The following is a 243793-nucleotide window of genomic DNA, read 5'->3' on the forward strand; positions in this document are numbered from 1 at the left end:
GCGGTGATTATGACAATCCTGCATTTGAAATTTGTAGTTGGAAGCAAGGAGTAAAAGTCTCTTTTGATGATTTTTTTTACATGAAAAGTGTTTGAATACTGTAAAACCAACATTAAAACCTTACGAAGAAAATTGCATTTGATAATTGCACATTTATCTGGGAAGCTGCAGAGTACAGTGCGCTGCTTTTGAGAGCCTTTCTAAATAATCCAAGTTCTCTAGTCAATAAATGTGCAGTAATTCATTGCAGGAGAGTGAGATGAAATTGAGAGAAAATTTCAGGGATCTCAATAAGTCTTTAAGGCCTTTTTTGAATGTTACACTAAGTTGTGGTTTAGCTTTATATGAACAAGCCTGCTCAAGCTTCAGGTGTGCTCCAAGGGAGAACACTGAGAATGTACTGGAGTAAGAGAACAAAAAATCCTGCTTTCGATTTTAAATTAATGACAGTTCTCTGTCAGAATCCATGGAATAGGGATTACCTTAAATCAGGAGTGGCTAAATTGACCCGCCAGATGTTGCTTTCCTTAACTACATCTCCTGTCATCCCTGACTATTGGCAATGTTGGCTGGGGCTGATGGAAGTTTGAATCCAACAACATTTGGAAAGCCACAGATTCTCCATCCCTGGTTCAAACTACAGATAGCTCAAACAAAGCAGGAGCAAACCATGGTTTGTGATCCTGGTTTGTTCACTAACCAGAGTGCACACAATCCAGAGTTTGGACATAATAGGGAACTTTGGTTAGTTTAAAATGCTTCTGATCTACTGAGCATGCAGGAGGAGAGATTGTGAGGTAAGGGGCATACATGTTTTGAGGCTCAGGCAGGCTTGTTTATTTAATACTAAAACATAGCTGGGCGTTATTCCTGAAGCAGCCCACTGTTTTTTAAATGCTCGCTAATGTTATCTCTCATTGGGTGGGATTGTAAAGAGTGGAACAGCTCATTAGCAGAAATGCTGAAAATGGCTGGCCTTTATCAAATTCTTATCTTCTGTAATATAGAAGGCTGTGTACACATGGCACCTTTAAAGCACATTTGAAGTACATTAATTCCCTCAAAGAATTCTGGGCTTTGTAGCTTGTTATGTTAAGGGCTGCTGGGAATTGTAACTATATGAGGGGTGAATTACAGCGTCCAGAGTTCTTTGTGGTGGTGGGGATGTCCTTTAAATGTGCTTTAAATGTTTATTGTGAATGCAGCCTTACTCCCCTTTCTTCTATCACTTTTGCATTTCACTTCAAATTGTTGGAGGAAGGACAATGAACAACACAATGTCAGAACATGGGGTTTCAGCTGCAGCCACACAGTTTTTTGCAAAGTGTGATTCTATCCTATGCAAGGTCCTCTCTCCTAATTAGAAAGAAGGTGAATGGATGTTGATGTGCTAAGATGGAGCTTTGGTCTCAATGTTTTCTCTTTAAAAGTGGCTAGCAAGAGACTCCCGAGAAGCTCAGAAGCAGGGGATAGCCATATCCTGTTGTTTGCCTCTAAGAGCCAGGAACTGTACCTGTACTTAGGGATGGAAGAGGAATTCAATTCAGTTCACATTTGAAGCTGAATCTATCAAATTCACACTTTCCAAAACAACATGAGAACCAAAATACAGCCATCATTTGAAATTCACACTTACCTGAATTTTGCAATGCACTTCTCCAACCAATGTTTTAAAAAGTGAGTATGTTAAGGGAAATTGTGCATATAAATGAATGTGTTAGTGAAAATAACTTACCAGAGTACATTATATTAGGAAAAATTGCTCACCAAAAGGGTGTAAATTTGTCACAACTACATGGAAAAAGGTGTTATTAGGAGAGATTTACACTAAAATGCTGAATATTTTTCTTGAAGACTTTTTTTTAAAAATCACATATTGCTACAAGAATGTGGAGAACTAAATATAAGATTGCAAAAACGAGAAGCTGAGGAAACAAAAATAGACAGAGCCTTCCTTCCCTAGCTATGTTGCCTTTGAGTGTGGAGGTTTCCTTTAGCTGTCATGACTAGATGTTTCAAGGAGTTATGTCAGGTAGCCCAGGTTTACAAAAATCCAAAGCACAGACAAGAATCTATCCAGAATGCTGTGTGCTTGGCAGAAGCAAACATTAGAAAACAGGAGCTAGCGAAAGCAGATGTGGTGCTGTAAAAAAGCTCTGGAGGCAAGAGGTTATAGGGAATGTCATGTACTTGCGGACCCTAACCCAGGGCTTGGAATAAGGCTTCAAAGCTCATTTAATTTAGCGCTATTAGTAGCATCAAAGGCTGCCTAACTTCTCTTTGCTAGATTTCCCCCCAAAAGGGTTTCTAAGGGTATTCTAGTTAAAGAAGTATGCTTGTGAAAACAGGAAACATGATGGAAACAACTTCCTCTTCAGAAAGAAAACGCCTTTTAGCACTTCTGCTTCTATTATATCATTGTTTTGGTTTTCCCATTAGCTGCTTTATACACAGGAGCACAGAGCATGTCGCTTTAAATGCGCAAACAGTTCACTACATAATGTCATGTGCATGCACTCAGCCTCAATAAATACTGTAACTTGCAGTTTTGCATAACCATGCATGTACAGGAAAAGAAAACATATAAATGAAATGCATATCTTGTTTTTAATCTTTCAAAGACAGTGTAGATGCACCAGTATAGTGCATGAAAAGATGAAGAGGCTTTGCTTCCTGCATGTTCTTAAAAGGCTACAGTGCTACACCTGTGCTGTTACTGCATTGTGGAGGAGTGGGACACTTCCAGACAACCTTGTTACTGAACATTCATTCTGCCTTTTTCTTTTAACAAAATGTATATACCACTTACTAGAGCAAAAGACCTCTAAGCAATTTACATGATGGTGTAGCAGGGGTCAGCAAACCTTTTCAGCAGGAGGCCGGACCACTGTCCTTCAGACCTTGTGGGGGGCCGGACTATATTGGGGGGAATGAACGAATTCCTATGCCCCACAAATAACAAAAGCACACCTTCTACTCATGTAAAAACACCAGGCATGCCTCACAAATAACCCAGAGATGTATTTTAAATACATTCTACTCATGTAAAAGTTTTAGATTTAGAAGGCGATTGGGCTGGATCTGGTCCCCAGGCCTTAGTTTGCCTACCCATGGTGTAGAATGTTTATTTACCGTAAAATACAACAAATCCATTAAAAACTAGTTACATAATTGTTCAAAAAAAAATCATTAACATACAAAACCCAGGAAGCATCCAATGATGTAAAGAAAAGGGAGAAATGTACTGCAAAGGTGCTGGATAGGATTATTATTTTATCATTTAATTAGCTCTTTGCATTTTGGCTCAGGTACCTTTTGAAAGTGTTCCTAGTTTCTTTACAAACTGCTTAAAATTCTCCATTTCAAAGATCTTGCAGGACAAAAGTGTCTCAGGATGACTTTTGAGCAGTTTGTAAAACATAAAGGCTGGCAGCATCAGCCCCGCCATGTGGGAATCCCTCGCAGATGACCACAGTGCCTGGAGACAGACCACAGTAGTAACCAGAGGAGAAATGACCACTGGGAGGAGTGCAGAGAGAAGAAATGCCATGGTGCATCTGCAGCAGCACAACCGGACACCTTCATCTGTCCCAGCTGCAACAAAATATGTCTCTCCTTAATCAGTTTCAGTAGACACTATAACTCTCCAACAGTTTGACTTCACCCTCAAAGGCGCACTCCTCCATTGTCTCCCAAGACAACCAGATGCCAACTTGAAAGGAAACAAAGAAGCCTTTGAGCCAAAACATGCTGGACTAATTGAATAATAAAATAGTCATCCTCTCCAGCATCTTTGAGATACATTTCTCCTTTTTTGCTGTAATAGAAGACAAGAATATGATTGAGTAATTTTGGGCAATTCTTAAAAATGCAGTTTTGTGTTTAAAAAATGAAATGAAATGCAGTACAGTACAGTGGTACCTCTGGTTAAGAACTTAATTCGTTCTAGAGGTCCGTTCTTAACCTGAAACTGTTCTTTACCTGAGACACCACTTTAGCTAATGGGGCCTCCCACTGCCGCCGCGCCGCCGCCACCACGTGATTTCTGTTCTCATCCTGATGCAAAGTTCTTAACCTGAGGTACTATTTCTGGGTTAGCGGAGTCTGTAACCTGAGGTACCACTGTATATAGTAAAATGAGGAATCAATCAATCAATCAATCAATCAATTAATCAAGGAAACTATGCAGCTAAAAGGGAGGTGTTGCAGATAGAACTTAGTAAATCCAAGCTGGAGTTGACCAGAACACATTGATGGCATTTGTACACTATTATATATTTAAGTTCTCTCATTTCCAACTCTCTTGCAGTTGCACCATAAATACTGCAAAAGAAGACAACGCCTTTCTGAAGAAAGCTTGCTCACTCTTAAATTCACCAGCATGGAGAAGTGCAAGAACACCACGGCCGGCACCTCTCAGTGCAGCTCCAGTGCAACGCCCATGGAATGCTACATGGTACTTGACAATTCAGCTCAGACTGTCATTGCCGTGCTCTGTTACAGTGTTGGGAGCTTTTGTATCTTGGAGAACTGTTTGGTGCTATACCTCATATTTTCTTCCCCCAAGATCCGGAACAAGCCTTCCTACCTCTTCATTAGTAGCCTGGCCTTGGCAGACACGCTAGCCAGCATGATATTTGTCTGTAGCTTTGTCAACTTCCATGTTTTCAATAAGATTGATTCATCAAAGGACATCTTCTTGCTAAAACTTGGAGGGGTCAACACGTCTTTCACAGCCTCCCTCGGCAGCCTGCTACTGATGGCCTTTGACCGGTACATCTGTATCCTCAGGCCAACAGAGTACAAAGTCCTTGTCACGAGCAGAAGAGCTGTGGTGGCCCTGGTGATGCTGTGGGTCATCATCATGCTAATTGCTTTCCTGCCATTGCTGGGATGGAACTGCTGCCACCTCAGCTCCCCCTGCTCTGAGCTGTTTCCTTTCGTCGACAACAAATATCTCTCAAGCTGGATTGTCTTGGTGGCCATCCTTCTGGCATTTATTGTCTATGCCTACATGAATGTTCTTTGGAAGGCCCGCAAGCATGTGGTGTACATGGAAAAGTACCACATTCAAACAGGCCAGCAGAACACAAAGGTGAGACTAGATGTCACACTTGCCAAGACCTTAGTGATTGTCCTGGTGGTTCTTGTGATGTGCTGGTCACCAGCCTTGGCTCTCATGATTTACAGCATCTTTGCCGAACTAGACGACTCCGTGAAGCAAGCGTTTGCCTTCTGCAGCACTCTCTGTCTGGTGAACTCTATGGTGAACCCCGCTATCTATGCCCTAAGGAGTAGGGAGTTGTGCTCCTCCCTGAAGAGAGTCTGCTCCTGTTTTGGAAGACTGCTGGGTGTATCTGAGAGCAACCCAGAAGTGGAGAGCACTCAGAAGTCCTGCCCAATCGAAACCATTTGCGATTAATTTGTCGCCGGAAGAGGGGCAGAACTCCAAGGTCTGCACTCCAAATGGCGTCAAAACTTATACATAGAAACTGATGTTTTATACTTTGTTTGAAGGGACTCTAGAGCTTATTTTCTACATGAGTTCGACTTGCCCTTTGAGTATGGTAGCAGTTTTTCGGTTGCAATGATTTCCCAGTTTATAGATCACTGGAACAACTCCATACAAACCATCAAATCACCAGCAATGGATGTCAAGGACAGTATGAAACCAGGGCCATTAAAGTGGTCCACCTCTGGAACAGACTATCAGGTCTGACCATTTGCAACAACAGGGTGGCATTTGGAGAGTTTATTTGTTATTTAATAAAAAGTAAAGTGGGAGCACTTCTCTACACTGTGCAAACACAAACTCCAATTATTGTGGGCCAGGATTGGACACAATCAGAGCTACTCAGATGTCATATTTATGTGGCAGAGCAGAAAAAAGGCAGAATGTAACACTTTGGGAGCTGACCTTAGCTGAAGAGAGTTTGGGAGGCTAATACACAAATAAAGAAATACCGTGTGCAAAAATTGGCTTCCTAAGAATCTCTGCTTTCATTTTGTGTAGATTTATTTAATTAATAAAAGGTATCTAGTCCTTATGATTGAAAAAAATTATGCTTGGCAGTATGTGATAAATTTGTGTAGGCATGTCTGAATCCAGAGAGAGGTCTACATGCAATTTCCAGTGGTTGTGGGCAGAGCCTCACCTTGAATAGTTTCCTGTCCCTCTTCATCCACAACAAGCAGCAGCTGGAACGAACTACAATGTGCAAAATAAAAGAAAATTATGTTGTGCTGGCTGTAGACTTTTCTGTTATTTTTAGTACAGAATCTAAACCATCTTACTTCTTGATTCCTATACTTAAAAGAACACATATTAACTCCTGCTTCCAGATTTCCAGATGAAGGATAGAAAGAGATAACCCTTCTCATCAACAAATGACCAAGGTGGGCAGGGAGTGTGTGTGCAGAGTTGAGGCTTAATGGGTGTCAGGGGAAGACCTAATGGGCACCTTTGCTCCCTGGGGCATCATGTTGGTGCCGCATGGCTTAAGGTGAGACTTAAGGTGACGGAGAAAAGAAAGCTGCTGCTTTGGACATACAGCTTTAAAAAAACTGCTTTAGTTTTTAAAAGTTTTTTTAAAAACCTTTTTAAAGAACCTTTCTGAAAACAAGTCCAAAAGCAAAATAAATGAACAGTCAGGTTTGTCCTCCCTGTTCAATTGGCAATCATGTGTACATGGGCTGGTTGTGAATATTTGATATCCAGAAAGACACAAAAATGTGACCAACCTGCAGTAGTGCAGCCCATTTTGACCCCTACAATCTCTATCCTCTCATTCAGCTCCATGTGTCTCCATGTGTCTTATACAAGATGCCAGGCAAGTTAAAACTGATTACCTGTGAAGGTTGCACCCTTCAGTGGTTATCGAGGGATGAACTGGGACCTGGGAGACCAGAGTTCAAATCCTCACTCAGCTATGAAGGCTAACCTACCTCACAGGGTTCTTGTGAAGATAAAATGGGGGAGGGGAGAACCATATACAACAGCTCCTTGGAGAAAAGGTTGGTTATAAATGTAGTTATATTAAAATAAACACGAGTAGCATTTACACACTGCCCCATGACACTTGCCAGAACCAAGAATTCATAGTAATGTCACACTTGTCATGGCTGAAGGAGGAAGCAGTCATACTCTGGCTTCTCCTCAGATCGTATAAATCTTTCGCCTTTTACTAAAGATTTCCGTGGGGAGGAGCGTTTATGAGTTCGTAAAGAAGGAATTCAGGTCGGAGCAAAACAATATAAACTTAAAGCTTTTGCAGATGACCTAGTTTTGACCCTGCAGGAGCCAGAATCTAGTACGAAAAGAGTATTACAATTGATTCAAGACTTTGGTCGGGTGGCGGGTTTTAAATTAAACAAACAGAAAACTAAGGTGTTGGAAAAAATTTTGACAGATACAGAGTCAGAACGGTTTCAGAGAGAGACAGAATTAAAAGTAGTTAAAAAAGTAAAGTACCTAGGGGTAAACATAACAGCAAAAAATCTGAGTCTATTTAAGGATAACTATGAAAAATGTTGGTCAGAAATTAAGAGAGACTTAGATAGTTGGACAAAATTGAAACTTTCCTTGTTAGGCCGAATTGCTGCTATCAAGATGAATGTATTGCCAAAAATGTTGTTTTTGTTCCAAACACTGCAGATTGTGGACAAGACGGAGTGCTTCCGGAAGTGGCAGAGAGACATCTCTAAGTTTGTCTGGCAGGGCAAAAAGCCCAGAATTAAGTTTAAGATATTAACGGATGTGAAAGAAAGAGGGGGCTTTGCCCTGCCAGACCTAAAGTTGTATTATGAAGCCGCAGCTTTCTGCTGGCTAAAAGATTGGCTACTTCTCGAAGACACTGACGTATTGGACTTGGAAGGTTTCAATAACACTTTTGGTTGGCATGCATACTTATGGTATGACAAGGTTAAGATCAATAAGGCCTTTAAGAACCATATTGTCAGAAAAGCAGTGTTTAATGTCTGGACAAAATATAAAGACTTATTGGAAAACAAAACTCCAAGGTGGCTTTCACCTCTGGAAGCTAAGGCCCGAAAAAGACCCAATATGGAGGCCAAATGGCCAAAATATTGGGAAATACTAGAAAAAGATGGAGACAATTGGAAATTGCAGAGTTTGGAGAAATTAAAGGATAAAGTGCGAGACTGGTTACACTACGCTCAGATTAAAGAAGTTTTTAAAAATGACAAAAAGTTAGGGTTCCAGGTGGAGAAATCGAAATTGGAAACAGAACTGTTAGAACCTAAGACTAAGGTACTTTCAAGAATGTATAACTTGCTGTTAAAATGGAACACACAAGACGAAACGGTTAAATCGGCTATGATAAAGTGGGCACAGGATATTGGGTATAATATCATGTTTGATGACTGGGAAAGGTTGTGGACCACTGGGTTGAACTTCACTGCTTGTAACGCTTTGAAGGAAAATGTAATGAAAATGATATATAGATGGTACATGACCCCAGTTAAACTTGCCAAAATATACCACCTGTCTGATAATAAATGTTGGAAATGTAAAGAAAATGAAGGAACATTCTTTCACCTCTGGTGGACGTGCCCTAAAGTGAAGGCTTTCTGGGAAATGATATATAATGAGTTGAAAAAGGTATTTAAATATACCTTCCTTAAGAAACCAGAGGCCTTTCTTCTGGGTATTGTCGGCCAGAGGGTGATAAAGAAGGACAGAACTTTTTTCTTGTATGCAACAACGGCAGCAAGGATACTCATCGCTAAATATTGGAAAACCCAAGATCTACCCACACTGGAAGAATGGCAGATGCAACTGATAGACTATATGGAACTGGCTGAGATGACCGGCAGAATCCGAGACCTGGGAGAGGAGAGGGTTGAAGAAGATTGGAAGAAATTCAAGATTTACCTACAAAAATATTGTAATTTGGTTGAATGTTAATAAGGATGCTAGATCACAAACAATTGAGCACCACTAAAATAGTTGGAATTAGGATGATAAGTGAGATTGAGGAAAATATAAATTTTTTGGAGAATTATTAATTATATTTAAACGAGCGGGACATAAGAATGCAAACAAGTTGATAAATTGCTGGCAAAAATTTATAATGATGTAAGTGGGAGTGGGAGACGTGAGGGAGTCCAAAGAAGTTATGAAACTATGTTATGAAATATGTTACATTGTTTACTAATTTTGCATTGGTATTTAAAAATTTCAATAAAATATTATTAAAAAAAAAAAGGAGGAGGAAGCAGTCATGGCTGAACCAGTCATGTGGAGCGTCAGCCCAGGGGTAAGCAAAGTTAAGCAGTAAATCAGTTCCCCCCCCCCCAAAAAAAAACAACAACCAGGCTTCATGCTAACTGTGTGAGAAGGAAGAAGAACCTGCTGTCAAACCATTTGGATCCAGGTTGCCTCCAGCTCTACCAGTCTGACTTTTCTTTAAGATAAGCTGCAGAAGAGACCAACCAATACAACCAGTTCGGCTGGCAGATAGGACCTGCCTTCTTAGTGATCATCATACTATAGTGGTACCTCGAGTTACTAACGCTTCAGGTTACGGACTCCGCTAACCCAGAAATAGCACCTCGGGTTAAGAACTTTGCTTCAGGAGAAATCGTGTGGCGGCAGCACAGCAGCAGCGGGAGGCCCCATTAGCTAAAGTGGTGCTTCAGGTTAAGAACAGCTTCAGGTTAAGAACGGACCTCCGGAACGAATTAAGTACATAACCAGAGGTACCACTGTACAACTATGAAATTCCCTGATCTGAACAACAAAAAAGAGACACTGCACATTCTTTTGTAATTCATGAAAATCTTTATTAAAAAACTATTTCAAAAACAAAACAAAACAAAACCCCGACTATGAAATTCCCTCCTGGGATATACACACACACACACACACACACACACACACACACACACATAGACACTGAGCAAAAAAAAATTCCTTCCAGTAGCACCTTAAAGACCAACTAAGTTAGTTCTTGGTATGAGCTTTCGTGTGCATGCACACTTCTTCAGATACACGTGTATCTGAAGAAGTGTGCATGCACACGAAAGCTCATACCAAGAACTAACTTAGTTGGTCTTTAAGGTGCTACTGGAAGGAATTTTTTTTGTTTTGACTATGGCAGACCAACACGGCTACCTATCTGTAAATAGACACTGAGGACATTGTTTCAGATGGCATTGGCACAGAAGTTGTGTGTTATAATAGTTTTAAGGTTTATGTGCTCTGAAATGGTATTAGTAAGCCAGCTGGATTTTTTTTTTTTTTTTTTTTGCTACTTTTATTATTATACTTATGTATGAGGAAGCTGGGGACGCAGGTGGCACTGTGGGTTAAAGCCTCAGCGCCTAGGGCTTGCCGATCGAAAGGTCGGCGGTTCGAATCCCTGCGGCGGGGTGCGCTCCCGCTGCTCGGTCCCAGCGCCTGCCAACCTAGCAGTTCGAAAGCACCTCCGGGTGCAAGTAGATAAATAGGGACCGCTTACCAGCGGGAAGGTAAACGGCGTTTCCGTGTGCGGCTCTGGCTCTGGCTCTGGCCAGAGCAGCGATGTCACGCTGGCCACGTGACCCGGAAGTGTCTCCGGACAGCGCTGGCCCCCGGCCTCTTAAGTGAGATGGGCGCACAACCCCAGAGTCTGTCAAGACTGGCCCGTACGGGCAGGGGTACCTTTACCTTTACCTATGAGGAAACAGAGGCAGGATACATGATTCTCCCTATTTTTTAATCCTCGCAACAACCCTACAAGCTAGGTCAGGCTATGAGTTGGTGATCGGCCCAAAGTCATCTAGTGCATCTAGTGCTGAGGATTTGAACTCGGATCTGGTACTGCAGTCAGTGCATCCGGCTTGCCTTTGGAGCTACCATTCAGAGTTTATGCGACAGCTTCCCCCCCCCCTCCCCCTTTGACTGTTGGTACGCCTTTCTATTTTAACCTCGTATGGAAACCGCCTTGGAAAAGACTTCCGTCTAGCGAGTCTTCTAAAAAAAAAAGAAATACTGTACAAGCCACACCCACCACACTTCCTTTCTCGAGACCCAAGTCCTTGGGAGACTGCTGGAGTTCCGCTTCTGCCGCTCCCACTCCCTCGGGCTATCAGCTGCTCGCTCTCATCCCCCGGGCAGGTCGCGCCCTTATTATGCATGATTACATATGGGAGCGAGGCTGCGATTGGCCGAGGGAAGCTCTTACAGGCGCCAATTGGCGAGCACCGTTCTGAGCGGCGATTGCGGAGGGGAAAGACATGGAGACGGGCCGGGGGCTTTTCCTGCGGGCGGCGGCGGCGTGGCTCTGCTTCGTCGGGGCAGCCTCTGCCTCGGCGCCCCCTCAGCGCTACACCCCCGACTGGCCCAGCTTGGACGCCCGGCCGCTGCCGGGCTGGTTCGACGCCGCCAAGGTCGGCGTGTTCGTCCACTGGGGGGTCTTCTCGGTGCCGGCCTGGGGCTCCGAGTGGTTCTGGTGGCACTGGCGGGGCGAGAAGCAGCCCGACTTCGACCGCTTCGTCCAGGCGCGCTTCCCGCCTGGCACCAGCTACGCGGACTTCGCCCCCCGCTTCACCGCCCACGACTTCCAGCCCCGGCAGTGGGCGCGGCTCTTCCAGCAGGCCGGCGCCAGGTCAGCAGCAGACGGGCGGAGCGGGCAGCAGAGGCCGCTTCTGCATAGCGGCCGGCCTGGGGCTTAGCACGATTGAGCAGTAATAATAATAATAATAATGGTGTATAATAATCCATGTGACAAATAGCACCGCGCGGACTGTGTTAATCGCAATTGTTGTTATGAATTTCCCGCCCTTCACCCAAAGGTCCCAGGGTGGGCTACAACATAAAAAAGAACATCAAAAGCAGTTTAAAACAACAGTCACAGAAACAATATCAGGAATATATATATATATATATATATATATAGCTGTTAACATATGAAAACGCATTGAATGATATCGGATCTTATTAGGACTTCATAGCATTTTTGCAACTAAAGATGAACGAATAATTAGCATTGTTACAAGTGGAGGTGTACTTTATAAAGAATTGTGTGCCTTACCTTATCCTTTATATGCTTAGCTGTAATACAGTAATGCTGTTTGTAATAATTTGGTATGGAATGCTACTGGTCTTACATATTGCCTTGTAACTGCATAGTAGTGTTCTCTTTTTATTATGCAGTTATGCTGTGTATAATCTGTTATTGACATAATGATGTAGCGCATAGCAAATTATTCCTACACAGCATCTTTGGAAAGGATAATGCTGCACATAATTCATTTCATTTATGTTACAATATTTTTTATTGCGTGGGATTTTCATTGCGATGGATAAAATACTCTTGCATAGAAAATCATTGTTACTACACACCATTGCTCTTTCATAATATAAATCATTGCAAAACTATTAAAGCATTCATAATTATTAGGATATAGCTATATTTTCTAGGCTTGAGTCTAGCTTGAGTACAGTCTCAACCTGCAGAAGAATGAAGGTGTTGCACCGAACTGTGTCACTTCCTCTCCCAGCTTTACCTGGAGATTCTAGGGAATGAACTTGGGATCTTCTGTCTGCAAAGCTATGGCCCTTTCCTAAATTCTGTCACAGCATCACCCAATAAAATCGACATGCAGTGGATTTTGGACTTACAAAAATGTAAAATACATACTAAGACACATAATTAAGTTTTGAAATTTCCTGCTGAAAGATGTGGTAATGAGAAAACTATTGCCTTCAGACAGGTGCTGCTTGGGGACTTCCCAGAGGCATCTGGTTGGTCATTGTGGGAAACAGGATGCTGAACTAGATAGGCAATTAGTCTTATCCAGTTGGGGTGCAAAAGGTTTTGCTGTAGTCCTCCCTCAGTCATTCAGTTCTTGACCAGCTAGCACACCCTATCTCTTGGTGAGGCTTCTTACGAAGCTGGGCTAGCCATTTTCCAGACATTGCTGTTGGGATGGTCTAATTTAAAATTATAGGCCTATTGAGGAAACACCTCAAAAGGTATGTGCCATACAATTGTATCCAACTAAGTCCTACTTCAAGTAGACCCATTGAAGTTAATGGACTTAAGTTATGTTCATTATCTTCATTGGGTCTGCTCTGTTGGAGTAGCAATGTATATGTACAACCCTTGATTTAAAAGGACTTATCCATAGAATACAATACAGTAAAGGGAGGGGGAGGGATACAAAAGGAAGTGGAATGGGGAAGTCATTGCAGAAGTTACAAGAGGTCGAAGATTTTGGGGAAGAAGTTCAATCACTCGCAGAGAGGAAGAGATAGATAAGAAGGGGCCAGAGTATGAAAATAAAAAAAGAAAAGTAGTAACTGGACAAAATGCAGGGCAATGAGGAAACAGAAGCCAGGAAAACAAGAAATGGAAAAAACCCAGCTGTACAGGCACCAGAAATAAGAATGGAGGAGAAAGGGTGAATCTGAGCGTACGAAGAGAATTTCAGTCATCAAACTGGGAAAATAAAAGAAGAGACCTGTGTTTTTGCAGAAGATAACAGAATACACGAGCAATAGTTGTTTCTACAGTGTCTTGAAGAGTACTGTACACAGGGAGAAGGCAAAATAGAAGCATTACTTAAGTGTCTTTCAGGCCAACTTGTTTATTAAGCATTTGTCCTAATTTGGTTGCAGGGAGATTAGATGCCATTGGCTATTTAATGAGCATTCATTCTGATTTGTTCGTGGGGTGGTTAAATGCCATTGCATCAAAGCAAATGTTATCCCAACTTTCCAGTTCATTTTCCTGTCGCTTAGCTCAAAATGTCAGACCTTTGGAGGAAGCGGATTTGCTGCAAGACCTCCGAATCAGCTATAATTTTACAACCTGAATTAGCTGGTATATGATTGAATCTCACATGAAAATAGTGACAGTCTGGAAGTGCAGCCAGAGTGAGAGAAAATGAAGTGATTTAACAAAGTTGGGAAGGCCCATCTTGGTCTAGTATCTCCAGCTCTCACCTACCCTCCCTGTTAGATTTGGGAATATTGTTGATTAATTTTCTTCCCTTCTAATCCTGTGTCTTTGGTTCCTACAGATATGTGGTGTTGACGACAAAGCATCATGAAGGCTTCACCAACTGGGGGTCCAACGTGTCATGGAACTGGAATTCGGTAGATACGGGGCCCCATCGAGACTTGGTGGGTGAACTGGGGGATGCTCTCAGAGAAAGGTATCTATGTGGGTTAACAAGTGGGGAGTGGAAGCTTATTGCTGTGCAGGGTCCTGGGCTTCACAGCCTTCTACTGACATCCAGACCTATCTAATTCTATTACTGTGTTTTCCCCTTTGTTTAATCTTTAGGAACATACACTATGGACTGTACCACTCCCTCTTTGAATGGTTTAACCCGCTCTATTTATTGGACAAAAAAAATGGCTTCAAGAGTCAGTTTTTTGTCTATGGCAAGATCCTGCCTGAGCTTTATGAGCTTGTCTTGAGGTAAGATTGAACAACCTCCACTTACATGCTTGCTCCCTACCAAGCCCCATTGAACAAAGTGAGACTTTCAAGCAAATTGGGTTGTTCAGAGGTTTCCCCTTGCTACTTGTTGCCGTGGTAGATTGTTATTCATGCAACACTTAACAGAGTGTAATTGGCTGTATAAAGTTACATAGGCCGCCTCTGCCATAGTCCCAACATTCTACCACCATGTTTCCTACAGCAAAACCATGACTTAGCTATGAAATCTCAAATGGTTCACTCTGTGTCCCCTTGGTGGGTTGTTATGAGGATGAAATGGGTAAGTTCATAAGCAGTGTCCTGATCTCCTTGAGGAAGGGCAGGATATATATGCCAGGGCTATATATGCATATGCATGTATTGTTTTATAGTCTTAGAGGGGAAAATAGCTGGGTAAGCCACTGAAGCTGTGCCTCTCAGGCCCTGTCATGGTTACTTATTTAGAAATGGTTGCCAAGCTTTGCCCCATCCCCTTCAGCTCTGTTGTAGGCATGTTTACTCAGATGGAAATCGTACTGTGTTCAGTGGGGTTTGCTCACAGGTAAGGGTGCATAGGATTGCAGTCTTAGTGAGTGCAAAGGTCAACCCCTTTTGTTTTGCCCACAGTGGCTTCCAGACTTTCAGCAAACAACGCTGACAGACTTTCAAGCATATCTTTACAGACGAGAGAGCTAGGAACATTTTTTAAAAAAAACCCAAAAAACCACTCAAGTTCTGTACCTGGTGTCTAATTTTATGCTTTATGGAACTGCAGTACATTTGCAACCCTATAACTTTGTCATTTCTAAAACATGTTTGTAGTGCACAAAGAACTCCGGTTTTGTAATGAGAATGTAGGTTTCTTGCATGCAGACCGCTGGCACAATAGGCTTCTGTCCACCCGGTCATTTGTAGACAAGTGCAATTAGCACACTTGATGTAGAAAGGTGGGGTATAAATTGTTGTAATACATTTACAAAATAATTGAATACCATGAGCAGCTATTAGTGGCTCATCTCTGCAGAAAGACCAACTCGGATTTATGACGCAATGGTACTTGCATCTTAGATACAAGCCAGATCTCATTTGGTCTGATGGAGACTGGGAAGCACCAGATACTTACTGGAACTCAACCTCTTTCCTCGCCTGGCTTTACAATGACAGTCCAGTCAAGGTATCTCAATTTCCTTCATGTTTACTTAAAAAGGTTAAGAACTGGGTAGTCTCCTTGTTTGCATTTGAGATGAATCTCTTAGAATGGTTTCTGGTATATGGGGTTGTCACATTTTTTTGTGCTCTTTTGTAAATTCTGCCCCTTTCCCTTTCCTCCGGGGTGAGATGTATGAATTGCTTCTGATGCAGGATCAGCTTATGGTTATGATTATATATGTGTTGCTTTATTATACCCAAAGGTCTCATGGCAGTTTATAAACAAATATTTAAACCTACAACTACAATAACTAAAAAAGATCACACTAAGTGTTCCTCCAAGAGTGGCCATAAAATTAATCACACACAATCACCGTAAAACCATAAGCAGCTAAAAACCTTCCATTGAGCTAGCGAGAGAATGATGTCAGTATTCAAATATTGGGGTGTACAAGTATTTTTTTAATAAAAAAAAAACCAACCCGACAGTGAAAAGATGTTAGATTTGCAGCCAGGTGCACCTTTCTGGGGAAGGTAATCCAAAGGCAGAGAGCCTCTAAGAGAAAAGGCACTTTCTCACGCGGCGACCCTCTGCACTGCTGTTGGAGATGGTATTCAGAAAAGGGCTCCAGAGATGACCAGGGGGTTCTGAGCAGGTTCATAAGGGAAGAGACACTGCATAAGCCTTAAGGCAATAGAGTGTTCATCCATATGACACTTTATAGGTTAAAATTAGCACTTTGAATTTGGCCTGGAAATCAGCTGAAAGCCCGTACAGATGGCTGGCGCTGTTATTAGATTATTCATCATCCCAGTTCCACTTATAAATATGGCAGCCAGATTTTGCACCAGCTGAAGTTCATGAAGCCTCTTCAAAGGTAGCCCCACATATAACACGTATCTAGACTTAATGCGATGTTACCAGAGCATAGACAGCCTATCCCCATCCAGTCTGTCACTGCAACCAGGCAGCTGAATGTGTGTACAAACTCAGCTGAAAGGCATTTGATTAAGGTGAGATGATACAGAAGTTCCATCAGCATTGGCTCCTTCCCACATGCAGATTGCCACCCAATGCTGCAGTCATCTGGGAATGGGCAGACAACAAGGCAGGATTCTGTGACATTGAAACTAAATTGTAGCAAAGTCTTTTCCTCACTGCACTGTCAGGGAGCTGGGTGCAAGCCCAAGCCTTTGTTAAGGCTCGTTCCAGCTCAGGCACAAGTCATGGTTTTGTGTGAATGAGGCCACTTTCTTCAGAGTGCTAATAGGGATTCTACAGCCATCTATAGGGCCACGTGTTGCTGTCCCCTATCTTTGATCCAAAGCAAAGTGGACGAGCAGAACACACTGGATACTTTCATTTTTATCCTGAAATATTAAGCTCTGTTTTATCTGGAGGATTTCACGCGCACCTGTAATTATTGAAGATTGTAGCATAAGGCAAAACAGCTGCAGCTATTTCATATGAATCTCTCCCTCTAGGATACTGTAGTGGTGAATGATCGATGGGGCTTCAATTGCTCTTGCCACCATGGAGGTTTCTATAACTGTCAAGATAAATATGAGCCTGGCACTCTGCCAGACCACAAGTGGGAGATGTGCAGCTCTATTGACAGAAGATCTTGGGGGTATCGAAGCAACATGCAAATCAATGAACTCATGGATGAATCCAGCATCATTCAGGTGAGCACTTTGAAGTGTAAACAAAGGCCAAGGATTGGCCATCCAGCAATGATGTTGCAAAAGCTTGCAGAGAGTTGCCTGGAGGTTGCGAGGTTGCAACAGCCGGAGCAGAGATTTGAATTGAGCCTCATCTCTAGTTAAAGTAGGCCACATTCTTTAGGAAAATGCTAGATTCTTTTGTACTTCAGCTTAAGCGCATGTAAATGGTGCTGGACAAGCTCAGTATCTTAAAAAAAAAAGGCTTTTTCAATTTTCCCCAAACCAACTGCCTCCTACAACCACAGATGAATACCTGAAAAGAGAACAAACCATGCAAAATCATAAGCATTCATCCTGTTTGTTGACTTTTGAAGGGACTGTATAAGATAAAAGGTGAAGGAGAGGATAAGAACTGGCATGAAATGCCACCACCACACCTGCTCAGACAGGCCCTTTTCCTTCTTCCCAACTTATACGTAAATCCCCCACAAAAGTTCGAGGCATCAAACATGAGCATGCAAGATATTTATGTTTGGTGAAAATTTTGCTTTGTATGTTTATCAGAGTCAGTTTGTTGAAATTACTGCAAGAGCAGCAGGATACATTCTGCAATGTGAATATTTTACTATAATGTTGGATACTTGTGAGGTTATGGAATTTCCTAAGTCAGGAAAAAGGAGGCAGGTGTCTGTGGGTTGTTCTACAGCAGGGGTGGCTGATGTGTTGTCCCCCCAGATGTTGGACTGCTGCTGCTGCTACTACTACTATTATTATTAACATTTGTTAGTTGCTTTATCTTGCCCAATGAAACCCCAAACGATTTACGAACAGACAGTAAACCCAACATACATACATTAAAACCAAGAGGAAAGAGAAGGACATTAAAACATCCCATTCACTTCTAAAAGGTCACAGATAGTTAAAGGTTAAAGACCTGTTTTTGCCTGGCACTTAAAGATATGTAGTGAAGGTGGCAGGAGAGCCTCCATGGGGAGAGCATTCCACAAATGGGGAGCCCCGCAGAAAAGGCCCCTTGTCATGTTGCCACTGTCCGAACCTCTAACAGAGAAGACACATGAAGAAGGGCCTCAGAGGATGAGGGCAGGGTCCAGGTTGGTTCATATGGGCAGAAGCAGTCTTTGAGGTATTGTGGACCTTGTTATCTCCCCTGTTCTAGAGTATCCTTTCTCAATGTAAAGGACTGGACTAGTTGACTCAAACAGGCACTTGCAAATTTATTGCTGCTTTGGGGGGTGGCTTTCTTTCTCTCTTGACTTAAAAATGTTTATATGTTCTGTTTCTGTCTTTACCACAGGAACTTGTGCAAACTGTGAGCTATGGTGGAAACTATCTTCTCAATGTGGGACCCACAAAAGAAGGGGTGATTGCTCCAGTCTTCCAAGAGAGGCTCCTAGCCCTTGGGAAGTGGCTAGGCATTAATGGGGAGGCCATTTATGAATCAAAGCCATGGAGAATACAAAAGGAGAATTGCACTTGCAGCACATGGTATGGCAAAAACTAATACAAAAGCGGGCTTCTTCTTGAAGATTCAGGAAGGTATCCTCTAATGCTTCAGCTACCTATAGTTAACCATTATTTGCATAGCAACAAGAGGAGATGTCACAGTTTCTTCATGGATATTTGGTTGCAGTGTTGGCCTTAACGTGATGAGTAAACTGTGTTAGAACCTCTTTAGGAACGAGCACACTTACACAAAATTCCTTTTGTAGTACCTTACACGAATTCAGGTGTGAAAGAAGATCTAGTCTCTATAAGCCTTTATTACCTAGACACTATTTTACTGAGGTAGTAAGAAGGGCAAACCTTTTGCATGTGCTGCAGTAGTTCAAAGGAAACTGAAATGCAAGAGGCCTCACCTTAGAAAAAGACATAAAGTATTGTCAATCACAGGTGACTCAGGCTGTCAAAAGTACTTTATTGGACTGCGCTTCTCTACTCTTTTAGCACCCAAAGCCCATGAAGGTTTGCTATTCAGATTAATGCTTTCTTTTCTTACTGTGCTTTGCTTTCTTTTACTTAATGAGAAGGTTTGTGTTAGATTTAACATCTGAAACCACAAATGGCTTTGTTTTGTTTAAATGCTGGTTACACTTTTAAATCTTCTTGGTTGACTTTTTGGTATTTGCTACATTGGGGGTAGTTATTTTATTTATCTAAAAGATATACATTTCACCAGTTATCTCCAAGGCAGCTTTTCGTAGATCGCAGAATTGAAGAGTTGGAAGGGATCTCGAGAGTCATCCCTCATTCAATGCAGGAAAAATTTTTGCTATTAAGAGCTCCCCTGCGTACATCAGCTATGACATGATGGTGCGCTAAATCCTAAGTAGAGGGAGAGATGAGAGAATGCCAATTCTGAAAGTCTTTCAGGAGCAGAGAACATTTAAAAGAGAATGGCCCAGCATAGAACTCTAAGGGAAAGTTTCCACAGGCCCCTGCCAGACCCACCTCCATGTTGGTGACGGCAGCAGTTGAAAAGCAAGGACAGACTGTCATGCAATGTTTGCTTTTAGGGGGTGTGAGTGTAAAGGTGGACTTTGAGGCTTTCATCATTCTTGGCCACGCAGCCACAACATGAGAAGGTGGAACAAGCACTAGATCCCTGCAAACATCAGCAAGGGAAGGTATTTCCGAAACAGATGTTCTGCTCCTGCAAAAGATGGGTGCTTTCTCTTTGCTTTGGAATTTTTGTGTTTCTTTCCACAACTTTGCTTTGCTATGTATTTTCTTAGGTACACTTCAAAGGGAGCAACAGTCTATGCCATCTTCTTGACCTGGCCAGAAAGCAGTGTGTTGATTCTTCCATCACCTGTCTCATCTGCAACTACCAAAGTAAGGAAAGAAGGGAAAGTAGGCCTGAAAATTGTGTCTACTGGCATCTCAGTAATTTTTAACATTTCTTAAGCCTTTGGTATGGCAAAGAATAGTTTTAATGGCTCTAGTAGGAACGTGAATACCCCGTATTCAATATGAATACGAAATTACCTTAGTCTGGCTATTGGTCTGTCTATTCCAGGCATGACCAAATAAACCCCCTCTCAGTTACCCTTGCCAACATACAGTAGAAGTTGTGCTGGATTTCGCTTGAAAGGAAATGCACCACGGAAACTCCATATCAGATTCATATGCATATTTGCTCTGGAAAGGCAAAGTACCTATTCCAAGTATCACTTCATATCATCCATGTTCATGTGCTCCATTCATGGGTACCCATTTCTGCTAAATGATGGCAACTTAAATCCTGACTGACCAAGAGGAGACTGGATTGTTCCTGATCCTGAACGTGGCTGCTGATGGTCTTGGGCAAAGCTCTCTCCTAGCTCTGCTTCTTGAGATCTTTTTAACTGGAAATACCAGGAGTTGAACCTGCATCTTCATGCTATTAGGGCACTTCCCCAGTTATCTGATTAGCTGGGTTTAACCTCTGAGGGGCAGGGGAAACTGCCCAGCATGAAGGCAAGTAGCTCCTTCCATCTCCCCCACCCCATGCACTGCTCTTGTTGTTCTTGCCCACTTTAGGGCTGCAGATTTGCTGGTCTTCCAGCTGGCTCCAGGTCACTATGATGCCCACACCAGAAAATGATAGGCGTGCATTGTTTGCATTTCCCTGTCAGTCACATGCCTTCCTAAATTCTCTTCCTTTTGCAAGGAGGCCACAAATTAACACAGAGGCTGCAGCCTCTGCTCCCTATAAGTAATGCAGTTGGGTGAGGTGGGCAGCAGGAGAAGTAGTAACTACAGTGTAGGAAGGCAGCCTGTCAGTGGTCAATCTAGTTGCTGGGTATTTCCAAGAGATTAATTTATTTGGGATATTTATAATTAGCCTGTCTCAGAAAGAGCTCAGGGTGATATACATCAAAACATATCAACAAAAATACAGCAAATATAACTAAAGCATATTCAAATGAGGGTGGAAATTGTAACAGCTAATTAAAACACATACAATGGTACTTCAGGTTACATACGCTTCAGGTTACATATGCTTCAGGTTACAGACTCCGCTAACCCAGAAATACTACCTTGGGTTAAGAACTTTGCTTCAGGATGAGAACAGAAATTGTGCAGTGGCAGCAGGAGGCCCCATTAGCTAAAGTGGTGCTTCAGGTTAAGAACAGACCTCCAGAACGAATTAAGTACTTAAACCGAGGTTCCACTTTATATTGCTGCTAAGGGTAAATCTTCTATTATCAGACTGCATAAATAAATTGAACTGAAATTCACTTGTAGAGGAGATCATTCCAGAGATGTGGTCTTACCACAGATAAGTTCCTTCTATACATCCCCTCACCCTGAATCCTGGCGGGGGCTGTGAACAGAGCTGCTCCTTCCACCTCCCCACTGGCTGATCTTAAGATCAAGCTGTCTGGCATTGGAGGAGATGCTCTGGCAGATATTTGGGCCCAAGCTGGTTAGTGCTTTTAAACCATCTCTAATGCCTTGAATCAAACCTGGTAGCACACAGGCAGGCAGTGTAGAGCTTTCAGGGTTGGCACATGTTCCCATCTTGCTTCGCCATCTGGCAGCCGCAGGTTTTCACTCCTAAAATTGCCCTGTGACTCTTCAGAAAATTAGATTGCTGCAAATAATCAGAGAAGCTCCTCCCTTCAATAGTCAATTGTAGCTAAATACTTGCCAGAATGTTCTGCAATAGACTTAAACAGCAAAATGCCATCTGAAAACAGAATTCACATCTTTAAATGCCATTTTATAAGAATGTTATTTGCTTCCTCTTGCATCCTGTGTATGTGGTCTACCCCGTGCTCTGCAATCACTTTTTACTTATTCATTTCTGACAAGAGATCAATCTATGCAGATGGATAATGTGTCCTCTTGTTGGGAAGGAAGCAGCGGTAGTTTTGAGCGGTAGTTCAGGCTACCCACAATCCCTAGACTCTTCAGGCCTTAAGCCAGTAAGCAAGTGCTTGGCAGATGTCTGTACCTTAAAGTTATTTTTTCTCATTCTTGGTATTTTCTTAACTGCAGCAAGCTTGATAAAAGCAGTCCCCTCCTTACAATCTTGGTATTGTTTTTTTTTTTACAGTGGTACAGTTTTCTCTTAAAGAGCACAGTGAAAACCTTATCCCTAATTGAAACTTGCCATTTCCATATTCTTCCTTTCTTGGAAACTCTTACGAAGCAGAGGATATTTCTGAAATCATTGTGCTTTATTCTGAACATTCCTTCCACCCTAATTCTGAATGGTTTGAAGACAGTGAGTTGTTTAGTGCAATGGGGATCCTTCTTGCAGTAGCTGTTTATTTATATTTCTCATGTTTATATCCCATCATTCCCCCAAGAAGCTTAAAGTAGTGTACATTGTGCTCCCCCACTCCATTTTCTCCTCACAGCAACTCTGTGAGGTAGGTTACACTGAGAGACTGTTACTGGTCCAGGATCGCCTAGTGAACTTCATGGATAAGTAGGGATTTGGACCCTGGTCTCCCAATCTAACACTAACCACTACTCCTCACTGTTTCTCCCCATGTGATTGACACACAGTACCTGCATTGGGCTCATGGCCCAGCTAGGATGCTGCGGCGGGGTGGCCATGTCACTGAGAAAAGATGTGCAGTCATAATATACATTACTAGTCAGGTTATGAGCCGTTTGGTGGTTCCACATGTTCCGCAAGACCAATATGGAGATTGCTAGCTATGTGAACCAGCCTAATTATCTTACAATGCTTTTGTATAAAGTAACAAATTAACAACTTTTGTATCCTTGTTGTAGGTGACTATGTTGGGATTCTCTGAACCTTTGAAATGGCAGGTAGCCCCAGACAAAGGACTGAAGATCATGCTGCCCTCCGCTGTTCCTTCACTTCTCCCTCTGCAGCATGGCTGGACTCTTAAGCTAGTTGGAGTGGCATGATGGTGAAGTTGGAAGGAAATTGAGGAATGTCTGTTTCTCTCTCAATGACGAACCATTCAAGCTGGTGTGATTAGTGGCATGAATGGGTTTGAAATCGTGGGTGGTTGGGGCTTAAAAGATGAGTCTGCAATGCAATGCAGTGTTTATGTGTTAGCAATCCTCAGGTGTTGCATTTCAGTAGGGAGAAACCGAAGAACGGGCACTCTCCCGGCAGGATTTAATTTGCCTGACACAAATGTCCAAAAGCACTCTGCTGTAATGCATTGAGCATCATTTGCACAGAATGAGAACTGTCTCCAGTAAATTCTCGGGGAAATCAACTTGGGCTGTGGTGAGTTCCACTTCACTTACATGTTATGGGAAACTATACCTAGTGGCTAACTGAACACCAAAGTTATTGTGATCTTGGCCACTTAGCTTGAAATAAACTGTGATCCTTGACTTAGCATTACACCTGAAGCAGAAATTGTGGTTTGTTTCAGTCTCAGCATACCCTGATCTGTAGCCAAGGTTTGTCCTTGGCTTACTGATGATGCTTTGTTAGAGCAAAAGAAACCATGATTCCTGGCTTAGCGTTACCTCCAAATCTAGGGTCATGGTTTGTTTTGCTCTAATGCTACGCCAGGGATAATGGTTTGGGTCCACTTGCAGGAAAGGGACAAAAGCAGCTCTGAAAAGCACATTCCAGCAAACCATTGTCTGGTATACTGTGACGTGCAAACTTAGGCCATTGATTAGAGGCAAAATGAGCAGAGCTCAGCAATTGATCTCAGTTGAATTAGAGCAGGTCTCCCATTTATGTATCGCTTTACACAGGAGTCACAAAGCAGTTTCCAGAGACAACAGCATACAATCGACAATAAAAAAAATATCAAAATGAAACAGATATATGAAGTATAAAACAAAATAACTATATTAAGTGTTCATTCACAAAAATCACTCAAAAACATGAATAACTGCCCCATCCAGTAAGTATGAACACCAAAAATATATGTCCAAAACATAGACCATTAGTATTATGAGGTACTAATTAGAACTTTGAAAGCTTCTGAAAAGTGTTTTGCTTGGAAGTGGAAAGGAGAGGCCTTGTATCTAAGTTCACAAACCAGCAAAGTCCAATGGGAGGGAACACAGAATTAACTAGAATCACTGGTAACAAGCCATCAATACATCACAGCTGTGGGGCAATAGATAATTAAATGCCAGATTTTGGTGCAGTGATCTGAGGGGAACAAAACAACGTTGTTCTTGGAAGGCAGTGATGATATGACCTTCATGTTTTCAGAATTGTGTAAGTTCATCTCTTGCAAAAAGTGGAACGTGAGCCCATGTAGAACAGGGAAAGGACTCTCTTAGAATGGGTTTCAAGGTCTAGACTTACAAATCAATTAAGAATTCACTTGTAAATAAGAAAAATAGCTGGTCCCTCACTTGCCTTTCTCATGCATTCTATTGATGAAGAGTTAATGCTATCCTGAAACATCCAGTTAATTCATATTGCTGCATATGGCATTAAGTGCCTTTTCCACAGGCATGGCTGGCAAAATTTAGAAACTTTCACCATTGGCTGCTCATCTCACCCCGTTTTTCCTTAGCTAGTCCCTTCCCTTATGTCAAGGGTAGCAAATCTGGTGCCCTCCAGATGTTGGACTTGAACATCCTTGACAACTGGTCATGCTAGCTGTGACTGATGGAAGTTGTAGTCCAACATCAGGAGGATACCATGTTGGCTAACCCTTCCATAGCATATAAACTTACCTTCTAAATGAATAAACATACAAGATGGGGAATATGATTGCAGGACCTTTTACCCCGTTGCTTGAGGGATGTTCTTGTGCTCCGGAAGTACAAGCTAATCATGCAGTTGAGGGCATGTGCTCTGAGTGAAGGGTATGAGTAATTGGGGTTGAAATGTTGACCCACATCCCTGATGGATGTGGATCTGTGGCACTACAGATGTTAGTCCTGCTCCCATCTGCACCAGCCAGTTGAGGATGATGGAACTTGTAGCTGGGCAACATCTGCAGGACTACAGGTTCTCCATCTCTGCTGCAAGGGGTATGTAGCAGTCAACTGCATTCTGCCACCCCCACTATGGCCTCTAGACTATGATCAAGCAATGCAGTAGATCCCAGCAGGTTTAAGGAGTGTGTTGCAGTTGCTTAGCAACTATAACTGGTGATTTCCTCACCTCCATCATATGGCCTATCATGACAAAATACGACAGACAGTATATTTCAAAGGGAAACTCGTACGGTCAACTCTGTAAACGAATGACTTTAAATCAGATGTTTAAATCTTTTATATATATATATATATAAAACCAAACAGCTAGATTGAACCACGTGGTATGAGTGGTCCTCCTGATGTGTTATTCTGCAATGTATCGATCACAGTGCCTTTTCTGTTTTTCATATCTGATTTCAAATGTTGGTTTTGCAAAAAGAATAAAACATTGGAATTGAAGTAAAAGCATTGCATGATCTGAATATATGGCATTGCAACAGGTGAGGTTTGGAAGCAAAATGGGTAAGAACTTGGGAAGAGGTAGGCAGCCATTAGAACTGGCTTGTGAGAATGCCCTTTGTGGTGTCCAGTTTTTCTGCACATAAAATGCAGCTTTTCAGTTATCCTGTGGAATAATAATAATAATACCACATTTAATCACCATCTTAGTATTATTATCTCCATAATAGATAAGTATAGGATGAGAGAATAGGGGATTTATCTAGGACTTAGCAGCTCACAGCATGGACACAGGTTCTTGAGAAAGCCAAGGAGACACCAGAGAGGTGCCATTGTTTTACTCCAATACTTTTCAGAGGTATCCATTACCTCTGAGGCAAAGGAAATCCTCTCCCAACCCTTTAGTTACCTTCAATCATTTCTAAAATGATTTTTAACACGTTCAAGGGGAAAGACCCATGCGTGTTCCAAAGAAAGGTGGTTTCCAATGAACATCCTGGTTCAATCATTAATTGCAGTGCTGTGAAGTAACAGTCGACCTCAAAAGCTCAAGCTCAGTGCCAGTTAGGGGGATCCAAAAAATGCAATTGATGTCATCTGTCTCCTGGCTTGGGGACATTGGCAAATAGCCTTTGGCATTGATCATCCCTTGCAACATTACTGAGGAAAATGCCATGATGCTAAAATGCTGAGTATATACTGGGCATACAAACTCTCTTGGCACTGGGTTGCAACCATTGTGAACTTTGGTGGGAGGGAGGAGAATAGTAACACACCTTTTTGCTTCATTCCATAGATCCTTGGGTGAAGGGAATATCTCAAGTAAACAAAATTGGCAGTTTTAGAGCCAAAACAAATAGCTCTTATCTCAGAGCCACAGGCTTCTGTTGCTTTAGTGGTATAAATGCGCATAGGGCAGTGCTGCAAGTCACCTGTGCAGGCCAAGCTAAGTCAAACCCCTGTGTGAGCAGGAGACACCAGAGTGCAAAATGGGACCTTTACGAAGAGGAAGCCTGATGGGACAGGTATACTTTTCAAAAATGGGTGCAAATAGTATGTGTAATGAGTTGTTTCAGCTGTTAGAAAAAATCATGGTTATCTCTTGTATCTCCCATGCACACTTGACAATTTGGGTTACCCTGAATAAGGATGCATAGTACCATGCTGTATAGGTTGGGGTGTTTTTTTTTGAAGGCCACTATAAATATGTTAGGCTGATAAGTGTAGCAAGCAAAATGAGTTGTAATTGATTATTTGTCATTACATTGCTTTCTTCAGCCTCTTAGTAAGTTGTGAAGAACACAAAGCAGGGCAGAAAGGTGGCATCAAGTATTTGGAAAGGATTTTCAGGTACGAGCAGCAGCAGTTGAGAGTCGTCAAAAGCCATGTAGGGCTGCCATCCCTATTGTGCATAAGCTCAGATTGTTAGCAGGAAACTTCATAGTAGCCATGTGACTAATGCTAAGAGGTGGAAAAGTTATGGGGCAGAGATAACAGGAAATCAGGCTTGATCAGGAAGAGCTTTGAAGGTGAGGTTCAAGCATACCTCAAATATGCAAAAAGGTGAAACTGATGAGGAATTCTTTTATGGCGCAGTATCTTGTCCATGTTGCTTGTGTGTCGTGCTTACCTTTGTCAAAAACAATCCTTGTTACGCTTGTATGAGTCTGGTGACATTTTATACATACAGAGAGCTGGATTTAGGTTTGATGAGGCCCTAAGCTACTGAAGGTAATGGGGCCCTTTATATGTCCAGCTGTCCTTTGTCAACAACAAATTGTCCCTTTTTTGTGTTGAATATATGAGCTATATGGTAATTTATGGACCTAATAGGTATCTAAAGCCATTGCACATAATAGGAGCCTATACAAAACAAAACACTGTTGCTATAGGTTCTATTTTATTTGTTTTTTAACTTATACTTCGGAAATGTACATCGGTTTTTTTCCTTTTAGTTTTTTGGGGGCCCCCAAGAGAGTGGGGCCCTAAGCTATAGCTTGTTTAGCTTATAGGCAAATCCGGCACAGAGCTCTAACAGTTGTAGCCGGTCAGAAAATACAGGAAGCGCCTATTCCCTTCTTGAAAGCCTCCCAGGGCCAACACCTGCTTGGAGGCAGCAGCTACTAATGCCAAGAGCAGGCATAGGCAAACTCCGGCCCTCCAGATGTTCACGACTACAATTCCCATCATCCCTGAGCACTGGTCCTGTTAGCTAGGGATCATGGGAATTGTAGTCCCAAACATCTGAAGGGCCAGCGTTTGCCTATGCCTGGCCAAGAGGATGTCTGCCACGATGGGCATTTCGCCTAATTCATCAAAGCACTTCTTACGCTGCCCTCTCAAGCTCTGGTTCTGGATGCCGCACTCTCAGCTGCGCGGCGGCGCCAGCCACTGCTACTCCGCCAAGGGCGAGGGAGGCACTCTGCACATGCTCAGGCTCAAGCGCAAAGGGCATAAAACAAACCGCCCCCCTCCCGTGGCGGGGTCTCCCATCCTCGGCCACTTTGCCCCAAGCGGACAGGCAGAGATTCACCAGGTGAAGCCCTGCCCGCATTCCTGGGAAGGCGAACGCGACAGCGCCGCTCACTCCGCCGCACGCGCATCGAGGGAAGCGGGTCACGTGGAGGAACAAAGCCCTCCCGCCGTCACGTGACCTGCTTCTAGTCGCGGAGTCTCGCTGGAGAAGTGGCGACATGGTGGCGGCCAAGCGGGCGCTCCCGCGGCTGGTGGCTTCGCTGCGGCCGGTGAGCGGGAGAGCAGAGCTGGGGCGGGTCCAGGCTGGGAAGTGGGACGTTGCTGCTTCGGGCGCTGCGGTTGTGGCGGCTCTCCGTGGGGAGCCGTGTCCCTAAGCTGCCCTGGCCGCTGCTATGGGGTGGCCTGAGAACGGCAGGGACTACCTCCAGATGTTTTCTACATCGTCCCCAGACAGGCTGCTTGTAGGGCCTGTGGGGAGGGCACGCTTCAGGTTAGTTGTTGCGCTGCAACCTCCCGAGCTCCACCAGCTGCAGCCTGGTGTGCAAGATAAACACTTGCAAAGGCTCGCAGATTGAGACTGGCGAGAGCAAGAATTGCACTTTTGCCGGAGAATGGTAGAGATCCGTTTCGTTTGCAAGTTCTCCAGAAAACCAAAGACCAGTCCCAAAGGTTTTTACTAACTTGTGAATCACTGAATAAGAACATGTCTTATGGATGGATGTATGTATGTACAGGAATATAGGTTTTTTTTTTTAAATGATGCACTTACCCAGGGTTCTCTGGGGAAATACATGAATAAAGTGCTGTGAGGCATGAGGAATCATTTGGAGGTGGGCTTATAGTCCTTTCACACACAAATCCATTCCACTTTAAGCTTTCTTCATTTCAGGATATTAGGATTCCCACTCCTCTCCGGGATGTAAGGGATGACATTTTGTTGTTGCTGTTTTGAAACAATTGGGAGTCCTTGCTGATCTACTATAAATCTGTCAGAGATCTACCAGTACTGTAGATCATTGTCTACATTCTGCCCACCCTTCCAAAAATGCTAGAAGGGCAGATGTCAAGCTTAGTTGAATCTACTCTATATTTTGGTTTTTGCCCTCCGTGAATTGGTTTTAACCTCTATGAATTTGTCCTGAACCCCATTTAAAGCCATCCAAATCAGGGACCATCGCTACATCCTTTAGTTTAGCTATGTACTGTACCAAGATGGACTTCATATCTCTTTTCATTAATTATTCATTAGGCATGTTGACCGATAAGAACATTGTGAAAATGTATTGTTCATCCCAGTTGTAAATAAATAAATTTATCATTTTTTCCCCTCTACAGCTCAGCTCAACAACAGCTGGTACGCTTCCCAAATATGTGAAAATAGTTGAGGTCGGTCCAAGAGATGGCTTGCAAAATGAAAAGGTAAATGACTCCTGATAAGCTATTTGTCTTGTTCCTGAAATCTACAATAATTTGTTCTCATGAACCTGCTCTTTCAACATCTGCGCTATTTTGATTTTGCTGCCAACTAGAACATGGGTCACAGCTCAAAAATTCCATCCTCACCCTTTCATCCTACTTTGTCTGTTTCTGGCAATTCCTGTATATTGATCACTAGAAATGCATCAGTCCAGGCTGGTGGGTCACATTAGACTCACCTCAGAGACTTAGGCCTGGGCAAACTGCAGTCTCTGCTGCTCAATTTCTCATTTGTTCATTTCAATACAGCAGCTTATATAAATTAAATCAGTCTGTGAAATGGGTACATACTACTGCACAGATGATGCAAAGATGCCATGGACCATAATAAGGAGCACCTGGAGAGATAACATTTCATAACATGCTCTAATCTAACATTTTGTGATCTTTGTTGCATTTCATCAGATTCATATGAGCATGCACAGTAGTATGTATAATGTTTGCACGCTCTGGGTTGAAAAGCACTCCGCATTACACAGACCTTGATAGTTTCAGTTTTTAAGGATTTAAGGCGGCATTGTGATCAGGAGATTGGCACCCTAATGAGTGATGCTGACAATAACATTTAGTATTTATGTCCCTCTTTCTTTGCTCAAAATGCTTTTGCATACCTTATCTTTGTTCAAACAGCAAACATGTAAGGTAGGTCAGTGGTGTTGTACCCATATTGCAAATGGGAGATTGAGGCTCAGAGAATAGTTTGCCGAAGGCTACTTTCATAGCAGAGGCAAGATTTGAACTGGGCACTTCCTGGGTCATAGCAAGCTTAGCTCCTTAGCCACTACATTTTACCAGCTCTTGCCTTGAAATGGCAAGGATTTCTGTACTAGGAGGAGAAGCTGCAAGAGCCCGGCCTGGAGTCAGAATTGTCCTGTCTGCCTCTGGCTTCAGTGGGAGCCTTTGCAGCTTGTAGGATGTGTATGGTTTTGTTTATGCCTGTGAACCATATCTTAGAAGTTCCATTGGGGGATTTTAGCAGTCTTACCTGCACCCCATAGAGATACTGACTTCATAAAGGCATAATGAAAAATCCTGTTGGAATACCAAGAATACGTCCCCATCAGGCCAGTGGTCTGTCTAGCCCCACACCCAGATTCCCAAGTGGCCAACACAGTGCCCCTGAGAAGCCCACGGGAGAGTAATGGGCCTCTCCTGCTGCTTTTGCTTCACAGAAACTGGTATTCAGAGGCATAATGCTTCTAAACTGGAAGGTTGCCTATTGGCATCTTGACTAGCAGCCATTGATAGACCACTTCTCCTCTCTGAATTTCTCCAATCCTCTTCTAAAGCTATTTAATCATTGCAGGTAGCCAACTAGGTAAAACAGTACAAGTTCTGACCTACGGTAACTGTGGAGAGAGAGGGGAAAATATCTCCCAATACACAAAGTCAGAGCCAGGGAGTTTGTTTAAGGCTTGACGTGAATGTTTACCCATTGCAAAGTCTGTCCAGCGTTACCACGTTGCAAAACAGGAAATCTTTGACCCTCTGGCAGGCTGTGTGGTGCGCAATATTCACAGTGATGCAAAATTGACTAACAATGTCAGCTCCACTGAGTTCAGTGTAGCCAGTTCTTACGTATTTATTGTTTATTATAATAGGAGATTTTTAGTCTTCTCCATTCTCAAAAGCTCAAGGTCAGATGCAGTTTAAAAATTAAAGAAATGCAAAAAGGCTGTGGTAATTCATCTGTCTGTAAAAAATAATAAGAAGATAATTGTATAAGGATCCCAGCCATTTCCACTCCCTTGTCTCCAATAAGAGGCATCCTTCTTGCCTTCCAGTTTGTGATCCTCCACCTCAGTGGCCTTCCCCAACCCTTCAAAGCCACTTTTGTTCTACTTCAGGGAAGGGTTTGATTAGACTTTCTGAAAGGGATTGTGGCATTGCTATAAGTGGGAAATGTGTTTCTCTCTTTTTGTAGAACATTGTCCCCACCCATGTGAAAATTGACTTAATCAACATGCTGTCGGAAACGGGTCTTTCGGTCATAGAAGCTACCAGTTTTGTGTCTCCCAAATGGATTCCTCAGGTCAGTATGGGTGAGCCTCAAATTCACGTTGCTGACGTGTCTCATAGTAGGTTGCAGTAAAGAGAGTGGCTCCCTGCTTCTCCCGTAACCTTGCTGGGTGGCTTAGATAAATTACTGTGTCTCAACTTGGTTTCTTTCATTGCCTGCTTTTGCATATAGGTAATTCCAAACTATAGTTTAGTGCAGGTCTGGGAAGCTGGGAGCTACACTCTGATTCTCAGGACTCCCCCCCCCCCCCAGGGCTGCTAAGCGTAATGTGGCTATGCAGCAATTTAACACAGCAGCATGTAGAGGGGGTTGTTTCTATTATAAAAAGTTTCTGATCTTCATAGATTACTGAGCATTGTTCTCAAAGCCACCTGTTATTGTAAAACGTTGTTCAGAAAGCTAGAGTCCCTCTTTAAAAACCAGCTAATAATGGAAGCAGAGCTTGTAAGAGGAACCTGCTTTTCATTGAAAGTCTGTCAACAGTTTAAAAATAATTTTCATTTGCCGCCTAACAATCCTATTCCTTTTTATTCATTTTGAACTGCGAGGGTTTGGAAGCTTTAAGGTGCTCCCCACTTTTGCAGTGGAAAATTAAAATCCTGTCTTTTACGTTCTTCATTTTGCAACTTAGATGGCTGATCATACTGAAGTCATGCAAGGGATTCGGAAGGTTCCTGGGATCAGCTACCCGGTTTTGACTCCCAACCTCAAAGGCTTCCAAGCAGCGGTAAGGAAGATGGCAGTGCAGAAGCTCTAAGGTCATGGCTTTAGTAGTGAGAAATACACAACTATGACTGTAATTTCATATCCTGTTCCAGGTATGGTGCACCTGGAAAGGCAGCTCATTTATTTAAATAGAGGAGGCACATCTCCCCCCCCTCCCCCCCGCCGAATTGAACTCAGTGAAGGTGCTTGTATATGTAAAAACCTGTAGGCCATGCTGGGAAAAGCCTCGCCAGCATCACAGGAATCTCAATTAGCTGAATGTAGCCTTGCATCGAGTCAACTAGACCCATTTTGGTACAATTTTTGTACATTATTTATTTGTTGATTGTATTGATTAGTCAGTTTTTTCCAGAAAGGTGAACTCAGGGTGACTTACAAATAAACGAGTGAAAAGAAGAATAAACACAGCCTAAAATGCTTGTGCCTATAATAGGTATAATAGATCCGATCCACCCCACTAAAACAGAGGTCCCCTACCCTGCACCTTGCAAAGGCTTTCACTGTTGCTCCAGGCAGGTGTCCCAGACCCTAAGCTTTTTAAAAACAACAATCCAGTCTCTATTCCTCATAGGAAGAAAGTTTGGGGACAAAATGTTCAGGTACCTTCTAATCAGTTTCTGTGAAATGAGAGCGAGTGTGATGTTGCCACCTGGTGCTGCGAAATGCCCTCTGTTATTAAAGAGCAACATCATTTATACGTGTAGAATCAATATTATGTGATCTCCACAACCAGGAGCAGCCGGACATAGCTGACTTCCCATGGTTAGCATAAAGTTGTTGGGGAGGTACCATACTTTTCCGTCTGTAAGATGCCCCCGTGTATAAAACTACCCCTCAAATTTTAGAAAAATGGAGTAGATTGCTCAGAGTTGTTGAGCTTTTTTTGCCAAAATTCGGTCACCTACACGCGATGCGAAGTCAGCCCCCCGTCTGTCCCATCGCCAGCAGAAGCTGCCAATCACCCACCCAACTGCCGGGGTGTCAGCCAATCAACACCGCCCATTGACGCAGCAACCAATAACATGCACAATAGTGACTGACAGCTGCAGCAGCAACCAGTCAAACATCCACCCTTATGCACTACCCATGTATAAGACAACCCCCACTTTTTAGTATGATTTTTAAAGAAATAAACACAGTCGTATACACGGAAAAGTACAGTAAATAATTTTGTGTTATGCCATGCCGCCCCTAGCCATTTTGTGACTGGCCCCCCACAGTGCTTCTCAACATTCAAAAAGTGCCCCCAATCCAAAAAGGTTGGCGACCCCTGCGTTAAAAGATAAGCAGAAAATCAAGATTGCTTGCAGTCACCACCTGAGTTTTAAAATTAAATTGTTGTCACTCACCAGCACCTGCGTTCACTTATCAGAGGGAGTGATATATAGGGCATATTCCCTGTATTGGCAGGTGGCAGCAGGAGCTAAGGAGGTGTCAATCTTCGGGGCAGCATCAGAACTTTTCACAAAGAAGAACATCAACTGTTCCATTGAGGAGAGTCTGGACAGATTCAGTGACGTCCTGAGTGCAGCTAAAGAAACCAGTATCCCGGTCCGAGGGTAAGCTTTAGGGCCATGTGCTAACTGAGGTGTTGAGCGTTCCTCTCTACCTGCTAATCTACCGTGATTTATTTATTATTGTTACATTTACAAATGGGCTGGTGAAGCTTGGGAGAGGGGAGGGGAGGGGATTCAGAACCAAAATACTGGATCGTCTCTGAGATGGCCTTTCCATAATGCGGTCCTGATAAGCCATAATTGGGGGTGTGGCCATCGGTTGCTGTCTTCTATGTACGTGAGGAAACAGCTGCCGCTCCCCAGTAGGTGAGCAAGGGAGCTCTTCACATTTTATGTGATGGAGTGAAGATTCTGGTGTACATAACAGGCTGTGGTGAGGTTTTCATTCCACAGGCTTGGCCGTAAATCCCTAGGAGCTATTCTTATTCTGCAAATGATTTATAGGTCACGTGTGAGGCCGGTGGTCTGAGGCTGCTGTTCTGGTTGTGTAAAAGGCATTTGAAACTCCTGCATGTATTGGGTATAATAATGCCTGTTCTTTCCCCTCTGCATGCAGGTATGTCTCCTGTGTCCTTGGCTGCCCATATGAAGGCAAGATTTCTCCTGCTAAAGTAGCAGAAGTGAGTATATGTTGCAGTTGGATGTTGTGGCATCCATTGTGCACCCAGCATCAATACTGAAAGGCATTTGTGGGTGGTGGTGGCCTTCTATCTTTGATATTCTTGATAACCTCAATCACACATCAGCACTGCGTGTTGCAGCTGCCGTCGTTTTAGTTCTCAGTGCAAGGTGAAAAAAGCAAAAGGCTCCTTTTTTGAGAAGGAATTGCACTTTGCAAAGAGCATAGGGCTGCCATCCCAAATGGCAGCCCTGTATTAAGTTGGTGTGTATATATATGTGATATAGGCACACACACACACACCCCATTCACCTTGCACTGTGTTCTGACAGCAGTGCAGGGATGGGAAGAGCCCAGTACTGGGCCAGGTGAAAGAATGGGTTGACTTAGTAAAAGGCAGCTGCATGTATTTTATCCTCACCACCAGCAGCCAACAATGTGAAGAGCAGGAAAACGCACACTGTAATAGGACATGGGGTGAATGGAAGTATATGTTACGCAGTGGGAAGATGGAACTCAGCCAGGGGCTCTCGCTTTTTGCATTGTCCCTGTGCTCTATACATTGTGTAGCTCAAACTTTAAATGGTAGGTCTGCATGGGAAGCGCAGTAGTAGAGCACATGCTTTGCTGCGCAGAAAGTCACAGATTCAGTCCCTACCCTCTCCAAGTAGGTCTGGGGACCACCCTGTCTGAGATCCCGTAGAGCCACTGCCACTCACTCTAAACCAGGGTTTCCCAAACGTGGGTCTCCAGCAGTTTTTGGACTACAACTCCCATCATCCCTACCTAGTAGGACCCGTGGTCAGGGATGATGGGGGTTGTAGTCCAAAAACAGCTGGAGACCTAAAGTTTGGGAAACTGCTCTAAACAACACTGAGCTAGACGGGCCGGTGGTCTGAGTTGGTGTCAGGCAGCTTCGTGTGTTGGAAATTCTGTAAATGTTCTGTTCTCTGCTGCAGGTTTCAAAGAAAATGTATGCCATGGGGTGCTACGAGATTTCCCTTGGTGATACCATTGGCGTTGGGACCCCCGGCAACATGAAGGACATGCTCTCTGCTGTCATGAAGGAGGTTCCTCTTGGAGCCCTGGCTGTTCACTGCCATGACACTTACGGGCAGGCACTCGCCAACACGCTGGTAGCGCTTCAGGTGACTTCCTCGCTGGTTTCATAGCTCAAGACATAATTCACTAAAATGGGTGGCACCCAATCCACATGCTAGCCACGAACAAGCCCTGGTCATTGGCCAATCTTGCCTGGGATAGAGATTTTATTTTTATTTTGACAGTTTATGTATCGCTTAATTGGAATTGCCTGTAAGCCATGTACAAGAAACTCAGTACAGTGCAGATAAAAATCAATTGAAACAAACAAAAGATTAGAATTCTGTTAAAATGCCTGCTGGAATGAAAAGCAGTCATCAGTAGTAAATAGTAACAAAGAGGGGACCTCAGCTGGAAGGAAGTTCTATAAAATCAGGTCCTCTGAATGCACAGCTCCTGGCACATATAAGCTGTGCATCTGAGCCATGGGGGACCACTAACAGTGACTCTCCAAAGAGCTCAGTGACCTTGAATGAATAAAAGGGTCCCTGGGGCATGTTTTGGCCCTACAAAAGGCATTCGGACTACATATAAAACAGGATCCATGCAGAAGGAATGCTCTTAGGAGCCTTTCCAGCATACATCCACCTTCCCCAAATCATACAAGAATTTCTGAAAGGGAGACGACCTATTTTATTTTATTTTTGCAAAAGGAAAGGGAGGCAGAACCCCTTACCTGGATTTTCAGTCTAATTCAGTGATGGGAAACCTGTGGCTTTCCCAGTTGTTGGCTCACAGGTCCCCTCATCCCTGGCCATTGGCCATGCTAGCTGGGGCTAATGAGAGCCAGGAACCACCCACATCAAAAGGGCCACCGGTTCCACATCCCTGGTCTAGTTAATCAGCCCATAAGTTGCTATTTCACTGGACGGACCAGGCAGGACGTTTCCTTAGAACGGCTCTGCTTCTGTTTATAGATGGGCGTGAATGTGGTCGATTCCTCAGTCGCTGGCCTTGGCGGCTGCCCCTATGCCCAAGGAGCATCTGGGAATGTGGCCACAGAAGACATGGTGTACATGCTCAACGGTCTTGGCATCCACACTGTAAGTACTTGGTCATAGGAGGGGGACACACTTGTCTTGGGTTTGGGAGTTAGTACAAGGCACGTTTGTCTTTATTTTGCTTTGATAGAGATGGGTGTCTGTGGCCCTCGTTGGCTGATTAGCTGCTATTGTATTTGATGTCTCTCCCAACTAGAGCATCCATCCGAGCTTTATCTGCCACTGTGTGTCAAGTTGTATATGTGTTGGAAACAGGTTGTCTGAAGTTTTCCACTGCATGAGGTCACTGCATGACTTGCCTCAAAATTATATTCTTCTGAGTAAGAGATGTATCTTTGGTCACCTTCATACCATCCATTTAAAGCACTCCTATGCCACTTTTAAGTCTATCCCCACCCCCAACAAATCCTGGGAACTGAATTTTGTTAGGGGTGTGCATAGTTGTCAAGTGTAGCTTTGTGGGGGAAATTTGTTGTTTAGTCGTTTAGTCATTTCCGACTCTTTGTGACCCCCCTGGACCAGAGCACACCAGGCACTTCTGTCTTCCACTGCCTCCCGCAGTTTGGTCAAACTCATGCTGGTAGCTTTGAGAACACTGTCCAACCATCTCTGTCGGCCCCTTCTCCTTGTGCCCTCCAACTTTCCCAACATTGGGGTCTTTTCCAGAGAGTCTTCTCATGGTGGGGGAAATAGGGGTCTCCTAATGGGCTCTCTAATGGGACGCAGGTGGTGCTGTGGGTTAAAGCCTCAGCGCCTAGGGCTTGCCGATCGAAAGGTCGGCGGTTCGAATCCCTGCGGCGGGGTGCGCTCCCGCTGCTCGGTCCCAGCGCCTGCCAACCTAGCAGTTCGAAAGCACCTCCGGGTGCAAGTAGATAAATAGGGACCGCTTACCAGCGGGAAGGTAAACGGCGTTTCCGTGTGCGGCTTTGGCTCGCCAGAGCAGCGATGTCACGCTGGCCACGTGACCCGGAAGTGTCTCTGGACAGCGCTGGCCCCTGGCCTCTTAAGTGAGATGGGTGCACAACCCCAGAGTCTGTCAAGACTGGCCCGTACGGGCAGGGGTACCTTTACCTTCTTTAATGGGCTCTGTTAACAAACTACATTTCCCTGGATACTTTGACGGAAGCCATCGTTGTTAACATGGTATAGGAGTACTTTAAATTAATGGTGTGGATGTGACCTCTGAGGAAGAGCACATGTTTTTGGGTGTAGAAGGTCTTGGGTTCAATTCTCTGCATCTCCCCTTTTTTAAAAAAAGAAAGAAAGAAAGTGGGAGGACCTCAGTTTACTGTGCTGGAAAGACCAGTGTCTGAATCTTTGGATAGCAGCTGACAGTCCAAAGAGCAGGCAGTACTAGACTAGATGGACAAATGATCTGACGTCATCTAATGCAGCTTTGTATGTACAAGTAAGCAGCTGTGTCTCTCTTCTTCTTCCCTATGAAGGGTGTGGACCTCACAAAACTTCTGGACGCAGGAACCTTTATTTGCAAGGCGCTGAACAGGAGGACCAATTCGAAAGTGGCACAGGCCTCCTGCAAACTGTGAAGCAGAGCAGGGCCTTCACGGGACTTGTTGGAAGCAAAACTACAAGCGACACTCTGGAATCTGCCATGTTTGCACTTGGTCTCCTCTCCTAACTTTATTTAAGCACTCTCCGGACTCGACGGCAGGAAGATGAGTCAGCCAAATTTTACCCTGAAAAGAGACATTAAAAAAAGTAGTCTAAAGCACTGTATTTGCACTTGGTTGGATATCTTGGGCTTCGCAAAGAACCTGAGTCCTTCCCACTGGTCACAACTTGCCTCCAAGGAACAGATTTGTTGCAAGGGGTCATAAAAAGAGCCCTGCTGGGTTGGGCCAAAGGCCTATCATAGTCCAACACTTTGTTCTCACAGTGGCTAACCAAGAGTCCTATGGGAAGCTCACAAGCAGGACCAGAGTGCAGTGGGGCCCTCCTCACCTGGGGGTCCCTCCAAATGATATTCAGAGGAATACAACTTCTGATAGGGGAGGGAGAACCTAGCCATAGTGGTTCATAGCCTTATCTACCATGAATTTGCCTTTTAAAGCCATCCAAGTTGGGGGTCGTCCCTACATATTTTGGGAGCAAATGCCCTAGTTTAAAAACTGCAGTTTGTGAAGAATAACTTCCTTTTTCCTGTCTCGAATCTTCCAGCATCAATTGGAGCTTTTTAAGACATTCATCTTCATGGGAGCATCCTGAGTTCCTATATACCTCTATCCCTATTTGTATTTTTGGACCCTGCATTTGCTTGGGCCATAATTTATCTTTTCCTCTTCTCTCATTTGGAGTCTCCTATGTGGCATTGTGGTTGCGTCAACAGTGCGCTGTGGAGTACCCCTCCCCCCAACCAGGATGCCTTTCGCAGTCAACTTGTGGGGATATAAGTGGGCAACCCAAAACAGGCAATAGTTTTTGCCTTCTGTTCACCACACCTATCCCAAGGTTGCCCAGCTTGCAAAAAAGAATTGACCAATTAAATAAATAATAAATATTTTGTTATTTATACCCCGCCCATATGCTACTTTCTATATCTAAAAGCAAGTAGCCTCTCTGAAACCTTTGCTGAAATCGTCTTGTTGGGCCTCAGAGGGTGGGATTCTGGTCTGACCCCCAACTCCTGTCCCATGAAGACTCCCTCTTGTAGAACAAGCCCCTCCTGCTGCCAGTATCCATGCCAGTTCAGCCTCCCCACATGATCTTCCTTAGGAAATGTGGGGCATGCTCAGTTTCCTACCCACTCTTGGAGAACAGTGTGCAGGCCTTCATTGCTTTTTGTGCCAGTATGGATGATGGCTTCCAATCCTAGGGGAAGAGGTGTAGCAGGGATTGTGTGCCACTGAGTGATGGTGTGCCTGCCCCTAGATTTGGGCCGCTGCAGCTGATTGATCCTTGTGCTGTTCCAGCCCCTGACCCAACTAGTTCTGCTTGCCAGCTAAGGGGAGTGGGCTCCTTTCACGCTTGTCCCTCTACTCCATTTTCCCCTACCCCTTTTTGTTCTCCAGGAGTTGGTGTCAGAATGGCAATAGCACCCTTCCTTCCCAGGTACAAATCTGCACCAGCTATGTTTACTTCCAGCCATAAATAAATGATACCATGGATGACACAGCTGATAATGCCAAGGTTGCAGGTTTGATCCCCATATGGGACAGCTGCACATTCCTGCATTGCAAGGAATTGGACTAGATGATCCTCAGGGTCCCAACTCTACAATTCTATGATTCTGTGTCATCCTAATGTCCATATGGCGCTCACCCTTTTGCTTCCCGGTTCCTTCACTGCTTATAGTTCACTTTCCCTTTCATAGGCTCTTAAGTCTTTCTGAAGAAGAGGAACAGCAAAGGCTCCAGGCCTTGATAGCTTTCTGGCAATTCTAACAGACCTGTGCTGGAGGAATTGGTGCTAAATGATTGTTAGCTTCTTGTTGTTGCTGGGGAAATCCTTCAGAACTGGTTAGAGCAAAGGTAGCAAACCTGTGGCCCTTCAGTTCTGGGACTCCCCAGACAGCCCATGCCTTACAGCAGGCATGGCCAGACTTGGCCCTCCAGCTGTTTTGGGAATACAGCTCCCATCATCCCTAGCTAGGAGGACCAGTGGTCAGGGATGATGGGAATTGTAGTCCCAAAACAGCTCAAGGGCCAAGTTTGGCCATGCTTGCCTTAGAGGTACATGTGGTGTTCAATATGCCACCCACATGTGTTGATACCCATGCTGGCTTGCGCTGATGGGAGTTGAAGTCCAGCACATCTGGAGGGCACTCGGTTGGCCCCAGGGGGGAGGACTGAAATAGAATATATGGAAAGGGGTTGTTCTGGTTTCTATATAGAAGGTAAAGGGAAGGGAATTATTAGGTAAATAAGCAAGTTGTGCCTGGTCCTGGACAGGGTTGGCTTGGCCACTGTGACCCCTGCATTGGTAACCTTAAGACTGGACTGTTGTAACACACACTATGTGGAGCTGTTTTGGAAGCTTCAGCTGATATGAAATGCAGCTGCAGGCTAGGGCAACATGCACATGTTACACTAATCCAAGGAGTTGCACTGACTGCAAACAAGCTGCTGGGCCAGGCTTTCAAGGATTTTGGTAATTACTTCTACTGCCCTAAGCAACTTGGTACCAGGATACCTGAGGCTCTTCCTGTTGGGCTGCAGCCTATGGAGCTACAGTTTGCAGCCACTGGAGGGAGAGTCTTTTCAGTGGTGGCACCCACACTATTAAACCACCTGCCTTCTGAGAGTGCAAAATATACCTAAACCTCATTACATTGCACATCTTAAAACCACATCGTGCCCCCAGGATTCTGGTGCTGTTTGGTCTCAGAATAAAGCTACCCTAGGTTTTCAGTTGTGTTTCCTTCCCACATTTTAATGTTTTGATATGTATTTTAATATTGTTGTACACCACCTTGAGATGATGTGGGAGGTGGTATAGAAATGTTTTAAATAAAGTATTAGTTATAAAATCTGTTCTTTTTTGGAATTGCTGTGGATGGGCAAGGGGAGTGGAATGGAGGGCATATCAGGATCTTAATGAAGACCACAAGCTTAACATGAGCCAACTGTGTGATGCAGCAGCAAAAAAAGCTAATGTAATTCAAAGCTGCATCAACAGAAGTTGTCCAGATCAAGGAACGTAATAGTGCCGCTCTATTCTGCCTTGGTCAGACCCCACCTGGAATACTGTGTCCAGTTTTAGGTGCCACAGTTTAAGGAGGATATTGACAAGCTGAAACATGTGCAGAGATTATCAAGAGTCTGGAAACCAAGCCTTACGAGGAACAGTTTTAAAAAATGTTTTCAAGGTCAGCTCCCCTGCACCTTTAACAACAGCCTGAAAAGCAGAATGTAACAGAGCTTTCCCCATCTCTGTGTATATCCTTATGTCTGGAAAAGCTACACCTGCTAGGTTTTTTTGCAGGAGCAGGGCAGTAAAAATGCTGGTGGCTCAATTCCTACATTGCTGCTTTTGCAGGGAACAAGAGAATTAAGATCCATGCCAGTTCAATCTACTTTCTGGCCCCCATCGCAGGTATGTTGAAACACAGTCACACCCTGTGGGTGTGCAGTTACATGACTGGGAGCCAACCTGCTTCAGAGAACAGGATATGGAGACACCAAAGTCACACAGTTCCTGGTCAGAGATAAAAGGGGAAGTAGCATGATAGACTGGAACTCGCCTGGGCAGGCCAGACACCTGCAAGTGGAAATAAAGCATTAGGAAGAACAGCTGAGGGAGTTGGGTAAGTTTAGCCTGGAGAAGAGAAGGCCAAGAAGTGATATGATAGCCATCTTCAAATATCTAAAGGGCTGTCACATGGAAGATGGAGCAGGGCTTGTTTTCTGCTGCTCCAGGGGGTAGGAGCTGAACCAACGGATTCAAGTTACAAGTAAGAAGATTCCAAGTAAACATCCGGAATAACTTTCTGACAGAGCTGTTTGATAGTGGAAGGGACTCCCTCGGAGATGACGGACTCTCCTTCACTGAAGGCGTTTTAAACATCGATTGAATGGCTATCACTGCTGCTGCAAGCAATAGCCACGCTGTAGCGTTCCTCTGTGCAAAGCACAATCTGTGGGCACAATCTGTGGGAGATTAGCAGCCAAACCCAACAAGTGCATGTTCTGGCTAGTTAGCATGAGAAGGGGTAAGTCCACAGAGTTGTATTGCCGATAGCCAGATACTCAGCCCATAGAAATGCAATTCACAGAGAGGGCTCTGTGTGATGTCATTTCCCCTCCTCTCCTGGGGAGGAAGCAGCATATAGTACTTCCTGTTCTCTCTGCTCCTTTGACCAGTGTTGGATGCAAGCATGCCTCTGCTTGCCCCACCTTTAGGCCCAGGCCTGAAGCTGGTTATATTGTAAATAAAAGTATTTTGCCTGCATAGTTGTTACTGCTACTGTTGCTGTGAACCAATCCATGATTATAAAGTAAGTAAATATATTTTTAAACTTACTTCCCAAATTACTCCCTGATTCTTAATTAAACAGGGTAAAAAGGGGAAAGCCAGCTTACTTCAGAGTTGGACTTGCTCCAAATAAGGTTTTACAGCTTAATTCCCTATGCTTTTAGTTTTGATGCCAAGGATGGGATTTGGAAACTCTGTTCAACCCACATGCATGGGTGTCTGGAGGGATACATTGCAATCAATATATCCTCTCCAGCCCATTGAAACCCATTCCACAGAATCAGAGTCCACCCCCTGCAGAGAGGGGTGCCTGCTGTGCTTGGCTGAGGCATGGGGTGGGCTTGTTGTTGTTTAGTCGTTTAGTTGTGTCCAACTCTTCGTGACCCCATGCACCAGAGCACGCCAGGCACTCCTGTCTTCCACTGCCTCCCGCAGTTTGGTCAAACTTATGCTGGTAGCTTCGAGAACACTATCCAATCATCTCGTCCTCTGTCGTCCCCTTCTCCTTGTGCCCTCCATCTTTCCCAACATCAGGGTCTTTTCCAGAGAGTCTTCTCTTCTCATGAGGTGGCTAAAGTATTGGAGCCTATGAGGCATCTAATCATAAGCCTGCATTTTTATTAAAGCTTATATGTTTAATCAGGGCTTGTATTTTAAAATGAGCTTAAAGATTTTCAAATGTTTTATGCCAGGCAGAAGACCAGCTGCCTAAGAACCTTGGCAAAATGTTTTTCTCCTAGACAAGGGGGCCCCCTGATTTATAGCAGAAAACAATTCTCAAAGTCGTAAAAAGGGAATTACAGGCTGAGAGCCAAGGTTACACTGACCCTACAAATTAAGGGTTGATAAATAGTAAAATGAGCCATATCTTCTTCCTAAGGTTAAAAAGGTCAAGAGCAGTGAAAAAGCAACTGGTCTGGCTGGCAGAAAGAGAACATTTTTGGGAAGTCTTTTCTAAAGCTGTTTCTTTCTTAAACTAAGATCCTTTTAAGATTTCTTTTCCTTTTAAAAGGTTATTTATGTATTAAATATATTAGTTTAAATATAATTATGCAAAGGATTTAAGAAATGCTAGATTCTTATTTCATATAGTTGTAAGAGTTGTAACTATCCTGAAATTAAGTCAGCCACCAGCCCGGCCTCCTGCCAGACAGGAGACGCCATCGAGCACTCCTGATATATGGTTGTCAGGCCTTTTGTTTAGAAACCTTCAAATGAAGGAGATCTCTCAATGTTGATGTGAACTCAAAATCCTTGACATATGTTTAAGATAAAAATTCAAGATTAACCATCTGTTTTGGAAGGCAATAGGGCAAGGAGGGCAAGAAGTGAGCTGGTAATTAAGATTCCTTGTTGAGACACATGTAAGATATATTACTACTTATTTGTCATTTATAGATAGAAGAATATATAGCTTTTTGATTCCCATAAAAGGGCAAGAGGAAATGGGTGTATCTTTTGTGATTGGTTCTAGCAAATAGCCAATAGGAATTTTAACCAGGCTGATTGGACAGAGGCAGCCACAGGAGGAGCAAGGGGGCTGGATTAAGGAAATATAAGTGCTGGCCAGAATGGCAGGAGGCCAGGCCAGAGCTTGGTAACCATATACCACTGTGCCTCATATTTATTTGTCTGACAAATAAATTATTATTTTAATTTCTCTATTGCTGCGTTGAATATTTCATTCCAGCTAAGTGTTAACCACAAGCAGGGTGCTACACCTCAGCTTCACGATCTGTCCTTCCACTGAGCACTCAGGGCTGATTTCCTTCAGAATGGAGAGGTTTGATCTTCTTGCAGTCCATGGGACTCTCAAGAGACTCCTCCAGCACCATAATTCAAAAGCCTCAATTCTTTGGCGATCAGCCTTCTTGTTGGTCCAGCTCTCACTTCCATACATCACTACTGGGAAAACCATGGCTTTAACTATACGGACCTTTGTTGGCAAGGTGATGTCTCTGCTTTTTAAGACGCTGTCTAGGTTTGCCATCGCCTTTCTCCCAAGGAGCAGGCGTCTTTTAATTTCGTGGCTGCTGTCACCATCTGCAGTGACGATGGAGCCCAAGAAAGTGAAATCTCTCACTGCCTCCATTTCTTCCCCTTCTATTTGCCAGGAGGCGATGGGCCCAGTGGCCATGATCTTCGTTTTTTTGATGTTGAGCTTCAGACCATATTTTGCGCTCTCCTCTTTCACCCTCATTAAAAGGTTCTTTAATTCCTCCTCACTTTCTGCCATCAAGGTTGTGTCATCTGCATATCTGAGGTTGTTGATATTTCTTCTGGCAATCTTAATTCCGGCTAGGGATTCATCCAGCCCAGCCTTTCGCATGATGAATTCTGCATATAAGTTAAATAAGCAGGGAGACAATATACAGCCTTGTCGTACTCCTTTCCCAATTTTGAACCAATCAGTTGTTCCACATCCAGTTCTAACTGAAGCTTCTTGTCCCACATAGAGATTTCTCAGGAGACAGATGAGATGATCAGGCACTCCCATTTCTTCAAGAACTTGCTATAGTTTGCTGTGGTCGACACAGTCAAAGGCTTTTGCATAGTCAATGAAGCAGAAGTAGATGTCTTTCTGGAACTCTCTAGCTTTCTCCATAATCCAGCACATGTTTGCAATTTGGTCTCTGGTTCCTCTGCTTCTTCTAAATCCAGCTTGCACTTCTGGGAGTTCTCAGTCCACATACTGCTTGAGCCTACCTTGTAGAATTTTAAGCATAACCTTGCTAGCGTGTGAAATGAGTGCAATTGTGCGGTAGTTGGAGCATTCTTTGGCACTGCCCTTCTTTGGGATTGGGATGTAGACTGATCTTCTCCAATCTTCTGGCCACTGCTGAGTTTTCCAAACTTGCTGGCATATTGAGTGTAGCACCTTAACAGCATCATCTTTTAAAATTTTAAGTAGTTCAGCTGGAATAGCTTCACTTCCACTGGCCTTGTTATTAGCAGTGCTTTCTAAGGCCCATTTGATTTCACTCTCCAAGATGTCTGGCTCAAGGTCAGCAACCACACTACCTGGGGTGTACGAGACATCCATATCTTTCTGGTATAATTCCTCTGTGTATTCTTGCCACCTCTTCTTGATGTCTTCTGCTTCTGTTAGGTCCTTTCCACTTTTGTCTTTTATTATGGTAATCTTTGTACGAAATGTTCCTTTCATGGCTCCAATTTTCTTGAACAGATCTTTGGTTCTTCCCATTTTGTTGTTTTCCTCTATTTCTTTGCATTGCTCGTTTAAGAAGGCCTTCTTGTCTCTCCTTGCTATTGTTTGGAAATCTGCATTCAATTTCCTGTATCTTTCACTATCTCCCTCGCATTTTGCTTGCCTTCTCTCCCCCTCTATTTGTAAGGCCTCGTTGGACAGCCACTTTGCTTTCTTGCATTTCCTTTTCATTGGGATGGTTTTCATTGCTGCCTCCTGTATAATGTTGTGAGCCTCTATCCATAGCTCTTCAGGCACTCTGTCCACCAAATCTTAATCCTTAAACCTGTTCCTCACTTCCACTGTGTATTCATAAGGGATTTGACTTAGATTGTATCTTACTGGCCCAGTGGTTTTTCCTACTTTCTTCAGTTTAAGCTTGAATTTTGCTATAAGAAGCTGATGATCTGAGCCACAGTCAGCTCCAGGTCTTGTTTTTGCTGACTGTATAGAGCTTCTCCATCTTTGACTGCGGAGAATATAATCAATCTGATTTCGATGCTGCCCATCTGGTGATGTCCATGTGTATAGTCGTCTCTTGTGTTGTTGGAAAAGAGTGTTTGTGATGACCAGCTTGTTCTCTTGGCAGAACTCTATTAGCCTTTGCCCTGCTTCATTTGAACCCCAAGGCCAAACTTGCCAGTTCTTTTTATCTCTTGATTCCCTACTTTAGCATTCCAATCCCCTATAATGAGAAGAATATCCTTCTTTGGTGTCATTTCTAGAAGGTCTTGTAAGTCTTCATAGAACTGGTCAATTTCAGTTTCAGAAGTTAAAAAAGTGGATTCGTTGCACTAGGGCAGGGACGTCCAACTCCCAAGAGACTGCGATCTACTTACAGAATAAAAAACTGGCAGTGATCTACCCCTTTTGGAGGGGTTCAGGTCAAAGTTGTTGAGCTTTGTTTTAGGGAGGAAAGCCAAACTCGTTGACTTTAGCAGGGAAAGGAAAAAGTCGCTTACCAAAAGAACGCTCAGGATCATGGCGAAAACTGTCTTCCTTACTAGCGATTGTGCACAAATGGAGGATGGGGCAAGGGGGCAGGACCAGATGTTCTTTTGCCCCCGCAAAGGAAAAAGAGCCCAATTTGACATCCCTGCACGAGGGGAAGTGTTGTTTAATCCACTGAAATACATAGATCTTATGCTCCACTTTGTGCTGGAATCACACATAAAATACTGACCATCTGGAAGAACCCTAGATCTCCTGATTGTCAGTCCCAGTGGTGTTCCAATTCTGCCTGGTGTTTCCATTTAAGATTGTTGCTTTTAAGTATCACATACCCCAAGTTCAAAAGTTCTCCAAATACAGTGGTACCTTGGGTTACATACACTTCAGGTTACAGACTCCGCTAACCCAGAAATAGTACCTCGTGTTAAGAACTTTGCTTCAGGATGAGAACAGAAATTGTCCAGTGGTGGTGCAGCGGCAGCGGGAGGCCCCATTAGCTAAAGTGGTGCTTCAGGTTAAGAACACTTTGAGGTTAAGAACGGATCTCCAGAACGAATTAAGTTCTTAACCTGAGGTACCACTGTAGTTTGTGGTGCGTGCTGAAGGACCACCCTTGAATGCTGGCAATATAAGTTTTGTGAAGCTTAACAGGCAGGCCTGTCCCATGCTTGTTCCCAGTATAGTCTGCTCAATGTTCCAAATAACTATTGTGATTAATAGTCATCAACAGCCATTGGGGTCATTGAAGCATAGAGTTGGAAGGGACCCTGAGGATCATCTAGTCCAACCCCTGCAATGCAGGAATATGCAACTGTCCCATATCTGCCATCCATCAATTGGTCTAATCCTCAATTATTATTTTTTAATGTCCCCTCAGAGCTATTGCCTATCACAACTTTTCAAAGGAGTGTTTTCCTCTATTGGTTCTGAATCTACTGCCAGTTAATTGCACTAGGTGAATCCGAGCTCTATTACTGGGGGCCTCAGTACATGTCTGGACTCCAATCAGAATGGGATTCTCAACTATGAAGCTCATAACTGTGGAAAGAGGGGAAATGGAGTTTTCCCCAGTGCAGCACAAAACACTGAAGTCAAAAGCCTGCTAAGGAAAACATGGATCTTTTCCTCATGGGACAGCAAGTATTTTACATGTGTGTTGTGCAATACCACCAATCAGCTTTCTTGCTAACACTCTTGTTGTTGTTTAATTATCAAAGCTTTATTTGTTGTTGCATATCTCAGCCAGTAGGAATAACGTAGCATTGATTAAAATCACATTTTGCTTAAGGTCATTTATGCTGTTGACGGCAAAGCATAATCTTCCAAGTACTGCTTTTCCAAGTAGATACGGCCTCTGCGTATGTGTGTCTTCTTCTTAACGGAAGATGGCAGCCAGCAGCAGTGGCGTAGCGTGGGGGGTGCAGGGGGGGCCGGCCGCACCAGGCACAACCTCTGAGGGGGGGGCACTAATCTAGTGGAAGAGACTTGAGTGCTAAAATCCACGAGTTAGGGGGCGGAAATTACTTGCCTTGCCCCAGGTGCTGACAACCCACGTTACGCCACTGGCCAGCAGTGCTCCACCAGCTGTCACTGCAGCTGTGGTAGCAGTGGACAGCCCAGCAGCACCTAGAAGAGGATTAAGGCACACCATTATTGTAATGAAGATCTCAAGGTGCGGAGACTGGCTCTGCCAATCATGTGGTTCTTGTCCTGAGAGCAGCAGACATACCGACTGGCTGAAGTACGGCAACAGCGCTCCCAGCTGCTACTCCTCCACCATTGGCGACGGCAGCCAGCAGTGCTCCACCAGCTGTCACTGCAGCTGTGGTAGCAGTGGACAGCCCAGCAGCACCTAGAAGATGATCAAGGCACACGATTATTGTAATGAAGATCTCAAGGTGCGGAGACTGGTTCTGCCAATCATGTGGTTCTTGTCCTGAGAGCAGCAGACATACCGAGTGACTGAAGCGCGGCAACAGCGCTCCCAGCTGCTACCCCTCCGCCATTGGCGATGGCCGCTGCCGACATCATTTTTGCAGCCAGAGAGCCAGCTGCAATTCCAGCTCCAGTGAAGCCTGCTGCTCCCAGTGCTACTGGGACACCAATCGTGGCCACTGCTGCAAGAACACAGAATTAGGAATATGTTACATGATAGAAGCCTTAAATCTAAATTGCCTAGACCACAGTGCTTAACCATCTTTGCTGTGGGTCCTAGGAGACCTTGCAGGCCTTTTCCCACCTGGCCTGGGATGGTGGGGCCCTGACTGACAGACTCTAATTTCAAAAGCTAAGGCTCTTGGGCTTGGATATTTAAGGCAGTGGTTTCCAATTGGGGGTGTGTGTGGTCTGTTGCACCCCCCTGAGAGAACTTGCTTATCTTGCTAATTGGGGAGTGAAAGTCATCTGTGGATCATTGAGCCTCCACGCACTATCAGGGAAAGTTGCTGGATGGCAAGAGAGTAGGGATTGGGGAAAAACCTCTGACATCATTTTATGGCTCTTGCAATTGGTACAAGGAGAGAGTGAGAATGCAAATTGCTTGCTCCATGGGGCGAATTCATGGAGCCCTGCTAGGACGAAAGGGGAAGCAGCTCCTGGTTGCTTATCATCTAAAACAGGCTTCCTCAAACTTGGCCCTCCAGATGTTTTGAGACTATAATTCCCATCATCCCTGACCATTGGTCCTGCTAGCTAGGGATCATGGGAACTGTAGGCAAAAAACATGGAGGGCTGAGTTTGAGAAAGCCAGATCTAAAATAATTAAACTAGGAGTGCCTAATTCAGACGACTTGGCATGTAAAGCTCTCCACCTATCGTTGTTGTCATCATCAATCCATCTTTCACCCCAAGGTCCCAAAGCAGCTTACAACAATTAAAGCACAATATTTAAAGGCATTAGAAAACAACTTAATGTCATATGAATAAGGTGAATTCTAAAAATATGCCCAATCAAGCAAATGCATAATTTTGCGTCCAGACCTCATTGATTTTGGGAGGGGGGGCGGGCAAGCAGGTGTCTAGAAACTTGGGCTTGGGGAGAATTTGGTTCAAGTTCCTTTTTCGCTTTAAAAAATCAGAGTAGCCCTAGACCAGTCACTGTTTCTGAGACCAGTGGAGTGAGGGGGGAACAAACCTTTTCACCAGCACTAGGTACCTCCGTTGCTAGACCTGCTCACAACAACTTGCCATGACTTCAGCTGCATTTCTGGCACTCAAGGCAGTTTGTTTCTCTCCTCCACCCACCCACCCCTGCCATCCTTCCTGCTTTGGCTATCCCGGCTACCAGTGCTTTTTTTCTTGGAAAAAAGGTGGGGGAACTGACTACGATATATAGATACAGTGGTAACTCGGGTTACATACGCTTCAGGTTAGAGACGCCGCTAATCCAGAAATAGTACCTCGGGTTAAGAACTTTGCTTCAGGTTGAGAACAGAAATCGTGCTCCGGCGGCGCAGCAGCAGGAGGCCCCATTAGCTAAAGTGGTGCTTCAGGTTAAGAACAGTTTCAGCTTAAGAACGGACCTCCGGAACAAATTAAGTACTTAACCTGAGGTACCACTGTATTTGCTTAATGCAGAAAGGGCATCCAAATTTTGTTTAATTTAATGCTGTTGGCTATCCCTTCAGTTATTCTGTTTTGATATGCCAGGTGTTCTGTCAAAGTCATTTCACAGATCTCATCAAGCCAGACTTTCATTGTGAACTCCACCATTTCCAATGACTTGCAAGCTTCATTCATGCTGATGCAAGCAAAATAATCACCCAAACTTGCCCAACTGGAAATCCATATTGCTAAAAACTTACCCAAGCCGGCTGCACCTCCCAAAACTGCAGTCACTGAAAGAGAGACTTGTTTTAATAAGATATAATGGATCTCAAGTACATATACAGTCATACCTCGGGTTACGAACGCTGCTGGTTGTGCATTTTCGGGTTGCAGACCGCGCAGAACCCGGAAGTACCGGAACGGGTTACTTCCAGGTTTCAGCGCTTGCTTATGTGCAGAAGCACAAAATGGCCCAGAAATGAGCTGCTATCTATGACTAGGAGGTGGATAACATATGGGAGTTTAATCGAGAAAGAAGGAAGTAAGTGGAAAATGAAACCATATGAAGAAAGAACATGTAAATGATTGGCTGCATTACTTTCAGATTAATGAAATGTTTAGAAAAGAGATTGCAGAAAGAGGCTATTTTGAAAAAGAATATAGGTTTCAACGAGAAGTATTGAATAATGAAGTTAAAAATTTATCTATGATGTATAAATTACCATATTTTTCGCCCTATAGGACACACTTTTTCCCCTCCAAAAATGAAGGGGAAATGTGTGTGCGTCCTATGGGGTGAATGCAGGCTTTGGCTGAAGCCTGGAGAGCGAGAGGGGTCAGTGCGCACCGACCCCTCTCACTCTCCAAGCTTCAGGAAGCCTTGGGAGCCTCCAAACCAGGTCGGGGGACAGCAGGAAGGCGCGCTGCACCTCCCCGCTGTCCCCCAGCTTGTGGGGCTGGCAGCGGGGAGAAGCGCGCAGCGCGCCTTCCCGCTGTCTCCCAAAGTGATCTGGAGGCTCGGGGGACACAAGCTCGGGGGACAGCGGGGAGGTGGAGCGCCGCCATCCCACTGTTCCCTGACCTGGTTTGGGCTTCAGGCAGATATCCTCAAGGCGTGGGAGCCCCGTGGGAATCCCGCCGGTCTCCCAAAGCTTGCAGAGAGCTGCCTGTTCTGGGGGCTGGGGTCGGGGGAAGCTCGGGCTGGGGGATATTTTTTTTCCCCTTTATCCCCCCCCCCAAAAAAAACTAGGTGCATCCTATGGGCCGGTGCGTCCTATGGGGCGAAAAATATGGTATTATAAGAATGGCATTTGAAGGATGAAGAGGTTAAATCTGTTATGATTCAATGGGCCAAAGATTTTGGACATAACATTCAATTTGATGATTGGATAAAATTATGGAAGGAAGGGATGAGATTTACAGCATGTACCACAATTAAAGAAAATGTAATGAAAATGATATATCGATGGTATATAACACCAGTCAAATTAAGTAAGATGTATAAGGTGAGTAAAAAATGTTGAAAATGTAAGGAGAAAGAAGGGACATTTTATCATATGTGGTGGGAATGTAAAAAAATGAAGTGTTTCTGGGAAATGATATATAATGAGATAAAGAAAATATTGAAATATACATTTGTTAAAAGACCAGAAGCATTCCTATTAGGAATTTTAGGTGGTGAGATAAAAAGGAAGGATCAGAAAATATTTTTGTATGCAGTAACAGCAGCTAGAACTCTTGTGGCCCAGAAATGGAAACAAGAAGAAATGCCCACGATTGAGGAATGGAGAACGAAATTAACGGATTATGCAGAACTGGACAGATTAACAGGGAGGATTCGCAACCGACGGGACCAAAGATTCACTGAGGATTTCTACCAAACCTTCTTACTGAGGACTGGAATAAATTTACAGAATATATTAAAAATATTTGTGATAATGATATAACGTTTGTAAGTTTCCAAGAAGCTCTGTAAGAAGGTTTGGTAGAAATATTGTTTAAATAACATGGTAAGATAAGATATTCATAGTGCAATATAAATGAAGAAATGTGAAGATATGTAATAACTACGGAAAAATATCAGACATGTTGATGGAAGTCTAAAGAAAAAAGACGTGTGATGAATTCCAAATGTTTAATTGTGTTATAAATTTGTTTTTATTGGAAAATTATATATATATATATATATATATATATATATATAAATGAACTGCTATCCAGTGCAAATCTTTTAATACTGGGCAAGATATATTTCAAACTGGCATTTTCCAACATAATGGCACAGTTGCATTTCTTAACCAGCTTCAGTTTCCGTGCTGTCTTCAAAAGCTGCCCAAGATGTGACCTGTTACATTAATCTAAGATGTTACAAGAGCATGTAACTGCCCATGCAGAACTAGAAGAAAAGTATTTCAGATTTGTTCAATTCTTTCATCTAGTCTTGGTCACTATGTATACAGTTGTACAAGATTTTGAAATACAGTGGTACCTCGGGTTACATACGCTTCAGGTTACAAACTTCGCTAACCCATAAATAGTACCTCAGGTTAAGAACTTTGCTTCAGGATGAGAACAGAAATCGTGCTCCGGCGGCACGGCAGCAGCAGGAGGCCCCATTAGCTAAAGTGGTGCTTCAGGTTAAGAACAGGTTCAGGTTAAGAACGGACCTCCGGGAGGACTTCCGGGTTAGCGCCATCAGCGAATGGCGGAGTTCCTCCGACCGGAGGAACTGGCTCCGTGGAAACTGGGTCTACCTGCCGCGGCAAAGGTAGGGACCTGCTAGAAATCCCAGGTGGAGGAAGCCTGGTAACGTGGGGTTCGGCAGAGCACCAGGAGCGCCTCCCCTACTCGCGGGGAACCCCATTTCGGGGCTCCGGAGCGAAGTAGGGTGAGCGGCGCAGTGCTGCGAACTGATTGCTATTTTCACAGTGTGAAGCCGCATTGCCATTGCCGGAGAGCGCTGACTTTTTCCTGTCGACAATTGGACTCTAAACAAGTACCCATGAGTAGAAACGGAAAATTGGATCAAGAAACATCCTAATTTGGCACCGAAGCGGGAAGGTTCAAAACAGGAAGTCCGCCTTCCACTTTTTGTAAATAGACTGAAGCAAAAACCTTATAAGCTAATAGCCTGGAAAGTTGTTTTGTAAAGGTCAAAATTTCCTTCATTTATAACCACTAAAATCCCCTTGGAAGCAGGAGAAAAGGGGGGGGGGGAAATTTGACTGTTCAAGCCTGCAGGAGAGGGAGTAAAGGAAAATAAGTTTCCACCGTCTCAAACCTGGGAACGGGGTGTCAGAGGCAGAAATTATTGGAGATGTCCATTGACTGTGAATGGTACATTTTGACAGATAGCTAAAAAAGAGAAACAAATTGATTCCAATGTTGCCTTTTGCATTCTAAAGAAACAAAATATTTGAAAATGGAAAGTAACTTCCTTTTGTTGGACATGTTTTAAAAAGATGGATACAAATAGAAATTGTCTCCTCTAGAGGGAGCTTGTCATATTGTTGCTGCAGTTTACTTGGGGACTTCACAGCTGCGAGATTAACATCGTGGGACCAGACTGTGACCTTGAATAAAAATGTGTTTGGAAGAAGTCTTGGTGCTTGCTTTTTGCAAGACAAATGCTTTGCTGGAGCAGCTGCATGAGAAGGTGGATTTGATGAACTAGAAGTTGGATTTAATGATTGTTGTAGTCAGTGAATGTGGACAAACAGGGAATACTGACACAGAAATCATACAGGGACCAACTCAGGAAACTGGTTCGACTGGGCAGATGCAAGGGCAGATAATAATGGAGGAGGTTACGGTGGTACCTCAAGCAACACAAATGGAGAGACCCGAGGCCCTGCAGGAGCATAAGCCGTTGTTTTGGAAGAATGAACTTGGAGTGGGCCAGAGGGAGTCTGGAGCTGAGGAGGCTTTTAACTTTGGAGGGACTTTGGTCTGATGAGGGAAGAGGGAGATAACTATGGGCGGAAATTCCCCAGAGACCTACTCCTCAATGAGAAAGGAAAGAAATTAAGAAAGAGACCAACAAAAGATAATGAAAAATGCAAGTATAAACAAGAAGAAGAAGATCTGCAGAAGGGGCATGGAAGAGATTTAAGAGCCTCGGACATAAGACTACCAGGTTGATGGACTAGATGGAATGGACAGTAAGGATTGACATAACCCGAGACCAGGAAGAAGGGACGTTGGATGAAAATTGGAAGAGTCTATAAAGAACAACTTTTATTTTGGGAACTAGTGTAAAATTAATGAATATTAGGGGAAATGTTGGAATGAAATTGTCTGGCTTTAGTATAAATGATATAAGGAGCTATGTATAAATAAGCATTAAGTTTTAAGCTTTAAGGTATTTTATGGTAAGATAAGGTTAAATAAAGTAAGGCAAATTGAATAATAGAATATAGTGAAAGATGGAAAGGATTTGTTGAGTTAATTAATTGGTTAGTGAAATAACTAATTAAGCTAGAATACAAAAAGTAAAAGCAAAAATGGAAAGGATTTGCTGAAAAAATGATTGAATTAGAATACAAAAAAGGGAGGTGTGAGGAAGTCAGGGAAATAAGCAAATGAAAGATAGGATATGGAATGACTGATTTGTTTTTAACTATTTTTACTTTTCTGAATTTTGTATCTTTTTGTCTCTTTTCTCTCTTTCCCCTGCTTTTTTTTAAAAAAATTGTATCTTCCTTGAAATTTTAATAAATATTATTAAAAAAAAAAAAAAAGAACGGACCTCCGGAACGAATTAAGTACTTAACCCGAGGTACCACTGTACTGTCATTCCTACCCACAAGAGACCTCCAGTTTCAGGAACAGGGAAGTTCTAATTGAAGCGTGGGGCAACACACACATTTAACCAAGTACTGCCTACTAGTGTGCATGAATATTAAGACAGATTTTGGAAACATAAAATTAAAAGCACTCCTATGCGGATGAAGGCACATGAATACATGCACAGAAACAGTGGTCTCTGTACTGGGATGCGGGTGGCGCTGTGTTCTAAACCACTGAGACTCTTGGGCTTGCCGGCAGTTCAAATCCCCGCGATGGGGTGAGCTTCCATTGCTCTGTCCCAGCGTCTGCCAATCTAACAGAAAGCATGTTAGTGCAAGTAGATAAATAGATACCACTGTGGCGGGAAGGTAAATGGCATTTCCATGCACTCTTGCTTCCGTCACAGTGTTTTGTTGCACCAGAAGTGGTTTAGTCATGCTGGCCACATGATCCAGAAAGCTGTCTGTGGAGAAATGTTGGCTACCTCGGCCCGAAAGCGAGATGAGCGCTGCAACCCCATAGTCACCTTTGACTGGACTTAAACGTCCAGGGGTCCTTTACCTTTCCCCCTTACTTGTGTACACATGCCATAGTGTCAACAGAACCTAACGGGGAAGCATGCTTCCAATTTTAATCTGCACTGAGTGGGGGTGGAGGTAAGGAGAGTTTGTGTGGCTGACTGAGAGTTTGAGACAACTGCTTTGGACTATACAGTTACAGTTACCCAATTCCCAAGAAAGTAAACAGGCTCTCTTACCTGGATCAACCATGCTGGCTTCCTAAAGACCTGTATAGAGATGCCAGAAACTCTTGTTAGGATAATGCAGTGTACAATTGTGTGTTAAACTATGGAACTCAATCCCACAGGAGGCAGTGACGGCCACCAATTTTGGGTGGCTTTAAAAGAGTGTTAACGGAAAAATCCGAGGGCTCCCTTGAACAAAAACAAAGGATAACTTGGAGCAAAACAGCAGCCTGTAGGCTTGGCCTTTATTGAACTGTTGCAACAGGGTGCTCCCCTCACTTGCAGGAGAGAGGAAGGACACAGAAAAAATGGTGTGCAAGGTCTTACAAGGACTTTTGAAATTCCCATCCTTTAGATCAAGCCCACCCCCAGAAACATCATGCATACATCACAGAAAGGAGGGGTTGAGGGAGGAGTTGTGGTGGTAACCTGAGTGTCATGTCACCTGGGTGGTTCCCCCTTTCCCCCTCCCCATGAGTACTTTCCAGGTGACAGAGGGGAGTTTGCAGTTTCCTGCCCCCAGGGGGAAGAGCTGGTTATTGTCCTTTGTTCCAGTCTGTGCTGAATCCACTCCCATATGCAAGTTCTTTGTGATCTTGATGGTCTTCTGTCTAGGACCATCAGGGTTGGCATAGCAACTGGGCAGGGCTCCTGTGGATGTGCTGTTATGCTGAAGGGATTATGGCTGCCCTGTATCAAACCTTCCCCATTTTGTAGTCCTTCCTTCATGGAGTAAAATAAAAGTGAAACAGTGCAAATCCGATGTATGGTTGATTTACTATGAATTTATAGAGAAAGCGTAGCGTATGTAGTGTGTGAGTGTGAGTGTGTGTGAAGTTTGTACAAACTGAATGATTGGAGGGGGGGTTCCTGCTACAAGAGGACTGGACAAATTCATGGAGGACATGGCTATCAGTGATTACAAGCCACAATGGCTGTGCTCTGCCTCCAGTTCAGAGGCCGCAGTGCTTCTGAATACCAGTTGCTGGAAACCACTGGAGTTGCGACTGAGGGTTTTCCAGATGCATCTGAATGGCCATTGTGAAAGCAGGATTCTAGACTAGATGGACCATTGGCTTGATCCAGCAAGATCTTATGTTCTTAACTAACAACCACTCGGACCCCCACTGCGTCCAGAACCCACTCGCACATTATGCCACTACACTGTTAAAATGATTTGCTTAAAACAATTCCCAAGGTGGGAAACTGCTGTGTTAACTCTGTTTCACAGCAAAAGCAACCAAGTCTCATGGTAACATAAAGACTAGCAAATTATATTCAGCATAAGCTTCCATGAGTTAAAAAAGGACTCTGGTTCATGGGTGTAGTGGGGGGAGCAGCTCTCCCCCAATCAAGTAAAACAATATACTGTAAATACTTAACTAACTGACCAATCACGTCGGTTCTGCCCCTCTAACAAAAGTCCTGACCCCTCCAACCAAATCCTGGCCCCCCCAACAAAGATCTTGGCTACGCCCATTGCTGGTTGACAGTATTATACCAATTATATGAGGAGTCGGCTTGTTTCAATCTATTCTATATATGTTGCATTAAGCTAACAAATTGCTAACGATATGAGCAATTGTATTAGGTTACCTCTCACCAGATTTTCTTTTCTTAAACGAAGGTATTGTTGCTTTTAAAAAGGCATTCAGTATTTGTGTTGAAAGCAACCTATTAACAATACTTTAACAGTTAGATCTCTCATTTTAAAAACATCCTTAATGTTGTCTAACAGCAAAACCAAGGGGGCAAGGGAAGCTCACACCCTGCTTTTTCTTTGATTTTTTAAGATACTTTGCCAAAAACACTACGTATCTTTACCTCCCCACCAAATAAGCTTAAAAGCTACGCAATTCTTGGAAAATATACATTCTGAGAAGTGATACTTGGTCTTGCGTATTAAGAAATATTTCTCTGAAATAGAAACATGTCAATATTCAGCTGCTGGGGAAGAAACTGACGGAGTCACCAACTTCCCTTGCTTACCCTTTGGCTAACCCTGCGAGAAGTTCCTGCGCACCCACTCCGCTTCTTGTGTATCTGCAGCCACTGCCCCTCTTGTTTATATCCTCCTCTGTAGTGGGGAGAGGCTAGTGACTGACAGCATGCTCCACCAATGTAAGCAGAATCTGGACTCTAGTTCCATGCTGCAGCCCTGTTCCAGTTATTAAGTAACATCCAGGGACCATTCCACAAACCTTTAGGTTTCTATTTCCCAGCCCTCTGAGGAGAAGGAGGGAAACGAAAGTGATACACAAATATTTGAGCAAGATTGGATGACACTGCCTCCCGCACTTTGGTCAAACTCAAGTTGGTAGCTTCCAGAACACTGTCCAACCATCTCGTCCTCTGTCGTCCCCTTCTCCTTGTGCCCTCCATCTTTCCCAACATCAGGGTCTTTTCCAGGGAGTCTTCTCTTCTCATGATGTGGCCAAAGTATTGGAGCCTCAGCTTCACAATCTGTCTTTCCTGTGAGCACTCAGGGCTGATTTCCTTCAGAATGGAGAGGTTTGATCTTCTTGCAGTCCATGGGACTCTCAAGAGTCTCCTCCAACACCATAATTCAAAAGCATCCATTCTTCGGCCATCAGCCTTCTTTATGGTCTAGCTCTCACTTCCATACACCACTACTGGGAAAACCATAGCTTACCTATACGGACCTTTGTTGGCAAGGTGAATTCTCTGCTTTTTAAGGGGTAGGCTTACATTCTTTAAATATATTGTCATCTGATTCTTTTACCCTGATGATAATATGTTAAAAGCATTAAACCTGAGAACCACATTCCCTTGTGGGCAACCTCGCTGGGGGTGAAACATCCCATTTGTGGGCAAGTCAAGGGCAATGGGGTAACAGGTGTGATTCTTTACTGTTTGTTACATCCCAGCTGTGCAAAAGCCAAATCTTTTTACACTCACGCACCCTTCTCCATCCAGGAAACAAGAGGCATTATCACAGGTCAAGGAAATGAGATTCCAACCAGGCACAAGCAGTTGAAGAGGGCCTGGAGTAGGACCAGTGTGGAGTATGGCTTGGGGTAGAGTCTGAGGGCCCCATTCAGCCCCTGGGGCCAGGCGTTCCCAACCCCTGTACTTTGAGAATTAAGTACAAGAAGGTAGATATGAGTTCACACATTCGGCCACTAGGGAGCAGTGTGGTCTAAGAAGCAGCCACTGATACAACGCATCCAATCAGTGAAATTAATTTTTAAATCAGGTAATGCTTGTGATGTGATTTTCCGAAGAGGTAACGGTGTCTCTCCCACTTTTTGAATATAAACTTATTTTCATGAACAACAGCAAAAAAAATTCTGTTGGGCAGGGAGGAGTCGTGCGGGAGTCAATAGTTATTTGTTCTATTGTTACTTGATGTATTGCATTCATCAACCTTTGCAATAATTGATTCTAAAATGGCACATATCTGTATTACGGAAGACATGTTTATTATTCTGCACCTCGATATTCTTCTTGAAAGGAGAGGAAAAACAAAAGCAACTATGCACTTTGTTGTTGTTGTCTAGTCGTTTAGTCGTGTCCGACTCTTCGTGACCCCATGGACCAGAGCACGCCAGGCACTCCTGTCTTCCACTGCCTCCTGCAGTTTGGTCAAACTCATGCTGGTAGCTTCGAGAACAGTATCCAACCATCTCATCCTCTATCATCCCCTTCTCCTCGTTCCCTCCATCTTTCCCAACATCAGGGTCTTTTCCAGGGAGTCTTCCTCTTCTCATGAGGTGGCCAAAATATTGGAGCCTCAGATTCATGATCTGTCCTTCCAGTGAGCACTCAGGGCTGATTTCCTTCAGAATGGATACATTTGATCTTCTTGCAGTCCATGGGACTCTCAAGAGTCTCCTCCAACACCATAATTCAAAAGCATCCATTCTTCGGCCATCAGCCTTCTTTATGGTCCAGCTCTCACTTCCATACATCACTACTGGGAAAACCATAGCTTTAACTATACGGACCTTTGTTGGCAAGGTGCACTCAGGGCAGCCTTTCTCAGCCTTGGGTCTCCAGATGTTGGACTACAACTCCCAGCATCCCTCACCGCTGGCCCTGCTGGTTAGGGATGATGGGGTAGCCCAGCTGCACCTCGGGATCCCTTGTCGGAGAAGGCTGCCTCCGAAGCCAAGCAGAGAAGGTGCTCAAGGCCAGTCACAATGCAGCTTGCAGCTGAGCAGGTCTCTGCCTAGCCGGTGCCTGGCTGGGAGAAAGACAGCGCCGACTTGTCTATATCCAATGGCTGATGGCTCGGCTCTTTTTGGCTCTTGCCTCTTCCCGTAGCGGGAGGCGGGGACGGGACGGGAGAAGAGTGACACGTTTCCATGGGGAAGCTGCTGCGTGTCGCCGCGCTACGGGCCGGGGCGGGGCCAGGAGGGAACAGGGGAGGAGGGGGACCCAGGAGCTCTTAAAGGAGACGCGCCGAAGAATGCGCCCCTGTTGAATTGGAGGCGCGTTCAGAGCTGCTGGTGAGTGTGGGAGTTTGGTAGGCGGTACCGGGCAGTGTGTGCGTGCATTTTTATATATTTGTGAATGAAATGGAGGGCCTTGGCAATTTGAAACCTCATAGAGAAGAAGATGCTACTGACTGAGGTTTTGATTTAATACATGCGATGCTGTTCGAGGGATGCTGCTCATCCTAAAAGCGGGGTGGGGGAGAGGTTTTTTTTGGGGGGGGTTAATAGGATCTCTTGGTGTTCAGCGGGGGAGGTCGGCAGCCCGGGTAGCCTCTGTGCAATCAGGTTGCCACCTTTTCCTGATGGCTCTGCTCGTGTGCTTTTAACAGCAGGCTGGAGCATTAGCAAATGAGCAGCCTTTCCTGGCCTGCTGTACCTCCATGCAAAGGAAAGCCTTCACCTGATCGTTTCCATCATGTATCCACCTGCTGTGAAACAATACAGCTGTCTCCATTTACTTCCCGATACCTGTCTGAAACCACAATAACTCAGTGGTGCTTTGCACCCAGAAGGTGTCAGGTTCAATCCCTGGCATTTCCAGATAGGGCTGGGAGCTGGCTAGTGCCTGAAACCCTGGAGAGCCACTATTAGTCTAGGTACACAAGATGCAGGAATGATTTGACTCAGTATAGGCAGTTCTCCGTATTCCTACATTTCCTTTTTGCTTTTGGGGTAATTATGTTGCAAGAGCTAGTGGAGGGTGAGTGGGGAGGTTAGTTTGCATTCCCATTCTTGCTTTCTCTTGAATCTCCAGAAATTAAATATCCGGAGGCAGGGCTGGCATCTTGCTTCTAGTACTACTACTACTAATAATAATAATTTATTATTTATACCCCGCCCATCTGGCTGGGCCTCCCCAGCCACTCTGGGCATCTTCCAAAAGAATATTAAAATACTATGATACATCAAACATTAAAAGCATCCCTAAACAGGGCTGCCTTCAGATGTCTTCTAAAAGTCTGGTAGTTGTTGTTCTCTTTGACATCTGGTGGGAGGGCATTCCACAGGGAGGACGCCACTATGCAAGTAAACACCTGTGTGTTAAAATCAAAGCAAGGCATGATAATCTGCTCTTTCCACAAGCTGGTCAGGATCACTTCAAACTGTGGACAATCCATTATATTTATAACCGACTGGTGTGGCACCTAATAAAAGACGAACAAATTACTCAGTGGAAGCTTAGGCCATAATAGCTTTTGTGCTTTTCCTCTAAAGTTATAACCAGCTAAATGCTGGCTATGGGAAAGGGGCAGGGTTCAGTGCCTGGGGCACATGCTGTGCATGCAAAAGGTCCAAAGCTCAGCATTTCCAGGTAGACCTGGGAAGCATACCTGCTTGAAACCCTGCAAGGCAGTTACAGTGGTAACTCGGGTTAAGAACTTAATTCATTCCGGAGATCCGTTCTTAACCTGAAGCACCACTTTAGCTAATGGGGCCTCCTGCTGCCGCTGCACGATTTCTGTTCTCATCCTGAAGCAAAGTTCTTAACCCGAGGTACTATTTCTGGGTTTTGTTGTTGTTTAGTCGTTTAGTCGTGTCCGGCTCTTTGTGACCCCATGGACCAGAGCACGCCAGGCACTCCTGTCTTCCACTGCCTCCCGCAGTTTGGTCAGACTCATGTTTGTAGCTTCGAGAACACTGTCCAACCATCTCATCCTCTGGGTTATTTCTGGGTTAGCGGAGTCTGTAACTTGAAGCATCTGTAACCTGAAGTGTCTGTAACCAGAGGTACCACTTTAGTTGCCTGTCAGTGTAAAAGCCAATACTAAACTAAATAGACCAATAGTCTGACTCTTCAGAAGGCAACTTCCTATGTTTTAGAATAGGTAGTAGTAGGAGAAACCAGTGTGTTGCAGGGAGCCAGGTGTGTTTAGTGTACCCCAATGTTTTCTTTACACAGAGATGCACTTTCCCCATTGCATAATCTCTGTCTGTAGGTTTCAGATCGCCTAGCATCACATATAGAGGGAAGATTTTGCTTCTCTGCAGTGATGAACTTTTCTGTAAAGGAAAAATTTCCTTCTAGTAGCAGCCAGCATGGAAATATCTGGAGTGTGGACGATGTCCTCAAAGTTGTGTCTATACAAGCTGTTACTCTTGAGTTTGGCAATTAATACATTGTAACAGATTACTAAAGAGTTTGTTAGACCAGAGGATACTGTTGTTGAAGCAATGTGATTCGCATTTCTTTTCTTTCATTAAAATTGATTTACTTGGAATTAGGCCCCTCCCTGCACGTGACTTGTGCTGGGAGTATATTGTGGTTTGATGGCTGTTTGGGGTCATATTAAGGTGTGTGGCAAAACTTTCCCTTTCCTCCTGAGGCTACACCTGTGTGCTTTGTTTGGAATGCAAGTTATTTTTTAAAAATTGTTTTTATTAAAGAATTTCTTGGGTCACAAAGAAGTTTTCAGATCATAAAGTCTTTTTTTACAGATTGTTTTTATTCGATGTGAAATTTTAATGCTGTATACAGTATATGGTGGGCGGGGAGAGATGAGGAGAGAAGAGGGTAGTAAACATTCATTCTTTTGCAAAGTATATGTGTGAGGTTTTTGGAACGTAAGTTCTATGCAGGATATGTTTCATGTTATACTCACTTTTCCCTTGTATTTGAAATTGGAGCATAAAATAAAAAATCAAAGATATCATATTGAAGTCATACTTGGCATTGTAACCTGTGGCCCTCCAGATGTTGTTGGACTCCAACTCCCATCAGCCTCAGCCCGCATGGCCAAAGGTGAAGGATGATGGGAGCTGGAGTCTAACAGTTTCCCCACCCCTGCCCTCTTGTTGTCAGGAAGGTTTGGTGCACTTTCAGCTTTATCCCAGACTGAGCTTTCACATACAGAACTGGGTGAGTGAGTGCCACTGAGAAATGAGCAAGTTGGACCTGCATAACTCCATCCCTTCATCTTCATATTCTTGCATCATATTGGTGTGATACTATGGCCAACAAAGACTTTGCGCATCATGCTGAGCCAAGCCATGGTTTAGCACAAATGCATGGGCTGTGGGAGAGGAGATTGAGGTCACTTTGCTCCCTACCAGTCAATCTGTAGATGTGCCAGGACAAGCTACTGTTTGCCTTACTTAGCATGCTATCTGAAACAGGGCTGGTGGTTTGAACCTATGGTTTACAGCTCTTGGTTAGACCAGGGGAGCTAAACCATGAGCCTGGGTTAAGACAACATGTCAAGCCAAACTATGGCTTGTCTTTTTGGTTAACTAATTACCAGCACTGCATAGCTGGCTTGAAGATAAGGGAAGTGGTTGAAATTTCCCTCTGGTGCTATTTCCTTGATCTAAATCTTTGCCCTTGCTCCCTCCAGCATACAGGTTTCAGAATGAACAGTGGTTGGAAAGGGGAGATTTCAGAGTAAGGAAAAGGCATGAGTGACGAAGGTCAAACTTCCCTCTGTAGCACCCCTTCAGCGATGCAGATGCAGATGCTGTGAGCTGCGAGCATGCTTGTAACTCACAGTCCTAGGATAATTTTTGGCTCTTGCCAGTTAATAAACGGAAGCTGTACAGGGTTCATTAATGATATGATAGAAGATTTTTCTGGTCATTGCAAGAATAAATAAATTTTCTAGACATGTCTCCACAATCTGGTTTAAAGCAATTTGTACCTGTCAAAATTCACAGACATGCCAATAAAGACCTGTCTGTCTTATACATGCTTTTGTTTTCCTGCTAGTTGATCTGCTACCTGGATTTTTGCATCTTGCCCATCACAGTGTCTCTTTCTGTTGTTTGTACAAGGTCTGACTCAAATCAGGTTTCTTCCTGCTTCTCAGTTGTTGACAGCTTGTGGTTCTTCTCACATAACTGAGTCACCTTGACTTGTCCTCATTCATTGGGCTGTTAGAGTTGCACTCAAATTGTGGAAGAGAGGGCTGTGTGTACTCAAGGTGTGCCAGTAGAGCCAGATGGTCTTGGTGTGGCATTGCTGATGTAGCTACAGTACAGCTTGTATACCTACCACCTTCTAAAGTCTCTTCTGAACCAACCTGGACCCAGTGAGTGTCATCTGAAGCCCTTAATCGTTTGTTCCTTCCTCAGGATGTCCAAGGGTGGCAACACAAGAACAGGTCTTTTCTGTGGTGGCTCCCAGCTTGTGGAATACTCTCTCCAGGGATGCTTGCCTGGCACCATCATTACATAGCTTAGAAAAACATTTGGCTGTTAATTATCTGTGGTTTCCTTGATAGAACTGCCCTTTTGATTTTGCTTCAAATGTTTTTCTTTTATGCTGGTTTTACTGTATGTGTTTCTTTGCTTATATACCGTAAGTTGCTTTGAGTTACCTTGGTAAAAAAAGTGACCAATATATCTAATTAATAATAATATGAAAAGTCTGTGCCTGAATCCATCTACAGCGGTACCTCGGGTTAAGAATTTAATTCATTCTGGAGGTTCGTTCTTCACTTGAAAGTGTTCTTAACCTGAGGTACCACTTTAGCTAATGGGGCCTCCTGCTGCCGCCATGCCGCTGGAGCACGATTTCTGTTCTCATCCTGAAGCAAAGTTCTTAACCCGAGGTACTATTTTTGGGTTAGCAGAGTCTGTAACCTGAAGCATCCATAACCTGAAGTGTCTGTAACCCAAGGTACCACTGTACTATTCTAATGATTACTGTTTAGGAGAGTCTAATTATCATAGAATTGTAGAGTTGGAGGAGACTCCTGCAAGTTCAGCCTCCTTCAACCCAGGAATTACAGATAAAGAGTCCCTGAAAGATGGCTAGTCAACCTCTATTTAAAAACCCCCAGTGAAGGAGAGTCCTTCAGATATTTGAAGATGGCTATCATCACTTCTCGGCCTTCTCTTCTCCAGGCTAAACTTACCCAACTCCCTCAGCCGTTCCTCCTAAGGCTTTATTTCCACTTGCAGGTATCTGGCCTGCCCAGGTGAGTTCCAGTCTATCATGCTACTCCCCCTTTTATCTCTGACCAGGAACTATGTGACTTTGGTGTCTCCATATCCTGTTCTCTGAAGCAGGTTGGCTCCCAGCCATGTAACTGACTCTGCACACCCACAGGGTGTGACTGTGTTTCAACATACCTGCGATGGGAGCCAGAAAGTAGATTGAACTGCCACGGAGCTTAATTCTCTTGTTCCCTGCAAAAGCAGCAATGCAGGAATTGAGCCACCGACATTTTTACCTCCCTGCTCCTGCAAAACAACAACAACAACAACAACAACAACAACAACAAGCAAATGTAGCTTTTCCAGACATAAAGATACACAGAAATGGGAAAAGCTTTCTCTGTTACATTTGTGCTTTTCAGGCTGTTGTTAAAGGCGCAGGAGCAGAACCTGTCAACATATTTTTAAAAGTTGGCTAAGTTGGAGGGTGCTGGGAACTGCACGGTTGTCGGAAGCACAGTATATTCATTGCCTGTCCTGGCAATCAAAGCTTAAATGTTAATCACCCTGCAGCAAAGGTTGCAGATTATAAAGCAGAAACGGATTGAAAACATGGTTTTGGGCGGAGGCGCAAGTGAGGTTACGCCAGGGCAGTCCCAGAAGGGGCTAAGCAGATGGTCTCTTCAGCCAGGAGAAATGGCAGGGGGAAAACATCATAGCTGCTGGCTATCACCAGGGCTTCTGTTTTGGCTAATCACGATTTAAAATAGTAAAAATAATAATCCAAATACTATATTGGATCAAATGTGCTTGTAGAAGCGCCAAAGTCCACACAACTGCTTTATTATGGTGTGAAAGTGGGCCTGAGGCCCTGGAAGAGGCTCATATGCTGAGATTGTCATAGGAGCATCTGAACACAGGAGGCCGGTCCTTCTTGCAACTAGCAGTGGCTCTGCAGGGTTTTGTATGGGGGTCTGTCCCACTTGGAGAAGCTGGGGATTGAACCTGGGATTGTTGGCATGCAAAGAAGGCGCTCGACCGCTGAACTGCAGTTCTTTTTGCTAGCCATTGTCATTTGCCAGCCATTTTCTCACGCCTGTTCCTATTTCTCTTTTAGGAAGTGGTGGGGATTTTGTGGCGGATGCCTTTGTAAGAGTTATGTTAATGGGTGTCTAAACCAGCCTTTCTCAACCAGGTGCTCTCCTCCAGATGTTCTGGGTTCCATCAGCCTAGCCTAAAACATCTGGAGAGAACGAGGTTAAGGGAGGCTGGCCTGGGCATTAGGCATGTTTCTGGTTTCAGATTGTCATGCTCTGCATCTCTTCCATGACCTTGTTCCCACCTTGTTTTAATCGTTCATTTCCATAGTGGTATCAGCACTTTACAGTGTATAAGTCATTGCCCCCATGGCATTTCCAATCTGTAATTTGACTCAGTGGGCAGCGGATGCAACAGAGGAAGGAAGGAAATGGGGATAAAATATATATTTCTTTCAGTTGCATGTGGCTTCAGTAGGATATTGGGGTGGGGTTGTGCCAAATATTTCACAGAAAAGATGGGGGTGGGTTTTGAAGGGGGAAGAGGTGGTATCAGGCTGGCATTGTAGGAGGCAGTTTCTAGCAGAGAGAGAGAAAGGATGGAGCACATTGAGAAAACGTTTGGTTGGTTGAGGGTGGTGGAACTGAAGGAGGGAAGATCACGGACAAGGGTTTATTGAATACTATGAGCTGTGGGATGAGGAGGGGGCAAGGCCAAGAAGGGCTTTGAAGCTAAGGACAGGGCGCTCTTGCTGGATCCAGAAATAGACAGGGACCCAATGTGTTCCCATTTTGCAGATGAAGACAACTGAGGCTCTGGGGTAATCTGGCCAAGGCTGCTCAGGAGCATGCCTGAGGCTCAATTTGAACCTTAGTCCAAGCCTAACAACCAGGCCACATCTCTGCAATGATTTTCCCCCAACATGAATGCTTTTCTCTGTGTATGTGTATTTGGATATTCTTTCCGTTGGCCTTTGGAATGAGCCCAGTTTGTCTAGTTGGCTTAGTCTTCTCAGCTGCTACTCTGAGGGCTTCTATTCCAAGCAAGATGCTGAACCTTGCCAGCTCAAGAAGACTAAAAGCTTGTCTGTTCTCTGGAAAAAAAATTGAACATTTGGGAGGATGAAACACCCCTCCACCCCTTCCTGCTCCAGCCCCTCCTTTCTCTCCAGGGAGCAGAAGGACAGAAACCTCTTTCAGTTTGCAGAAAGGTGGGGCTGACCCATGTGTCTGCCGACTGCAAAGAGGCTCACATGCCCAGAGGTGTGCTTTTGGGCAGCTGCCCTGTGATGTTGACAACCCACTCTTTGGTTCTTGGGCAAAACAAGGTGGATCTCAACAAAGTGACTCATTGCCCTGGTCAGAGTCCAACTCCCCCCCCCACCCCGCCCAGTGGTCGATCCTGTCCTCTCCCAGATGACTACATTTTTGCCACTCACAAGAACTGCAAGTTTCTTTGGTCCCTGGCTAAGGATAGTGTTGGTTCTGTATGGCATCTACCACACAAAGGACCCCAAAGGAGTGGGAAATAGATGATGAAGTAAATGTTGCAATTTACTCCAAATTGTATTGAGGTGGAGGGAAGTTGTGGGAAGGAGGGGGGCAGGCTTGGAGGGGGTTTCATCTTGTGACGTTAATGTCACATCTTCAGAGAAGGTAACACTCCCCTATTTCTGTTTAGCATGCAAAGGGCGCCAAAAGGCATCATGGTTCTTTTCACAACAACCCTGCACTGTCTTAGCGCAGTTTTAGTGTCCTGAGTACCTCAACGCCACTGGAAGCCCATCTTCTGAAACATCACCAGGCGCTGTCTGATTTCCAAGTCTGCCATTGCAGTCTTAAAGACTAGAAACTTGCTATGTTCCCTTATTAAATATGAGCCGAAACACTCAGGATGCTGACTTCTGGGCCTGAAGAGAATGTCATGACTTCCCCAGTGCCGTCACGATATATGAAAGCTGTGTGCATTCATTCTATGCAACACCTGTCTTGACTCAGGCTGGATTTTTGGCTCTTTTGCCATCCAGGCAGATATCAGCTGGTGGCACCTACATCCTTCCTAGAACCTCCATGAAAGCTTCTGCACCCCTAAGGTTCCCATGAAGGCCCCCCATCCCTCCTCTCTCAAGCAGCTATCATGTCCCCTTTCAGGTGACAATGTCAGAAAAGATCCTTGTGACGGGCGGAGCCGGCTACATCGGGAGCCACTGCGTTCTGGAACTGGCTGAGGCCGGATACACCCCTGTGGTCCTTGACAATTTCCACAATGCCATCCGAGGTAAGGAGGCAGCCAAGGCCAGGGCTGGCAGCAAGTGGTTTGATGGGGATTTAGAGAAGGGCCATAGCTCAGTGGTAGGGCACCTGCTTTGGATGTAGAAGGTCCCATGTTCAATCCCTGGCAAAAGAGGCCTGCTAGATCACACCTGATGCGTATCCTGAAGAATGGAGAAGTCCCATCTCCTGAAACCATGGAGAGCCGCTACCATTTCATGCAGACCAGCCTTCTTCAACTGTGGGTCCTTTGATTCTGTTGGGACTGCACCTCCCATTATCCCTGGCCATTGGCAAAGGTGGCTGGGGATGATGGGAGTTGTAGTTCAGTAACATCTGGGGACCTGAGGTTGAGCTCTAAAGAACTAGATGGACCTTTAGGAATGCAGGAAGCTGCCTTCAGCTGAGCCAGGCCATTGGTTTATCTAGCTCAGGGTTGTCTACAGTGACTGGCAGTAGCTCTCTAGGAATCCTACCTGGAGATGCTGGGGATTGAACCTGGGACCTTCTGCATGGAAGGCTCGACCACTGAGCTATGGCCCTTCCAGTGGTCCGACTCAGCAAAGGGAGATTCATAACTGAGCAAAGCCCCATAGGCCAGAAACATTAGCTCCACCCACTGATTTGCAGAGGCAAAGGGCTCTTTAACCCTCTCTTTCCCAGCGTGGCAACACAGGCTTTGGCCTTCCTCTTCCTAGGCCTCCCCATTCACTCACTTGAGATACAGACAAAAGGCCTCCTTTTTTCATCCAGCCTCCCCACATGAACAGCAGCTGGGTCAGTGGCAGGATTCTGCTTTTTGTGCCTCAACCAGTCATTTGACCAGGCTACTGTTGCTCCACCTGTGGAAGGGATCGAGCCCTTTGGCCTCCAAGTCAGAGGCACAGCAGAGCGATGGAGTAATGTCCATTGCAGTTTGGAGAAGAAGGAGCTGGCTTGGCTCAAGTAGGAGGAAGGAACTGAGGGGTCAGGGTGGGGCAGCAACATTGGCTGCACCCACCCATTCACAGAACCAGAGGTTTATTTAACTCTTTAGGACAAGGAGGGGAAACCTCCAGATGTTTGTTGGACTACAGCAACCATCATTCCTTAACCATTGACTATCCTGGCTGGGACTGAGGAGTTGAAGCCCAACATTTGGGGGGCCACAGGTTCCCCATCCCTGCTCTAGGCTGGAATGTGGATGGAAAGTCCCTGAGGACCAAACCAAGCTCCTGGACCACCAGGTGCCTATCCCAATCCTAAGAAGGAGCTTGTAGATCTGGATGTGTGAGTCCTTTCAGTAGTGCTGTTAGGATAATTTAAGTCCTTAGATGGAAACATGTATTTACCTCACAATGTGATCATTAGCCCAGCCGTTCTGTATTTGAGGGTCCCCCACCCGTTCACTCTGCTGAGTGGGGGCCCCTGGGTTTTTGCCCCCCGAAAGGCACTACTAAGTCTTCCTCATTGAAGAGGACAGCAATGATTTGGGAATCGGGTCCCCTCTGGCGTGGTGTCAAAAACAGTCTTTCTCCACAGGGGGCAGCATGGTCCCCGAGAGTATTCAGCGGGTGGAGGAGATTGTGGGCAAGAAGATCCCATTCCAGGAACTGGATGTCCTCGATGAGGCAGGTCTCCACAACCTCTTCAAGAAGGTGAGGGGCTGATCCTACTGCTTAATGTTTCCTTCCCCATTACACCTATTGAGATGGGTCGGAGCATAGCCCCGATCCCCACCACCACCAATGGGGGCACTATTCTGGCTTACTTTTTGCTCTCTGGGTGGCATCAGGGCCTCCTCAGTGGTGGTCCCCTAGTTCTCCTGTCTTCACTGTCTTGGACTACACTTTGGGCTGGCAGGAGAGGGGTTCTGTCTCTCCTGCCTCTGCTGTCTGCTCACCCCCCCCCCCCCCCCGTTGCTCCCCTCCCTCCCCACAGCACTCCTTTCAGCCTCTGGGGAGATTTTGTTGTTCCCAATGTGCGTGCACCAGAGCATCTTTGTGTCGCTGCCATGCTGCTCCCCCAACGCTCCTGCTGTGTTTATTTCTGGCCCATTTATTTATTTATTTTGCATACCGCCTTTCACCTGAAGGATCACAGGGTGGTTCGAAACATGATAATTTTGTATTTTGTAAATACATAATAAAAACAAGAACAAAAAGAAACCAATAGCCCCCTTTCCCACAAACACATGGGATGTTAATTAGCCAAAGGCCTGTTTCTAGAAAAACATTTTCGCCTAAAGATATGTGGCAAAAATGCCAGATGTGCCTCCTTGGGCTTTGCTGGGGAGCCACGAGTGACGCCTGTCAATCCCAGAACTCAGAAGTGGCATCTGCAGCACTCGGGAGCCCCGCAGCCCTGTTGTGGGTTGTGTCAGGCTGGCATCTGGCTCTCCTGCCAGAGATGCAGGACATCTGGCTCTGGTGTGTGTGTGTTTGCAAGCTTGGGCCAAAAGCCCTTTGAAATCACTACACAAAATGGCATTTCTCATAAAAAAAAGCACCACAGGCGCTTTTTGCCCTCTTCCGGCTTTTCATTAGGGGAACATTTTTTTTAATTAAAATGGGCACGTATAAATAGAAAACGTACTGTAGCCTCCGCAGAAGTATTCTTAACGTAGCTCCCCCTTCTGTTTCCCCTCAGCACAATTTCTCTGCCGTGATGCATTTTGCGGGCCTCAAGGCTGTGGGAGAGTCTGTCCAGATGCCGCTGGAATATTACAAAGTGAACCTGACTGGGACCATCCGATTGCTGGAGGTGAGCAGGAACATGGCTTATTGCACCAGGGTTTGCAAGGCTTCTGTTATAAGTCTGGGTTTGCGGGAGGACGTCAGCTGCAGGAGGCCCATCTCGCGTGTGGCACAGATGCCTGTCAGAGCAGCTTATGGCATCACGTGTGACAGGCTTTCCATAGTGTCACTCAAGGCGCCATGTTGGCCTGGAGGAAGGCTGGTCAGGGGTTGGATGTGTCCCATCAGTTGGCCCGCCCTGGCCTGGGGGAGTGCTGTTCACCCATCATCAGGGCTTCCTCCTGCTCTTGAGGAATCACTTTCAAACAGAACCCCTGCTGCATGGAGCCTGGCTAGCTCAGTGCCCTTCGACCTTCACTCCCCGACTCTTCTTAGACTCAGACTCCCATAATCCTCAGCCATCTCAGTGGTCGGGGATGATGGAAGTTGCAGTCCAACAACATCCAGAGACATCTGGAGGAAGAGCACTGAGGTTGTCTGCATTCCTCCACAGGCCATGAAAGAGCACGGGGTCAAGAACATTGTGTTCAGCAGCTCAGCCACAGTATACGGCGACCCGGCCTACCTCCCCCTTGACGAAAACCACCCTGTGGGAGGCTGCACAAACCCTTACGGGAAATCCAAGTATTTCATCGAGGAGATGATCCGAGACTTGTGCAAGGCAGAACCGGTGAGTGAGCAACGTACCACACCACCAACCCCCTTATAACACAGGGGTACAATTGTCCTCAGCAGTATTTTCTGGGTTATTTTTCTTTTTATCTTCTAAAATAATCTTTATTGTCATTTCTGCAAAAACTCATATAGCTTTACAGTGGTACCTCGGGTTACATACGCTTCAGGTTACAGACTCTGCTAACCCAGAAATAGTGCTTCAGGTTAAGAACTTTGCTTCAGGATGAGAACAGAAATCGTGCTCCGGTGGCGTGGCAGCAGCAGGAGGCCCCATTAGCTAAAGTGGTGCTTCAGGTTAAGAACAGTTTCAGGTTAAGAACGGACCTCTGGAACGAATTAAGTACTTAACCCGAGGTACCACTGTAATTTCAATACATATTACTTATTTCATTACTTCTGGAACTAATGGAAAGAAAGGCATATATTAAGAATCCACAAGTACATGACCTTATAATACCAGCATAAGCCTATACATTTAGCTTAGTTTATCTGCCCCAGTATATAAATCATATATTTAAAATATAATTGACATAAGCCAGAGATTGATTACAAGTAATTCCATATAAATGAATTGTGTCTGGGCATATAATATTTAAGTGGATCATTGATCCATGGCCACCAAACAGTGGCCAGATCCTCAGAAGTGGCTTTACCTCTTTGTACCTTTGAGTGACGTGTTAGTTTTTCTGATACCACTATAAATAAAAGCTTTTTATCTCATGCCTCTAAAGTCAGACTTGTGCAAGGCAGAACTGGGAAGCAAGTCCCAGAGTCCTCCATACAGCTCTCCTGGGCGCTATTTTCTGACCCGATCTCTTGTGCTGCTTCTCTCAGGACTGGAACGCGATTCTCCTGCGATACTTCAACCCCATTGGAGCCCACGAGTCGGGGAGGATTGGCGAGGACCCACAGGGCACCCCAAACAACCTGATGCCCTACGTTGCTCAGGTACCCAAGACCCCCCTGGGAGAGCTTGCTCTGCTCCACCTCTTGCACAGCAAGTTTCTCCTGCTAACTCCTGTGCCGCCTTGTCGTTTCTTCATTCTGTTCGCTCCAGGTGGCTGTGGGGCGCCGAGAGTACCTGAGTGTATTTGGGGATGACTATGATACAGTGGATGGGACCGGTGAGTTGCTTGGAATCACCCTAGCTTGAAAGGAACGATGCCTCCACCCCCAAATCTACTTGATATACGGCACTGGGAAGTTTGGAGATGTGGAAGCTAGAGAGGTTATGGGCCCCTAACCAAAGTGGTTTATAGACACACATAGGCACGGGGGTGTTTTCTCCTTTTGTATGTGTTCTAGGGCAAAGATGGGAAAACTTTAAGGGGAACCTTCTGAGGGTCACAGGCCAGTGAAGGGCAGGGCCAGGAACAGCAAACATGGGTGGAGCAATGAACATGAATTGTTCCCTTATAAAGGGATGTGGGTGGTGCTGTGGGTTAAACCACAGAGTCTAGGACATGCCGATCAGAAGATCGGCGGTTCGAATCCCCACAACGGGGTGAGCTCCCGTTGCTCGGTCCCTGCTCCTGCCAACCTAGCAGTTCAAAAGCATGTCAAAGTGCAAGTAGCTAGATAGGTACCACTCCGGCGGGAAGGTAAACAGCATTTCCGTGCGCTGCTCTGGTTCGCCAGAAGCGGCTTAGTCATGCTGGCCACATGTCTGCAGACAAATGCCGGCTCCCTCGGCCAATAAAGCGAGATGAGCGCCGCAACCCCAGAGTCGGCCACGACTGGACCTAATGGTCAGGGGTCCCTTTACCTTTACAATAGGCTACTTTTGAAACACCCGTCTCTGTCTTCCATCCAGGCAACCAAGAAGCAGAGCACCTTCCAGCCAGGCGAAAGCAGTCTGGTTGCAAGCCATAGCCTATGAGGGGTGTGGTCTGGGGAGAGTCTCATTCCCAGAGTGGTTTAACAATCCCTCTTCCCAGCGAACTCTGGGAATTGAAGCACTGGGAGGGGAATAGGGGGTCTCCTAACAGCTCCCAGCACCCTTGGCAAACCAGAATCCCCATAATTCTTTTTTGGAAGCCCTGTTTAAAATCAGACTTGGCAAATCCATGATCTGCTTGGAAAATCTTCCCTGGGTTGTTCCTTTCATTTCATAGCAGGATAGCGTCTGTATTTATCATCCCTCCTTCTGATGATAAACCAGTTCAGCCTTCGCCATCCTGGTGGCGACTCAGCTAGCTGGGCTGATAGGATCATCTGGAGGCTACCAGGTTGGCAAAGGTTGAACTAAGTAAGATGTAGGCCTACCCAGAGGGGGTGGACAGTGCGCTGGCTGATGGGTTTCCTCCTCCTTCTGCAGGCGTCCGGGATTACATCCACGTGGTGGACCTGGCCAAAGGCCACATTGCGGCTTTGAAGAAGCTCAAGGAGAACTGCGGCTGCAAGGTAGGGAAGTGCATAGACTTGGTCAGAAGCACTGCTTCCATCCCTGTTGTGTTCTGCTGGAGCCCATGTCAACTGAGCCTCTGTTACCTGGATTTTGGGAGCATCCTTGCTTGCAGACTCCAGCCACTTCTCCTAATTTGTTCAGGAGACGGGCTCAGTTTAGGAAGGGGTGTGTTCAAAATTTTGTGCCAATAAAGTTCCACCACCCTATATTATTACGCATACTTCCCTTTTCACAGAATGCTTTTTCCATGAAGACTTTGGCATGGCCCCCTAGTTACTTCCCACAACCTACAGAAACTAAGCTCTAGGGATGTGTACCTGAAAAGTGAATGCATTTCCTTCCTATAGACCCTTCCCTTGTGGTGCAGTTTTTCTTATATTTGTAAGTTCCTCGGGACAGGCACCTGGAAAGTGCCGCACAGGGTAATAAGGTCAACAAAGCCTTTGTCACAAGAGTTGCATCTTTGCAGATATACAACCTTGGAACCGGCACTGGCTGCTCAGTCCTGCAAATGGTGAAGGCAATGGAGAAGGCGTCAGGAAGAGAGGTAGAGTATCGGGACAACCTGGGTTCCAGGAGGGGGGATTGAACTCCTGTTAGGGTCTAGGTAAAGGGGACCAGAGAGAGGAAGGCATTGCCAATTGGCCAACCCTTGCTGGGCCCACCACGAAGCAGGAGTCTGGTTCAGCCTTCCCCAACCTGGAGCCCTCCAGATGTTCAAGGACACATTCCAACAATGCAAAAGCACTTGAGAGTGGAGCAAGGCCAGGAAGGGGAGTGGCCTGGAGAAGTCCTGCATTTTCCCCATGGACTAGAGGTTCCCCACCCATTTTAGCACTTACCAGACCATTGCCAGGCTCTTCTGTTCACAGTGCTAGTTGTGACAGCAAAATCAGGTCTCCATATATGGCTGTTGGGCTGCATCCACTTTTCTGCAGGGCTGGGGAGAACCTGTGGCCCTCTAGATGATGCTGGGGGTGATGGGGATTGGAATCACATGATGCCACAGGTTCCCACCCCTGCTTTAGGGGCTCATAGGCTATTTAGCCTGTGCTAAAATAATAAATGCCTGCCATATCTGGGGTAGCTTTCAGTATTTTGGGATCCAAAATCGGCCTCCTTTGATATGAGGCAAACATGGCCTCTTTGATCTGCGACCCTGTTTAAAAAGAGTTGGCATAAAACTGTGGCTAGAATGTGTACCTTTAAATTTTAATACCACGACTATAGAGAGGCTCATTGCTCCCCTCTACCAGTGACAGGACCTACTATGCAGAATGCAGGGTGCTTTTGAGGGGACAAGCCAACATTTTGGTCTAGGAGCCTCACACTAGAGTAGAGAACTTCAACTGGCGCTTTAGTCTTCTGGAAGGAATGCCGTTGTGGTTAGGTTGCAGATTAAGGTAAAGGTAAAGGTACCCCTGCCCGTACGGGCCAGTCGTGACCGACTCTAGGGTTGTGCGCTCATCTCACTCAAGAGGCCGGGAGCCGGCGCCGTCCGAAGACACTTCCAGGTCACCTGGCCAGCGTGATGAAGCTGCACTGGTGAGCCAGCACCAGTGCCGCACACGGAAACGCCGTTTACCTTCCCGCTATAAGCGGTACCTATTTATCTACTTGCACTTAGGGGTGCTTTCGAACTGCTAGGTGGGCAGGAGCTGGGACCGAACGATGGGAGCTCACCCCGCCGCTGGGATTCGAACCGCCGACCTTACGATCAGCAAGTCCTAGGCACTGAGGTTTTACCCACAGCGCCACCCGCGTCCCATTAGGTTGCAGATTACTGAATATTAAGCAGCTTACCAATGATTGCCTTTAAATAAATGAAAAAATGCTCTCCCCAGTGAGGTCCACCTGGCACCATCATTAACATCCTTCCAACTCCCTTCTCCCATGCATTCGATGGCTTATGATAAACGTTTTATTTATTGCTGCTGACGATTTGCTTCACTGTAGTGCGTAATTTTTTCATTTTCATTCTTTGCCTGTGGCACTTAATTTGTTCTTATGTCTGAGAGGGTTTTATTTTGTAGTGAGAGACTAATAAATCAAAATTATAGTACTACTAATAGAAATATGTCTTATCATCTTGGCTGCTGCCCCGGTCGGTTTCCCATCGCTTAATGACAGGCTGCCGTCTTTGTTCTAGATAAACTACAAGATTGTTGCACGTCGGGAAGGAGACATTGCCTCCTGTTACGCCAACCCTGCCCTAGCTGAACAGGAGCTGGGCTGGAAAGCTGTTTTTGGCTTGGACAAAATGTGTAAGTGAAGCCTCCCCACAGAGGGCTATCTGCCTGCTCCTTTTCTGCCAGCCTTTGCCTCCCCCTTCTTTATTCCTAGGGGCAGAAGCTGGAGAAATAAATGGGTTTCCATTCCCTCCTCCTTAATTCAACCAAGTTGCTTCACTCGCCACTGTTCACCTGGAGTCTCATGGGGTGGGGTGTTGCATTGACATCTGCATGCAAAGAATCCTGCAGGGTCAGGCCTTCAGCCCAGCTAGCCTAGCATCCTGCTCTCACTCACAGCAGCCCACCAGGTGCCTCAATGGGAAGCCCACAAGCAGGACCTGAGTGCAACAATCTCTCTCCCCCTTTGCAATTCCCAACGACTGGTATTCAGAGCTATACGTAGCCTCTGGCACTGGAGGTAGACCATAGCTATCACAACCAGTAGCCATTTTTAGTTTTATCCTCCATGGATTTGTCTAATCTCTCTTGAAATCAAGGAAAGCGCCTTCTCCTTAGTGGCACCCACTCCCACGGCGTGGTAGCAAATTCCAGTTTAACTCATTGCCGTTATTCTCTTGCCCCTTTCCAGGTGAGGACTTGTGGAGGTGGCAGTCACAGAACCCCACTGGCTACAGCAAGAACTAGCGCCTGGAAGATGTGGCCTGTCCTCCCCAGTGCGTGGCTGCCCTGACCCAAGGACAGTTCCAAGGGCTGTTTTGCTTTTCACTCAGGGAAGATGGTGGTTCCTGCTCGTTCCTTCCCCTGCCCTTCTTCTCCCTTTTTGTAAGAGACCAAATAGACTCAGGAAGGGGAAGATTATCTTGGCCTTTTGCTGTACCCATTTCTTTAACTCTCTTGTGCCTTCTCCCTGAACCTTCTCTGCCAGCCAGGTTGGTACCAAACAGGGAGCAAGGCGCTCTGACCCTCCCATTGAGTGGGAAGACTGACAAATAAAAAGTGTCAATGGGAGCCCATGGAGGATGTCAAGCTCCCCTCATTGGGGACAAACTTGGTTTCTTTGGTTTTAAAGAGTCTACCCTCTGCTGCCAGATTCCTGAGATGTCCTGGTGGATGCAGGCTGCTCCATGAGGTTCTGAGCTGGGGGAAGAGGCTGCATGGAGGTACAAGTGTTAAAATGTAGTTGGAAAACGACAGCTAGGTCCATGGAGCCTTGTCGTTTGCTCCCTGGCTTCCCGTTTTAAATTGTAATGCCTTCTGTAAATCAGAGGTGGGGAACCTGTGGCCCTCTAGATGTGACTGCACTACAGCTCATCATCATCCTGGACTAGGGCTGCTGGGAATTAGCAGGTTCCCCAATACTGATGTGACAAAGCAGTAGTAGGAGAGAAGTACACCAACTCTTTGGCAGGTGATTCAGTGAACTTTCAGGCTTATAGTGTGGTGCAGCTTTGAGGCCATGCTATGTCAAGTGACCCTTTGCAGGATGGTCTACAGACTGCCAGGCGTCACTGAGGCCATGAGGCTGGGATGAAAATCAAGAGAGGAAAAAGAGGGGTGTCAGTTCCAAGGGCATGTCTACCACCTGTGGGAAAACACACTTTTCAGATTAGATCAAGGGGTGTCCCCCCAGAAAGCTTTGGACTGCAGCTCCTATCATTCATTCCCAAGTATTGGCTTTGTTGCCTGGAGCTGAATGGAGTTGTAGTCCAAAACAGGTGGATGCCACCAGGATAGGGAAATCTGCTTTGCATTGTTACTCTTCAACAGGGCAGGAGGCTGCTCCTAAGCAAACTTGGAGGAGACAAATACTGCAGCTGAATAGGAGTGTAGTAACCTTTTGAAGTATCTTCTAGCAGGCAGAGGCTAAGCAAACAGGGTCGTTGTAAAGGTCAAGCCCAAACTATAATTAATGCTGGCTTTAGGGCTGCAGCTGCAGTGGAGGCGGAAGGAGGCAGAATCCCAGTATGAACTGCACTAGATAATGAGGCAAATAGCTGACCCCTCATTATGCATAATTGCGCTTGTGTAGCCCCATAAAAACCAGAATCCAGAGTCCTATAAAATTCAGAGCTGGCCACAATATTGCTGGTCCTCTTCCCCTGGGGTGAAGATGAGTGCCAAGGACTCACAGAATGGCCCCTTCTTGCAGAGTTTTGGTGAGAAGCAGGCCGTTCTGCTGGCAGTGGAAGTGAGGGGCAGGCAGTGTATGGTGGTGGAGCAGGGCAGGGGACAGCACATTCCCGTTTCACTTCAGGTGCGCCACAGAAATGGCCACTCCAGTAAAACTAGTTCATTGAGCTTAGGCTGTGCGGCATAGGGGCCAGATCCTAAACCGGAGGGGGGGGGAGCACTTCCTAAGCTCCTCTTTGGTGTTCATTGTAACTGTGACAGTTGGTGCAAAAATCCATTAATTTCTTTGGTCAAGTAGAGACACAGGCTGTGGTCAGCGTGGAAACTCAAAAGCCTAGTCTTGCACCAGCTACCTCAGCTCACCATCACACATGGATTTCTTTGCAATTGCCCTCCTGCAATGCCTGATGATCAGTGTACCATCCCTACAACCAGAGACCAGCCTTCCTCTTTCTATATTTAATGTATTCTGAGGCAGGGCATGTTTACCTAAACCAGCCACATTTCTTGCCCCCATTGGAACCAATTATTTTGGCCTCTCTAGTGATCATCCACCACCGGTTTGTAAGTAGCAATCTCTGAAGCATTATGAAATTTTTTGGAGGTGTACAGATAAAAAAAAAAAAAGAAACCAGTTGCAAAAATGGAGCATCAGCTAGGATTTGCTTGGTGGAATAAGTTCCCCTTTCTGGTCTGCCTTGATTTGTTACAACTAACTCGAATTCACACAGCAGTTTCTGTTGCAGCCAAATCAAAATCCTGCTGCAGTCATCTTGCAGCAGATAAATTACTCCAGTAGCAAAGTTGTGTGTAGCTCCCGCAGTGGAAAGCCAGATTGTGCACTTAGAAGAAATTGTGTATATAGCAGCTTTCACGAGTACAGAATGTTTTATTAGTGTAGAACTTGAGGGCAGAAAGCTTTGAGGGAAAAAGCTCTACCTGATTGACTGGAGCAATGTCCTTCAGCCATGGCTCCCTATCTCTTGTTGGATCACAGCTCACATAATCCACAGCAAGCATAATTAATAGTCAGGGATAATGGGAGATGCAGCCCCAGATGTTGGATTACAAGATCAAAGAACTAGAGATTACTCTTTCTACCCTTCTGATCTGTGTGTCTCTCTTGCGGTGCTATTGTTGCCATTGTGTTCCCTCCATCTTAAAAAGGAGTAAATACTTGATTTTTTGAAGTTAAAAAAAGAAGTCCAAGGCAAGATTTTGCACCTCTGTGTTGCTAATAATCTATGATCCACCCTGCTTGCTGGCAAGCGGTTCACAGGTGAAGCTTTAACTCCCATGCCAGTTGCTAGGTTTTTATCCCCACTGTAAGTACCACCCTGTGCCTGCCTACTCAGAAGCAATTCTTAATGTGTTCTGTGGGGCTTAGAAGCTGCATAGCCTTGCCTACTGGAGTGAACAAGAGGAGAATCCATTTGAGGCTTTCAGTGTTTGAAAACTCCATTTAAAGCTCACTGCCCCCACTGTAAGCTACATATAGAATTGCAGCTGATTTTTCCCAATTTTGGTGGGAGGTGGGTATATGCTATATGCTATATTCCAACAACATTGGGAAACATAACCTAGTCCAAGGGTTGCCAACCTTTTGGGGCCTGTGGGGTATATTTGGAATTTTGAGGAAGTGCCAAAATGGCTGCTGGGGGTAGCCTAATTTCCCTGTTAGAGCAGCAGAGATGGTAGGTGCCCACTCTTGGGCAGCCAAAAAAAGTAGGCATAATTAAAGGGGCATATTCAACGTAGGAGAAGCCAAGCCAAGTGCAAACACAAATTGAACAGGAAGATCAAACAGTCTCTTATGTTATTTATATTTACCGAGACCTTTTGCAGGCACCGTAGGTGATACTGGCTGGCACATTAGTACCTGTGTGCGGCGTGTTGGCAACCTCTGCCCTAGTGAGTTACAGTGCCCTGAAGAATGGCCATTTAGCAGCCTAGCTTTTTAAAGAACTCTTAAATCTGTAGTGAAACACTTCTTTATTTGAGCACCATCATCTGAATGTGCATATAATTTTTAATGTAGGCAGAAGTATTTTAGGGCAAATTAGAAGTTCAATAAAAATAGGCACATTATTAAAATTGTGCCGAGTAAGTGAAGCATAATGATAGCCGCCGCCACCAGAAACATGGCCAAGTAGCAGCAGAGGTGGCACTGATCCTTCTAAAAGGAGCCAGATTTTTCTGAGGTCTAAAAAAACATATAGAAGGGCATTGGGGAAAATGCAATTGAATGATTATAGATAACCATGTTATTCTTAGGGTCATCTGCCTGGAACACATCCCAGAAGATACTAGCAAAATGTAAATCTTGCCAGTGTAAATTTGGTGGCTTGAGACTAAGGGGGATGAGGTTTTTAAAAGGTGTGTTTTGATATGTTTTTAGATATTGGAAAATATACACGAAATGATTAACACATAGTAATAATTACTAGGCTCACTTCCAGCTTTTATTATAGCACCAGCAGTAACATGCAAGCACATCCTGGTGGTGAAACAGCGCCCACCGACGTCAATGGGACTGTTTGCGAACAAGTGGATTAAGGCTTCCTGCCCCAAAGCCAGGTATTTACAAGGCCTTGCCTAACATACTCTGAGATAGCAGAGTAAGATTAGACTTCCACCTCAAGCCGCACAAGGCATCTCTCTTTGTTGAGACAAAATGTAGGCAACAGGAACTTCCTTGTCCTCACTTAAGACAGATGCCTACCACACACACCCTGGAGATAGCAAGATCTATTGCAATGAGAATGTTGCCTTGGTTGGGTTACAAGTTTCCTGTGTGATTGAGGTGGGAGTTCCTGCTCTGCATGTAATGTTCCAACTTCAGTCCCTTAAAAATTTCCAGCTGAAACAATTCTCAAGGAAGAGAGATCTTGAAGAGCCAGTGTTAAGCAGAGTAAACAATACTGTCCTCAGGGCCAGCCTAAGAGATTTAGCTGCCAGTGCCAGAAAGACAAAATAATGCATGCACACAGACGCACACCCCGAGTGGCATCTCAGCCTTACTTCAGTGCTGGTGATGGAACAGCATTCTCCACTGCAACTGGTGAAACAGGCGGCCAGCTGAGGGGGTGCAAGGCGGATCACAAGGCACAAGCACACAGTGCTAGCCAACACTTCATTGACTTCATTGCTGCTCCCTACGTCTTCAGCACCTGCCTAACAGTTGAGCTGGCCCTGACTCAATGAGAAGGGGAAGTTAAGAAAACCCCTTTCAAACCGAAGATGTTACATGGGAATAGTCTCTCCTACCCAAACCACCCACTCTGCTTCTCTATTACATAAAGCCCTTTTGTACATACAGTATTTGGATTCAGAGCCATTCAGCAGTTAGCCTCAGGAGGCATTTTTGTGCCACAATAAGGGCTAGAACCTTAAAAAAATTAGTAGACAAAAACAATATTTTCTAGGGAGTTCGTCTTGTGGGTCACATGTTGCATTCTAGAAATCAAAGATGGTAACTTGCAGTTTGTAGAATTCCAGTGTTGCAATAGGTATTTGGGCCTGGACTGGGAATATCTGTGATCAAATGCTAGTTCACAAATGAAGCCCACAGGGCCTTAGGTGAGTTCCTCTTTCCCCTGCTGCTCATTGTGTAGGAAAGTCACCTATAAGCATGGGTAGCTAATCTGCAACCCTCCAGAAGTTACTGAACTGCAACTTCCATCAGCCCCAGCCAGCATGGCCAATGGTTGGGGGTGTTGGGATATGTAGTTCAGCAACATCTGGAGGGTCACATACCAGCCGCCCCTGGCCTATGAGCTACTGCACAGGCTTGTTATTCATCTAAACCAAGAGGCGTACACAGTGCTTTAAACACTTAACGACTGTAGGAGAGACTGACACATCTTGACTACACTGAAGAAACAACAAGGTGAGGCACAGATGGTTGTGTTTGTTTAATCTCAGTGGAACACAAAAATAAAAATGATGTATGGGGAAGACAAAAGGGAAAGGGGGGTTGGGGAAGAGAATTAATTCATATGCAGGAACATACAGAAGCCACTGTTTTGCTTTGGCTTCCATATTCTTAACACATTCCCTCCAGAGACACCCAAGACTTGCAGGCCACTTTGACAATTTGCTTTGAGAAGGATCTAATCAAAATTGGCAGTGGCAACAGCAGCAGAGTCCAGGGCACTTCTCTGTGTAACTACTATACAGAACAATCCAATTAATGGTCAGAGAAGAGGAGAGAGAGCAGCAGCAGCAGCCAGGCAGCCACAAACACAGGAGGAGCATCACCCCTCATGTCTGCTTGCCCACGCTCACTAAAGAGAAGGAAGCCAAGGCCTGGTCTGCAGATGGAGCAAAATGCAGAAGGAAAAGGACTGTCACCACAACACTTCCTTGTGAAGGCTGAAGTGGTGGTGGGATAACATGCCTAAATACTCCCTACGTAAAAAAGCAGCATACACACGAACAAAGGTCCCTGCAGGTAGAAATCCAGCAGATGAGAGGGCTAGATAAGAACCTCTGTTTGATGTGTTGCTACTTACAGGGATTTGAGTTTTACATCAGGGAGCATTCAAGAACAGTGCACACAAAACCCACCTTGCAATTGTGAAATTGTACAGTCCCCCTCCTCTACTACCTTGGGATTCTACCACTTCATTCTGCTGCATGTCCAAGACCAGCTACAGTCCTCCCAACCACTAGAACGTCCAAACCCAAAGCAGAATAGTGGAGGATTCAAACCCTCCACAGAGCAAGCAAGAGGCAGCTTTGCCGTTTAAGCAGTCACTCAAAATGAATCTAATGCAAATCAGTTTATGAAAGGATTAGTGCTTTCTGCTTCTCTGGTGATAAAAAGAGGCCATACAGAATATTCTGGCCCATTACAAACAAATCTCTCCAACCATTCCTGCTGTTTCTGTGAATGTGAGCTGTTCCAGCACCAAGCCATGTAATCTGGCCCCTTTTCCAGTGAGATCTGGGAAGCCCTGCGACCTGGAGGACGACCCAGCAAGTTGCCAGCTGCTAAAAAGGAAAGACCCCCAAGTGGGAGGCATTCCACTTGGCAGTGAAGGCACTTTGCCTTCTAGAGAAGCCAAGTTTGGCCACGGCCAAATGATCCCCAAGGCTGGCAAAAAGCAGATTTTGGGGGAAGCAGCAGCTGCTCAGGGCAGAGGAGGCAGTCTTGCACTGAAAGCAGGAAGGGGAGCAACATCTCCTTTGGGGCTGCCATTGTGATGCAAGCTCTAGAAGGGCAGGCCATGTATTCCTACATGGATATGCTGAGATCCCCCTTTGCTGCATATAGCTGTATAAAGCACTGGAAAGTGTAGCAGAGGGAGGGCTGTCCTAGCTTTGGGGGACCCCAAGCACCTCCCTTGCTGTTGCTGCTACCAACCACCGAGGACCATACAGAGCCAGGGGAAGGAAATGAGCAGAGAGATCCCTCACAAAGAGCAACACAGTAGGACAATGTGGGAGGCAACATTTAGCCCTTCACACAAAAAGAGGAGGAAAACTCCTTGAATAGACATCTTGTCCCTGGCTGTCAGTGCTGGTGTCAGCCCACGCCGGTGGATAATTTGGGTGTGGATGCTGAAGGGGTGATGGTAAGAGAACCTTGGCTGCTCAACAGCACAGCCCCCTGCCAGAAATAGGGATGAGAGCCTTCTGCTTGAGGTGAAAGGGGACAGTTACTAAAATAAAACAGACTAGAGACTTAGGGGAGAGCCTCAAAAAATACGCCAGCCACCAGGGCTAGAAGGGAGAGAGGGGGACCGTGCTTGCCCATTCCACTAACAAGACCAGTGGGGTGGGGAGTGATAAGAGGGAGACTGCACCCCATAGACAAAAAGGCCGCTTGCAGCTACTCGATACAGACCGGATAGGAAGTGGAGGAGTGGTGCTTCTGAGAGCTGCGGTGCCCAAAAGGCTGCCGAGAGCTTGCTGCGTGTCTACCTTCTGGACAAACGCTACCCTGTCTGTGTAGGTACAAAACAAGATAGACCCAATGGAGGGGACCACAGCAGAGATGATTTTGAAAGAAACAAACAAAGGAATTTTTAAAAGAACATACACTAGAAGGAATTCCTGGTGAGGTGGGGGCCCCTCCACCACATTAACGCCCCAACTGACGGTATCTCCAGCCCAAGCTGAGTGGTGCATGTGGCTGACTGGGGAGGAGCAGCCCCAGGACATGCTTGGAGGATGTACAACAACCCGTCAGCCAGCCAGACCTTCCTCCTTTCGCCTGGCAGAGTGGATGGGATGGCAGAAAAGGGATGGAATGATTGCCTGGGTGGGGCAGTTTACCTGCCTCCCCTGCCCCAAAAAAGCCAAGCACTGGCAACTCGAGAGGGGGGCCCTGACCCTACCTGCACCTCTAAGGTGGTTCCACCAGGACAGGCTCAGGCTCTGCATCACAGAAAAGGGGGACGCACAGGGACTGTGGGTGGGATTGTTGCAAACCCATCAGGGAGCTCAGATACCTTTGCAGATGCTCCCTGCAAATACTGTAACAGCGCAGAACACAGTCTCGTAATACCTTTGTTTTAAGCCTTTGGCTACCACCCAGTTCATTGCCACAGCAAGCATTTGTGTGGGGTTGGGGAAGGGGGAAGAGATAGCAAAGAAAGGCGGAAATCAGGTGACCAAAAATACTAAATTTGCATGGAGGCAGCCACATGGTTCTCAGCTGTACCTTAAAACCGCTCCGTACCTTCACTCCATGTACTGGAGAGAGAGGGGCAACCCTCCCTATGCACAGGAGGGGGGCGGTGCAGGAGGAAGGGAAAGGCCAGAGAAAGGAAACCGGCTGAAGTGGAGGTGGATTGCTGTGGCTCCCCATTTGCAGCTGGGCAGGTCAAGGTTAAAGATCACAGGTGGTGACCTCTGTCTCCTCTCCCTGCAACAGTCTCGAGTAGCTTTCTTTAAATCCTGGGCAGCAGCTTCTCAATGAATTCTTTCACAGCCATCATCTCCTGCACAGAGTAAAAAGAGAAGTAGTGGTTTTTGTTTGTGCCTGTGCTCATTCTCCTCCCCTTCAAAGACTTAACAGCCTCAAACAGTTCATGTGCTCCCTTCGGGGAGTGACAAGATTCTCTGCATTGAACTGAGGGTCATAAAACAGAAAAAAATTCAAGAGCTGAAATGAGAACTGAGCTTATCAAGAGTCCGGGGGGCGGGGGACTGGCCAGTTTCTTTGTTATGCTACATGAGTTGTTGCCCACACATGTACGCTGATTTTCAAGCTTCAAGCAGTCTTTTGGCTGCCACAAGAGGCGGCTGCCAAGCCAGCTCACAGCAATTTATTTCGCTGCTCATATAAAATCAAAAGTCAATTGAAGCAAGTTGAGATTAAACAAAAGCCACCATTAAAGTGTCATGATGGCACTTGGCTTTATCAGGAGTTGGGGGGTCTGGCCCATGAAAGCTGATGCCACAATATAGTTGTCTACCTTTAAGCTTCCATAGGGCACCTGCTATTTTTAGTACTCCAGACTAACACTGTTATCTCCTTTGAATTAATCGGTTAAAAAAAAATACATATCCTCTTAAAGACAGCTGATTGCAGCAGTACGATATAATTAAGTGGGGATCAAAAAGAGGCTGCCTGAGACCACCAGGTCTGCAAAGCTGCCTTAGGAAACTGGAGCATACAAGCCATAATAAGGGCTCATGGCAGAAGGCACTTCAAGGAGTACCTCAAAGGATGCTTTGCTTTAGCATGCCATCCACCGAACCTCTGAAGGTCGAGGCACCAGGCATAGGACCTTCTCAGATACTTCCAGAGTAAGGTAGAGAGAGGGCATCTCAACCCTAATATCCCGGCATGCACCCTGGCTGTAACCAAGATATGGCCCTCAACTAAGACTAGTTAGTCATCCTAGGAAATGGGTTTACCGGCTGCCAACTAACCTGAGGGCAGGAGCTGTGCATCATTCCTGGGTAGGTTCTGAACTGGACCCTGCTTGGAGTCACAATGCCCTTCAGTTTCTCGGCAGTGAGGGCTCCAAAGCGGACTGGGATCATGGGGTCCATCTCCCCATGGCACTGTAGGATGGGGATGTCTTTGTTCATGCTGTTATTTGCTGCCTGCAGGAGGGAGGGGGGGAAACAGCAGCAGGGGAAGGAGCACCAAGCTGTGAACAACCCATTGCACTCTGGGAAATGCAGTACCTGGGCAAGCTAGTTGTGAAGGAACTGCTCTACCAGACAGGCATTTCCCAGTTGAGCAGCCACCCCGGCATGCACCAAGCCCAACCCACAGGGCCAACAGCAACACATTCAAGGGGGAGAGGGGGCTGCAGTACCTGAGGAAAGGTCTTGTGCAGGGGGAGCCAGCAGCTGAGGGCTACAATGCCAGCCAGTTGGTGTGGGCACGTGAGCGCCGTGTAGAGGGACAGCGCGCCACCCTGAAGCGCAATCAAGATTAGAAAGCAGGTCAGAGCTTGCTCCAGAAAAGACCCTCTACCAATGCAAAGGTGCACACAACTCTCATCTACTACCACCCCTGTGAACAGCCCACCCCACCCCTTTGTAGGAGATTTCCTGGTTCTTATGGCACAAATGGTATGGGGGACACACACAGGTCAGTGGAGGCCACACTCCTCATGCACAGTGTCAGAGAAGAGCCCTCACCGCTTCCTGCCCCACTTAACTGCTTGAGGGAAAAAATAGACCAGGTGCAACCTAAAGCTTTCAAAAATATTTGATTATATTCTACCAACACAAACTTCAAAGGCTTCCCTCTCTTTTTTTTGCATGCAATGTTCAGCTTGCCAGAAGGAAACAGGGAAATACAGTGGTACCTCGGGTTATGAACTTAATTTGTTCCGGAGGTCCATTCTTAACCCGAAACCGTTCTTAATCTGAAGTGTGCTTTCGCTAATGGGGCCTCCCGCTGCCACCACGCGATTTCCGTTCTCAACCTGGGGCAAAGTTCTCAACCCGAGGTACCACTTCTGGGTTAGCGAAGTTTGTAACCCGAGGTACCACTGTAGTAGGTTAGGAGGGCAGAAGTTCCACTCCAGAAGTCTAACTCTGTCCCCACACCCATCCTTGGGTTGTAAGGTTTTACCAGACATTGCCCCAAAGCATGTGTGTTTCCCATGGCAATAAGGGTTAGAAATGTGTTTGGAATGGAAAAAGTGAAAGCAGTATGACTCAGGATACCACTTAACCTCAGTACTGTTGGAACAACTGCACACATCCAAGTTACTGCTCCAGAGGAAACTATACCTCATTCCCCATGCTCCCCTCCCCCCATTAGCAAGGTGGCAGCCGCTAGGTCTCCATCTTCCCCCAGCACCAGTGCTCACGTCCTGTTCCTCATTTCCAATCCCGCCATCCACACACCGGCTTGCCATCCTGGGGATGTAGCCTGCCACACACACACACACACCAGTCACCTGTGAAAAGCCTCCCAGGATGATACGGTTGGCTGGGATCCCATTCTTTATCTCATGTTCGATCACCGCTTTAACTGGAATGCAGAGGGAGAGAGTTCAAGGTGGCATAATATCATAGGCCTTGCATCTCAGGTGCCAAATATGCTGGGTGCACAATAATTACAAAGACAAAGTCTGTTGGCACAGATCTATTTCGCAGTTTCCTCTGCTTCAAAATGTCATGTTTTTAAAAGGAGCATGATGTTCTTTCTGGCAAAGCCTCTGGTGGCAGAGATTAAGGGAAAAGGAGTAGAGTTTGAAAAGTGTGGGGGGGGGGGAGAGCATAAGACAATCAACGTTTGCATTGGGCTAAGCTCTCCCTCATGAAAAGTGATGCCACAAAATACATGCTAGTCTTTTAAGATGCCAGAGGACTCTTGGTTTTGCTGCAGTGGACCAACATGGCTGTTTCTCTGGAATCTGAAGCTTGCCCAAGACCTCTTCAGTGAATTCACAATTCACAGCCTTCACCACTATGTCACACCAGCTTTGGAGAGAGTTGGTGTGAGATTGCTAAAACCCAGAAACTACTCTTCTTTGGTGTTGAAATGTTTAAAAAAGCAGACAGTGCTAAGATGTCACACATTTGCAAATCAGGAATCCGCCTTGAGAGCACACATTCCCACTCTTTGGGTCTTTCTTGCTGGAGTGATTCATCTGCTCTTCTACTCCTGCCAACATTAACAATTTGGGAATGGCTGCAAATCAGTGGTGGAGCATTTGCTTTGCATGCAGAAGATCCTAGATTCAATCCCCAGAATCTGGGTAAGGCTGGACAGACCCTTGTCAAAAAGCTGCCCATCAGCATTAGCAGCACCCAGCCAAGGGTCTGACTAGGTAAGGTAATTTCCCATGTTGCTAGCCAAGGACTTGTTATACAGACCAATGCAAACCATGGTTACTACAACCAGCTTTCCTCATAACCATGGTTTCCATAAGTTTTGGATAGGAACTATGGCTTGCAACCACTGCACCTGCAACACAAAACTACTTAAAATTGGAAAGGGCAGGCAGGGGTAAAATCTTCTTGGAGAAGGGATAAATATGGTGTGGGAGTGGAGGATGGCTTAAGATATGCAAAACATTGTCTACAGGATGCCTCTGTTACATTTGCACTAGGAGGAAGTGTTTTAAAAAGAGCCTTCCATGCATTCAGAATGTAAACATCCCAAACTGCTTCACTCGCTTCACTTTTTGCAAGAATTAGGAAGTGGGCCTTTTTGAACTGGGAATGTAAAAAAGGGCAGAGGCTCTTTATGACTCAAGGAACAGAACCCAAGTCTCTCTCTTCCCCTCCGGCTTTCAAATGTTGTCAGTTACAATTTGGAGAAATGTGGACCAGCTCTAACACTACCCCTGGGCAAGCTTTTCTTACGGTTCTCAGCAGCTTTTTTAATTCCAGTTTCATCCTCAGGTGCATCAGGACTCAGGCCCATCAAATCAAACCTGGAAGAAAAAAATGCAAGTTAGCCCCTGTTCTCTGGTCCACCAGCAGCCTACATGAGGCTGGCTAAGCAAGCACATTATATGACTATATAGTGTCCTGGCAGCTTGGCTGTGCCATTCCAAAATCTTCTGTATGAAAGAATTAAAGTGATTAAGGGAGGACTCTGCTGGGAAGCTGGAGAGGTTTCTACCTGACAAATTATCTGCTGGCTGCAGACATGCATCAATTCAGAGGCCTTCTTTCCACCAGGTCTTAAAAGGCAGCAAGCCTGCCTATGCTCCCCTGCTGTATTGTGAATATACATTAATGCCCATTGCCCAGAAAAGTAACCAGAGACACAGGAAAAGTTTGTAGGAAAATCTAGAAGTGAAACCTGTGGATATTGAAACAATATACATTTCTTAAAAGACTGTTAAAGGGCTGTGGATCAGAACCCTAGGCAAGGCAAGCTACCTGGTAGGCAGTACCCCTCGACCTCATGGCCCAAATGTCTTATTTAAAGACTCACTCTTCGTCCTCTACAGTGTTTGCACCCCAGCCTTATAGGAGTAGCCATGGTGTGCCCCCTACAAATCATGCACCAATCTGTCCTAGCCAAAAAACACCGGCCAGCTTCCTCAGGTCCACTAAACCTTTGCACACAGCTGCTGCCTTTAATTTCCCCCCTCCCACCAGCCTCTCATCTGTATCATTCCCCATCACTCCTGGTGACTGCCACAAGCCTAGTTCTGGCTGCCATATTTCCTTATGATGTCATGCAGGCCAGAAAAAGAAGTGCCTGGGAGGCAGGAGGCCGGGGCACATTGCTTATCTGTCAGCAATTAAATTAACATTGTTTTATACTAACCAGGATGGCATGACCATCTTCATGTTGAGGGTGACAGGGATCCTAGGCCTGCAAGCATATGGGAGGGTGGGGGGAGGGAGAGAGAAAAAGAGAGAGAGAAGCAGGCAATTATGCTCCAGTAGGAAGAGACAACAGGTCATGAGGCTCCTCACAAACCTAAGAAACCTCAACTCATCCAGACATAGCGGAGTTTGCAAAAACCTGCAAAGGCTGCACATTCTCTCAAATCCTGAACTTGTACAAGTTGAACTTGTATGTGACTCCAAAAGGTATGGGATAAACACGACTGAGTTCCAGCTATAGAACTGCTAGCTGTTTTCCCCCAAGTACCCAACCTCAGGGTCTGCCCAGGTAGGGTTAGCTTTGCAAAGAAGCAGGTGACAAAGATCTTTACATATGCGCGCGCGCACACAGCCTGCTCTGCTTGCCCTTACTTCCTTTCTAAGAAATACACACAGTCCCTCCTGGATCAGGCAGCGTTTGGTGTGGTTGCCAAGCAGCCCACCCTGGGACCTGGACATTTGGGGACTGACTTGAGCATGAGCTAGGTGCTTTGGCTAGAGTTGCTGAGGAAGCAGCAGCCATCTCCTTTGGGCTGAAAAGCTCACGAGCCTGCACTCACCACAGTGGGCACAGGGCTTCGCGTGTCTGCCTGTTGCTACCAACAAAAGAGCCGGACTCAAGTAGGAGCAGTCTGCAAGTCGCTCTATTTTGTCTTAAATCTAACCCAGGTGGCGTCGCAAAAACAGACACGGCTGCTTTGCAAGGTAAGCGGGGGGTGGGGGGAGATACTGCAGGCTCAAGGCAGAACTGCATGGCTCTTCCCAGTGTTTTGACAAAAAGAATGTAGGTGAAGGCAGAAATCAGCTCTTTTGGAGCCTATTTTACTCATCCTGCCATTACCACTGCAAGTCCAGGTTCAAAGAGGCGCCCAGGAAGGGAAACTGATGCCTGTTTATGATCTTGTATGGCACCCAGACACACCACTTTAGCCCCACCCCAGCTGATGCATCCCCACCTTGCTTGTCAACATGCTCTTTGTGGCAAACCTAAAGATTCCCCAGTGTAAGGGGGGGGGCACGATGGTCCAGTTGTGGGGTATGATTATCTGTCCATGTTCCACCTGGGAGCTGCTGGGGGTGGGGACTTGGTGAAGGGAAAACCAGGTCAAACAGACTCTCAAGTTTTGTAACAAGGGCAAAATTATTTGTGAGCCCCTCTTAGTATGTGCTTGGCAGATACTATGTCCAAAGCAAGCAAACTCGTGCTAAGGGCTGAGGTGGAGAGGCAGTGTGCTTTGTGCCTCAAAGATCTTGGGCTAATTTACTGAAGGCTTTTTGAAATAAGCACCTCTGCTGGGTGGTGTACAACACCCTGAATGGCTGACACTGGATAATCCATGCATGTTATAGGGAGCTGGAGCTTAGGGAGTTCAGGCAGAATGCTGGGTTGGCTAGCAAGATCTACTGAGCTTCCAGCCACTGTCATAGAGGCAGTAATGTTTTTGAGTACCAGTTGCTGGAAAGTGCAGGAGGGGAGAGTGCTTCTGTGTTCGGGTCCTGCTTGCAGGCTCCCCAGAGACAACAGGTTGGCCATTGTGAGACCAGGATGCTGGATCAGATGCATCAGTGGCTTGATCCAGCAGGATCATCTTATGTTCCTCAGATTAGAATATCAGCTGATTAAGGCTGACATCCTCGTGGAGAAATGGTGGCTTCTGTTAATGTTGGTCAGTCAAGAAGTTTGCACTAACTGACCTCTAGGTGTTCAACTCCCAACCTGGTCTGGTCAAAAGTCAACATCGTGTCTGATGTCTATTTTTCAGATTGGGTCACCACTATGATATTAATGTACTAACCTCAATCTGTAATATTTAATATAGCCGTTTTACCATTAACACCAAATTATTGTTTTTTGTTGTGATGTTCGTGCGATTGTAGTATCTTACAGTTTAAAATCTTCAAAAAAACTGAAGATTAGAATATCAGGGATAATACAATGATTGGTTAATTAATGATTGGTGGGGATGGGGGTTTTTTTTTGCAAGGGCAGAATCTTAAGCGGGCAGCAAAAACTTAAGCCATAGCCCCTAAAAAGCTATAGGTTAAGTGCTATTCTCACTTTGAGACAGCCAGAGCTGGCTTGATCCAACAAGAAAGAGAACTGGGATGCAGCTGAGATTCTGCCTTAGCACATACATATATTTCTATTTTAAAAAGGAAAAAGTGGACGCAGGCAGGAAAAACATCACAGCCCAATTCCACTAATGGAATATATATTGTATTGTGCTTAAGGAAGCGAAGTCTCTGGCACTGGTGCAATGATGCACCTAAGAGGAGCTCTGCTGGATGAGATCAAAGGGCTACCTACTCTAGCATGCTGCTCCCTACAGTAACCAACCAGAAGCCCAGAGAAGCTCACAAAAATGACATAAGGCAACAACCTTATCCTGCCTCTCAACCTATAAGGTTCCAAATTACATGAGAGCAAAGCTGTCAGAATGCCTGCAAACTAGTTTCCATGGGTGAAGAGAATGTTTCCAGTTTGGCTAGGATTAAAACCACACACAGGCCTTAAGGGAACCTGTGTTCCGCACCTCCTCCCCATTGTTTGACTTTGGTTCCCATTAGCCCAGAGTTACCATGGCCATTGGTGAGGGATGATGAGATTGTGCTGGCTGGGGCTAATGGGAGCTGCAGTCCAGAATGACTGAAGGGCACTAGGCTGGGGATGGTGAGTGTATTTTCTGAGTTTGTAAGGGAAGCTTATTTCTGGCTGGAGGAAACTAGACTGATAAGGGGAACACACACCCCAAGCAGAGGCCTGTTTCCTGAAACATGTGCAAGCCTTAATTGTAACCCAGGGCAGAGGCAACACTTACGCATGAGGGCAGATGTATTTCACATAAGGAAGCCGGATGGAGGACAGGGCCTCAGCCCAGCTGTGCCTGAAGTAGGGAAGGCAGAAACAACATAGATCAGAACTTGCACTGCACAGCAGACAAACTAAAATGGAGAAGCAAGCATTTTCCACTGCCTGTCTCCCCCACCAAAACCCATTCTACTGGAAAGCCATGGTGGGACATTTTCATAGCTGCCAACTGTGGTTAGAAGCATTTATGCAAAGCTATACATAAAGACGCAAGTAAATTTATATACTCTGTATGAGTAACTGCAATCCAGTAAAGTCGGTAAGTTCTCCTCCACCTGGTGCAGCATCCCAACAGGAGAGCTCAGCAGTCAGTCCACACAGACCAGCATTCCCCAGCCTGGTGCCTTTCAGATGTCTTGGACCATAATGTCCATCATCTCTGACCAATGGCCATGCTGGAATGGGCTGATGGGAGCAGTAGTCCAAGGTTTTTGGAAGGCACCAGGTTGGAGAAGGCTTGTGTAGACATACTGAGCTAGATAGACCAATAATCTGATTTGGTATAAGGCATTTTCCTATGTGAAAATGTGTTCTGGATTGGTAAACTATTGCTTTTGTCTCAACATCTCCTCATTCCAATCCTGCCGCTGCTCATGCTGGCTAGAATATTAACATTCAACATTCAACTAGAAACAGGAGCTCTTTTGGGTACAGGCTGCTGGAACAAAGAAGGTTTCCCCCTTCCCTTCTTGCCTCAGTTACTAACACAACCCAAACACTCACCCTGTGTCTCCAAGCCCATGTAAAAAAATGACCTGTGAAATCAAGCAGAAAATAACACATTAGGCAGCACAACAAGTGCAAAAGTGCTACCAAAGCACATCAGGAGCATCCTGTGAGACCAATTAGTTGCCAAAAAAAAAAAAAAAAAAAAGGCACAGCAGTGAATTATGCTAAAGGGGAAAAGCAGGAAGGACCCAACCTAAAGTGAGGAGGAGAGGCTGGGAACGAAGAGCCTACACATCACCATGTGTGTGCCCCAGCTGTAATAAGAGAAGATGCCTCAACCACACCCCACGTCACTGAAAAGGGACTGCTAACACATCATGTGCACATCTGCACCTGGAAGACAGAGGCAAACACAAGACGTAAGCTGAGCCATGCAGAGAGGCCCATCATCTAGGATTCCTAAACCTAGGAATCTAGGAACCTAGGATTCCTAAACCATAATCCAGGATTCCTAAACCTAGGCACTGTGATAAACTCACCCCATACATGCTCACTTGACTGCTTAGATCTCCAGAACCAGCACTCTACAAATGTCACAAAACGTGCATTCCACACTTGTGAGAAATCCATCCTTTAGTGTGGCAGAACTCCCTGCCCACTTACAGTAGGAGGCACCTACTGTAATACTTTCAGTGCCTGGTAAAAATTTGTTCATTTCAGCAAGCCTACTCAGGCATGTAGTTGCAATTTGTGTTTTTTAAATTTACTTATCTTCTTTTGTATTTTAAACTTTTTGATGTAACTTTTTAAATGTTTGCTTTTGCTGGTATTTTTAAATGAATATTATAGATTGTTTGTAAACCACTTAGAAGTCTTTTGTTTGAGTAGCCATTATATAAATGTTGTTTAAAAAATATGCCCCACCCCCAATAACTTCTGGGTCAAGGTTATTGCTTTCTGTGAATTAATCCGACAGGCTGCTACCACCTCCTCTCCTAAACCTTGCCTATTTCAAGCATTTAATATTTCACCTCAAAGAAAGTATAAGCTTTCGCAGGATCACAATATCTGGCTTCCTGAGAATCTCCATTTTCAAAAAGAAGATGTTTCTAGCCTTTATGGCTTTGAGGCCAAGTGGGTATAATCGGCAAAGTATCAAAAACCATAGATGTGGCCCAGTCTGGTTTCTAGTGGTTGAGGCTTCTGAGCCTTGTGTAACTCCTCTGCATTCCTCTGCATAATACCATATTTTTCCGTCTGTAAGATGCCCTCATGTATAAGACGTCCCCTATTTTTGGGGACTCATATTCAAGAAAATGGGGGGGGGGAGATGTATCTGTATATAAGACCCACCCTAATCTTTGACATTATTGTTAGGGAGAAAAGCCTAGTCTTATACATGGAAAAATAAGGTATATTTATTTGCTGAGAATGGAAACAGTAGAAGTTGTGCAGTAAATTATGCATAATAAAGAGATATTGCACAAATTTGCAAAAAATTATACAGGTTTAAGAATTCAGCATTTCTTGCTGAAGAACAGGGCAATTTATCTTACCATGGAGAATCACAGTGATATAAAGGTACTATTTAAAGGTCCTATCTCCATGCAACGGAATCTGGCCTTTCGAAAATTCACACAGAAATGCTGGTGCACAGCTTCTTGCACCCCTCTGTTATCAATGTTATTCTTGACCAGCAGCCCAGATAGAGGAAACCAAACACCCGCTAGCAGAGCTGGATGTGCTTTGCTTCCCCATTTCTGTTGGCAACCACAAGTTCCAGCCTTCTTGAAAAAAAACAGAGTTGTTCATTAGAAAGGTCAGGGAAGTTAGCAATTCCAGTCCAGGTGAGAGGGTTAAAAAGCTTCCATCAACCAGCTACATGGCTACATCTCTGCAGCAGGTTACCACACTGCTAAACCCAGCGGTATTTTGGCAGTGACAGATCCACTTGCGGGCAGACAGGCCTGTTCGCACCATCAGTTACCTCAGAGTCATGTCTCCTGAGCAGCTTCAATCTCTGTTCACAAGCCAAGTTAACTGAGGAGGCACACTCCGAATATTTACACCTGAGTATTCACATCCACTCCCCATGTGTCAGACCACCAAAGACTCTCTTCTGACTCTTGCAGAGAGGTTAGTGCAAACTAACTTCTCATGAATGTCTTCACAGGATTTACCCAATGGAAAGCTAGAGAATTGTAAAGCTTTGCTTCTGTTGCAGATCTTGATATATGGTTTGGCTGCTTACGAGCTCTGAAAAGCACGGCTCTCATTTCTAGCGGAAGAGCAAGTTCCTAGCCATTATCACTGTGGTCTTTGGGAGAGGAAATTGTACAGTTTCCTTTCCCTTCCTGTGGCTCCAAATGGTTATGCCAGAAAACCTATTGCTGTCCTAGTTCCATCTTTCATTTAACACATCCATTCTTCTCTCTTATGTCTAACCCTCACCAAAACGGCTACAAATTCTACAAACACCTCTGCCTACCCCATCTCAATCAGGACACATTACAGCGAAACTCTCAATCACACAGAGTTCTTGACAATCCGAGGGTTGTTTCACAGATTTAACACTCCCCCCATGGAACTTGGGTGCAAAGGGGAGTTGGCTCTTTGAGAATTTAATCTCACTCCTTCCCACAGTTCTGAAACATTTAACACCCTACTCCAAATCTTCATAATCCCATCAGCCTTTTTCTCTGTCCTTTAAAAAGGAAACAGAGCCACAATAACACCTGCAAATTAATCAAGAGTCATTTGCATAATAGAACAAGGAGATGGGCTTTACAAAGTAATATTTGCTGAATTCCAGAATGCAATAATTTCTGTTGGCCAGAATGTGGCAAAATTCAGCATCTTTTGTCTGTTGGAACATATGTTTGGAAAAGCTCAGTTACTAGTCCTCAGGAATGCAGAAAACAAACTTTTTTAAAAAAAAAAGTGTTCTGGGGGTTGGCAGAACTAACCAGTGGTCAGAAGGGAGCACTTCCGGTGTCCCCTTGCCTCCTGGCCACTCACAGCCATGCCCCTGGAGACTACTCATCTCTCTACTCTCACAGCACTGAGGAGACCAAATACTGAAAAAGAATTATATACAAATAAGCCGATCTAGGCAAAATGTGTTTGATTTATGTAATGTGTTCTCCTTGCAGAATTTAGATCTTTGTGAAGGGGAGGGCATGGTTCACACAGATAGGCAGGAAATAAAACTGCAAGGTACATCTGATGGTGCAAATGCAGGCGGAGCCAGCAACAAGGGCGAGGATTATAGGAGCTTGGGAGCCTGGTGGGTGTCAGTGTCATTTCTGCAGAAGCGCCTGGCCATGATGGTTGACCACAGCAGCCCCACATTTGCATTAAGGGGGTGGTAGAAAGCAAGCCTTGGCTATTATTTCCTTGTTAGTGCAAGAGTAGTAGCGTCGAGGCCAACACAATTTGATACAGCTGGGCTAATTACCTGCCAGAGGCAGCGGTGGTGTTTTGCGCAGGTCCTACACAAACAACATTGTGCTGTTTACTGGAAAGGAACGAAACCATGTTGATCTCTTCCCGCAGCCCTCCCCTCATCAAAGTTTCTCTCTGCACAATTCCTCTGCCACCACCCCCACCACCCCTTTCTCTCAAACAGCTTCTGAGTTAAAGGGAGGGCAGCCCCTTGACATTAGCAGCAACCAAGAGGAGGGGGGTGGAGGAAAGAAATCCAGTTAATTCCCCTAATCTTTCTGGATCCCGACAGATGGCAAGCCAAGGAGAGAGACAGAGAAAGCCCTTACCGCTGCAGTCTCCCGCTCTGCCCCTGAAATGGTCACCGCATCAGCGAGGAGGGGGACAGACATGTTGTTACCGCACATACACCAATAGAGGTTTCAACAGCTCACGCCTGAAACACAGAGAGATAGAGAAACACACACACATTTATTATATGCATAGCACTTTTAATTTAAGAGCTGCTCTGCAATGCTTAATCTTGTTGGACCTTACAACTATGCGAAGAGCTAGGTCACTTTTATAACCAGGTTGGGTACAGAATCAAAAGGGGTGTGAAAGCCTCTCTTCAAATGTGTGCATGATGTACAAGTTCCCGTTCTGAAGCCCATCAGGTTTCATCTCTTTCCCTGTCCTGCATAAGGGCTAGAAGCTTGCTCCTGGATTAAAAATGAAAACCAAGATTTTCAGAGCAAAGGTTGCAACCCAGAAACCTTGGGCTTCAGACCAGCACCCAAGACCAAAAGCCACAAACAACTAGCTCTCAAGGTGGAATATCCACCTGGAAAACCTGGATCAGCTAGTTCCAGCAGTTGACAGTGGCAAAGAGAATATTCCATCTCTAGGCAAAGCAAAAATCCAGTCTGGTTTCCAAGGAGACTTTACATTTGCTTAAAAGTTCATCTGGGAAAGTTTCCGGTAGATATGAACTAACAAAAAGAAGGCTGCATACAGGCCAGGTGCAAAAAGACTAACATACACAGCGTTTAAAAGCCTTGAATACTTTAAACTCCAACCTATCTCAGGCCATGGATCTCTTCTTTAGAGCATTATTTAATATAAAACGTGAAACACAAAGAGCTGCCTGAAATGTGACCTACAAACATTCCTCTGAAGGACACATGCGAGGATTCAGATTATTAATACCTCTGAAAACATTTCTGTACCCTTTTATAGTTGTCCTCTAGTAGACACACGTCAATGAATTATAGAGTTGAGGTCTGTAACAGATTATCTAGTCAACAAAATCCTATCCTATACTGAAACAACCATGAGGGTTTGTCCCCTAGTATTTAATCACAAAGTACTTTCCCACAAATTAAGTATGAACCCGTTTAATGTAGAAATATAAGAATAAGAAGTGCTACATTCATAAAAGGCAAAATTCAAAACCAGGATGCAACCAGAGGAATATACCGTAGGCACAAAATAATATGTATATGTGTGTGTGAACACATTTCGAACAGGCTAAGAATTGGCTACCACATGGTAGCTGAGCTCCCACTCTGTATTTCCCAACTCTGAGGGTTTTCAAAGCAACCGTGACTTGTTTTTCAAATGCTGCTTATCTGTTATATTCAGTGATATGGTTTGATAAGGGTTCCCTGTAACATCCTGCCAAAGGCCTTGGGAGGCACAGCTTAAGGACAGAGTGGGAGTCAGTGGCTTTTACAAAACTGCAGCATAAAGACCCTGATATTAAGCCTGGGATTTCTCATCCCAGCAAACCCCTCCTGCAACCAAAAAGCTGAAGGTTTAAAAGTAGTTTTTGTTACTTCTATGCCACCAGTAAAGGACAAGGCTATTTATATAACCACTGATAACAGTGCAGGGGCATAAAGATTCAAGAGTCTGTGCTGCCTCGGCTGCTGCTGGAGATGTACTGATGCAGCCAATACCATGAAAAACAAGAGCTATGCCCGATGGCTGCCCACTTGGGTGTAACTATGACCACAAAAGCCAGGAAGGTATCAAGCCATTGCCACACTGCCAGTACATCTGGAAGCCTATTATTAACCTAATCACACAGTGCAAATCATCATACTACAGTGGCACCTCAGGTTCCATACGCTTCAGGTTACATACACTTCAGGTTACAGACTTCACTAACCCAGAAATAGTGCTTCAAGTTAACAACTTTGCTTCAGGATGAGAACAGAAATCGTGCTCCAGCGGCGCAGCAGCAGCAGGAGGCCCCATTAGCTAAAGTGGTGCTTCAGGTTATGAACAGTTTCAGGTTAAGAATGGACCTCCGGAACTAATTAAGTACTTAACCCGAGGTACCACTGTATAACTCAGTTGCCACCAGATCACCTAAAAGCCCACATCAGTGTTACAGTCAAAAGCAACGGCAAGTTGAATGCTATGGTTACCCACAAAAGCTTAGAGCAGAGGCTAAGAATACAATCCAGAATCTGATCTTCTATTTAAAATAAACACCAAGTTTCTAGCCTCCTGTGACTGTAGCTATGCAAAGAAACTTGCCCAAAAAAGATTAGGAAGGAAGCGGGAATGAGAATTCCAAAAGGTCAGGACAAGAGTTATTATTCACTAATTACTGAACTTATCAGCCACACTCCAGTTTCTTAGCCCATGCTCCCTTGTCTTTGTTGTGATCCCATCCCTTGCTTCCCTGAAATTAACACAAACAACAGAGATGTTCCCCATCAACAACACCAAACACCCCCACCCACCCACCCAATGGCAGCTCAGCAGACACTGGCCCATGGCAGGACATATTTAGTGGTGGTCCCGTTTGTGGAATGCTCTCCCTAGTGAAGTACATCTGTCTCCATCATTATTAATTTTCAGGAGGAATACTATAACATTCCTTGTTTACCCAGGCATTTGGTGGCATGAACACTGCTCTTGGCAACCCTGAGATCACTGGAATGAATGAATGGCTTTAACTGTAACTTTTAGAATGCTTAAACTGTAACTGCTCTTAGAAGGTTTTAACTGTTTTAGAAGGGTTTTGTTTTTAAACTGTAGATCTGTTTGCCACCCTGGGAGGGATATAAATTCAATAATAATAATAATAATAATAATAATAATAATAATAGTAACAATAAATGTATCCCACTTGAAGGATTTTGGCTATTAAAGCACAGAATCTTTAGAGGTCCAGCTCAAGCGGTCTTCCATCTCTATTGCAATAGGGTACCAGTTGCTTGAATAACATGAAGCAGCTTGCTCTGCTTGTTTCCCCCCCTCATCAAACAACTGTTATTTGATTATGTCACAGTGTGGTGTGGACTGGACAGGAGGGTATGCAGAGAGGTCCACAGTTACCTTTGTGAAGGGAGGATGAGAGAGAAAGGTGGACCAGATGACCCTCAAATCATTCAAACCCTGATTCAAGTGCTGAGCAACCTCACCAAGCTAGATATCAACAATACATAGGAACCAAGTCTTCTTCACATTGCTATATTTCCTGCATCTTATTTCTTATCTGGATGAAGCTGATCTTTCATAGGTCCATCAGCTTTTTACCTCCCCACTGAAAATGCCATATTGAGCTATTGGTGCAATCAAGTTGAATGGTTCAGATAAGGCCATTTGCCAAGAGTCCAGACACAGACTGATCCACTGCATTCCACACATGAATGCGTGAACAGTAACCTGCCCACAATTTTTTCCCTTGAATGAAATTATTATTATTATTACAAAATACAATAAAATAGCTTCTACAAAAAATACAAATCAAGTAATTAGACTCTTAGCCCTTACCACCCACAGAGGACAAATAAGCACCTTGGGAGACATTTACCTATCTCTCACCCAAGGTTCTCCATCCACCATCTACCACTCCCATAAGTATATAATCTCTGGACCTTAATAAAGGCACCAGACATAAGACTCAAAAGAAAGAAGAAAAACAAAGGAGAGAAACAAAAAGAGAAAGGAACAATAAGAAGAAAGAAGGGCGGGGGGAGACAAAAGAAGAAACATTAGAGAAAGATACAAAAGAAAACTTCTGATTTTTCACCCGCAGGTTACATAAAAAAGGAAAAAATGATTATTTCAAACATTCAGTCCACGCTAACATCCATCTTCTCCACTTTCTGTTAAACAATATTTCTTTTATGTCAGGGTGCCTCTTTTTCTCATGAAAAGTCCAAGATTGGTTCTCTAATTGTTATTGCTATTGATAAATGTCAACCATATTTTTTCTTTTGCCATTACCTCCATTAATTCCCACCACCATTACTCCATATTGAGTGATAGTAAATTCTTCTGCCCATGTCCATTTTCATTCTTTCCAGTCTTTTTCCACAGAGAATACCATAACTTTAGCAGCATCATTTTCTTATTTCACTTCAGATTGTATGCAGAATACTTTCTCTCTACTAGAACTGAAGCAAGGCTAGGACTGAAGTTTTCTCAAAGTTTTTTTCGCCCCTCAACTTCATCAATACCATATCCAGATAATTTTTAATAATAATAATAATAATAATAATAATAATAATAATAATAATAATAATAATTTATACCTCGCCCATCTGGCTGATTTTCCCCAGCCACTTTGGCGGCTTCCAATCAAGTGTTAAAAACAATACAGCATTAAATATTAAAAACTTAAGATAGCCGCTTATTTCCTTTACATCTGCCCTGTTCCACAGGGCGGGCGCCACTACTGAGAAGGCCCTCTGTCGGGTTCCCTATAACCTCACTTTTATTTTCTCCTTCTCATCCAAATCAAGGAATGGAAGTCATTTCCACTTCAGCATCACCATCTGCTTAACTATTTCATGATCCAGTCCTCTCAACTTTTCATCAATTTAGTCTGAAGCCTCTGAGTATTTCCCTTCTCCATTTTCTCCATTAATCTCTGATCCGATCATTTGAAACTATTCAGTCATCAACTGTTGAACTACACCAACAGTCACTGGAAGATCCAAAAGTGCCTTTACCATAATGGACATTTTTGATGTTCTGGATATTATTAGCAACTAAGTCTAGCTTAATATTTCCACCTTAAAATCACAGCTGCAATGTGTCTTATCTCATATTAACTTCTAACCCACAGCTGGCAACAGCCACTTTACTTTCAGTTTTTTCAGTTGTTTAGTGGCAGGAAAAGAGAAAAAGGGTTAAAGATTTTTCACACAAAGGTTCCCCTTGTCCATTTAATCGTTATTGTCAACCATAAATCTGGAATTTTGCTCTGCCGTAGACACTCTGCCTTAGACAACAATCCGTTTTCCTTTCTGTTTTCCTTAATGACGGAAGGTGTTACTTACAGATTTTCAGATTGTAGATTTTCACCAGCTGATGGAGGGAATTTTTGTTAAAGTTTTCCTTGTCCCAGAAGTGTTTTAAAAAGAGAGGGTGTGGGTCTTTCTTACCTGTGAAAATTGATTACATGGAGTTTGGGCACGATGGCAACTCGTCAGTTTTCCAGCTCGTTATAACTCCCGTCCAAGCCACCAGGCATATAAAAACAGTCTCGATCAAAGCATTTGAGGTCAACTCCCAGATCACCCTTATCTGCATAATGATTAATAGTCAGACTATCTGTCTATTATCAATCACTACATACCGTAATTATCTTCTGTAAGCAGGAGCTAACAGAGAGGCAGCCAAACCGCCATTCCTCTCCCCGGAAGTCCTGTAACCTGCCCACAAATTGAGTGAGATGAGGACACACCAAGCTTGTTTATTCCATACCATCATTTTGAAGCCTACGAAAAAAGTGACTAGACGGTACAGTATTCAAGGTTAGAATTCCATAAAGGCAAAGATCAGGGCCACAAACCTGTGCAAGGGCCATGTGTACATAAATCCACCAAAAAGCAAAGAACTTAAAGGTGCCTAATTCTATGTTGGGCGGTGACCAAAATATTTAAATTGCTATGCACATAGCATAGGTTGTTTAACTCCAACTTACATCAACTCCAGCCAGTGTGCCAAAGATCAGGTATGTTGGGATTTGAAGTCCAGTAACACCTAGAGTGTCACAGATTTCCTATCGCTAGTTTTTATGATCTATGAGCACAAGATGTTGAAAAGGTTGGTGCAGAAAATAGCAGGATTCCCTCATTCAAGGCACCCTGGCTCATGTGAAAAAAGCCATGAGAAATACAATCCCTAACTGTTAAGAAATCATAATCCCTTCCTCCCCCAAATGCATACCATGGCCTTATTTATATGAAGGAGTGTAAAAGAAATGTGTCAGATAGAAAATCTGGTCATCTGTGCATTAAAAAATTAAAATCAGACACTGGAATTTTAGTACCTTGCATACATTTTCACCTCTATACAAGGTACTCATTTTGAAATTAACACTGGTACTGTAATCTAATTACCCCCCCCCCCCCAATTTCACACAATACAGTACTTAGGCTTGCCTCCTTTTTTTTAAAAAAAGGAAAGCATACCTGCATGCAAGGCCCATTCATTCCTAGTTGAGGAACAGATGTGAAAGTCTGTCATATATAAGGACTGAGGAGAGGGGAAAACATTTTACAGAACCTCATGCTAAACCATGCTAAATCTGAATGAGCTAGGTAGTTTTCAAGAACAATGACAATTTTGCTTGAATTTAAGAGAACTCACCACTTACAGCGTCATGGAAATCAGCTTCCTTATTGGAACACAGCAAGCGTAACACCATTTTTTTAAGGGATCCAGTAAACTACAGATTAATTAGGCTAACTGCTGTCTCTGCTACTGACAGAAAACCTTATTAAGGGCTAGAATTGTTAAACATATAGAGAGGAAGAATCAGCTGAGGAATTAGTATCCTGAGGAAGATTCAGCACAGCTTTTTCAAGGATAGTTCTAGCCATTTTTTGAAAATTCCTTGAGCATTAAACATGAGACCTGCCAGACATATAATTTTGTCAAAAGATTTCAGAAAATTCAAGAATACAAGAACAGCTCAAAAGCTTTTGACAAAACTTTTTATCAAGGGCTGCTAAGAAAAAAACCCTTAGCAATCTGGTTAAAAAACAAGAAACAGACATTAGAAATAAATTGTCAGTTTTCACAATGGTGGGAAGCAAACTAAACTCCCTCAGTTCTGAATTGAGAATGGTGTTATTTCACCTATTCATAAATTATATGGAGCTGTATGTAGGAAACAATGAGGTAGCAGTAGAAGATAAAGCAGGGAGACAGTTGGAATATCCATGTTCAGAGGTAGCATACTACAGAATATCAGCTGCTGTGGACAAACAACAGGGGATGGCTCTCATCATACCCTGCTCATGATTTTCATTTAGAGGCACCTGGCTAGCCACAGCTGGAAAAGAAAGCCAGACTAAAGAGACTTTCTGCAAGGCGATTCTATGCTCTTATGACCAGCACTTCTTTAGGAAAATGGACTGGGGAAAATGAACATTCCTTGTCCATATCTGAGTGATGGGGCAAGAGAAACAAGCTATTCAAATGGCAAATGGAATTTCATTTGTGTTCTCTGCTCATTCTCTAGTAACAAAGAGAAGTCATGCAATATTAATAATAATGCTTGTTCAGTAATAACAGCACTCTCAGAGCTAAGTACATTGCTAACAAAATCAGTCCCAACATGCTCCCAAAATACATGACATGAGTGAGTCCAAAAGCAACAGTAGCATAAAACTTTTATTAGGACCAACTAAAACACTACAAAAGAGTGAGTTTCAAACAATTTGAAAGGTTGCTCACTACTTGGTAGTGTCTGAGGTGGCCCTAATAAAGGTGTTATGACACTGCTTCTGGAATTTTTTCTAGAACACCTAAAAGACCTAACAACTACTTGTAATTGTTGTTTACTGGTTCAAAGAAGTCTCTCCCTAGTGCCTCCTGAACAGGATGCCATAAGTAGATGGTTGCTTGGAAAGAGAAGCCAACTCTTTAAGAACTATTTCACACAAATATGTTGTTCTTTGCCTGATATCAATTCCTATGCTATAGTAAAAAAAGATACTTCATTTCTTATAGGACACATAGCCCAACAAGCTGGAAATGGTTTATCAAACCTCCATGCTACAATATGGAGCATTTTACATGCCTGAGATGTATGGGGAAAGGGACTATACGTACTAAGAATAAATCTTCTTCCCTTCAAACCTTTCCCACACATTCTATTTATTGCTGTGGTGCTTTCAACCTTTGCAAATGGACCTGGGTACTTTACACAACATGAAATAAACTGATAGGATTTGCTACTGCCAGAAGTAGTGATTGGTGGCCAACTGAGATGGTATTTAAAAAGGATCAGACAAACGCATGGAAGGACAAGATTAACAGAAACTTTTAGCCACAAAAGTTCAGCAAAGACTCCATGTTTAAAGAGAGTATAACTGAGCATCAGATAATTGGAAAGGCAAAAGGCTAAGGTTCTTGCTTTCATGCTCTATCTTGAGGCATTTAGTTGGCTGAAGACAGCATGAGTAGTGGGCTCCTAGTCAGATCTAGCAATGTGACTTGTGTGTACTTTAATGAAGAACACTGTGCTGTGCATCTTCAGCCAAAACCACAACTCATCAGCTTGATTCCATTATAACTTGTTCTGGAAACTCTGGCCTTGCTGAATCAATTAACTTACAAATCACTCGATGTGTTTTTCACAAACTGAGTTTATGTGTAAGTCAAATTATAACTTCTGGCATGCTGACTGCAATCTTAGGCAATCTTGGAATGCCAAGGAAACATGGCTAGATCAGTGTGTAGGTTAACTAAGGTTAAAGGCATTCAAACTTGTGGTCAACTTACAACTAACGAAGTTATTATTTCTTCCTAACAAATGTATGTGTGTGTCTCTCCCACTTTAAATATTAAAGAACCCAGTCCATGAGAGACACCCATTTTCTATTGATGTGTGATGGCAAAAGTTCCAATGTAATCTACAGTTATTACACAATACAGCATTGTAGTAAAGGCTATTTTGTTTCAACAAGCCTTTGAGTTCAGGTGAATCATATTCTTTTAGTTATCAAAGTTACGTTTTTATGCTGCTTAGTTTATTATTATTTCATACTGTTTTATTATGATACTTGCAATCCACTTTGGACATTATTATACAATGGAAAAAAAGACAATATATGCTTTTAATAATGAATGTGTTGTCCACCTTTGTTCTAGGAATAAGGTAGAAGATAGAAACTGAGTGCATATCATCTATTATTTGCAAGGGTACCTACAATATATGCAAAGGTTGTAAGCAGTTTAAGGTACTCAGGTCACTGCTCACAATAAAAATACAGTTTGCATGAGATACTGCAGCATGCAATTAACTTCTCTCCTATGATTTGGCACAGCTTTGGTTCTTATCCTTTCAGAAAGCGTCCCACCCAGATTTCCCCCCCCATTCATCTGCACACACACATTCTACCCACGACCGCTTGCATCTTCCTGCCCACACTCATTCCCCCTCCTCATCCCCTGTCCTCTTAGGATAAGCCCATGCCAAGGAAGAGAAAGGTGGGCAGCTCCTGTACATCAAAGGCAAATGTAAATGTAAACTGGGAAGAGATGAGATAAAATATGCACCTGCCAGGACACCTTTAAAAACACGCACACACACACAAAAAAACTCTCAGAATGACAGGGAGTCCTGGCAGGTGCATATTTTTCTCTCATCTCTTCCATTGTATCTGGTCCATGCTAGCACCTCCTCGTGCTCCTAACCCTCCATCACTGACCTCTTTCCACCTGCAACCCCTGGACACCCCCCCAAAAAAAATCCAGCACCTCAAACCCTCTTCCACTTTCTCAGCTTCCTTTCCCTCCTCGCGAGTGTCATCTCCTGGCCACACCCTCCCTGCAGCCCGCCTCACCCTCTGCCTCCCTCCAGCCCACGCCCCCTCCGCTCCCACCCGCGCCCTCCCCCAACCCTTTACCTCACAGACCTGGGCCCCTTCGCGTGCCCCCCCCCCCCACTTCTACCAACAGCCCGCCGCTCACGCAGAGACCGGCCCACCCTCCTCCTCTCTCTCCCCATACAGAAGCCCCCTCGGCGACGAGACTATCCCCTCGAGAATGGTCCCGATTCTAATTGCCCCCCTCCCCCCTCACCTCTTTCCTCTTGTCTCTTTCTACCCGGCTTCCAACTGAAGAGGATTCAGTCAGTTCTCGAGCTCACCAGACAGCTCCGGAACTTCCGCCGCCGCCGCCAGCGCGCGCGAGGTGGGCGGGTCCGCCCAAGCTTCGGCCCCGCCGGAAGTGTCGCGCGCCGCTCTATCCCTCTGGAAAGAACGGAGTCCGGAAGAGGAGCCTCGAGGGGCGCGGCCATCTTGTTTGGCTGAAGTAACGACCCGCGGGGTTCTTCGTGCCGGTGTCATAAAAATAAATGGCTCAGTATTTTCATATGGCTTTTTGCTGTTATTACAGTGGTACCTTGGATTACATACTCTTCAGGTTACAGACTCTGCTAACCCAGAAATAGTACCTCGGGTTAAGAACTTTGCTTCAGGATGAGAACAGAAATCGGGCTCCGGCGGCGCGGCAGCAGCAGCAGGAGGCCCCATTAGCTAAAGTGGTGCTTCAGGTTAAGAACAGTTTCAGGTTAAGAACGGACCCCCGGAACGAATTAAGTACTTAACCCGAGGTACCACTGTATTTGAAATAGCAGCTCTTTTTTTGGGTGGGTCTAGGTAATGGGGATTATAGCATTTGATGCCATGGCCAATTCATAATTATTATGGTGAACAGCAGCGTTGGCGTTGCTATTTTTGCGCTCTTGGTATCAGCCGTTAGTCATAATAATGTCACACATACTGTACTTAATGGTAGCACGTGCCTGCTAACTGTATCGAGTTAGCAGGATAAATTTTGCCTGACTTGATTTTGAAAGTCTGACCAGGTGACCATACTGAGCATACCAGGTTAGAGGGCGATCCCTTCCTGTGAATTTAACATCCCACACCTATTAGCAATGGGTATGACTGCGAAAGATAGATTAGGATCTGCTGGTACAACGGTAGATCGGCAATGACTTCTTTTAATTGGGTTTTATAAACAAGAATAATGTTATACAAACAAGTATACCAAGTTTTCTCATGTCACTTGTATATCACAAAAACAGCATAATAAATGTGGAAAAATATCTACGTGTTTCATTATTAGTGGTCAATGTATAAGTTCTTGGTTTATGAATTGGTTTAAACAATTAGGAAGAGTTGAGGGGGGAAGGAAAAAGGAGGGGAGGGGGAATCAGCAAGGACCTTTGACACAATTGTTCCAACAGTAACAAGATTACTTATTTTCATCTATCTGCTGAGATGAAAAACACTAATTGGTAGTGGGTGGTGGGTGTTAATCGGTATGGGATTTTAGGGAGGGCTAGTGCCTCAGGTAGGGGACATGTTCTCTGTGGGGTAGTTTGTCCACCTTTGGTCCCCACCCTGCACTCAGCTCTCACTTATAGCCATGCCCTGGGAACAGCTTCCACTGGCTGGCTAAACCAGATGAGGGTAGCCTATGGGTCTCAAACCCTTGTTGAGTTAGGGACTTCCTCTGCATGTGAAGACAAGCTCCAGTGGATTGAGCAGATTAGACCAAAAGTGGGTCCAACGGACAATAAGGCAGTTTCTACATGCGCAGTAGAGCGAAGTGAGGGGTAGATGGGGTTCATTAACCTGGGAAGGTAGCCCATCTAGAAGGAAAACACTGATCCTAAACCTCCGCTACCTTGTGGTATATCTTCGGGAGAAGAAAAGGCTAATGAGTAAACCCTACACAAATCCAGAGTGGAGTCCCTAAGGTGGCTGGATATAGTGCTTTGTACACTTCCTTCCCTTACAGCATCTCCTGCAGCCAAGCTGGTGCCAAACGTACTGCTCTGCTTTCCGTTGGACCACATCTGTGAGACCAAAAGGGAGTTCTTGTCTTGGCATCCCGGGACCTTCATACACACTGCGCAGGCTTGCGTCCCATAGTCTGACTTTACTCTCAGAGGCACATTCCATTGTGTTGAGACGGATGCCAACAAATGGACTTGCTCACAACCACCACTACTAATGAAACAATTATTCCTTTTCCCTCCCTTCATCAAATGTTAAGGTGTAATAGGAAAGGGGCTGACATCTTTAGCCTATAAAGTGGACACTGAATGCACACATATTTTGAAAATGTACAGGAAGCTGGATTGGCTGTTGTTTATACTCAGCTGCAACAAAGGGCTTATTACTTTGGCACATGTAAAGTGACATTTGCCAGGAAACATGCACAGGATCGTGCTCTTTAGTCCTGCTGTTCAATGGGGAATAATCTGCTATAAGGGTTTAAGGCTGAGCCTTAGTTAAGAACTGGCTACTAGCATGTTGGACTAGGACTAAGGAGATCAGGGTTCAAATTCCCAATCCATGAAGATCACTGATCTTGAACTAAACATTTTCTCTTGGCCTAGCCTACTGGAGAGGGGGAAAACCACATACATCACCTCGAGCTCCTTGAAAGAAAGGTGGAATATAAATGTGATGATAGGGAGGTTTTTAAGCAGAGGTTGGATGGCCATCTGTCATGGATGCTTTAGCTGAGATTCCTGCATTGCAGGGGGGAAAGATTTTTTTAAAATCTACAGTTGTCACTGTGAGAACCAAAAACTGGACTAGCTAGGCCTTTAATCTGATCCAGCAGGGCTCTTCTTGTGCTCTTTGTACTCCTCCACATTTATTTTGTACCAGTCAATTGTGTCAGGCACTAAGGGCAGATTTCCTGCTTGGAGGGTAAAAAAAAAAAAAGATATAAGCAAGGGACATACACGTTCTTTGCCATGTTTATTAGAAAAAATTAAGCCACACTGGTTAGAAAGTTAAGCCCAGGAGAGAGAGATCCCTCTTCAGGTTTTAGATACACAGTTGAAACTGTTGCATTTTGGCAAGCAGCTTACTGGATGATATTCAAGGAGAAGCATGCAGTACTTTGGTGCACTCTCTGGAGCACAACCAAATGAATACTGCCATGTACAAGTCACATTAACTTTTGAAATTAGCCAAGAGCTCATCTAGAACACCAATAACTTATCCCCCTGTATAAAGTACATTCAGGAGGCAGAACAGAATCTCAGATGGTACAGCACTCCCAGACCAAGACTTCCACCAGCCTCACACCTTTATGTATTGCCAGCAGAAGCAGCAACTGAACAGGAAGATCTCTGACTGAAAAAAACCAACTTCTGCCCTGACAGATACAACATAGTTGAGACAACCATGTTACAGGCAGGCAAAGGCCAATATTTCCAAAACCTACTCCTTCAACATTTGTAAGATCTCAAGCCATGATTGTCCTTAGCAATGGTAGAATAATTGGTACCTAATTGCCAGCATTTAGTGCCCTGCTTTACCAAAGCAGCCACACTCACACCCACAAAAGAATGAACGCTACAATGCTCCTTATAGCCTCAAGTGTTTGACAGTCTTCGAAGCCTCCACAGCAGTCTGGTGGTGCACAAACCACTTAGGAAATGAAGTGCGTCTCCGGTGTGAACTGATCAATTTTGTGGTCAGCTGGGTTCGCTGCTGCTTCGTAGTTGCAGATGGTCACTTCATGTCGATGAGGCTGTACAGGAAAGACAAAAGACTTCCTAAGATGCAAGGCAGTAAAGTTGAGAATTGGTGAAAGCCAGAGCAGTCCTTTGATACCATTTCCATTTAGCAGGACCTTCTCTTCCACCATACATTTTCCCTAGAATACTCACTACGCAAAGATTCCTTGAGTAACCTGTGCATGCTTTGATGAGTTTTAAGATGATGCTAATCTACCTCTTTGGGGATGCAGTGATGTCTCTTTTCATGTCTTGTCCCCTCAAAGTCTAGCATGCCTTATCACTCAGGTATGCTGTGTGCAGTGAAAAATGGCAGGATTGTCAAGACAAGTCAGCGGCTGCTTTAACCTGGCAGAGCTCTGCACTAGGGAAAACCAGCAAAACAGCTATAACTGCTTTGTTTACAATCATACCCCAATTTGGAGCAGCAGGTGGGATTGAAGACAGGCTGCTCATCTAAGGAATCTCTGCTTTAGATCCTAGGAGAGATCTTCCACATAACTGAAACACATCCTGCACAGAGAGCCTGGGGCCAGATTTGTAGCAATCAAGTGGCGGGTATATAAAAGTGGCATGTCTGCAAACAGCCACTCACTGAGTCATCTGTGAGACATAAGATGCATCAAGATGTGACAAGGCAGGAAAGCTGCTTTTTTTTTTTTTTTTACAAAAGGGTGGCTTCCTTATACAACGTGCTAAAAGTAACAAGTAACCTTCAGGAAGTCAAGCAAGCTCAACGGGATAGCAGCTTTTGTGGACTCATCTGCATGACTTGGGTATACGTCATACTCCTCATCATTACCACAGCAAATAGCACTAAGAACCATAAGGGGTGGGCACCTACTAGAATGCAATAGTTGCATTTAAACTTTGTTAATGTTTTACTATGGATGTACCTTAAGCACAGACTTTCATATGCTCTTTTCCACTAGCCACTAACAACAGCAGACAACAGCTAGGAGTCATTTAAATATACAACATCCAAGGTTGTCACATTGATTTTGCACCCACCCTGGAGCCTCTGCCCAGACAGAATTACATACAGAACTGTATGTAATTTGACTTGTCTCCTGCTATTATAAACTCTCCAGTGATGAAGGTCGGTATAGAAATTTTATAAATAAGTAACGGTATCCTTGGTGGCCTTCCTGCTGGCACAAGATCTATCTTTGCTTCCCTTCCCTTCCCCCCCACCCCACATCTCTTTTTCCTTTTTTATTGTGTACTGATCTAGAAGCACGTGGGCTAGGGCTGTCTTGTTTTTCTATCTCTATTGATAATTTATACAAATTTAAGAAGCTCTGTATGGCCCTCTTTCCTCATAACTGCACATTTTTTTCAATTGTCATCTTGGCCCCTTACCTCTGTCCATTCTCCCCTCAGGCCTATGTAAAAGATCTTTGTTGTCTCAGCACCAAAATTCTTGGAGATGTGGATGGACAGATGATAAACATTTGAGAAGCGAGCAATTCTGAAACAAAACAGAAATTTGGTGTTCTGAATATACAATTCTCATTACAGACACGCAAGAGATTGCATTCTAGTCTCTGGGGTAATAATAATCACATAGGGATAGAAAAACAGTTTTTGGGGTCACTGTCTCTACCAACTCCAGACCGAGACACAAGCTCAGGAACTGGCGAAGCCTGAAGGGAGAAAGGGATCACCTTAACTTCCTGGATTGCAGCAGCAGTTAGAGCATTTTTGGCTGTTTCAGCAAACCAATCAGGGCACACTTGTCACTGGTGCTATCTTTCTTTTCTGGGAGAGACCCACTACTGCCTGATCCCTTACTGAAATACTCCTCTATCAGATGCTGCCCCTTAAAGCCACTCAATTCACTTCTTGATTTTTGGGATTTTTCAGTGACTACACTACTGATCACATTTAGAGACCGTTGTGCCTATTTATGCCTCATAGTAACCCCCCCCCCCCCCATTTAGAGGGCTACTAACTCTCTGAAATTCCAGTTTTGTCTGTTCAGCAACACAACCAACCTACTACATTCTTCTTCCTGCCTTTCCTCTTCTGGGGCACATGGGGGATCATGTCACCTTGGGAAGTTAATTCAGAAATTGAATTACTTCAAAACCAGGGCTGCAACTTTCCATACCCTTAAATTTCCTGTGGTTTTTTATTCCAGAAAATGGTGCATATCACCTTTGTTCTGTTGTAATGACAAAACATCACATCAATAATAACTAATTATAATATCACAAAAGGAAATGGGAGCAAATGATGACAGTTAATGGGTGTCACACAAACAGGAGGCCAAAACCCCATGATGGATAGCTTTTGCTACATTTCAAGTCTTCTCCCGCCACAAAAGACTCTCTAATCCTCAATTGCAGAAAAAAGCTCAAGAAGCTGGGTAAGGAAAAAGCTTCTCTACAGTCTAGGTATCAAGTTAACTTCCCTTCTTTGTCTTCTTTATTAATTTGCATGTATCCAGCTATGGTGCTTAGTTCCCACCCAACACATGCGCTTCAGGAGCAGCAATTAAGCACCATACCACATAAAACAGCAGTGGCAAAAATGCTGTTTGTGAGCTATACCAGAAAATAAAATATAATTAAGAATCAGTCTGGAAATAAGACAGTTGCCCTTCTCTTTATGTTCCGTTTCTTACACCAAACATGTCTGTACTGTAGAAATATTAACCAATTTAACTGCCATGGCTCCTTATGCTCAAGAACATGACAAATTATACTTCAAAAGAGAAGGTTGTGACATCTGGTACATGGAGAACTATCAGAGAGATGGTGCTGAGGCACAGGTTGAATATTTGTTTCCAGTTTCAAAACAAGGGAGTTCTGCACATCCCCTGTGAGAGCTGAGCAATGACTCACTTTGTAGGATATTCCAGTTCTCCAGTAACGTCACGATTCAGGCTGAACATCTGATCTGGTTCTCTGGCAGTATCACCAAAAGACATGTGAGGAATGTTCTTAAAACTGAAATAAATACAAGACAACAGCAAAGGTCATCCTGCACAAATTCAAAGTTTGCTTACATATCCCAACCACTGTAGTAATTTGGCTTTGTACTGCGAAACATAGCCCAACTGCTAGGAGCACCACACAACCGGAGAAATCAGAAGACAAAAACAAGTTATTTTTCACATCCTGGTGCCCTCCAACTGTTTGGGACTGCTATGGCCATCATTCCCATGCACCACGGCCAAAGGTCAGGGGGGCAAGATCTGTAACCCACCACCACCAGGAAGGAACCAGGTTGGAGAAGGCTGGCTTAAGACATGCTCTAAGTATGAATTGTGTATTGATTTGTAATGATTTGTTGGGTCTCTGGACCGTAACAAAGATTGATTGATTGACATACTCTAAGTCTATCTATTGCAAAGGCAGCCCAATATTGTGTTTTGGAGCTGCATATGTTTTTGAGCTACAACTCCCATTAGCCACAACCAGCGTGGCCATAAATCAGGTATGATGGAAACTGTAGTTTGTCAACATCTGGAGGGCACTACAATGGTTACCCTGCTCCATTCCACTGGTCCTCCACTGGTGGGTTGGGATCCACTGCTGGGTCACAGATTGATCTAAGGTAGGTCACAACAGCCGAAATACTACCCTGAAAGTACAGGTAACTTTCATCTTATATCAGGGCTAGGTTCCAGGGGTCCATGCATATACACAAAGATAAATTAAGTCATGAACCCCCAGAGTCAGCCCCCCTGCAAAGTCCAGCGCTACTTGCCCACCTTTGGGAAGGAGGTGGGAGGACTCTAGGGCCCTGCCAGAGCCCTTATGCCTCATTCCCAAAGCCCAGTGCCTCACTTATCTGGCTCTGGGAATGTGGTGCAAGGGCTCTGGGATGCTTCCAGGGCCCTTGCACTGCTTACCCAAAGCATGGTAAGCCCGCAATTGCAGCTTTGCACAGGTGAGGGGAATAAATAAATGGAGAGTGGGTTTCCTCCACTCTCCATTTACTTAATCATTTCCCTTACCCACTCACACAAAGCTATGATAGTGTAATTAAAATAAGCATAGATGTGAGTTACCTGTATGTAGTAAAAAAAATTAAGAGATACGTCCCCAAATGCATACTTGAGTTGAAGGTGAGTCCCAGGTCTGAAATAGTAGTTGGAAGACTACAGTACTGCCCTAATGTACTACTTAGAAAAGGAAACTGCTCCTCCTGTTGAAAAAGAAAGGAACTACAAACAACTCATGGATCTCTGAGTAACTGGGCTGGTAGATCAGTAGTACCAACATTGCTACCTAGGGGAAATACTGATTTAATAAAAGTTAGCAATTTAAGAATCTTCAGTCACATCCCCAATTCACCAACTCCCTGTTCCTTTGCGACTATGCCCTCAAACCACCACAGATGACAGAACGGCAAGCTACCTGCGAAGCTCCTGCACCCAACTGCTAAGGGCACCAACCTGCAAATGCCATGACAGCAAAGCCAAATGCCAATTTGCCTAGAGCACACAGCCAAAGCAGCAATATTCCACTGCAGCACTAAAGATGGCTCTCATGATTCTACAGTTTCAGTCTTCACAGTTGCACACAGGAGTGTTAAAATGTGCACTCTTCCTGATGAATGTGAGGGATCTATGTACAGTGGTGCCTTGCAAGACGAAATTAATCCGTTCCGTGAGGCTCTTCGTATAGCGGTTTTTTCGTCTTGCGAAGCAAGCCCATTGACAGCTTAGCGGATTAGCGCTATTAGCGGTTTAGCGGCTTTTAGCGGATCAGCTGATAAGCGGCTTAGGGCTTAGGAAAAGGGGGGGAAAGGGAAAAAAACCCCGCAGGAACTCGCAATACATTTTCGTCTTGCGAAGCAAGCCCATAGGGAAATTCGTTTTGCGAAGCGCCTCCAAAACGGAAAACCCTTTCGTCTAGCGGGTTTTCCGTCTTGCGAGGCGTTCGTCTTGCGGGGCACCACTGTATGATTTCTAGGGGGTCCCACAGGTCATATCATAAGCTTTTATTTGTATGGCCCTATTTTTATGGGCTCCACCTAAGAACTAGCATCCTGTATTTTGTTCAGAGGCGACAAAGGTGCGAAGAGTACCTTAAGTACACTATGTGCTACCAAGGTGAGGTGGGAGTGGAAGGAAGGCTTGCCAAGTGGCAAGATGGTTAGAAGGAAATGGGAGAAAGCAGACACCTGAGGAAAGAAGGAGCTGAAGAATGGGAGGCACTCTCCTACTTTCTTCTACGTAGGACTGGGGCACAGGGACCATTCAGCAGTGGCAGGAAAGCAAGGGAGGAGCACGTGTTAGTATAGTAGCCTGATCTTGACAAATTCTGCCAACTGTAGCTTCTGCTGTCACTGCTACATGATGACCTGGAAGTTATGAGAGTAAAGAAAGACAGTTCTTCGGGCACAGAATTTGGGCATGGGCAATTTCAAATTTACTGAACTTAACCGTTTACTGCAAGTTACACAATGGCCAGTATTGACTAGAATAATAGAAGAGCTAAAGAAAAAAAGAAAAAAGAAAAAAAAAGAATAACCACTCAGTTATTGTCTTGGTAGGATTAGGCATTTGCACAGCACAACAATTCCCCCACAAAATATTTCCCCTTCAGCCCCACTTACAGTCTCATTTCTGATGGGTGTGTGTCATCATTGTCTCCCATCACAATTATCCCTTTTAGTTTCACATTGCCGGTAAAACTGCAACAAGAGACAGATTGCTGGTTTTCCAAGTACAGTAGATTTAAAGCATTTTTTAACAATCCAGAAGATTCCTAGGTGGTGTACTAAAGTGTAACATAATCTGTACTCATATGATTAAAATCTTGCTGTAAGAATGCCACACCTTCAACATTGTCTGATGACTCTTCAGAACATTGGAAAGACTGTTGCTGTGGGTTGCCATCTTTACCACCAGTCATACTGCCGCCCAGTCTACCCACAGCTCCTTCTGCACCCCCCTCTGAAATTTCTATTATGGCATCAGCTGCTGGAGAGTGCCATAAACACTTCACATATCCCTAACACATCACTGTTTTTGTGGATTTTTAATTGCAACCTGCTTTGAGAGTCAGTCTTTCCTGAAAATCAGGTAGAAACAAAAATAAAATTATAGTAGCCATCTTCCAAAATTACCTCTTACAGCTTGACTGCCACCCAAATGCTCTGCATTTCAAGAGTGAGGAAAAAACAGCACTGAACATGGAGAGACGTGAATGTCAATAAATCATGCACTCATGCAAAATAGGTACTTACGGAATATTAAACAAAAGCTCTTCATCATCATCACTTTCTACAAACTAGAAGAAACATAAAACTCCATTTAATATAAGGAAATTTATATCCAGTGAATAAAAATGTTGTCCTGCATGGCACCTTGAGAAAACCAGAGGCTACTTTTGGGTTGTAATTTTTAAAGAACAAGTTCCTAGCCATCACAGCTAAGAAGAAAAGTCTGGATGCATGCAGGCCGGGCAGTAGCAACATAAACTGAAAGAAAGCCTTGCAATTAAATGTATATATGTTACCTCAGCCCACATATTTCAGCAAATAAGTTATGCTACTTATTCGTTTTCTCCTTGAAAAATTGAGGAGGAATCTGCTTCCACTCTGCAAGACCATCCTCTTGGATTGCCTGGAAGCAATAATGATCCACCCTAGGCAGGTGGCTATTTCCAAGCCTGGGGGAGAGGCCATCTATTATGCCTCCCAGAACTAATGCGCTGTGACTCACAGACCACACCTGCTGTCAGTCTAACCCTGTTCTCTATGCCCATACTATTCTTGCCCAGATAATTCAATGTGACTTCAAAACCTGAATTTTAAGTGCACAGACAGAAAATATATAATTTGCCTTAATTCATCTCAGTTGCAGAATGCAGTAATTTTCTAGGCACAGAATTCTGGACATCTAGGCAAACACATACAAATCCAAGTCTGTCTTCTTTCAAACCTCTTTGCACTTTAAATCCAATACAGGCAACTACAACTTAACTACCTATAAAACAGTCCTATAACATAGTGTGCACTGGGAATCTATCAGGAGACATAAGCAATAATGCCAGATGGCACAGCCACCTCTCTGACCCTTTCCAGTCAATACACAAACTGACTGGACCAGGTGGTGTAACAAGACCTTTAAGAAAGCCGACTTCATAAAACTTAGGGAAGTGCTGGGTGAGATCCCATGGACAGTAATACTAAAAGGAAAGGGAGTTCATGATGGCTGGGAGTTTGTTAAGAGGGAGATAGTAAAAGCACAACTTCAGGCAATACCAATGAGATGGAAACATGGAAGGTGCCTAAAGAAGCCAGGGTGGCTATCTAAAGAACTTTTAACTGAGTTAAGATTAAAAAAGGATGTGTACAAAAAATGGAAAAGGGGGGAAACCACCAAAGAGGAATTCAAACAAATAGCCAGCACGTGTAGACACAAAGTCAGAAAAGCTAAAGCACAGAATGAACTCAGGCTTGCTAGAGAGGTTAAAAGCAACAAAAAAGGCTTTTATGGGTATGTTCGTAGCAAAAGGAAAAACAAAGAAACAGTGGGGTCACTCAGAGGAGAAGATGGTGAAATGCAAACAGGGGACACAGAAAGGGCTGAACTCCTCAATGCCTTCTTTGCCTCAGTCTTCTCCGATAAAGAAAACAATGCCCGACCTGAAGAATATGGAGCAAATGATTCAGCAAAGGAAACACAGCCCAGAATAACTAAGGAGATAGTACAAGAATACTTGGCTAGTTTAGATGTATTCAAGTCTCCAGGGCCAGATGAACTGCATCCAAGAATATTAAAAGAACTGAAAGATGTGATCTCAGAACCACTGGCAGTCATCTTTGAGAATTCCTGGAGAACAGGCGAAGTCCCGGCAGACTGGAGGAGGGCAAATGTTGTCCCTATTTTCAAAAAGGGGAAAAGAGAGGACCCAAATAATTACCGCCCAGTCAGTCTGACATCAATACCAGGGAAGATTCTGGAGCAGATCATTAAGCAAACAGTCTGTGAGCACCTAGAAAGGAATGCTGTGATCACCAATAGTCAGCATGGATTTCTGAAAAATAAGTCATGTCAGACTAACCTGATCTCGTTTTTTGACAGAATTACAAGCCTGGTAGATGAAGGGAATGCAGTGGATGTAGCCTACCTTGATTTCAGCAAGGCATTTGACAAGGTGCCCCATGATATTCTTGTAAAGAAGCTGGTAAAATGTGGTCTTGACTATGCTACCACTCAGTGGATTTGTAACTGGCTGACTGACCGAACCCAAAGGGTGCTCATCAATGGTTCCTCTTCATCCTGGAGAAGAGTGACTAGTGGGGTGCCACAGGGTTCTGTCTTGGGCCCGGTCTTATTCAACATCTTTATCAACGACTTGGATGATGGACTCAAGGGCATCCTGATCAAATTTGCAGATGACACCAAACTGGGAGGGGTGGCTAACAGCCCAGAGGACAGGATCACACTTCAAAATGACCTTGACAGATTAGAGAACTGGGCCAAAACAAACAAGATGAATTTTAACAGGGAGAAATGTAAAGTATTGCACTTGGGCAAAAAAAATAAGAGGCACAAATACAAGATGGGTGACACCTGGCTTGAGAGCAGTACGTGTGAAAAGGATCTAGGAGTCTTGGTTGACCACAAACTTGACATGAGCCAACAGTGTGACGCAGCAGCTAAAAAAGCCAATGCAATTCTGGGCTGCATCAATAGGAGTATAGCATCTAGATCAAGGGAAGTAATAGTGCCACTGTATTCTGCTCTGGTCAGACCTCACCTGGAGTACTGTGTCCAGTTCTGGGCACCGCAGTTCAAGAAGGACACTGACAAACTGGAACGTGTCCAGAGGAGGGCAACCAAAATGGTCAAAGGCCTGGAATGATGCCTTATGAGGAACGGCTAAGGGAGCTGGGCATGTTTAGCCTGGAGAAGAGGAGGTTAAGGGGTGATATGATAGCCATGTTCAAATATATAAAAGGATGTCACATAGAGGAGGGAGAAAGGTTGTTTTCTGCTGCTCCAGAGAAGCGGACACGGAGCAATGGTTCCAAACTACAAGAAAAAAGATTCCACCTAAACATTAGGAAGAACTTCCTGACAGTAAGAGCTGTTCGACAGTGGAATTTGCTGCCAAGGAGTGTGGTGGAGTCTCCTTCTTTGGAGGTCTTTAAGCAGAGGCTTGACAACCATATGTCAAGAGTGCTCTGATGGTGTTTCCTGCTTGGCAGGGGGTTGGACTCGATGGCCCTTGTGGTCTCTTCCAACTCTATGATTCTATGATTCTATACAGATATCTTATATAGATAAGCCTTGTTTCTACTGCAACAGAATAAACACTGTTACCTCTCTGGAAAATGCTTAGGATTTTTTAAAAGTTTCCACTTCATAACTGAGTTAGAATTTGTACATGGAAAAATACCTTTCTGCGCAGTTACCACATGCATCCAATCATAATGAATGGGAGGGTTAGTGCCTGGGCGTTTGACACACACCCTTGACCCTCCCTCTGCCCCTCCCCATAACCAGCACCTTTGCTGGGTCGATATCTACGCCAGGAATGGGGAGGCCTGTGGCCCTCCAGATGTTGCTGGACTCCAACTCTCATCAGACTCAGCCAGATGGCCAATGATAGGGATGCATGGGTGCATCCAGGGGGAGCAGCAGGTGCCCCCAATCAGGTGCTTAACTAACTGAACAATTGCGTCGAAGACAACTCGATTCTGACCCCCTAACCTAAAGTCTGCCCCTCCCCCCAAAATAAATCCTGGCTGCACCCATGCAAGGATGTCAAGAGTTGTACTTCAGCAACATGGGGTCTAGTGTAGCAACCTGTGCTGGTGCATTGCACCAACGCCCTCCAGGTGTTGTCGAGCTACAACTCCCTGGCACAGCCCATGACGAGGCCTGGGAGGAGCTGCAGCTCAGCAGCACCGAAACGGCCACAAGCTCCTCCCCCCCCAACCCCTCCGGGAGGCGAGAAAGAAAAAAAGGAGGGCAGACCTTCTGGCGGTCCCCGCGGTCTTCCCAGGCGCGGAAGACAAGAGCCCCGCTGCCTTCCCTCCGCTCGTTCAGGCACTCCAGGCGCTCGCGGTCGATGCGCAGGTAAAGGCCCCAGGCCTGGCCGCGCCGCTCGGGAGGCTCTTCGTGGTCGTCGCCATGGCAACAGCTGCCCCCGCCGTGACTGTGCCCGTGAGACATGGCCGAGCGCGTGGCGACGCCCCCCGCACGCCCCGTTCCCCGCAGCGACAGCAGCAAACACGCAGCCACACGCACTGAGCAGAGGGAAAGAACCCGGATGTCAACAATGGCAGAGCATGCGCAGCGCCGCCTTCAAAGGCATCTCCCGGCCCTGTGAGATGAGGCCGGCCTCCCTTGGCTCCTCCCTTGTCTCTTGAAACACGGTGCCCGTTTCGTTACAGAGCTAGAAAAAGTATAGAGTGTCCCCGCACAGCCTGAACTAATCTAGTCCAACCCCTTGCAATGAAGAAATATGCTGGTAGCCCATGTGGGGATCGAACCTGCGACCTTGGCATGATCAGCACCACGCCCCAACCACCTGAGCATTTATCATTAATCTTATTGTTATTAGTTGCGCACTCTTCATCCCAAGGTCCCAGGGCAAGTTACAACATTAAAACACAATATAAAAAAAGTTCAAAACATCTTACAACCCCAACAGCAATATGAGTCTTAAACGTACAAATATCAAGTGTCAGTAAGCAACTGAGGTATAAGTGACATTCATGTGCCATTACTTGGTCATAGACAGTGTCTCCTAAAACCAAGTCACACACTTTATACCAGAGCTTTCCAAACTTTTCATGTTGGTGACACTTTTTAGACATCCATCATTTCACAACACAGCAATTCAGTTTTACTAGCAAACCAGAGGTTAAATTAACCCCTTTCCAGCTCCAGGAGGAGTGCAGAGAGTGTTCATACGACACACTAATGTGGACACCGTTTGGAAAGCTCTGCTTTACATGTAGACACGATAGAATTGCCACATGCCACAACCAAGACACATATGCAGGTTGTGATCTTGAACTCACAGAATCCTTGAGTTATTTCATTTATTCTTAGTAGTCCACCCGCCATACTTTCATGGCATTTACAATGGCCCTGTGGACACATTTGGAAATTATTGCCTTGTGCAAGCATGGGTGATCTGTGGCCTTCCACATGTTGCTGGACTCCCAAGTCCCAGCAAGCAAAGCATACAGCTCAACAAACAACGCAGAACAGACAGACACAAATGTCCAGTGTTTGGCTTTTATTGAGACACAATTTTCTTCCTTTCATATAACTTATCTAGTTAAAATATTCATCTCCATATAGTTACCACAAAAAAGTAAAATAGAAAACTGTTATTTACAGCTGTGGGAAACAAAAGACAAATGCAATTCAGCATTACCTTTTCCTTGTAGTATGCAAAAAAAAAAAAGGAAGAAAGGGGAGGAAGGGCACTTTCATTCAATTCCTTTGCATGTAGAACAGCTCTGAAAATTGTACCCATTTTAAAATGTGTGGGAAGCCCAAAGAAGAATCAGAATTGGAGTCATTTTACTCTGCACAAGATTGTTTGTATATCACCCAGGCACTGAAAAGCTTAAAAAAAAAAAATGCTTTTTAAGCCAAACTGATCTAGCATCTGGCTGGAGAAAAAGCTCACCTGTAAAATAGAGGGATATGACAATGTGCTAGTTCATTCTCCATTGGGTCCGCTTTTCCTATTTGAGAAAATTTGTTCCAGTATCACTGAGCTAGACATCACAGTATTTGCACTGCAACTTTCATTGGACAATGCCACCTAACTAGTCCGTAATACTGATAAGACAGCTGAAGTCTCAGATTAGACACAAAGGGTGGAATATACTCGATGGCTCAGTTTCAGTGGTGGAATACACCCAATGGCATAGCTGATAGCAGCAGCAAGTATCATCCAGACACTCATCTCTACCAACAAGATGGCAATAGCAACAACCAGAAATTAAGGGGCAAACCCTGATCTCAGAGATCTAGCCCACCCAACTGCCCATTTTCCAGTCAAGCAAGCCTGATATCACATCATTCCGGTCCAGTGGCTGCCACAGTCACCGCCCCCCTGCCATAACTTATTGTGTGTTGTACACTATGGAGCTTTCTCCTACACCAGGGCTGTTGCAGACTAATGATATCACACACTGCAAGGTGGGAGGGGCTACAGCCAGCTGACCATTTCAAATACACAATTCCTCAGATGCTTCCTTGGTTAGTAAAAACAGGGAAACCACCCACGTTTCCTTTACTCTTTGTGGCTAACAGAAGGGATATTTTCCAGGGTCAAATGCTCTTTCCTCAGTGATTGATAATTCTTCAATTCCCCCCCCCCCATCCACACCACCGATCCCAATTATTACAAGGAGAAAATACATTAAGTACAACAGTTGGCAGAAGATTTATCTATATAATAAACTAAATTAATACAGCAAAATGAAGTACAGCAAAAAGCAAAAAGGAGCATGATTTTCTTTTCTTTTTTTCAACATCACAACACACCTTGAAATGCTACACGATGTCATTAAAGCTTCCGCGGAACTTTAATCAGCTCCAAACAGCATGAGAGAGACCAAGAGTCCCGTTTTCGAACACCATCATCATTAAAATTTTCGTGTGTGTGTGTGTGTGTGTGTGCATGTGTATAAAACTGGAACTTCGAGGGACATTGGGGTGCTTTTTCCAGCTTGAAGAGAATATCAAGAAGGTTTTCAAACCCTGCATGGCACACACTTCATAGGTCCCATCGAGCCCCAAGCATTGAGGAATTAGCAGCAGGGTTTTTTAAAGGTAAGCAGGCCTTCTTCAGCTGCTGCAATTCGGTTAACACCACCGAGTGTCAGTCAAACTGTGGAACATCCTTGCAAGGCCTGAGTTTACAAGAGCGAGGCTGAAAAACCACTGAAGAAAGAGACTCCCATCTTCCACTTTCACGTGATCAGGAAAGGGCTAGGCTCCTTCATAAACCCCCTAGCCGAACTTCATGCAGCCTTGGCAACCAGAAAAACACACCGTCAAGTCTCCCAAAACTGATTCAGACCTGCCCAACCAACAACCCCCATCACCATCAGCATAAATAATAGTTAAAGCCTGTGCTCCCTCCAGCTGCTGAAAAAGCAGGCCCCCAAAAGTACAGCTGCCTCAAACTCCTCAGACAGACAAGAAAGATGCAACTCCCAGTGGATTTTCTTCTCCCTTGGCCTCTTGCATGGGGAAAATGCAGGTCCAGATTCTACTCAGTTGCACAAGCTGCCGCTTCAAGGTAGACAAAACACCTGCATCTTTTGCCTGGAGCTCCTTCTAAGATTAGGTGCCGTCCAAGATTCTTGGGCGAAAGAAGTTTCATCATCTTCCCATCTAGAAGCTCAATGTGAAAACGAAGACAGGCTGTAAAGCTACTCCATGCATCTCTCCCAAAGTTCCTTGCAGGGAACTGATTAAAGTGCCAGTTGTTGTCATCATTTTTTTAAAAAAGTCAGAAAACATTCTGACCAAAAACTGGAAGCGGGTATTAGAACAACAACACCACCCCCAAACCCACCAAGAGAGGTGTTAGGACCAGGGACACAAAACCTTAAACATCACTATTCATTTTTTAAAATAAATTTGGCTTTCAAAAGCAGAGATCAGTCTCCAATTCATCAGACTGCTTTAAATTTAGATTTCTGCAACTTGCCATTTTCTCTCCCCTCCTGAGGCTCCTCCTCTCAGATCCTGTACTGTTTTTCCTATGAGTTTAAAAGGAAGAGGAAGAAGTGGAAGAGCTTTATCATGTGTTTTTTGCCAAATGAAGAGAAGGGAGAAATGGCAGGGGGCAGGGACTGTTTTGTGTCCATATGTAGAAAGGCCTAATCAACACATATCTGGCATGAGAGTTTTAGGGATAAGAGGGAAAATGGGGATTTAAGAATTGAGGGGATAAGAACGTGCTGCACCAGGGATGATTTGATAGAGGGCTGGCAAAACCATGGGGTGGATCTAGGGCTCTGGGATTCCAAATGGGGTTTGAGAAGCAGCAGTGGCTGCCACAGTCACAAGTAAAGGCCTTTGTTCGTAACAGTACCAGCAAAAAAGAACTCTCCAAACTGGATGCTAGGAGAGATCAAGATCCATACATATTGGGACTGAGAAAAGAACACTGTAGGTAGAGGAAGAAGGTATTCCTTTTCATTCTGGAGTTCAGAGAAAGAGACTGAAGGAAGAGCAACAGTTTGTGGACCTTCTTATCTCAGCAAGTGCCAAGACTTCACATTTTAAAAAACGCTGGGTGAACAGACCAGGTTGTAGGAGCAGAGGAAGGAACTGGAGGGCTGCTTTGAACAATACTGTGCTGTTGGTCTTAAAATTGGGCTTGGGGGGATTCTTAGCCACCCCAACCCCTCCCTGTTTTCCCATTAAGCACTGCTTCCATCAAAAGAGGAGGAGAATAATTCCCTTCTCGCTCAGGCATGGGTGTCTTTATCTCCGAGAAAATCGGTTCTTGAACTCTTTAATCGTCTTCGCCATCATAGGTGCAATCTCTGAAACAACACAATAAAGACAGAGAGAAAAGGAAAGTTGAGACCATCTAGTGCAAGAATGTGCTCGATCGGATTCCAGTTAGTGCCTCTGGAATACAGAAACCCCAAATTGATGTTTAAAGTAAGATTCTAGCCCTTTAAATCAAGATGTCCTACAGCTCCAGCATTGTTCCCGGGCTGTGTTACAATGTATACCAACAGCTACGAGTTCAAGCAGAGCATAACCCCTAGAGAAAGCTGCATTCCCACATTTGCCTTACTTACTCTTCACAGGAGGCTTCCTGGAGTCATAGCCAGCAGAGGAGGCACTGCCCAGGGACGGCCCCGAGTGGCCGCTGCTAGTGCTGGGTCCATCGTAGGACTGTTCCTCTTCTGTGTGAACAGTGCTGGTTTTAGCTGGCGTGAAGTACACTGGTTTGATCCTAGACAGAGAGAAAAGGCACAAGGTTGCTCTGTGTGCACCCAAGAAATCACACTGCTGCTGGAATAAGTGAGGCAATTTCAATCACTCTGAGTTTAAGCTGACAAAATGTAGACGAGAGGGTGTCAGTTTAGAACCAGGGAGAGTGGAAGCTCTCTTTTTCTCAGCCTAACATCCCTCACAGGGAGGTTGCAACGATTTTTTTTTAAACCAGACTAACAATGAATGGAAGAGAAGATATTACAGCGGTGCCTCGCAAGACGAAATTAATCCGTTCCGTGAGGCTCTACGTATAGCGTTTTTTTCGTCTTGCGAAGCAAGCCCATTGACAGCTTAGCGGATTAGCGCTATTAGTGGTTTAGCGGCTTTTAGCGATCAGCTGTTAAGCGGCTTATCAGCGGATCAGCTGATAAGCGGCTTAGCGCCTTAGGAAAAGGGGGGGGGAAAGGGGAAAAAACCTGCAGGAACTCGCAAGACATTTTCGTCTTGCGAAGCAAGCCCATAGGGAAATTCGTTTTGCGAAGTGCCTCCAAAACGGAAAACCCTTTCGTCTAGCGGGTTTTCCGTCTTGCGAGGCGTTCGTCTTGCGGGGCACCACTGTATAGCACCACTGCTAAATCTGAACCGTCTTAAGCAATCTTCTCCAACCTAGTACCCTCCAGATGTTTTGTAATACAACTCTAATCAGCCCCAGCCATCACACTTTCTATGTGAAAGCAACTGCTAGACCAAAAAACAATCAAAACTGTACACTTCAGCCTCACGGACGCTTACTCCCTCTCCCTACAAATTGTCTCTTGTTAGTCTGGGTCCTGCTAGGCTCAAGGAATCATCAGCTTCTGCAAACACCAGAACAGCCACAATGGGCCAAAATGGAGGAGAGGAATGAAAAGTACACATCTTGTAAGCTGCTTGGAACTTTTCCTGAATCCCTGCTGGATCCGGGAATAGCAGTCATCTTGCCCAGCATTCTGTTTGCACAGTGGCCAACCCAAAGCCCTAAAACAGGACCTGAGGGCAACAGCAACACTTCCCACTTGTGATTCTTTGGCAATCAGAACCCAATACGGTTAAAAGACAACGCCATACCCAGTGAGATGCTAAGGAGAACCACAACGGCATCTCAGCGAATGTGGAATTGTAACTTTATTGGACTGTATAGGGAAAATGCTGGAATGTGTCAAAGTGAGCTGCCAGAAACCCACTGGTTGATAAAGTGCAAATCGGGAATCAAATTAGATCACCAAATTAACACCCCCAGGTCCTCTCCTCCTCAATATTACAAAAAAAGAGTGACTATGTGGTTTCAGACTCACTTGATTTTCTCTGGGACCGCAGCTCCTCCAGTCCCAAATTTTGCTTGCCGTCTCAGTACATCCCGGGGCGGCTTGGCCACTGAATTGACGAAAGCCATCTTGGCTACTCTGCCTAAAAAGTTGAGCAAATGGAGAAGGATCAGATTAAACAAAAAGCACTTTGCAAGGAAAATCCATATATCCACCCCACTCTCCCTGCTCATGGCCTCAAGCTGCTCATGGGGGGAGGCTTTCTCCCAACATCAAGCAGATGGCTTGCATCCTCTCTGATGAAAGCTTCTTCCTGCTGCACCTTTTCCTGCATGAAATTCCAGAATGATCCCAGTGATAGCATCTTCCCCCTGACAACATGCAATACACGTACAAGCCATTTCACTGCTAACTACCAAGAACAACTCAAGCATGCATGATTAGATTCACAGTCTTTTAGGACAGGGGGCACCTGATATGCAGGACATGGCTACGGCCTCTTTAAAAGAACCAACTCTGGGAAATATTCAGCAGTCAAAGTTTCCTCCCCCCCAATCACTGCAACACTGGAGATAGGAAAAAGTTATTTCATTGGAAAATTTGCCTTCCAAAGGATGCAGATTAAAGCAGGGGTCGGCAAGGTTTACCTTACCTGGGCTGGTTCACTCCAGTGGAGATCCCTGTGTGGGCTGGATCACATGAGCGCACGCACTCGTGATTTCTCGCATCTGCGTCTGCAGATGTGATTTCCAGCGCCACGGAAGCAAGTCCCTGCACCGTGCTGTGCTGGTTTAGTGCAGCGCGTGGGGACTCGCCGAGCAAGCAGCTCGGTTCGGGGGCGGCTTGTGGGCCGGTTAAACGACCCCCATGGGCCACTTGTGGCCCATGGGCCTTAGGTTGCAGACCCCTGGATTAAAGGAACAGGGGCCCCAATTCCAGATGGAGTGCAGCAACCCTACTCTGTAGAACAAGGTAGTGCTGCCAACATTTCTGCTGGCTATTGTAGTCATTCGTTGATTTGTAGAGGTAAGCAGGCAATAATATTTCACTCCATGCTGTTAGAAGCTTCTTGCTTTTAAAAAGATACAAGAGAGAGCCAGAGCACTTCACTATTAGTTAATAACCTTGGAGAGTCAGCTGTGAAAAGGCTACAGGACAGATTCTCATTTCCTAGAATGGAGCCAAAGCCTTCAGATAACTCATGTTATCATGGACAGCCATGCCTCTGAAGGAGCTCTGGCTCAAGAGCCAAAAATACTTCTAAAATGGTCATATCTTGTTTGTCCTTGTTCTTCTACCTTTAACAAAGGCACAAGGAAGTTAAAAGAGTGAAGATCCCATTAGGGCTGCCATATGTCTGGAATTTCCTCGTAAACAGTGCCTAGGCAGAAATTGCTTAAATGTCCTGGAAAATGTGGACATATGGCAACCCATGTTGGAAGTGTAGGTCTTGGCAAAGTTCCTTAAAAATTGCTCAAAACCTCATTATTTTTTGAGATTTTGTAGAAAAATCTGGGTCTGGATTTTCACTTTTTGAAATATAGCAACCCTACATTACACATCACACTGGTGCTGACTCTCTTTTCAGCACAAACTGAATACTTTCCTTTTTAAACAAACCTTTTATGTGGAGCTTTTTACCCCAGTGTGTACCTGTACTGGATTCAAAACTGTGTTTATATATGAAATTGTTTAAATCGTGTTTTTTTTAAATGTATGAAATGATTTTATATAGGTTTTACTAGTTGACTTTTTAAAATTGCTAAATCATTTAAATATGTTTCACAGGAAACAATTCACAAATGAAAGTAAATAAGCCAGATTTTCCTTCTCATTGTTTCCAGGCTTGATGCTAAATTTCTGTCCACCTAAGCTACTACTGCTGAAGTCAAAAGGGCAGGACTAGTTTGGTTTTTTTAAGTTGGCCGTTTTCATCCACACTTCCTTTCAGTTTCATAAGCAAATGGCTAGCCTTTCCCCCTCAAATCCCAGGCCTTCACATTCTACCTTTGGGTTTATTGGCATGAGCCGACTGGATGTTTTTGGTCAACATCAGCAGCCGCTGCTCTCGGGCATCGTGCAGGCGCAAGTACATCTCCCGCCACGACTCGAACTCCTCTGGCTTCTCCTTCTTGAAGTCACGAAGGCAGTGATTGTGCCACAACTGATCTGTGTCCTCGATTAAAACCTGCAGGCCATGAGCAGAGAAAAGGCTTGAGCCCAGCAAATGGGAAAGACAGAAGGCAAAACATTGGACAAACACCGCGGGGGATTAAATTAATTCTCTACACATCCACTTGGAACTGCTTTTCTAAAGGCAGGCTTCTTAAAGGCAGAGCTCTCTGCACTGCTCTTGAGAGACCACTTGTACCACCTGCCTCCTGGTTGTCTGGGGAGGCTGCATTTCATTCCCCCTTGGAGCATAAATTAAAGGGCTCTTGAGTGTGTTTTTTCGCTCTCCAAAAACATGTGACACCTCTCTCTTTTTTCACCTCTGTTTATACCCCCGAGGCTCATTTAGAGCAGCAACAGCTGCTGACCAACCTGCGCTGCTCTAACCAAGATCTAATTCCCTCTACTGAGCACAACTCAGAATGAAAAACGCAGCATCCGCTCCATCACCGTCTAGGGAACCCTAATCCAGCTGAGCTCTAAGAGATTCTGCCTTGTGGGAAGGTAGCAAAATCCACATGTACTATGAAAGCAGCCCACCCCAAACTAATGCCTTCCTGATGCTTTGGGTTACAATTTCTACCAGCCCCATCCAGCGCTGCAAGCAGTCAGGGATGATGGTAGTGGCACTCCAAAATGTCTGGAGGGCACCAGATTGGGGAAAGTTGTATTAAGGTTTCTCATCAAAACACAACTGGTATGACATTTAACGAAGTGCTTGCTGCCTTAAGGAGGAAACACACATGCACACTGGATAAATCTGTGCTGCCTTTTTTTAAAGCCATCAACAAAGGGGAAAAAACCAAGAGGCTGATCACTTTTGTAATTCAAAATCTGAATTAGGAAGCCTAAACAGCTAGAACTTCAAGTTTCGCATCAGAATTTGATCTCGGTGCCAGAAATGCTAGCCAGCATTCCCCAATTTTAAAGCTATGAGTTCCGAACTAAAATGTTACTATTAAACACAGATGTAGCTCAACTGACCCTTTTCCTGAAAAGTAATCAGGCTCATTGTATTCAATACTGGACATAAATGTTAAGTAGTTAATGATTTACACCCTTAGTAAGGTTGGTAAAGCAAGGGAAGGTGTGTCTTTGGCGTAAGTCAGATAATTTTCATACGGGTGAAATAAGTTGCATCCTGTCCAACTAGGACACCACTTTGGCCAATGTTGAGCAAACACGACATAATGATTAAGAGCAGCCTTCTGGCTCCAGCTGAGGATGGAAACGGCAGCTAGATTTATAGCTCAGTAGTTTTTAAGCCTTTAAATTTAGTTTTAAACTTAGTTTTGCCTTTTTAAACAGTTTTAAACCAAACTATTTTTGCATGTTGGAAAAGCAGCAGACAAGACTGTGGCTAACTGCAATTAACAGCGTTTATGTTTTGTCAGCTTTCCTGTGGGAGCGTCAGATGAGTAAGCATTTTATAGATAAGACACAACAGCTGCCCTATCAATCTTGACCATGGAGCACGTCGATACTAAAGGAGGGAGACCCGACATCCTTTCTCCCTTACCCCATGGGAAAGGATTTGCTCTCCCTTCTCAGCTCCAAGGCCGCCTTTCCTGAGAGGGTGGCTGGGAACCCATGCACAGAACGCTGTGAGCAGCCTTCTTCAACCTGGTAACCCACATGTTACCAGACTAAAACTCCAAAAATCCCTGACCATTAGAGTGCTGGGTAGAACTGATGGAGTTGGAAGTCCAAGTCTTCTGGAGTTCAGCAGGTTGGGGAAGGCTGGGGAGTGTCAGAGGGGGCCTGGGAAGACCTGGGTTCAAATCCCTTACTAAGTAATCATCAGTCTAACCTACCTCACCGGATTGTTGTGAGGTCAAAATGGGAGGGGGGAGAGAAATGAGCCACTTACGTTGGCCTGAGCTTATTGGAAGAAAGACCCAGATAAATGGAAGAACTCATCATGCTAATATTAGTATATACTAATATTGCTGGGGAGGGATGGAAACCCCTCATAAAAACGACCAGTGAGAAATGAGCATGCTCGGTGGCATGGAATGCTGACTCTGCAAGTTTGGCTGAAGGAGAAAGGAATATCCTACAGATGGACATGACTTACTGGCCGGCACCTGAACAGGAACATTCTGTGCTGCAAAAATTCGTTGCAGATCCCAGGAAACAGAATCCAGGATACAAAACTACACAGAAAGGAAGGAGCAGTCTTGTTTCCTAATGCATGGGATAACCAGGGGCAGGTTCAAGTCACCCTTTTGTGCCCCCAATGTAAGTAAATGGGGCTGCCTTTCATTACTGCAGAAGGCAGTAAAGCACTGGCAGCTGGGGGCACGGCTGAATAAGGAAGTGGAAGCTAGTGCCTATTGGGACCAATAGGGCAGAAGGCAGGGAGAACAACAGTAGGTGGAGCCAGAGCTAAGTGATTATTGTTTTGTCTCCATCTCCCTCCCTGCTGAACTCTATAAGGGCAACACTGAGGCTAAGGAGAAGGAAGCCGACAGCTAGTGCTACCCTAGACTGCTTGCAAGTAAGAAGATAAGCAAGTGAGGGCTGGATGAGGGCAGGCAGAGGCTGATGGGGCAGCGTGACACTTCCCCTAATGGACCAGCCTCCACACTAATCGCAGCCGGTAATGGAACAGCAGCAGCAACAGATGCAAACACTTCTTGCCCCCGACTCTCCCACACCATCTCATAACACTCACGTGATTGCAGTCCTCAATGCGGTACAGTTGCTCCGGGGTGCATCTCTCCAAGACAGGCTCCAGCACAGAGAAAGGGACACCACCTACTTCATAGATTGCTGTAAGAGAGAAGGCGACCCATCAGATCCACGAAAACGCCCCCAAGAACAGTCAACGTCCCAACTGATTTGACTCGCTGTAGAGCACAGGCCACTGTAGCACCTTCTGAAACTCAGGGAGGTGTCAGAATGCCACAGCTATTGTGCTGGCTGGGAGCTGTATTCCAAAACATCTGAAGGGCTGGCAAAGGCAGAAATAGATCATAACAAATGTTCCCCGCAGGCCATTACCCAGCTGGGGAGGGGGCAGTAAGCAGAAGGAAGACCTAGACTGCTTTGAACTTAAACCAGTCACGGAGCCCATTGGTGGCAACCGACAAATATGTAGAAAGGGGTGCTTGAAACTGGCGTAGAGGGGGGGGCACACACATCAGGAGTGTTTACCGGGAGAGTGGGGTGTGAATATTCTCCCAGTGGGGCTTTGAGAGACCATATAAGGAAGGGTTTGAGGAAGGCAAAGCAGGAGGATAATAAAGAAAGTGAACAAAAAAAGGCCATGGAGAGAAGCAGCAGCAGCAAACGTCCTACTCCTACTTCAAACCACTATTTAGCACAGGGATGGGGAACCAATAGGCCTCCAGGTGTTGTTATAGACTCCAATTCCCAACTAGCATCAAGGATGATGGGAATTGTAGTCCATCAACATCTGAAGGACCACAAGTTCCCCATCACTGAATGAGCAGGAGGATCTTGACACAGAGGCAGGCGGGGGGGGGGGCAGAGCAACAGGCAGAGAGAACTTCCAATAAATAAAGTGAAAGTTGCTGTTGGTCATGACTCTATGAATACAAATAAGGACATTCCTGTAGCCTTGCATGTCTCTAGTGAAAGCCACATATGCCTGGCATTGGCAATTTAGAGTGGCTGCTACGGCAAGCCAATAGGAGCACAGGAAACTGCTTTAGACTGACTCAGAACAGATCTGGGAGACCAGGGTTCATATCCCCACTTGTCCATGAAGCTCACTGGGTGACCTCAGGCCAGTCACTTACTCTCAGCCTAACCTACCTCACAAGGTCGTTGTGAGGATAAAGGAGGGAGGGAGTTGCTATGCACACTACATTGAGCTCCTTGCAGGAAAGCTGGGATAAATAAATGAAATATATATGCTGTATATATTGCCTACCCTGACAGAGGGTCTCCAGCATTTGAGCCAGGAAATAAACATGGTTACATTGAGGTGGGGCAGAAGGAAGTCAAGGGTGAGGAGCTGTGGAGAAGGCCTAAGCAGCCCTCCCCTCCCCCACTAGAAATACTCAGTCAACATGGAGAACCAGAAATGGCAGTTTTTCTCAGCCAGCCAGAGGCCCCAACCTCCTCCCTGCAAAACCCACCCCTTTATGTTAAAGGAGCCCAGCTGGCAAATACTCACAGTCAATATTATTGCTGAGTACCCTGATGCATTGCTCATACAGAGACATCATCTTTGGGAGGTAGGCAGTCTTTGAGCCTGAGTACACCTGCATCTTGGAATTCAGCCTGCGTCCTGTGAAGCCAGCCTCGTCTTCCTCTGTGGGTGAGGACAGGACTGAGGGACAGGAGGAAAGTGAGATAAAAGCAGAGAAACAAGTCACTGTCAATTCTCAGGATCCAGTACAGAGTTTAGGTAAATACAATGCAAAGCTCAGATGGCTTGCTGAGTCCTTCCCAAGAAGGCCTGCTGCCTCATTGCAGAAGGTCAACGATCTGCCTTAGATACCACTCCATCTCCAGCCCTGGTCCAAAAGCTGCCACTGGGAAGCTGACAGCTCCTGAATCAGGAACTCAGGTATGCTGATGAACCTGGAAGATTCCACATAGCAATCGCCATGATTTATTACAGGGATGGGAAACCAGTGGTGTTCTAGATGTCAGTAGACTGCATTTCCCATCAGCCTCTGCTGGCATGGTCAGCGGTCTGGAATTATGGGAGCTGCAGTGCAGCAACATCTGGAGGGCCACTGGTTTTCTAGGAGTCGACAGACCTATCATCCATTAATTTGTCTAGTTCTTTTTTAATAGACATGGCTCCCATAACATGACAATGAACTGTTTTTAATAGTAATTCACTTTAAATTGATGGAACACATGCCATTCTGATCCCAAGATGTGGTTTATAAGTTCTCTTAATTACTATTATTATTACTACATAACTGTGAATTATTATTATCCTATGATTTCAGAGTCTTGGTGTGAAGAACATACAAAGCTGCCTCATACTCAGTGCTAGATTGGCAGTGGCTCTCTGGCATTTCAGAAAAGAGTCTTTTCCAAGCCCTACCTGAAGATGCCACAGATTGAATCTAGAACCTTCTGCATGTAAAGCAGATTCTCTACACTGAGCTCCAGCCCTTCTTCCACTAATATCATAATGACTAAAATGACTGAGAAGCAAAGAGCTTTTGAATGATGGTTCTCTATACCAGGCAACCAAAAGCAACACAGAAAACAAGGAGCATGCTGCATGGCAAAATACTGACAGAAGTGGAAATAAACCTCACATGAACTGAATCACGGATCAATGAAGTGAAATCCATGCCTGCATTTCAAAGCCAAACAGAGGTCAAGAATTGATCTCCAAGCATGTTCAGAGGGGCATACCTTTTCCACAAGATCCTAATGACTTAAACTTTGAGTCCATCTATTTCTCAATCCAGCAGGCATATCGGAGGGCTAAGGTCCAAGGTACCTGAGTGCACCTTTCCCTAATGCATCACGGGTAGTGAACATGTGGCACTCCAGATGCTGTGAGACTTCAACCTTCATCACCCCCAGCCAGTTTATGGGAGCTGGGAATCCAATATCTGGAGTGCCACACATTCTCCACCCCTATTGTACATTAAGATCTTCACATGACACCATTCTCTACACCCTTTGAGAACAAGTCAGGGCAGTGCCTTTCCAGCAGTGGCACCCAGGTGTGAAACCTCCTTCCCCAGGAGGACTGCATGCTGAGCTCTTTAGAAGCCTTGGGGGAAGAGCTATGGTGCATTTCTATTCCAAAGCCTTTGGAAGGTAAGATTCCTCTCTATATTGGGTATTTTCAGCACCTGCTTTTTACATTCTAATAGCGGTTTCGTTGTTGATGGTTTTAAAAGAATGGAGCTGTCCCACTAGTCTTAGAAAGGATTTTCTCAAGCAGACTCCATCCTGTTCTTAGCTCAGAAGTTACCTTTCCTTTTTGGCTGGGGAAGGGGCATCGATTCAATTGTAGGAAGAGGGCGGTAGTTGGCCTGGATTGGGGGCAAGGGGATGTCAGGAAGCGTTGGCACCACGTCAATGATCATCTGGAATAGAGGAGAAAATAAAGTGTTTAAGCTAAGGCAGCTCTGCAAAATAAAGTTCATGAAATTGTTGCTAATCCACAAGAATATTTACTAGCCTTTCTTCTCACACAGTCATTTGTGGCCCATGGATGTCCTGAAGGAAGACGGCTGGTGGGCAGGAGTGGCGAGAGAGCAAACACTTGTCTGCCTGGTTGCCTAAAGGCAGTTCTCTCTGCCCTCCAAATAGAAGCAACCATCCTGAATCAGACCACTGGTCCATTTAGCTCAGTATTATCTACACTGACTGGCAGCAGCCTGTAAAGGGTGTGGCCTGAGGGAGGGTTCCAAGGCCAGATTTGGCCCTGAGGCTCCCCATCCTTGGTCTATACTAACTTATCAGCAGCTCTTCAGAGTCTCAGACATAAGGGGTATTTTTCTTTACATCACCTACTACTCAATCCATTTAATTGGAGATGCCAGGAACTGAACTAGGGATTCCCAGCATGCAAAGCACATTCACTACCAGTGACCTATGACCACCTCCCTTCCGCCACTAGAAAGGAGAGCAAATACAATCACATGCACTTAGTCTTCTTTTCAGTTCAAGTTGAGGCCAAAGAGAGTTGCTTGTTTATTTCCAATATTTATTTACCAGCTAATGACTACAGTCTTCTGGGTGGTTTACAAGTAAAAATTATAAACATAAAATACAGTATGAAAAGAAAATCTAACACGGAATAAAACCAGCAACAGAGATTGTCATCAGTGCAACACGTATTTTAAAATAAAAGTGCAGTAAAATGTTTTGTTTGAAATTTTCTTCAAAGGAAAGATACAGCAAGTCCTACCCAGACATGTATTTCCCTGCCAGTGCTGCCACTCAAGGGGATCTCGCGGGAGGCATTTTTATTCGGCAGTGCTCTGCCCCGCCCCCATGACCTTATGCCATGCCAGTTCATGCACTCCATACACCTGAAGCCATCGCTGTTAGGCAGTGTCCATTTTATTTCATTGCCCAACAGGTTGGCTCGCTCTGGTCTCTGTGGATTAGTGCCTGGAGAATATAGCGGCCCCAATAATACAGAAGTTAAGCAAGCTTTACACAATGTTGATGAGCCATTTTCAAGGTGAGGGAGGTGGCACTGTGCAGGCAGGGCCGGGGAATCTGTGGCCTTCCAGATGTTGTTCGACCACAACGCTCATCATCCTTGCCGTTGGCTATGTTTGCTGGGGCTGCTGAGAATTGTAATTCAGCAACATCTGGAGGGCCAAAGGTTCCCCATACATGCAATTATCCACTAACCATGGATCATCATTACATGTGAATAAGTCTGGGATGAAGACAAGGCAGATCCCATTTCCATGGATAGTTTTCCTTATTCTCATAGCACTGTTCCACGAAGAAGTTCTATCCTCCTTCTGATTTACTAAAGCTAGCTTGCCCCTCAGTGTGCTGAAGCTAGATCAGGTACCAAACTGTATTTCCTAAGCAGAGAGCAGTTCTTTCTCATTAATTCAGAATTTGGGGAGTTCAGAATCCACAGGAGCAAAACAGAGAGCAAGATGCCCTGAGGCATTGAGGAGCAGAGGTGTCACAAGCCCTGCACCACTTGCAATTATGCTGCAAAGGAGAAATCAAATCTCCAACAGTTGCTTTTTAGTAAGTTTATCAGAGGCTAGAGTCACCAAGAAGACATAGGGAACTTAGGGAGCTGCATTATACTGAGTCAGATCAATGACCATGGGCCTATCTAGCATGGCCTTGTCTACACTGACCGGCAGCAACTATCCAGGTTCCCAGGCAAGAGTCCTTCCCTGCCCTACTTAGAGGTGCTGAGAATTGAATCTGGGACCGTCTGGGTTCAAGGCAGAAACTCTGCCACTGAGCTGAGGTCGCTCCCAGAGCTAAATAGAAATAAAAAGAGGTGAGCTACACCTTTTAATAAAACATCAAGAATAAAGTAAAGTACAGCCTCTGATAAGTGTGCAAATGTTCAAGATGTAATTGCACTGCATTGCTTCCTCCCACATTGTTTTTGTTGCATTTGCAGCACCGGTGACCTCTCTGGGGTGCAAGCCTGGGCAGTATGTATGCAGGTCCTGGGCTGCCCAGAAGGCGCTAGACCACAAAGATAAGAAAGACCATATTTCACAAAGAGATGGAGCACATGCAGAACCACCCCAAGATAAATGGTCTCCCCTCTTCTCCTCATTAACAAGGTGAGGGTGTATGTAATCCCTTGGGAGACTGTCTCTGCACAAGTCTCGTTGAAATGAACAGCAGCACCCTAGAATGCTACTCCTGTTTCCTTCAACCCGCCTTGCACCCTGGAGAACTTCCTCCAGAGCTGCCATGCCATGAGGCAGATCCACCTCTTTGCTGCCTTTGTGGATGCTCTCTACCTGCCATCTCCCCTTTCCTTATTGGAAAAGGCACTTATGAGCAAGTGATCCCTCAAGGGGAGAAGGTGCAATGTACCCCCAAAACATCGCCCTCACCTTTTTCGCTTTGGAAGCCCCCGACTGCTTCTTCTCACTGGCCTGCTTGTGTGTCTTCCTGCTCGCGTCAGAGCTCTTGGCGCTGGACTTGGAACCATTCTGCTTGCCGTGCCCTTTGTCTTTGTCCGGGACGGGAGCCGTGGGCTTCACCACGTTCTTCTTCTTCTTCTTCTGCGGCTGGTCATAACTTAGGTAGGACTCGAAGGACATCTTCGGCTTCTCGTACTCATCCTCTGCGTCTCCCTCCCCATCGTTTGGAGGAGAGAAGTTGGCTGGTCTCTTGTTTGACTCGGAGGCCCTGGCTTTGCCCTCCAAGTTCTTGGAGCTGCCCGAAGCCTTCTTCTCCTTGCTCTTGGAGGGATCGCCCTCCGGCTTGCGCTTCTCCCGATCTCCAGGCAAGGCCTCCAGGCTGCCCAGCTTCACCTTCTCTGGCTTGACTCTCTCAGAGTCCTGGTGCTTTTGCTTCCTCAAGTGGTTGTCCAGCGTTTCCTCCAAGTCCACATGTGGCTTCTCCTTCTTGCTACTGCTGCCGCCGTCTCTCTTCTTCTCTCGCTTGGTGCTGTCCAAGGCCTTCAGCCTCTCCTTGCTGCCCCCCACCATAGAAGAGTCTCGCAGGGGCTCTTTGGAGGAAGCCTTTAGCAGCCTCTCCGGGCTAAAAGCAGGCCCTTTCTCCTCCCCCTTGGCCTCCAGCCGCAGCTTCTCCTTGTGAGAAGACTTGTGCTCTTTGCTCCGACCCAAGCTGGCTTTCTCCTGGGAGTCACTGAAGCTCCTACTCTGGCTTCCCTCTTGCCTGTCCTGAAAGCCATGGCCCTTATTGGACTTCCGATTAAGGGACTTCTGCTCCCTTTCCTGGTCCTCAGCTCTACAGAGGTCCATGTACAGGTCCTGAGGGCTATCACTAGGTTCGGGCGAGGCCGCATGTCCATAGTCAGAGCATTCCTGATCGGAGGAGAGAGCTGGGGACTCTCTGCCCCACGTCCTGTCCTCTGGAACACCATAGCTCAATGTCTCATGGGCTTTTTCGGGCTCATAATATCTCTTGGGCTTTTTTGCCCCATTGTCTGGCTCGTACGACTGGCTGCAGGAAGGCTGGTACGCCTCTGTGTAGTCCTGGTCAACCTCTTCATCCTCTTTGGGGGAAGGTTCCCGTTGCCGTTTCCTAGAGATGCTTCGGTCATAGCTGCGCTCTACAGGTTCGAGGTTAGGTCTTTGCAAAATAGAAAAGGAAAGAAGTAGTAGATCAGAAAAACCTGACATCAAAGCATTAAGTTACTTCTGAGGTTGGCCTCCCTCCCTTTACTGAGGTAGAAAAAGAATCCAGCCAAGACTGTTGACTTCAGTGCCTCTGTGACAAGGGTGGGGAACCTCCAGCCCTCCAAGCACCGCTCGAGTATGACTCCCATCAGCCCCAGCCAACATAGCCAAGGGTGATGGGAGTTGCAGTCCAACAACATTGGGAATGCCAGAGGCTCCCCATTCCAGTTCTACAATAGGCAGAATACTGGAGATTTTTTGAGGCCAAGTTTCTAGTCCTTATGGCTAAAGATGGAGCTTGCACATTTCCACATGTGTCTATAAAATACCACTGCACTCAAGAAGCACAACGTATCTCTTCCTTCACCTTGACAGTCCCTTGTTTACTTTCTCACATGCCAACAGTCCAAGTACAGAATATGTCATTTGAGATAATGCAGAAGAAGACAAAATGCAAGTGAACATGTTTGTTTAAACTGGTGTTCTACAGTCATCATTCAAAACAGCCAAAAAAATTGGCAACCATGTTCCATGATCACATACAATGCACAGGAAAAGGCAACACAGATGGTGCAACTCTCTGGGGTTTGAGTTACAGTTACAGTCTCACTCTCACACACTTAGTCACTGTGGGGAGGGGAGGTCAGTCAACTTTGCCTTTGTTTCCAGCAGTTCTCAGTGCCTGTTCTTTGTCCAGCAACAGCAGCGAGGCCAGTAATTCTTACTGCTAGGAGAAAGTGGTCAACGAGCCACGATAAAAATAAAAATAGTAATTAAAGACTCCAAGGAGCCCAAAGGAGAGATCACGTGGAAGAAGTTTCCTGCTGCTATCTCTACATGAAAATGCCCGTGCCAACTCTCAGCCAATCTCTCCTGGAGGTGGGCTATTCCTGCTGTGACCCAATTCTGGACTGGGAAGAACAGATTATTTGACTGCACACAACGCAGATTCAACAGATTACATGGCCTCTGAGGAAGATGCCTACTATCCCTCTGGGTAAGTTTCATATAGCTAGCCTCACTTCCTGCTATGCAGCATCACCTAGAGATGGACAATTCTGCCGCCTGCCTCTAGAATGGGTGCAATTGGACCATTCAAGCATTCCTGGTGGGGAGATACAACCCACTGTGTTCTTCCAATCAGGACACATGCCCAGATCACCAATTACTGCACAAATACTAGTAATGGGAGGGTTGCTCTTCTGAGGGAAGGTATCTGTTAAAAATATATATATATAGCGCCTGCCTTCCAACTAAAAGCGTATTTGCACTGAAGTTCTCTAAAACAAACCAAAGCTTTCCTCTAAGAGTGGCATGTATGTTTAACTACAATGCCTGCAAGGAATTATATGAACGATCAAAAGGGAGAGAAACACCAGAGTGGACAAACTATTCATGGTGTTGGGGAAATGGTCAGAGAGACATTTCTCTCTCCCAGTCTCCCGGTTCTAGAACCCAGGGCCATGCAGAGGAGCCGAATGTTGGAAGAGTCAGGACAGGCAAAAGGAAGTACTTCTTCACACAGCACAAAGTTAAAAGTATGGAGTTCACCACCATAAGATGTAGTGGGGGCCAACTTGAATGGTTTTAAAAAGCATTCAGACAAATTCATTGAGGATAAAGCTGTCGGTCGCTATGCACAACCCTCCAGTATTGAAGGCAGTATGCTTCTGACATTGCTGGAAAGTCCAAGGATGGAATGCACTTGGGTTCTTCTTGCAGTCTTCCCATAGGCATCTGATTGGCCACCGCAAAAACAGGATGCTGTGCTAGAGTGGCCTAATCCAACAGGACCCTTCTAACCTTCCTAACGCTTACAAGGCAGATCAGAGATGAACCAGAATCCCCTGTGCTATGGAACAAAGGAAGCTGCCTTGTAAGTTCATATTGTCACTACACAGAATGGGTGATATTCAAGCAGTAGACCCATGGAAATTAATAAACCTAAGTTAGTCATGCCTATTAATTTCTATGAGTCTACTTTGAGCAGGACTAACATTGGCTATAACCCATAGTTAGCACCTCTCCAGGGTTTCCAATAGAGAAGGTCCTTTCCTAGCGCTACCTGGAGATGCCAGAGATTGAGCCAGGAAACTCTACACCCCAAGAATGTGCTGCACCACCAAGTACCCCAAAATAGCAGGGATTCCTGGACTCTATCCCACACTGCTTTGGGCTTGCTTACTTACTTGGTCCCTACCTGGTCAGCCACAATCAATGCAAGAAACGTGGGAATCTTTCAAATTATTCTGAGGCATGAAATGACTTCAGCTGATGAATTACAACTCCCCAGATGTCATCTGGTATAAAAGGTCATCAAAGAACAGAATTAGGGGATGTCTGGCTTACCGTTCCACTTCCTGTGGGACTGGCACTAGCTTTTTCCACCTTGCCACCAAATTCTTGGCAAACTCTCCAACCTGTTCGTGTTTCCGTAAACCGTTCACAGTTTTCCCCACTCCAGTCTCCTGCAGAAGGGATACAGAAAACCTCAAGTTTTGACCATCATTGATTGCCAATGTGTATTTCTTTTAAGTTTGTGTATATCCAGTCTCATCCTGGGGGGTAACATGTCCAATCCCCCCAAGTACATAAAATAAAGCTCATTTATTTTTACCCCACCTTTCACTCTCAAAAGGGAGCCCAAAACAGTTAAATTAAAAACATCAAAGCACAACCAAATAAAAAACCAACTAAAATTAAAATATGAAAGAATCCTTTGCTTGGTTCTCAATTTGGGAGAAATTACTGGGTTTTTGTGAGAATCCTTGAGGTTAGGAATGATGCTAAGGGTCAAACAAAAAGCCACCGGAGCACATGTTGGCTTCCACCTGTTTAATCCTAAAGGTGGTGCATACCCTCAGTGATGCACTGCATACCTGGGAATAAGAAGAGCTGTTATCAAAAGAGGTCTTACCAGAAGGATATCAACCGTAATAGGCAACTCTGAAAGCCGCTTCAAACTCTTCATCAGCTGCAGAGACAAAAACGAAAAGGGAGTAAGGCGTCCGCCAATCAAAGGGAGTTCTGTTTTGCAGCAGAAAAGCAGGAAGGGCACAAGAAAACAAATCCATCCAGCTTCTATGATGACACAGAGGGAAATTAAGTCCTGCTGAACAAGAATACTCACACCTTTTGTGGGCAAACAAGGAATCCCGAAGATGCAGCAAAAGGCAGCCCCATTGCAGCCCTCCTCTCATTTGAATTACTGGAGCACAGGAAGCTTCCTAGCATCTCATAAGGCAGGTGCCACTCTGACTTTAACCCTCTACTGCTGTGGCTTGTCTGCAAAGGCAGCTTGGCTAGGACCAGAAGCTGGCAGAGTCAAGGAGTTGCCAACCCTAGACCTGCTTAGGTGGTCCGGATGCTGCAGCTAGTGTAAAATACAGCAGCTAAGCTAGTGGGAAGGACCATGTGCCACTGGTCCCAAATGCACTGCATGGCCTGCCCAGGAGCTACCTGGCCCAATTCAAGATGTCTGTACTAGCATACAAAGCCCTAACTGGCTGAGGACCCAGGTACCTAAAAGAGCACCTTCCCACAATATCAACCATCTCGGAGCCGATGATTGGCAGTTGTGACCTTGGTGGCAGTATCACCATTAGATGCTGCCCGGTTGCCACTGACTCGTGACAGGGCCTTTTCGGTGGTATTTCTCCAATTTGTGGAATGCCCTCCCTGGTGAGGCATGCCCATCTCCCCGCATTATTAAGTTTCATGAAAAGTTGGAGCGTATTCCTGTTTAAGCAGGCATCTGATGGCTGAAAAATACTGTTCTTGGCAAACTTGAAATTGTTAGCCATGAGGACATGCAACTATTTAAAAAATGTTTTTCTATGCTCTTATTTATTTATTTAATCCACCTTCTACCACAAGGTCCCAGGAAAGGTAGCAACAATAAATTAATACAATTAAAAATCAAATAAAAGAGTTACAGCTGTAAAACAAGAAAAGTAGGGGGGGGGACCAGTTCCATATGTATAGAACATTAAAAAAAAAATCCACATATAAAAACAGTTCCAATGCGGTCATAGGCTGGGATAAAGATCTCCACTTAAAAGAGTTGCTGAAAGAAGAATGTCTTCAGTAGGCGCCAAAAAGTCAACATAGTCGGTGCCTGTCTTAGTATGTATTGGAAGGAATTCTATCATGCTCAATGGACCTCCGAATAAGACAGTATCCACAGGAGATCCTCTCCTGCAGAACCCAGTGGTTGGTTGGGTGTAGAAGGGGCAAGACTATCTTTCAGGCACCCTGGTTCCAAGCTGTACAGGGCTTTGCACACTAGTACCTTGAACTTAAGCTTGCTGGCAAACTGGCAGCCAGAGCAATTCTTTCAGCAGCAGTGAAACACGGTGGTGATAGTCAACTTGCCAATTTCTGCACCAGCTGCAGCTTCTGGGCCAACCTCAAGGACAGTATGCATTGCTGATGGAGTCTCTGACGGGTTGTTTCTTTTTTTACTTATCTTTAAGTGTGTTGTTTTGCAGCTTTGTTTGCCGCCATGGGCTGCTTTTGGAGTAAGGGCGAGATAGATGGATAAATAAATAAATAAATAAATAAGAGACCTACTGAGGGCTGCACCATCTTGAATCAAGCACATCAAGCACTATCTATCATGGATGCTTTTGCTGTGGCTCCTGCATTGTAGCGGGTTAGGCTAGATGACCCTTGTGTCCCTCCTCACTCTACACTTCTATGATTCTATGACTCAAACTGTGTGATGCCTAGTAAGGTCAGTAACCTCAATGGGCTACTCTGAGGAAGACTAACACTGTATACAATGCCACGAATATATTCTATTTATGCCCCACCAACCACTAATAATTTCCATGCAATATTTGAAGGCAATCCCATGCAGTAGTCTAACCTGAAGGTTACCATAGAATGGATAACTGAAGCCAGGCTATTTTTGCCCAGCTAAGGCTGCTGGGGGGCAGGGATTGAACCTGGGGTGTCCTGCAGGAAAAGGCAGATGCTCTGCTTCTAAGCTACAGCCCTTCCCCAAACGCAAGGCTCCTGTATTTATAACAATTGTGGAGCAGAGGGAATTCTTCCAAGGGGAGAGTGCCTTTTCGTGGGTGAAAAAGCAGCATCTATCCAAATCTCTTGTTTTACACAACTGTTTTGAGAAAAATTCCGCCCACCTCCTTCCCATCTGCCAAGTCTAAAAACTAAAGGGAGACGTGGCCTCAAAGGTGCAGAGTCTCATTTGGGCCAATGTAGCACTGCTCTTTCTTCAGCAAGGGGGTTGTAAGTTATGTTCACAGTAGACCCATGGAAATTAATGTGTTAGCCATGTCCATTATTTGCAATGGATCTACACCGAGTCGAACCAACACTGGTTACAATCCGAAGATATTTTAACAGGATAATTGTACAAACTCGCTTACTGAATGGATCTAAACTACAAAGGGAGCCCATCCAATTGTCTTGTCATTTGTTCTTTTATTGCAGTTTTGTTTATAGATGGTCTAAAGAAGAGCTGCACGAGTTAAAATGTGCCGTGCCAAATTATTTACTCTGGGTGCAGCCAGATATCTGCTCCTTTTCTCTCCTGCAGCTGGTCAACCTCTCTCTCTCTCTGCCTCTCTTCAGAAAGAAGACCAAACTAACAAAGCAAAAAAGAAAACATTGGTGTTGCCACTAGTGCACGCTATCTTTGTTTAAGGGAAGGGCCCTGGCTCAGTGGGAGAACATCCGCTTTGCACACAGAACATTCCCCAGTATCTCCAGGTAGAAGGGGGAGAGACGCCCTGCCTGAAAGCAAAGAGCAGCTGCCAATAGGTATGGATGACACTAAGCTAGATGGACCAGTGGTCTGACTTCATATAAGTCAACTTCCTATCTTCCCCTTTACAGCCCCCTTGGCTAAAGCCAGAGCACTACCTCTTCCAGAAACCAGTCTGGAAGCAAAAGACCAGAGTCAGGCAAAATGTTTCACAAGCCGTAAAGAACTTCTGCAACTCAAGATCACTAAGCGACATTTTCTGAGCCATCCACATAAACAAATGCACTTGCCCAACCCTGGATTAGAGGCTCAATGGCAAAATTTCAGTTAGAGATCAAACTCCTTTCAGACTTTTATTTGCAGCCAGGGCTGCATGTGTTCTGCAGCAGGTCAAGCATGTCTGGTGTCAAGCATTTAGACCTGCAGCTAACAGCATGGCTGCAAAACAGAAAAAAAAGGGGGGGACATGTAAGGAAACAAATAGAAAATGCTTCATAAAGGATCAGACATGGAGGTGGAACAGGGCCATTCTCCGACCCGAGTTTCCTTCCCCCTGGCCACAGTGCACCTACAAGCCGTGACTGGCCAAAGAACACCCATCTCCGGGGTCTTCAGTCATTTTTGCCACCTTGCCACTTCAGCCTTTTGCCCAAAAGAGAAATCCACATCTTTGAAAACTGTCTGGAAGCAAAAATAAAACTACAAACTGTGTAATCATTTATGCTAAGCCCAAAATTAGAGTTTCAGTTACGCAAAATCTGGTAGAGTGAAGAATAAAGGCATACAAGCAGCTTACCGTATTTAAAAAGAAAAGTATGAGAATAAAGTACGGGTGGGGATTTAATACAGATGAAACAACAACAAAAGGGCAATAGAAAAGAGGATTTATAGCAGGGGTGGCCTTCCAGATGTTTTTGGACTACAACTCCCATCAGCCCTGATCACCAACTAAGGGCTGGTGTGAGTTCTATTCCAACAACACTTCCACTTCCCTGGGTTTTATAAAACATGCAAAATCCCTACCTCCTGGACAACAGACATCAAGCCTCATGGGGCAGGGGGAGGAGAGGCAAGGGTCTGCTTGAGGTGTTAGCATTTGAGAGGAAGGAGAAAGAGTGCCTTCCTCCCCTTTTTCCTCATGTGTCATAAGCCTGAGGGCAGTGAACCACTTACTACTGGTTTTTCTAACTGCTCTGGAAGCCTTATTGGCTAAAAGGCAAAGAAGAAATTATTTCAATAAAATCCCCACCTGGGAGCCTCAGGACCATGTAGTTCAGCACAGTGTTCTTCAAACTTGGGTCCCAAGATATTGTACTAAAACTCCCATCATTCTTGCCCATTGACTAAGCTAGCCAGGGATGACGAGAGTTGTAACGTCTGGAGACCCGAGATTCTTCAACACTGGTCTACATGAGTATGTAAGTCCCTTTTTTTCTAAATTGCAATCCTCTCACCTTGATGATTTATGAAGACTCTAACTAGAAAAACTGTTACAAGAATAAAATCAAGTTTTTGCTAAAAGCAGCAAAATTATTTGATTTCGCTTTTCCAGTGGAAATTCTTCTCAGGAAGCTTATATTACTGGTTTCTGGACTTTGCCCTGGACAAAGCTCACAGAATTTTCAGGATGAAGGGTGAACACAGACGGTCCTTTTACCAAGTGGTATCAGCTATCATGGTACACATGCTGCCATATGGCACAACTAGTTGCCTGTATGACAAGACCTTGGCCAAACATCTGCACCCATTCAGAAAGTCAACAAAACAGGAAAGGGCACACACTTCTTAGCATTTGCCCGGATATTACAGACCACCCTGATGTCTCACATGGTAACAGGTACACTATGATAAGTTGCCATTTTGGACGGTCGGCACCCACCCCCTAATGAGTAGGTCTAGGACCTTCACATTTTTATTTAACCAGAAGCCAATATTTTATAGGGCAGACACCAGATTCTAGCTGTGCATGCCATTTCCCACCCCCTCTCACAAATACACAGAGCAGATGATACAAAAAGCATACTTGTGGACATGCAGATTAATAAGAATTAAGCTGGGGTGTGTGTGTTGGAACTCTCCTTTTCACACCTATGAATTTCTTTTTATAAATTGTTGCAAGAACCAGGCACTTTTTAAAAAATAACATTTTACATATAAATCAAAAGGCATTTTTGACCTCGTTCGAAACCCCAAGCCTATAGTACTGTAGTTCCCAGAATTCTCAAGGAGCAGGGCCATCTGATTTTAAGGAATCTCTAGGTAAAAATGCAACTCACATTGCTAAGCAAACCTAAAACCCATAAAATACAGGAAGCACTACTAGATACAAAGTTGATTTCACTTTGTGGTTTGATGCTGTGCACCAGAGATATGGTGCTTTCCCTCTAACACTTAATGTGCTCCAGTACATGGAGTGCAATGCATCTGATCTCTCCCATAACCTTATTTTAAATCAGTTCAGTGCAAAGACATGACGAGGTATTCAGCAGACACCAAAGTTATATTGATTTGCCAGAACAACCCTCTTTTATGAGTCCAGGAAAAAGAAATCCAGCCCTTTCCTTTAAATTATTCACAGAGCCACTCACCATATCCCATGCCTGCCCCCCTCACGCTTTACATCCCCAATCAGCACATAATGAAAATCACTTAGCTTAGCTTAGTTGCCTCTTTGCACACTTTAACCATTTTGGGGATGCATGTAAACATGATGGTTAAAATCAGTGCTTTTTTCTTTAAAAATGTTTAGGGGTACTCTCATTTTCCTACTCATATTGAAATACTGCCCCTCAATGAAGCCAAACTTAGATTCACAAAATGTTTAGGGATAAGCGTTTCCCTGCGTCCCCCCAGGAAAAAAGCACTGTTTAAAATTAATAGGGATATATTCTACTTTTTGGTCAGCACACCTAAAGTAGTTGCAACTACAAAATCTAAGGGTGGTTATGATTCCACATTTGTGCAGAGGGATTTATAAAATTTTGAGAACTGCCTTGCTTCAGATACAGTATCTACAGCAACCCGCTCGATGTGGGGGTAAACCCAACAACCTCCCCGCTTCCTTCTTTACACTGCACATATGATGATTTTATTTGACAGATCGACCCTTTCATAGGTCCACAGCGACAACCCGCACACCATTCATCAGCACACACTGAAAAGGGGGTTCAAGGAACACACTGGAAACGGGGCTTGAGATCGGAGCCCTCGTTGCAACCACCCCGGTTCAGAGTTCAACCAGGGTGTCGTGGGGCGGCGCGGGGAGGGGGGAGTCGTAGAATAACTTAAGACACGTTAAGGTACATGCCCTTGGAAACGGAGCTCTGCTGACTGCCACCCCACTTCGGAAAAAGAGACGTTGGATCTCCTGGTCTTTCCATCCTCCCGGTGTGAAAAAGTCCAAGCCTGCCCCAAATTCATAATTTGAGTAGGGGGGTGGGATCCCTGACTCCAGATCACCTGGATCCATACTAGGAAGCCACCCCGCCACATCCCACCGACCTCCTCCGAGTCGCCCCCACCTCCTTCTCAAGGACCCCTCCCCAGTTCTCGTCTCCTTTTCTGTGTGGCCCTTACAAGCGGGGCCCCCTCTTTGTCCACCCAGTTAGCCAGAGTTCCCCAAACCACTCGGCTACCAGAGGACCCACCCGCCACCTTTGCTTCGCCCTCCCCTTCAGGGGGTCCTTTACCTTCTTGGGCTCCGAACTGCCCGTGAGCCGCGATTGCAGCTTCCCTACAACTTCTAGCACCGACTCCGCCATTTTTACTGCTGGCGAGGCCTCTCCTCGGCGGAAGTGGCTGCTGCTTCACCGTCTACCCAGGAGGACTCGGGGCTTCCCTCCTTCCGAACCTTTACTCCCTCGCTTCCTTTTTTTTTCGCGCCGCCATGTTTGCTCCGGGCAAAAAAAGAAGACGGTGGTCAAAAGAAGGGCCAGTAAGCCATTCTCTTCCATAGGTCGGCTCCGCCATCTTAGAAGCTGGCAAGTTGCTTCGAAACCGAGAAAGGTAGAGAGGGACAAAAATCGCCATCTCGGATCAGGGCGAAGCTCGAAAAACAGCTGAAGGGATAACGGGTTGGAACCCTCTCATCTTGGAGAAGGGCAAGAAGTTTCCTTGCTGAGGTGCAGCCGCCATCTTGCGTGCTGGCAAGAACCTACTCTCCTCATATGTTCTAAGCCTGGAGTCGGTCGCTGAGGTTTTTCGTGCCTTTTCACATAGTATGAACACACAGGATTTCAGCTTTACTGAACAAATAGCTCAAATAAGGAAATTATTATAAAAGATACTTTTAATGGGGTGGTGTTTTGTTTTAAAAGTCTTTTTTCCACTGCAATTTGTGGGAAATGCTTCCAGGAATCTCCATCTGTTATCAACTGAGAATTTGTTGCATATCAGCCTTTTCTCCATCCTAATCCATTCTTGGAGATCCCTCTCCCCCCAAAGCATCAGGAGCAAACAAAACTGTCTCTACAGGGCCAGAACCATTCAGGGAGCTCTCAGCCTAGTTCTGCCAATGGGGCCCTACCCAGACCCCTACTCTCATACATACTCTTTTTTCCCACTGCATAGCAGTAGACGACCTCATTTCCTATTCAAAAGTGGATCTACCACCCACCCCTAAAGTAGCCAGCCAGGCCCCCAACACAAACAGCAATGAACTGCAGCACAGCTGGGCTAGGCTAGTGATCAGTCCTGCTGAGCCCTGGATAGTTCCCAACCAGACCAACTGCTGGTCCTGTGTCTGCATCAGCAAACCCCAAAACTGGAATTTAAGTACAGTGGTACCTCTGGCTATGAACACTTCTGGTTATGAACGCTTCAGGTTACGAGTTCCGCTAACCCGGAAGTAGCTATTCCTGGTTGTGAACTTTGCCCCAGGATGCGAACGGAAATCGTGCGCTGGCGCGCATGCAGCAAAAGGCCCCATTAGTGAATGTGCGCCTCAGGATAAGAACGGTTTCAGCTTAAGAACAGACCTCCGGAATAGATTAAGTTCGTAACCAGAGGTACCACTGTAAGGAAAGAGCAAAACTGGTTACTCCTCTTTAAACAACAGTGCTTATCCTTGGCATGGGGAAATGTCTGGTCTTCCAACTCTTGTTACAACTATGTCTACTATTGGCATGGGGAAATGTCTGGTCTTCCAACTCTTGTTACAACTATGTCTGGTCTTCCAACTCTTGTTACAGATAGGTAGCCGTGTTGGTCTGCCATAGTCAAAACAAAATAAAAAAATTCCTTCCAGTAGCACCTTAAAGACCAACTAAGTTATAAACATTAACTTAGTTGGTCTTTAAGGTGCTACTGGAAGGAATTTTTTTATTTTGTTTCTTCCAACTCTTGTCAGTCATCTTCCAAGTGTCCCTATTTTCCAGGGACATCCCTGATTTACAGAAGCCATCTCGGTTTCTGATTTAATCCCAGAATGTCCTGATTTTCCTTGTTGTTGTTTAGTCATTTAGTCATGTCCAACTCTTCGTGACCCCATGGACCAGAGCACGCCAGGCTTTTCCTTAGGCTATCCCAATTTTCACTGGAGAAATGTTGGAGGGTATGGAGTTATGCAACCCCTGAGCTGTCTGAAGGCAATCCTTTATAGGGAAGTTTTTATAATGTTTAATGTTTTATTATTATTATTATTATTATTATTATTATATGTTGGAAGCTGTCCAGAGTGCTGGGGCAACTCAGTAAGATATGTGGGGTATAAATAGTAAAATTATCATTATGGAATGGCCCGAATGGGGTGTCCCTATTTTCATTGGAGAAATGTTGGAGGGTATGCTATGGCTGATGATGGGAGAATCCAACAATGGAGGGCCACAGGTTCCTCATTCTTGATTTGCCTCTTATTTCAGCTTTCCCCAACCTAATACCCTCCATCAACCCCAACCAGGTCAGGGACACAGGTGCTGCTGTGGTCTAAACCACTGAGCCTCTTGAGCTTGCTGAGTGAAAGGTTGGCGGTTCGAATCCCCATGATGGGGTGAGCTCCTGTTGCTCTGTCCCAGCTCCTGCCAACCTAGCAGTTCAAAAGCACGCCAGTGCAAGTAGATACCGTAAATAGGTACCACTGAGGCGGGAAGGTCAATGGCGTTTTCATGCACTCTGGTTTCCATCACAGTGTTCTGTTGCACCAGAAGTGGTTTAGTCATGCTGGCTACATGACCCGGAAAGCTGTCTGTTGCCTCAGCCTGAAAACAAAATGAGCGTCGCAACCCCAGTCGCCTTTGACTGGACTGTCCAGGGGTCCTTTATCTTTTTACTTTATAAGACAGACAAATCTAAAACATATGGAGGGCTATAGGTAGGTTCCTCATCCCTGATTTTACTTCTTAGTTCGTCATATGATGCAAAATTAATTTACAGAACTCGCCATCACAAGATGTGGTGATGAATCTGTGGTCTGATCCAGTGGGACACTTCTTTGTTCATGATAAAATTATGAGAAGCAGGGCCCTCTATTTCTTTTCCCAGGATGAGCTGCTTGCTTTTTAAAGAGATGATGATGTGCGGTGCCACTGCTGCCTAAGAACATAAGATGAACCTGCAGGATCAGGCCAAAGGCTCAACTAGTCCAGCATCTTGTTTTCACTATGGCTGACCCACTGTCTGTGGAAAGCCTGCAAGCTGGACATGAGTGCAACAGTACTCAGCCCACCTGCCCAAGGCATGTGGCTGTTCTTCCCTGCTAAGTGGATGTGTGTACTTGAGGGCATCAGCAGCACAGTGCCAAGGACTCCCCAAAGTCTGGCACCAGAATTCTTCCCACTATGTCATTTTGCTGAATATGTAGTTCAAGCATGCATAATCAATCTGTCCAACAGACCAAGGCTATGTACACCATGGCTATGTTCTTTCTCCAAAGAAACCTGGGAAGTGTAGTTTGTTAAGGGGTGCTGGGAATGGTAGTTCTGTGAGAGGTAAACTGCAGTTCCTAGTATTTTTTGTGGGGGGAGCTATGTGTTTTAAGGGGTCCCTTACCTTTACCTTTAGTGTGTGCACAGCAAAGGTGATAGGTCAGTTGTTATTGGTTGACATCCATCTATTATTATTTATTATTTTAGTTATAATCATCATCATCTCCACATAACAAATAGCAGCTAAGACAGAGAATGGTGGCTTGCCTAAGACCACTGAATGCAATAGTCTTCAACCTCAGACCCACTTGGAGCCCAAACATTCATTTGGAGTCCCATGTCTTTTTTTTTTTTTACCACATACTTGTATGGCAGTAGTGCGTCACTCCCATCAAGCTGGATGCAACTGGCGAGTTGATAAGGGTCGTCAGCTGGCCAGGCTGAATTGGGAAAGGAGGAGGAGGGACAGGGTAGCTGCTACATTTTGGACGTCTGCCTGGGTTCCCGAGTGCCTCTTAGCTTGTGCAGCGTACAGGCATTGGTTGCTATACCCTCCACTGGATCAGCCTCTTGACGCCAAGGTAGGGAGCGAAGGCCCTTCTGTCTGTCTGTCTGTCCTGAACCAACCAGCTTGCCCATTTCTACTTTAATATTTGCAGAGTGGTTTACGGGTCACTTGAGCTCTTAAAAAGTTGGGTGCAGATGGAACCAAGTGAGTCCTTCTTAAGAGAAAGAAACATTAGCTGTGTGAGTGACTCACACATGTGGAAAAAACAACAGGAGAAGGCTTAGATTTCCGTTGCCTAAAACTTACAATTTTTCATGATTTCAGGGTGGGGGAACAAAATACAAAGTCAAGCTATTTATCGACACAAAGTCATCACTCCAAAAAGTAAATATGACCCAGAATGGCCATAGCAGTATTTTAGCTAAGCTAGAGGTGGGCAGAAAAAAATAGATTGGAGGGGAAGGTCTTGTAATGGACAATTCATGGTTCTTAGGATTCTTGCAAAGAATGCTGGACTCAGTAGTCTTTGGCCTGATCTAGCAGGACACTCTAAGTAAACGTATCATTTAGCATGCTCAGTATCATCTGACACTGATTACTTATGCCTTAACTGTTAAGAGATACTGAGTGTGCACTCTCGCTTTATAAATTTAACACATGTTGGTGGCCATGAGCGAGGGATTCTAAGCAGATGGAGGGAGGACTGCAACACATAAAACAGATTATTCTAACCCTGATCTAATCTGCCTGTGGGGCTTAAAAATGGTCAACAAAGGTAATGTCCAAAAAGGCAGCAGGTAGAGGGAGAAGGAATATAGATATAGAACAATTGAGGATGTCCTGAGATGGGTACATACAGTGCTCTGAAAACTCAAAGCAGGAGATAAATACTAATTATTATTTTATTAAAACATGAACAGAATAAAGATCTAGATTCCAAACATTGTGGTGCGATAGGTTTTGTACTGTGTGTTGTGTGTATATGATATTTAGTCAACAAAGTAGTAACTTTACACATAATTCTGCTACTGATACGGATTTACACTGGCAAATTGCGTTGGATGTGCTGGATCCAGATTAACGGCATGTTCCTATACTCAGAAGTAAGTCTCATTGAGTTCAGCGGGTTTATTCTCCAGTTAAGGGGCACAGGATTGCAGTTTAAGTCTGCAAGTCAATCACACTTAGGTCCCATTGACTTAAATTTTTCATATTGATTTAAGTGAGACCAAAGTGCCACTTGGTTAGTCTGGATCCAAGCCTGTATTCTGCAGTGTAATTCAAGAGTGCATTTGCTTTCAGAAAGTGACACTTTCAATTGGGCTTTGCTGTTGTTTCGGCTAGAAACTTCAATAGAGAGTTGGAAAGGAGAGGGAGAATCACTGGGAAATGAGAATGATGGCTCATATGAGCATTTCCTCCAAGGCAGGAATCAGCACCCATCTCCACGCAAATGCTTAGGCAAGCCATATGGCTTGTGCAGCAGTGAATGGTATGTCACCTAGTAGCCCCATAGATAAGCCTACAATGAACTTCACATAGTTGATGCTGCTGTTGCTGTTTTTAATAGTTATTGCATTACAGTGTTTCCAAAATTTTTGTTATCTGGATCACAGTTAGCTTGTTTTTTGGCTTATATTGGAGGCACACACTTCACTCCCACTAAAAATATGGATCCATTTTAGAACACTAATAAGAGCTCTGCTGGATCAGAGCAAGGGTCCATCTAGGTCAGATTCCTGTTTCTTACACTGGCCAGACAAACGCTGACAAGCAAAACATGGAAGCAAGAATCCTCACCTGTCATTTGCCCCCACCCCAGCAGCTGTTATTCATTAATAGGTAGACTATATCTAGATGGGGAGGTTCTCTTCAGCTGCCATAGCTAATACCTTAAGGCTCAATTGCACCATCTCCATGAATGTAATTAATGTTCTATGATATAAGCACATAAGAGCAGTCCTGCTGGATCAGATCAAGGAACCACCTGGTCCACATTGTTTTATATATCACCGGCCAGATGTTCACCTGTAATGCAGGACCTCATCAGGAAAAAGTGCATCCCTATTCCTCCCAATTGCTGCTCAATGGACACAAAGTAGTGGAGGCATCCAATGTAATGGCTCAAGCTGGAATCCTTGGCACATTCTGTTGTTGTTTAGTCGTTTAGTCCGACTCTTTGTGACCCCATGGACCAGAGCACGCCAGGCACTCCTGTCTTCCACTGCCTCCCGCAGTTTGGTCAAACTCATGCTGGTAGCTTCGAGAACACTATCCAACCATCTCGTCCTCTGTCGTCCCCTTCTCCTTGTGCCCTCCATCTTTCCCAACAACAGGGTCTTTTCCAGGGAGTCTTCTCTTCTCATGAGGTGGCCAAAGTATTGGAGCCTCAGCTTCAGGATCTGTCCTTCCAGTGAGCACTCAGGGCTGATTTCCTGAAGAATGGAGAGGTTTGATCTTCTTGCAGTCCATGGGACTCTCAAGAGTCTCCTCCAGCACCTTTACCTGGGAGTAAATACCACTGAACTCCATTTAGTTTTAAGTAGAAGGGATGTAGCTCAGTGGTAGAGCATCTGCTTTGCATGGAGAAGGTCCCAGGTTCAGTCCCTGGCATCTCCAGGTAAGGCTGAGAGTGTCCCTTGCCTGAAACTGTGGAGAGCCACTGCCAGTCAGTATAGATAACGTTGAGCTAGATGGACCAATGGTCTGATTCAGTATAAGGTAGCTTTCCTCTGTACATATCAGATTGTACCATATATTTTTCAAAACACACATTACAATGCAATTGTAGATGGATCTACTCAGAAGTGTTTTTTTTTTTAAAAACAACAACAGCTTATTGAGTTCAAGGAGCTTACTCCCTGGAAAGTGCCTTAGCATTGCAGTCTCAGACCCTGCTTGCAATACACTAGTACATCCCAGTTTTGAACTCGCATTGCCTTTACAGATTTTGCACACCATTTTTGTCCTAAGACCGAAATACAACCATCACAAAACAAAATCAATTTAGGAACAAGCAACCCCACTAGGAAAAGTGTGTGGGGAGGGGGGGAACCAGTAGCATCACAAATACAACTCTGGGAAACAGACAGCATGGAAAGCATGTCTAAATAAGTCCGCAAATTTTCCTAAAGACTGGGAGTGAAGAGACAGGGAAGAATTTCCAGAGCCTAGGCACACCTCTGGGAAGGTCCCGTTCTGTGTACTCTCCAATTGCACATCAGATGGTGGTAAGATGCAGAGGAAAGCCTCTTCAGAAAGTCTTCACTGGTGAGCAGAGTCCTGCGGAGGGAGCAAGGGGAGGGGTCCTTCAGAGACCCAAGCTGCGTACTTAGAACTGGGCTTCAAAAATACACTGAGGGCCACCTTTACCTTTACTAAGTAGATACAGAGTCTGTCAATAAGGAGTCTGTGGCAGTAGCAGAGTATAGTTGTCCAACAGTCTTCAGAGTTAGCAGAGGATGTTGCAGTGGTCCAACCTACATGTAATCAAAGCATGTGTAACTGTGGCTTAATCTGCCTTCTGCAAGAAGGGTCACAGCTAGCACCTTAGTCACAGATGCACAAAGCACACTCTGTGGCCACAGCAACAACCTGCCCTCCCGCAGCAGGGCTGGGTCCAGAAACACTGTCAGACTGAAAGCCTGATCTTTCACAGGGTGTGCTACTCCATCCACATCCTTAACACCTACAAATGTCTGTAGATCAAGTTCCTGTTAAAGGCACAGCTACAAAGGCTGGTAAAAAAGTTGGCAACCCTAGCCTAGGACTTTGCTTCCTCCCCATCCTGTTCTAAGAATTGCCAATTGCTTAACCCTCCAGAAATTTGATCTTTAAGTCCAGCTCTGAGAGATGCAAGACAGAGAGGCACTTTGGCTATTTCTGGCCTGTAACAAACAGGTTTGTCACCCAGGAGCTCAGATCTCCTTCCCTCCTCTCCCCACCGCCAGCAGAGGGAAGGGAAGGTGGACAGAAACAGCTGAGAAACATTAGCAATAAGCCGTCCTGCCTGTGGAGGGTCAGAATCTGTATGCACGCTCAGTTCAGATATCAAATGCAGTCATGCAGCATGTCCCAAGTCATGAAGTCCACACGTGGCAGGCCTTGATGGAAGGAATTATTACAGAAGGGTACACCAACCTTTTCTCTGTGTTGTGGAAGATAAGGTGCCTGTCTTGCTCAGAGACACAGCCTATGCTTTCAGTTACAGGCAACAGCCTAAATCGTATACTCTATTCTCCCACGATGGGTTTCTGCAAAAAGAACTACAGAGCTGGAGTAGCTAAGTAGCTGGAAGTTTGAGTAGTGAGGGAGCAACTCCCTGGTTCAAATCACACCACAGCTATGAGCTCCCTTGGTTGACCTGGGCCAAGCTACTATTTTAAAGCCTCAGGCCCACCCTGCCAGCTTTGTGCTAGGACAGTAATAATACTGGCCCAGTATTATTACAGTATTATAATACTGGATGCGGGTGGCGCTGTGAGTTAAACCACGGAGCCTAGGGCTTGCCGATCGGAAGGTCGGTGGTTCGAATCCCCACGACAGGGTGAGCTCCCGTTGCCCGGTTCCTGTTCCTGCCAACCTAGCAGTTCGAAAGCACATCAAAGTGCAAGTAGATAAATAGGTACTGTTCCAGCGGGAAGGTAAACAGCGTTTCCGTGCGCTGCTCTGGTTCGCCAGAAGCGGCTTAGTCATGCTGGCCACATGACCCGGAAACTGTACACCAGCTCCCTCGCCCAGTAAAGCGAGATGAGCGCCGCAACCCCAGAGTCGTCCACAACTGGACCTAACAGTCAGGGGTTCCTTTACTTTTACTTTACAGGAACACAGGAGGCTGCTTTCTACCCAGTCAAACCAGCTCAGTATTGTCTGATCCAGGGATCGGCCTTTTCAGCCCAAAGGCCACATTCCCTTCCTGGCAACTTTCCAGGGGGCCACAAATCAGTGAGAACTAGTCTGGTGGGTCACTTGGTTAGAGCGTCAGACTACCAGGTTTTGATCTCCCTTGGCCATGAAGCCCCCTGGGTGACTCTGGGTCAGTCACTGCCTCTCAGCCTAACCAACCTCACAGGGTTGTTGTGAGGATAAAAGGAGGCGGGGGGAGGACTGTGTATGTCACCTTGAGATCCTTGGAGGGAAAGGTAGGATATAAATGCAACAAATAAAATACCAGTGGGGGGTGTGAGCAGAGGCAAAAGTGGTCAGAGCAATAAATGTTAATTTTAGCTTTGTAAAATAGGCTAGTTTATCCATACATCCGCAAACCCCTCCTCTAGCCCCCATCCAAGTAAGTAAGAGGCATTCACAGAAGTCAAAGAAATTCCAGCATGGGCCTAGCCAGGATTTTTTTTGGGGGGGAGGACTTTTGTTGGGAGGTGGCATAACTGACGTGATTAGTCAGGAAGTTAAGTATTTCTATTGTTTTACTTGATCTGGGGGGAACCTCCCCATAGGCAGCTGCCCTCTAAATCAATAAAAATACATAGCACACTGCGGTTCTGGCCCCCTTAAGAAAAGGCCTGCCCCCCCCCCGACAAAAATGCTGGCTACACCCAGAGAGCTTCCCCTGCCCTCCCCCCCCCCCACTACACCCATGAATTCCAGCTAGGCAAAAATACCCAAGGAGAGTATGAAGTAGGGCAGGTGAGAGGTGTGGCCTGGGGAGAGAGGGTGTGGCTAAGAATGGGTTGTGGCCTTCGAGACAGTCCCAAGGGCCTTAGAGAAACGGGGGTAGGGGGTAGAATGCATCTGGCGCCTAGATTAGGGCCACATCTAAATGCAATTGCAGTTGATAGTAAAGGCATAGGGAACATTTAGCCCTCCAGATTTTGCTGAACTACAGCTCCCATTGCCCTGGCAATTGGCCATGCATCCTGGGACTGATAGGAATTGTAGTTCAGCAACATCTGGAGGGCCACAGGTTCCCCACTCTTGTCTCTTTCAAATTCCTCCATCCATTTTGTGCAGGAGGCCAATATATATGTCACCTATGATATTCCTTGGGACGCGGGTGGTGCTGTGGGTAAAACCTCAGTGCCTAGGACTTGATGATCGTATGGTTGGCGGTTCGAATCCCCGCAGCGGGGTGAGCTCCCGTCGTTCGGTCCCAGCTCCTGCCCACCTAGCAGTTCGAAAGCACGTCAAAGTGCAAGTAGATAAATAGGTACCGCTTTATAGCGGGAAAGTAAACGGCGTTTCCGTGTGCTGCGCTGGTCCTGGCTCGCCAGCTGCAGCTTTGTCACGCTGGCCACGTGACCCGGAAGTGTCTTCGGACGGTGCCGGCTCACGGCCTCTAGAGCGAGATGAGCACGCAACCCTAGAGTCAGACACGACTGGCCCGTATGGGCAGGGGTACCTTTACCTTTACCTTATGATATTCCTTTACAAAGCAGCGTTCTCCTTAATACGCCTTACAGGCCACGCTTCCGCTCCAATGGCACCCAAGAAGAAAGCCCCAAAGAAGAGCAAGCCGTCGAAGACGGAGACATCTACGAATGTCACCATGGTAGAGGACTCTTCTCTTGACATTGACCACCGTCAGCAGCTGGACGGCTTGTTTGAAAATGGTTCAGGTGGCTTCCTCTGCACTGCCACAGAAGTCACAAATCCTAGCCACGGAACCAGTGTTCTGGAGGAGATGAGCCTCATGCACCAGGAGCGTTTCCTCTGTGACCTCACTATTGTCACAAAAACAAAGTCCTTCAGCGTTCACAAGTTGGTCATGTCTTCCTGCAGCGAGTTTTTCAGAAGCCTGCTGAAAAAAGACCCAAACCTTCAACAAGTGGACCTCAAAGATGCCTCCTCCTTAGGCTTGGCTACCGCCATTGCCTACACCTACACTGGAAAGCTGAACCTTTCTCTGTACACCATTGGGAGCACCATTTCCATAGCCAGCCACCTGAGGATGTATGCTCTGCTCAACATGTGCACCGACTTCCTCATCCAGGAGATGAATGTGGAAAACTGGATGTACATCGCCAACCTGGCAGACACCTACAATCTCAGCCAGGCGAAGGATGCTGCAAGGAAGTTCATCCGGGAATGCTTCCTGGAGTTCTCCGACACTGAACAGTTCATGAAACTCACCTTTGATCAGCTCAACGAGCTGCTGATGGATGACAACCTTCAGTTCCCCAATGAAGTGGTGGTCTTTCAGATCGTCATGAAATGGATCGAGTTTGATCCCAAGCGGATCAAACACGCCGCCGACCTCCTGAACAATGTCCGATTTGGCACGATCCCGGCTCACGACTTGATCAACTACATCCAGCCTGTGCCGTGCATGATGCAGAACCCAGAATGCCACAAGCTCCTGGTAGACGCTATGAATTACCACTTGTTACCTTATCAGCAAAATGACCTCCAGTCCAGAAGGACCAAGATTCGAGGAAGTCGTAAAGTGTTGCTCATGGTTGGGGGCCGCCCGTGCTCGGCCGAGAAAGCTCTTAGCAAAGATGTAAGCTACAGAGATCAAGAAGGAAACTGGAATAAGCTAACAGAGATGCCTACCAAATGTTTTAACCAATGTGTTGTGGTGATGGACGGATTCCTCTACGTGGCTGGCGGAGAGGATCAAACTGATGCCCGGAACCAGGCAAAGCATGCAGTTAACAACCTGTGCAGGTAATGGGGAGGTTACACCTTGATTGACACTGTCTATAGGGTTCCCAAGCAGGGGTCTTCCTCATGCCTGAAATCTTCTAAATCCATGTTGGGGTATCCATGGCCCAACTCCAATTCCTATTATCCCCAGCCATCATGGACAATGGTTTTGCGAGCTGTAGTCCAGCGACATCTGAAGAGGCCAGCAGTTTCCCAGCCCTGGATATACTGGGGTCACCTGCCAGAGGCACAAGTAGGCAGAGCAACAAATGTGAATTCTACCTTTGTACAGTAGACTAGTTTCTGTACACCCAGCCCTCTCTATCCTCCATCTAGGCAAGCAAGAGGCATTGTCAAAGCTCAAAGACACATTCTAGCCAGAGAAAAATAATTCAAAGACAGAATGAAGTGGGGCAGGTGAGAGGTGTGGCCTGGGGAGAGTCCCATGGGCCAAGTAGAGAGATCCAGTGGTCTGTACGTGGCCCCTGGGGCTGAGGTTCCTCACACCTGATGTATAAACTGCCTCACAGGGCAGAGAAAAAGAACCTCAATTAAAAAATAGCATCTCAAAATAAAAATCTCATATAGGTAGGTAGACAGATAGATCTGGATGTCAGTATTGATCTCTAAATGCTTGTGTAAGAAGCCATATTTTAAGTTGGCTTCTTAATGACAGTCCTGTAGATGTCTTACATACTTTAAAAGGCAAGGCATTCTAAAGCTGGTGGGGGGTTCACCACTGAACAGGTCCATTTCAGCGCAAACAGCTAGCAAGGCTTGAAGGGTTTTGGGGTGGTGAGATGGACTGAGGTGTATGGAAGAAAAGGCTATCCCTGGCTGCGAGGGCTGCATGCTACCTCCAGTATTGGAGGGAAGGTGCCTCTGAAGACCAGCTTCTGGGAATCACAAGTGGGGAGAGTTGCTGGTGCGCTCAGGTCCTGCTTACACTTTCTCCATAGGCATCTGGTTGGCCACTGGGAACAGGCTGCTGAACTGGAAGGGCATTTGGGCTGATTCAGCAGCCAGGCTCTTCTTATATTGTGTTCCTATGGACAGGGGAAGGTACTTATTTCTAACCCTGATTTTTATCGAGGACAGAAGCCTAAGGCATGTCACAAAACATTATTTCATGGGTGAGAGAGATATTATAATAGACATCCGATGGAGCCAAAAAATTAAGGGGCACAACAGGCAGAGGAACTTTAGATGTGTTTTGAGGCAGTAGGTCTTTTCCTCCAGGGGCACCTAGAAAAAAGGAATGTTCTCTATGACTCTGGGCTTAGTGGTCTTATGGCCCTGCTGCATTTATTTACAGTGGATGCTCAGGTTGCGAACGTGATCCATCCTGGAGGCACGTTCGCAGCCCGCAGTGCTGCATCTGCACACCATCTGGTACTTCCGGGTTCGGCGCAGTTCACAACCCGAAAATGCATAACCTGAAGCGTCTGTAACCTGAAGTATGACTGTATTTAGAAAAAGTATAACCTGTGGTCCCTTACGTTAACTGGTCTCAGGTTTGCTAGGGGCTCCTGACAGCCTCACTAGGCAAACTCAGATCTCCTGCTTCAACCACACATAAGAAGCCAACACAGCAACATCTGTGGAGCCTGCTGGATCAGCCCAATGGTCCATTAAGTACAGCATCCTCTTCTCACAGTGGCCAAGCAGATGCCTGTGGGAAACCCACAAGCAGGCCCCAAGCACAAGAGCACTCTCTCCTCCTGCAGTTCCCATCAGCTGGTATTCAGGGGCATTACTGCTCCAACTATGGAGGCAGAGCATAGCCATCACGCTCAATAGCGACAATGACAAACTCTCTTCCCCTCTGCAGGTATGATCCCCGTTTCAGCACCTGGCTGCACTTGGCCAGCATGTCGCACAGAAGAACTCACTTCAGCCTCAGCGCATTCAATGGGAACCTCTATGCCATCGGGGGACGTAATGCCAAGGGGACCCTAGTCTCTCTTGAATGCTACATCCCTTCAGCCAACACCTGGCAAGCCAAAGCCAACATGGACTTGCCCCGCTGCTGCCATGCCAGCGTGGTCATCGATGGCAAGATCCTGGTGACGGGCGGCTATGTCAACAACGCCTACTCCCGTACAGTCTGCAGCTATGACCCTGCCACAGATTCATGGCGAGACGGGGCATGGCTGAGCAGCCCCCGAGGCTGGCACTGCGCTGCCACCTTAGCAGACCGCGCCTACGTCCTGGGCGGCAGCCAGTTGGGTCCCCGGGGGGAGAGGGTGGACGTCATCCCGGTGGAGTGCTACAACCCTTCCACGAACCAGTGGAGCCACATGGCCCCCCTGCCCACTGGCTTGAGCATGGCGGGAGTGGCCACCCTCGGTGGGCAGATCTTGGTTGTCGGTGGTTGGAATGAGAGTGGGAAAAAGTATCAGAAGAGCATCCACGCCTACAATCCGGACCTGAACGAATGGACAGAGGAAGGAGAACTTTCCGAAGGCACCGTGGGGGTCTCCTGCTGCACCATCGCCCTTCCGCACTCAAGCACCAGGGGCTCCAGAGCCAGCTCAGCTGCCTCAGCAACGGTCAGCATTTAAGGGTGAGAGGATGGTTGGATGGAATGGAGGAAACAGTCAGAACTGGCCTCAGCTGGCATGATCAGGGGGTTCACAAGAGTGTTGAAATACTTCTTTAAAAATCTCATTCACGCCTTGGTTTTGCCAGCTTCCAGGAGATAAATATTCTACCTGTAGAGCAGGTGTGGGCAGTTCTTGGTCCTCTGTATGTTGCAGAAATACAAACCTCATCATCCCTGGCCACTGGCCATGCTTGCTGAGGCTGATGGGAATTGTAGTTCAGCAACACTTCCAAGGCCAAAGGTCCCCCAAACTTGCTTTAGAGAATTAGCACTGTCTTACTGCAGCAGGGGAGACTAACCTGCAGCCCTCCAGGTGTTATTGGACAACCCCCATCCTTGACTGTTGGGGCTAATGGGGTGCAAGAGCATCTGGAGGGCCACAAATTAGTTACCCATGTACTATAGCTTACCTCACAGAAAAATAAGTAACAGGGCTGAATACAGCACCTCCTTCCCATGGTTTTACTTTAATAACACTTTTAAAGCACAATTTTTGGTGCCTCAAGTGAAACCTGAAGACGTCATTTGAGCTGAAATACAACTCCCTGTCCCTCAGCTTCTACCCCCAAATATCACCACCAGTTTTTTAAAAGAAAGGTGTGACCCTTAAGGCCTACCTTGAATGAACTGCGTCACTGAGATAAAGGATTATTGAGGTCTAAATTAAAAATCTGAAGCACACTTTACAAATTTGTGTTGTGTCGTCTATGTGGTGTGGAGGAACTTTGAAATGGCATCCAGTGTGTTCTGTCAACCAATTACTCTCTTGAAGTTTTCAAGGAAGGGATTTAGGCTGCAAATCCTGCACTCCCATACCTGCCCATTCAGGCCCTTACAGTTTTACAGCCTCCCCATCCCCGGAGTACCACCCATAAGAACAAAAGGGTTTCTCATCAAACCTTTTACATCAATAATTTCTCTTTCACACTATGCCTCAAGGAAGTACGTTGCTAGGGGACAGAATAATTATGAGGCAAATGAAGCTGAGTTAATTGCAGGGTGGTTGACAGCACTTTCCCCCACCACCCTGGGCAAAGAGGGCACGTGTGCTTGGAAGTGTTTGTACTGAGCTGAATCAAACACAGGGCATTGTACAATTGTGGTGACAGCCTTTTGTACAAGGCAGTATAAGCCTCCCAAGAAAAAGTGCAACCATTACAGAGGAAGGCACAAGATTTTCCTGTTTTCACACAGGCCTGCCTCGTGCCAATTATGAGGCTGTTTTATACCAGGTCCATCTAACCCAATAGTATCTACTAAGTAAGGATGCAACAACAGGAAATATGTGGATTTCTTTTTAAAATTTCTACAGGTAGCAACAGAAACGGGAAGGAAAACATCCCTCCCCTTGGCAATCCTTATCTGGATCAGCTCCCATTGCTACTTGCAGTTTAAATAAGTGGAAATTCCTGCACTGTGTAATTTTGGTGCCAACATTTGTCCTGCAAAAAAAAAAAGGGGGGGGGTCTTTCCAGAGCCATTTTCCTATGATGCATTTAGTTGGAGAGTTCAACACTCAACTTGTGCGTTCTGTGTCCATAGTTAGGCACTCCGCCACTCAGCTACAGCCCCTTCAATTACCATAAAAGATTAAATCTGCCATGCCAGCTCACTTTTGTCTGTCCCCACCTTGACCAAGAGGTGGTATACAGTGGTACCTCGGGTTACATACGCTTTTGGTTACAGACTCCGCTAACCCAGAGATATTACCTTGGGTTAAGAACTTTGCTTCAGGATGAGAACAGAAATAGTGTGGCAGCGGCGCAGCAGCAGGAGGCCCCATTAGCTAAAGTGGTGCTTCAGGTTAAGAACAGTTTCAGGTTAACAGACCTCCAGAACGAATTAAGTTCTTAACCCGAGGTATTCCGGTGTTATTACAGCAAGCCTTCAGCTTTCCCCACTAAGTGCACACACAACATGCTAAAAGCCATCCTCCATGGGCCCTTCCTCTCATCTACCCATTTTGCTCTTAGGTCAGAGCAATTATTTCTCATTAGACTTTCTTTGAGCTAGCTCCATTTGGGGAGAAGGATGTCACTCATTTTGTGTGTCTGGATGGCACATCTTGTGAAGACTCAGCATATATTTAATTCTCCACGCTCTCACTTGTGCCTTTTGCTTTTCAAGGAGCGCTACTAATTTGATCTCAGGAAACGTCCCAGCCAAGAAGGCCAATGGTTTTTTTTTTACAACCCACCCAAAACTAAAAGAATCACCCACGGTACTCCAGCTGTCTATCAAATATTGAATACAGATCAGAACTAGAAAAAGGGGATTGGTAATAGAATATGCTAAAAGGCAGTCTGAGCAAAGACTCTGCTCCACTCCACACAGAGTTTTTACAGAATTCAATTTGTTACTAATGTCAGACAGAGCATGATCTGAAGACATGTGATGCAGCAGCCGTGCTGAAGCTAACTAGGTCTAGGTCTACTGTCAGTGCTTGGACGCAAGAGGATGGGAGCCCTCTATATGCCACTTTGGTTCCTTAGAAGAAAAATGTTAAGATAAAAGTGGTGGCCTGGATGTCAAAATAATGTGGAGCATTTTCCTAGTACAGGAGATGGATTATCATGCATACAATTATCTAAGGAGGTACAAGATCTTCCAAAGTAGAGAAAGGACATGTATTGTTAGCAATGAGGAGACGGCTACTGGGATCACCTGTGTCTTTGATGGCCAGTGGCCTAGGCTGGGGAAACTAGGCTCTTCACGGCCAAGCCAACCACAGGAACACCTCCAAGCTATTTTTGTAAGAGTGAAAGAGAAAGCAGAATCAGAAATATTGCCACTTTCACCCCACCCTCTCTACTTGTGGAGTGTCTCTGTCCTGTTTTCCATCTACCCCCACCCTGCCAAATGATAGGCTTCAGGAACTGTTTGAAATCATGTTGTATGTCTACACAGTCCTCCTCCTATAGCAGCTTTTGCCATTCCTCTGGATTAGGCAGACAATAGCTCCTGAGACAAAACATGGAAAGGACAAACAGATATAGTGGCTCAGCAAAGGATAAATGACCACAAAATACACAGCAGCAAGTTAAATGGTGGAAAAATTTATTGACTTTTTTATACTGGAAACTTTTCATTTACCAGGAAGGATGATGCCGTCATACTGCAAGAGAAGAAAAGGATTATCAAAATAATTGTGCAAGAAAGAATAGTCTTTAAAGCACAGCCACCACCAGGAAATTTCTCCCTCATCATGTCTATGGCAAAGTGATTTGATGCACTGGGAAACAAACTCAGAAGTTAGCAGATTATAAATATTGCACCAGCCCACACATTAGTGATTTTTTGTGGCACAGAAAAAGAACCAATTTCTGATTGGCTGAAAGGAAAGAGTATATTTACAAGCCATTTAAGCAGGAAGAGTGCTATAAAAGAGAAGCTTACACATTGTAAATAATGATCTTGCCATGTGGAAGCATATTCCAAATACTTTTGAGATGCTGCTCACAACATTTCCCAATACTGTGAAGAACTGTATGAATTGCTCCCCACCCCCGAAATCTCCAGCCAACCTTGCTGCAGAATGCATAGGTCACACACATCTTTCACATTTGTTAAACGGAGCTCCATTAGACTAATGTAGAAAAATACTAACAATTCAATGCAGCTCTCCAAAACTGTTCCAAACTACCAGAACTGCTGAAGACTTATGTACTGGGATTCTTTTAGAAGTGGAAGGTAAGAACTGAGCACAATTATTTTATTTAAATACTTATAAACAGCTCTTCCATAAAAATGCAAGGCTATTTACACCATACAAAAATTACAATAAAAACAAATAAATTGCAAAATGGACAAATTCACATTTCAAAGGCCTGTCTAAACAACATCCTTTTTAGGAGACATCTAAAAGAAGGCAGGAGTGATTCTTGCCAAACCTCTACTGGTAGGGAGTTCCACAGGGCAGTGTCTGCCACACTAAAGGCTTGGTCCCTAGTGAAGGCTGATTGGGCTTCAGGAGTGTTAAAAACACTAAGAAGTGCTCCATCAAATGACCTCAGTGATCCAGGTGGAGCATAAGATATCATAATTGCCCTTACAGTACTTTGGGCCAAAGTTATTCAGGGCTTTGTGAATTAACACAAGAACCTTGAGCTTGGCCAGGTGGCAAAGTTCAACATACCTCTGCTCTCGCTGACCGTTTGACATCGGCCAAGCTAACTGTAAACCCTATCCTAAAGATGCTAAGGTCAGAAACGGTTGATTGCACTAGATTGTACTGTTAAGCCTCCAATTGATTTTGGCATCACTGTACACTTGGGGGAGGGGAGGGCAGGGATAGTTTCTTTTAGATATATTGGTCTAACACAAAGAGGTCAACAAAGTGGACTAAACATGTTCGGCAAGTTTGTTCACAGCTTAAAATGCAGAAAAACCTACCTTCTGCTGGAACCAACGCATGGCTTCCTCCTTACTGATTCGGTGCTTGGCCCCAATGCTACCAGTTCGGTGCTTCTTGTCAGCAATGCTGAAGCCTGGCCTGCCCAAAACCTGCAGCAGAAACACAAGCCTCGTTGAGTCCTCAAGACCTACCTTTAGAAAGCCTTTTCAGACAGACTTCCATCTTTCATAGTGTTCAAGAAAGAAATTTAAGAAAAGCACCCAAGTTATCCATAGCACCCAAGAAGGGGGTTCACAGCTTCTCACAGAGTAAACACACTGCAGCAGCTGCTAGAGTGTTGAATTTGGATGCAGGACCTGGGTAACAAGGAAGAGCTGGGCGATCTGATGCAAGTCACTCTCCTAGACTAACCTACCTCAAGATGTAGGTCTGAAGATTAAAATGCTATACCCCACTTTCCAACATTAATGAGATAAGCAAAGCCATCATGAGCAACACTTGCTTAGGACTAACTCCTATGCTCCTTTTAAAGAATCTATAGACATAATGTTACATGAACAGCTATTTAATGTGTTCCTTGTAAAGCCACTTTTCCGCCTGCGTGGCCCCCCCAATAGTCTTACCCCAAAACTGACTATCAAAAAACAGAGCAGAAAACTGACAACATCCTTTTGATTCCAGTTTAGTTTAATTACTTTTAAACTATTATATTTTATATATTTTTAACTTTCTGTGTTTAATTTTTGTAAAAAAAAATCTGGAGAAAATGAATCTGGGAAATAAATTTTAAAAAGCAGCAATCTATTTTTAAAACAGTAAGCGTAACAAGGGAACTTCCAGCAAGCCAATTAAAATTATCTTAAGAGCAGTGTCAGCAGTGCTTCACTGGACATATGTGTCAGTCTCACCCCAGGAACACACAGTAAACTATTCAAAAAACGATTCTGTATGGCTGCAGAAGTAAAGAACAGCAGCAGTAAAGAACAGCAGTCATTCCAGCTTTTCAGTTGATGCTTTTACAATCTGGTCCTATTCAATTCTCACAGCTGCCCTGTCAGCTAAAATAGGTTGAGAAAGGAGACACCTCTTATCCAATAAGCTTGACAAAGTGGGAATTTCAACATGAGCATATCCAAAGGCAAAGTTTGCAGAGAAAGTAAGATGTGTCAATTGGTCAAACCACACGGTTCCCTTTCTACAGCTGTTACCAGTTGTTATAGCACAGGGGCAGAAAGTAGGAAGAGAGCCCACACACATCACACCACATGTTTTGGGCCTACCTAACCTCATACGTAACTCAGGTGTCCATAGATACAAATGTTAACTAGATACAGACTGGAACAATAAAATATCATGGCATGTTCTGGTCCACAAGCTCTAGCTGCTGCAGAATGCAGCAGCTAGACCACTGATGGGAGCTGAAAGCATGTGACACCTTTGCTAAAACTTCTGCACTGACTCCCTTTATGCTACTTGGTCAGGTTCAAGGCTCTTGTGTTGATTTACAAACCCTGAACAACTTGGTCTCAGGATACCTTAAGGATCTGCTGAGCCCTTATATACCAGGTCAATCACAGAGACACTCTCTGTGGAGAGCATTTAGTTTTCTCCTGTGTTTACAGAGGCCCAACTAGCCTCAACTATAAATCAGGCATTCAGTGTTGCTGTTCTCACACTGTGGAATAGTCTTCCAGGAGAGATTCAGCAGGCATCCTTGCTTCTGACTTTCAGGCATATCTTGAAGAAACTTCTATGCCAATAGGTCTTAGCAGCTGTTTACTTTTATCAATAAATATTTGCTTGCATGCATGCACCAAGTGCACTTGCTACAGCTTAAGTTCAGGCTCCCCAGATTTGTTTTAGGGTAACAGTCCCTCCCTTGTGTGTCCAACCATGCAGGAAATGGCAGCTACCACTGCAGTGGCACCTAGGCTCAGAGTTAGTAAGACCGACAAAACAACTCTACAGACATGACCTCTGGATTACAGCCGAAGAATGCAAAAGGGTAAGCTAAGTATACAAACCACATAGAAGTCCAAGCCGTAGATACCAATACTAGGATCGTATTTAATCCCCAGATCAATGTGCTCCTGGATTCCAAAGCCAAAGTTGCCGGTGTCAGAGAAGTTATTCTTCCTCAGCTCGTATTCTCGCACCTGAAACATTGACATCAGCTTTAAACTTTGACATTTTCCGACTTGCATGTGCCAAGTTCTCTTAAGAAAGCATCCAAATACAGCAAGGACAGCACTTCACCTTCAACCCTTTCTCCAAGATCTCCTCAGCTTTGGCCCCGCGTACAGTGCAGTGAACGGCTATCTTCTCATTTCTCCTGATCCCAAAGGACCTGACTGTGTATCGAGCTGAAGAAGAAACACAATTTTTCTTAAGTCTGCTGAAAGGGTCAACAAAAGGACAGGTATGACATGCCATATTCAAGGAAAACTAAAATATGGTGGTCAGAAATGTCCACCAAACGCCCAGCTCCAAGTTTAAGATTACAACTTCCAAACAGTAGGTCCACATCTTGACAGGCCACGTGACTGCAAGCACAAAGAGGGGAAGGCATGCATCACTGCTGATCAGGAAATGGGTTTGAGTGGCAACTCCCCAACAAAAACACCAGCTGTAAGCAGCCCCAGTCAATGGCTTAAACTTCTTCCAACCTAATACTCACCATGTTTTTGGACATGTTCCATTACACTTACCCACTAGCTGTGCTTAGTGAGGCTGCTGGAAGTTGCCGCCCAAACTTCTAGAGAGCACTAGGCAGAGAGGCCTGAGTTAAAATCTACTTTTGGTAATACTGATAGGCTAACTTAAGAATCCAGTTCTCTTTTTTAAAGGTTTCTAGCATTCATAGTTAAAGGGAAGTCTGCAAAGGACAAAGACCTGGGCACTACAGAACAGAAAGCATGAAATCTGGATTCCAGTTCAAAATCAATCCAATTTGATGTACAGAGAACTATGAGGTGGGTCAACCCATTCCCTGACTTCCTGCCCTGTGGCAATCACCTTTCCCTATTCTTTTGCCCTAGTCACCATGCTGTGCATGCGTTAAGCTGGACCAGGGTGCCCACCCACATAACAAAAAGAGAAGTCTGGGCAAGGGGAAGCAAATGCAGTTTCCAGACCACTGATGGTCTTAAATAACTTTGGAAACACTGCTATACATCCTGCACAGAAGCTGATCCTTCCTTTGTTTTTCAAAAAATAAAAATAAAATGGTATGAATAAAATTTCAGCCTTCTTCCTCTAGAAACTTCAGTAACAGTCTTCCAAAAAAGCTTACCTTTGGAGAAAACAGGAGTCTGGCCTGTGAGCTGCTCCAGCACTTTGGCTGCCCGGGTGAGCCTGTCTCCACTTTCCCCAACACAGATGTTCAGGCAGAGTTTGCGGATGCGCAGCTCCCGCATGGGGTTCTCCTTCTCACCCTTGTCTTGTTGCTGTGCAATGGTGGGGGAAAGAAAGCAGTTAAACCAGCGACAGCTTTTCCCTATACCCAACTCACACGGCATAACACAAGGAGCAACGTATTGGGCTGGGACAAGTTTTCATAAGAGGCTTAATGTTTACAAGCATATCTTCTGTCCCCATGTTGGGAATTTAGCATGAAACCCTAGACTGGGGTGGCGAATGTGTGCCCCACCCCACATTATGTTAGACTCCAACTCCCATCAGTCCCAGCCTGCATGGCCAATGGTCAGGAATGATGGGAGTTGCAACAGCCAGAGAGCCAAAGGTTCCCCATCCTTGCCCTGGACCCTAAAAGGCCTTCAAGTGGCCACTCCACCCCTCTTTGTGGTATTCTCCATATTCATCTCCCATTATTGCAATTTAGAAAGATTCCTGAACTAAACCCTACCCTCTCCAAAAGTTATGGCTTACCAATACTGTTGACACTGCCCATACACTTGAGGAAAAGGGCCAAATTACCATCAAACGCCTTTGTCCCCTTACTCTGCTCTAGTAGGCAAGCTTCAAGAAAAAGAAAATCAGCCTACTAGCCAACAAAATGTGATTAGTACAGGCTCTTGAAAAATCCTATCCCAAAGCCTTTTCTTCCCTACTGGAAGCCTTCCAATACCTCAACATCAATATATGTACCACCGCTATCACATGAGCACCTTATAGAGTAGAATAAGCAGCACCATGAGAAACACAGTAATTGTTAAGATGGTTCCTAATTCTGGGTGTCTGTTTCAAAGTTTGAGGTGTTTCTGTAAAAACCTGTTGGTAGCTACCCTAAGTAGTTTTAATAGGTTGTTCATAAGCATGGCTATAAACCAAACTCAGCAGGGGGAAATACAATACTGAGTGATACTTTACAAGGGGTAACTGCAACTTACAGTATCTTTAAAATATAGTGAGGCTGGTGACCAATACACGAAGGTAAACACAACAAGAACCAGACATGCAGACAACCCAACAGGCCCTGGTTTGTTTTTAACATCATGAATTTGTTTTCGCCCTGTTTTTAGTAATAATGACTTTTTATACCTGCCATTTTTGTTGTTTGCAAACTACTTTGGACTGGCTTTGCCCAGAAAAAGCACAACAAAAGCAACAAGATAGCAAACAGATTCCCTTTCCCTAGACTTCTAGCAAGCTAGGTAGAAATATTCTAAACTAGCCTTTCAAACAACATACCAACTTTTTGTGTGCAATGAACTTTTCTTGCATGAGGTATTCTATCCCTCAAGCCCTCCAGCAACCCCCCTCCCCCAAAAAAACCCTTCAGCTTTAAGAGAGAGAACTACACCTACAGAATTCAGCAAGCGAAGCTTTTTCAAGCATGGAGAGAAAAGCAACAGGGCAAATTGCACTGGCTGCTTTTCTCGTGTTATCATGCTGTTCTCAAAGAACCCAAGTTGGAGGAGGGGGGAGAAGAAACAGAAGGGAGAGCTGGCAACCACCTATCACCCAAGGAAAAACATCTTGGGTAAGAAAATGCAGCCCCAAAGAAAGTGAAGTTTGGGGGATGCACTGATTTCCCGGAGCGCGCACCCCAAAGAGAACTGAGTGTGGAATGGAGGATGGTAATGAAATATCCCATCAGGCCCAGTCAGCTTGCCCAATGGTCAGAGATAAGAGGGTCTGGAGGACTACAGTATCTCCAGACCCACGTTTAAGGCCTCTCCAAAGAAGGAAGCTCGACTCCTTAGCCTGGTTTAGCCACAGGGCCAGCTATTCCTACCGCACTCCCTCCCCGCCCGGCGAGACTCTCGCCGCTTCCCAAAACGGCCCCACGGAAAGCCCCCAGCCCTTCCCCGCCGCGCCTGAGTAAATTCTTGCCCAGAAGAACTCGGACGCGGAAGGATGGCGGCGGATTCAAGGGTCCCTCCGCGCAACTCCTCAAACACAAGCTACTCACCGCCATCTTGGAGGCGTGGAAGAGATCGGAATAGCCCCGGAACGGGATCTTAAACGCCAAAGCTGCGCTGGACTGCCACAGAGAAGGGGAGCTAGAAGGCTTGCTTGAAGGGGACGTTGCTGCCCTCTAGAGGCTGGAGGGAGGAACTGCGCGATCCCCAACACTGGATAACGACGCTGTGTTAATCTGCCGCTAGACGAGGGCGGTCGCTTACAGATCGCCCAAAAAAAACATGACACGGATTTGCATGAAAATTGCATCTGCTGTTTTATATGTGCAAATGTAAACATATCTGAATAAGATTTGCTTTCAGTACTTTATATGTGCAGGTGGAAATTTAGGCATCATTACTATACTTTCAGCAGAAATGTGATATATCTCACTGCAGCAGAGAAGACTGTCATAGAATCATAGAATTGTTGAGTTGGAAGGAACCCCAAGGGCCATCTAGTCCAACCCCCTGCAAGGCAGGAATCTCAGAAACCAGGCAACCTTTGTATCTGCTCAGTGTGCTGTTGAGGTGCTGCTAGCTGTGGATGGGCAACTTCCAGGCCCCTCCAGCTCTCCCTTGTTAGGGTTATTTATTGTTAAACTGAACAATTTATCCTTAGGACTGAACAGCCTTTCAACCTGAGAAGTCCTTTAAACAGAAGACTGTCCTCTGTAAAGTCCAACATGTGACCACCCTACACTAAACTCTGCGTTTTTTGGCTGTAATAGACTAAGGATTGTTTTCAACTAAGGCCACATTCACACCATACATTAAAAGCAGTATCATACCACTTTAAACAAACATGGCTTCCCGCAAAGAATTCTGGGCACTGTAGGTTGTTACTAGTGCTGAGAGTTGTTAGGAGACCTCTAGTCCCCTCCTAGAGCTACAATTTTCATAGTGATTTAAAAACGCTGTTTCTCATGAAACTCTGAGAAACCAATTAAGAGGATGCGGTATTGGAGTACTAAGTTGAAATAAGCAGGTGTCTTGTCAGCAGTCTAGCTGCAGCATCCTCTGATTTAAAAGGCATTCTCCCCCTCTCGAGGAATTTTAGCTGTGCAATGAGGGAATAGACAGCCAGTGTGGTACACTGAGATTAAGACCAAAGACACTTTGGTTCAAATCTCCACTCCACCGTGAAGCTTCCTGGATGTGCTTGTGCCAGATAAAAAGGTAATAAATAAGACAAACACATAAATAAACTTTAGGAAATCTATTTATTATATTTTTTTCTGGTTTTGAAATAAACAAAGTCCATCCATCAGAACACCAACACAGCTCACCAATAAACAAAACAATGAGGAAGGAAACGAAACACAAACTATTTTCATCCCACTCATTAACTCGGAGATCTCTCTAAACCAAACTAGGCAGCCCATTTCTAGCTGAAGTAATACCCAGGCAAGTAAAAGGTGGTGATACTGTACTAGCCTTCCTTCCCCAACTTGATGCCTACAGATATTTTAGACTATAACTCCCATCAGCCCTGGCAAGCATGATGCTGAGGCTGATGGAAACATGCCTGTGTTGCCTGGGACTAATGGGATTGTGTTGCAGTCCAAACATCTGGAGGGCACCAGATTGGGAAAGGCTGAATGCCAAATCAGTACCTTATCAAATCCTGTATATTGTGACTGAGAAGACCAAGCAACTTGGAGCCACAGATGTAGCTTTAACTAGGTGTTATGGGCATAAACACACAGAGAAATTAATTTTCAGGACAGAGCACCAACCCACAAATCAACATTTTTGGAGAAGTAATTTCCTAATTAAACAGAATACAGAGATCTGTTCAAAAGTGGTAATGGAATTGGCCTGTCTTATACTAGGAATAAGGCCATCTATTTACATTCCTCTGGTATATTATTTCACCATATACTCATATATTTTGTCTTCCTCATATGGTCAAATCATCAAGGGATAAATGTGTAACAGGAATACTGAGGATCATTGCATGTGCTACCACTGTTACCATATAATATATCTCTGATGAAAGTCAGGAGTGCTTGAGATGCAAAACAAGCAAACAAACAAAAACCCTTCCATGGGGAAAATGTGCAAGAGAAAGAACCCCACAGATTTTGCAAGAAGGACCAAGAGGAGGAGCTGACAATCATCTGCTATCCTGCTCACATATCTCTTGTCTTAACCAAAACTCCATGTGGATTTTCCAGCCCAGTGACACATTTCCCACACAAATTCCATCCTTTAAAACACTGCCTCTAAAGTACTGCTGTGGATTACATCAAAATGTTGCTATCTGGGTCAGGATGAGATGACTATGACTGGCCATTAACAAAGATATCCTAAAACACATTTTCTCTCAGTTCAGAAAACCAAACAGTGGAAGCTGATAACCCTACATTTTTAAGTTGCAGTTTGTGGGAGAACGACTGACACTAGAACTATCAGGCCAAGGGTAATCATGAGAGGCCAAGTCATATCAGGATTTACAATCAGGGCAGAACAGCGTCTCTTGCGGGACACAGTGAACGACTTCATAGCTCCTTCCTTCTCCTTCAGCTGCGCCCATAAGAATTTCAGTTTTGTGGGCGGGAAGAACTTTGCCCCAAACAGGTTGCATTTGGGTAGGAAGAAGTGGGTCAGGTGAGCAGTGGCCACCTTGTGGATGAAATTGGTCAAGACCCTCTCGAAACACTGAGGGACTTCAGAAGGCTTCCAGTCTTTATCGGCCTTCCACTCCCACAGGGTGTGCAGGAAGGACGTCCGACTGTGGTAGGAACTCAGATGACCCAACATTTGAGGGTATTCCATCTTGAGAGCATTCACAAGGTCCTCCAGCATCTTCAAGCAGTCTTTCCTAGAACAGACCCCCCCCCCAAGTCATTAGCCTGACTCATTCATATCTTTTCTTAGAGCTTTTCCCCAAACAATGTCCACCCCCATCTCTCTGTATACAATGAACTATGGTTATCATTTCTGAAACTTGGGTAGTCACTTGACTTGTGGCTTGTGGCATGAGGTATATCACTCTGGCCATACAGTATGTCATCCACACAAGAGCATACATGGAGGATATCTGCTGAGGGGAACTATGGAAAAGAGAAAACTTTTGGGGGCAAGGTGGTGGAGAAAGTGATGGCAGAGCAGTTGCTCTTCCCTTTACTAATATATGACTACTATGCCTTGGAACTTGTCTGTACACTATATTTCTCTAACTCTCTTGTAACCCAACAGCAGGGAACAGTTTGTCTCTCTCTCACACACACACACATAAAAGAAGCACTCATCCCTACATGCAGCAGGTAAGCTTTCCGTTCACAAAGGCACTCCATGCCAAACATTGCCACTCCTGGTCCAACACTCCTTTCTGCACTGCAAGATCTCAGCCAAGACACCTGCCAAAGAGCAGGCTTTCTGTTATGAGTCTTAAGTCTTCTGTGAGCTCAGAAATGGAACGGCAGGCTGAGACATACAAGGAGGGGGGGAACAGAAGGATGACATGAGGGAGGAGGCTGAAACAGAGGAACAGAGGCTTCTTTGTGTGCCCATTCCACGAGAGGTCCAGTGGGTGGCAACAGGAGAACAGACCTTTTCTGCAGTGGCTCCCCATTTGTGGAATGCTGGTACAGGTGCCCATCTCATTTTGGAAGCCAGGGATGCCATCTACTGGGGGGGCAGGGGGCAGCCCCCCAATATTTTCAAGAAGGGGGCAGCCCCCTCCCAAAATCCACAGCGATCCTGAAAAGGATGCACCAGGATAAAGATGCTTCACTCTGCCACATCCTTTTGAGGATTGCCAGGAACATTGCAGGGCGAAGCATCTTTGTCCCGCACACCCCTTTCACATAGGCAAGACGGCTGGCAGGGGAGGGGGGGCGGTCTGAGCTGGCCTAGCCAGGTTGGCAGGGGTATCATGTGCGTGAAGTCATGCATACACAATGCCCCTCCCCCCACAGCACCTATGTCAGAAACTAAGTGCTGCCCTCATTAATCACAAACCCTAACAATGTTGCCAGGCACACATACCTGCAGCACTTCGTCTTGTGATACGATTGGGACCTGCTGTTGAGGTTCAAAATCTCTTTTTCAACATGAGAAAATGAAATTCTCCAGGTCTCTGAAATATACAGGACATAGACACACACCACTCTGTGTCAGTAATCAATATTATCAAGAAGCCGGAGACACCTCCTTACAAGGAAACGTTTGCTGGTGTACAGCTTTTTTAAAAAATTAGGGGCAGGAGACATGTTATATGAAAGAGGTGGATTAAATTATGCAGGGTGTGGTGGAGGGGTGCCAACTTGAATGTTGTGGGGTCCCAGGTAAGCCCCGCCCTCAATCACAAGACGTGGTGCACACACACCATTTGAATGGCAATGCCCATCAATGGGGGGTCCCCTCAAATATTTTTTTTTGGGGGGGCAAAGGGACCTCAGTCCTCTGGAGTTGGCTCCTATGACTGCTGCATTCCTCCTTGCACCTAGCCCCTTCCCTGGCTGTAGTGCCCGCAATTTCCGCCTAGCAGGGCTCCAAGATCAGCTGGGCTAAACACCGTCCAGGCCTGCTTCCAGGTGAGAGCTTGTTGTGTGGGATCAATGCTCTTTATGCATGCACATTTTTTACAGCATCCACACAATTCAGATTTACCATTTCTGGGGGAAATTCAAGAAGTTTCGTGCTTTGCTGACATGTGACGTGTTTAGTTATTTTCTACAAAAATAAAATCCTTAATGGGGACATGTGTGTTCGTGTGTAACTGGGAATCTAGGTGAAACATTAGCTGAGCCTACATATTGGAAGAGTTTGCTGGGAAACTGGAACCTTTGCCTCTATCTCCAGCCTGAAATTTACCCCTAACAACCCTTTGATGGCACCAGGTTGGCTGACAGAGGTAAGAGGGCTATGTTACCTTTGTTGTGCCTCCCGGGGGATTGTTCAGCTATGAAATAAAACACCCTCATCAAGTGAAGCAGTTCTTTCCCCTTGATCAGCTCCTTCGCCTTTTTCATGCATGGCCATTGGCCAGTCATCTCCAGAGCAGGGACGAGGTTCAAGGACATGAACTTGGCGCCTTGGTTGTCCAGCATTACAAGCTGAACTGCTGGACAGTTTGACTTCTTCTTCTCCAGCCTCATCTGCCAACCTGGAAAAGGCACTGAGAGACCAGATGGACCAGGTGAACAACTGAGGCAGCTCAGGGGGCCAAACAGCCTGCAACGCTAGCAAAAAATGCAAGCCAAAAATGCAGTACACCATTTGCTGTACATGTGTGCAGCAAATTTATGAATTTATTTAGCAGGATTTATAAGCTACTTAATTTAAACATAAATAAATCTCTAAGCAGTTTACAGAAAATGGGTTTGCTGGGGATTATAACTCTGTGAGGTGGAAACTACAGTTCACAGGATTCTTTGGGGGAAGTCATATGCTTTTAATGTGTGTTGGGCATTCCAGGTATCCCAGGGAGTTGCTTGGGGTGCCTGCATAGTTCAGCAAGCTGTGGCTGGCAATGTTTACAAGCCTCCCAGGAATGTGTGGTGCCTGGGTGCAGTATAAAGTGGTTCGGGTCTGTAAACAAACCCCCACTCCAATGTTGGCTATTCATCCTTTCCTCCTACCCTCACCCCAAATCCCTGTTTGGCAACCACACCTGAATAAGAAACTTTAAGAAACTGGTCAACGTGTTTCCGGAATTCTTCCATGATGTTCCGTGGGGAGATGGTCTTCCCATCCTCCAGAAGGAGCGTTGCTGGGAAGCTGCGAGACTTTCTCAAGAGAGCCAGGGTGTAAAAGAGGCCACCATAGCCGTCCACTTCAGTGTACTGGACGTCCTGTGGGACAAGGATGCTTAGCATCACCTCAAACTCGCCCGGATGCAAGACCTGCAGGCAAACCAACAGCATTGTTGAAGACAACAGGGAAGGAAGGAGAGGACTTGAGGCACAGAACCAACCCTGCCTCACCTGTCACTGACTCTGGGGTCTTCCCTTCTTGCTGTTGTTGGACTTCAGTTCCCATCAGCCTCAGCCAGTATGATCCGTGGTTTGAGATTATGGGAGGTGTGCCCAATTGCATTGCAGGGGGTGGGGCAGGTTAGTGGCGGTTGCAGCAGCAGAGCAGTAAGGAGACAGATGGCAGCTTCCTTGAGATTAATTCTTCCTTGAAGATTTACTCCTTGATTTGGACAGTTATGCTTCACCAGCATTATATTGCTTTTTGGATTTTAATACCAGAAAGTAGCAGTAGTAAGCATTTATTACAGCACAGGGGTCACTGATGTGGGGCCTGCAGGTGCACATGCACCCACAGAGGCCTTCTGTAGCACCCACAGGGTTCCCTCCCATTGCTTAAATTAAAAGTCTATTAGGTGTGGTTTGATCTACAGCCATTATGTTACACTGCTATTACAATCTTCATATGGCACAATACCCACTGGTTCTAATGGGCTTAGGCAAATGAAACTCTGTGATGGATTGTTGCCTGCAATTTGAATCCCCATGCAGCAGATGGCTTCAGACTGAGGCTGAGAGAGCTTGCAGCTCACCTGAGGCCATATGGTGAGTTTGCTGCTTAGGTGAGATTTTTGAACTTTCCTCCTCAGAGTCCAGTTAGGCAAGGTGTAGGAGGCTCGATCTCCTGAAGTTTTATGGGGCGGAGATGTCCTCAGTTTTGATCAGAGCAGCAGTATTGAGATAAGTAAGGGGTGTTTAACTATTTCAATACGATACGATATCTTTATTGTCATTGTCCCATGCAGGACAATGGAATTGAAAAACTACAACAAAACTACATAAAACTACTACAAAACTACACAAAACTACACAAAACTACTACAAAACTACATAAAACATTCAAAAACCCCTAAAAACTCTGAAACCCCATTTTAAAATACACTATACTATAGAGACCCCTTATGCTGAGTTTAGGACCAGAATTGCATTTGCGTAGAAACTGTTTTTCAGGCGGCGAGTCCTGGCCTTTATAACCCTATACCTTCTTCCAGAAGGCAGAAGCTGAAAGAGATCATTTCCAGGGTGCATACCATCCTGTGCTATCTTTGCCGCTTTCTTATGGCACCTGGCAGCATAGATTTGATCTAAGGTGGGAAGAGTGCACCCAATTATTCTCTCTGCAGTCTTTACAACCCTGGACAGCATTGTTTTTTCCCTGGCCGTGCAGCTCCCAAACCACACACACAGACCATAAGTTAATACGCTCTCCACAGTGCAATGGTAAAATGCCATCAACAGGTCCTTTGAGAGATTGTTTTTCCGGAGGATTCTCAGAAAATATAACCTCTGCTGTGCTCTCTTCACCAGGTCTTTGCTGTTTTCTCCCCAGGATAGGTCGTCTCTCAACTCCATTCCCAGAAATTGAAACACCGAGACCTGTTCCACGCACTTGCCCTCAATAATAAGTGGCTGAATATTCAATTTACATTTCCTAAAGTCCACAATGATCTCTTTTGTTTTCTTTAAGTTAAGGAGTACAGTGGTGCCCCGCAAGACGAATGCCTCGCAAGACGAAAAACCCGCTAGACGAAAGGGGTTTCCGTTTTTCGAGGCGCTTCGCAAGACAAATTTCCCTATGGGCTTGCTTCGCAAGACGAAAACGTCTTGCGAGTCTTGCGATTTTTTTTGCCCCCCCCCCTTTTTCTAAGCCGCTAAGCCGCTAATAGCCGCTTAGCCTCTTTGCCGCTAATAGCCGCTAAGCCGCTAATAGCGCTAATCCGCTAATCCGCTAATAGGGTTGCTTCACAAGACAAAAAAAACTGACCATTGGTTGCCTGGCTGAGTCTGATGGCAACTGGAGTCCAGCAACATCTGGAGGACCACAGATTCCCCAGCCCTATTCTACAACTTGGGTCCCCTGATGTTGCTGGACTTCAGCTTCCATCATCCTTGACCACTGGCCAAGCTGACTAGGAATGTTGGGGGTTGCATCCCAACTACAAGTGAGAGGTTGCCCAGGTTTGGATAAGGCTGCTTACCTGGCATTTGTTATACATTACCTTTTCATACTCATAGCTGCTGCCTGGAACGAGTTCCCTGGTGTCCCTGAAGTAAGGCCTGTCTGGGCAATCATGCAGATAGGTGAGAAAATGACTGAGGAAGTTCTCAAGCACATCTGCTGCCTGGGCTGTGTCTGGCTCCTCCAGGGACAGAGGCTTTGCCTTCTTTTGAACCGGTGTGTTGCTCTCTGCCTGCAGGGTTTGGTGGTTTCCTTCTCTGCCTCCCACAGCCACTGCAGACAAAGTCTCTGCATCTTTGGACACCCACCCATCACCTGCTAGAACAAAAAAACATTTCGGATCATAATTGTATTTAGTTCGCTTGCTAAGGATGATGATGATGATGATGATTACATTCCACACTTCCCAAGATAGTGGGGGGTTCCAGGAACAGCTGCCACATGAAATTAGTTTTCTTGTGAGATTAATGGTGTATTTTTAATATCTGGAGGTTTTGTGCATGTTTTACAAATATACACATTGGGCAGGGAAGACCGGAGTCAATATCCTTGTGCTGGCTGGAGCTGTTGGGAGTTGTAGTCCAAAACATCTGGAGGGAACCAGGTCAAAGAAGGCTGATCTAAAATGTTTAATACAAAAGTGGCACCAGTAGTAAAATGAGCATAAAATAAGCAAGATAATAACCTACCTGCCGGCTCCTGCTTGAGCCTGTCTGCCCTCCGTCTGGACCAGGGGGCTGGTGTCCCAGGATGCTCCACAGTTTCAGGGATTTGGGGCACCTTGGGACTTTGAAGATTCCCATCTGCAGGCTCTTTGGACTCTCCAGCTGATAGCAATGGGGTTTTGTAGCCAGGCACCTCCCGATCGCTGGTCTCTGTGCATGTCCTCCCTCTGTTCTTACTCTGAGACCTCTTCTCCATCTTCTCGCCATTCCTGACAGGCATGCTGCTGAGAATGGGAAGGATAACCGGGCCTAGTTTCACAGGCTGCTCTGGAAGCCATGTTGAAAGATTAGCAGCCAGTCTTCCCCAACCAGATGCCCTCCAGATGTGTTAGACTCCAACTCCCATCAGCCCCAGCCGTCACAGTGGAAGGTTGAGGGTGATGGGAGCTGTAGTCCAAAATACCTTGGGGCAGGCTGCCCTAAAACTACCTGAGGAATCTCACATCCTGCAGCAAGGGGTGGGTGCTAAGGAAATATTTTGCTTAGTCTGTGGTTGGAGTAGCAGCATGTTTGGCAGGCCTGGCAGGGAGACTGGCGTGAGAGGAAGGAGACAAGGACAGACTTTTAAAAAGTGAGTTTTCCCGCAATAACATCGAGCATACAAAAGAGAATACAGTGGTACCTCAGGTTACATACACTTCAGGTTACAGACTCCGCTAACCCAGAAATAGTGCTTCAGGTTAAGAACTTGTCTTCAGGATGAGAACAGAAATTGTGCTCCGGCGGCGCGGCAGCAGCAGGAGGCCCCATTAGCTAAAGTGGTGCTTCAGGTTAAGAACAGTTTCAGGTTAAGAACGGATCTCCGGAACGAATTAAGTACTTAACCCAAGGTACCACTGTAGTATATAAACAGACCAACAAGTGTGTGGAGCATAAAAGCATAGTAGATATCAATAAAATTACTGAAATAATGGTTGACAAGTAAGTGAAGAGACACTAAAAGGCTAGCAAATATAAAGATGGAGCTGTTTCGTATTAAATGAACTTACTCTTGGTTTGTAGGGAAGTTGATCAGGACGTTGGGCTTCTTTGTTTTTACTATATTTAAATCCCCCTAGCCTATATTCACTAGTAGGGACCTGCCTTTGCAATTCCCCAACCCCAAAGAGTTTCCTAAGGAGCCTTACTTACCCCAGAGATCACCAACTGCCCACTTCCAACGGTCAAACCCAAACCCTCAGAATGTTAGGGAGCAAACATTCCTGATCAGACAGGAGGGCTGCTTGGAGCTTGGAAAGTTCATTTTAAAAAGGAACTATTTCAAGTTCAACATGTCCCCAAAGGAACTGATTCCACTCCATGTTAGTCCATTTACAAAATGAACTAGTTTGGTTCACGTTTAAGTAAATGGGTACAGGGCTTCAGCCTTGCAGTGGTATATCTCATCAGATGCTTTTTCATCATGCCCAAAATACTATGTTGTATCTCTGCAACAAAACAAAACAAAACCAACATTTTTCTTTGCTGATAAATAATTATGATAAACTCAAAAGCTTGTTGATTCATTCATGTCTGTTTGGTTGGTCTTTAGTGGTAAAATTTTTAGATGGTTTCCATATAGATAGCTAAACCTCTTAGCAATCCTTTGCCACTGAGTTTACTGGAGCTAGTTTTTCATAGGAAGTTTTTAATGTTTGATGTTTTATCTTGTTTTGTATGTTGCACACCTTATTTATGTATTTTTATTAAAGTGGGATCTCTAAATATTTTGATACAGAAATAAAATAAACTTACTTGGGAGTAAGGCCCATTAAATGCAGACTAAGCTTGCTTCTGAGTAAACATATGTATGCTCAGCTACACCAAACCTTCTGTCTTTGAACTATGTTATGAACTACTCTCTATAAGTTGAATAATTTGTCTTTGAACTTGCTTTTCCTCCTCCATCTCAATTCCTTTTACCTCATGTGTTATGTTATTCTGAGAGCTTTTTTGCCTAAAGAGCAAGGTGTGTGGGGTGTGTGTGTGTGTGTGTGTGTGAACTCAGGATAAAGTGTTCATTTCCTAATTATTTTTCTACAGGAAGAGTGACTAACCAATCTAGCAAAACTAACAATGAGTCTTGTGGGACCTAAAAGTCCAACAAATTCATTATGGTATTAGTTTTTGTGAACTGTTCATAATAAATTTGTGAAGCTTTAAAGTGCCACAAAGCTACTCTACTGGAAACTGATCAACCTAGAGCAATTATTGGTTCTGATCTATAACAAATGGGTGTGGCTAGTCAAACCTTGGGTCCTGGGTGTTAGATTAAAAGGGACAATGAGTGACATCTCCTAAATCATTGGAGGAAATATCTGGATCCTTAAAGAAAGTTGAACTTGTAGCCATTGTTCATACAAACTTAATGGATCTTACGAGATGTGTGAATTAAGGAATTTGAATGTATTATACAGCCTAAACAATGGAACCACACACCCCTGGTCTAGCAGGAGCAGCATGAACTCATGCAGGTTTACTGTACAGTAGAGCTGGGCAACCTGTGGCCCTCCAGATATTGCTACACTACAAGCTATGCCAGCTGGAGCGGATGGGAGTTGGAGCTCTGGCCTTGCCACTGCCTCAAAAACGTGTTTTTGCACTGCATTGTGGCCGCATATAGCACCCTTTTCCCTGTAGAGAAGCAGATCCACCGCTAAAGCTGAAGGGAATGTCTGATTTTATTATTTTATCATTTTAACTCTCTAGCCCTCATTTTCCAGGAAAGTAAGAGTTTGTAAAAAGAATCAAATTCCGAAGTACACCGAAACACCAGTGTCACCTTACTTCTCTCGTTTGGTCCCTCCACCTTTAAAAACTTGTTTCACGTCACCCCAGCCCTCCCATCAATCCATTGTGATGGCTGAAAAGAAGCGAGGGGGGTGGGGGGAGGGATTTTTGGTTTCTGCCCAAACTCGGCCCCGCCTTTGAGGCCTTAAAAGCCGCGGACCAAAGCACTGCGTGCTTATTGGGCCTTCGGGATTCACACGTGGAGAAAGGTGACGCGGGGTTTGTGCGGGCGGACTCGGCGGGATTTCTCAGCCCGTTTTATTCGCGAGTGACTTGTGCGTTGCAAAGAGGGGGGGGGGCTCACTTCTGCACGTGCCGAGGCTGGCACCTGCTCGTGGGAAGGGCTGGGTGTCTTTTACGAGGTTCATTCGAATTGATCCGTTTACACGCAGGCTGGAAAGGGGGGGGGGGTTGTTTCTTTTCAAAGACCCCCCGATAAAACCGATGCTTGGCCGGGTGTGTGTGTGTGTCTCCCCCGCTGATCTTAGCAAGGTCAAGGGACTCTGGTCTGGTTTGACTTCGAAGTCGCTTCGGTTTCCGTTAGGGCGCGTTTGGTTTTCGGGTCGGGAGAGGTGAGGTGTACTCGGTAGCGTGCATGCAGGACTCAATTCGTGAAATTGCGACTAGGGTGGCTGGGTGAAGGGGCTGTGCTTCTGTGCCTTTAATATCTGTGTGGGGGAGCGAATTTAGCAGCTTGTTATCCCAGGCACACCTGCGGAGGAGAGATTCTCAATTCTACATACCTGTTAAAGGTGCAGGAGACCTGCCCTGTCTGGCTCCCTGCCCACCCCAACTGTGGCTATTTGGGTGAATTTCTTTGGGATTAAACATTGCAATCCTATACATACTTACTGTGCTCAATAGGATTTACTCCCTAGTTCTTAAAATTGTAGACTCATAACCCACCTACTTCGTGCCCATTGAACTGGATAGGATTTCTGAATAGGACTTACTTCTGAATACATAATGCAGAATATAGGGCTGTCAAACTGGACCAGTGAAGGTGCCAGTTGCTGGTGGGGGTCTCTGCCCATCTTGCTTATTCTGTTCCCTTCTGGTCTTTTCTCTGATCCAAGGCTTTGTCTTGGCTGTGTGTGTGTGTGTGTGTGTTTGTGTGTTCACTGCACATCTTTACAGTGGTCTAAATGGGTCTCACTCCAATAACTGGTGCATGCACCAGAATTCAAGCCTGGATAGGGTTTTTTTTTGCCATATCAGATGGGCATAGACATCTTAAATTAGCAGCCTCTGATTGGGGCCACTGTCTTCTACTTACTGCCCCCCTCCCCAAAAAATGCTGGGGCAAAGCATGCAGGCATAGTAGAAAAACTTTGATGTTAAATTTGGAGGCATAATTTGGACTCCAGAGTCCTTTATTTGCAGCTGGCGGCCTGCAAATGTTGTTGTGTAGCTGCAGTTTGAACCATGTTTGTAGACTTTCCCCCCTCTTCCAGGTACATCTGGGCTTTGTCCTCTTGCTTCCAATCCTTACAGGCTCCCACAGCCTCGTCACCATGGGCAAAGAGAAGACCCACATCAACATAGTGGTTATTGGGCATGTGGACTCTGGCAAGTCGACCACCACAGGCCACCTCATCTACAAATGTGGAGGCATAGACAAGCGTACCATAGAGAAATTTGAGAAGGAGGCAGCTGAGGTGAGTTCATGCTAGGGCTCAGGCCTAGAATGAAAGACAGTGCCTCTAGGTACATGCAGAGGGCATTCCTACTTCCTTGATTGTGATTGCACAATTAGGGGTATTATTGGGTAATATTGGGGTAGCTTTGAACCTCTGGCACTGCTACTACTTTTTTTTAATTTTTAATTAATCACTGGCTGCTCCAGGAATCCTGTCTCCCCTTGTCTGTCATCTTCTCACCCTGCTGGAGTGTTTTGGAAATAGTGTGCATTTATTTTTAAGATGCTGACTTAACTTAATGTAGCCTCCATCTTCAAGGCTAAGGTGTATGTATGTGTAAATAAAACTATATATCTTAAAGATACTACAGGCTCTGCCATGCCTGGTTAAGTGCCAAGACCCCTGAAATCTTGCTACCGCTTGGCTGAGTTTGGGGTGGCTGGTAGCAATATATTAACAAGCTCTTACACACAGCTACATCTACCTCCTGCAACTGCACAAGATTCAGGAGAAAGCTGGCTTAGATGTTAAATGCGTAGCAGCAAGCACATCAGGGTTTTGTTTTGTTTTAACAAACTATTTAAATTCACTTAAGAGGCTATTATTGGTATATGACCATGGAGAAGAGTTAACCCTTTCTAACCCTGTTACATGGGACGCAGGTGGCGATGGGACGCAGGTGGCGCTGTGGGTTAAAGCCTCAGCGCCTAGGGCTTGCCGATCGAAAGGTCGGCGGTTCGAATCCCTGCGGCGGGGTGCGCTCCCGCTGCTCGGTCCCAGCGCCTGCCAACCTAGCAGTTCGAAAGCACCTCCGGGTGCAAGTAGATAAATAGGGACCGCTTACCAGCGGGAAGGTAAACGGCGTTTCCGTGTGCGGCTCTGGCTCTGGCTCTGGCCAGAGCAGCGATGTCACACTGGCCACGTGACCCGGAAGTGTCTCCGGACAGCGCTGGCCCCTGGCCTCTTAAGTGGGATGGGTGCACAACCCCAGAGTCTGTCAAGACTGGCCCGTACGGGCAAGGGTACCTTTACCTTTACCTTTAACCCTGTTACAATCATTTTGAAAATCCCCCTCGCATGCTATTAATTCCAGAAAGAAACAGCTCCTACAGCAGTGAGTAGGTATGCCATTTTAATAAGGAATGTGGTAGAGAATGAAAAGATTAAATCTCCCTATGTGCTGCACTGCAGTCCTAATTATAGCTTCCCCCGACCCCATCGCCATCTGTGCATGCAGTTAATTAAAAAAAACAAAGTAAGTTGGACTTCCTGATGATGCATTTTGCATCATGTATAGTTTGGTTGCTAAAAGTAGTTTTCTCTCTTCCTTACAGATGGGGAAAGGCTCTTTCAAATATGCCTGGGTGCTGGACAAGCTGAAAGCTGAGCGGGAGCGAGGGATCACCATCGACATCTCCCTGTGGAAGTTCGAAACCAGCAAATTCTACATTACCATCATTGACGCTCCCGGCCACAGGGACTTCATAAAAAACATGATCACTGGGACCTCTCAGGTAAGGTTGCAGCCTTCCACTCCCATGGAGAGGAAACGTGTGCCATTAGTTATGGCTGCTGCTTTTTTCTTTGCAAAACAGTGCAAAGTAAAATGTAACTTACATTTTTTTTTTTAAAGCCTCGATCAAGGCTTGGTCAAACCATATCTGGAGTACTGTGGCCAGCTCTGGGTGCCACAGTTTGAGAAGTATATTGGCAAACGAACGTGTGCAGAGGAGGGCTACCAAGATGATAAAAAGTCTGGAAATCAAACCTTTCCCCTAACACAACCTCATGGGTTGTAGTTTGCTGAGGACTCTTGAAACTCCATTAGAGATTTGTATCCAATTTCATGGCACTAATAGTTTCTAGATGAATGTAAATGACTTACACCTGGCATATTAGTTTGCTCTAACTGTGCCCTAGATTCTACCCTGACTCCTTGGGAGTCCCTAGACACCAGACAGTATTTCAGAGCTGTCTCTTGGTCTCCCCAGGCTGACTGTGCAGTGCTGATTGTGGCTGCTGGCATGGGTGAGTTTGAAGCTGGCATCTCCAAGAGTGGGCAGACCCGTGAGCATGCCCTTTTGGCCTATACTTTGGGGGTGAAGCAGCTCATCATTGGGGTGAACAAGATGGACTCTACAGAGCCTCCTTACAGCAGCAAGCGCTACCAGGAGATTTCTAAGGAAGTGAGTGCCTACATCAAGAAGATTGGCTACAACCCAGTCACTGTAGCCTTTGTGCCCATCTCTGGGTGGCATGGAGACAACATGTTGGAGCCCAGCAGTAATGTGAGTAGCCTACAGTATTTTTCTTCCCCTTTCCTCAAACCTACTCAGTAGGGAAGTTTAGATTGATGAGGTCAGTAGTATTTCTCCAGCACAAACCTGTGGTCCTCCAGATGCTGTTGGACTACAATGCCCATCATTCCTGACTGTATTTGCTGGGGTTGATGGGACTTGGAGTCAAGCATCTGGAGGGCGTAAGACCTCATCCTTTCTTTATCCCATGTCTAAAAATCTTACTTAAGCATCTATTCTGGCATTGGAGATTTAAGCAGACATCTTGTGCCCACTTTCAAACATACCTCTGCAGTCATAAGAACTAGAAAGTTCATTTCCCCCCTCCTTTGAAAATAAATCTGAGGCTTTTGGTAAGCTGAATTCCACATCCAGTGGAATTGCAGAAGACACATAGCCCTGTTCATACTGAGTTAGGCTGTTTGCCCACCTGACCCACTTTGGCTAACATAGATTGGCAGTAGTTCTCCAGAGTACCATGAAGGAAGTCTTTGGTAAGCTCCCAATTGCAGATCCCAGGGATTAAGCCTAGACTAGCCAAGCTTGTTCCTACCCCCTCCTAAAAACTGGAAACACATTCCCAGGAGAGAGACAGGAGAACATGCCCCCTTCCAAAGACCAAGAGGTCTCCAGCTGTAGAATTGCATGATGTGACTTCAGGCTGTCACAAATATTTGCAGGCATGCTCAAAACTGCACATGCTCTTCATCTCTGTTGGCAGATGCCTTGGTTCAAGGGCTGGAGCATCACCCGGAAGGAAGGCAATGCCTCTGGCACCACTTTGCTGGAAGCTCTGGATTCTATTATCCCTCCTTCCCGCCCTGTTAACAAGCCCCTTCGCCTTCCTCTGCAGGATGTCTACAAGATTGGTGGTATGCATTATTGTACAAGTGGGATAATAATGTAAAAGGATATTGACCTGCGCTTCAATAGTTATGCACAGTGCAGTGATTCAATGCAGGCAAATATTCCAGCTTTCAGGAAGAATTCCAAGTCCTTGCTGGTCTGCATTTGTAGCCTGCATTTCTGCCAAAAAGGCTCCTGGAGCAGCTTACATAGAATCAACTGAAGGCTTGCAGTCTAAAAGCCATGGCACACCAGGGGAAAGAGACTGGGATGGAAGAGGAGAAACACAAACTCTGCCACCAATTCTTAAGTGTTAAATAGTACTACTTTACATATGGAAGCCTAGTGGGTTGCCTGAGGCTGACTAGGCCATATTTTTCACTACTCGACTGGGGACGGCTGCTGTTCTATGAGGCAGAGCTTGGAGTAACTCTGTCAGGCCATTAGCTGTGCAGCTCAGTGGGTAACCCTGTTGCTTTACCCTTAGGCATTGGCACTGTCCCAGTGGGCAGGGTGGAAACAGGGTTCCTGAAGGCCGGCATGGTGGTCACCTTTGCCCCCACCAACATCACCACAGAGGTGAAGTCTGTGGAAATGCACCACGAGGCGCTGGCGGAGGCCCTGCCAGGAGACAATGTGGGCTTCAATGTCAAGAATGTGTCGGTGAAAGACATCCGTCGTGGGAACGTGGCCGGGGACAGCAAGAACGACCCCCCCATGGAGGCAGGCAGCTTCTCAGCCCAGGTGAGGGGTGGGCAGGGCCAGAGGGGTCTTGGGAGATAGAGGAAGCTTCCATATTTAGTCACTTATTGGTCCATTTAGCTTGGTATGGTCTACACTGACTGGCAGCAGGTCTCCATGATTTGGGCCTGGTTTCCCTCCCAGTCCTACCTAGAGTTGCTGGGGATTGAACTGGGGACTTTCTGTATACAGATGCTCTTCCACTGAGCTGCAGCCCTTCCCATAATGCTTGGTTGCACATCCTTGTAACTCCATAAAGCAGGGGTGGGGGACCTTTTTGGCCTGGTGGGCCAGGCCTTTATCTCCCCACACCTGCACAGGCCAACTTACTACCTGTCAATCAATCATACATACAAACGTATGCTGCCTTTCCACAGTTCAAGCCATGCTCAAGGCGGCTTACATAATGAATAAACACATAACTACAACATAACAAAAGTAGACATCAGTAGTAAATTCAAAAATACAAAACAAAACCAAACAATTCCCATACATCACAGCAAACAATACAAAAACAACAACCTAGCAATAAGAGCAACAACTCCCTCCTCAATCCCACCTCAGCAGCCTGAGGCCCCACCCTCCCAGATCAGGTGTAAAAAGGCCAAGCTTCATTGGATGCTCAATTCTCATTTCCAGTCTGCCCAGGTTAAGTACCTTAAAATCAGGGCCAGAATCAAGGATCAACATGGCTGATACAGTAACTCATAATGCCATTCCATTCCCCATGGGCTCTGCCCCAGGTGGCATGGCATTCAGAGAAGAAAACAAAGCTTGTGGAATACTGCATAAACAGCAAGAGGAATCTGTTGAAGTTGAACAATCATCCAATGTCAAGTGGGCAGTTTCCTGCCTCTGCTGTGTAGCATCATCATCATCATCATAGAACAGGACTCAAGGTGCCTTAAAATAAGTAAAAATAAGAACTGCAAAAAAGGGGGGAAAGCAATCATTTAAAAAGTAAACACTGATAGAACAAAAAGCTATATACATACATACAATTTATTTAAAACCTTACAAATAATTACAGTAAAAACCAGTACGGCACCAGCTCTTTCATAAGTGATCACGGGCAGGAGGAGGAGTTTCAGTGATCACGGGCAGGAGGAGGAGTTATGCTAAGACCAGACCATGTCATTACCGAGGAGGCAGGTTTAGTCGTTGTTTGAGGACTATCCCTGCCTCCAGGTCTGGTCCTGACCGGAAGGATACAGTAATCAGCAAGGGAAACCCACATGACCTGAAAGTGTTGCTGTGCAATGCCAGGTCAATGATGAATAAAACCACTGCCATCCACGACCTGATTGTGGATGGAAGATTTGACCTGGCATGTGTGACAGAGACCTGGTTGGATGAGGCAGATGGGCCTGTCCTTGCCGCTGCTTGCCCACCAGGTTTCTCTTACGCACAGCAACCCAGGTCATGTGGGCGGGGAGGGGGGGTTGCAGTGATTTTTAGGAAGTCATTAGTCTGCACCAGGCGTCCTATTGGGAAGACCCAGTTTTCTGAGTGCATGTTCTGGAAGTTGTGCAATAGGGGCAGTACAGGATTCCTACTGGTGTACCGACCTCCCCGCTGCACCAAGGATTCCCTGCCCGAGCTGCTTCAGGTCGTGGCGGATATGCTCCTGGAGACACCTAGCTTGGTTGTCCTGGGGGATTTTAACATCCATGCCGACACGACCTTACAAGGGGCAGCTCGGGACTTCGTGGAAAGCATGGCCTCCATGGGGCTGTCCCTGAATAAGTCTGGCCCAACTCATAGCCACGGACATGCCTTAGACTTGGTGTTCACCTCTACGGATGTTGGTGATCTGACATTAACTAAAAGCGAAACAAAAGAAGTGCCATGGTCAGATCACTTCCTGGTGCAACTGGACTTCTCCGCAACCCTTCCCCTCCGCAGGGAGGTGGGACCGATTTGGATGGTCCGCCCCCGCCACTTAATGGATCCAATTGGCTTCCAGAGAGTGGTAGGGGATGCTTTATCCCAAGTTGATGGCCTTTCAGCTGATTCCCTGGTGGCACGCTGGAATGCGGAGTTAACCAGGGCTATTGACTGTCTGGCTCCGAAGCGCCCTCTCCGATTGCATGGAGCCCGGACAGCCCCGTGGTTCTCCCCGGAGCTGAGGGTGATGAAACAATCGTTGAGACGGCTAGAGCGCCGGTGGCGGAAAACTCATTCTGAATCAGACCGGACACAGGTTAGAGCTCAACGTCGAGCCTACCAAGTGGCAATGGCGACGGCGAAGAGGGCCTTCTTCGCCGCCTCCATTGCATCTGCAGAAAACAGCAGCAGGAGACTTTTTCAGGTGGTTCGCAGTTTATCGGAACCACCTGTACCACCGGGGCCTGGTAGGGACCCCAAGATCTCCTGCAATGCTTTTGCAAAGTTTTTTGCAGATAAAATCGCTCAGATTCAGAAGGAAGTAGACTCCACAGTGGGAGCAGGGCCAGGGCGGGAGAGTGCTAGAGTTCTGTCTGGTCCTGTTATATGGGATCAATTCCAATCTGTTACCTCCGAGGATGTGGACAGGCTGCTTGGACGAGTGAAACCGACCACCTGTCTTCTTGATCCTTGCCCATCCTGGCTGATAAAAGCGAGCCGGGAAGGGCTGGGCGATGGGCTTTGCGGGGTGGTGAATGCTTCCCTCTGTGAGGGAGCCTTCCCAGACCCGCTGAAAGAGGCGGTCATTAAACCGCTTCTTAAAAAAACATCTTTAGACCCGGCCAATTTGGCCAACTATCGCCCAGTCTCAAATCTTCCATTCTTGGGCAAGGTGATTGAGCGGGTGGTTGCTGAACAACTCCAAGCACGCCTGGAGGAAACGGACCATTTGGATCCCTTCCAATCGGGATTCAGGCCTCACCATGGGACTGAAACTGCCTTGGTCGCACTGGTTGATGATCTCCGGCGGGCTAGGGACAAAGGTGAGAGCTGTTTCCTAGTTCTGCTGGATCTCTCAGCGGCCTTTGACACCATCGACCATAACATCCTTCTGGACCGTCTAGAGGGGCTGGGAGCTGGGGGCACTGTTATACAGTGGTTCCGCTCCTTCCTCCTGGGCCGTGTTCAGAAAGTGGTGGGGGGGGATGAGTGTTCAGACCCTTGGGCCCTCACTTGTGGGGTACCTCAGGGTTCCGTCCTCTCCCCCATGCTTTTTAACATCTATATGAAGCCGCTGGGAGAGATCATCAGGGGGTTTGGACTGGGTGTTCATCAGTATGCAGATGACACCCAGCTCTACCTCTCCTTTAAATCAGAACCAGTGAAGGCGGTGAAGGTCCTGTGTGAGTGCCTGGAGGCGGTTGGAGGTTGGATGGCGGCTAACAGATTGAGGTTGAATCCTGACAAGACAGAAGTACTGTTTTTGGGGGACAGGAGGCGGGCAGGTGTGGAGGATTCCCTGGTCCTGAATGGGGTAACTGTGCCCCTGAAGGACCAGGTGCGCAGCCTGGGAGTCATTTTGGACTCACAGCTGTCCATGGAGGCGCAGGTTAACTCTGTGTCCAGGGCAGCTGTCTACCAGCTCCACCTGGTACGCAGGCTAAGACCCTACCTTCCCGCGGACTGTCTCGCCAGAGTGGTGCATGCTCTGGTTATCTCACGCTTGGACTACTGCAACGCGCTCTACGTGGGGCTACCTTTGAAGGTGACCCGGAAACTGCAATTAATCCAGAATGCGGCAGCTAGACTGGTGACTGGGAGTGGCCGCCGGGACCACATAACACCGGTTCTGAGAGATCTGCACTGGCTCCCAGTACGTTTCCGAGCACGATTCAAAGTGTTGGTGCCGACCTTTAAAGCCCTAAACGGCCTCGGTCCTGTATACCTGAAGGAGCATCTCCACCCCCATCGTTCAGCCCGGACACTGAGATCCAGCGCCGAGGGCCTTCTGGCGGTTCCCTCATTGCGAGAAGTGAGGCTACAGGGAACCAGGCAGAGGGCCTTCTCGGTAGTGGCGCCCTCCCATCAGATGTCAAAGAGATAAAGAATTACCTGACATTCAGAAGACATCTTAAGGCAGCCCTGTTCAGGGAAGTTTTTAATATGTAATGCTGTATTGTTTTTAACACTGATTGGGAGCCGCCCAGAGTGGCTGGGGAAACTCAGCCAGATGGGCGGGGTATAAATAATAAATTATTATTATTATTATTATTATTATTATTATTATTATTATTATTATAAAAAGCAGTCAATTCCTAAAAGCCTATTGGAGCAAAAAAAAATTACCTGCCAGCAGAAGGAGAGCAAGGAGGGTGCCAATCTAGCTTCACCAGGGAGGGAGTTCCATAGTTTAGGAGCAGCCACTGAAAAGGCCATCTCCCATGTTCCCAGGGCTGATGGGAGTTGTAGTCCAAAACATCTGAAGGGCACCCAGTTGGGGAAAGGCTGCTGCACAGGTAGAGTGAGTGTGTTCCGAAGTCCTACATGTTCTTCCTCCTTGACCTTGATGTTGTAGGTGATCATCTTGAACCACCCGGGCCAGATCTCAGCAGGCTATGCCCCAGTCCTGGACTGCCACACAGCCCATATCTCCTGTAAGTTTGCTGAGCTGAAGGAGAAGATTGACCGCAGGTCTGGCAAGAAGCTGGAGGATGACCCCAAATCCCTGAAGACTGGCGATGCGGCCATTGTTCAGATGATCCCTGGCAAGCCCATGTGTGTGGAGAGCTTCTCTGAATACCCACCTCTTGGTAAGTTTGCAGCACATTTATCAGAGACTTATGGCCTCATATCTGGGATTGGCTAGGAATTCTAAAAATCTAAAACATCAGGGCAGTTTTGAAATTGGTGTAGCTTAGAAAAGTTCAGTCCACTATCTTGATTCAAAATGATTTCCAAATGTATTAAAAAAACAAACAAACACAGATGAAAGCCTGCTGCTTGGTCTTGGGAACCATCATGCAAAAGTGTCCGTACTTCCATTTTAATGGGCATCATTTTGGTTTTTCTCATTATGTGGAAGGGTGAGGGTCTAGGTTGCGCAAGGGCCTTTTCAGGTCATTCAGCTATGCCTAGGCCCTGAGCTGGGCAGAGCATCTGCTTTGCATGCAGAAGGTCACAGGTTCAACCCCTGGCATCTCCAGGTAAGGTTGGAAGAGAAACTCACTGGCTGATACCATGGAGAACCATGGCTTGTCAGGGAAGACGGTACTGAGTTTGATGGGCCAGTGGTATAAGGCAGCATCCTATGTTCCTGCTTTCATCTGGCACTAAGGGGCATTGTGCATGTGCACATACCACAACAGCCATGAGGGCTAGCAACTTGGAATTTTTAAAAATGGACTGAAAAATTAGATTTTTGGGTAGCTAAGTCTGTACCCAGTACATCTTGCCCTTGACTGAGGATGTGAGGCTGAATTGTGGGAGTGGGTGCAGAATGTGGTTTGAGAGTTTGCTATAACAGGAAGTTTTGAGTAGGTTTGTACTTGATGTGTGTTGCTCATGTAAGGGTATTCTTCTGCTAAGAATAACTGCCTCTGTAGGACCTCCTGGGTCTGTTTAGGAGTCTTCTTTCAGGCCTCTCCTGTCTGCCTCAGTAGCTGTTTTGAGTAGACTGAACTTGAAAACAGTGCACATAAATCGTCCAAATAAACAAATAATGAATCATTCTGTGGTCAGTTGTGATGAAGCTTGGCAGTGAGTGATGATCTTTAACTGTATCCTCCTATTAAATGTGCCACATGCTAAATATTAGTGGCTATTGTATGATATGAGTGGGTAGGCCAAGAGTAGGTAACCTTTACCCCTCCAGATGCTGATGAACTACAACTTCCATAATCCCTGGCCATGCTTCCTAGGATTGAAGGGAGTTGTAGTGCAGCAACATCTGGCAGACCAAAGGTTACCCCCATCTTCCGTTAGGCATTTATTTCTGGCTTTTAGGAAGGCTGCTGCTTGCACTCTTCTAACTTGCAGTTTTGCATTCTACAGCCATTTATAGCTACATCTATGTGACAGCTTTAAAAACTAGTTTAATAATCAGTCCTTCTTCCTAAGGAATACTAGGAGCTGGTAATTCTGTGAGTGAAGCTACAAATCTCAAACTTGGCAACTGCAGTTAAGCCATGGCAGTTCAAACCTGTTGGTCATAGGTAAAAGGATTCCAGAAACTGTGTTGAACTTTCTGTGCCCTAATGAGATCTCTTCTCTCTGGCAGGTCGTTTTGCTGTTCGGGACATGAGGCAGACAGTGGCCGTGGGTGTAATTAAGTCTGTGGAGAAGAAGGCTAGTGGGGCAGCTAAAATAACAAAGTCTGCCATAAAGGCCAGTAAAAAGTGAACAGCTTCTTGCTCCTCCCCCCCCCCCCCAGCACCAACAGCTGGTGCTTAGGTTCTTTCTGATCCCTGACTGGAGCCTGGCCTCACTCAAACTGGACTGATGGCTGAGCACTGCCATGCAGCGGAAGAGGATCTTGAAGGAAACTGGACACTCTGTGTGGGCGGTGGGTTTAAAAAGCCTTAAATATATAAAAATAAAAATGTGCATCTAATTTGCCATGTTTCTCCATTGTTATAGCATCCATAACCAGATTATAATACTTGTGTCCAAATGTACAATTTGCAGTTGGGTGGAGGGGAGGAAGAGAATATATTGGCCTCTTTATAATCCTTAGTTTTAAGGACTGTAGTGGTTCTCAGTGCAATCCTGCATGTCTACTCAAAAGTAAGGTCCACTGAGTTTAATGGAACTCGCTTCCAGGTAAGTGTGCATAGGATTGGAGACTTCTTAAAAACTGCATCTACAGCACTAAACAAATGCTAGTGTTATTTTACTGCATTAGCAACTATGAGGATTCTGCTTGTAGGAGAAGGGAGTAAGAGGATGATTCTACAATCTAGGTCTAACCTAAATGTACCCAGCCGTACTTTAAAAAGTAGAGAGCATGAACAGCCATGCATAGTTACCAGGATTGCTGGACCTCAGGCAGTGACTTCCTCCTAGGACTCTCCAGCAATGAAGATATCCAGAAAAAGATAAGCAAGAGTACAAGGTGATTCTTCCATAAGGCCTAAACCCAGCTGTCTTCTCCCTTCCAAACTTTAAGCTTAAAGTTTAAACCATCCTCCCTCTGCCCCGTGTATTTACTTTCCAGTCTTTGTGTATCTCAATATTGAGGAGAGTGAGAGGTGGACACCAGGGCAGAATATATTTCTCAAAACAGATGGGACAGAAAGATGTCATCTTTCACCAAAGGCCCATTTAAGAGGAAAGTTATCTGGTCTCTCCTAAATAATAAAATTGACAGGTCCTACCAGGTGCCACCCTTGTGTTTGCCGTCTTGAGTTTGAGCAGCTGAAGCCAGTGCAATGTTATTCCCTGTAGGGCAAGGTGTACAGCTCTGGACTCTTTAAAAATCCCCTCTTTAAGCAGCAATAATCAATTTACCAGCAAGTATGTCTGAAATCAAGGGCTTCTTTTGAAGTACCACATTTATAGATTTGCACTGCAAATCTGGCAGTGGAAAGCTTGTTCTGTATGTTGCAAACAGGCATAATGGTCAGGCATGTCTGCCAGTTTAAAATAGGTGGGGAAATTTACAGCCCTCCAGATACTGTTTTGACCCCCAACTCACATCGGCTGCAGCCAGCATGGATAATGGGTGGGGATGATGGGGCCTGAAGCCCAACAACATGTAGAGGGCCACTCTTTCCTCATCTGTTATCTGAAAGCTGCTTTCACCTCTGAAGCAGAATCCTATGTGTATTTACAAGTCCCATTGTACTCAATGGATATATTACTGTACTTATGAGAATAGAAGAGCTTTGTGGCATCAGGCCAAAGACTCATGTGGTCAAATGCTGTTACCATAGTGACCAGATGTCTCTTAGAAAGCCCACAAGCAGGACCTGATTGCAACCGTGTGCTTCCCAGCAAGTGGTATTCAATGGCACACTGTGTCCAACAGCAAAGGCAGAAAATACCCATTGTGGCTACTAACTATTGGTAGCCTTGCACAGCTTGCATGGCAATTTGCACCTGCTGAAATAATCTCATTTATACAACTATAGGATGCAGGAGCCCTGCCTTCCTCCTCTGCATTCTGACACCTCCCTCCTATGCCAATAGTGTGGTGTAGTGGTTAGAGTGCTGGATTCGGACCTAAGAAGCCAGGGTTCAAATCCCCACTCAGCCATGAACCTCACTGGGTGACCTTGGGCCAATCACGACCTCTAGCAGTCTAGCCTACTGTAAAGGGTTGTTGGGATTAAATGGGGGGACGGGACAGTGTACAGCAACTTTGAGGAAAAGGTGGGGTATAAATGCAATAAATGTGAAGACTGGCTGAAGCACGAAACTGAATGATATTTTGTGATAAGAAATTAATATCGAAAATGTACAATCTGTTGCTAGACTGGGAAACGAAAGATGAAGAGGTTAAATCAGTCATGATTAAATGGGCACAAGATGTGGGACACAATATTCAGATGGAGGAATGGGAAAAACTATGGAAGAGTGGGATTAAATTTACAGCATGTGTGGCGACTGAAGAAAATTAGATACCATCTATACATCATTTTCATATAACTCCAGTCAAATTAGCAAAAATGTATAAATCTAAAGAAAATAAGTGTTGGAAATGTAAAATAGTAAAAAAAACCTACAGTGGTACCTCAGCTTAAGTACTTAATTCGTTCTGGAAGTACGTGCTTAACCTGAAACTGTTCTTAACCTGAAGCACCACTTTAGCTAATGGGGCCTCCTGCTGCCGCCGTACCACCAGAGCACGATTTCTGTTCTCATCCTGAAGCAAAGTTCTTAACCCGAGGTACTATTTCTGGGTTAGCGGAGTCTGTAACCTGAAGCGTATGTAACCCGAGGTACCACTGTATTGGGAAATGATTTTTTTTTTTAAATAACTTTTGTCAAAAAACCAGAAGCATCCCTACTATTACAGGAGTAGATATACCTAGATTACAAAAGAACTTATTTATGTATGCGACTGCAGCCGCAGAGTATTGCTTGTACAACACTGGTGTCCCAACTAAAGAAGATTGGCAAGTTAAATTAATGGAATGTGCTGAAATGGCAAAATGACAATGAGACTAAGAGAGATGACAACGAATATAAGGAAGAATGGAAGGACTTTATTGCATATATACAGAAGCAATGTACACAGGTTAATACATTGGCAGAGTTCTAGGACTACTTGTAATTACATTATGAATGAACAATAAGTAATTTTAATGGTTTTTATTTTACATTGGACGTGCGGTATGTTGATAAACACTGGAACGAAGGAAGGGACTAGGGGGTAAGTCAATTTTTTTGTTTGATATTGAATTTGTATTGATGTTGTTTTATTTTTGTTATATTGGGAAATTAATAAAATATGTATTAAAGAAAAAAAACCGATTGAGATTTTCGTTTAGTTATTTCATTGGATGCCCTGCCCACCCAGATCCTCCAATCTCCCGTTCCCAGAGCTCCTCCTTTCTGAAGAGGCGAGAAGGCTGGTCCAGGCCCGCCTCCTCTCTGTGCACTTGGTATATTTTCCTCGGCTGCGGGCGGGCGGGGGCGATTTGTGTCATATGACAGATCCAAGATGGCGTCGGCCAGGCTGCGGAAAGTTTTGCTGCTCCAGCTGCTGAGCGGATTTTGCTGGCTGAGTCCCGGGAGCTCGGCGGGGCCGGTGCCGCTGGTCATCTGGCATGGCATGGGTGAGTGAACGGGATCTAGTCAGGGTCTCGGCTGATGCTTTGTCGAGAGAGAGAGAGAGAGTTTAAAATGTTCATTCCGGTTTTTTGTTTTTGTTTTTGTAGCAGTCTTGAGAGAGTCTTACAAGGCTAGTTAGCTTTGTGGCTGGATGCAAATTCGAACCCTGGTTCTGGGTAAACGTTTTCCCACGGAGTTCCAGCCTCGTTGTGGTAAAGCACGACATCTGTATAGCATGTACTATGAGGTGCTTTAACAAAACGAATTGTAGCACAATCCTAGCCGTGTCTACTTGGAAGTAAGGCCTGTTTAATTCAATGGATCTTACTCGGATGTAAGTGGGGATCTCAGCCTTACTAACAGCAGTGTGGGCTTGTTCGTAGTTTAGTATCTGTCAACAGGTTGCTAATTGTCAGGAGGCTATTCATTTACCTGTGAATAAGCCCCATTTAACTTGCTGGGAATTATTTCTGAGAAGATCTGCATAGGATTGCACTGTCAGTTAACTCTTGTCAAGCAAAAAAATGGGGAAAACACCCAGGTACATAGGATGGAGCAAAGCAAGTGTTAATTAGTTGTTAAACTGTTGGACATGGGTTCAAGTTTGGGTTCTGCTACTTCAAAGTGTCACCACTTCAGTTACCTTGCAAGGTTTCTTTTAGGGTGAAACTCTGCGGCTTTCTTGTTTCAGTTTCAGAAAGAAGGTAATGTGGTAACTACCTAATGGTCCTGTAGCTTTCTGTTCCTTATCTGGAAAATCATAAGTTTGTAGTGCTTTGAGAACAGAAGCAGCACAGTTACACTATGACTGTGAAACTAAAAAACAAGTCTCCTCCAAGCCACTGTCTCCTGTTTGTCATTAAGCAGCCTAAAGGGTCTGGAGGGATTAGTATCTAAACCAGAGGGTCAGTTTTTCATTGTAGCCCATGTTTGCTAACCCCAGTCTCGTACTCCCCAATAGCCTGGCCAATCACATTTTCCTCACTGTGTGATTTACTAGGTTATCAACTTGCAGGAAACTGATCCAGTATTTCACCAAGCAAAGCTTGTATGCATCTCTCCCTAGTGGTTTTCCTTAAGAGAGGACTTGTCAGTAGTGACAATCTTTCTAGCATTTCTTGGGTGTTCACAGTTTTTTCTCGGTTGCTGTGATTGATGTGTAGACTACATTAGTTGAAAAGTGGATTGATACAGCTCATCCTTCTGCCAATTGCATAGCATAAAAAGACACACGTGCGCACAAATGAAGCTTGATTCTGCATGAATAGTGCAAATGGAAGCAGCTTTTATAAATACAGCAGTAATATTTAACAACTACCTCAGTGTAATTATCCTGCCAACAGTGACCTTTTTTATCTGCTGGCTTTAGTCTAAAAGCAATATTTGATGGATAAACAGACAGGTGGCAAGAAATCTGATGAAGTTTTTTCAAAGCTGGCCAAGTGCCACCCTTCCCTTTATGATCTTATCACTTAATTGGATTATACAAGGGGATGGTTGAATTGGAGTGGCATGAAAAGAACTGGGCATTCAAAGCTCATCTCAGTCAAGGAAAATGTATTATAATTTGTTTTAATGCAGAGGTGGGGAACTGAAGGTCCAGGACCAGACCCTCCAGGGCTCTCTGTCTGGCCCTTGGGACTCTCCCCAGCCCATATCCCTCCCTTGCTGGCCCTGGTTTGCACCCTTCTTGAGTATTTTTGCTTGGCTGGAATGTGTCCTTGAACTTTGATAGCGCCTCTTTCTTGTTTGGATGAGGATGGAGAGGGATGTGTGTAGAAACTAGCCTTCTGAACAAAGGTAAACATTAAATGGATTGCTGTGCCCACTTTTGCCTCTTGCCCTGCTCCTCCCCCAGAGGCATGTGGCCCTTGAGATGAAAAGGGCTTCCTGCCTCTGTAACTGGGATCATGGGACACTGTTTCTCAAAGAAATATGCTGACCAACATCATTAAATAACCAAAACTAAACAGAAGAGAAAATGAAACTTTAAAAAAAACGGAATTTAAAAATTGGAAGAATGCCATACAAAACATAGCATCTAGTTCCAGACAGTGACATTGCAAGTGTTATATGCATTTACAGTTGAATAAGACAGTGAGAAAGGGCAGGTAGCATTAATGCTGTTCCTTAAGACCAGTTTGATTCTCTTGCCTAACCCTCACTCTGCCCTAAAGCAGTTGCTGAGAAATTGCAAATGGGAAGGCATCCTGAAATAGCAAGACGTCTTGGAGTCGGGGTTAGCAACTGGAGGCCCCATGACCAACTCCAACCTTGAAAGAGGACCAGTTGCAGAAGGGGTATTTAGAGGTGATGAGGGGCTACATTAGGAGGTTTACTTGTTAGTCCACTTTGGGTGGGAGTAGAGGAGGGTGGCCCTTTTTTGCCCAGCCTCCTTTCAAGGTAATTGCTGACTCTAGGATGGGGGAGGGGGACCTTGTGCACCTCCTGATATTCGTGGACTTTCATCTTTCTTGACTACCGGCCTTGCTGATGGGAGCTGGTGTCCAGCAACATCTGGAGGAGCCACAGGTTGTCCACCTTGCCCTGAGATAATATTTCTTTTCCAGGGGTAAAGAGTTAGAGGAACTGGCTCCAGGTCAGGACCACCCCTCCAGCCACAGTATAAAAGAGAATATTTGTATCTCCTGAAAGGCCACAGGCTCCAGACTTCTATGACTCTTCACAGTGATTTCAGCCTCAATTAAAGACTGGTTTATAGCATGGCTGCATTTGTGTGATCATTCAGCTTTATAAAAGTCCAAGGCTCCAGACTTCTTGTCTTAGGGTTCTTACTCACTCCAAATCACCATGTAAGATGTTAAGCACACTCAGTACTGTGAGTGAGGTTTGAAATTTGGATGTGCACTCTCCTGTTGCACTTTTGATTCTGTTTCGGACTTTTACTCCCAACGGTTTGTAATCTGTTGCTTTTATTCATGGGATGGAGCACAAACAAGGGAGGGACTAATGACTAGGAAACTGATGACACAGCTGCTTGGGCAATTAATATTTTTTCCTTAGGGGAAGATGATATGTATAGCTTCCCTGCCCCAGATCCTCCTCCAGTTTCCTGCTGATCTTGTCTCTTCCCCTCAGGCTCTTTTGGAGTCCCAGGTTGATGAGATCAGGCCAGATTTCTTTATATGGTCTAAGGCTGCATACAGACAATATATTTAAAGTGCATGGATTTCCCCCCCAAAATCCGGGGATTTGTAGTTTAGCTCTCACAGAGTTATAATTCCCAGCACCCTTCAACTACAGTTCCCATGATTCTTTGGAGAAGAAATGTGCTTCAACTGTATGATATATATGCAGTTATAGACCCATTGTGAAATATAACTGGAATAACATGAAATGTTAGATATAGTATGAAATTTTGCATCCATCCAGATCTCATTCTGATATTATCTGGGCTTTTATCTTGATTACCAAACTTGTTCTTTCTTTCTTTCTTTCTTTCTTTCTTTCTTTCTTTCTTTCTTTCTTTCTTTCTTTCTAAAGGGGCTACCCTCCTAGTAATAGATTCACCATCTCCCTTCATATAAAATTCTCACAACACTATTGATCTGCCAGATAACGTGTCCTCAGTTCCCTGCCTCCTGATACCCTTTCTCTGCTGGGACTAATATTCAATGGCAAACAATCTAAATTGATGTCATGAGCATACAATTAACAAGGGGACAGGAAGCTCTGGACCATGTCTAAAGCCACATTCGACATGCATTTATTTTGAAGTGCAGTATTCCTATGTGTGTCTAAAACCATACTCTTGTCTCTTTTCCCCCACCCCTTTCTTTGGATGGGGCTTTGGATTACAGCTCTTCAAGTAAGTGCCTGTTGTATATATCTGGATCAAAATGGCTGAAGTTTAGTCAGGAAATCAGAAATCCATAGTATTACAGTGGTACCTCGGGTTACAGAGGCTTCAGGTTACAGACTCCGCTAACCCAGAAATAGTACCTTGGGTTAAGAACTTTGCTTCAGGATGAGAACAGAAATTGTGCAGCGGCGGCACAGCAGCAGTGGGAGGCCCCGTTAGCCAAAGTGGTGCTTCAGGTTAAGAACAGTTTCAGGTTAAGAACAGACCTCCAGAACGAATTAAGTCTTAACCCGAGATACTACTGTATTTATTAGATTTATATGCCTCATTATAAGATCTTAGGGAGGTTCGCAGAATAAAATACAGGTTAAAACAAGCACTTGATTAAAACAGCTAAACATTAACCTGCCCACTTCTCACAGACACATTTAAAAGGCTGCAGAATGTTAATCAGCCAAAGGGGAACATTTTCGCCTGGCGCCTAAAATACTGTATATATAATGAAGGAGCCAGGCGAACCTCCCTGAGGAGAGCATTCCACAAACGGGAGTATTATAAATATTACATGTTCCTTTTGCCCTTGTCTATGTGGGAGGTGTCAGTCTCCTGACTTACTGGCAAGAGAAGATGCACGCCGTTTGTATAAACCCACTTTATCATCCCTGTTATCTTCCCAGGTGTAGTCCAGGATGACGTTCAGCAGCCCTCGCACAAGAAACAGCATGCCTTGACCAGGATGGTCAGGAATGATAATTGTGTTGTTTGTGTGGAACTGAGAAACAAGTGTGTTTTTGTTTATCTGCTTATTACGTACCTTGGCCTTCAGTATCTCAAGAAGATATTTATGTGGCAGTTTTTGTAAAATGCAGGATTTTCTTTTAATGTAATCCCATTAACTTCAGGAGAGATAATTGAGCAATTAATTTAATAGTTGACCACCCTGCTTACTTGCGTTAAGGTGGGAGCCGAATATGGGGCTTCCCTATAGCCCCCTGGGGGCCCCAGTAACACATGAGCTGGGTCTACATTTGTTATATTTTGCAAATATATTTTGCTAGACTAAAAAAGAATGCTACTGCAACAGTCCTGTTGCTGAATTTCTATTTCAAAATCTTTCCCCTCATCTGCTTTTTTTTCTTTAATCCCAGGTGACAGCTGCTGCAATCCTGAGAGCATGGGTTACATAAAAAAAATCGTGGAGAAGAAAATCCCAGGAATTTACGTTCTGTCTTTGAAGATTGGCAGCAACTTAATTGAGGTGGTGTCATTTTTATTGTGAATTTTCTCAAGTAGGCACGGTGTTTAAAATGGTGCTCCTCATACTTTGTTAACTTGAGCTCCAGCTATCAGCCTGGAGAGCTCAGTTGGTTAGAGTGTGGTGCTGATAATGCCAAGGTTGTAGGTTCTCCTTAAGTGACAGCTGCATATTCTTGCATCGCAGAGGGTTGAATTAGATCAGGGGTCAGCACCTTTTTCAGCTGTGGGCTGGTCCACCATCCCTCAGACCATGTAGTGGGCTGGACGATATTTTGGAGAAAAAAATGAACGAATTCCTATGCCCCACAAATAACCCAGAGATGCATTTTAAATAAAAGCACACATTCTACTCATGTAAAAACATGCTGATTCCTGGAGCATCAGCTGGCTGGATTGAGAAGGCGATTGGGCTGCATCCGGCCCACGGGCCTTAGGTTGCCTACCCCTGGATTAGATGACCCTCTGGGTCCCTTCCAACTATTCAATTCTAAAGGACAGTGTGCAGAACATTGTGGACAGCGCTGCATGTCTTTTCCGTGCCACTTCATACAAGGATCTGTGCATTGATTGGGGCAATCAGTCTTGATGCCAAGACTGGCATTAGAGGAGGGACAGAGGTGGGGGAGTGTTTGTAGGGAAATGCCATTAGAACAAAGCATCATCTCTTCTGCCTGAAAGAGATGGTATGGTGAGGAGCAGTAATCTCATGAATCCAGTGGGGATAAGTGGAGGACCCTTTCTAGGGCAGTTGAATTCTTCCCACTCATATCTTTGCTGGTTCATGAGAAAGGCTAGGAGACCTGCCTGTTGATGAGCAGGATTCTCATCCCCCGCCCCCCGACCCAATGGACTTGTCAATCACAGTGGGTGTGCATGTCTGAGTAGGGGTGGGGAGAACCTAAAGGCACCATCATGGACACCTTTAAAACAGGTGTGAGCAAGTAAGGGAGTAAGAAGGGCAGACTCCCATGAAGTAACCCCGAAGCTGCGGGTTGTAATTGGATTTGGACGCAGATCTGCTTATGAGCTCCTTGAAGCCATGATGGCCTCTGACTTAGGCCTCTTCTAAGCCTTGTCTGTGCCTAAGCTCTGATCTTTAAATGGATTTGGTCCTGATGCTGAGCCGCCCAGCACTCCCACACGCGCATGGCTTTGGTTTTGCTACGCAGAGCTCAGAGCTTGGGTGCTGAATCAAATTCCACCCTGGCGTTACTTTTCCAAGCATTGAGGGCTGCCTTTCCCCAGTGGAGAGCTGTCGGGGGCTGCATCCCTGTAGTGAGTGGGGCCAGACACAAGCACTTGGACAAAGCGATTTCCCATGGAAGCAGCTAGGCATATATTCTGGGTGACCTCGGCTAAAGTTTCACTTCCCATTTTTTCCATAGACATAGAACTCTGTAGTCCCCCTAACTCCCTCTCCCTCTTGTATCCTGATGGAACGGCTGCTGGCTGCTAGGCACTTGAAGGAGAAGCCTGATGGAGTTCATCTCTCCCTCTTTACTTCTCCATTATTTCTATCTATCATCTCTCTATCTCTCTATCTCTATCTCTATCTCTATCTCTATCTCTATCTCTATCTCTATATCTCTCTATATCTCTATCTCTATCTCTTATCTATCTAATCTATCTAATCTATCTAATCTATCTATCATCTATCTATCTAATCTATCATCTATCTCTCTATCTCTATCTATCATCTATCTATCTATCTAATCTATCTGTCATCTATCTGTATCTATCTATCTAATCTATCATCTCTCTATCTCTATCTATCATCTATCTAATCTATCTATATCTATCTATCTATCTATCTATCTCTATCTCTATCTCTATCTCTATCTCTATCTCTATCTCTATATCTATATCTATATCTATATCTATATCTATATCTATATCTATCTATCTATCTATCTATCTATCTATCTATCTATCTATCTATCATCTACCCCTCTTGTGTTTGGTCCAGAAATAACAGTTAATGCAGAACACTGCAACATGTTTGCTGATCCTGCCAGCATATTACATCCTCAGCTCATAGATCTGCATTGACAACTGATTTGTTCCTGGGCCAAATTCAAGGTGGTCCTCAGCCCGGTGAGGAAGGCTGGGCCTGGGAAGGACTAACACCTGGCTCCTTTGAGACCAGGAGATTCAGCTGCAGAGTGACACTTGTTGAAACACTGGACAATTAGTGAGGGAAATCTATATACAAATTTGTCCCACTCTAGTGACTGCTGTATCATTGCATTATTAATATACTATAAACTTCACAAATACTCCTAAATGAGCAGGCATCTGGAGGGCCACAGGTTCTCTATCCCTGGGTTAGCGACTTCCATTTTAAACAGAAGGGAGGAGGGCTGATTGTCTGGGGAAGGGAGCTGCAATCTCCCTCTGGGGACTTGCCTTCCTCCTGCTCAGTGTGTGACACTTTGGCATGTGTAGGTCCTTGGCTGTCTCCTGTTCTTCAAGTTCTCCGTTTTCTTCAGGACATGGAGAACAGCTTCTTCATGAACGTGAATGACCAGGTGAAACTCGTGTGTGACGAACTCGCAAAGGACCCGAAGCTTCGAGGCGGCTACAACGCCATGGGCTTCTCACAGGGAGGGCAGTTCCTGTAAGTGTCTCAAGCGTTGCAGAATGAGGGAGGAGTTTTGGATGAAAGGGGGCGACTTTTGGTAGAATGCAGTGGTAGAGCAAGTGTGTTGCATGCAGAAGGCTCTTAGAAATGTTAAACAATCAATAGAATTTTTTTTGAATGTTTAAATCATATTAATTTTTAAAAATCACTTTTTAAAATGTTCAATTTTTTAACTTACTTTAAAATTTAAATTTAAGTCCCTCATGTGACATATCATATTAAAGTCCACGAAGTTCTGAAGAGATTGGTGTTTTTAGTTTTGATGTATGTCAATTCTGGACTGAGCTTTTAAGGTTGTTGTGCAAGGCCAAAATTGTCAATTTTTTGAAATTTCAAACCCTCATAACTCACAAATGGGATGAGATAAAAAAAATTGAAATTTTAGATTTAAGCTAAGTTTTGATTATTCAACAAGTGTACAAAATATTAAGAAAATTGGATGAGATGAGGTAAAAAAAGTTGAATCACTTGATATGGAGTGACCTGTGACATAGGAGGCTGCCTTTTACAGAACCAGGCCCTTGGCCCCTCCAGCTCAGTACTGACTACCTTAAAGATGGGGAACTGCAGGCCTCCAGATGACATCAAGTGTCCCCTCCCACCACCCCTGGCCATTGGCCATGCTGGCTGGGAATGATGGGAACATCCGACAGGCCACCCCACCTCCCTGACCTGAATTCCAATAAGAAGTATAATAAAATCTAACGTATATAAATTGAATTACAAAATCAATATTAAATCAAAGTCAATATAATCCTGCCAGTTCTACATTCTGCCCTGGTATATAAGAACTGTCTGGACAACGTGTCTTCTGCCTTGGAGGTTGCTGCTTAATCTGTTTTTGTCCCGTCCCCCCCCTTTCCAGGAGGGCGGTGGTGCAGAGATGTCCCTCTCCCCCAATGTTCAATCTGATTTCTGTAGGAGGTCAGCACCAAGGTAAGCCCATCTGAGTGGTCTTTTGTTTTCTAGACGGCGAGAATGCAGATTTAGGCGGGGAAAGTTATGTCATAGCAACAGAGGATGTTATGCCTGGAGGTGCGGACCATATGGATTCCTTCCAATCAGGATTCAGTCCCCATCATGGGACTGAAACTGCCTTGATTGCACTGGTCAGTGATCTCGGGCGGGCTAGGGACAGAAGGGAAAGCTGTCCCTGGTCCTGCTGTGAGTGTCTGGAGGCAGCTGGAGGATGGAAGGCAGTTAACGGATTGAGGTTGAATCCTGACAAGACAGAATACTGTTTTTTGGAGATGGGATGGGCGAATGTGGGGGACTCCTTGGTCCTGAATGGGGTAATTGTGCCTCTGAAGGAACAGCAGCACAGCCTGGGAGCCATTTTGGACTCACAACTGTCCATGCAGGCACAGGTCAATTCTGGGTCCAGGACAGCTCCACCTGGTACGCCAGCTGAGACCCTATCTGCCTGCGGACTGCCTTGCCAGAGTGGTGCATGCTCTAGTTATCTCCCACTTGGACTACTGCAATGTGCTTCATGTGAGGCTACCTTTGAAACTACAGCTAATCCAGAATGTGGCAGCTAGACTGGTGACTGGGAGTGGCTGCCGGGACCATTTAACACCAATCCTAAAGGATCTTCACTGGCTCCCAGTACGTTTCCAAGCACAATTCAAAGTGTTGGTGCTGACCTTTAAAGCCCTTGGCCCAGTGTACCTGAAGCAGCGTCTCCACCCCTGTCATTCACCCCTATCATTCACTGAGGTCCACCTCTAAGGGTCTTCTGGTGTTTCCCTCACTGAGAGAAGCAAAGTTACAGGGAACCAGGCAGAGGGCCCTCCCAGCCGATGTCAGGGAGATAAAGAACCACACAACTTTTAGAAGACATCTGAAGGCAGCCCTGTATTGGGAAGTTTTAAATGTTTGACATTTTATTATGTTTTTACACGTGCCGGAAGGAAGCTGTCCAGAGTGGCTGGGGAAATGCTGCCAGATGAGTGGGGTAGAAATAATAAAACAATACCAACAACAACAATTATTATTAAAGTAATAAGCATGACTAAGGGCCATTGATCTTAATGGCTGGTGTCATGTTCAGATCCTGAATGCCTGCAAATTGGTATCTTGCTGCCACAGGTGTGTATGGCTTTCCGCGTTGTCCCGGGGAGAGTTCTCACCTCTGTGACTGGATCCGAAGGATGTTAGATCTAGGGGCCTACACTGCAGTGGTCCAGAACCGGTGAGTTCACTTTGGCAGAAGTTAAATGTTATGGGGTGGGGGCATGTGCTTGGGGGGTGGGGCTTGCTCTGGCTTGTGTTTTGAACTCCCAGTTCTCCCTCCACTACAGCCTGGTCCAAGCCCAGTACTGGCACGACCCACTGAATGAAGAGGAATACCGGAAGCACAGTCTTTTCCTGGCGGACATCAATCAAGAGCGAGTAAGTTTGATAGGTTTGGGCCTTGCCGGTCTGGCTGCTCATCCCACCCCTCTAATCAAATCCAAAAACAACACCTGTAAACTGCAGGAAGTTTTTCGTGAAATTGTGAAGGTGTGGAAGGGCTCAAGAAAGAAAAAAACAAGCTAGAAAAAGTAGAATAAAACATTCAAAAATCAAACAGATATTTGCAGGGCATAGTATTTAGGCACACAATGGAGCAGCCTTGCTGAGCCTTATAAGATCTGCACCTGGTCAGTGACCAGATACAAGAATGCCTGTGAGCTACATGCTTATGCTTCCTTAGAGGAAGGGTTGCTGTTGACGTTTAACTTGTTTTGTTACGTACTATAAACCTTGTTTTGAAGGATGAGTTATTAAACATATAGTCAGTTAGTACCCAAACAGTATGTTTGCATAATAATATAAAAGGTAAAGGACCCCTGGACAGTTAAGTCCAGTCAAAGGCAACTGTGAGGTGCGGCACTCATTGTGTGCATACTCATATGCATATGCAAACTCATTTCGCTTTCAGGCCGAGGGAGCGACATTTGTCCACAGACAGCTTTCCAGGTCATGTGGCCAGCCTAAACTGTTGGGGCGCACTTGGGTCAGGATTTGCATGGAATTTTCTGCAGTGTCATCAGCAAAGCAGATTCCAAGGTAGCTTGGGATTCTCTTAAATCTTCTTTTCTCTCTGTCTTTTCCTCCCTCTGTGCCCCCATCTTCTTTCTAGAGCAACAACAGTACGTATAAGAAAAACCTGATGTCTTTGAAGAAATTTGTGATGGTGAAGTTCCTCAATGATACCATGGTGGACCCTCCTGCATCTGAGGTGGGCAGCTCTGTGTGTGTGTGTGTGAATGCGTATATATGTGTGAAAAACACATGCAGAATGTGATGAAATGGAAGGGGGCTGATTTTGCAAACCCGATATACCGTATATACTTGAGTATAAGCTGACCCGAATATAAGCCGAGGCACCTAATTTTAGCACAAAAAACTGGGAAAACTTAATGACTTGAGTAAGTATAAGCCGGTTCACCATACCACAAACCTGGTGGTGGCAGCAGCGGCAGAGGAAGAACAAGCAGCCCAAAAGGGACAGGCCTTTGCTGGCCTGGTGCATGTAGGTATGAACTGGCCATTGCAACAGCGCGTGGCTCATTTTGTTGCTCTCCTCTTTCCCCAGTGGTTTGGTTACTACCGGAGCGGTCAGGCCAAAGAGACCATTCCCTTGCAAGAGACCTCACTATACACAGAGGTAACTATCCCGAATGTTGCTATTATTCCTATCAAGAATTTGACACCAAACCAGCTGTGTGATATCCCATCATTTGTGGCAACAAAGAGTTTTGTAACTAGATAAAAAAATGCAGAAGAGAGATTATTATCTACAGGTGACTCCCCACTTGCATGGGGGGGGGTTGTGTTCTGGGGGCCCCATAATTGTGTATAAGTGGAGAGCACTCTTATTTAAGTGGGGCGTGCTTGTGGTTCACATGGAGACCATCCTCTTTGGGCTATGGGGAGCCAAGAGGATGCTCTAGGGTGCTCCCCTCTTCTAGGTTCCTGTGCTGCAGGTGTGCATAGTTGCATGCAAGTAAATTCCACTCTAAAGTTGTCTGCTTAAAGAGCTGCATAGTGTTCTAAAAACACAGATTTGCAGAATTTGAAATTGAGACAGTTGACAGGAAAATGATAAATGAGTCTAAGCTGGTGTAGCTGAACAGAGATAATCTTCCAAACCTGAAGATGTGCTGACCACTGGAAGCACGTTCCTTCCAAGCTTTTACAAGAGAGCAGGGTGCATGCTTCCAAAAACAACAGGCAAATGTGTGTCTTTTTTTTTAAAGACTTCAATAGCTTTTAGGAATGCATACAGTATTTAAGAATGGTTACTGCCTCCTCTCAGGGGCCAGTTAAAGGAATTTGGTTGGATTAGCACTGCAACCTTTTAAGTGACTGAAAGCCTTTGTGAATTAATTAAAAAGGCAGCCCTGGTTAATGGGACAACACATTGGGTGAGGTCCAACAATATTGTACTCAGCATAGTAGACCCATTGAAATCAGTGGATGTAACTTAAAATAGTATGAATTGCAGAAATATTTGAAGAGCATCATCCCTACACTCTTGAATCAGTGCAACTGATACACTGGCTGTGAGCCGCAAAACATCTGGCCAAGTGGACAGATACTACCCTGAACGATTTGTAGTTAAGAGGTTAAAAATTAACAGCCTGTTTCTTTATGCCCTTTTCTTGTCACTGCTGCTTGCCTTTAACTTAATGAAGCAGGGGGTGTAAATTCACGCCAGTTAACTTGGTGGAATTTCCCCCTAGACTGCAGCTTAGTTCTAACGGTAGGTTTTAGCATTTTTCCAGTAGTTTCCTTGGTGCCCTCAAACTAGATTGGCCCAGGATCTGCTCAGAGGAAGCCTTGATAGTTAAACTGGATGTAAGCCAGTTTAGGATTGTTCTATATATGCAGCTGTGAAAACATTTGCTGCTGTATTTTCTCTGAAGCTCCATTTATAGTAGCTCCAGTGCTTATGATTGCAGCTTCAGGATCTTAATACTGATTTATTTTATTTAATAAAATTTATATACCCAGTTGACTGTAAGAAAAAACCTCAAAGTGGGCAGGAGTGGACTTGTTCAGCCTACTTTTTTTACTAGAAGTCCAAGATCTGCTAACAAGTCAAAAGACATATAGTTGGAAGCAAACACTCTTTCAGCCAGCAATCTACCAGTAGATCCCAAACCACCTTCTTTGCATGCTGCTGCCTAAGTTTTGCATGGTGATTTCTAGCTGAGGTCCATCTGTTTGTTACTCTATATTCCTTCTTTCAGGATCGGTTGGGTTTGAAGGAAATGGACCAAGCAGGGAAGCTGGTGTTCCTGGGCGCAGAAGGAGATCACCTCCACTTTTCTGAAGAATGGTTCTACAAGAACATCTTGCCATTCTTACAGTGAAACTGATGATGACCCACAGGCTGAGCCTGCCTTTCTGTGTTGCTGGAGATGAGAGTGTTTGGTGTGCTCCTTTATAGTGCTTGGCTGGAAAGGAGAGACTTCTCACTAATCTGCTAGGTAGGGGCTAGCTTGATATAAGGATTAACACCAATTAATTGAAGTCTCTCAGTAGGTCTTCTGCACCTTTATTCAACACAGCCTGACCTCTATCAGCTTTGCCCTGGAGAGGCACTAAAATAGAACAGTCCTTTCAGCTATGTGAAAAGTCATTCGTATTTGTTTTGGGATGGCAAAATTGATGTGGGTTACAGTGCTTTATCAGCCTCCTTTTCTGGGATCTGTGCCAACCTTTTCCTGCCCCCCAAATGTTTTGACTACAGCAGGAGGGGAGGATCACTTTGTCTTCTTCCTCCTTTAGTGATTTTATTAGGACAGGCAGCCATCAAAATGAACACATTTGTTTGTGGAGCATGTTGTGCAAGGCTGTGTGAAACTGAGGATGCGATATTGCAGTTAACCTTTTGCAGATCTCAGGGATGGGATATTTAATACCTCTTGTTAGAACAAGAGATAAAATGGGGGTGGGGTGGGGTGGTGCGCTAGCTTACGTTTCTCTCACCAGACTGCAAGTCTGAAAGCAGGCAGGAGGTCTGTGGTACACAAGAGAAACAGGTGACTTATATGTGCAACAATACTGTTGGGCCGTGTGAATGGCAGGATGTTAAGAAAGGGTGATTCAAGCTCTTTGGCTTTGTATTGTATTATAAGCAATAGCACACAAAAAAATCAGCACATTCCAATAAAAATGTTTAAGATGATTCAGTGAGCAGCAGCACTGCTTTATTCGTAGAGGAAGGTTGCATCCTCACTCCTAGCATGAAGCAATATTCCTCTTGAAGGCAATAGAAGAGGTACTGCTCCCCATGTTGTTGGTTTCAAAACTCCCTTCAACCCCCCCCCAAACCATTATGGCTAATGAGGAATTATGGGAATTGTAATCTAGCAATAGGTGCAAAACACAAGATCTGCAGTTCAGTAGAGATACTCACTTAGAAGAAGCAGAAATGTCATTTTCCTCAAACTCCCACCTGGGTTCTAAAGGGCAGAGGCTGGATGATGAAGCAATGCTGCATCTTCCAAGTTGCAGTCTACATGCGAGTCTGGCAAACTTGCAGCCCTTCACTTGTTGCTGGATTACATTTGCTACTCCATCCCTGACCACTAGCTCTGCTTGCTAGGACTGATGGAAGGAAGTTGGGTAGCCAACAGTTTCCCCACCCATTATATACAGTGGTGCCCCGCAAGACGAATGCCTCGCAAGACGAAAGAGTTTTCCGTTTTGGAGGTGCTTTGCAAAACAAATTTCCTATGGGCTTGCTTCGCAAGACGAAAATGTCTTGCGAGTTCCTGCGGGGGTTTTTTCCTTCCCCCCCTTTTTCTAAGCCGCTTATCCACTTATCCGCTAAGCCGATTAGCCGCTAAAAGCTGCTAAGCCGCTAATAGCGCTAATCCGCTAAGCCATCAATGGGCTTGCTTCGCAGGACAAAAAAACCGCTGGACGAAGAGAATCGCGGAACGGATTCTTTTCGTCTTGCAAGGCACCACTGTACTATTGTTGGGTTATGCATACAGTACTAACTCTCAAAATTCCAGAATCCCTTCATTTGAAACATCTGAATTATTTCACTACAATCCCTTGGTGAGTGGAGAGATGGCTTTCTGGACTTGGGGGCTGATGCAGGGAGGCTGTCAGGCTAGTTCAAGACCTTCCTGCCAACACAACAGATGTCAGTGGCCTCTGTGGTAACAGTTTTTAACAAAGCCAGGAAACATTTCCATGAATGCATTTGCCCACCACTGCCGCTAGCCACAATGAAATTCTGAGTGAAGCCACAGCGGGCTCTGAGAGACTAGTGTGAAAACACTCCCAAGGACTCCTCAGACAAGCTTAAGCTGGAAATGTTGCTGAAAGAGAGCAGCATTGAGTCTGAAGCTGTAAACTGAGGTTTGCGGCTTTTCTGGACGAAGCTGGTTGCAGAGGAGCTTAGGAAGGACCACCATGTTAAGGAGCAACTTGGCATTAACTTTATTCTATCTTCAGTATAATTTTAAGTACATAAGAAAGGTTTTATTTCCACAAGCCTTGGGAGAGAAATACAAGTCACAGGACAGTTTCAAAATAAAAAGAAATTGCATATCTTTTGTTAAGTTTCATTTTAGTGGGAGGGGGGGAATCATTAATGTGGCAAAGAGGGAAATAAGATATGCATATGCTATCCAAAAACACTTATGATTCTGGTGCGCAGGCAACTCCCTTTGGTGGGTCAGTACAGTACCATGCCTTTGGTCTCTGCGCAAGCACTGCAGTGCCATGCTAACACACACACACTGGCCTTCCGGTGGAGAAGAAGCTGAGCGACAGAGAGAAGGGCAGCCAGAGAAAGTCTTCCAGACTCTACAGGGTAAATAAGCTCGGATGGAGGATTAGAATGAACTTGTGCTTACAAATAATTAAATACTGGACCTGGAATGAAGAAGACTCATCCCTCCCTAAAAAAAAGAGAGATGGGCTCCAAGGAAAATCCTGTCCTGGAAACGCTCAGCTGCTCAGAAGAGGGACCCTTTGGGCACAATTTTCCCTTTAAAGGAGGGCTTGAATGGAAGTGGGTGAGCAGCAGTTTTCTAGCCGCTGGACAGACTCCCGGAAGGGGCGAGTGGGGAGCCTGTCCCGTGGTAGTCTTGTGGCACCTGTAACTGAGAGGTCTCCCCCAACATCATGGCACAACACAGAATTTTACACTGAGCACGTAAGGGGGGAAATGGGGAGATGGGGTGGGGGAAGGAATGCTATACATGCACCAGTCCTTCAGCTTTTGGTCCAGCAAAGCCATTCCTGGAATCTTTGAACAGCCCCAATTAGATTAAACAGAATGAAGTCAACTCCCTTGTACTTCCCCCAACCCACACCTTCCAGATACACTGTCACACACACATATCACTGGGGACTCTATACCCTGATAACTCGCTTTACTCCAAGAGGAACCATCTTCCTTCGCTTAAAATGAAAGGGGAAGAGAAAAACCTCTAGAACCAAGTCCTTGAGATACTGGCTCCAGGGAGCACAAAAAGAAAGGCCAGACAGAAGTTGATTGGTGATGCGGGTTTGCCTGACCAAGGGGAAACGCCACACTTTCCTGCTGATCAACTGATAGAAGCAAATGATTCTGCCACCCTACCCCAAATCCTAGCCTGAGGTATTTTCAGTAAAGGCAGGTAGGCAAGTCTCTCGGGGAGAAGACAGAAGCAGATTGAGAGCGGAAAAGGTACAGGAAAATCTATAAATCATCCCAAAAAAAGCAGATTTGTCCCACAGCAGTGGTGGGGCGAATGTCGAGCGCCAGGTCAACTTATCCAGCTATCTCCGTGACAGTGGTGACTAACTTCTGCCCGTTCCACTGTGTCTTGAATTGTTCTGGGATTGGGAACTCATTCTAGGGGGAAACAAAATATTGGAGTCAGTAACATTTACACGGAAGTGACTTGCAGAGACGTACAGCTTTCAAAGCCCCTGTGTGCTCTCTGTCCTTTAGTACAGCTACACCTCTAACACAAAAGCTTATTGCCATCACAGGGAGAGCCTTGCTGGATCTGATCAAAGGCCCATTTAGCTCAGCATCCTGCTTTTCAAGAGCGGCCAGCAAGATGCTTCTTGGAAGCCCACAAGCAAGGTACTAATCTGCCTGGCTGCTCCCCTCCCCCTCAATAACTGGCATTCCGGGACAGCACTGTCTTGAATGCAGACCTTCCACTTTCATATCTTGTCTAAATGAGCTGCATGCCAGGGGTGGAGACATGAGAAAACTGCAGAGGCACCTAATTCAGCAACAAACCTATTAACATCCCATTCAATATATCAACTTAAAAAACAGAGCAAGTACCAAATTAAGCCAGGTCTGGGAATCTCCAGACTAAGGGGCTAATTAGATCTGGCACAGGTGCAATTTTGGCCTGCAAAGCCATGTCCCCCTACCACACACCTGACTTCAAATGCGATGTCAAGTAGATGCAGCTGCCAAAGCACAACTGGGGCCCTTAAAGTATACTCTAGGATGCTCAGTGGCAAAGGAGGCTTGCTGCCATGCCCATCAGCTGATAGGTGGTGACAGCAAGCCTGGTAGGATCTGCAATGCAGCCCGCCACCCATCCAAGAGGGGCATGATGTTGGCACCAATCAGCAGTAGCTTCAAGCCCTGCTTGGCTGGGCTTGGAATCTTTGTAGTGGGGATTGCCATGCTACAGAGAAGAAACTATTCATCTGACATAGTGATACCAAGTTAATGCAGGTGGGCAGGGCCCGTTCCACCTGTCAAAGTAGCCTGCTGAGGGTGAGGGAATGCAGCATTCAGCTTATCAGGTGGATCCAGTTCTCCACCCCAATATTAAGCTCCTTAGAGCTGTGCTTCTTGATTCATGCTCCTTAATCCTAAAAGTGTGGTGCAGATGTACATTGATCCCAACCACTGAAAGCCTGCCTGCCTTATTAAGCCTGGGCTTCTGAAAGCCAGCTAAAATCATTTTGGCAACACAGCACTTCAGCCTGGTGACTTTTGACCACGAGCTATCCCAAGACGGCTTCTTCCCAATATCAGCAACCACCACCACCCACAGCAAAGTGGCTTTCTCCCAGCATCTGATTTCTACATCAAGTAACCAGAAAGAAACTTACAAAATCACCACTGTCTGTAGGAACGAGGACGTTCATCTCTGAGGACTTGGCACTGACAATCTCACATTCTAATGAGTTCTTGCTCAGGTAGACGTGACAACCGTCTGTCTTGTTGATGGAAATGGTTGGCACTTTACCCAACACCTAGCAAGAAAGGCAAGGATATTAGACATGGCTAGATCAACTACCACCCTACAAGTCTGAAAGAAACACAGGAGTTCACTTCTCCTTGTTCTGAAAACATCATTATCAATACTCTTTATATGTACTCTTTATAATATCATATATAAATAATACATCAATGAAGACAATGGATCCATCAATAACACATTCAATTATCAATAAATCATAAAACAGCAGTGTGGTGAATCTTATGAGCAAGGGAAACAAAATTCACTATGTTATCTTTTCAAGCTCTTAGTGGCTTGTACTTCAAGTGCCACTTGCTCTCAACGTGAACCTAGCCTGGATGCAACATCATCTTTGGAGGGTCCCTTCTTTGTCTCACTCCCAAGATGGCAGGACCCAGTAACCCAAGACTGGGGTTTCCACAGGATGCAATTGCCCTGCCTTGGAACACCCTCCATGGAGAGGCCTGCCCAGTGCTAACTATTTTTTATTCATCCATACCTTTTAAAGCTGTGCTTAATCCTACAGGTTGCCATTTTAAAACATTTATCCTAGCTGTTAGTATTCTGTCCTTTGCCATTTTTAATGCAGATGATAATTGTTGTACAGGCAACCCCCTCCCCCATTTACATGGGGCTTACGTTCCAAGGCACTGCACAGTTAAGTGAAACTGCAATTGAAAAAGCTGGCAAACACGCCGTTCCACCCCTTTCTGGGACGTTTTTGGGTCACTTCTGGGTTCGGAGCAATGTGTGTGTGCATGGGTTGAGGAGCAAGATGGGTTTCTAATTCTGTTAGGGAATCTGAAGACCCTGAATCCCTCCTCAAAGACTACTTCTTCTTGCTCATCTGTTTAAGGGTTCCTGCTCTTCAAAAGAGGCAAGGCAGAGTGAGGACCCTTACGAGGTTAAGGGAAAGCAAAACTGGCTGGGGGTGAGGGAGTGAAATTACCTGAACTTGGATATCCCGACTGTTGATGATCTCAACAATGCCCACCACATCATCGAACACCAGACCTAGCTTCTTGCAGTTATCTACAAAATAGAGGGAAAGAGAACAGAAAGGACCATTAAGGACCTTTTCCAGTGTGGCTGAAGAATACTTCAGCAAGTCCCGATTTAGCCACCCATCCATTGGGTGCTCCAAGGTAAGTCACAACAACAGCACTCCTCATTTGCAATGCAAGGGTAATTTTTGGGAAACTGAGAAACCGGGGGGGGGGGGACTCCATGGGGTTTGGCTTCACACACCAGTTCCCCACCTATTATCAGGAAGACCTTTGCGGTGAACCCTGTTGGACTGAGCAGGATTTAACTCCCCTCTTTTCAGCTGATGTACTTGGGAGGCGTGGGGTGTTAAATCCTGCAGGGAACTGGTGCATGAAGCCAACAGTGTATTGAACCAGAGAATTGCACCCACCTCCCTTGGAGTGGCACGAGCTGATTGGTGGGCATGAGTTGTTGGTTTCTTCTTTTTTTAAAGCCTCCCACCCCAGCCCCAGCCAGTAAGAACCTACCCAGTGTGATGGAGTTAATCTTGCCCTTGATATGGAGTGTACTGTTCATGCACTTGTAGACGTAGGCCACCTGCTTCAGCTCCGTGTCGCTGATCACCAAGTTGGAGGCATTTTCTTGGTTCTCCTAAAGAGGAAGGGGAAAAAATGCCGCTCATTCCAGCCCCTTCCCTCCTCGGATAAGCGTATGACCTGCAGATGTGCCTGATGGACAGCAATGAGCCAGCGTCTCCTTACAAGACTCTCTTACTCGGGTCAGGTATGGGGAACCTCTGGCCCCCCCGACTCCAGTTCTCATCACTGGCCATGCTAGCTAGGGCTGCTGTGAGCTGGAGTCCAGCACCTAGAGGACAAAGTTTTCCTCCCTCCTTCTAATTTATTAAAACAAAGACTAAAGGTGCTGCTTGAATTAATTGGACAGCAGACTTTAATAAGTACTCTTAAGAACTGCAGATGACGTGCCTCTTCTAAGATGCTGCCTGCTTCAAAATGCATGCATGATCTAAATGCAAAATACAATTCAGATTTTTTCCACCTTCTCATATGAAATCTCAAGTTATCCATGGCAGCGGGGAGTCTTTTGCGTGGGACCCTTGTGACGCCCCAGCCCCTCGGAACTCACCACTCTCCATTTCTTGCCTTCCAGCTCCAGCACAGGAGGCTCCTTCTTCGCAGGCAGTTTTTGGGAGGCGCTGACAGGACAGGCTGGCTTCGGAGCCATGAAAGGCTTTGGTCCCGTCCGCATAGGACCACCTGGGTTCTTTAGCGCTGGGTTCTTGTGGGTCTTCATCTCGTCCGACACGTGCTTCAGGCCTAGGAGGGAAACCACCATTAACGTCCACCTTGAAGATGCCACCAGCTTTAAGAGCCACCCCTCAGCCATGACCAGCAGCTACTCTTCCCCACCCAGGCGCTTCCATTCTTGTGGCAGCTTTGCAGTGTGGGAGCATCGCAGTGCAGCTCCTTCCCACACCTCTTATCAGCAGCCCCAGGCACAAGCCTTTCCCACGCTTGAGTCACCCTTTCTAAAGCTTCAGTACATCTAACATTACCCCCAAGCAGAGCAGAGCTGCCGCTTCTCTACCACAAGGGCAATGTCAGAGCCAGGCCCAAAGAGCCGCTTCTTACGAACCAAGAACTTCCCCCTGAAACCACCACAGCCTGCATCAGACCACCAGCCATTTATGCCTTGTAGACAAATTTAGTTCCCATTTTTAGCTTGACACCAATTGGTTGGCTTCAGTGCTGCTTTTACTCAAAAAGCTCAAAATGAATTTCAACGTGGAAGTCTAGAAACCAGGGTTTATAACACCAATGTAATGTAATTAAAGCAAAACGAATTCAAAGTAAAATTGCTATAAGCCTCAGGAAAAAATCCACTACTACAATCGTATCGTAATGTGTCATACGCTGCTTTCCCCAAAAAACTGTGTCGCTAGAGCTGTCATTTTCAATAAAGAGCCCCACAAACCAGGGTCCATAACCAAGATGGTCTAGTTCTGCCCATTCTTCTCTCTCTGGCTAGCTAAAGGGCTGCCAAGTCCTCAATTCTTAGAGACTTTTGGTTCTAAATAGCAGGCACAGACACTGCAGCCTGTGTGGAGTAGTAGCGAGTGGAGGGCTGGACTCTTGACCAGGCAGTCCTGGGTTCAAATGCCATCTTGGCCAAGGTGTTTTCCTCTTGTCTAATTGACACTCAGCCTAACCTACCCCACAGGGCTCTTCCAAAGATAAAAAAGGATGATACACACTGGATTTAGAGGAAGGAGTGGGTACAAGTTTTAACCATGTTAAAAACCATCCCACCCTAGGAAGGAAATCTCTCGCTCCCATCTGCTGCTGATCTAGACAGCCAGTAAAAGGGCTATGGAAGAGTGAAACAACTCATCACATTTTTTAAGGTTTAAAGCTGGTTACAATACATGCAGAGCATGCCTGTAATTTTATCCTTAACAAAGCAGTCTTTCCTCAGCTTACATGAAAACAGAGACTCAGTGCTCCTAGTGGTATGTGATGCGAGATGTCCCTTTCTCCCCTCCCCTTATTTTTGCTTCTGTCACTGGCAGTCAGATGATTGGTGTTGCGCTTAAAATGATCCAATAAAATAGCTTTAAAAGCAGGTTCAAGTTCTTGACGGTTCAGCAGGCACCCTATTTGCATCCAGAAGCCAAAAGCAGTGGCTTCCAGAGCCGCAGGGAGATCTCTGCATTGGCTTACTGCATTGCAGTATGTGCAATTTACACACAGCACTGTCCTCCATGCATGCCCTCCCCCACAACTACCTGCAATCTAATTGGTTTCACTTGACGAAAAGAAAAAAATAGGAATTAATTGGCTTAAGGAAGAGTATACTGGAGATCAGAGATTAGCTTCAACTACGGTATTTGTTCAGGTTACCATACAGGGCCTGCAGATTCCAAAAATTAAACTCCATCAATTCCCCAGAAAGGCAGTACAAAAGCTTTCCTCACTATATTTGTGTTTCTTGAACCATAAAGGTAAAGGTACCCCTGCCCGTACAGGCCAGTCTTGACAGACTCTAGGGTTGTGCGCTCATCTCACTCTATAGGCCAGGAGCCAGCGCTGTCCGCAGACACTTCCGGGTCACGTGGCCAGCGTGACGAAGCTGCTCCGGCGAACTGGCACCAGAGCAGCACACGGAACGCCGTTTACCTTCCCGCTAGAAAGCGGTACCTATTTATCTACTTGCACTTAATTGTGCTTTCGAACTGCTAGGTGGGCAGGAGCTGGGACCGAACAACGGGAGCTTACCCTGCCGCGGGGATTCGAACCGCCGACCATGCTGAGGTTTTACCCACAGCGCCACCCACGTCCCTAAATGATAGGTCTTGAACCATAGGATACATAAAATTAAATCTTCTGTATATCATCAACCCTCACCAAGCCCAGCATTGGAGTCCTCTAATAATAACAGTAATATTTTTATTTATTTATACCCTGCCCATCTGGCTGGGTTTCCCTCGCTACTGGGTTTCCCTCTTGGCCACTGCAATTCCCAGAGTGCAGATTTCTCCCATCTTCACTAACCACAAAGGTATTTTATGGACCCACTTCTGCTACCTCTACTCCTCATCCAAAACATTCAGGTTGCTTTCTCCAAGGAAAGGACATTCTCAAAATTCATGTTTTGCACGCTGAAGTTGAGTGGCCTGTTTAGCAAGCAAAACTGGTTTAGGGAATTATGACCCAAGGGTGTTTTTTTTTGGGGGGGAGGGGGAATTCCTCAAAGGGGTGTCATGAATCAGAATGCAGGAAACTGGAATCTAGACACAACAGAACATTCTGTACACTCAATGCATCAAAACACACTAGCAGAATTAGCCATGCATTTCTGCTGTGTCAGTGAAAAGCTATGCAAATTCACTTTTAAGAACAGCTTGTGAAAACCAAGATGACCAAGAAATCCTCTAGGGCCATCTGCAACAAGACCATGGGTACAAATGCATCTGTATGGTTCAAAAGATGGGACTACGCTGGACCTTGTCCCCAGATACTGGAGCGAAAGGACCCCTGCAGATCACAAAGGCTTTGTGTAGAAGGGTTGCAATTGCTATCCCAAGTGAGTTTGCTTAGAGCACAGCCATTTGCTCACCTTGCCATTCCATTAACTAATTTCACCTACCGGAAGTGATAGCCTCTCCCTGGTTGATCTGGGCAAAAAGTGCGGAACGGGTTGCAGGGTCATCTGAGCCAGAATTTGTTGAGGTGGGAGCTGGAGGGGGTGGAGGGCCAGGTGGCGGGGGTGGGGGGCCACCAGGAGAAGGAGCTGCTGCTCGGGATCCATTTCCTGAATCAGTTAGAACAGGTCCCTGGAAAAGGGGATGGGACAGGAACAGAAAACAGAGAAATGTCAAGAATAATAAATGCAAGAGTTCTGTGGTGCCTTGAAGATCAGCATTCAGCCTGTACTCACCGTTTTGCTCCAGGTCAGCCCAGTGGTGTGATACTCCTTAATGTACGCCTGCAGCTCTGTCCAGATACTCAGATAAGCTTTCACCCAGTCCACATGCTTCTTATCTCTAGGAGAAAGAGGAGCCAGGCAAACTAATTGGTCTAGGTAAGGGGGGATATTTGAAACTCCACTTGCAACAGGAGCCGTAGATTTCCTACCCTCCTGCTTTGCAGATGGAACTTTTCACAAACTGACTATTCAGAGCTTTCTGGGAATGAAACCCTGCACTGCCCCCCGCCACTACTCAGGTTCCCTCATTTTCTACGCAGTCACAGCACCATCTCTCTCCCTGCTCTTCTGTATGGTTTCATTAACAGCATTCCAAAACTTTGCATCTCAGTAGTCCTATTCACGGTAACTCCACACCCTTGCATTCTTATTTTCCATGAACTGTCTTCATTTCTTAGCATTCCCTTTTAAAAGTGGAGCCCGCCTTGAGTGGCCGAGTTTAAGAACATGCCACTCCCATTCCAAAAATGGTTAGCCACCTCCTGCTGTTAGGAATCTGAGGGAGAGGAGTAATTTTTTTTAACTAAGTGACGCAAACACTGGAAGATGATCCAATGCCGCCTCCCCTCAAAATCCTCTGCTGCTGGCAGCACCCCATGGCTCCCCCTCCCAAAGAGGCAAGCAACACTTACACATCTTTGTACTCCTTGAGGATCCGGTTGCTATAAAACATGGCTGCATCAGTCATTTCCTTCACGTAAGGGCCTGGTTTGGGAGCCTATGAGAAGACAGGGCGTCATTAGAACGTAAAAGTTCTCGCGTTTGACCCAGCAGCTTTCCAAACCCACCAGAGTTATTTGGAAAATGACCCTCTGAGTGAAATAGTTTAAGGACCAGAAGTCAAGCTTGCCAGGAGGTAGTGGGCAGAGACACCATCCCCAAACCCACAACAGTTTAGGACCTCCCAGATAACAGAGGCAAGGCCAGAAGTGCCGTTTGAAATCTGAAAACTGCATCTGGATGAGAGAAAATTAGGTGACAAGGACTAAGTAATCTCTCAGGAAATACAAAAAGAAACCAGAAGCTTATGGGCACAAAACCACCAACTTATTGTTAATTCCATATCATTTTAATGGCAATGACTTTCCCTTAATTCAAGGGTGGGGAACCTGTACTCCATCACCTCGAGGGCCACAACTACCTTTGTCCACAATCTCTGGCTATACTGGCTGGGAATCCAACAGTATCTAGTGCACCTCAAGAATCCTCGGAAGTGTAGTCTGGAGGGATTGTTGAAGCTTCTGTTAAGAAAGCCCCGCCAAATCATACAAAACTACAACTCCCAGGTTTCCCTGGGGAAAGTGAAGAAAGTGAATGACTCTTCGACCAGATTGACACTGCCAACTAAAACTGCCCATGTGAGAATGGTACCATCAGGGGGGAAATCATGCTATCTATGCAATATTTTCCTCCTAGCATGTGTCCATGTACAGAAATTGAGAAGGGCTGTATTTTAAAAACAAAGCTACAGACATAAGAGCAGTTTAAGGAGCTTCAGGGAGGCCTGCTGGCCCTTTGAGTACCAGAACTGAAGAACAAGTTTTGACAGAAAAGCACCAGTTCCTGAGCCCTTACCATGGCGACCCAGCCTAATGCAGGGATGCTCTCACTAACGGTTGAGAGGTGATTGAAGAGTTTGCTGCCACGGTTCTTCTCCCGGAAGTTCTGGACCACCTGGATCTTCTCAGATATTGGCTTCAGCACAGATGAGAAGTTGTTCTGCAACAACAAAATTACAGAAGATAAGCTGAGCAAGATGTGAACTGCTTAAACCTGCTGGTCTCCCTTGCCTTTGCATTCCCTGCTCTCTCTGCCGTCATTTAGATTGCCTGCCCCAGTCAGTGGACAGATTTGCACATAAAGCTAAGTCAGGGTTTGTTTGATGATCCAAACCCTGCCCAGCAACCTAACTATGGTTTGTTTACTGTCAAACCATAAGCTGAACCATGGTTTATTGTTGACCTACAAACCTTGGTTAGCTTTTTAGCTATGGCTTGGCATACTGTGTGAAACTGGCACCCTTCCTTAACCATGGTTCCACCCCAAATGCTCACAAAGCTACAAAGGCACAAGGCAAGAGCAGCTGGAAAACAAATCCTGCTTGGAAAAAACAAGTCATAGTTGAATCATGACTTAAGTTATAGTGTTGTGCTAACCAGGCCAGTGACAGTATTATCCATGTATTAAAGATGCCGGGAGAAAGATGATCCTAATCTTCTTCAAAGGTGCTCAAGATGGTGTATAGAGTCCCTATCCCCCATTTTAACCTCACAGTAACTCTGCAAGGCTGGTTCACACCAAAGAGAATGAATGGCCTAAAGTCACCCAGCATATTTCACAAGTGGTTTTCTTGGGGATGGGGGAGGCATGTACACCACCTTGAGCTCCTTGGAGGAAAAGCAAAATATAAATGAATTAAATACATTTACCTACCACCTTTGTCAAAGCAATCAAGCATTTTTTTGTAATTCAAAATGGCAAGACACAAGAGGAAAATTGAGCAAGGAGGGAAGAGGAAAATAAGCAAGTGGCAGGTAGCAATTGTTTCACTGTGATATCTAAGTTAGTTGACTGATCCATAGTAGGCACTTCTGGGGAAGGAGGAACAAAGTAGCAGATAGGCCAGGTTCTGTACATCATGTAGTCACGCAAGAAAGGAAGGTACTACTTTCCTACCAAACCCTAATTCCTTCTCCTGGACAGGAAGGTGTTATGGGAGAATCCTACCAACGTACACACCTGGTACCACCATTTGCTAAATCCTGATTAGGATTCACTCTAAATTTATAGATTTTGGCTTCCCGGAAAATGAGTCCTTGTCTTGGAACAGGCACTTGCAATACCCCAGCACCCATGAAGCCATGCCATGCTGCCTGCAAATGGTCTCACTGTGTCCTGCCATCTGGAGGTCCTGCAACTTTCTTCCTATCCCTGAGGTGTCTGATCTGTGGTCCTCCGTATCTTGTTAGATTCGAACTCCCATCAGCCCAAGCAAACAAGGGAGCCAGTAGTCAAGGACAATGGGAGTTCTAGTCCAGCAATATCAGGAAGGACACAGGCCAGCCATCCTTGCCCTATGCAAATTAAGGGGATGGGGTAGAAAGCTTTATTACCAAAAATGTCTAGTGGGAGAGGGTAGCCCACGCCCTGACAGTAAAGGAGTTTTTGGCAGTAGCAGACTCTTTCCACCTCACCAGCCACTGTGTGTGTGTGTGTATATATGTGTGTGTGTGTGTGTGTGTGTAGCTTTTTCCTCCCATGCAAGTCAATGGAGCAATTTTTTATTGGGAAGGAGCTGTGTGCGAGAGAGAAAAAACAGAAAATACAGAGCATGCACCACAAAGTGGGGGTGCTTCGAAAATGTGGTGACTGACCACACCCCCACAGCTGACCATGCCCACAACCCTTTTCAACAATCCCAGGCTGAAAGCAGATGGGAATCCCCACTCAGAAGACCACTTTTTATATCCTTTGGAAAAAGGAATCTAGTTTCCAGCTGCACCTGCTCTTGAGCTTCACTGCTGAAATACAAGGGGTTTCCCCAGACTTACCGCTGTGGGTTGCTGGCACTGAGATGCTGTCACCAGGAGAACCCTCTCTGTCATCAACCCTGCATGGACCATGTCAGCCTTGGAGGAGAAGAGGATACCAAGAGGCAAAAGGGGGAAAAGGTGTGCATGAATTAGTTGCATATATATTGCTAATGGGGTGGTAATATACTGACAAAAAGAGCACCAGCTGTATCCAATGAGGACTGTGCTGCACATGTGATGGTCAGTTTCATATTAAGAGCCAAAAGCTCTGAAGTATCAACTGCAGCAGCTTCACAGTAAGACCGGCTTTCTTCTGTATGAGTTTGGGACGCCTGGAATATGGATAAGAGTGTGCATTTTCTAGTTCCCTCCCTATACTGTATACTTGATACTCCAAAATCACTCTTCCATAACGCCAATCAATTTGATCAGCCCCTGTTTATTCAGGCAGTTTTATTACTTTGTTTTAATCTTCTTCCAAGTGTGTAGAGTGGGGCACATGTCTCCCTCTATCTCAACCCGGTTCATCCTTAGCACATCAGAGAGAATGTGATTGCCCAAAGTCAACCCATGTGTTTCATGGCAAGGGGGATATTTCAACCCAAGTCTTTGTGATTCTAGTTCAACACTGTAGACAGTGCAACTTTTCTAGAAAGAGAGGTGTCAGAACTCACCATGAACACCTCTCTTGTTCTCTTATAATGGCAATGGTGCCCACCTGAGAGGTGCCAGAACTGAGTTCCAGTGAGTTCCAGGTGGAAAAAAGCCCTGACTGTAGCCACCTGTTGGATGAACTGCCCTTTTAACAGCTGCTGGTATTGGTTGTTTACGGAGAAGTAAGAGTGATTTGAGGCATTGCTGGTGTTTTTAAATAGACTGACAATTTGTAGACTTTTGTTAGAGCCATTGTAGCCTGTGGTGTGAACGTAACTCTCCTTGTGCACTACAGTCTCTGGCAAAAAATACTTGCATGGTTTTGAGACACTGCCGAAAATAACTCCCTGCAAATGTGTACACATAGACTATGGGGGGATGGATGGGCAAACCACAGATAAAACATTTACTGCACCACTTCCAACTCTCGGGGGGGAGGGGGGCGCAGATGGAACATTAGCCAGCTACTTTCCAAACCTAAATTTTGAGTGCAGCAAGCAAATGTTCTCCCCAAATAGGAAGAAAGCCTGAGCCTTACGTGTTTTTGGACATCACCGCCAATTTCTCTGCTGATCTTCATGTATTCAGCTACTGGACCCGCCAAGAGTGTGTCAAAAGCCTGTACATACTCAGCTATGTCTGTAGAGGAATGCAAGCAAGTCAATCATGAGAACCGAGAGACAGCAGATGGATTTGGTTTGAAACATTTGCAAGTCATGTTTTGCAGTAAGCATCTGTCCTCCACTCCAGCCCCTCCTTTCCCAGCCGCAATGCACAAAACTTTGGCAGAGCACTCTAGGTTTATTAAAATCCTTGCCTGTTAGCACCCAAGTCTTGGCTCTAATTAGATTTTTCACTTTTAAAAGGAAGCAGCTGGACTCTAAGTAAAATGCCAGTATCATTGCTGACACCAGAGTAATGTGACGCCAACGTTTAGCTGCTGAGGGTTGACAATTAGGGAAATTCACTTCCTCTTCCTTGCATATCCCAATCTGGTTTACACAAAGTCAGCTGCATGCACTGACTTTCCTACTAAGTGGGAGAAGTTAAAGTAATTCATCCTGAATACACTGGTCAAGTCAGGGCCTCTCACCTTTGGAAAGGCCATCTCCACAGCCGCCCTGCGTGCCAGGGCCATGGGACATCATCTCCAAGCGGCCCACAGCTCTCTCCAATCGCTCCACAAGACCGTGCAGCTCTGTCATCTCTCAGCACCTGCAAAGTTAGACCATACATTTAGAGGAAAGCTTGACGGAGCCAATATTAATATAGATTTAATCAAAGGGCAATCTTGTACCAATCTCAGACTGAAGTGAAGAAATGGCAATTGAAGACTATTTACTTACTCTTGCTTACCGTACCTTTTTTGGGAACAACTCCCTGCTGAAAACAAACAAGGTCCTGGCCAGAAGCTCTGGGTCCACAACCCAACAATTGTAAACAAAGATAACTTCCCATTTTACCTTTTTTGGTGCACTTATTTAATTGCAGGTGCTACACTGTAACTAGTGCCCCCAAATGAGTACAGTATTCTGTTCCAAAAGATCCTGATCCTGAAAACACAGCGGCCTGTCTCTGACCAAGTCATACTCAGAATAGTCCCCCGGAAATCATGACTAACTTGAGTCCATTCATTTCAATGGGTCAACTCCAAGCATGACTCAGTATCAAAGAATCACAGAATTTTAAAGTTGGAGAGGACCAAGAGGGTTGTCTAGTCCAACCCCTTGCAAGGCAAGAATCGTTTTGCCCAACATGGTGCTCAAACCCACTGAGATTAAGAGTCTCATGCTCTACTGACTGAGCTATCTCACAGGCTCTGAGTTGTAGTTGAGTTGTGTGTGCACTGACACTACAGGGGTAAGGTACGCATGTATTTTAATGAGCCCTGGACATTGCATGTGTATCACAACACCTACATTATCAGGAGCTGTGCAACAGGCAGACACACAATTCTCTGACCTCCAACAGCCATTGGCTATCTTGGTTGAAAGATCACAGCCAAGCTGTGCTTTTGTGCCCTCTAGTATGGAAAAAGGGCTCAAGGTGAGCCTAGGCCATGGGCCTGGGCTGGTGATAGCAATACAGACTCAAGGCTACAGTGAACACAAGACCACCCCAAGTTTCATCTAGAGCAGGATATGGTCTAGATTCAGGATATGATGTGAAGGCACATGAGGCCACCACCTTGCTGAGGATAAGTAGGCCTGGTCTGTCAGTGCCTGTATGGGTGTCCATCTGGAAACCACATGAATGCCACCCTGGGTACCCATGACAGAAGATGGATGGGATATAAATGGGAAGAAAAGTAATGCAGCAGCCTGTTTCTGGATGCGGACAGCCTGATCCTTTCAAGACCCCTGCAGAGCCTGAAAGCAACAGCCCTTGCACCTGATATTCAGAGGTACCCTACCTCTGGATGTCCCCATTTAGCTACCCAAGCTAACAGCCAAAGGCAAACCTGTCCTCAATGAACTTCCCCAATCCATTTCTAAGGGGCATCTAAATGCCCACCACATTATGAAACAGTTCCCATAAGTTTTTCATGCATCCAGTGAAATAGCTTTTTGTCTTCCCTATTAGATTCTCTCTTCTCCTTGGCTTCCAGGTAATGAGGCACTTTTATCAAAACTAGTACTCTCCAGATGTGTTTGACTACAATTCCCTAAGAGTTGTGGTCTGAAACGTGTGGAGACCACTTGGTTGGCAAAGGGTGAGTTAGACAGTCACAGAGTGCTTTCAAACCCACATAAGAGGTAAGCAACCCAACCTTCCTCGCTCTTCTCATCTAAATGTACAGTACCAGTGGTGCCCCGCAAGACGAACGCCTCGCAAGACGGAAAACTCGCTAGACGAAAGAGTTTTCCGTTTTGGAGGTGCTTCGCAAAACGAATTTCCTATGGGCTTGCTTCGCAAGACGAAAATGTCTTGTGAGTTCCTGCGGGTTTCCCCCCCCCCTTTTTCTAAGCCGCTTATCCGCTAAGCCGCTTATCCGCTAATAGCGCTAATCCGCTAAGCTGTCAATAGGCTTGCTTCACAAGACGAAAAAACCACTAGACAAAGAGAATCGCGGAACGGATTCTTTTCGTCTTGCGAGGCACCACTGTACAGGATCTGTTTAGAGCGAAGAGGAGGGAGGGCAGGCCTAAATGAGTATCATAGAGAAACCTAACACTTCTGGCAAATCCTAAGGGCTTGTCAAGGGTTGCAGTGGCTCCTCTCTTCTCCAATAAATAGAGGGAGAGTCATAAAGCTTACCTGAGGCAGACACTATTTTAAAGCAATCGCAAAACCATCGAAGCCACCCAATCCCAACCATGGCGGACAAATTAGCATAGGAGGCCTACTACACGGGCCAAGACAAGCCAGCTGCCCAAGATAATGAACAATGGCATCCCTGTTCATGCTTTTGCACAGGACCTTGTTTTCCAAGAAATGCCGAAGGAGAATGGATTTTGGCACGCGAGTTTTGCTAGCTGCCTCCTGTAACAGGAGCACAAAGTCTGTCTGTAGCCTTCTAAATGGGAGACCATTTCAAGCTTGCCTCCCTCCCTCCCTAGTGTGAGGGGAAAGCCTGGAGGAACTGGCAGCTACTTTTTTTTAATCGCTTAGGTCATTTGCACAATGAATCACAGCCATCATTTGGAGCATGAATCACCACCCCAGGCCAAGAACAGAATTCCCTTATATGCCTTAAGAGCTCAGAACGAAGCCAGGCAACGTTTCACTTTGCAATCACTGGCTGTGGCGCAGGACATAAAGGAGGGGGGAACACTTGCTCAGCTATACTCCAGGCTTCTTTGCACCTTAAATTCCAGGCGGATGCAATTAGCTGTACAGCAACTTTGCAGTGTGTCTGTGCAGTACTCATGGGGGTTGTGCAGCTGCCCTTTCAGGGTCCAGTCAAGACACCCAAGCAAAGCGTGGAGAAGCCAGCAGCTTAACAAAAGAGTGTCTGCGGTTAGGGATGACCCATATTTCACAGCAGCTGTCAGTGGAGCAGTTTGTGCTGTGCTGCAGTCCATAACTGCCATGGGAAGCGACAGAGGCAGGGCCAACAGAGCACAGCAAACAAACAGTATGTCAATTATGACTAGAAAGCCTGGAAACTTAACCGTGGTTTATATCAATATTGTATTTCTGTTTGCAAGTTCTGCTGAAAGAGAGAGAAAAGAAAAATTGTTTTACGCACACTCACGACTCAGATACTTTAAAGAATCATCAAAAGACCCACTAAAGACACAACTGAAGTCCGATGCAATGTTATCCTTCTCCCCACACACGTTGGCCTCAAAAAAGAGGAAGAGGACAGCTTCCTTCCTGGAACAGACTGCTCTTCTTGACTTCCCCTTTGCAGAGGGGCAATAGCGGCTCCTCAAAGGCTCCATCTCACCCCCTCCCCTTCAACTAGATCTCGTCTGCATGCAACCCCGACACTTGTTCACACAGCAGAGGGCAAGCTGCCTCTCAGAGTGCAAGAATGAACAGAGACATACCTTTTTGACATCAACAAATTCAACAGATCACTGTTGTTGAGGGAGGAATTAGAAGATTAAAGGTGGAATGTGAAGTAGCACCAAGGAGGTTGCTCCATTAGCACAAACATTTCTGTTTGCCTGATAGAATGATCTCCCCTCTCCTCCCCAGGAGCTGTTCTAGGTGGTTTTCCTAATGCCCCTCCTCAAACAGACCTGGTGGGGGAAAACCCTACTGCACTAGTGGAAATCCTTGCACTGACTTCCACTAGTGTACTGGGTTGAATCCAGCCCCAAGTACCCTTCCAGATTTTCCATCCAAACTTACTGGACACTAGGATAGAAAACAAGGATACCAACCACAGTCCATTCTACCCAGCAGAAGGAACCTAATTAAGTGCTTTGCTAAAGAGGGGTGAAGGTGAAGGAACAGTTTTACTCTGATTTGTTCAGAACTTTGGCAGCTGAGCACTCCTGGGAGATGTGCCACGGCTCAGTGGTAGAGCAGCTGCTTTGCTTGCAGAAGGTTGTAGGTCCAATTCCCAGCACCTCCAGAAATTGGTGAGAGAGACTCCTGTCTGAAACGCCAGTAAGCCAGTACAGTACCACTCAGTGGAGACAAGTACTTGGTCAGATACAACCATGGCCTGAGCTAAGCCTGGAACTGTCACCACACACACATCTCAGATGCTGGAAGGAGAGTCAGATGTTTTTTGAAGTTGGAAAACAACTGCAAAGCAGTTCTGACTTGTGTGTAGCTGCTTACAGCTTCCCACATCTGGAAATGATGCAACCTATATGCATAGTAGCTTCTCTTTTATGTAAAGAGCTGTAGGACTTTTCTGACAACTCGGCTCACAACTCAGTAGCTTTTATATGGGCCTGGCCAGATATTCATACTAGCTTTCCCAGGCTTGGATGGCCTCAAAGAGGCAAAGAACCAACTTACTAGAAAACAGGCCTTCTAGCCTGTTTACCCAAAAGCAATCCGGAGGTACCATGAGTGGATCTTTAAAAGCCCATGCCAGCAGTGATAGGATCTCAGACCCATTCATACTCCTTCTGGAGACACACACACACAAACATTTTACTCCACTTTATGATGATAACCCATCTAACAAAACGTGGGACCTTCCACTGCTTCTTCTGCTTTATGCTAGACTACTTTCAGCAATGGAATTGCAAGCTGTCACGCAAGCCCAACTCAAACTCTGCATCAAGAAGTCACGGAAAATGGGAGTTACAGCCCAGCAACACCAGGCTCCCCACCACTACTCTATAGCATCATCATCAGAAAGGCGGGATATGTGCTTCCATCTGCTGAATTATATGGTTAAAGTTGAGAGCAACCAATTCTAAAGCAGCTGTAAATGGGTCAACATGAACAGTCATATTGTCCACAGCCAGACATCAACAGGTTGATGTTAAGTGCTGGACTTGAACTGGGGAGACCCAGATTTGACCCCCTATTCAGCCCCTAAGTTCACTGCATAACCTGTGCCAATCATTTGACCCCAGAATTACTTACTTGTGCAAGTGCTGGAAGGATGAAATGGGGCAACTCCAAATAAACTTACTCGAAACAAAGGGTCAGGCTTGCAAAAAAGCCTGATCTGGTTTGCCTGTGGTAAGTCGGCCACAGAAGTTCCTAAAATTGATTCTTTTAGGCCACAAGCATCTAAATTAGGTTATGTGTGGGCGGGCAGTCTAGTAAGATTTTCATAGGCCAGTACCTTGTCAGCTTCAGTAGGTGAAAGCTTTTTTGCTCGCCCATAAACTTTAATGCAGTGGTCAATCTGTTTGCGAGGCTGCGCAGAATACAGAATACAGATGTAAGTCACACGAGGCCACCCTAGCTGTAACCGGCCCATCCATTACACTAAGATTTATGACAAAGACCCTTAAAAATTTCCAGTCTAACAACCACAGGCTAAATCTCCTTCATTCCTAGTTTTTCCATTTCATGAATAATTCTATAAAAGAATGCAGGAAGGGGGTGGAGTGGGATTAGGGTAATAATTGGTTCTGTTTCTTTGTATGCATCCATTTGAAGAGAGTACGAAAATCAAAATGCAGCTGAACATCTTTGCTACAGGCCTTTCTCTGCGCTGTCTGAATATGCTGAGACTTTATAGACATTTCAATAGAAGAATTTGCTTGTAAGTGATTAATGGTTAATGGAACAGACAGAGGTGCCGTTCTGCTGCATTCCATATGGGTCTGATTGGATTAGAGCCCCATTACCCTCTCTCTGATTGCATTTCAGATATAGGGATTACTTGCTCCTTGAAAGCTTAGAAGCAGAGTGGCTTCTAACCCAGAGGAATTTGACAAGCTGTTGCAGGTCTGTCTGCGGTGGAACATGAGGCCTCCTTGAAGTGGACCACTAGGAAAATAAGTTCCTGATCATCAAGAAGCTAATGCCTACCTCCAGAATGTCAGACTTCCCTAGTTCTCGCTTGTGGTCATCCAAGAGACTTTGCAACATGCAGACCAAACGTATCTGAAGCCGGTTCTCAAACTACAACTCTTGGAAATATTTATATTCTTGGAATTGTTTATAAAGGCATTGGTCCTGGACTCAGCTTAACTGCTAGTGATACATGCTCTTGTAGAAAGATGATGAATTCATAGAAGCACATATCCAAGCATCTCTACATGAAATTTAGGAAAAGCATGGATACTGAAAGTCAGCATTAAGGAAACAAACAATGGTTAAAATTCCAAGGGTACAAAAAGAAACCATGTCTTCCGAGGGCATCTATAGGAAGTCCAGTGAGACCTGCAAACAGAAAGCCATGGAAAATACCTAAGCTGTGGTTTTGTCAGCGCACACGCAACAATGATTAGCCAATGCAAACTATGGTTTGCAAACACACTTCAAAGCATGTAATATAGTTGTTAACCTCTAAACTGCCAAAGGACTGTTTTTACTTCAAAGCGTGGTTTCACGCCCAAATTTGTGGCTAGCCCTTAATTACTGAAACTTTAGATATTGAGACCCACTGCTAACAGAAAACAAGCCACATTAAACATCATGACTGCATATGGATCAAGTGGTTCAACATATCATTCATATCTGGTTTTATTCTACCGTAACATGTCTCTTCACTGTAACAGAGTAATTATTTCAACCCCTACATCTACTGCCAAGGAGCTCTTACACAAGTGTTACTCAAATACTAATATGCCCCTCAAGTACTCCTGATTCACTAAAAGTGCCTGAAAAACAAATATGTTCTGTGGCTGGGGTATGGTTTAGAGGGTTTTGTTGCCTGGGGTTGCACGCGTTGTTTTATTTAATGTTTGTGAATTCTTTTGTTATGTTGTAATTAGTCATTTTTCCATTTTGTATGCCACCTTGAGCATGGTTTGAACTATGGAATGATGGCATACGAATAAAATTATGTGTGTATGTATGTAAAAGGTAAAGGTAAAGGACCCCTGGAAGGACTTCGGCCTTTGAATGCTTTTGTTGCAAAAAGTGCTGTAGCTCAAACTGGTATAGTAATGTTGCCTTCAAGAACTTTAGTATGTGCAGTGGGAGGTGGGGTAGTGGAGAATAAAGCCAACTGGATTTGGTTTTTCTGTCACAGCATAGTTTTTAAGAAGACACACTTTAAAATCTTCCAAGCTGCATTGCTTAATATCGCAAGTGTGTAATTGATGCATGCAAAAGATGCTCACTAGTATTCCACATCTTAAGATCAGATGAGAATTTGAGGCATCTAATCATAAGCCTGCATTTTTATTAAAGCTTATATGTTTAATCAGGGCCTGTATCTTAAAAGACCAGTCTTAGAAGACCAGTTGCCTAAAAAACCTTGGCAAGATATTTTTACTCCTAGACAAGGGGCCCCCCTGATTTATAGCAGAAAACAATTCTCAAAGTCGTAAAAAGGGAATTACAGGCTGACAGCCAAGGTTACACTGACCCTACAAATTAAGGGTGGATAAATAGTAAAATGAGCCATATCTTCTTCCTAAGGTTAAGAAGGTCAAGAGCAGTGAAAAAGCATCTAGCTGGTAGAAACAGAACATTTTCTGGGAAGACTTTTCAAAAGCTGTTTGTTTCTTAAACTAAGATCCTTTTAAGATTTCTTTTCCTTTTAAAAGGTTATTTATGTATTAAATATATTAGTTTAAATATAATTATGCAAAGGATTTAAGAAATGCTAGATTCTTATTTCATATAGTTGGAAGAGATCACAGGGGCCATCAGGCACCAGCCCCCCCTTGCCAGACAGAAGACGCCAATCGAGCGCTCTTGATATATGGTTGTCAGGCCTTTTGTTTAGAAACCTTCAAATGAAGGAGATCTCTCAATGTTGATGTGAACTCAATCCTTGACATGCATAAGATAAAAATTCAAGATTAATTATCTGTTTTGGAAGGCAATAGGGCAAGGAGGGCAAGAGGTGAGCTGGTAATTAAGATTCCTTGTTGAGACACATGTAAGATATATTACTACTTATTTGTCATTTATAGATAGAAGAATATATAGCTTTTTGATTTCCATAAAAGGGCAAGAAGGAAATGGGTGTATCTTTTGTGATTGGTTCTAGCAAACAGCCAATAGGAATTTCAACCAGGCTGATTGGACAGAGGCAGCCACAGGAGGAGCAAGGGGGCTGGATTAAGGAAATATAAGTGCTGGCCAGAATGGCAAGAGGCCAGGCCAGAGCTTGGTAACCATATACCACTGTGCCTCATATTTATTTGTCTGACAAATAAATTACTATTTTAATTTCTCTATTGCTGCGTTGAATATTTCATTCCAGCTAAGCGTTAACCACAAGCAGGGTGCTACAAATTCATTACCATTCCAAAACACAAATGCAACGACTACACTCCTCTTCTCCCAAGTATAAATCCTTGACATGGGGCCTCACGCACCTTGCCCATCCCTACAGCTTGCCTTGCTTCCATTATCAACCGCATAAGCAAAAACCACCAGACATGCTTTGTTCCAGAAAGAGAAACTAAACCACATTTTATTGCCAAAGCCGTGCTAGGCAGTGAGCAGCAACAGTGGAGAAAAAAAAGGAGTGTAACACGAAGCCAATATGCAGAAAGAGGGCACCACCCCTGAATTGCATTAATGCACCTAACTTGAGTACAGTGGTGCCCCGCAAGACGAATTTCCCTATGGACTTGCTTTGCAAGACGAAAACGTCTTGCGGATTTGCTTCCTTTTTCGTAAAACCGTTAATACCCGGGGAATCCGCGCTCCGCAAGACGAAAAAATCGCAAGACAAAGCAACTCGCGGAATGAATTAATTTTGTCTTGCGAGGCACCACTGTACTCTTTTCCCATTTGTGCCAAAGCCATTTGTTTACTAGAGCTGGCAGCAGGATTCAGAGTCATGCTAGCCGATACTTGCAGAAGCTTGAAATGCCCACTGAACACATTTCACATCAGAATGCATCTAAAATTCCCCGGAGCAAATCCTGTTGACCTGACAATCGCATGAGCAAATCTCATTTATTTACCTTCATGGGTATATATGGTGCTATACAGAGCAATGTTTATTTACAAAGTAAGAAACTTCTCTGTCCCCAGTAGTCTGCAGTCAAAAAGTTTGCAATGGGAGACAAAGAGAGATTCCTGTAATGTGGGATGATCTGAGCATGTATGGTTTTGCAGGCACAGACTTTGTTCCAGCTGCAAATACTTAGCCTTAGTTTCAGTTGGGGATAAGTGTGTTGGCCATTTCTTTCTAAAGACAACATACTATAGTTATTAATGTAGATATTTGTCACTCAAGCAGTTAAGTAAAAGTCAATATTCACACAGTCATTCATTCCTAATCCTTTGTAGATAAAATCATTAAAAACCCTTAAGAGAGTCAAGGGTCCAGGGAAAAGAAGGGTCTTACAGATTTGAAGAGCAAGATGGTGGGATGTACCCTTTTGTAGGAGAAAGCTACAGTCAAACCTCAGTTGTCGAACATAATCTGTTCTGGAAGCCCGTTTAGCTTCCGAAACGTTCGACAACCGAGGCGTGGCTTCCGACTGGCTGCAACAGCTTCTTGCACTCAAGCGGAAGCCGAAAAACTTTGTTTTGGCTTCCGAAAAACATTTGAAAACTGGAGCATTTATTTCTGGTTTTTTGGCATCTGGGAGCTGAAACGTTCCAAAACGGAGCCTTTCAGGAACCAAGGTTTGACTGTATAAGGAGCAGCAAGAAAATGGCCAAATTTCAAGGAGGCGTTGGCAGGAAAAGTTCCTAGCAAATTGAGCTCACAGAATTTTACCAGAGATGCACAAATGAGTCACCAATACTTGTATTTTTTTTTAACCGCACTTGTACTGCATCCCTTCTCCAAAGAAGTCAACATAGCATACAGAAGTCTCTCTCATTTTATTCCAACAACCCTGCAAAGTACGCCAGTCTGAGACATAATAACGAGCACAGGATCATCCAGTGAGCTTCATGCTTATTTTTACATTTCTATCATGCAAAATCAGTGTATATAATTATAAGCTCTTACTGTGCCTGCAAGATTAAACACAATTTTTTACATACAGGTTACAAGACCAGTCAAGAGAATCTTGCAAGCAAGTTTTGATATGAAACATTTCTGTTACTCTAAAAAGTCTGATGTTTCTTACAGTTTAGGAAAGCGTTGTGCAGATGCACCTGCCTGAGAAGGGAGCGCCAATGAGATGGTGCCACTACAGGAAAGGCCCATGGTGTGGCCGCCATCTTTTGTACTTAAGCCGAAGAAGAGGATTAAGCAAACCCTCAGTCTCTCTCATTATGCAGCAGGACAACTAAACCCAGGCTTTTCCAGTCCAAAGTTCAATTCACACTCCTCTAAACAACTCCTTTGAAAAGAGAGCCCAAATCCACCAACAGCAAAACCTTCCATTCCAACACATTACAAGAGCCTTTGACTGAACGAATTACAGGCTGCTACCAAATATTAATCCAGAAGTTCTCATAAAGCAATCTGGGTCTATGTCCTGCCTTAATGGAGGACATCTGTAAGTAAATCTCTTTACATTAAACTAAGTTTGGTAGATAAGTGCACCTGGGAATCATTATTCCTTCTCATACAGCTATGCAACTGGTTTTCACTTGGCTCTGTTATGTCTAGTTAACAAACCAGAAACAAAACAGTACTAGCTTCCTCCTCTCTCACATTTGTGCTTACCCTTGGAAGCATGCATCTCACGCAACTGATGACTCAGTGGAGGAGGATCCTTGGCCAAGAGTTCCTGACTAACTGGGAAACACAGCAGTTGGGAAGCAAAGTGTCTCTAGTGCCAGCGTGCTGCAGAGAAATGGGCAGAAGTCTGCAGCTTCCTTAGACTACAGGGCAAAGGCTTCTATTTTACAATGTCAGAGCTCTTCTGAAGCTTGGATTGAGGACACTAAATATGCATCTGCTGGCATGTAGCCCCTGCCCCAAAGGAAGGGGGAGGCAATTCAATAGCAATTACATTTAGCATAGCTGCCCTGCTGAATTAGACCAAGGGTCGGCTAATCCATCATTTTGTTTCATCAAACCACATGCCTCTGGGAAGTTGAAAAGCAATGTATGGAGATATCTCCCCCTCTTTATCCCCAGTTCCTGATATCCAAGTGCACAACTTCTGAGCCAACCAGTCCCTAATATCTAAGCTAGCGGCCACCACCCTATCATGAATTCCGTAAGTTAAATATGTTTTTGTGTTTGTCCAGAGCCTACAGCCAGCCAGACACATTTATACCTGCATTGTTTTTTTAGATTAGGTTATAACATTTTAAAAACAGGTGTTAAAAAGTTAAAGCCCATGACTACAAGGAGAATAGGGCCGGTTCAAAATTATTTTATCTCAGGCATCAAAGACCAGGGCAAATAGGCACACCTTCAGCATACCATGGAAACTACATTATGAAGGTGCAACTGACAGCTTAAAGTCAGTTTATGCCTAGCCACCATCAATAAGACAAGATACTGACTCCCAATTCAATCCCCAAGCTCCTCCTACCAAGATAAAACCTTACTCCAATTCGCACTATGCCTCCAAAACCAACCCAAATCTTTCATGGAACCAAAATACACTTTTGTATTCCACCACTCATCTGCAAACCACCGCCTCCTGTTATTTTCATGCCCAGCTAGCTCTCTCATCCATCACCTCTTCAATTCACAACATGAAAGACAGGATACCCAGAAGAATTATTTATGTTTACTGTAGCCTATCCACAACTGGTTGGCAGTTGGTTATGTAGTATAAATTAATTCCTGCTGTAAATCTGCTTCCTTCTTTCAGGATCAGGCACAGCAAACCATTTTATGGCTCCTTTTAACCCCCAATACAGTTACAAACCTTCCCACTGTACCTAGTATATGGGCTCCTAACCTGAATTCCAATTATACTCTTTCCATCAGAAGGTGCTTTTCAGACAGTATATAGACTTCTCTCTTTTCAGAATCACACACACGAAAGCATACTTCCTACTACTAATAATTAATATTGCACACTCTTCACTGTAAGGTCCAAGGGTGGGTTACGTCTAAAAAGATAACACAGTACAATAAAACAAATAAAACAAACCTGCCCTTAAGTACGATACTATACAACACAAGACACCAGATACAATGGGTTGAATTCAACATAGTGCTAAGGAGATTGTCTCTTTTTCCGCCCCCAACACGCTGTTCTAAGGTTCTCACAACCCTCCTCTGCATATATGAAGAGGGTGAAAAGGTGGGTGAGAGTTCCACGTTGGGCAAAAAATTCCTGCACTACAAGGGGTTGGACTAAATGACCCTTGTGGCTTCTTCTAACTCTACAATTCTATTATTCTATTAAAAAAAACAGAGTAGAAGTCAGGGGAGTCCTGTTGCACTAGAATAAACCACTGTGCTACTTTCCACTAGTGCAACAATTTAGTTGAATATGACATGCCAGACTACAGATAGGGGAACACTAACAATAAAAATTCAACTGCCAAAGGCAGAAAAGACATATGCCCTCAATAACCGCCTACAGCTGTAAATAGGTAGTGTATGACACACTTCTATGGAGAGGAAGTTGCAGTTTCGGGATCATTACAGAGAAGGGTCTCTGGTAGGCCATCACCCTCCTCACTGCCAAGGGTTCAGCCCGCCAAAATCAAACAGGATGTGTTGAAATTGAGCATCCTTACTCAACCTAGCGCGCACACACACAGAAACACTTCGCTACACAATTTGTCATAATTGACTGTGGCTTGCTAAAGTTCTAAAGACAAATCAAAATGCACAATGCATACTAGAAAATAACTGCTGTTTCCATAGCTTTCAGAGGTTTTCAAATTCAAATATCCAGACCCTTTAACTCCTGGTGAAGCATTTAAATAACTAAAAAAAAAAATAAAAAATCCCCCCAAACCTTACAAGGGTGAACAGACCTCCAGCTACACAGAGCCAAATAATAGTCCTGAACAACTTAACAGCTCGCCTTGTCACCTTAGCCACTTGACACAGCAGTTCCTAAGGCTGTAATTCCCATGCGCTCCCGAGCGTTAAGCCCTCTCCACCCAACGCAACTTTCTCCGGAGTAAACACACACATGACTTCAATGCAACTTAACAACATGTTCAAAATCCTCCCTTACAATAGGCAAATACCAGAGATGACAGCGACCTGAATCCCAGGGTCGTTCCTCGCGAGGATAAACCGGACTGTCAAGCATGTGGCAGAAAAGCGTCCCTTCCCCAGAAAATTAGCGCAATAATTGGGATTATTCTTGACTCCATCCATGCAAACACTCTCCGCCCCTCCTCCCTGTCCCCGAGGTAGCACCTCAGACACTCGTTGCTTCAGCCTCCCCCCCAAACCCTTTCAAACGTGCATGATACTGACCACTCAACCCCCGTCCCCTCCTTATCCTCCTCCCCAAACACCTCAGTCAAGTACAGGCTACCCTCGGGAGCCTCAGCTGCTGCTGCCTTACCTCGCTCAGCCACGCAGGGTGTGTCTCTCTCGCTCTCCCACCCACTCACCTCTGCCCAGCTCGCCTCTTCCCGGCTGCTCCACTTCCGCCTGGAGACGCCCAGTAACCCTACCCGCACCACTTCCGGCCTTACCGGAAATACGCTCGCGAGGGCTTGTCTGCAATTAGAAGAAGGCGCGAGAGACGGCCAGAGTGAAGGAGGGGGCGGGAGCGGGAGGAGGCGGGGAGAAGAGCAGCCACGCCTCTCTAGTTCGGGTCGGACTGGAGGGAGGCTGGCGATTGGGCAAGACGCGGTGAACGAAAAGGAGCGGGACAAGACATGGGGCGTGGCTTTCTGGAGAGGGAGGTTCCCGCGAGGGAAGGGGCGGGCTTTGAAATTATGATGGACAGTAAGCAAGGGAGGGGTGAAGGGAGGAGTAGGCATAGCAGGGTAGGCAGAAATTTAGGTGGCGCAGCCTTCCCTGACTCAGAGACGGAAAGAGCTTTACCTGTTGGATTTCTGCCAGCCAGGCACGCGCTAGCCGTCTGTGTGTGTTTTGCAGGCTTGGGGTGTGAAATAAAACTGATGTAAACGATAATAAAAATCATGCTTTAAAAATGCTGAAACATTTGAAGCAAAAGTTGAAAGCAAAAATACTTAATTCCTTGGGGAACTCTGGTAAGACATCCTCTTTCAGAATCTATTTTATCATTTTTTAAAAAAAAAAATCCTCTCAGGATTATCGTGAGGATAAGCAATATAAAACGCACTTTATGGGTTTAGAACCTGATCCTCTAAACAGGTTTATTCAGTAGAATCACTCAGGTCCCATTGACATCAGATCTGTGTAAGACTGTAGAATCTGGTAGCAGATTGAGGTTTACAGTGGTACCTCGGGTTACATATGCTTCAGGTTACATACGCTTCAGGTTACAGACTCCACTAACCCAGAAATAGTGCTTCAGGTTAAGAACATTGCTTCAGAGTAAGAACAGAAATCATGCTCCGGCGGCGTGGTGGCAGCAGGAGGCCCCATTAGCTAAAGTGGTGCTTCAGGTTAAGAACAGTTTCAGGTTAAGAACGGACCTCCGGAACGAATTAAGTACTTAACCCGAGGTACCACTGTACTTCTGTTCTGGGAAATGCCTCCCTTTATTCTTTCAACCCCACTTAGCCTATGCCATCCATAAAGCTGAATGCTTCAGGGATGGGCTCTAGCTATTGATTGCTTAGTGTAGCCCTGACGGGACACTAGAAGTCTCATGGTGGGAGGTGGGTGGTCAGGAACAGGAGAGAGAATCACTGCTAGCCCTTGTTGTGCCACCACCTCCATGTCTGAAAGTAAGTGGGTGGGGCTACACAAACATAGACACCACCAATCCCATAAATTCGTGGTCAGCAAAAATATTCTTTGAAGGGCTGCTTTCCTCATCAAAGTGAACATGGACCACCTGTGCTACAACTCTCACCCCATGAAGTCATTGCAGCAAGTTCTGTTCCTGGAGGAGACACTCACAAAGACATAGCAGCTTGGATCAAACCAAAGCCCTATCTTCTTGAGCATCCCACTACCACAGAGGTCAAGTGGATTCCTCTAGAAAACTCAAAAGTAGGACATGAGGGCAAATGCTTTCTCCCACTGCTATTCCGCAGCAACTGGAATTCTGAGATATGCTGGCTCAGATCATGGAGCCATCGTGACTAGTAATAGCCATTGATGGTTTTTCCCCTCTGTGAATTTGTCTAATCACTTTTCAAAGCTGTTGTGGTCATCTCCACATCTTGTCGTAGTAAATATCAGAATCTAACTGTGTGTTGTGTGAAGGGGTGTTTCCTTTTGTCAGCTCTGAAGCTCCCACCACTCACCTTCATCTCACAACTTTTGTTTCCTTCCTCACCCTATAATAGCATTCTACAGAGAAGGGGAAAGTGTGCAGGTAGTGGATTTGACCCAGAGGCTTTGAGCAGATCTGGATTCAGATTCTTACAGAGTCCACTAAAGGACGGAGTGATGGATTCCAGAAGAAGAAGATGGATTATCAGGCAGAAGAAAGGCGCCTGTACCATGTTTCCCAAACAAGTTCTGAAAACCCCGATTTAGAGCATTTTATTCCATTCGTGACATCCGCATTCCTTCCTCATTCTGAACATTGGCTGCATTCCCAGCTATTCCTTTCAGTCCTAAACTACCAGCCTCAGGAGGCAAGAACAGCTTACAAATGAAATAAAAATAAGCCTGTTTGTTTGCAAGGGAGCCTTGCCCATAAAAGCCATGATGCTCTGGGACATGTTGAGAAGGGAAGGAGGGGACACCGCAGTGAGGTTGGCTGTTTTCACCACCGTTTCCTGCCCTCGTCTTTTTTTTTACCATAGATGGTAACATCGACAGTCACACACCAGGCATGTGGAAACTGGAAACAAACAGGCGTAATGCTGGCCTGCAGCTCTTACATTGCTTTGTAGAGACGGCTGCTTTATTTCTCAGATTCTTTGCATTCAGAAATGGGGGGAAGGGATTTGTTGCTTGGAGGAAACAGGACACAGTGGATTCCTAGTTGTGTGTGTGTGTGTGCATACATGCCAAGGATATGGAATTGCTGACATCTAGTGTCTTGCTTTTCAAATAGGTTGCGTATGAATTGATGGTTTAGAAATCATTGGACTTTCAAGGGGACCAGAAGGTCTTCAAGACTGCCACCCAAGTTCCAAAGTAGGAGCTGACCCCTAGATAAAGATCAGATGGAGATTCAGGTTCACCAGATCACAACAACACCTGATCTTCATCTAACAAAGTGATTTCTGTGGTGAATCCAACATTGTAGAAATCCTTCCCTAGAGAGGTATATTGGACCTGGCTTTAAGTGACAAGCAGGTTTTTGCCAAGCTTTCTAGGTTTCCAGAGTGTACTAATTTTAATTACTGTGCTGTTGTTCTGAGCTAGCTTTAGATGGCTCAGTTTTCCTGTTGCCTTTACAGTTGTATTATGAGGACTATTCCAGGGGGAAAGGAAACATATTGTTGCATGCCACCCCAATCTCCGGGTAGTGCAAATTCCAGGGGTTCCAGGCACTTATACAGGGTTTATGTTTCCTTTTGTAAATGAGGTGCACCAGAGACTGTAGTGTCTTTATTATCTATAGTTTATTCACACATATATACAGCCTGAGTCTACAGTGGAGGGCTTTGCAGCATTAGCACTCCCAGATGGTCTTGTTTCTC

At 45.2% G+C, this 243793-nt stretch overlaps 14 protein-coding genes across 46 annotated transcripts in view; 7 read left to right on the forward strand and 7 right to left on the reverse strand.

Annotated features, from left to right (window-relative positions):
- CNR2 (cannabinoid receptor 2) overlaps positions 1-6243 on the forward strand; it is a 12467-nt gene extending 6224 nt beyond the window's left edge. For 5 of the 6 annotated variants that reach the window (XM_079989056.1, XM_079989052.1, XM_079989053.1 and 2 more), the window contains exon 3: positions 4310-6243. In XM_079989056.1, coding sequence (XP_079845182.1) covers positions 4382-5422 — 1041 coding nt within the window. In that variant the 5' untranslated portion in view covers positions 4310-4381 and the 3' untranslated portion in view covers positions 5423-6243. Of the gene's footprint in view, positions 1347-4309 lie in introns of all 6 variants that reach the window. The other variant, XM_079989051.1, reaches the window with a different exon arrangement.
- A 4969-nt stretch (positions 6244-11212) lies between these two features.
- Positions 11213-23589, forward strand: FUCA1 (alpha-L-fucosidase 1). The gene is made up of 8 exons (XM_079988264.1): positions 11213-11609; positions 14029-14163; positions 14295-14432; positions 15501-15606; positions 17067-17267; positions 18562-18752; positions 20000-20099; positions 22998-23589. Exons 1-8 carry the CDS (start codon positions 11239-11241, stop codon positions 23136-23138), a joined length of 1383 nt encoding a protein of 460 aa, XP_079844390.1. The 5' UTR covers positions 11213-11238; the 3' UTR covers positions 23139-23589.
- Positions 23590-26484: 2895 nt separating this feature from the next.
- HMGCL (3-hydroxy-3-methylglutaryl-CoA lyase) lies at positions 26485-41025 on the forward strand. Of its 2 annotated transcripts, none has more exons than XM_079988266.1 (9): positions 26485-26629; positions 29415-29498; positions 31480-31587; positions 32207-32302; positions 33712-33860; positions 34375-34438; positions 35397-35585; positions 36456-36581; positions 37985-41025. In XM_079988266.1, exons 1-9 carry the CDS (start codon positions 26594-26596, stop codon positions 38084-38086), a joined length of 954 nt encoding a protein of 317 aa, XP_079844392.1. In that variant the 5' UTR covers positions 26485-26593; the 3' UTR covers positions 38087-41025. The 2 variants fall into 2 exon arrangements, with proteins under 2 accessions (XP_079844392.1, XP_079844391.1); XM_079988265.1 differs by lacking the exon at positions 26485-26629 and adding an exon at positions 28235-28348.
- Positions 41026-47823: 6798 nt separating this feature from the next.
- On the reverse strand, positions 47824-57885 carry LOC307222488 (uncharacterized protein). Of its 3 annotated transcripts, none has more exons than XM_079987823.1 (6): positions 57732-57885; positions 55721-55750; positions 50433-50465; positions 48585-48746; positions 48359-48481; positions 47824-48255 (listed from the first exon to the last, which is right to left on the reverse strand). In XM_079987823.1, the coding sequence occupies exons 2-6, from the start codon at positions 55731-55733 to the stop codon at positions 48122-48124; spliced, it is 465 nt and encodes a 154-aa protein (XP_079843949.1). In that variant the 5' UTR covers positions 55734-55750; positions 57732-57885; the 3' UTR covers positions 47824-48121. The 3 variants fall into 3 exon arrangements, with proteins under 3 accessions (XP_079843949.1, XP_079843948.1, XP_079843950.1); XM_079987822.1 differs by having other exon boundaries at positions 57698-57881; XM_079987824.1 differs by having other exon boundaries at positions 47824-48003; positions 48407-48481; positions 57698-57821.
- Positions 57886-60069: 2184 nt separating this feature from the next.
- Positions 60070-77370, forward strand: GALE (UDP-galactose-4-epimerase). The gene is made up of 11 exons (XM_079987788.1): positions 60070-60180; positions 68229-68355; positions 69870-69985; positions 70977-71090; positions 71577-71753; positions 72593-72706; positions 72816-72882; positions 74076-74161; positions 74635-74712; positions 76315-76429; positions 76986-77370. The coding sequence occupies exons 2-11, from the start codon at positions 68235-68237 to the stop codon at positions 77039-77041; spliced, it is 1044 nt and encodes a 347-aa protein (XP_079843914.1). The 5' UTR covers positions 60070-60180; positions 68229-68234; the 3' UTR covers positions 77042-77370.
- Positions 77371-82388: 5018 nt separating this feature from the next.
- Positions 82389-107417, reverse strand: LYPLA2 (lysophospholipase 2). 4 transcript variants are annotated; one of them, XM_079987812.1, is made up of 11 exons: positions 107289-107389; positions 102829-102904; positions 97574-97680; positions 93855-93886; positions 93082-93147; positions 90201-90248; positions 89282-89352; positions 87868-87941; positions 86770-86871; positions 86375-86551; positions 82389-85437 (listed from the first exon to the last, which is right to left on the reverse strand). In XM_079987812.1, exons 3-11 carry the CDS (start codon positions 97649-97651, stop codon positions 85387-85389), a joined length of 699 nt encoding a protein of 232 aa, XP_079843938.1. In that variant the 5' UTR covers positions 97652-97680; positions 102829-102904; positions 107289-107389; the 3' UTR covers positions 82389-85386. The 4 variants fall into 4 exon arrangements, with proteins under 4 accessions (XP_079843938.1, XP_079843935.1, XP_079843937.1 ...); XM_079987809.1 differs by lacking the exon at positions 102829-102904 and having other exon boundaries at positions 107289-107417; XM_079987811.1 differs by lacking the exons at positions 102829-102904; positions 107289-107389 and adding an exon at positions 102635-102776.
- Positions 107418-109971: 2554 nt separating this feature from the next.
- Positions 109972-121010, reverse strand: PITHD1 (PITH domain containing 1). The gene is made up of 6 exons (XM_079987813.1): positions 120710-121010; positions 116965-117008; positions 116332-116409; positions 113607-113711; positions 112120-112228; positions 109972-110771 (listed from the first exon to the last, which is right to left on the reverse strand). Exons 1-6 carry the CDS (start codon positions 120905-120907, stop codon positions 110670-110672), a joined length of 636 nt encoding a protein of 211 aa, XP_079843939.1. The 5' UTR covers positions 120908-121010; the 3' UTR covers positions 109972-110669.
- A 957-nt stretch (positions 121011-121967) lies between these two features.
- On the reverse strand, positions 121968-148466 carry ELOA (elongin A). The gene is made up of 11 exons (XM_079987722.1): positions 148338-148466; positions 141835-141891; positions 141267-141385; positions 137664-138870; positions 135071-135185; positions 133292-133447; positions 131822-131919; positions 128980-129160; positions 127003-127114; positions 125530-125687; positions 121968-125265 (listed from the first exon to the last, which is right to left on the reverse strand). Exons 1-11 carry the CDS (start codon positions 148407-148409, stop codon positions 125204-125206), a joined length of 2337 nt encoding a protein of 778 aa, XP_079843848.1. The 5' UTR covers positions 148410-148466; the 3' UTR covers positions 121968-125203.
- On the reverse strand, positions 121968-172074 carry RPL11 (ribosomal protein L11). Of its 2 annotated transcripts, none has more exons than XM_079987820.1 (6): positions 171952-172074; positions 169870-170023; positions 168834-168940; positions 168602-168733; positions 166616-166726; positions 121968-125255 (listed from the first exon to the last, which is right to left on the reverse strand). In XM_079987820.1, exons 1-6 carry the CDS (start codon positions 171955-171957, stop codon positions 125235-125237), a joined length of 531 nt encoding a protein of 176 aa, XP_079843946.1. In that variant the 5' UTR covers positions 171958-172074; the 3' UTR covers positions 121968-125234. The 2 variants fall into 2 exon arrangements, with proteins under 2 accessions (XP_079843946.1, XP_079843945.1); XM_079987819.1 differs by lacking the exon at positions 121968-125255 and adding an exon at positions 165264-165338.
- LOC307222453 (kelch-like protein 31) lies at positions 151930-162913 on the forward strand. The gene is made up of 3 exons (XM_079987734.1): positions 151930-152089; positions 158433-159639; positions 161450-162913. Exons 2-3 carry the CDS (start codon positions 158450-158452, stop codon positions 162180-162182), a joined length of 1923 nt encoding a protein of 640 aa, XP_079843860.1. The 5' UTR covers positions 151930-152089; positions 158433-158449; the 3' UTR covers positions 162183-162913.
- Positions 172075-173144: 1070 nt separating the features above from the next.
- LOC307222457 (cyclic GMP-AMP synthase-like) lies at positions 173145-186559 on the reverse strand. Of its 12 annotated transcripts, none has more exons than XM_079987746.1 (7): positions 186472-186559; positions 180574-180830; positions 179925-180202; positions 177564-177795; positions 176823-177068; positions 175937-176027; positions 173145-174767 (listed from the first exon to the last, which is right to left on the reverse strand). In XM_079987746.1, exons 2-7 carry the CDS (start codon positions 180827-180829, stop codon positions 174314-174316), a joined length of 1557 nt encoding a protein of 518 aa, XP_079843872.1. In that variant the 5' UTR covers position 180830; positions 186472-186559; the 3' UTR covers positions 173145-174313. The 12 variants fall into 12 exon arrangements, with proteins under 12 accessions (XP_079843872.1, XP_079843873.1, XP_079843864.1 ...); XM_079987747.1 differs by lacking the exon at positions 186472-186559 and adding an exon at positions 183376-183469 and having other exon boundaries at positions 180574-180833; XM_079987738.1 differs by lacking the exon at positions 186472-186559 and adding an exon at positions 182344-182375 and having other exon boundaries at positions 180574-180833.
- On the forward strand, positions 181824-195398 carry LOC307222460 (elongation factor 1-alpha 1-like). Of its 9 annotated transcripts, none has more exons than XM_079987762.1 (8): positions 181824-181910; positions 184873-185036; positions 186353-186532; positions 187010-187306; positions 188037-188187; positions 188649-188905; positions 193365-193599; positions 195066-195398. In XM_079987762.1, exons 2-8 carry the CDS (start codon positions 184893-184895, stop codon positions 195185-195187), a joined length of 1386 nt encoding a protein of 461 aa, XP_079843888.1. In that variant the 5' UTR covers positions 181824-181910; positions 184873-184892; the 3' UTR covers positions 195188-195398. The 9 variants fall into 9 exon arrangements, with proteins under 9 accessions (XP_079843888.1, XP_079843885.1, XP_079843886.1 ...); XM_079987759.1 differs by lacking the exon at positions 181824-181910 and adding an exon at positions 183488-183587 and having other exon boundaries at positions 184833-185036; XM_079987760.1 differs by lacking the exon at positions 181824-181910 and adding an exon at positions 183489-183587.
- Positions 195399-198412: 3014 nt separating this feature from the next.
- On the forward strand, positions 198413-212467 carry PPT1 (palmitoyl-protein thioesterase 1). The gene is made up of 9 exons (XM_079987794.1): positions 198413-198567; positions 203534-203643; positions 206132-206259; positions 207149-207219; positions 208375-208477; positions 208587-208677; positions 209411-209509; positions 209867-209938; positions 211527-212467. Exons 1-9 carry the CDS (start codon positions 198453-198455, stop codon positions 211647-211649), a joined length of 912 nt encoding a protein of 303 aa, XP_079843920.1. The 5' UTR covers positions 198413-198452; the 3' UTR covers positions 211650-212467.
- Positions 212468-213711: 1244 nt separating this feature from the next.
- Positions 213712-240796, reverse strand: CAP1 (cyclase associated actin cytoskeleton regulatory protein 1). 2 transcript variants are annotated; one of them, XM_079987769.1, is made up of 13 exons: positions 240644-240796; positions 227280-227401; positions 226725-226825; positions 225551-225628; positions 223575-223718; positions 222632-222717; positions 221952-222057; positions 221661-221847; positions 218640-218830; positions 218021-218144; positions 217456-217538; positions 216376-216519; positions 213712-215140 (listed from the first exon to the last, which is right to left on the reverse strand). In XM_079987769.1, exons 2-13 carry the CDS (start codon positions 227389-227391, stop codon positions 215057-215059), a joined length of 1440 nt encoding a protein of 479 aa, XP_079843895.1. In that variant the 5' UTR covers positions 227392-227401; positions 240644-240796; the 3' UTR covers positions 213712-215056. The 2 variants fall into 2 exon arrangements, with proteins under 2 accessions (XP_079843895.1, XP_079843896.1); XM_079987770.1 differs by having other exon boundaries at positions 240595-240721.
- Between the last annotated feature and the right edge of the window lie 2997 nt (positions 240797-243793).

The sequence above is a fragment of the Podarcis cretensis genome (assembly GCF_951804945.1).
Source record: "Podarcis cretensis genome assembly, chromosome: 8".
Classification (NCBI taxonomy): domain Eukaryota; kingdom Metazoa; phylum Chordata; class Lepidosauria; order Squamata; family Lacertidae; genus Podarcis; species Podarcis cretensis.

Coding starts and splice junctions, on each gene's coding strand:
- CAP1 (XM_079987769.1), bottom strand. CDS start 227,391: ATGACAGAGCTGCACGGTCTTGTGGAGCGATTGGAGAGAGCTGTGGGC. Junction 226,826..227,279: donor TGGAGATGGCCTTTCCAAAG/GTGAGAGGCCCT, acceptor ATTCCTCTACAG/ACATAGCTGAGTATGTACAG. Junction 221,848..221,951: donor GGCTGACCTGGAGCAAAACG/GTGAGTACAGGC, acceptor CCCCTTTTCCAG/GGACCTGTTCTAACTGATTC.
- RPL11 (XM_079987819.1), bottom strand. Junction 168,941..169,869: donor GACTCCTGTTTTCTCCAAAG/GTAAGCTTTTTT, acceptor TTTCTTCTTCAG/CTCGATACACAGTCAGGTCC. Junction 166,727..168,601: donor ACGGCTTGGACTTCTATGTG/GTTTGTATACTT, acceptor TTTCTGCTGCAG/GTTTTGGGCAGGCCAGGCTT.
- PITHD1 (XM_079987813.1), bottom strand. CDS start 120,907: ATGTCTCACGGGCACAGTCACGGCGGGGGCAGCTGTTGCCATGGCGAC. Junction 113,712..116,331: donor CACCCATCAGAAATGAGACT/GTAAGTGGGGCT, acceptor TATTTATTTCAG/TTTTAAGAACATTCCTCACA. Junction 112,229..113,606: donor GAACTGGAATATCCTACAAA/GTGAGTCATTGC, acceptor GTTTTGTTTCAG/AATTGCTCGCTTCTCAAATG.
- ELOA (XM_079987722.1), bottom strand. CDS start 148,409: ATGGCGGAGTCGGTGCTAGAAGTTGTAGGGAAGCTGCAATCGCGGCTC. Junction 135,186..137,663: donor GGGCTTCCAAAGCGAAAAAG/GTGAGGGCGATG, acceptor CCTCTATTCCAG/ATGATCATTGACGTGGTGCC. Junction 127,115..128,979: donor TCATGCCAATAAACCCAAAG/GTAGAATGTGAA, acceptor TCAACTTTTTAG/GCAGAGTAGCCAAGATGGCT.
- LOC307222457 (XM_079987738.1), bottom strand. Junction 180,203..180,573: donor GCTCAAGCAGGAGCCGGCAG/GTAGGTTATTAT, acceptor TTTTTGTTCTAG/CAGGTGATGGGTGGGTGTCC. Junction 174,768..175,936: donor CACAAGACGAAGTGCTGCAG/GTATGTGTGCCT, acceptor GGTCTGTTCTAG/GAAAGACTGCTTGAAGATGC.
- HMGCL (XM_079988265.1), top strand. CDS start 28,298: ATGGTGGCGGCCAAGCGGGCGCTCCCGCGGCTGGTGGCTTCGCTGCGG. Junction 28,349..29,414: donor TGGTGGCTTCGCTGCGGCCG/GTGAGCGGGAGA, acceptor TCCCCTCTACAG/CTCAGCTCAACAACAGCTGG. Junction 36,582..37,984: donor ACGGTCTTGGCATCCACACT/GTAAGTACTTGG, acceptor TTCCCTATGAAG/GGTGTGGACCTCACAAAACT.
- LOC307222488 (XM_079987823.1), bottom strand. Junction 48,747..50,432: donor GGGAGGTGCAGCCGGCTTGG/GTAAGTTTTTAG, acceptor GTGTTCTTGCAG/CAGTGGCCACGATTGGTGTC. Junction 48,256..48,358: donor TGCCGTACTTCAGCCAGTCG/GTATGTCTGCTG, acceptor ATCCTCTTCTAG/GTGCTGCTGGGCTGTCCACT.
- GALE (XM_079987788.1), top strand. CDS start 68,235: ATGTCAGAAAAGATCCTTGTGACGGGCGGAGCCGGCTACATCGGGAGC. Junction 71,091..71,576: donor GGACCATCCGATTGCTGGAG/GTGAGCAGGAAC, acceptor ATTCCTCCACAG/GCCATGAAAGAGCACGGGGT. Junction 74,713..76,314: donor AGAAGGCGTCAGGAAGAGAG/GTAGAGTATCGG, acceptor TCTTTGTTCTAG/ATAAACTACAAGATTGTTGC.
- PPT1 (XM_079987794.1), top strand. CDS start 198,453: ATGGCGTCGGCCAGGCTGCGGAAAGTTTTGCTGCTCCAGCTGCTGAGC. Junction 203,644..206,131: donor TTGGCAGCAACTTAATTGAG/GTGGTGTCATTT, acceptor CGTTTTCTTCAG/GACATGGAGAACAGCTTCTT. Junction 208,478..208,586: donor ACTGCAGTGGTCCAGAACCG/GTGAGTTCACTT, acceptor CCTCCACTACAG/CCTGGTCCAAGCCCAGTACT.
- FUCA1 (XM_079988264.1), top strand. CDS start 11,239: ATGGAGACGGGCCGGGGGCTTTTCCTGCGGGCGGCGGCGGCGTGGCTC. Junction 11,610..14,028: donor TTCCAGCAGGCCGGCGCCAG/GTCAGCAGCAGA, acceptor TGGTTCCTACAG/ATATGTGGTGTTGACGACAA. Junction 14,433..15,500: donor CTTTATGAGCTTGTCTTGAG/GTAAGATTGAAC, acceptor CTTGCATCTTAG/ATACAAGCCAGATCTCATTT.
- LOC307222453 (XM_079987734.1), top strand. CDS start 158,450: ATGGCACCCAAGAAGAAAGCCCCAAAGAAGAGCAAGCCGTCGAAGACG. Junction 159,640..161,449: donor GCAGTTAACAACCTGTGCAG/GTAATGGGGAGG, acceptor TCCCCTCTGCAG/GTATGATCCCCGTTTCAGCA.
- LYPLA2 (XM_079987809.1), bottom strand. CDS start 97,651: ATGTGCGGTAACAACATGTCTGTCCCCCTCCTCGCTGATGCGGTGACC. Junction 89,353..90,200: donor AAGATGGTCATGCCATCCTG/GTTAGTATAAAA, acceptor TTTTTCTTCCAG/GTTTGATTTGATGGGCCTGA. Junction 86,552..86,769: donor TGCACAAGACCTTTCCTCAG/GTACTGCAGCCC, acceptor TCCCTCCTGCAG/GCAGCAAATAACAGCATGAA.
- LOC307222460 (XM_079987755.1), top strand. CDS start 184,776: ATGTTGTTGTGTAGCTGCAGTTTGAACCATGTTTGTAGACTTTCCCCC. Junction 187,307..188,036: donor TGTTGGAGCCCAGCAGTAAT/GTGAGTAGCCTA, acceptor CTCTGTTGGCAG/ATGCCTTGGTTCAAGGGCTG. Junction 193,600..195,065: donor CTCTGAATACCCACCTCTTG/GTAAGTTTGCAG, acceptor TCTCTCTGGCAG/GTCGTTTTGCTGTTCGGGAC.